This window comes from Euprymna scolopes, chromosome 2, assembly GCF_053919585.1.
Source record: "Euprymna scolopes isolate OS-2025 chromosome 2, ASM5391958v1, whole genome shotgun sequence".
NCBI lineage: Eukaryota > Metazoa > Mollusca > Cephalopoda > Sepiida > Sepiolidae > Euprymna > Euprymna scolopes.
Window position 1 is genome coordinate 192,741,987 of NC_136483.1, and position 288,358 is coordinate 193,030,344.

Consider the following 288,358-nt stretch of genomic DNA (forward strand, 5'->3'; position numbering starts at 1 on the left):
TTGCCTGATGCGCCATTATTGGGGAATGCTAACAGTGCTACCCAGGTACTTTTTGCAGGTTAAAGTGTCCCTATTTGAGGGTGCTGACTTCTCGATCCCACTTTCCAAACCTGGTGTCACAGTTCTTGGAGTGTGAAAGAACTAAATACCTCCAACTCGGCTTGGGAGCTAAGTGTCTCCCAAATTGTCAAGTCATCAAACCCATCACTGTGGGGACCAGGGGACAGCAACAGTAGTACCCAAGTAGCCCATTTCAGGGCTATTCAACAAACTAATTATGTGATACACAAACTATCAGAATATGATGCCTCTACCGTCTACTACTGCTTGCCTCCTTGGATCCCCCCTCACAGCCTGCTACTCCAATTCCAGCTCATTCCTGCAGCTTCTAGCTTAATTCTGCAACCTCCAGCGCTTCCAGCTCACTCCTGCAGTGACCCCAGCGACCTCCGGTTCACTCCAGCAGCTTCCAGCGACTCCTGCAGCTCCGGCACTTCCAGCTACCAGCTCCTGCAGCCCACTGACGACTATCTACCTGTTCAAGTGCTCACTGACGTCCAGCTACCCGTACCAGTACCCACTGACGTTCGGCTACCTGTTCCAATGCCCACTAACATCCAGCTACTTCTTCCAGTGCCCCCTGACGTATGGCTACCAGTTCCTACTTCAAGGACCCAAAAATCTCAACCTTGCAAGACTCCTGTTTTCGCTCCAGTTGATCTTGAATCCATTGTTTTATATTTTACTCTTTTCTTGCTAAAAAATAAAACACTATATCCTATCATCTTTAACCGAACATTTGTGTTTCTCATCCTTCTTTTCTATTGTCGTTATATCTTTGCCTTGTATGTACTTTATTAGTTCTATGATCGATTGACCTCTTTCATGCCTCTCACCTCTCTGCAACAGTGTCTAATGATTATGGATCAAATTTAATGCAAATCTATAATATTTGGATTTTAAAATGGCCGGCTGTGCTCATATCATGACCCCTAAACCTTTTTAAAGTACCCAAAAATAATTGAAATTTTGAGAATATTTATTAATTGATGTTTCCTAGTGATAGTTAAAATTTCATCAAAATTAGAATATCTGAATTTTCACAAAGTTCTTTGAACTCCTTTACATAAAACTAAATTAAACTAAATATAACCTACATTATCCACTTTTGTGCCATAATGATCGATTAATTAGTTTAAGTATGATTTGTGAATTTGATATTGCCTAAAAACATCTTCCTTCGGAGGAAGCCAATTCAACCACCAAGGATGATAGCTGCTGGCATGCTTGTATATATATATATATATATATATATATATATATATATATATATATATATATAAAGCTGAATGTCTGTGTGTGTGTGTGTGTGTGTGTGTGTGTGTGTGTGTGTGTGTGTGTGTCTGGTCACTAATAGGCTCCTATATGGTTGACTATTTTAAAAAACTGATTACATATAATGATAGATGTATTGAGACACAGGAATGGGTATGTTTGATCTGGCAGAATGGTGGTTCATTAAAATTGTGGGGTCTGCGTTCGCGCCTGGTCCACAAAGTATGGAAATAAAAAATTTAAAAATTTAAAAAAATCGTTTACAAGTGTTTTTGATATAGATGTACATAAGAATACTTTGATAAGCATGTTTTAACTTAAATAGGGATGGTATAATAAAATTGTGGGGTCTGCGTTCACGCCTGGCCTCCATAGAATGGAAATATGTCGCAAAGTTTAACAAGGTTTTTTAATATAGATTCACAGAATATTGTGATAAGTGTTTCAGTGTGAACAGGTATGGTATAATAAATTATGGGGTTTATCTATTTTATTTTTACTTTCATCATATTTTGCTTTGGTTTTGATACCCCCAAATTCGAAGCTATCTCTTTACAACCCTTCCTTTTCATAACCTATCATACTTTCATAAATCAGAGTCCATTGTTTTTCTGTAGGCTGTTTTTGAACCCAGTCAACGACGGGTACTTTTGCTAGTGTATATATATATATATATATATATATATATATATATATATATATATATATATATATCCTTCATTTTCTTTCCTCACTAAAACATAATATTCGTACCCAATTTTATATTAGATGCTATATTAGATATATATATACACAGTACACGCACACACACACACACACACACACATATATATATATATATATATATATATACATACATTGAACGAATTCATTGTACAGTATATATATATATATATATATATATATATATATATATACATACACACACACACACACACACACACATATATCAATCCTATCAAAAATGTTGTGAGACGACAACAACTATGGAAGGCAGTAATTACTGAGGATATAGTTAAAGATTAAGCATATCCCATCATTATTAACAACTTGATGAAGGCCAAAGGAATAGTTGGCTGAAGTGAAACAACAACAATATAGGTGAGGATAATATTCCACAAATAATTAAAAAAATATGTAAATTGCTCATCAATTCCAATAATTTATTCGCAATTAAATCAAACTTTATTTAACAGTTTTATTAAACAGAACAGGAACATAAGAACATACAACAAGGCAAGTTGGTTCGGTTGGTTCAGCAGGCATGTATTAAAGTAGAGTTAAAATATAAATATAATTGAGTTCAGGTCTTGTAAGTCATCTTTGAGGCTCGTCTACCATCCAAGCAATGATGAAAGATGAGTCATGGCTGGAACTGACTCACATTTGTGCACAAACAATGCTGAGCGGAAATTAGAAAAATATGCATATGTTAGGATTTCTATGCAAGTTTTAATATGCTTGTTGGAGCCAACTGAATCACAGCTTATTACTATGCAAAATATTGTGGATAAATACAAAAAGGAAATAGATCCCAAACATGTGTCTTCTACAAAGTAGTTCATTTTTTCCCCAACTATCCACAAACAATTAAAATGGCTGACTTGTTTATAAAGAAGCTAAAATACTTTCTAGTGGATAATTTTGCAACTAATTTCTTTTAAATAGGATTTTTAAAAAGATTTTTCTTTTCAAAAAAGTACATAAAGGGACACATTGTCCATTTTTCTAGATTTAACCCATTTTTTTTTTTTTTATTAGGCCAATGTTAATCATGTCACAAACACATTTCTTTGTGATTTGATCAATATTGGCTTTTAAAGATTATTAAATTAATTAACATGATTTTGTCTACAACTTATTAAACGCTGATCCAATGATGTTTGGGAATTTCCAGAAATGGCATAAAAAATAATTGATAGAATCTTATCATCTCAAAGTGATTTACTTCCAATTATGGTAACAGGTATCTTGAGGCTCTCTTCATTAGTTGCAGACATCATCCTCCAATAGATATTCAACATCAAAGTAAGTCGTATTTACTTTACATTGTCCAATACATTCTCTATAAATTGTTTGCCCTGGCAATTCATGTCTATTTTCATTGTGTTTAGGGTCTCCTAATGTAAATATTTTCATTTATGCCTGTGATTTTCACCCTGCTTTTATGTATTATTTTTCTCCTGTAAGTTTTTTTCTTTGACAAAACATTCTCTGTTAAAAATAAATGTATAATATCTATGTAAATCCAACCATTTCTTCATCATCCTCTTTTTCCCTTTATATTCCCACCTCATGTGTACACAGAAAAAAACACAATATATTTAATATGGTGGCACATGGATTGAAGAAGAGACTGCAATATGTGCATCACTATGTGATGTAATGAATATGAATACATCCGGATTCCTCAATACAAAGAATATGATTGGTTGGTGTAAGCCATAAATGTGGATGGAGATATCAGCCTTGGAGAGACGTTGAAAGATACACTGAAAGCCTAAAGCTTAACATATTACCAGCTACGATCATGAACAACTGTTAATTAAGGCAACTTACTAGATTGTATTTCTCAATTAAGTAGCTAAGGCCACTCAGCTACTTCAAACAAATATATCCTTTTCTGTAACATATTATTATAAAATATAAAGATAGAATATCAAATATTCTTATTCTTTAGATATATACTAGCAGGCTGTCCGGCATTGCCTGGTCATAAATATGCATAAATATTATATTTTAATTAATGCAGAACCATAGGTATTAAATGTAACATTAAATTTCTTTAAAAAAAAAAATAAAGTAAAAAAGCTTGAATAAAACAGACATGTGCATGTAAGTATCATGTTTTTTCTAAACAGTTCATTTCTTGTAAGTAAAAAAAATACTTGAGCTGAGATCAAAACCAAAACTTAAAGACAATAAGTCAAGCATGATAACCATTAGGCCAACTGGAGATAATTGTCAAAAGGCGTTTTTAAACTTTCTTATTCTTAACATAATGTGAACGATTAATGCATGCACAGTTGTGAAACAGTTAGGAAACAAATAAAACTCTGGCGGCCTCTACGTATGAATTTTTTAATTTTGACCCTTGGGAGCCTTTTTTTCCAGATGAAAATGGATTAAAAAGTTTTCCACATGTCTGAATACCCTATATACCAAATTTCAAGTCTGTAGATCAAAAATTCATTGAATATATAGGTTGAGAAGTGTTCTCACACACATACACACATTCTCACTTTTATAGATATATAAATATATATATAGATGTGTGTGTGTGTGTGTGTGTGTGTGTGTGTGTGTGTGTGTGTGTGTGTGTGTGTGTGTGTGTGTGGAGATTTAATACCGACCTACGAAGTCAAGGGTGATTTTCTGAAAGTTTGAATCTCTAGACTGCCAGTAATTATCATTTCCTACACCGAAGAGAATGTAAGTTTGAAACACATGTATTTGCAGGTTTAACTATAATTATTAATATTTATTTTTTAATATTATCACTATAAGGCCCCTTCAAGGAAAAATTAGAGCTCTCTTTAAGGAATTAAGAATAAGTGGTAAACTTTAGCACAATCCAATATTCCTATGTCAGTCGTTGAATACTCTCTGATTGTTTACTGTTTATACCTGTGGATGTGCATTTATAGGTGCTTAATTTCCCTCACTTCTCGTGTTAATTCCTGATAGTCTGGTGGTTGATATTTTTTAAAATTCAATTTTCACTCCAAACAAGGCACAGTGCAACTTTGTAGTAGGAGGCTATTATCCGGGACATAAGTTGCAGGGATATTATGAAAGGAGATGAGCAGCAATATGTCTGTTCACATTACACTTGAAATCCTGCATGTCAGTACAATTAGGAAAGCAGAATCCCGGAAGGGAGTTCCAAAGTCTAGCAGTTCTGGAGAAGAAACTATTGGAGTAGAAATAGATTAGAATACCAGACTACAAGGTCAAGTGGTACTTTGTGACTGGGTTAGAATTTCCTGACTGGAAGTAATTATCATCTCTGATACTGAAGATAACATAAATTTGAAAGATATGTGTCTGTAGGTTTAAAAATAATTAGTAATTATTGTTTTATATATATATATATATATATATATATATATATATATATGCATATATATATATATCAGTGGACTCTAGCCTATTATTGCTTGTCGTGCCGCCCCCCCCTGCTCTTTGTCAACTTTAGTTCCCAATCCGTGGTCCGTGGACCCAAATAAGTAATCATAGTTGCTATTGCGTGATTCTCCATTGCATAGCACAGATTGACTAACGTACCTTGCATGGTGTTTGTTTTTGTTTTTTTGTGAACAATCAAGATACTATATAATTTGTGGTCTTGTTGATACAGTAGATAAGATATTTTTTCCCTTTCATAAAAGGTAATATTGATGAATAAAGTTGGGTTTAAATAGCTGTGAAATGATGGATGCAGCAAGAAAAGTTACATACAGGGTTTTTATGAAAAAAAATTACAAAGTATTTACGTATCACTACGGAATTCTACGAAGGTTTATTGGATTGACGGGTTTCTTAGTATTAATATAAAATGACTTAAAACCTGTATTTTTCGTAGATTTCTATGATTCAAAATTCACGAAAAAAAAAATTCCTCAAAAAAACAAATTCACTCTTATTCAAAACCTGTTCTTTATTAATTAATGAAACAATAACTTCATCACTGATATTTATTTACAATCTGATATACACACGTGGTTATGTTTACACAGAACTATTCGTGCTACTACATATTGCAACAGTAGTAGTAATCGTTCTTCATGTGTTTATGCGTATGTATGTGTCTAGAGATCTCTCTCTCCCCCCTCTCTCTCTCGGTCCCTCATCCTCTTCCTAAAACAGACATCAGCAGGCTCGATCGTGCTAAATATTTTAGGCACTATAAGTGGGCTTCACTTTGCGGGTGATTACAGAAAAATCTGGATTTCTCTAACATTATGATTATTACGAGTAAAGGTTTGGCTTGGCACGAATTACAGACGTTCAACGTCATAGCCGCTGTTATGGAGTTTTCAATGAATCTGGCGGTGGCCGGACAAAGACAACCCGTTCAAAACAGCATCCTTGTATTATTCTCAGATATATTTATGAATTTTTTGCTACTTAGTTATCGAAACTTGAATAGATATGTAATTTAATTGAGATCAGACTAAGTATGTTTGCTTGAAATTAATGGAAGATTTTTTTAATCCATTTTGAATAACATTAACCGAATTATTGGTCGTGCCGGGCACGAGTGGCACTAGTCCCATCTCCGCCCCTGATATATATATATATGCATATATATATATATGAATATATATACATGCATATATATATGCATATATATATATATGTATATATAAATATATATATATGTGCATATATATATGCATATATACAGTGATGATCATATTTATTGGCACGGTAAAATAAAAGTTAAATTTTGTCTAATAAATTCTAAAAAAGGGATTAAATTAAAGAAAATAACAAAGTATATTATGTATTTTTAACTGGCCTTTCCGATGCAGCAATCGGATTTTAGAAAAAATAAATAACAAAGGAACAACAAACATAATTGCAAAAAACCCTTGTTCAAAATTATTGGCACGGCTTTGTTTTTCTTTTAGTATCAGTATAATATCAATCAATTTCCGGTTTACGTGCTTTCTGAACTTTTTTATAGCCATATTATGCTTGTTTAACGCTAATTCAGTGAATAATTTTTTTCAGATAATTTTTAGATAGCGATTTATTTAAACTATTATAAGTGACTAAATTATAATTTTCAATCGCCATGGTTAAAACTAAGGAACACAGCGAAGACGTCAGGAAGCTTGTTGTAGCATGCCATACCAATGGGGAGGGCTATGATAAGATTTCAAAGAAGCTAAACCTTCCCAAATCCACTGTTAGAGCCATAATAAACAAGTTCAAATCGCAAGGCCACGTTATGAGTTTAGAGGGTAGAGGGAGAAAAAGGATTCTTTCCCCAAGAGATGAACGGAAAATTGTTCGACAAGTAAAACAAAACCCAAGGATCTCTGTTGGGGAGATTGTTGATGAACAGAGCACCTCTGGAGTGAATGTATCTCGACATACAGTTGGTAGAGTTTTGAAGAGAGCTGGTTTAAAAGCATGTCGTCCGAGAAAGACTCCCTTATTGAAGCCTATGCACCTGAAAGCAAGGCTAGCCTTTGCAAAACGTCATATTGATAAAGATGTTGCATTCTGGAAACGTGTTCTATGGACTGACGAAACGAAAATAGAGTTATTTGGCCATAATAAAGTGTCTTATATTTACAGAAAATCTGGCGAAGCTTTCCTGCCTAAGAACACCATACCCACAGTGAAGCACGGTGGAGGCAGTTTGATGTTTTGGGGATCCTTTGCTGCCTCTGGACCAGGGCGACTTGTTAAGGTCACAGGTAGCATAAAAAAGGAAGATTATGTTAAAATATTGGATGAAAACCTGAAAGACTCTGCTAAAGAGCTCTCACTTGGTCGTCGTTGGTGGTTCATGCAAGATAATGACCCAAAGCATTTGGCTAAACTGACTAAGAAATGGCTTGAGGACAATCATATTAATGTTTTGGAGTGGCCATCACAAAGCCCAGACCTTAATCCAATTGAAAATTTATGGACAACATTAAAATTGAGGGTAATGCAAAGGAAGCCTAAGAATCTTATTCAATTGGAGGATTATTGTCAGGAAGAGTGGGCTAAAATTACTACTGAAGAGTGCAACAACTTGGTTGTAAACTATGAAAAGCGACTGAGGAAGGTAATCAAGGCCAAAGGCTATACAATTGATTATTAAATAAATCGTGCCAATAATTTTGAACAAGGGTTTTTTGCAATTATGTTTGTTGTTCCTTTGTTATTTATTTTTTCTAAAATCCGATTGCTGCATCGGAAAGGCCAGTTAAAAATACATAATATACTTTGTTATTTTCTTTAATTTAATCCCTTTTTTAGAATTTATTAGACAAAATTTAACTTTTATTTTACTGTGCCAATAAATATGATCATCACTGTATATGTGCATATATATATGCATATATATATGCATATATATATGCATATATATATATGCATATATACATATATACATATATATATATATATATATATATATGTACTAGCAGGGTGACCCGACATTGCCTGAGATTGGATAATGATCAACAAATGTTTCACACTCCAATGTTTTTACTGTCATCGAAATCAGTGAAATCGTCCATTTTTCAACCAAATTGATTGATTGCCTGCTCTAGTTGGGAACTCATCACGATGTACTAGGATAAAGCTCATATACCTCTTGCAGTGACTTAGTTCACAATACATTGTAGTCTACATTGCACTGTAGAAAACCTACGGTTGATTTTATCGAATTACTTTTTATATATAATAGCTTGAATTAATGTTTAAAATGCAAAAGTCAAGTATCATACTTCAATTGTGCTCTAAAGAGAAACATTCATTTCAAATGTGCCCTCAAAGAACCTACTGGAGATTTTATATGTGGAACCTTTCGGTTTGTGTGGTAATAAAATTTCTCAAATGCCCTTGTGATGTTAGGCTGTGTAAGATGTTAACTTTGGTCAAAATCGCCTGTTCCTCCTTTCATCGGATTATTTTGATTATCGATTTTCAATACTTATAAAAGACATTCCGACAAAAAACCTACCTAAGAACACTGCCAGGCACATAAAATACCTTCATGTGAGATTTCATAAAAATCAGCTCAGTCCATAAGGAATGAACTTAAAGATACACAAAGTTCCTTTTATATAATAGTTATATAATAGTATATATATATATATATATATATATATATATATATATATATATATATATATATATTAAAATCGCATACTGATACAATGTTCATTTTTCAAGCAACTTTTTTGGTAGGCCAATCTTAATCATGTCCCATAGAAATGTTCAACAACTCTTAAAGATTATTAAATCAATTAACATGATTTTGTCTAAAGCTTATCAAACACTGATCCAATGATTTTCAAGAAATTCTAGAAATGGCATCAAAATTGATAGAAATCTTATCACTTCAAAGTGAGAGAGACATCATGTAGACACTACATCCCTTTGTTTTCATTAATATATATATATATAAGCGAGATAAGACATTGATAGAATTCAGATGAACAATACTGATAGATATTACTTAAAGTAATACTTTCAAGGAGATCCTAGCCAAGGTCAATATTTAAGAATAGAGCAATATATAAATTTTGTGGTTTTAATTTTAAATTCTGAAAAAACAACATATAGATGCATATATTCGATTTAAGAATTTATTGTTTGACAAAGGAATATATAGAAGGGGTTATTTTAATTTCCTTAATCCATGGATTTTCAACAATGGCTCATATCATCAGAGGAAATGAAATGCAGTTAGCAAAATGTTCAGCTGCAAATAGACGCTATTTTGCTTTTCAGCACAAATATTGAAAATAGTTTTTTGAGTGGTTGTGGATAATTATATGGAGAAAATTATACGAAAAGAGAAATTGATACAACCTGGGTAGTCCATTATCGGAAGGAGTCCAATGTCATTCGGGGTTATAAATCCAGGTGGGCAGAAAATAGGCCCATGGGAGAAAGTGATATTCCCATATAGCGAAAGTGTACTGCTCCTTCTTGATATTTCGAAAAGTATACCGGGCAGCCTTACTCGTTGTTGCGTTGATTGTGTGTTATTTGCTGTGGTCCAAATGCTTTCTCGGTGTTGACAAAGTATATTCAAAATTGGGTGGATATATCATTCCATTGTAATTATCCCCATGAGTAATAGAATTTGAGCATTGAATTAAGTGTGCAATGGACCTCGGAATCAATAGTGTAGATATCAAAATATCAAAGATGGCAAAATAATCCTGGTGATGATATTCAGAAGAGTACGCTGGAATGGCTTGCTTGAGGTATGAGTCTATTAGAAAGATAGTTCGTTATCTTGTTTATATTGGATGAAGGAAGCTTTTTAGATGAGGGAAAGAGGAAGTGGGGTGAAGTAGAGAGAGTAAAGAGAGAGGGGTAGGGTTAAAATTGGGCGAGCATACAGGTTCTTAATGGAGTATTTTCGGTGGGGGAAGGGGTAATTGTGTTTTAGTATTCTTTAAAAGGGTTGACCTCTTGATTTTAAGTTCAAGTGGGAAATGGATATTCTTGTGATTTTCAATGTGGGGTGTGAGTGATAGGGGGTGGGGGTGCTGTTTTTGCTGTGGGGATGGGTGAGCGGATGAGGTGAAGATAGAGACACGTCATGGTGTGAAAATCTGGAATGTTTGGAGGGTTACTTAAATAAGTGAGTTTAAGGTTGGCTTATTTTAATTTTAGGTGCATATTTTAAAGGTGACTTGGTAAGTTGAGATAAGTCAGTTAAATATGTTTGTTGTCGTAGTTTGATCTAGCTTAAATGTTTGTTTAAATTTTATTTAAAATACATATATATCTGTATGGAGGCGATCTATGGATGAGTTTGTTTAGTTGTTCGTTGAGTTGGAATTGATGTTTGAGTGAGTGCTTTATATGCTGCGGTTAATTATATATTTTTTATAAAATATTTCTTATAAAGGGGAGAATTGATTTAAGTGTGGGGCTGGGTATGTGGTCGCCCATGCGTGGTTAATTTTGGCTATTTGTATATTGATTACTGGTATATCCTACCTTCAAACCTAAACATAAGTGTAAATATAAGCACATATATACCCATAGATATTCATACATATGTACATATACACATAGATATACACACATACATACAGATAGAATACACTTACGTACAAACACTGATACATACCATGCTTACACAAATACATACCTATATATATATACGCATTGCTATACTAATGTATATGTGCACTCAATTACATATATATATCATAACGCAAGCACGCATATTAGAGAAAGGAACTACTTATACAGCCGGGCGAATATGAATCCACGTGTACTCAGTGCAACAACTGCGCTCATAAGCACGGCCAAACATCGATATAATCAAGTACAAGGATGCAATTCATACTCCTAACAGCAAATATACAACTACATAAGGGTTATGTCTTGAAAGAGATAAAGGTGCGCACACTGATACATAACATACGAATAATATATGGCTAAAGTGTGTAACTCTGTTAAATATCCATGCTCACATAAACATGCGCACATACATATATATATATATATACATACACACACACACACATATATATATATGTACATACATATATATATATATGTGTGTGTACACACACACACACATAAACAATCATACGCGTATATATGCACACACACACACACACACGTGCATACATACATATATACACACTACAGCGCATAATTCTATGTATATAGATTCAACATAAAACGAACGTCTACAAGCTCACACATATATATACATACTCATATATAAGGAAATGAAGTTAATGGAGACAAGAACAAGCACATTTATATATACATACATGCACACATATACACTTATATATACATATACACACATACCCACATATATACACATATATATACAGCCAATCATATATAGACACGTACAAACATATACTTACTCAAGCATGCATATATATAAGAAACACATAGACATAGGTAAATATTAACATTGCTACAGCGCATACAACATTCACCCTCTCATGCATGCATACATATACACTCATACAAGCTTGAACCAATGCTTATACATATAGGGCAGTGTGCCAAAACTAGTTCAGGTATGGTGGCTTAAGTGGCTTTGAGCTGGCTATATTTGAATTTTTTCCTGTGTTTGCATAACGAAATAAGCTCATTTTTGGTGTTTATCGTGGCTTAGAATATGTTATTATTGCAACTGCTTCTGAAGTGCAAAGGTTGCAGAGTTTGGATTTAGGGGTGTATGAATTGGATTTTTTCAATAAATCCCATTTTAGCGAGTACGAAATATTCCTATATTGGAGGTCTTTAATCAGAGTTGTTAGGGAGGTGCCTCTATTCCTATTTGGAGTTTCGTTATTAAAGGAGCTTATATGGTTGGAAATTCTCAGTTTGATTAGATTTGCCGTTGCGCCGATATACGTGTAGGATTTTACATTAGCATTAATGGTGTTTAAGCTGTCGGAGTTTTTACTATGGGTGTGGGATGAACTTATAGAGGGGGACGGGATGATTAGGTTCGAATCGTTTTCAGGATGGGGTTCCTCAGTGACTTGGGTGTTATCATGTGTCTTATTTATGGGTTTGGCATAGTTGGAGTTAGTGGAGCTCTCTAATGCTGTTGCTTCAGTAGTTAATGTGTTTTGAGAACGATATTTTAGTGTTATATCCGTTGCACTTGTTGTTGTGGTTGGGAGTTCAGTGACTGTACATGAATAGATTACGTCCTTGTGGATGTGGTCGTTTCCTAAGAGGCAAGATTGTTTGTTTCGGCAATTACAATTTTGTGTGGGTGGAGTCTGTGGGGGATGAGCCTGAGATTTTCTTATTTTAGAGTTGTTTGATGATATTATCGTTCGTACTATGTTTGGCAGTAAGAGATTTTTATTGAATTTTTATTTAATGTAGTGCTGTATCTATGGGGTTGTTGAAAAGATTGTTCAATTATTTTTAAAAATTCCTTTGGTATATTAGTTTTTACGTTGGAGCTGTATGGCGGGTTGAACCATATGGATTTTTTTCACCTTAATTTATTGTTATTCTTTTTGTTTTGTTTGCTATTGAATTTAGTCTTAGAATTTTTGTGCTCTGGATTAGGGTTATGCTTGTTCGAGGAGTTATGGATGGGGTTATTGTTTTTCTTTTGGGTCAAGTTATGCGTAATTATTGATTTATTTTTGTTGTTTTACAATTTTTTACCTATGTATTCTATCTTATCCGTATATCCTGAATTGCGTAAGGCATTATTGTAAAAGGTTTCTGCTTGGCTAAATGTTTTCTTGTCGGCTGATAAGCTTGATATTCTTTTTGAGACGGATGGTACTATAGAGTTGATAATAGATCTGGGATGATTCGATTGTTTATGCACATAGAAAAGGTTCAAATTAGGCTTATGGTAAGGGGAGTATGTTCCCGAATTTAGATTTAAGGATATGTCCAAGAAATTAGATGTCTTCTTATTAGGATCTACTTCAATAGAAAGGCCATAGTTTCTAAAGAACTCATGTAATTTCTTTACAGTATTATTGTATTGTCTAGGCCTGTCTGTGGTGATGAAAAGGGCATCATCTCTATATAGGCCTCCCTGCAGGTTTTTGAATTCTAAGCTGAGCTCCCTTAACAGGTAGAGACCAACTAAATCAGTAACTTGTGCGGAGTCGGTCGACCCCATTAAAATGTCAAAATTAGATGGGGTATCTTTCCTGGTCCAGTGCTTTCCTTCAAATTCAATCAGAGAACGTCTAGCCAGGAGGATGTTTCCTTTCTAGATCTGTTATATTGGAATTGTTCTTAGCGAAAATCAGAGCTTTATTAAGAAGTATTGGAGATGTAGATTGGTGATAATTACATATATCGAAAGTTATAAAATTAAGTCTTTTTTTCTCTTTGAGTTGAATAAACCAATTGAGGACAGTTTGGGAGCATTGCCAGGGGGGGGGGATTTTATTTTCTCTTTTATCAGCGGTATAATTCTGTCCAAGATTTTCTTACTAACTAGTCCTAAATCAGAGCTAGAGGGGCAGATTAATCTTAACGAGGGGTTGTCCTGGAAATTTTCTTTATGGTCCTTCATTGTAAATCTTGGGGTTCCTGGGGTAACGATTTCGGTGAAGTTGTGGAGGTTCATTTGTTTGAGTATGTTCAGGGCATCTATATTTATCATGTCTAATTCATTTTTATGAATATATATATATTATTCCATCCACTTCTAACTTATAATCATACCAGCATCAGCTCCTCCCAGTGTTCCAAAAATATCACCAAAGTATAAAAGAAAAACTTCCGAACAACCTCGATAGTCTTGATATCCAAATATATTTTCTCCTTTTCTGAGTTCTCCATTATCTCCATTGTTGCACACTTCTTGTACATGATCATCATATATGGCTTAACATCTGTTTCTAGCATGTGTTAATTTTCAAACTAACCTATCTCTAGCCAAGTCTTTATTTATCCCTCTTTCTCTTAACCTCATCCTTATCATTTCCTTTCACGTTTCACCATAACCTTCCCCTGTCATCTTAACATTCATGCATCTATTATTCACAGAACTCTCATTCATTTTTTCAATCTGACAAAACTAAAGAAGTCTCCTGTTCTGAACACATCTTCCTATACCGTCTCGATTTAATCTTCCTTGGGGTCATGAAAACTAACCTCGTTTTAAGACACACATTATACATCAATCATCTCTTTTCATGCAACACATGTCCTCAACCCTCACTGATCAGATTTCACTTCCATACATCATCACATTGAGTACACATGCCTGATAAACCATTCTTTGGTCAACAATGTCAGCATATGCAATAATCAGTACAAATACAGATAGAAACGATCGAGTGTAGCCGCCATATTAATTAGGTGGTCAGTTGGTGCGTGTTTGGTTGGCCAACTCTTACAGCAGTTCCATTAATTTCAATAAGATCCCCTCCCCGTTTTTTTTTTTTTTTTTTTTTTTTTAAATCAGTTGTTGCTGTTCTTTCATTTAGGAAGTAAGGAAAGAAGCTAAGAACAATTTTGTGCTGTTTTTATTACTTCCGGGTCCTCCGTGAAAGTGAGACAACACAATATTTGACACGACTCTTATTTAAAAACTTCTCTTGATTTTGTAGAATAAGAAGACTAGATGTTTCTTTCTAACATTTAATAAACAGGTTTATTGGTTATCTTCGTTAGTAGGTTGTATAAAAAAAGGGTAAGCCGTGGAAAGTGGTCCTGTGTGGAGATGTAGATTAAAGATTAGATGTCTGTTAAAAGAGAACGACAGTTTGTGTATGTATCACATTGAAGTCCATGTGTTAAAAGTCATATTGGCTTGTTTGTATTCATGTCTTATTCGAATCCCGAACCTGAAGGCCAAGTGAGTTATGTTGACTTCTGAGAGAGAAGTTGGGGGTGGACAGGTCCATTTCATAAAGAAAAAGAGAGAGTGTGTTACCAGTTTAATTTTTTATAAACTGTGTCATGTCACGTCACTGAGAGCTGCCTTCTGATTGGACAAGCCACGAAAGAAGTGTATTCAAAATCTCCAATCATGAGAATTCCTTGCAATTTCGTTTGCTACAATTTCTTTAAATTTATATTGAAATGTATTTCTTGTTTCATTTTATTTTAAAATTGTAAAATTTCTTTTTACAATTTTCGCCTGTTCACTAAACTTACAATATCTGTATGAATCGTCAATCATTAAAAACCGACCAATAACTACACTTAGAATAACTCCTTCAAATGTAACAAATTCCTGATGCTTATCACATACATCAACAAACTGATGACTTACATTGATCCTAAGCAATTTGTAATCCTGAATGTTTTATTTCAAAATTTTATTTTGCTCAAAGCCATGTGTTTACAACAAAAACAAAGAAAAAAAACAGTAGCCTGATGCTTAACTAGGGGCAAATTATTTCTGAAAAAATTATTTTTAAATAAATGAAAGACTGAAACTAGTTATCCTCTTTCAACCTACCTGTAATTCTACTACAATTATTGAGTATCCAGTGCTTTAAAGCAGGGTTTCCCAAACTTCAAGACACCATAGAGCCCCTAAGCAGGGCAAAGGTTTTTTACAGAACACTAACAAGGTATTTCTAAAATTAATGTGAAAAACATTAATTTCAAATTTTAACTTAGATTTGTTCATTAGTTGTTCCTGTTTTTAATTTTACAATATTTTCGTGTTTACGAGCATTTGTTTTTTGATTAATAAAAAATTGTTGCATATTTTTGTGTAAGAGTATCTTGTGTAGTTTCCGACGTGTAGGAGACGGGGAGTCTCGTCGTGGGCGACGAAGCATTTCACTGAAGAACCACGGCAACACACAGCGAACCAACAAACAATGACAGCCACGGCGCGAAGGTAATTAACAAAGCTCAGCTGACTGCACGAATAGAAACGGAACCCAACGGTCACTAACGGAACCCAACGGTCACTGTACTGATCGCCACGAACGTCAGAACCCGACTGCCTCGCACCTCCAATGGACCGATTTTTATTCCTCAAGATGGCCTAGCTAATTTGCATCCCTGCGAGATCTCGCGCGATCCTGCGAGATTCCGTCTCTAATAAAAGCAGGCAGGCGCCATCTTGGAACTCTTTCTTCCGCTGCCCCGACCACAGGATCAGCCACCACCCCGCACGCCAGGCACACACGGACTCTCTTGCGCCGAGGGCTACGGTTAGTCTCACACTGCTCCCTGGTCTCCAGATCACATACTTGACACGGCGGATGTGGCCGCTTGATTCGAGCACTCCTGCGGAGGGGTATTGCCGGGATTTCCTCATCGGAGCTCTCAGAAGTGGCATCGGATGCATCAGCATCAGCATTAGAGCTCGCAGTTGAGTCATTAGGTTCGTGGGGCACAGGTTGGATCCATCGCTCATCGTCGGATGACTCGCTCCTTCCACTGCTCCCAGTTGAGTCACCAGGTTCGTGGGGCACGGGTTGGATCCATCGCTCATCGTCGGATGACTCGCTACTTCCACTGCTCGCCGATTGTCAATGTCAGCATATGCAATAATCAGTACAAATACAGATAGAAGCGATCGAGTGTAGCCGCCATATTAATTAGGTGGTCAGTTGGTGCGTGTTTGGTTGGCCAACTCTTACAGCAGTTCCATTAATTTCAATAAGATCCCCTCCCCATTTTTTTTTTTTTTTTTTTTTTTAAATCAGTTGTTGCTGTTCTTTCATTTAGGAAGTAAGGAAAGAAGCTAAGAACAATTTTGTGCTGTTTTTATTACTTCCGGGTCCTCCATGAAAGTGAGACAACACAATATTTGACACAACTCTTATTTCAAAACTTCTCTCGATTTTGTAGAATAAGAAGACTAGATGTTTTTTTCTAACATCTAATAAACAGATTTATTGGTTATCTTCGTTAGTAGGTTGTATAAAAAAAGGGTAAGCCGTGGAAAGTGGTCCTGTGTGGAGACGTAGATTAAAGATTAGATGTCTGTTAAAAGAGAACGACAGTTTGTGTATGTATCACATTGAAGTCCATGTGTTAAAAGTCATATTGGCTTGTTTGTATTCATGTCTTATTCGAATCCCGAACCTGAAGGCCAAGTGAGTTATGTTGACTTCTGAGAGAGAAGTTGGGGGTGGACAGGTCCATTTCATAAAGAAAAAGAGAGAGTGTGTTGCCAGTTTAATTTTTTATAAACTGTGTCACGTCACGTCACTGAGAGCTGCCTTCTGATTGTACAAGCCACGAAGGAAGTGTATTCAAAATCTCCAATCACGAGAGTTCCTTGCAATTTCGTTTGCTACAATTTCTTTAAATTTATATTGAAATGTATTTCTTGTTTCATTTTATTTTAAAATTGTAAAATTTCTTTTTACAATTTTCGCCTGTTCACTAAACTTACAATATCTGTATGAATCGTCAATCATTAAAAACCGACCAATAACTACACTTAGAATAACTCCTTCAAATGTAACAAATTCCTGATGCTCATCACATACATCAACAAACTGATGACTTACATTGATCCTAAGCAATTTGTAATGCTGAATGTTTTATTTCAAAATTTTATTTTGCTCAAAGCCATGTGTTTACAACAAAAACAAAGAAAAAAAAACAGTAGCCTGATGCTTAACTAGGGGCAAATTATTTCTGAAAAAATTATTTTTAAATAAATGAAAGACTGAAACTAGTTATCCTCTTTCAACCTACCTGTAATTCTACTACAATTATTGAGTATCCAGTGCTTTAAAGCAGGGTTTCCCAAACTTCAGGACACCATAGAGCCCCTAAGCAGGGCAAAGGTTTTTTACAGAACACTAACAAGGTATTTCTAAAATAAATGTGAAAAACATTAATTTCAAATTTTAACTTAAATTTGTTCATTAGTTGTTCCTGTTTTTAATGTGAAAAACATTAATTTCAAATTTTAACTTAGATTTGTTCATTAGTTGTTCCTGTTTTTAATGTGAAAAACATTAATTTCAAATTTTAACTTAGATTTGTTCATTAGTTGTTCCTGTTTTTAATGTGAAAAACATTAATTTCAAATTTTAACTTAGATTTGTTCATTAGTTGTTCCTGTTTTTAATGTGAAAAACATTAATTTCAAATTTTAACTTAGATTTGTTCATTAGTTGTTCCTGTTTTTAATGTGAAAAACATTAATTTCAAATTTTAACTTAGATTTGTTCATTAGTTGTTCCTGTTTTTAATGTGAAAAACATTAATTTCAAATTTTAACTTAGATTTGTTCATTAGTTGTTCCTGTTTTTGATTTTACAATATTTTCGTGTTTACGAGCATTTGTTTTTTGATTAATAAAAAATTGTTGCATATTTTTGTTAATTTATTTTTTCTTCACTTTTTCTTGAATCTCTTTACACCTGTAGTTATGCATCATATCTCTTTCCAGTAAAAAAGGATCAATAATTAAATGTCTGCAGCCATTTAAGTTTTCCATATAAAGCATTTAATCTTCTTTTCACTCATATTTTTCCATATAAAGCATTTAATCTTCGTTTCACTCATGGAGCACCAGTCTGAGAAACCCTGCTTTAAAGTACCATAAAAGAAAAGAGTTACTTTTAACTCCTTCTTTCCAAAGAAAATTCAACACTACAATCAATGATCACCATTTTGGTTTTGTTAACATTATTTTCCATATGATTCCTTAAGTCTGCAACATCACAAGTAAACCTTCCATTGTTTCACAGACAAATACTAAATCATCAGCAGAAAGCATCTCTTCTGGACAATCCACTCAGCATTGCTTGGGGTTCATAAAAGTAATAGGATAATGTCACATCTGATGAGTCATATATAGTAATAATAAAAGTGCTCAATATTCTAGACAGGGCAAGTTTAAAGGCCGTGTTGCACAGGAAAACAAACATCAATATGTTTTAAGGAGTTGTGTTTGAAGGCTATATCAATGCGGTTTATAGGAAACCCCATGGACAGGAGTTAGCATATAAAAGAGTAATGAAAATATTAGAAAGAATTTTCAATAATTTTCCATCTATTTACTAACATAATTTGTCGTACAAAATGGTAGGTGTTAATGTCCTAATTTTTTAAAGTGGTATCTCCGCTTCAGGGGAGAAAATAAAAGAAATGTATACAACTGTTTGGCGAGGCTTTCCTGTGTTTGTTTTATTTTTTATTTATTTCCGGTTGTATACGTTTCTTTTTACATAATATACTTGAAAATTATTGAGGATTCCTTCCAATATTGGCATTATTCTTTTATATATACTAACTAATGTCCACAGTGTACCACAAACCGCATTCAAATACAACTCCTTTTACACTACACACAATGCTTTAAGCAAACTACAACATCCTTCACATCAATATGTTTTGTTATACTATTTTATCCAAGAAAATCTATTTGGCCTTGTCTGGGATAGAAAGTAATATATAGTCATCAAAAAGTGCTCAATATCCTCAGGTGTGTTCATATGCAACTTCATTTCTTCTCTTTGTCTTATATGGCCCAAGCAACGCTGGATAGCCCTGCTTGTTATCAGCATACTGCATGTCTTCTGGACAACCCGTATGAAAATCCTTGAATAATACTTCTAAGATACAAATGAAAAGCAATAAACTCAGTGTTGTATTCTCTGATTTATCTGTTTATCGCTTTCACGTATGTATAATTATGCTTGTTGCAGTTTTATGAAGATGCATGCTACTAAATAAATACAGGGTAGAATGATAAGATTGTCGCACGAGAAAAAACATAATTTCATTTCCGTTTGATGAAAACCGATTTTTCTTTTTTTTTGTTGTTGCAGTTGTGTAGAAATCCCAAGAGTGAGAGAAACCTTCTATCATATCTGAAAGTGACACAATGTTCAACGAGTGAGATCGGAGATGCGCCATTGTACAACTCATGCTCTCTTCCGATCCAAGTTATGATGCGGAGTTTAAACATTGGTGTCTTCAAAAGAGTGCTATCAGCTATGTCAATTATTGATTAGAACGGTTGTTTTTTTTTTAATAATTGTTGAAGGAAAGGAGTTTTGTCTTAGTAGCATTAAATGTGATGACTCATCTTTGGCCTCATTCTACTACAAAGTGATTATCATTTTCTAAGTATACCTTATGACTGAACCAGAAACTGCTTCTGCGACTTTGAGATTTTCTCGGGCCACAAAAACACAGCATTCAACAATCTCATAGCATGAGGGTCATTCAAAAAATAAAGCCCTTAATTTTATTTTTAACCTCCAAAAGTTGAAGAGCTATGAAAACGGGAATGGTACTATTAAAATGAGGTGACATTTTGCAGTCGGGAATTTATTTTTCTATATAGTCACCACTATTCTCAATGCACTTTTGCCAGGAATTCAATGACACATCTCTGCTTCTGACACATGTCCATGACAGGCATTGCTTTCTTAGAGTCTCATACTGTCAATATCTGCAACAGCGAGTTGAAACTTTCAGATCATAGATGCATAAGTTCAGTATGGTTAACCTAACAATTTCTCGGGTAAAGTCAACACTCTGTTGTCAAAAGTTTCAACACCAAAGCTAGACACTCTGTCACGTTGACTTACACATGACGACGTATGTAGCACACCTTCGTCCAACCTGTCCCATTCTCTTCATGGCCATTTTTATTCACTCGTTTCATTTGCATATAAACGGCAACAGTCTCCATCGTTCATGTGACCGTCATCCATAAAACCAACTGGATGTCACCATTTTAGGCTTTCTTTCCCCTTTTTTGTTTACACGACAACACATGCTAGCCAAGTAAGTTGTGATATTCCCTAGTTCAGTCATCATAACAATGTAATTTGCAATAGTCTCTGATCCATTTGGGCATAATATAAAACTAGGAGGCATTACTTTGGGAATTTCCAAGTAGGAGGTGCCTTAAATAAGTGTCCAGACTTTTTTGTACAGGTATTTAAAAATGTTGTAGACTCTTGAAATTTCAGTATGTTATTGCTACGAGATGACTGACGAATTTTTATGATTTCAGATCCAAATGAACAGCTACAGCAGGAATTGGAATACACCCTACTAAAACCTGGCTGTCACAGTTAATGAATTTCAAAAATGCACTATAGATGTGAAGACACTTTTCAAGAATTATATGCAATAAAATTCGGTTTTAAACTTGGAAAAATGCCACAAAAACGTATGGAATACTTCAGACTGCTTTTGGACCATCGTATGAATCTAGCATCAGTTTTTGAGTGGCATAAGAGATTCAAGCCAGGGAGTTAGTGAAGGATGACGAGAAGTGTTGGAGGAGTAAAGAAGTCAACAACAAAGAAGTCCGGCGTCGCTGCAATCTCCAGGCAATTACTGACCTACTGCGGGCTCGACGCCTTCGATGGTTCGGCCATGCCTCTCGCTGTGATGCAGGGGTCTTTATCCACGAGGCTATCTCCCCACGTCCTCTACCCGGCTGGAAAAAACGTGTCAGTGGCCAGCTAAGAACGTGGTTCGGGACTATCAAAGCCGACGCTGAGCTTATTTCGGGCCCGCTCATCTATGGCCTGTCTCGTTGGAGACGTGACTGGCTATTGCTCACTCGGGATCTTGCCTCCGATCGCCGGGCTTGGGCCGCAGCAGTACGAGATGTGCATCTTCATGAAGCCGACTCAACTCCTCCAGGGTGAATGTCGTTTCAAGTACAAGCAAGTATAAGTAAAGAAGTCAGTACACCAGAGTTGATTGGCCAAATAAAGAATTTCATGGATAAGGACCATCATGTTTTTACAAAGACAATAAGTGCACAGTTTGATGTCAGTGTGAGAACTATCCAGACAATTATTTGTGAGGAATTGAAGATGTGGAAGATTTGTGAGGATGCTCAGAGAAGATCAAACAAAAAGATGTTGTTACGATAGCAGGGGGATGGTCGAGTTGATCAATTCAGATCCCACAATTCTTGATGCTCTGGTAACCTGCGATGAAAGCTGGATCTACTGCTATAACCCAGAGACCAAGAAACAGAGTTCCCAGTAAAAGCATAAAGAAGGCTAGACAGAGCAAATCCATCCAGAAACTTATGATGATCCCGTTTTTTTTTGACATCACAGGCATGATCTATATGCACTGGGTTCCCCCTAGACAAACAATCAACAAGGAATACTATGTGGCGGTTTTAAGGGAGTTCAGGAAGAGATTCTGTCAGAAGCCAGCATTCTTCAAATCAGGTAAGTGGTATTTTCACCAGGACAATGCATCAGTCAATAACTCCATCCTTGTCACAGACTAATCAAAATGGGCATCAAGACAGTTTCTCACCCTCCCTATAGTTCAGACCTTGTTCCCTGTGACTTTTGGTTATTTCATAAGCTCAAGGAACACCTTAGAGGTTGTCGTTATGAGATAATTGAGGCGATGAAAGAGGCTATGACAAGGGTCATTGACACGTTCACACAAGAGGATTTCCATGGGGCCTTCCAGAAATTGTTGGAACAGTACAAATGCATTGCAGCAGGAGGAGATTACTTTGAAGGATATTAGAGTTTCATGTGTGTACTATCAATAAAAGTTTCATGTGTGTACTATCAATAAAACTGCCCATACGAAAAAGTCTGGAAACTTATTGCAGGAACTTCGTACTTCCAGCATAACACCTTGTCTCTTGTTCAAAATTCTTTTCGTACTCCAATATGCTTAACGTGAAAAATGTCGAACATATTGTACTCTTTGTCCAGCTATGTTTAGGGTACATTTTTCCCCTGTCACTCTCAGGCCACGTGTGTAACATATCTATTTCTATCTTTCTTGGACACATTTTTCTTTCTTTATAATTTTTTTCTTTCCCTTTTCCTTGCTAAGATGTCACCTCGTACACAGCTTGGCATTTGCATGTATTGACTGTTGTACAGCTGCTGCTGCCATCCGTGCTCTGTAACACTGAGAGATTTGTTATTTTTTTTGTTTTTCAGAAGATAATTTGGGACGCAGAAATCAATGAAACTTCCAGGAATTGTACTTTTTATTAAAAAAAGTATGTCTAGACTTTTAACGATAACAAAAAAGAAAATGCAAAGGAATTGTAATTTTTATTGAACAAAACTTATATGCGTATTATTTTTGTTGGCCACATTTTTAAGCCTTTTCTTTCCTTCTTCCTCAGTGAGACGTCACCTCGCACATGGGTCAGCATTTGCATGCGTTGGTTATTGTACAGCTGCAGCTACTAAATGCACGTTCATACTCTAGAACACTGAGAAATTCATTTTTTTTTTGTTGTTGTTGTTGTTTTTTCAGAGGATAATTTGGAACGCAGAAACCAATGAAACTTCCAGGAATTGTACTTTCCATTAAAAAAAATGATGTTAAGGCTTTTAACATTAACAAAAAAGAAAATGTTACGATAGTTGCAAATAGAATTCTAATTTTTATTGAACAGAACTTTTTATTAAAAAAGATGTTCAGGTTTATTAATATTAAAAATAAAATGCAAAATTACAATTCCTCTGCAACTATCCCCACATTTTTTTTTTCTGATGTTAATGTTATGAAATCTTACATAAAAAAACCCAAAAAACATTTATTTATTTATTGCAAACTATTATCCTCATCTTTTAATTACTGCCTCCCATAGTTGTTGTTCGTCTCACCATGTGTCATGAAACAACAATTAAGATGAGGATAATAGTCAGCAATAAATAATACTCATCTCAATAAACATTCCAATTAAATAAAAAATTGTTGCAGCTTTCACTTTTTTTTTTTTTTGTTTATTAAAGTTGTATTAGTTTCGGAGTCCTAAATTATCTTCTGAAAAAAAAAAATAAATAAATAAAATAATAATGATCACTTAGTCAAATGGAGTTATCTCACTTCCATCAATGACTTCGGATGCAAAAGCACCTAATTAACTATCTAAAAACTAAACTGTTAACTTATTTTATTTAGTTTTTTCTAAGACATTTTTATTTTATTTTATACTAGCATGGGTGCCCGGGTGCTTGGAGGTGTATGTTGAGCAAAAAAAAAAAAAAAAAAAAAAAAGTGGTAGTAGGAAGGCAGGCTCAAACCTGTACCACAAAGGAGGAAAAGAACAGGAAAAAGCCCTGACATTTTTGCTGTTATGACCACTGCCAAACCAGAAGTGGCGTAGGTTTTAATTAAGGCAAGACAATTGAAAGGAGAGGATGACTTTTGAAAAATCGGCGAAAAAAGCGACCCCTACCTGTAGAAAAGTGCCCAGTTGAAGGTGAAGAAATTAATGTTTTTAGCCAATTTTTCGATATTTGTCGTCTGAAAGGTCGAACTTCAAAACGATACTGATCTTGTAAAAATCTGTCGCCTCTGTCAAAAGTTTTAGGCAGACATGCAAACATACATTTATATATTGGTAACTCAAATTTTCGACCCAAACCGATTAAAAAAGCTTGCCCTATCTCTGAATACCCTTTCTGTAAAATTACAAATGTTTAGACCAGAAATTGTCTGAGTAATTTGGTAGAGACTGAAGCGGTCAAATTTTTTAAAACTTTGATCCCTATTATGACCCCTTAACATTTGTTTTGGGCTCAAATCATGTTATTAAGTTAGATCCATGTCCAAGCAACCTATATCTAAAGTTTCAAGTGTTTAGACCTGAAATTGGCAGAGGAATTTAGCAGAGTTCTCAAAGGTCAAATCGTTGAACTTTGACTCCTTAACAGCCAAATTTCTGGTCAAAAACCGATTACAAAGATTTTCCCCAAATCTCAATACCCTGTATATCAAATTTCGAGTTTGTAGACTGAAAATTGGCAGAGTTATTGCGTAGGGAAATGTACAGACAGATAGACACACACACTTTCACAGATATACTAGCAGTTCCGCCCGGCTTTGCTCGGGCCCTATGTACTGTTCATGAGGTTATGTGCATATGTATATATTAAAAAGTGTGAATATGTAAAATAATGCCTTTCTGTATAAAAGTCTTCCTTAACTACCATAGAGAAAAGACAGACAGACATTTTCACTTTTATAGATCAATAGATAGATTGGATGCAATACATAGTAATGATTAAGAAAGTATAACTAAAAAAGACTCATGTGCCACCACCAAGAATCGAAACCAAAACGTTCAGCTTACAATTTATTTTGCCTCTGTCGTCAATGACTGGACTATGAAAACATGTTTACTGCAAGGCTAAAAATTAAAACATGAACTAATAGCTACTACGTTATGCATTCGTAATGCCGGCCTTCGACCTTCACCTGGCAAATTTCATTTTTTTTTTTTTTCTAATTTTCACACTTTTTGCACCGATTTTTCCGGGCTAAAACCTAAATATAAAGTTTTGCATGGATTCAAATACCTTATATATGAAGTTTCCTGTGTGTAGACCAAAAACTCTAGGAGTTTGGTAGGCAAAATTTGTTAAACAAAAATATATGCGTATACATAAATATATATGGAAACAATTTTGTGTTTACTATAAACTTTTTACGCAAATATTATGCAAGTATAAATCATGTAGAATATCTGCATGAATATAATTACACGTAATAGTTAACTAAAGATGATCATCCCATTAGAAAATCGAAGCAACTAATAGGGAATTAATTAAAATGAATGTTTAAAAGAATATGCAAATTAGCTAGATCTTTTGCTAGTGAATGCAATTCCACAACCCATATATAAGAAAATTGTATTTTCTTTTTCAATAAATAGAAAAGAAGGTTTTTAATATGAATATCAATACACACAAAAGAAAAACGAATTTATAGGAGTATAGAAGAAGATAAATGTGAACAAAGTATGAATAAAGTAAGTGTCACAAATTTATCTTTTAGAAATTATTTTGATTCATTCTTTGCATATGTTGTGTTAATTATTAAAAACAAGAAAAACCAGAAAATACTTTTTTTTATTGCACAGCAGGAAAGTAGACCAAAATGGTGTCTCTTCTCTTTTCTTGTAATTAGCAAAAGCAGCCAACCCAATATGTTAGGATCATTACTTAAACAAAGGGCCATAACTCGGTTCTCACTCCTTATACAGAATGATCACCCAAAAATGCCAACCATGGAATCTATCTATATATCTATAAAAGTGAAAATGTGTGTGTGTGTGTGTGTGTGTGTGTACACATTTCCCTACTAAATACCTCTGTCAATTTTCGGTTTAGAGACTCGAGATTTGACATAAGGAGTAATGAGATTTTGGAAAATCGTTTTAATCGGTTTTTGGCCAGATATTTGGCTGTGAAGAGATCAAAGTTCAACAATTTGACCTTTGAAAACTCTACCAAACTCCTCAGCCAATTTTAGGTCTAAACACTTGAAATTTTAAATGTAGGTTAGTTGGATATGGATCAAATTTTAATTTGATTTGAGTTAAAAAAAAAAAAAAAAAAATGTTAAGGAGTCAAAATTGGGGTCAAACTTTAAAAACATTTGACCTCTGCCCTCTCTACAAAATTACTCAGACAATTTCTGGTCTAAACGTTTGAAATTTTACATAAAGGGTATTCAGAGATAGGGCAAGCTTTTTAATCTGTTTGGATCTTTTAGTATATGTCTAATAAGAATGTAGATTTGGTATCTGTCTGTATAAAGCTGGAACTATACTATTACTTCTATTACTAATGGAGATTTGGTATCTGTCTGAAGCTGAAACTATAAATTTATAAATATAAATAAATCTGGCTTAATAGAGCCCTTTGTGTGGGTGTACAAGATTTGTTTCCATAATGCCAACATTTTCATGCCAACTACCTGTGTGTATGTAGGACTTTGTAGTAATTGTATAAAGATTGCAGCCATGGAAGAACACAAGAAAAACATCTTTTTAAGTATTAAAAGTAGTTTTATGCTATTGTTTTCTTTAAACACTATTAATTTATATTATTATTAAATATTAAATGAGAAAGCATTTGGAGTTTTGTTGTTAGATAAACACGACATCAAACCAAATTCGGTGGCCATTTTTTTGTTTCAGCTTTTTTAATGCAGACACTCTTCAAGCATGTTTTTCTCAATTTTAGATGCATAATATTAAATGAGATTTAATGGAAACAATTCCTCTTTTAATAATATACAGGGTGGAAATAGAAAAGTGTTGCCCTGAAGAAAACAACACTACATCTTTATTTTAAAACTATTTTTGAAAATAATCAATTGAGTTAACTTGATTATGTAGTAGACAACATCTATTCAATGTAGCCACCTTCAGCCTCAATCGCTGCCCCGATATGGGTCTAGAACTGGGAGCATGTTTTTTCCACAAATGCCAACGGGAGCTTGGTGAATACTTAGCGGATGGCAGCGATCAGGTTGGCTTTGGTGTTGTGGGAGAACATGTTGGTCATGTTCTTACTGTATGACAAAACGAAGTAGTCTAGTGGGTTCAGGTCAGGGAGGAGAAGGGCAGTGAGTCATAGTACTCCTTCTGAAGCAAAATCTGGGTCTTTTTCGACATGGAGCAGCGCTAAGTCCTGCTGCCACACCTAAGGTCTGCCAGCAGCCACCTGATTGTACCAAGGGATCACCACACTCTTCAGCACATCCATGTACACTTTGATGTTGACTTTCGAAGATGTGAGATGGCATGAGGTGACCTTCACTTGAAACCATACCAAAGACTATAAACATGACCAGAAACTTTGTTGTCATGACTCTGGACACTTCCTTGTTATTCATGGCAATCCAACGATGCATTTTGAAGGTGTTGGCAATGGTCCTGTCACCATAACTTGGATCGGTAGAGAGCATGAGTTGTACAAGGGTGTATTTTTGTTGAACATTGTGTCACTTTCAGACATGATAGGTTTCTATCGCTCTTAGGATTTGTACACAACTGGCCAACTAGTAAATGGTCTGCAACAAAAAAAGAAAACTGGTTTTCATCAAACGGAAATGGAATCAGGTTATCTTTTCTTGGGCAATAATCCACCATGTACAACGAAAATAACAAAATTATTTCTAATGTTTAAACATATTATACCTTGCATTCTTCCATGGCCACAACCTTTATAAATTATCAACTTTATTTAATAATAAAACAAAACAAAAGATAATGAAATTTTAAAACGCCTTTAAATTCATTCAATAACCAAATTCTCAGCATCATGATTTGAATAATTTCCATTTAAAAAAAATTAAGATCAGATTTTTAATTTGTGTCTAGAATTTCTCTATAGTAAAAAACAAAAAGAAAAGAAAAGAAAAATCTGTATGATGTACGTACATATATTCCTAAAATCACAAATTTGATTAAATAGTTTGTCTTTTTTTATAAAGAAAATCAGTTTTAATTAATTAATTAATGGGGATTCATAGGCATTATAACAAATCTCACAAGTTTTTAATTATTACTGAGTTATCTCCCTTTATTTTTGAGATTTTCTTTTCAAAATGATGGGTGAGACAGTCACTCCTCTAATACTTATAAAATTTGATTTTCTTATTTAAAAGTAAAACTACTAGATCAATTCATATGATTTTTAGAATATGATATTTTCAGTTCTTCCTGAGGATGTACACCATACAGATTTGTCTTTATTTTTGTTTTCTTAATATAGGAGGAATTCTGGACAACAACCTATTTTTATTTCATGTGTGAAAAAAAAAAAAAAAAAAAATTTTTTAAAAAGAAATTTTTTTTTAAAAATCAACATTTCTACAGAAAAAAAAAAAAAAAAAAAAAAAAAGGTGTTAAATTTGAAATTTTTAATTTATTGAGAAATCTGAAAAATTTGTCTTCAAATTTTTACTATTATATAAAGATGGCGGGGAAGACAATTTTTCATTGCACACATGCACGCAATCACACAGATACGTGCAATTTGCATATATATAATAAATATACCTTAAGTAAATAATACAACTAATTAGATTAACATGATTGTACCTTTTGTACATGATGAAAAAAAAAAAAGATTGCATAAGATTCAGTGATGAGATATAAATTAGTGTTCAATCAGCATAAAAGGCAGCCATAATGTCACAAATGAATTGCTTCAATTTTTCAGTTTCAGGAAAAATGCTGGTTCTTGTCCAGAATTTAACCTAATTAAAACACAAAAATGCACAAAAAAAATATTTATGATGTACATAACCATAACAGAACAAGAACGTTAGCTTCCAAAAATCAGATAAATTGATCAAATATATTTTTTAATATACATAGGAAATTATTTATGATTTTTAGCGATTAATAGTAATTCATAGGCATTACAAGACTGATTTTGATCTCTAATTTTGTTTTGATAGTTCAAATTACGTTGTCTTCCTTTATTTAGTAAATATGGCAAAGAGAAACACACCATTTTCTTAGTAAAAAAAAAAAAAAATTTACTTGATTAATTGTGATTTTTTAAATATATTTTTGTTCCGTACATATTAAATATTTTTCTGTATTTTTTTTTTTTATTATTCTGGACTAGAACCAAAATGCTTGCTTTCGACAAGACATACCCAAAGGTCAGAAGTTATATCAGACGAAATGTTGATGAGAACAGTTGTCTGAATAATCCAAATAGATCATGTTCACTGGAATTCCATTTTTCAAAAATGCTTGTCAAGTTTGTGATTAAAATCAAGAATCTTCCTTGTAAGCCATGAAATTTTTATAAGTTATCAAATTCATTTTTACAAAGTCACATAATGTTAGCATTAGAGCAACTATTGGAAAATGCAGAAAAAAGGAATTCTCTCAATATTAAAAAACAAAAATAAAAGAGAACTCTATATGATGTACATACTCATAATGTAAAGGAAATATATTCTAAAAATCACATAATTTCATCGAGGAGCTGTAGTTTTATAAATAAACAATTTTTAATTGGTTAATGAGAATCTCTAGGTATTATAACATAATAATTAATACAAGTTCGAAAGATCGTTATCTCCCTTGTTTTTTTTTTTTAAGTTTTCAAAATGGCGTTACTCTTCAGTTAGCCATGAAATTTGATTTCATTTAAAAATAAAACTGCTTAATGCATTTATGTGACTTTTTGAATACAATATTTTTCTGTTGTGAATACGTACATCATAAAGAATTTTCTTCATTTTATCTTTTAATATGGGAGGAATTTGAGATGAGAATGAAAGATTTAAATAGAAGATAAAGTCGACTTGATTTCATTCATGCGGCACCGTAAAACCTGCAAATATTACAGCGCAAGAAATATGCATGCTGCACATCGAGAATGAATAAATTCTATCACAAACAAAATAGGAAATTGACAATTCTTTCTAGGCTAAAAGAAGCTTGCTTATTAATAAAATAAAAAAATCAGTTCAGTGTTTTCTCAAAAATAGCGGTTTTTAATTAGAATTCAACCTAATTAAAAAAAAAAAGAAAAAAAAAAAAAGAAATGAATTTTTATGCTGTACGTACCTGTCAAGGAACAAAAATGTCACATTCCAAAAATTATGTAAATTGATAAAGAATTTTTTTAATAAAGAAAATCATTTTAAAAGGATTTAAAGCGATTAATGTTGAATCATTAACATTAGAAAGCTGATTTCACAAGTTAGAATTATTGTGGACTTATCTGCCACTTTTTTTTTTTTTTTTTTTTTTTAGATGGCGATGCAAGACAGTCCATTTTTTCTTGCTTATGAAATTTGATTTTTTTAGTTAAAAATAAAACTACTTGATCAATTTATGTGATTTTTGGAATATGCTATCTGGGTGCCATGATGGGTACGTATATCAAAGATTTTTCTGTATTATTTTTGTTTTTTTTATAAGGTTGAATTCTAAATAAGCACACAAACAGCCTCTTATAAGAGCATCATTAGTTTTTCAATTTAGTTTCTGTCATTTCACATCATGGATTAAAAATTCATGCCAACGCATCATTTTTTTTTGTGTGTAAATTCAAAATTTATCAAATTTAAAAAATGCGGAAATTGTGTAAAACAAAGAATGCTTTTTTAGATTTGCACTTATTTAGGAAAATAAAAATAAAAAACCTTTATGGTGTACCTACTTGTCATGGCATAAAGATGTTATATTCCAAAAAATCACATGAATTGATTAAGTAGTTGTTTTTTTATTTAAGAAAATCAAATTTTACGATTTTTAGCAATTAAAATTAAGTTTTCATTATTTTGAATACAAACAAAATCTTTGTAGTCAAATTAAATTATTGCTCTTGAATTTTGGCAAAATTTAAAACATGGCACCAAGCATTTATCCCATTCAGCTGGTCATAAAATTTCATTAAAAAAAAAAATTTTTTTAAAAAAACCTACTTGATCAAATTACGTAATTTTTGGAATATGCCATCTTTATTCTGTGAAGGATACGTACATCATAAAGCCTCTCCTGCATTTTCTTTACTTAAAATTTTCATTGTAAGTGCAAGGCTAAATAAGCGCCAAAGTTTGTAGATTTGGTTTGAATTTGGTTTGATGATGCAAATTCATTGCAGAAGATAAGCATTTGTGTTATGAGATGAGCGCGTGTCAGTAAATAAGTTGCAACACAACAAATGATTTGACTGTTTTCGTATAGAATTGCACAATTATATATTAACTATCAAACAAACAAGAGAACAGCTGATTCTTAAGTTTGAGAGAGGGGGTGGGCAATTTAAAACAAAAAATCTGAACCATGTTTAATTTGCATCAAAGAATAATTATAAAAGTAAATTCAGTTTCATTAAAAAGTTTTAAAGGGTACAAATTTAAGTAATTTCTCTGGTGCTGGTCACAAATTTTCCCTTTCTTAAAAAAAAAAAGAAAAAAAAAAAAGAAAAAGGAAAAAAAAATTTGCATCATGACAGAATGAAAATGCCATATTCCAAAAACCATGTAAATTGCTCCAGTATTTTTGTTTTAATAAAAATCATTTTTAAGCGATTAATGAGAATTCATAGGCATTATAACATAAAAATCTAATAAGTATAAATTATTGTTCACTTATATCCCTTTGTTTCTTGAATTTTTTTTTCAAAAATGGCAATGGCATAAAATTTAATTTGTCTTATTTAAAAAATAAAACTACGACCCATTTATGTGATTTTAAAATAGTCTATTTTCATTTCGTCACAGGTACATGCACCATACAGATTTTTATTTATTTTTGTTTTTTTTTAGGATAGGTGGAATTCTGGAGAAGAACCATGTTTTAAATTGCTAACTTATTCTAATATTGACAAAAAAATGTGACAGTTTTTTTTTTTCAATTCTCTTGTCAAAATAAATTTTTCCGATTCAAAATGTATACAAATTGTTTCATGTTGAATTATTTTTAGAAAATGGTACTAAAAGTTGCACACACACACACACACATCCTCCATTTTTACTTCTGCTGGTAAAAATCACAACTCATCGAAATAAGAAATTTTTTTACTGTTACAAATTCAATCTTTTGAAGAATATGATTTGGAATTCTGATTTTACATTTTTGCTAATTATCTCTATCTTTATAAACTTATGTATGTACGTACAAGATTCACTCTTAAACTAATTAACCAATCATTATGAATTTTGGAACAAAACTGCTAAGCATGAGATATTCAAGTGTGGGTTATATTCACTTTTAATGCAAGGGGGTGGGGAGGTGGGATGCAAACCCTTCCTGAAAATTTACATATTTCCAATTTTTGTGAAATTTTAACACTCTGTATTACACATAAATTAATAAATATTCCTCAAATTTCAGTTTCTTTATTGTATTTTAAATGCTTTTTTTAGCGGGGAGGGGGGGATATGGACACAAGCTCCCATTTGAAAATTTGGATCAATTAGGTTTCAAGAACGTCAGAAAAAAATCTTTCCCTTTATTAAAACTTGACATTGTGACAAAAATATTAAACAAGTTTTTATTATCTGTTTGTTTAAAGATGAAACGTGTGCATTGAAAAGTCAACCGATGCAGACTCAAAATCTTTCATTTTGCTTATTTTCTAGGGCCCTTGAAATCTCATTGATTCAAAAATTCAAATATATCAGAATTACATTTAATCCATAGTCATTACACCAATTAATCAAGATTCCCTGAATTTCAACTTCTTAAAGATCAATCCTTAAATTTTAGACAATTTCTAAAGTCAAAAACCATGTAATGGATTTTGATCAAAATTGGAACAAGAATTCTAGACATAAGGTTTAGTATCATTATTTCTTGAATTTAAATTTCTCTAAGAAGATATATGTTCAGGAAATTTATTTTACCCATCCTGGAACGAGTATTAAGTTGATCAAGGATTAGTGCATCTTCAAATGAAAGTCTACTACGAAGGAGAGAATAACAAATCATTCCTAATACGTTAATTCAGTTCTTGTCCAGAATTCCCCTACCCCCTATATTAAAAATAAATAAATAAAAAACTATGGGATGTATGTACTCATGATGAAACAAATACCACATTCCATAAATCACGGATATTGATCAAGTAGTTTGATTTTTATACATAAAATAATTTTTAAGTGATTAATGGGAATTTGTAGGCATTTCAACAAAAATCTCACAAGTTTGTAATTATTATCTCCCTTTGTTTTTGTGTTTGTTTTTTTTTGTTTTTAAAATTGCAGACAAGAGGGTTGCTCCTTAGTTAATATTGAAATTTGATTTTTTTATTTAAAAATCAAACTTGATCAATTCACGTGATTTTTGGAATATGATATTTTTGTTTTGTCATGGTTATGTACAGCATACAGATTTTTCTTCATTCTTGTTGTTTTAATAGGATAATTTGGACAAAGATCATTAATTATTTGTCATATAAACAAATTTTTTTCTAGAGGTCAGAAAAATTATGTTAAAACAAGAGTAGATGAAATCATTTGCTAAACATTAAATGAAGTTTAAAAACATGAAAATGTTAAGCAAAAAATACTTTCACGCTTTTTATATACAAGAAACAAACATTTTAGAAATGCAAAACTTTTTCTTTCAAATTTTCTTTTCAGAATTTTTAAACAGAAATCAGTGTTTTTGTAAACTGATAACATTTTAAATAGCGCATTTCAGGTAGACACATTATTACATACTCATGTGTCATGTCAAAATTAGTATAAATTAAAAAAAAAAAAATGATCCAGTAGAAAAATGATTACAACTAAAAATAAAATTTATAGAGTATTGTTATTATATATTAGAGATACAAGGGAGGTAACTGCAATTGATAAATTTGACTAAATAATTGTAAATAAATATGTACTGCCATTTTTAAACATAAAATATTGGAACTTAATTGTGGCTGATTTTTTAATTAAGATATTTCTTGCACATCATCCACTGGATCATTTTTCGTAATTTTTGGAATTTATACTAATTTCAACATAACACATAAGTACACAGTCATGTTTTCACCTGAAATGTGTTGGTTTAAAAAGATCACCAATCTATACAAGCATCAAGAAGTCAATAAGTTCCATTTGTTAAAACCCTAACATCCTCTCTTTCTCCCTCAACACAACAAAGTTCATATCACAGTTTAGTTGTGGGAGTAAAGATCATGGCAACAAGATCACAGACGACAATTTTCACAGTAAAAAGATTTCTCTTTTTTTATTATCTTTTCTTTCGATAAAATTTCATAGGAAAATGTTATTTTTTTAAAATCTCGTTAACAAAATGGCAAACGATTACTTTTGTATATTGGCATTGTTTACATCCATTGGTCGAGGCAAATGCGTGATGATATCGCTTGAACTGCTTGATTTTGTGTGACATTCTTTTTGTTGGGAAGTTTGCGATGACTGCGTTTCATCTTTACAACTGATAAGAGGAGACCGACATTTATCGCTGTTTGACATTTGTCCCAATGGCATTCTAGGTACAATAGAAAGACAATTGTTACTTTCTACACCAAAAGATGGATCACAGTTGATTAACTCCCGGACTGGGATGATAGACGATGAGGATCTGTTATAAAGTATTGGTACTGCAGAAGCCGGCAGTGATTTTCGGCAGTTTGGTGGCGTTTCCAATGTATTGCTTGTGATGGCAACATAAGAAGTAGAAGGCGGAAAATCATCATAGAGAATATCACCTTCCATTATTGCTTCTGGCACGACCTCAAGTTCCAGCTCGCTCTCAAAGTTTAGAGATGTCAAAGGAGTGAATTCACTCTCACTACCGGAGGTAACTGGCATCGACGGAGAATTAACAGCTAAATTTTCCCCTGCCAAAAAACTGTTGCATAATTTAGGTTGCTGCAAAGGTGACTCCAAACCTTTGCAAATCGCTATATCCAAAGAAAACATTGATTTATCAACTTCTGCCTCCATGCTGTCCAAATTTTTGTTCACTTTTTCTATTTGAGTCAATTCATCGGCAGTAGAAAATGGCAACGAAACATTAGAGACAGCAGGAGAAGATGTGGTGGCACTGGCGACAGCAGGGAAAGACGTCGAGACGCTGGACACAGCCGGGAAAGACGTCGAGACGCTGGACACAGCCGGGAAAGACGTCGAGACGCTGGACACAGCCGGGAAAGACGTCGAGACGCTGGACACAGCCGGGAAAGACGTCGAGACGCTGGACACAGCCGGGAAAGACGTCGAGACGCTGGACACAGCCGGGAAAGACGTCGAGACGCTGGACACAGCAGGGAAAGACGTCGAGACGCTGGACACAGCAGAGAAAGACGTCGAGACGCTGGACACAGCAGGGAAAGACGTGGGGATACTGGCAAGAGTTGGGAGTGATATGGGGACAGTTGGAAATGAGGTGATGACAGTTGGAAAAGATCTAGAGACACTGGCGATAGCAGAGAAAGGTGAGGAGACACTGGCGACAGCAGAGAACAGCGAGGAGACGCTGGTGGCAGCTGAGAACGACGAGGAGACAGCAGGGAAAGACGAGGAGACGCTGGTGACAGCAGGGAAAGACGAGGAGACGCTGGTGACAGCAGGGAAAGACGAGGAGACGCTGGTGACAGCAGGGAAAGACGAGGAGACGCTGGTGACAGCAGGGAAAGACGAGGAGACGCTGGTGACAGCAGGGAAAGACGAGGAGACGCTGGTGACAGCAGGGAAAGACGAGGAGACGCTGGTGACAGCAGGGAAAGACGAGGAGACGCTGGTGACAGCAGGGAAAGACGAGGAGACGCTGGTGACAGCAGGGAAAGACGAGGAGACGCTGGTGACAGCAGGGAAAGACGAGGAGACGCTGGTGACAGCAGGGAAAGACGAGGAGACGCTGGTGACAGCAGGGAAAGACGAGGAGACGCTGGTGACAGCAGGGAAAGATGAGGAGACGCTGGTGACAGCAGGGAAAGACGAGGAGACGCTGGTGACAGCAGGGAAAGACGAGGAGACGCTGGTGACAGCAGGGAAAGACGAGGACGTATTGGTTCCAGCAGGGAAAGACGAGGACGTATTGGTTCCAGCAGGGAAAGACGAGGACGTATTGGTTCCAGCAGGGAAAGACGAGGACGTATTGGTTCCAGCAGGGAAAGACGAGGACGTATTGGTTCCAGCAGGGAAAGACGAGGACGTATTGGTTCCAGCAGGGAAAGACGAGGACGTATTGGTTCCAGCAGGGAAAGACGAGGACGTATTGGTTCCAGCAGGGAAAGACGAGGACGTATTGGTTCCAGCAGGGAAAGACGAGGACGTATTGGTTCCAGCAGGGAAAGACGACGACGTATTGGTTCCAGCAGGGAAAGACGACGACGTACTGGTTCCAGCAGGGAAAGACGACGACGTACTGGTTCCAGCAGGGAAAGACGACGACGTACTGGTTCCAGCAGGGAAAGACGACGACGTACTGGTTCCAGCAGGGAAAGACGACGACGTACTGGTCCCAGCAGGGAAAGACGAGGACGTATTGGTTCCAGCAGGGAAAGACGAGGATATATTGGTGCCAGCAGGGAAAGACGAGGACATATTGGTGCCAGCAGGGAAAGACGAGGACATACTGGTGCGAGAGGAGAAAGACGTGGACACATTAGTGCCAGCAGGGAAAGACGAAGATATATTGTTTCCAACATGGAAAGACGAGGACATATTGGTGCCAGCAAGGAAAGATGGAGAGACACAGGTGCCAACAAGGAAAGATGAAGAGACACTGGTGCCAGTAGGAAAAGATGAGGAGACACTGGTGCTAGTAGAGGAGTAAACAGAATTTGCACAAGAGCAAACGTGATGCCGCAAATTAGCAACTTCTCCAGACTTAATCTTTGGATTCTCTATACAAGTAGTCGAAACAGCTACTCGACATTGCTTGTTTAATGTCATTAATTTTGTAGATGACTTCATGCTATTCTCTTTAGAAACCAACAAATCATGACTTTTTATTGGTTTCTTTATTCCTGTATTTGATTTGCCTTTTTCCTTTTCTGGCATTGTTAATTTTGCACTTGCCTGCGCGGCATCTACATTGGTCCCTTTTACTTCTGACATTAGAAAATCATTATTTGCTTGGCACATGCCTGCACGAGCTGAAACAAATTGCACCTGGGGTAGATTCAATCCTACTTTTTTCTGTTTGTTATCTCCTCGAAACTGACTTTTTATTTTTACATATGGTTGAGGTATTTGTTGCGTATTTGGCTGAGTCACTGGTCTGAGAGGCAAAACTTTTGTCCCTGAAGACTGTGGCTGAACCAACAACACATTTGATAGAGGCAGGTCTGGCTTTACAGGGTTTGTTTCAACTTGAGCTGCAATCTGTTCAACATTTGGTAATTTTATCTCCGTTTGTAGTATGGGCAAGCCCCTGTTTACTTGGGTCAAGAGAGAAGCATTTGTTGGCGATAACTCTGTTTGTGGACATTGATTTGACTTATTCATGTCTACTTGTGGTTGGCTTGATTTTATATTAGCTTGGCTCAACTCAGTTTGCGGCCAAATTAATTTGGTTCCAGCTTTGGTAAATTCCACACCAGATGGAATCACTTGCACTGGTCGTTGAGACATGTCTGTCGGCAGTTGTGTCAGGTGAGTGTTTGAAAGGATCACCTGGGTAGGAATCTGAGCCAGATGAGCATTCGATAAAGTCATCTGGGTTGGCAATTGGGTCAGCTGGTTATTTGACAGGGTGAGCTGAGTAGACAATTGTGGTGTTGAAAAAGCTACATGTGTAGGGAGAGTGGCTAAATGAGCACCTGCAAGGCTTATCTGAGTTGGAAGCTGAGCGAGCTGCGTATTCGATAGAGCTAACTGTACATTGGACAAACTCATTTGGGCATTCGGTAAGGCCACATGAGTAGGTAGTTGTAAAAGTTGTGCATTTGAAAGAGTCACATGGGCAGGTAGTTGAAGAAGATGGCCATGGGATAAAGCCATTTGTGTTGGCAGTTGAGGCAATGGGCTATTCGAGAATGTCACCTGTGACGGGAGCTCTTTAACTTGGCCGGTGGAAAAAAGTACTTGTGATGTTAGCGGTGCTAAATGACCAGCATTTGAAATAAATTTGGCTGCTGTCTCTTCTGCTACATGATTTACAAATTCAACTGACGACACATTTGCCTGACAGATGTCACCAGCACGAGTGAAAACCATATTTGGCTTTTCATGAAGAATTTCAAACGTTTTGCAGGAATCTTTTACAACATCATCCTCTACAACAGCACAGGTCTCGGAAACTTCTGCATCCTGTTTTGCAATATTGTTCTGCGACAGCATGGTCACCGGTTCATTTGATGCCACCATTTTTTCACAGGGTTTAATATCAACTATGGTTTCAAACGAACATGGCATGCTGATTTCTTCAGTTGCCAAGAGGCTCGACTGCTGACAATGCTCACCATAAGCATTCAACTCACATCTGTTGCTATCTAATAGACTTGAAGGAGCTAGTAGAGTAGGGGCTGTAGATGGTGGAGGAGGTAGATCAACTGGTAGTGGTGGTGGAGAAGGAGACTGAAGTTGCGGAAGGTTTTCTGATAATGAAGATGTGGAATTCTGTTCATTGTCCAAAATGGTGGAATCATTCAAAGAATGAGATGCGACTGATTCGGTTTCTGGCGTTTCTTCCATCACAGATTCGGTATTTAACGGCAATGCATTCTGATGGTTTTGAGGAAGCATTTGTTGATCAACTTGCTCAGAAATATTCTGACTTTCTTCAAAACAGACACAATGCTCTACCAAGACTGAATCATTGTTGCATTCGGAACGTTCTTTCTGACATGGTGAACCCACGGAATGCAGAATCAACGGAGAGGAAGCAGAAATTTTGGTGTCGGAATCGTTTTCAGATTCTTTGAAGTTTACAGAAATGCTAAAATCTTTTCCAAGCGATGACAAATCTGTCAGAGATTCTTCATGATAATCAGTCGTTTGATTTTCTGCTTTGTAATCCTGAATACAGCTTAATTCCGATGTAAATTTGGTAGCATTAGGAACGTTATCCAATGACCTCTTCGAAAAAGAGTCATCATCATCATCATCATCATTCTTTACATCAACAATCAAACGTTCTGTATTTTCTTTTAAATCTTCAAGGCTTGAACTTTCATTTTTGTTAACACCGGGAATTTCTTCCGTTTGACAAGAACGTGTATTCTCATTGCCTGGAGAATCTGAAACGTTTTTCGTTAGTTGCTTGTAAAGCTCAGATTCGGAAATGTTCTTCCATTGTTTTTCATTCGATGATGCGGCAGTTTTGTAAGCAAACGAAGGCTTTGATGCTTTTAATTCAGCTCCTTCGTGAATAACATCAGTAGACTGCCCCCCACAAGAAAAGGAGGTGGAGTTATTAAATTCACCAACTTTCTGATTGTTCTCTTCTCCGTTTGTATTCGAAGTCAACAATTGCTTCAAACACGCCTGACTTGTTCCATCGTCTTTTTTCACATCCGCCTCGATTTTATTTTCCATTTCGACTTTAACATCAGAATCCTCTGGCAGCGATTTAAAATCTTCGTCTTTACTTGAATACTGGGAATCCTTTAATCTTTTTCTTTTTATAGAAGTCCAGGAATAATTTTTCCGTCGGAACTTTCTCTTTAGGCCTTTTGGCCAACCACCCTTTCGGACGACATTTAAGTGTTGCTCACTATCAAGAGCTTCTTCTCCGTCAAGGTTTGCCTCATGTCTATCCTTTCCAAGCTCTCCACTTTGCAAAGCACCAGTTCGTTCCTGCTGAGCAGGTAGAGTACAAATCAAATGATGGTTGCATAAACTCTTGAAATAAGTGAACTGCTTGTTACAATAGTGACACCTATGTACCGGCCGGACTGTCCGCACAGACGGCGTACGACGAATTCCCTCCAAAACTTTCAGGTTTTGCAGCCTATCCTTTCGAACACAATTAGGTACATGCCTTTCCAACAGCGAGATTGATTCGAATTTTACATTGCAACCTCGACATTGCTGTTTCTCTACAACTTCAACACATTCTCGGCGCCTCACGTGATTTTTTGGGTCATACAGCAAATCATTAGTGCGTCGTTTGCGAGTTTTCAACAAGGTTTCATGCACGGTGACAATCTTACGGCTACGGCATCCACGGAATCTCCTCCTCTGGACTTGATTTTCCTGGAATAATGTCGGATCATATCCAGCAAAATCCTTTAGGCGGAACTTAAATGTATTCGAACCGTTCAAGACGTCACGCAGTCTTTTCTTCAAACGCTTCTTGTATTTGCGCTTGCCAATTGCATTGGTAGTTATGCCAGTCACATCGGGAGGGTTGGTGGCGCAACGAACGATGTGCGAATGCAATCGAGTGACCGATGGGAAGGAACTGCTACATTTGGAGCATTTGTACACTTTGAGATTCTTACAGACACCTAAGTCGATATTGGACCGTGTGAGAAGACCATTTCGGTCAGGAAACGGGTAGTGCAGGGCTACAATACTGTTGCCCAGTTCTACCTCCAAGAAATTACACTCTACACTTGGGTGACGGTGCTGCTGATGGCGCAAACACGAATCCAAAAAGAGGAAATGTTTGCGGCAAATGGAACACACATAATTGATTATGCCATGTCTGCCAAATGCTACTTGGCTGTAGTCCGGAGACCAATTCTCTTTCTCCCCAAAACTGAATGTTGGAACAGATTTTTTTAACTCTTTCAATTTTTCACGCGGGAGAAGTCCATTTTTGAAAAAGGTTGAAATCTTATTGAAGTCACCGTTGGTCTTGTCAATAGAGTCACCAAACTTGGAGGCTGCACTACAACTTGGGTAACAAGCAAGGCACGAATCATTATTTGCTAGATCTTTATTCTCTAATGGACTACCGTCCAGTTTAATTGTCGGATTATTTTTCCTGATGTAATCTTTATATTCTTGTACTCGCATTTTCACAATATGTTGGATAGTGAAATCTAAAAGATTTTCGTTTTTCTTGGATTTTTTTACAAGTCCATGTGATTTCAAAGAAATCGCTTTCGGGGATTCTTCGCTTTGATGTGTATTTTTCAGTTTTGCAGAGATTTCTTCATCATTACCAAATTCCAAAACCATGTGGCCTCTCTCATGGATGTGGGCGGTCATCATATGAGGCCCAGTAAAAAGGATATCTTTCTGAACACTAGGTTTCGTAGAATTGGTTGGACTGTGGACAGAAGTTAACAAACTTTTCTTCTTATCATGCGGCATATCTACGGAAGATTTTTTTACCGGCGTTGCACAAACATCGGAATTACTCATAAGTTTTTCGTCATTTACAGAGAAACAACTTTTCATGTTAGGTTCATGCAAAAGTTCTTTTTTGTCAGGTTCGGATTTCACAACAGCAGCAGAAGTGTCTGTTGCTATGGGTCCATCAGGAGAAAACTCATGCAGCAAAAAGGCACTTTGAAAGCGAACAGATTTGCTTGGTTTTGTTGATTCATAGTTAGTTGTCTCACCCAGATTTGGCAGCACAGAATCGGATTGGTCTGGATAATAGGGGAGAGAAGAATTTCCAGTCTGCGGCTCATTTTTAACAGAAGAACTAGGATCATAAATCTTAGAATCATCAACAGATGGTAAACGACACACAGGAGAATTTGTAAGATTGTCCGTAAAGGAGGAGGAGGAGGAGGAGGAGGAGGAGGAGGAAGATAAAATCAAGGCAGAGGGGGTTGGTGTTATGATTTCTGACACAACAGAGGAATGGTCAGTATTCATAACTACTGCCATGTTGTCAATCACCGAGGACTGACTAACGATGGGAATATCACAGATATTTTGGGAGTTGCTAGATACTTGGTTTGGCAAAGTTGTACCGGCCTCAATCAAAAGATTGCATTTGCTAGATGATGGTGATGATGATACTAATGATGATGATGATGATGGGGGTGATAAAAGGCCGGACTTTTCTGAAGACTTTTCTTCAGACTCAACATCCTTGCAGTTTTGTCTGCCATCAACAAAAGATGATAATGTTGAAGTATTACAATAATTGACTGAAGCAGTATCCACCGATACATTGATTGAAGACAATCTGCATACGGAGTTGTCGTCATTGTTTACATCAGAAGGCATCGACGTGGTAACAGGGGAGGGTACGTAAGTAGAAGGATTGTCACTCATACTGGTCACAACCAAACTATTGCTCTCTTCGACAGGCATCTTAAAAGACGCTGGAAAATTATACTGCGACCAGACAATGTCTGTTTCCTTTGCATAATCCAGATTATGTTCATGTACAGATGTGTACGCCTTAATCTTCACATATTTGGTAAAATCCGACAGAGAATCGATATGTCCATCGATGAAAGACGTTAGATTCAGAGAAACATTTTCAGCAACATCTTTCAATTCCAGAAATGGGGCCTCAAGGTCACCTGGAAGAAGTTCATTTTCAAAACCAGTCTTTTCTAGATCATAAAACCCGGGTTTCTTGTTGGTCGTTAACGTTTTGTTATGGGCGGCTCGTTTGTGTCTGCACAGCTGAACATATAACCGAAATTTGCGTTGGCAAATACTGCAGGCATATTTCGTTCGTTTTGTCTTCTTTGAAGTCTTCAAGTCTTTTACGATTTCCGTTGGCGGTTCAGATTTGATAGCAGAACTGGTCTCTTCAACAGGTTCCGTTTTGGTGCTTGCTGAAGAAAGAGGAACAGGAGTAGGAGTAGGAGGGGGTGATGTAGGAGGAGAAGGAGGAGGTGGCGGCGGTATCTCCTTTTGGGGGTTGGCTCTCCTATTTTGATTCGCTTTTCGCTTCATAGCACCATTGTGCATACACACAATATGCTTGTTGAGGAATGACGAACACGAGAAGACCTTGCCGCAAATCTGACATTTGAGATCTTCACTTGTGACTTCAGCAACAGGTTCTGGCTTTACAGTTGGCTTCGCAACGGGCGCAGAAGTAATTTTACTCGTAGAATTGCTACTGTTGGTGCTGCTGTTGCTCTTCTTTTTATTGTTATTGATTTTATTGTTGTTTACAGTGCTGCTGTTACTGCTGCTGTTTTTGTTGCTGTTGTTGGTATTGCTGCTGCTGCTGTTTTTGCTTACAGTCTTATTTTTGGCATTGAAAATGTGGATGCGAATATGTTGTTTGCGGCTGATTTCTGTCGGGAATGTCCGCAAACAAAACTCGCACTGGAATGGACGCTCACCTGCAAAATAACAAAATTAAAAGACATCAAAATTGAGTTTTATTTTTTTGATAGCTATGTAAAATAAATTTTTTTTAATTATCATCTAAATCATTTCAAATGACACAAGAATTTTGCAAATATTTCTTTAATATTTTACTAAATTGTTAATAAATAGTATTTATTTATGGTTGAAAATTTGGTTCTTATCCAGAAACAATAAGAAAAATGCGAATAATATACATACTTGTAATGAAATGAAAATATATTCCAAAAATCATGTAAATTGATCGAGTAGTTTTATTTTTAAATAAGAAAATCATTTTGAAGCGATTAATTGAAATTTGTATGCATTACAACATAAATCTAATAAGTATGAATTATTGTTGAGTTATCTCTCTTTGTTTCATGTGATATTTTTCAAAATGGCGGGTAAGGCAGTCATTTCTAAGATACTCATAAAATTTGATTTTTTATTTAAAAACAAAACTACTTGATCAATTTATATGGTTTTTGGATTACTATATTTTCGTTTTGTCACAGGTACATACATCATACAGGTTTTTCTTTGTGCTTTTTAATATAGGGGGGATTCTGAACAAGAACCCAATTTTTTTTTTTTTTTTTTTTAAATTGTTTTTAAAATCATTTCAAGTGACACACAAAAATAATGCAAATATTTCTCTAATATTTTACCAAATTGTTACTAAATAGTATTTATTGAAAATTTATTTTTAAAGCTTTGGGATTGATTGTTGTGTTTTTTGTTTTTGTTTTGTTTTTTTTACGGCATATCAACCCTTTTGAGGTTATTTAATGCCGAATCCAATGATTCAGAAGAAAATTTTTTTTAATAGAATATTTGTTTTTTTGTTTGAAGTCAGTTTCTATTTAACCCATAGCTGGGACTCTAACAGGTACTACCACACCAGGTCAGAGTGGACCTGGGAGCAATGGCAATTAAGGGGTGGCTCCACACTCCTCAAAGCCCACAAGCTGGGGGCCTCACCATCAGATATAGTTTAAGGTCATACCCAGGACCTTTGGGATTGAACTTTAATCCAATTCATAAAATATGAACCATTATGCCCCATAACAGAACTGTAAATCACTCCTACACTACGTACAGAACAGATATTGTAACTCAATCCTAGCCAAAATGATGTCTTTAAAAACATAACACATGAAAGTTGGAAAAAATATATGTAGTGTATTTTACACAACAAACTTTCTGGCAAATGTCTTTGATAAATCAGGTTTTCTAATTTCATTGAAAATTTATTTTTAATTTTGTTCCTCTCCGAGAGGTAGTGTATGTGCGTATATATATATATGACTAAAAGTCTATATTCCAAATTCCAAGATGCTGTTTATCTTGCATAGTGCCCTGGTTTGCCACATCCATAACAAGTTATCATACGTGGTGCGTTACAATCCTTTGCAATGTGAGGACTCTTAGAATTATAGCATTTGGCACTAAATGGTTTTCTTATTCTCTGTGTTTCATCAACCTCTCTAGATTCTAATTTTGCAACTGCTGCCACTTTTGGGGTCCGTGTGGCCGTGAGCCTCATGACTTGTTCTTATTCTGTTTCCTCAAATCCAGCTAATTCTGCCAATGTTGGTCGCACACACATCTACTGCCTTATCCGTCCACTGCATTCTCACCAGGTTTGCATAAGCGGAAAAAATTACTTCAGTGAACACAGACTTCAGCTTAACCTCTATTTTTTCTGCATCTCATTGATCATCCTCTGTTAACTGCTAAAGAGTCACCTTCCAAAAACGATATAAAGCTTGCAATGTCATGAAATTTTTGCAGCTTTGCCACCGGCTTTATTTTTGCCAACCAGGCTATTAGATTTCCTTCTCCACTGAAAGTTTTTAGCATGTCACTGCTTACTTTCAACATCTTCTCCATTACTCTAGCCCGCAAACCAGTAGCTTGTTGAAATAGATTGTAATTTAAAGCACTCAAGTGTTACTTGTCCAACTCTTGATTCTGATGTCAATAAATTCAACTCCACCACTCGTCACTCTGCTGTCAAAAATTCAATAGTAACGTTCAACACTTGCTGTCTAAATGTTCGACTTCAAAATGCGACTCACTGCTTACCAGACTTGCTTCTTCAACATCCAAAGCTAAACTGCCCAGTATCTCAAAACTCAGGCATTTTTTATTCTTAATCAGAGCATCTCATTTGCATATCACATGACAAACTCGTAGCCATATAAAGAGAACAGTGGCCATTATTTTTCTTTCTTCTCCATTCTTTCCGACTACCCCAGAACAGGTTTGTACTAATTTTTTAACATTGTGTCTTCGGTAACATTTCAGACCACATATTTCAAGACTAAATAAGATCCTCTCAGCATGGTTAACACACTTGCTCATACAATGAATGGTGCAGCTATTCTAAAGTAAATCATTTAATCACATTTATTTCTTTTAGCATGTTAAAATATCCGATTCTTGAAAGCACTTGTTTTCTAGCACAGAAACAATCATATAATTATAATGTTAATTTTTGAATATTTTCCGCTTTGACTGCACAAAAGAATAAGAACTCGTTAACTTAAAAAGAATATGGGCATGATTACATAATTTTTTTTTTTTTTTTTTTTTACATAGGCATTACCACTAATCAAGGCCAAGAGGCCACTCGAGGATAAGGGTTAAAGAATGTACAGTAGAAATTGGACAATATAGTAAGCGTTAATAATGGAAATTCGGTAAATTTGTTAACTTATGTGGAACGGTTCATCAAAAACTTGCTTACGTTAGACTTGAAGACAACAATATTATAGTCAGCTGGAAAGCAGGAAAACAAATTCAATTTGGTTTTTAGCTAGAAAAATAGCTAAGAGTTCAAAATTGAAAAATTAGAATTTGAAAGGCATAGTTTGACATTCTCTAAGAATGCGCAAATATACATTTATATGTTTAACTTCATTAATTTGTCAAGTTTTGATATGCATGCATCTTTTGCTTAGCGAATATAATATTAAATAGAGATTTGGCTCTATAATATAATAAATACAAAATCTGCATAAATGAAAATATATTTAGTGTATTTTATAAGTGGGCAATGTCCGACAGCCAGCTAGTTTATTATATAACTACCCATTGTTGCCAGTCTATAAAAAACAAAATAGAAAAGGTTAAAAGTGTTTGTAGCATCTTTATATTACAATTTCAATCTAAATCTGTTTCTTTCTCTTTCCCCTTCTTCTACATCCCTCTACCTGTAACGCTGTACACCTTTACACATGAGACCCACACATTGTATGTAGTCTATGTTGCAAAGGAAACCAAGACAAAGAATAACTTGACTCCTTTTTTTTTCTTAACAACATTTCTTTTCTCATTCTTCTGCCACGCATGTCCTCACATTATGACTGTGACATCACCCACATCTCTAACATGATCATCTTCTCTATCCTTTATATAGAATTTTTTCCCCTTAACATATATGCATATACGTGTCCATGTTCTGTTACTACGTATCCTACCCCTCCTTCATCTCAGCCCAGCCCACTGAAAATAATAAATATTGTAAGTCATTCACATCTCATTTATATAAACTGTTAACATTGGAAATGGTTGAAAAACTGACTTCCCCTGAAAAAACCTGGCCTAGTTGACCATCAAAGAATGAATTTTTATTTTTTTTAATTTTAGATATTATTCGCTCGGTGCAATGCCGATCAAAACTATATCAACTTTGTGGATTCCTGTTTTGTAGACTTTCATTTTTAGCTAGACAAACAGACAACTGCTCTTTATATAATAGAAGGAAAGTTGCTTTTTATTTTTATTTAAAAAAAAACTTTTACTTTGTCCGAGTGTGTCCAGTTAAAAATAAGGAAATACGTAAGACCATTCCACAAAGTTGATATATTCTTTTTCAAAATGGCCTCAGACTAATATGGATACATTTTTTTTAATATTCATTCTTGGGATGTTATCAGGAACAGAATTATTTGAGGGGGGATGGGGTCAATATTTAGAGCAAATTTTTAATGCAATTATGTAATAATTTGTCAACAATTTTATTTCCAATTGCTAATGAAGATAGATAGATAGATATATAGATAGAGAGAGAAAGCAAAAGCCAGGAAAGCTTTAAAAGAAAAATGTTACACAAACACAAGGAAGTGTCACTATACCTATGCATAAATAATCTCTCCCATTATGTGCGGAACAAGTACAAGAATGAAATGCACAAATATAGTATATTTATTTATTTTATTATAATATATAAAAGTTGGCACAAATTTTAGTTAATTTCTGATTTGTCTATAAAATCTCAGTCATTTTTGCTGAGTAGTTGCAATTGGTTTTGCTTGCTTCCCCCTCTTTCAATCAAAGGAAAGTGACCGCCTGGATAAATTGAGTTAAGCCCCTTTTTTCAATAATTCTGACATGAGACAAAGTATTTTCTAAAAGGAAGTAAACCAAATTATATTTTATTCTTAACATCTTGCTCTAACGAATCAGAATCAAATATTGATTTTGTAAAAATAAAGCTACAATTAAAAAACTGACTTCACTATATGCATAATAAAAGTATATATATATATAAATATATTAAATAGATGCTGAGGAAAATCCAACATAGGCAATCATAGACGGGTCTTTTTTGTTTTGGATTTGAAACTAATGGTACCAATATTTTTCTGATCTTCTATAACGCATATATATATATATATATATATATATATATATATATAAATATATATATATATTATGCTCTTACGTTAACATTTTCTTTATAATTGCGCACTTTACTGAGGTTTTTTTCCTCTACAAACCTTACACACGTACATTATAAAGAAGATGAACTTACCAGTGTGGACAGCCTGGTGTCTGATGAAATTCTGTTTATAAGTGAATTTCATATTGCATGTTGCACAAACTAGTTGAGTCTTCACGGGGACCATTGCGGCAAGAGATGGTGGAGAGGTCATGTGATGATGAGTGTGTTCCACCAGATCTTCTATGTAGTCAAACAGGTCACTACATAAGCTACAGCGATACAGTTCTGAATGACTGACACTGTTCGATACAAAATTTGGCTTGGAAGAGGCACGATTGTTGGCTTGTGAGGAACTATTTTTAGCCCTCCGCCCTGTCGGCACCGGTTGCCGTTTGGCCACCATGTCCTGCTGCACAACGTTAATCATACAGTTGGAAATGTCAGCCTCGGACAAATACTTCCAGTTGATGTGAGTTCTTAAGAAATGACGTTTCAAGCTAAATGCATAGCGGTAGACCCCTTTGCAAACATCACATTTATAGAGTTTCGTGCCTTTGGTTTCAATAACATCCACCTGGCGAGTCTCAAAGAAATAGTAAAATTCCGTCTCGGCGTTCGCATCTTTACGCTGTTTATTCGACTGCCTTGTATTCGGCAGAGATGGTTTTGGTATCTTCACAGCAGTTTCATTAGGGCCACCATCAGAGTTACTTCTCGATGTTTCTTCCGTTTCCATTGCGATGCTTTCGCTTGGGATTTCGCTAACATTTTCTTTTCTTTTCTTTAATTTCATTTCTTCTCCATCATTGTCATCATCATCATTGTTGTCGTCATCATGTGATGAGGCGCCAGTTTCATTATCTTTTTCTGAATGACTTCTTTTCTTAACAATTTTTTCACATGGATTTTCTACAAGAGAAAATATAAATTTTTTAAATATTAAATTATCAGTTTTATTGCAAAAAAATGAAGATTTCAATTTTGTGAAATAAATCAAAATTTTTAGCATACAAGGGTATCCTCCTCTCCCTCCAGCCAATAAAAAAGTGCCATCCACTCAGTCATTAATAAAATACATAACCCTTTCTGCAATTTAACAATATTTAGCAAACATTTCAGTTTATGTTTGATTTGTCTATTTAGTTGCAATTGGTTTTGTTCCTCCGCCCCTACAATCAAAGGAAAATAAACTCTGTATGGATGAACAGTGTTACCCCCAACTCCATTTTAATAATTCTGACCCGGACAAAGTATTTTCTGAAAGAAATTAAATAAATCACATTATTTGAATTCTTTGGACTACTGTTCCCATCTTCAGTGCTATTCACATGTTTTAGTCAATGTAACCTTCAGCCTTCTTCAGGTGTATCTTGTCGGACTCAGGAATCTGCATGGAATTCTAAATGGGATCCTTTATTTAATCCAGGGGGGTAGCAGGCTCTCATTATGTCAACCGATACTGGATAGAAGTCCTAAATGATTTGCAATTGTACCTTAAATCTTGCTAGCTCTGAAGATTGAACCTTCAACCTCTAGAAAAGTGTAACTTTTACAACTGAATTTTACCAAACACATTATTCACCATGCTATGGTTCCTTGCAGAATTCTGTGCAGATTTAATAGTTCAACAAGATACAACCGAAGATCAGGTTTTATCTCCAAAAACATTGTGAAAATAATGCGAGAAGAGTAGTTTGAATAATATGAATAATCAATACTCATCTCAAAAGTTCAGAAACAGAATTAAATTAAATCACATTTTATTCTTAACAATATGCTGTAATGATTCACAAAAACAATTGACGAACCTGAATCAAATATTGATTTTATATAAAGAAAGCTATCAATAAAAAAGAAACGATAAAGAGACTGATTTTACTTTATTTATCAGATGAATATACAAGATGGGATAGTATTTAGTAAAAAATTTCATTCTCATTTTTACCTTGAGTTTTGATTTGTTGGTTTTGTGGTTCAGCCTCACCCAAGCTGGTCATCAATTCTGTATTTGAACCGATATCCTTGATAGGAGAAGAAGAAACAAAGAAATCATTTCTATCACTCAAAAGAGTATTTATGCACAATTATTTACAAAAATAATGCTGCTGAATAGTTTAGAAAACTTTTTAAAAATTCATCATGAAAACATACTAAGTACATTTTTTACCAGTTGTCCATATTTATATTCTCTTTAATTCAAAACAAAATAAACTTGTATATGCTTATTTAAAAGTAAATATGTTTCAACAAAATATATAGTTAAATCAAGAAATTTTGGAAAAATGGGTCTTGGAAGCTAAGAATTAAGTTAACTGAACTTGCCAAAGTGTAATGGAACTGATAAGCAAAATGAATTGTACATTGTTAACACTTAAGCATTAGACTATATATCCATGTGAATTGTACCATGGAGATATGGCCTGCATTGATTAATAATCGGTTCTAAATGCGAGTCATCTGGAAGGGATTCATTCATTGCTTCAAGCAATATGGTTTGGAAAATGAGTACAATTTATCTCTATGGAAAAGATTCATATTAAAATTAACCTCCTTTTTTTTTTTTTAAACTTTTGTTCATCCCAAACAAACAAGTCATATTGCCACTTGAACATAAGAAGCTATTATTTGGGATCATGTCTAGAAGGACTATGTAAAAAGATAAGCAAAATGTTTGTTCACATGACATTTAAATTTCTGTATATTAGTACAGTCAGGAAAACAGGAAGCAGGGAGGGAATTCACAAGGCCTAACAGTTTGAAGGAAGAAACTATTAGAATAAAAGGCTTTCCGACATCTAACGACCTCTACAGTGAAGGGGTGGGATCTTGCTGCTAGACTGGTTTTTCGGAGAGGGGAGAGGGTACGTTGAGGATGTACAAGTGTAAGGAGTTCATCAGAGCACATTCCACTCTGTCCAGGTTCTTGATGTCAACTAAAAGGTTCCTAAATTCAATCAGATGCATCTGAAGATGGTCAGAGTTTATACAGATTAAAGCATTGTGAAATGTATAAGAAGATGAGAATAGTAGTTTAGATAATCTAAATTATCAATCCTCATCTCAAAAACTACACTTTATGCCCTACCTCAACCCTGGTAAGTTTTTCATGGTAAACACCTGACTAGCTACAACAATCAGCAATTTTTCCTTATTTTCTGTATCTGTGCCTAAATCTGAATGAAAATTCTATGATCAGAGTTTTTCCTCCTAGAGCTGCTCATCTGTGGAACAGAATATCATTGAATTGCTTCCCGGCTGACTATGACATGATCATTTTCAAGTCCAAAGTGAACGGGTTCTTGAAGAGCCGTTCTCTAATATTAATTATCAAATTTCCATTACAGTACCCATTAATACTTATCCTTGAGTGGCCTCTGGGCCTTGAGGAATGGTGACTATAAGAAGTAAAAAAAAATAAATAAATAAATAAAATAAAATAAAATAAAATTTAAAAAATTGATTAATATGAATATAAATTTTAATTACTGCTTTCTAGTTATTTTCAATTCAAGTTGAAAATTGAATACAATCAAGTTCAACATGTTAAAAATGTAACTGAACACTGAGCTATCAAAGATTGGGATTTTCAACTTCAGATAAATTGATTTAAGGTTTGGATTAAATCAAAGATGAAAATTATTTCATTAAAATGGGAAGATCAGGTTTGAAATGCAACTTTTTATTAAATATTCAGGCAGTTGCTATTTTTTTTTCTGCCAGCTTTATTTTAATTTTTTTTAGAATGCATTTGAAAAACTAAACGAACAATTTTTAAATACATCCACCATCGATAAGCAAGATTGAATCAAGTGACGTCAAAGAAAAACAATTTGAAAATCTAGGAGAAACAATAAAATAAACAAAAATTTTCTTTTAACAAATTTAACATCAGTTTCCTCCTGCACTTGTGACTCCATTACTTGATGATAGCATAGTCATCTTTGTATTAATATAACATATCTGTGTTTGATAGATTTGTTTTTCAAGTCAAGGGAAGATGCATGTTTTTCAAGTCATGGGTAGATGCATGAAATAGCGATAAAATTCAGAGTTTTTGTCTAGAATTTCTCCTATATTAAAAAACAAAGAAAAATCTGTATGATATAACAAAACGAAAATATCATATTTCAAAAATCATGTAAATTGATCAGTAGTTTTATTTTTAAATAAGAAAATCAAAATTTATGAATAACAGAAAAGCAGACGTCTTGTTTACTATTCTAAAAACAAGTACCCCAAAACAAAGAGGGAGATAACTCAATAATCCAAATGTAAGATTTCTGTTGTAATGCCTATGAATTCTCAATTATCGTTTAAAATAGATATTTCCTTTTTGTCATGGTTATGTACATCATACAGATTTTTTTTTATTTTTGTTCTTTTAATATACGGGGGATTTCTGGATAAGAACAAGAAAAAAAAAAGCAATAAGCAGTATATGAAGATAAATAGGTGAATGGAATATTGCACAAATTTTTTTATTCTGGTGGCAAATTAATAGATTCCATTTTTTTTTCTTTTAATCTTACCTTTACGGCTTTAAATACCATTTGAGTTCCAACTTGAGTGGATATCATATTCTCCTTTTGAAAGAATCTGTCATTACGAATGTAACGCATTCAACTCGCATCTGTACTATTTACAACTTGAAATAATTCAACTGTACAATCATCATACACCTGAAAAGAGAGATGATGCTTTGGTTTACAGATGAAAAATTTAACAAAGTGAGAACAACATGTACATATGATTAACATGCTCTTTGTGTTCAAGATTTAATATTTGCTAATTATGAAGTGGTTTAGAAAAGTAAAAAACTAAATTATTGCAGACACTGCCAAGGTTGCTGCAAAGAAGATGGACTCCTTCCACCATGCTAGTTGTTTGAAAAGGAAGGCTTAAAATAAAAAAAAAAGCAAAAACAAAATAATCTCTAACAGAACTTGATATTATTTTATGATAGAATTATAGTATTCAAATCAAATTTACTGGCACAAAATAACAAAGTGCAATAAGCCATGAAAAAAAGGATATTCATAAGAGATGTATATCTATATATCGTTTAAATGTTTTGTGCAAGATAACTTTAAATCTGAATAAGATAGACGTTGTCACTAACTTTGATAGACTATTCCACAAAGCAAAAAAACTGGCAAAGAATATTATCTTTTGCTGAATCTTGTAGTATCATGCTCAGTTTAGATGGAGACATGGGTCGACATTTTGGAACAGAAAACCCTGGAGGCAGCAAATTTTAAATTGATAACTATTTTCTTTAATTGCAGATTTGGCAACTATAAATTATTCAGCTTGGTTTGGCAATTCATCATGAAGAGACTGATACTTGAGCAACGTTTGCAATTTGGTAACTTGATTATGTAGTAGAACTGACATCTATTCAATGTAGCCGCCTTCAGCCTAAACTGGGGAGCATGCCTTTTCCACAAGTGCCAGCGGGAGCTCGGCGAATACTCAGCATATGGCAGCGATCAGGCTAGTTTTGGTGTTGTGGGAGATCATGTTGGTGATGTTCTCGACGTATGACGAAACAAAGTAGTTCTGCCAGTTCAGGTCAGGGGAAGGAGGGGGCAGTAAGAGAAGGGTACAAAGTCGTAGCACTCCTTCTGAAGCCAAGCTAGAGTCTCTTTGGACTTGTGGACCAGTGCCAAGTCCTGCTGCCACACTTAGGGTCTGCCAGCAGCCACCTGATTGTACCAGGTGATCACCACACTCTTCAGCACATCCAGATACACTTTGGTGTTGACTTTCAAGCCGACTTCGAAGATGCGAGATGGCATGATGTGGCCCTCACTTAAGACCATAATCGTGACCGGAAACTTTGTTTTCATCACCATGGGTATGTCCCTATTATTTGTCGCAATCCAGTGAGGCATTTTGAGGGTACTGGCAATAATCCTGTTGTCATAACTTGGATTGGTAGAGAGCATGAGTTGTACAGTGGTGTATCTCCGATCTTGCTCGTCGAACATTGTGTCACTTACAGACATGATAGAAGGCTCCTATCGCTCTTGGGATTTGTACGCAACTGATCAACTAGTAGATGATCTGCAACAAAAAAAAAAGAAAAAAAAAGAAAACCAGTTTTCATAAAAATAATGGAATAATGTAATCTTTTCTAGGGTGACAATTTTATTATTCCACTCTGTATAAAAATTATAATACGGTCACCAAATAGAGATCCAACTATTAAAGAGAAATCAATATAAATAGAACTGCTATCAAGTGTTTTCATATATTTATATCAGAAACATCACTTACAGCTTTAATTCTTATAGCAATAACTAATATCATAAAATAAAAATAAACAAATGGATATAAAAAATCGATTATGTTTCTGGATTTTTTGAGATGAAGATTAATAATTCATTTTTGGATTCTTCAGACTACTGTTCTTATTTTGAATGCCATGGCTGATGAAACAAGAGCATGCTACCCCTGTGGATTAAATAAGCAGTCCCATTTGAAATTCCATGCAAATCTCAGAGTTTAACAGAAAGATTCCATGAGTTTGGCAAGATACACCTAAAGAAGGTCGGAGGTTACATCAACCGAAATATTATGGAAAGAATACTCAAAATGAGAACAGTAGTCCAAAGAATTCAAATGTGAAAATAAAAAATCCAATACTAAAAAAAATAATTTATATGGATGTGTATATGTGTAGATTTGAACAAATATGTATATTTATGTACAGGAGTACATATGTGTTTTTGCCTTAATACATGTCTTCTACATGAGCACTCATTGATATTGAAAACAGTGTGATACTCTCTTGTACATAGGTTAATCTTAGAGTAGGTTTATTTCTAGAAAGTAGATGTTGGGTTCCTTAAAAATAAATAAATAAAACTCAATATATTTTTTAATAAACCTTTTAAGAGGAAATTATTCCTACTGGCTTGACAAATAGTTACTATTCAATTTATGATTGAAATCTGTTTATTTTGCATCTGTTTAAAAAAAATATTTGTTTTTTAATTTGATTTTTCAGACGGATCTGCCTGTAGCATTACACTTTTTAAAAGAGGAGATAATTTGCACCTGACAAGATCAAACTTTACAATCAGTAAATTTGATGATGAATCTCCCATCAATTCCGATGTTTATGAGGTCCGCCACAACAACTAAGTTCAGAAATCCACACAGATAATTTGTTTATAGTGGGGAAGGCAGAACCAACCACACCTTTTGGTACAATTGCTAATCTCAGTTGATGCAATGGCTGTCACAAAACAGAGCAGACAGTAGACCTCAGGTTTTACATCAGAGCGTTCCTTTTCCTAGATGACTGACTTAATGAAGACTGAGGGTACATCTCTCCCAGTGGATTAAGTGCACCCCCAGATACCAACCTGGAAATTTTTACATCCCGACACGGTATATATAACACCTAGCATTCCCAAATGGTCACCCATCTGGTACTGGTCAGGCTCATAGTTGCTCAACTTTGGTGATCTGGCAAGAACCAGTGTTTCAACGTGATTATGCCATAGATTAAAGGGTATTAAACAGTAAAAATTGAGGTTTTCACCACATTTCATATTTGAAAAAAAAAATTTTTATGAACAAAATACGAAAGTAAGATTCCTTTTTTCTTTGATTCTTTTGTTTATGAAACTAAAAATTTGTATGTATAATTGCCTCGATGATGAAAAGGCCATGGCTACCTCTTTATGAATCATTTGAAATCTTAATCTTCACAACTAAATTAACATTTTTAGTTTGCAGAGAATTGTCATAACACTGGAAAGTAAAGCAAGACAAGATGAAGAGAGGACGAGAAGGTCAATTTGCAGTTTATTTCGAAGTCAACCTTTAAAATAGGTTTTCGGATCTACTGAAAATTAATATCACATTTAAAGCTGATGCCAACAAATAGTTTTCCTGATATTAAGACATTGGTTTTTTCAATGTATTAATGGTTTTTATTGGTCGCTGTTTTGTTTTATTCAAGTTGAAAAAAAAAAAAAAAAAAATGCACATGTGTATAAAGTTATCTTATTGTTTGAAGTAAAAAAAAAACAAAACATGGCGACCATCAAAGATCATCATGTATTACATTGGAAAAACCAATGTCTTAATATCAGGAAAACTTTGTCAGTACCCGTTTTAAATGTGATACTCGTTTTCAGCAGATCCAAAAACCTACAAAAATCATCAATTTAAAGGTGAGTGTTCAGTTGGAAATAAATTACAAATTGACTGCCAAGAAAAAAATAGAGTAAAAAAGAACAATAAAATAGAAATATGAAGTGAGAGTAGGTATCTCACTGACGATGCAATCCTCTATCAGTATAAGAGCCAAGTAGTCCTAAAATGGAATACTGTTGCCACATCTGGGCAGGAGCTACTCGGTGTGCCCTATCTCACCTTGACAGACTTCAAAACCTAGTAGGTGATGCCCTTTTCTCTTCCCTGCAACCACTTCCCCACAGAAGAGACAATGCAAGCCTGTCTACTCTATCATTATTTTCATGGTAAGTGCTCATCTGAGCTCCAATCTATGGTCCACCCCCATTGCCAAACTTTCACAAAAACTTCAAATCCATGTAAACAAGTTCTTGTTGAGCCATCCCCTTAAATAATCCAAATTCTATCTAATCTACATGATTAACGATTACTACTAACACCTTACATTCATTAACCCTTATCCTCGAGTGGCTTTTTAACTTATGATAAGTGGAGACTCTCTTGTAAATATATATATATAAAAAGAAATAAAATGTAGCCAAATAATGACAAAAAACTAAGGTAAGTCTCTAGCAATTTGATAAAAATCAAAATGCAAATTATGATCAATAATTGAAGTGAATTTTTTAAATCCTAATAATAAGAAAAAAAGAAAAAAAATATTCTTATTCCATCAGCCATTATCAGGTAGTAGTGTTAATATATATGTGTATAGTAACATTACAAATTTAGATTAGGATTGAGACTTCCAAAATTCATACAAGAATTGTCCATATGAAACCCGTTGTGTAGTGGTTGAGAACATTGATTAATGATCAATTGTAAGTGACAGTCTTCTGGAGAAGAAATAAATCCTTATTAAATAACTAAAAATAACATGAAAATTAACACTTTTATTTGGTCATGGCTGACAGAATGAGAACAATCTACCTCTGTGGACTACATAAATGGTTCAGTTGAAATTTTCATATGGGCTCAGAATTCAAGATAAAAATTTCCAAGTTTAAAAGGATGTATTTGAAAAAAATGGTTAGAGGCTATATCAGTGCGGATGAAAAAAAAAAAAAAAAAAAAAAAAAAAAAAAAAAACAAAAAAACAATAGTAGTTTGAATAATTCAAATTATCAACTCTTATCTGAAAACTTTGGTCTAACATCTGTTTTACATGCTGCCATGTGTTGGACAATTTGTTTTATTTATTATTTAAAATGGCATTAAAAAAAGAAAAACGATTCTATTTCGGATTTCATGATTCAGTCAAACATTCAATTTTTTGGCAAAGTGAAAATGCAAAATATTCAGTTTTGATTCCTTTCCAACAAAAATATTCTTTTTTTTTTTATACTGTGACAACACAACAACCAATTTTGGTGTTTTAAAAACTTCTGTTTCTGCCACACATGTCACAATCAAACATCATATCTCCAAAACTGAGTGGTTTTAAAATAAATTCCAAATGCTATTGATGCGACATTTTGTGATTTACACAGATGGCATGTTGTTAGTCTCACTCCTTTCTTGTTTCCTTTGTTAAAGCTAATTTCATTCGTTGGTCTAGTGATCTCCATCAATTCACTATTTTGATACTTCATTGTAATAGAGCTCTATATTCCAGAAGCTTCTTTAAAACAACTGAAGGCTTGTGAAACTCTTTCTACTGACTGTTTTCCTCCTACCTACAGCTTTGTTTTTTTCAAGACTAAGATCACTAGGTATCTCTTGTCTGCAATAATCATCTTTTGTTCTTGTTAGTTCCATTGTAGTAGTAATTCTTCTAACACACCTTTAAAAGACAGGTCTGCTCTGTCTGCTGTCGATATGGGGGGGGGGGCTGAGAGAGGAAGAAGAAACAGTAGGCGTGATTGGTTTTATTGGGATAAAAGGCAAGACTAACCACAAGAATTCAAAGGGGTAAAAGACCATACTCGGACAGATAGTGGGCCATGCTTTTGCTCAAAACAGAAAATCCATGATATAAAAGAAAAGTTCCTTTCAAAAGAGAATTCTGGGGTGGGAGGCAAAAGAATCCAGTAGCTTTCATCCATATATCAAGTGGCTTCATGCCTTATCTTGAGCGATTTCCATTAAAAAAAAAATTCTAGCTACCCTCAATGACAATTTTAGATTTTATTTTATCAACAAATAAATTCAAATTGAGCCAGATTTATAAATAATAATAAATTGTAAAAATTTAACGTATTTTTATTATAATTGGTTCAGTCAATCTTTTGGTTTCTATTGTTACCTATACATGGAGGGTGTTCATTATCTATCCTTCACACATTGGTAGAACTGCAGAGTAAGAAGCATAATAAATCCGTGGAATGCGAGTTACTGGCTCAATTGCAATTGTAGTCATGAGCAACAATGATGAATGAAACACAAAAGAGGATGGGGTGGATGCTTCACCAATGGATGTTTTGAGATCGTGGAAGTAGAAGATGAGCAGATAATAGATTGAAGAGGGAAGATGAGGATGGCATCGATGCAGTCACAACAGCTGTTTTGTGGAGGAGGGGGTGCATATTTTTATTTTGGATAGAAAAAAAACAAACAATTTTAATAAACAAACTCATTCGCATAACATATTCCATTCAACAAATTCTTTAAAACATAAAATAGATTTTTTTAATAATCTGAAAAGAAAATTCTTTAAAAATAATAGATTTAGAAAAGCCTTTCAATAATTTTACTGAGCTTAAAATTATTTTTAGAAATTTGCAAAGATTTATGACAGTAAAATAAAATAAGAAAACGTCTCAAAAGTTTCAATTTTATTGTCAGTACATTTGTGAAATTTTAGTAAAAAAAAAAAAAAAAAAAAAAATTACTTAATCTCTCACTAACCCTAGGTCAGACTGGTAAGCCGTCCTCTGAAAAAAAAAAAAAAAAAAAAAAAAAGCATCACCCTAACTGCAAGTTTCAGTGACAAGCCTCTACTAACGCAAAACACACACACACACACACACACACACACACACACACACACACACACACACACACGTAAAAGCATCCTTTCTCCTACCAAAAAAAAAATGCTAGAATGACCCGGAGGTGTGTGAGTGGGGGAGAAGGTAATTTTACATTAAACTCATATGTGAAACCGGCACTCCGCCCTAAATTCTAATTGTTTTTTTTCTTTCCCAAGATTTTCAGGGTGTTTGCACATAATTGCCAAAGGAAGTGGAATCTCATTTTTGGGGAGGGAAGAGGCAGAGGAGGATTAAGGGAAGAGTGATAATTTACCAGTACGTCTTTTCTATACTGACTTAATGAGTTAACTTAATTTTTGGATTTTAAATTCTGTAAATTGCAATAAAATGTGTTTTTATCTGTAAAAAGAATGGTCAAACCTTTTTATGTGTAATAAAAGCTGAAAACAACAATGTTTAGTCCAAAAAAATAGACAGGAAAAAACATATCCATCAACAAGAGAAAACTCACAAGTGTGTGTGTAGAATTGACTCTTTAATGAAACAAAAGTCTCCTGCTTACCCCATGGCAGAGAGAGGAAGAGAAAAGGGAGCAAAAACATGTAAAGAGAAAGAAAGAGATAAATAAAATGGAGTCAAAGAAGAAATTAGACATTTCTTACTAAAAAAAAATTAAGCAAAAGCCATTTCTGAATTGCCCTAAAAAGTGAAGATCTCATATTTAACTTTGATAAATACAGTGATTAAATTATTATTAAATCAAAAACTAAAACGAAATTTTTAAAATTCTCTTAAAAAAAAAAGAAAAAAAAGAAAGAAAAAAAAGAAAAAAAAAAAAAAGAAGAATATAGCAAACATGACTACATTTTAAATTATTTTTCAGTAAACCCTCTACCCACAATATTCTCCACTTGAGCAACACCAGGTAAATAAAGGTGATTACAAATATGACGAAGAAAAAATGCTCATTCAACTTACTTTCCTTTTCTATTCTCCGCATTTCCAACAAATGGGCCAAACAGACCCTCTTCACCAATTGGAAGATTTGGAAAAGAACTCCAACCTCCTAAAGAAAAAAAAGAAAAAGTTTCAATTTTTAAAGAAACAAGAAAATTTTCTTACTCAAAATTAAAAATTATGAGCTGAGACTTTAACAACTGCTACAGTGCTACACATCTGAATTCTCAATTTTTGAAAGCGATTTGTTCAAAACGGTTACAAACCAGTAAATTAAAAATGAGATTTTAACAAAAGGTTTAAAATTCTTAAACTGCTGAATAATAATATACATACATACATACATACATATATATATATATATATATATATATATATATACATACAAAAATGTAATCATTTTTTTTAACAAATCGGAAATATATTTTTTAATCCATTACAATATTCAGTTTGATTTGATTAGATTGATTAATTTCATTTTAAGTTGTTTGTTTTTGTTTGTTTGTTTGTTTTTTTTTTCCAGGATAGGAGTAAGAAATGAAAATATTTTCAAGTTTCAGCAACAACCATAATACAAATGCTTGTTTTTGCTGTTGTTGTTTTTACAACATTTATCTTCAAATAAAAAATACAAAAGATAGAAATATAAAATGGTCAATGAGCATTAGTTGTCCAACCTCCAAAGGGTGTTTATTCCGAAAGCCGTTCTTAACATGGAGAAGTTGGAGTGTTTATAATACGCTGGGGCACGTCGTAAAAATTGACCAAAAGTTGTTTAAAAAATCGACATTGAATTAAATTTTTGTAAATATGTTACTTTTTTTAAAACATCTTAATTTACAAATGGAATATTCGTATGTGGAATGACGTTTTTTTTTTGTTTTGTTTTTTTTTTAACAACAAAAAAAACAATAAAAACGTACACTGACAAAATAATAACATTTTGCACTTAAAATTTTTCTAAAAATATTCCTACTTTTCATTTTTCTATCAAAATGAAAATATTTTTTTCAAATTTAATTTGGAAAAAATAAAAAATTTTAAAAATGAAACAAGGAAATAGATATTAAAATCTACAAGAGCTTGAAATTAAAAAAAAAATAATGATAAAATTTTAAGTTAAATAAAAAGGAAGGGGTTACCTTTGTTCGAAAAAGAAAATACATTTTTCTGTTGCCAACATCGCAAATAAATTGACGAGTTATCTGCCCTTGGCATATTTATAAACCAACATGTTTCGTTTTCTCTTCATAAATTACAACCCGTGTTCGGCTTTTCTTTAGCCTCTGTGCTATATATTAGATATTTTGGTCCTGCTTGGTGCTTAGGTCATCCCCCAAGTACCACTTTTTCCATTTGAGGGCGACGAATGGTTACCCATAACATCACAGAACTGAAGGGAGGAGGTAATGCTTGGGAGAAAGGGCGAAGATGTTACGACCTTGTTAGAAGGTGTGGGACGGTCCCCACGCTGTCAGTGTAAGTTGGGGGGGGGTAGTTTGTAATAAAAACAAACAAAGAAAAAAACATTAAAAACCATTAAAATGAAAACTCGGTACTCATTGGGCGTTGAGTTCCATGGCGACTAGTATAAAAATTTAATGGTCGCTCCCTTAGTCTCCCCCCAGTCAACGCTAACGCATGCGCACGTAACATTTTTTATTTATTTACGTTGCCGTAGTAACTAAACGATTATTTGTCACTTTTACAAACATTTATTTATTTTGAAAACGCCCAAGGAGTACCGAAAACTCGATCGGAAAAATATAGTCGCCATTTTATAAAGGAGTTGAGAAAAGGGTTAATGACACGTAACTCGGATTTATAAGGACAGGGAACAATTCTTTAAAACACTTGGTTTTGGTTACAATTTTTTTAATCAAAGAAAAATAAAATGTTTTGTTTTCGTTGTTTTTTGTACTATTTACCCTGAATAATAAAATTTAAAAAAATCAGTCCATAGTTTAATTATGAATTTGCCCAACGTTGTCAACTTAGGTGCTTCTTAATTGTAATAGAGAAATATTGAATTTTAAGAAAAACCAATGTAAAACCTACTTAATGTCATGTCGCAGTAACGAACAATACCTAAAAATTACGAAACACAATAAGGTAAAAAAAAAAAAAAAAAGTAATTATTAATGAAAACATTGTTTTGTTTTCGAAGAGATTTAGCGAAAATTGTGTTTTGGTCCAAGATTTTCAAAATTTTCAGAATCCTCCCTTATTCGAACTTTTTTTCTTCTTTTTTTTTTTTTTTTTTTTTTTAAGTAAACCTTAGTTAATTAGTTTCACTAATTATCTTCGAAAACGGTTTTCATTAATAATTAATTTTCTAGCTTATCGTTTTTCGCTATTTTTGAATATGTTCATTGTTGCGACAAGACAAGTAGATAGCATTGGTTTTACCTGAAATTCATTAATTCAATAGTTCGAATTTTGTTACATCCATATTTATATGACCTGTGTTATAATACGAAAGCGATGCAGCAATTCTAGGTGACTTTTTGGACAGGTGCTAGGTCGCAGTGTTTAAAATTCCACCATTTCCATACATGGCAATTAAAACACGTGTTTTATTTTTTGCCAAATTTATTGAATTAAAATTACGGTTACTTAAGGGTCCAGAAACAAATACACACAAGAAGTGATCATAATTAAAATAGATTTTAATTAAAAAATAAATAAATAAATAAATAATTTAAACTAAATTAAACTAATAAAGATTTATTGGAATTTAAAACTCAAAAAGTCAGAAACAAAAGTTTGATCTTTTTCTCAGAAATAATATTTCATATTTAAAAATCTAACAGTACTAGTTTAGACATTATAAAATGAAAATATTGAAAAAAAAATTATATTGTACGTACTCGTTATGGAATAAAGTTTTCATTAAAAAAAATCCACTTAATTTGATCAAGTAGTTTTTTTTTTGTTGGTTTTGTTTTTTTCCAGAGAAAAATCAAGGAGGAGGGAGCGCGAAGGGAGATAACTCGCATCATCGCTTGAAGTTTGTCAAAATTTGACGATTATTTTGAAACATGGGCAGAAAAAAATACATATTTCAGCCTTTTCACTTATTTTACAGTTTCTCTGCCCCTTTTTAATCCCTTTTTCGTTTAAAGGCCCTCCCTCCTCCTCTGCGAAATAGGCAAGATGGCCGCGACAGGACCGATCTCAATTAACATTTGATTTTCCTCTGTAAGAAAAAAAAAAAAAAAAAAAAAAAATCACTTAAATTAAGTGATTGTTTTTATATTTTATTCCATAACGAGTACGTAAAATGTTTTTTTGTTTTAATATTTTCATTTTTAAATGTCTTGATTAAACTAAACAAGTACCAATCTAAGAAATTTCTATTGTTATACACTTTATTTTTAGAATTACTGTTTCCACTTTACTTCCGGTTTGTCCTTTGTTTTTAATTGATTTTTTACGGCATATTTTGTTTATTAAATTGTTAGGTGAAAGTACAGAATAGGTAAAGGAAGTCCCTCCGAACTTCTCATGTTAAGAAGGTATTTTCTAAATAATGTTATCATTAAAAAGAAAAAACTTAACGTAGGAGAGGCATCCGGAAGTGAAGTGGAAACAGTAATCGTAAAGATATATAATCAATGTCAATAGTGTGCTGAATCTTCTTTTTAATAGGACGAATTATTTTAAGTTAGGTGTCTTAAAGAAAACGGATTATTTAACAATTCAAATTGCTGCTTAAAACGATTTTTAAAAATTTCTGATCTAATTTCGAATTGCTTTTGAAAAATAAATCAATCACATTTTTGACCGAAAACAGAAGATTCCTAAATCTATTTTTATAATAAACCATTGTGTAATGTTTTGCAAAATGTTTCGTTTATGATAATTATAAAATATTTATTGAAATTAAAAATTAAGTACTTTAAGGAACCGAACTTTTTAAAAACAATTTAAATACGAAATTAAATTCACCATAATACATTTGTGTTTGTTCGTAAAAATAGTTTGGTAAAAGAATGATTTATTTGGCGATTATTAGAAATTTCAAAAGGAATTTGGAATCTTAAATTACCGAATAGTTATTTTAATTAATCTAAAAATTCTTAGCAAATTCTCATTTGTTAAAGAATTGGATACTTATGCAGAATACGGACAGTGCTGAAATAATAATACTTTAGAAATCTATTCTTAACATAAGGTGGGAGGCTAAAAAAAACCAAAAAAACTATTCTGTACTTTCACCTTAGAATTTAACAAACAAAAGATATCGTAAAAAATTGAATTTAACTTTAAAATCCTATCTAAACAATAAAAAGTTCGTATTCTGCAAAATTACCAAGAAATGAAATATTTTGGAAGCTGGCAACCAATTTTATAAATAAGAGATTAAAACATTAACAAAATTAGTTATATTCTGATGACGAAACACTGTTGTAATTAATTCAGTTTAATTTAAAAAATTCTATTTATATATAAAAAAAATCTAAGTTATTAAAAATACCACTAACAATTTAAAAAAGTGTGGGCCATTTGAAGAGAAATTCTTTTGGAAAGATTCTTTTTTGGGTGCTAGTGCACTTATTGAATCCGCGCTATTTTTTAAATCGTATTTCCAAGTTTAATTAAAGTTTTATATGTTTGTTTTTTTTGTTGTTCAATTGTTATGTTAAAGTATAGAATAGGTACAAAACACCCTCCCTCCCCATGTTAAGAATAATAACGTTATTATTTCAGCACGGATCAATAAATGCACTAGTACCCTTTTTTTGTAATTTTAAATCGAGAATAAGCTACAAAGTTTTTGAACATTAATTAAAATAGTAATTGCCTCAATAGAAGCTGCAACTGAAACTGCTACAATGTCAATGGTAACAACGGTCTTATTATTTTACGCTATTTACTTAATAAAAAAAAATTAAATTGCATTCATTATTTCTTCAAACATTGCTTGCCATGTGCCAGCCACAAATTAGTTTTTGTTGTTTCTTTTCTTTTTTTAATTTTTGCTCACGCGACTCAAGTTAATCAGTTATTGGCAACCATTTTAAAGTGAATAATAAAAAATAAAAATAAATATCTGCTGAGGATATCTAAAAAGAAAACAAATGACCAAGTGTAATGTTTTTTTTGTTTTTTTATCAAACGACATCGTAACTTAAAAAATTCTATTCAAATAATTTAGGAAAATATAAATTAAAATAAACTCCATGGCAACGCAAAGTAGGCCGTCTAGTTGAATAAAATTCTACTCTTAAAATGGCACGAGAAGAATTTTCAATTCGATATAGTTCTTTAGTTTCAGTTGAATTTGTGTTCACCATAAGTAAAAAGTTATTTAAATTCTAAGCCAAATAAGTGAATTGAAAAAGATATTTTTAAAATATGAAAAATCATTTACCTGCATGAAATAAAAAAATATCAATTTGTTTTTTCCTTCAAGATTAATTTACAAGTGACTGACTGACTGACTACTATCTTACATTAGAACCACATAAAAGAATTCATTATCAAAAATAGCACTAACAATTTGAAAATGGCAGTAGTTTAATTGGACTGGCTGTCATTTGAAGAGAAATCTCTTAAGAAGGAATTTATTATTATTATTATTATTATTATTATCATCATCATAAATCCAGAATAATCTACAAGTTCTTTTTCTTTTTCTTTTTTTTTTAATATTAGCATCAATTAGAATGATATTGCTTCAAAAATATATTTCATGTTAAAGTGGGAATATCACAAGATGGTTTTGAACAGAGGGCAAAATCTAAAACTATATTATTGACAAATGTCAAACACATTCGGACAATTTTAATTTTTTTAGTAATGAAAAAAATATAAAACATTTTCTTAATTGCAAAATAAAAGATAAACAAATCAGTCTCAAGATTCACCTTTTCATTAAAAAAAAATATTATCAAAAAAAATTTACTTAAAACGTCATGAAATTTTCATTGTAAAGAGATTTTTCGATTCCTCGCCGTTTCAGTTGTGTAATTATCCTCTACGTACATGCAGTCATAATAATTTCCCTACCCTCAATCATGGGGTCTGCATTTGCGTTTAAAATGCATAAAAAAATGTTTTACTTTAATATTTTAATAAGATAAAAATTATAAAACTTTAAAACTAATAGAAACGCTAATATGGGGTCCTCACTGATTTCTAAGAAATGCCCGGCTACTAAAGAAATAGTTACAAAAAACAGCAATGCAGAAAGGCAATGCAGTCTCTAAATCATTCGATATTTGTTCGATATTCGTGGTATTGATTGGATCAAATACAAAATTTCGAGTGGTAGTCAATAAGAAACCCTCTCCACGGGATGCGGGCACCTGTTCATGAATTTTACTTAACTTAATTGCATTCATACTTTCGATACGGTGAGCCTACAAGAAGGCCAGGTTACCTTAAATGCTCGTTTTCCTCAATAACATATTTGTTATAGGTGAAGGTGCACAAACAAAATTTGCCCTAGCTTCTGGTTAATTGGCCTTATCGACACATCGGCTTAATTTTTTTAAGATGGAAACATTTTGAACATGGACGTATTTCCTAATAACAGGGATTTAAATGAGAAATGATGAATAAAGATGAATTTCCCAACTGGAGAGTGCGGGATGGTGGTTCTCCAATCGATTCCCCAACCTGGTAAACTATGTCCTTTCCCCACATGTAAAATTTACCCCTAGATCCAAGTGGAAAGCCACTAAATAAGTTTTTCTGAACTCTACTACAAACCCTAAGTCCGAGTGGTAAGCCTCCACCTAAAAAACTTCTTTAGCCCTATCATTAATCCTAAGTTGGAGTGACACCCCCAATTATTAAAAAAAAAAGCCTCTCCTCCCTTAAAAAAAAAAAAAATGCACGAGATCTACCTTTCATAGAAAAAAAAATAGTTAATTGCTCTAAAATGCTAGAATGGGGTTTGCAATTTTTATGTTAAATTCATCGGCGAAACTGATCCCCCCCCACCCCCACCCTTAATTCTAAAAATTGTTTTATGAGTGAAAGGAGCAGAAAGTGATTCTTTGATGAAGCAAAAGTCTTCTACCTCTCCATATCTGTATCGTTTGAAAGTATAACGTGAGAATAAGCAAAACAAATCGTCGAAACGGCAAGAGGAAGAGAAAAAATAGGAGAGAGAGAGGGGGGGGGAGAAATAAAACCAGTCAAATGGCAAAAATATAGGACGTAAAACTAATGATTTGATAAAAAAGAAAAACGATTTTTCTGAATTTAAAAAAAAAAAAAAAAAAAAAAAAAAATTGGAATCCTGCCTTTTCTGGTTTACTAAACAGCGGAGGCGTTTCCCATCCGTGTAATAATAATAATAATAATACAAACCTCTTACAATCTTTCTACTCCAATCTGTGTACACGCAGTCATTATATTTACCTTTATCCAGACTTAACTCATTTTGTAATCGTTTTTTTCCTTGTCTGGTCTTATGGACTCCTCATAACATTTTCTTTTGTCTTAATTTTTGGACTTTCACTTTAACACTTTCTCCATGAAAACAAGTAAACATTAAATAACTTTTTAATAACCTCTTTTACTTGTTGAACGAAAATGTGAAATAAACTCGATAAAATGTAGGAATGGTCTGTGTCATTACTTTTAGTCTAAACACTTTCTCTCACCCCAGACTATTCTGTATCTCTATAAATCTATCAAACCATGTACAGAGTACTGTTATCATATTGGTCCAGGCGAATCTCTGTGCAGAAACGTATGTTTAATTTTATTGGCTCCGCCTTTTCTTCTTCTCTACAACCTCTCTCATAAACGTAATGTTGCTAGTCTCAGTCTTTTCTATAAATACTATTATGGTATGTGTTCTTCAGAACTGTCTGATTTATTTCCCTGCTCCCTTTGTTTCAGCTCGTTTGACTCCTTGATCTTGTGATCGCTATCAATTCGCTGTTTTAACCTCGTTGTAATACAGCTTCCTATTCCAGTAGCTTCTTTCCAAGAACTGCAAGGTTGTGGAACTCTCTTCCTGCTCACTATTTTCCTGCTAACTACAACCTTGGTCTTTTCAAGACTAAAATCAACAGGTATCTCCTGTGTTTGCGATAATCATCTTTTGTTCTTGTTAGCTCCTTATATCAAGAGGCCTCATGCCTTGTCTCAAGCAATTTTCATTTTTAAAAAAATGTCTAAATACTTCTGTGCTATAGTTTCACTTAAGAATTTTGCTTTTATTTTGATACAATCATAACTTCAATAAGAATCTCCGTTATTTGCATGAAAATTTGAAAATATTTTCAAATTTTCACCGGTTATGGGCACTGCCTTGTGGATGCCTTGAAAAAAACAAAGTCCAAAGAAGTAAACTCTGACAAAAAAAAAAAAAAAAAAAAAAAAAAAAAAAACGGATTTGAGTCCCAATAAGCAGATGGTAAAGCACTAATACCTCTTGCATCTGCTGACTGACTGTATTGGTTTGCCTTTCCGTTGGAATTTGTCTGCAATGCCGAGAGGGGTGGACCTTGGTAACTGGATAAACCTAGATCTCCTTGTTCAGGTTGTGCAGATCTGCATCCGAAGAGGCAACTCCAGCTTCGAACTGCATAGCCACAGATGATGCTGCAGTGCACCAGACTAGATGCAGAACACATCTCATCAGACATCACATAGCCTCAAATACAAGATTATAAATTTACCAAAATTTATTTCAATTACTGTCACTTTCCTTACACCCATTCTGGCATAAAGGGTTGCTTTATAAATTTAATATCTTCTCAAGAATCAAATCCTTTTTTTCTGATATGCCTATAAAAGTAGCTGTTGATATGTAGAACATAGAATCAACATTAATATACTTTGATGATCTATGCAGGACGGAATCCATTTCATGATTAATCTTATAAATCATACTCTAAGATCATTTGTTAACATCTATCCATACAACACTACTGTCTATGGCAGCACTTCCAAGAGCATTGATGATCAAAATCTTTTTGACACTTTCTCTCTTCTGATCTGGAGCACGTGGAGCAATATAGAGAAAAGAGTGACATGTTATCTTTTAATATCTCTAAACCCAAGCATCTCTTCTTTCACCACCAATGCTCGAATCCTTGTTTTGTTACATGGCTCTTTCACTGGTTTTGATTAGCAAAAATTAGGTTAAATCCATGCACAAATTTGATCATAAAAAATTTTAAAACATATGGAGCTGATTCAATACTACGCAATCAGTAAGTGATGTTATACTTAACTCAACAAGTCGAGCATGCAGGGTCCGCCTCCAGGAGTGAAAAATTTACTTTCACCATGATTAATGTTTGTACAAAATTTTTTTAAAATCCAAAGCAAGATAATTGAAAAAAGTGTGAACAAACGAAAAGAGGAACAGGAGTGAATTACTAGGTTCAATTCCTACTTTGTCAAGACATTAAAAAACGAAAATGTGGAAAAAAGGTTATATTGTTCATATTTGTTTTGGACTGAAAATCTCAACAAAAAAAATTTCATTTAATTTGATCAAGTATTTTTTTTTTTATAGCGGAAAAACACGTTCTTATGAGAGCACGTTGAAGTCAGCCATTATGAAATTTATTGAACACGCCACAGGGAGATAACTCCATGTAAAGCGCCGATACTCCCTCCCCATCTTTATTACTAGCTTTTCTTCCTAAAAATCAAACCTTTTGCTCGGTATCATAACAAATTGTTTTTTCGCTGTAAAAAAGAAACTACTTGATGAAATTAAGTGAATTTTTTTTTTTTTTTCAGAGAACTTCGTTCCATAACGGATACACACAATATAACCTTTTTTCAATATTTTCCTTTTTTAATATCTTGATTAAACTACAAGTACCTTGTCGGGGGACCAACAAAAACTAAACAAGGAACTTTATCTATTTCATTAACTAAAAGAAAACAGTCTAAACGATCTATGTCAAGACAAATTGCTTGACCACTGAAGCTGTCTGCGAAAAGTGTGAAAAGATAGAATAACACATGTATAGGTTTGTGTATCAACAGTATTTATTGACAATGCTTATTCTCTAAACTAACTTTTTACGTTGTGTTAGTTGCTACAAAAAGGACAAACGCAAACCTTATTTAAAGATTTTACTGAACATAAAAAAAAAAGGTTTATGAAACAAGAGTAAGAGTCAGACAGCAAAGCTGTTCTTTGAAAGAATTAAAAGGTGTTGAACAAATAATTCCTAAAATTCAATAATACAATTTCATGAGATAGTCAATTCCAAAATATGGTAAATTGGTTTATTTTATCCAGGTGCGCTCTTAAGAAAATGGGAGAAAAATAAATGGAGTGTTTTTTTATATATATTCACAACACTATATATGGCATAATCACGTTTGACACACCAGTTCCCATCAAATCACTCAAGTTAAGCAATGATGAACCTGGCCAGTACCAAATGGGTGACATTTGTGATTTCCGGGTGCTGTATATGCTTTCCGCTTATCTCGGCATTGTTTCCAGTTGTCCTAGACTTCTCCTTGCTACTGGACTCAAGCAGTGCCGATTAAGGAGAGGTGTGGTTGGAGATTGCACAACCCTTATTGCACAATAACATGCGCAACTGCCTCTACAGGAAGTATCCTTTGTCTTTTGAGACTGCACAAGGCATCGAGGTTCAAGGTGTTGTGCAACATTTCAGAGGACCACTGAATAAAGAAGATTTTTTAAAAAAAAACATGGATTATTTCCCTTTATGTTGAAAATATTTTAAACTAGGTATACCTAACTGATGGTGCCTAGGAGACTTTTTATTTTAATTTTTTTCTTTGCTCATGGACTCCTCCTCCCATCTTTTCTCTTAAAATTTACGTTTTCAAAAGATAATTCGATGAAGGAATATGTTATTAAAAAGAATCTGTTGTGAAATAAAAATGAATCAGATATCTTTAAATTTCATAAATACTTTAGATTATTTTTTATTAATCATGTTTTGTAATAGAATTTTGAAAGTTAAATTTATTGCAGTATTGCTTGGTTAAATTAATAAACCATAAATGAATTGGAGAAAAGATATTTTTTTTTTGTCAAAAAAATATCAAACAAATGGAGCAAAAACAAATCAAGGAAGAAAACATTAGGTTCAAACCCAAGTTTTAATCAGTCCATCTCAACCAGAGACAATCTGGTTTAGAAATGGTAGTCGATTTTCTAATAAAAGATACTACTTACACAAACGACAGAGAAAAACTTAAGTTTGTAGATGGATTCTGAATATATATGTGATATTAATTTACATATAAGGGAAATAGCAGGTATAAGAAGTACGAATTGGAGAACACAGAGAATCTAGTGTATGGGAGCAAAGCAAACACTAGATAGAGTTGGTACAAATTACAGATTTACAATTTGGAAAAAAAAAAAAAAACAATAACCAAACTAATTCACTGACTAGGCAAAATATGCCTGCATATATATAGTCCAGAATGTCCTTGATAGGTTGACAAAACGCATCATTTGCAGAATCAGACGTGACTCACTTTGATGTCCCAGATTTGTGTTGACAACCACTTGTTTGGGATAGTCACTGTCTCATTTACATCACAGACACAGCACACAAGTTGGTGTCACTTCAATTAGAAACAAATTGTAATGATTCAGAACACGGAAGACGAATGATAGCCAGTTAATAAGGCTTTATTCATCTAGCATAACAGGTATGCATGTTGAAATAGAAGAATTAAAAATTGCTAATATTTTACACAAAGTAACAATGCTAATATATGATATTCACCCTGAGTGGAAAGAGTTCAGGGAAAGGTTATGAAATGATATACAAAGGTTCAAGTTTAAGCATCTCTGTTTCTTAGATGATAGGGATGGACATGTTGTTGTCAAAGGATGAGTTCCGATAGGTTCTTATTGAGTGTTGTATCAGCCTGTGAGGTTTCACAAGGTTCTTCAGATACATCCGATTCAAATGAAGCGTCTGGTTGTAAGGATGGAGTCTTTGGTGAGATAACAGTCATTAGTATTAGGTGCTGTGGTTTTGGGGCAAGTTAACGCAATAACACCATTTCCTCCCTTCCAATTGGAAGTCTAACATGGGCGTATTGAGGGTTGCATTCTAGCAATTCAACTTTGTTGACAAAGGGCTCATACTTAGATGACCGTATGTTACGGACCGGACCTGAATGCAAAAACCAATTGAGAAGAGCAGTACTAGATGTAGATTTCTAATTATACTGGAATATTCGCTCGTGAAGTGTAGCGTTAGTGGAAGTACACAATAACAAATGGAATGCAAGGCATTGCACAAAACTGATTCCCAATGAGAAATCAGCAGTCTTTGCGATTTCAATGCCAGCGATATCATGTTCCATAACGTGGCATTTAGTCATTCTACCTGACCATTTCCCTGCCAGTTATAGGTGGTTGTGCGGCTCGTAGCTATTCTTTTTTTATGTAAAAAATCTGTTAGTTCTGTTAAAAGGAATGATGGACCTCTTTCAGACTAAATAAAGGAAGGCATTCCAACAGCAAAAATAGTTGACAGAAACAATTTATGATTGTTTGTGAAGACATATCTTGACAAGGAAAGGCAAAGGGGAAGCGTGAATATTCATTGATAATTATTTATAGATGTTTCGACTATTAGATGGCAGGGGACCTTTAAAGTGAATACTTAAGCGTTCAAATGATTGTGTCACTTTGACAAGCTTAAAATTAGTGGGATGAAAAAATCGTGGTTTAAATTCTGCACAGATGGAACGGTTCCCAACAGTTCATCAAACATCCTCGATGGAGTAAGGGAGGTTACGCAGAAGTACAAACTGAGACATTCGTGTGATGCTTGGATGACAATAAAACGTGTAGGTTTCATAGACTGGTTGAATTAGTCGAGGAGCAAACCGCTCAAGAAAATGTGTCTGTGGCTGCATCATCTTTCCCTGGACGGTATATTACATCAAATGTAAGGGCTGATAGTTTGATTCTCCAGCTTTCTACCTCCTCATTCTTTATTTTGCTTGAGTGTTTCAAGTCATACCTCAAAGCTATGGAGCGTTGGTCTGTAATGGGTTTAATGGCAGAACTGATAAGGTATTAACGCCATTTACGCACTGCTTTGATGATGGTGTGTGCTTCTTTTTCAACCGAAGAGTAATGTTGCTCGCAGACTGAAAAAGATCCGGGAAAAGAAAGCAACTGAGTCGCTGTTCTGACTGAGAGTGGCAGCCCGGGCAACGTCTGAAGCATCGGTTTCTATTGTAAAGGATATGTTGGGATCAATTGTCATAAGTGAAGCATGTTCAAGTTCTTCTTTGAGGTTAGTGAAATCCGCTAAGCAGGATTCAGATAGAGGAAAGACTTGGTTCTGTGATAGCTGTCGAATTTTATCTGAGAAACAAAGACTCCATTGAGTATAATATGAAAACATTCTGACAACCTGCTGTTGTGATTTAGCATCTTGTGGTGGAGGTAGATATCTCAAAGCACAGAAGTGTTCAGGATCTGGTTTTACAACTCCAAATGACACTTCATACCCTAAGAGGGTGAATCTCTCAGTTCATATAATGCTTTTGTCCTAATTGAAACTTATGCCATACTTCCTGGCAATATCTAAGAAACGATTAAGGTTTTCATCATGTTCCATCATATTATGGCCACACATAGTAATGTTATCAACATACGTGAAAGTGTCAGCAAACTTCTCACACTTTATTAAATTGTCAATCGATCATTGGAAATGTTAGTTCACTTAATACCTCCCACGACGTAGGATAAACACGTGTTACTGTTGGCTGGATGCCATACTGAATATCCACTCAAGACAAGGGATATGACTAAATATATATTAAAAATGCCACCAAGTTCGAGAACTACAACTTTAACATTGTTGGTGTCTTCTGGGGTCAGGTGTAAGTCAAAGTTCCAACAAAAAGAAAAAAAACAAAAACAAGAAAACGGCTTATTTACACAAGTCTCTTAGAATTTCAGTAGAGGCTCCCATCTTTGTCAAACAATTTGCGACCTGTTCCTGTTCCTTGATCCATTCAATTTGGATTTCTTCCTTTACCAACATTTCCTTCACTCTGGCTGCATCAACTCTCAAACGTCTGTCACTTACATGATCTGATGATTTTAAGGTTTCTACCAAAGATACATTGTCTGTTTTGCAAAGTACTTCAGGCAACTTGGGTAGTTTGAAAATTTCTTGCAGCATCAATATCAATACATCTGCATCACCCCTGCACTGAGATGCAATGGCCTCTTTGTTACTCGGTCAAGTTTTTTGATGACCAGCATATAGGAGCCAGTCTATTCATCTTACCATAAACAAAAATGATAAATCCACCCTGTGAAGAACCATCCTCCAAGCTGGCATAGGTAGCATCAGAATAGCAAACCATACTCAAATCTGAAAGATTTCCCAGCTGTGGAAAGGATAGGGAACCTGTCTTTGATTTTAGCTTTAATAGTGGCTCTTTGGCTTTAAAAAGTAACTTCACTTTAGGAAATTTTCCGGTATTACTCATCCTACACACATCAAATGATACAGCAGGTCGAGTCTGGATAGATACTCACATCATTTGACCTGTTAAGTCTTTTTAAATCTGTCTTCTTTTCACTTAGCTCATCATTTTTCCTTAAGGATCTTTTATTCTTTATATCTATTGGAGAAATAGATGACACATGTCTTGGTTTATAATGATCCCACCTTCCGTTTGTCTAATGCACAATCCCAGAAATTTGAACGTTCAATTTTCATGCATTCCAACCTTGAATATTTTTCTTTAATTATTCTGAAATCACATTTTTTAAAAACTAATCCTTTTCACAAAATATAAACTCATCTATATGCATTGCCAGAATACCCATCAAGTTTTCAGATAAATCATGCCAAAGAAAAAATAGTGCATTGTCATATGCACTTACTATTCCTTTAAGTTTAGTGAATTCCTGAGTAACTCTCTTGTACCATGAACAGGGCACATCATTCAATCCTAAATACAGTAGAACCCCGGGATACAGCATAAAAAATTAGTAACGAAATACAGTACAGTATATAATACACATGTATCAAATGAAATAACATTATAAATAACACCGTAAGGCAGTGCAAATACCATAACCAGGGGCCGGAAAAACACTATTTCACATCGTAACCTGAAAAAACAAAAAAAACATATCCTAAGGTCACTGTATCCCGGGGTTCTACTGTAGATCTTTTCAGCTTCCACACGTAACTAGATATGCCTCAGATATTGGTCTGAGAAATACTTCTCTCTCTAGCACATCACCTTGCAAAAATGCTGAGGTGAAATCAAAGGTCTCCACCAGCCAAGTCTTAACAGAGGCTGTTAACATTACAAGACGCATCACTTCACAGCTGCATATGTTGAAGAGTCTGTTTTTAGGTTATGTGAATTTTCTTCATAGCCACGTGCTACAAGACGAGCCTTCATTATCTTTTTGTTATCCTTAAATTTCTGTGTTACTACCTATCTTGTTGATATGCATTTTTGACCTATGTTAGGGACACATTCATACACTTCATGAGTTTTCATGTTTTTTTATTTCTTTCTCCTTTGCATCAATCACATCTTTTGCTTGTTCTTGTTCAGTTGTAAGGAAAGCAACATGTTCCTCATGATCTTCTCTTACCTGGGGAAGTTCTCGCCACCGATCAACCTTATCCCAATTGATACACACTGGATATTCATTTTCTGCAGCTGGCTCTATATTCCGCCAACGGCCATAATTTCCAGTTAATTTTGGTTGTGTACTCATAATCTTTCTTTTTTCCACTCATTACTCCCAATAATTTTATATTCCACTATTTTCCCTTTACTCGACCTTGTAGCATTGTCTTTCAGTTCCTCCCTGTTACTTTTGGAATTTTCATCATGTTGATCTTCAATTTCCTCTTCCAAGACTTCATTCATCTCATTTAAGGGAATCGTATTTTCTTTATTCCTTGGCCTTCTAAGGTCCTTGTTTACCTTCATCAAGTGACATGGATGCATCCTGTATCCTCTTTACCCAAAACTTTATAGTTTTGTCTTCTATAGTAAACGCTGTCCTTGTCACAAATCGTTCATCCGCATAATGTCTTTTATCAAATCACAGTGCTCTCCAAATTTTTTCACTTGATTCAGCATCCATGAACCTTTTTCTCACAGAATGTAAGGGATTTAAATTTATTCTAATCATATCACTGGTTATTGAAGCGTCTAATGCAGATAATTGGTCTATCAAAACTGATGGCGTATTTATGTTGGATCCAAAAAACAAGTTCATTTGGGTCATGTTCAGAATGATTCTGAAAAGCATTTTTGGCACTAACAGCCCAAGCCAAAGCTATTTCTGGTTCACATTTCTCATCTTCCAATGTTTTTTTCCATTGCTTCAGCCAATATTAGATTATGATGTTCCAAAGTGTCATTACTGAATGGACTTTCAGCAGCTGTAGTGCAGGTTTCAATATTCAGTTTTTCATTCTTCGTTATTAAATTCTCCCCCATTATCACTCAAGAAGCGTTTTGGGACTCCAAAATAGGCAATCGAGATTAAAAATATGTTGCAAATAATTTCTTTACTCTTTATAGTTTTAATCAGCCTGGCAGCAGAGTACTTGATGCGCCAATTACGTGTAAAATCCAGCACTGGTTATGTCTTAATTCTTTTAAGTCCATACACACAGTGTCATTAAACCGGTTTCCAAGAGCCAATTCCACCACTGGACAAAGGGGGGGGGGGGTCTTCTAAGCTTTAAACAAACTGAATACGAATTACAGGCATCCTTAATAAGAACCAGAAAGTACTTATGAAGGGTCCTACTGCAAAAGCATATTTGTCAATCGAAGACTATAATGTCCAGAGTTGTCTTTCGCAATTTTATATATCTACTTTAAATCTTACAACTGTCACTTTTAAAATCTAATATCATGTCAGCAGTTTTCATTAATTTTTGACTTAGTAACAAGGGTAAATCATTTTTGACAATGTTAGCCTCTATGTATGCTCCAACACCTTTTACGCCTCCTATAGTTACCGGAAATTTAACTGCTTTAATTGTCTTTACCTCCTCTCCATCACTAAAACAAAACGTCCTGTTGAATTTAAAAGTCTTTCACTAACTGCTTACCTCGGTCATTTAATGTACCAAAAAATACATTAAACCACACTTCTCCATAAACAGTTCTAGAACAGGCAAAATCCAACACTGCCATACCGAGTGTCTCTTTTATAAGAGTGGACATTTTTATATCAGAATTATTTATCATTGTTCGAGATTCAAAATTAAATAATGAGAAGTGTACATGGTTTGAATTCACAACAGTGTTAATATTTCCAGGACTAAAACCAGTACAGTCTCTGGCAAAATCCCTAATAGAACCACATTTGAAACGACGCATTGTCCTACCTTGTTTGTCCGTTGGATTTGTTTTGCTTCCTCGATAGAATTTTTCTTCTCTTTTACTTTCGTTCCAATTGAAATTTACAGTTCCAATTTCTTCCTTGATAGTGAGAACTGCTTTGCATTCCAATGAAGAAATATTAGAAAACACTTTTAAAAAATATCCTTCATTGCTGCAGAAGTTGAACTTTTACATGTTGTCCTCACTAATTTTTGTTTTCTTCCGATACATTCGCTGCATTTAAAACAAAAAATACTTGGATTCCTTTCAGCAGAGAAATTCCATATTTACGTAATTTCTGGTACAAGAATTCATAACGCACCAAAAAGTCGTTTATGTTTATTCCAGCAGCTCTTTTGTAAGAGTAAAATTCCTTGAATGACATGTATGCTATCGCGTTTTCGTCCCTTAGGCATCACAGATTAAAATTACAGACAAGTTGGATGAGATATATTTATATCTCATCCAACTTGTCTGTAATTATTTTTAATCTGTGATGCCTAAGTGCCGCATGCATTCTAGTATGTTTTGTGGCAATGACAAAAATACTGTTGGGCCCTGTTTTTGCTTAAGTAAATTCATGAAGATAGACCATATACTTATGTCTTGTTTTCATTCGATGTACATTTCTTCACTCTGCAAAATAGGTGGTTGTTTCGTAAATGACACTATCTTTCTTTCAATTGTGTTTCAACGTATGTTGAACAGATATAATATCTGTCACACGAAAGCATACACTCTGCTACCAATGTTAGTTCACTTAGTACATCTCACGACGTAGGATTAACACGTGTTACTGTTGGGCAGATGCCATATTGAATATCCACTCGAGACAAGGGACACAACAAAATATATATAAGAAGGTTACCAAGTTCGATAACTCTCAACTTTAACAAGAAACATGATACACCATTTGTTACACCAAATGAAATACGGTAGAATTGATATAGATTTCCACAGGCTCCGAGAGCTTTGAATTCCTTCTCTTCTTGTATTGGTATATGATGACACGCATTCTGCAAGCCAGGATAGTAAAAACAGAATAGAAAATGATTTTTTGAACTAGTTCATCAATTCTTGGTAAAGGTACTTGAACCAGTTGATCGTCTGACTACAGTCAATGACATACGCTTCTTGTCGATTGTTAGTGGTTACTAAAACCTGTGTTCTTCAAGGAAAGCGAGACAATTCGATAACACCGTTTTTTAGAAGGTCATGAATTTCGAATTGTATAAACTACTGATAGATCAGTGAGTATCTTCTGAATTTTGTAGCAATAGGCTTGCAACTAGGCAATAAATGTTCAAATAGTGGTGGAGAAACAAGAAATAGTGCATACAGAGAAGGGATCTTTGTGACACCCAAAGTGTATTTGTACCTTTGAATGTAGTTTGAGAAAGTCATGGCCAAGTAAGACATCTGAGTAAAAAAGAAGAAAGGACTGAAAGTTTTAAACATGGGTAGGTAAACCTTTTATATGCGAATGTCGCATAGCAGTGACCTAATGTACTGCTTGATAAGGCTGTGGATGCAATTGATATCTTCCTACGAGAAGTGTATGTTGGGCAGTTGTACTTATGGATGATGTTTCTGAGCTACCAGTATCCACCAGAGTCTCCAAGATTATTCCATTCACTGAAAGTTTAATTATAGCTTTTGACAGAGCGCATCACGGGCGAAGCATATAATTTATGGATGTCGTCGATTACCGCAGAAAGAAACATTTTCCCCCTGCTGTAGCCGAAACATTTTCGGAGGTACGAGAAACCTCACAAGTCATTGATGGTTTAGCGGTGGTACTCCATAGTGCGAGATTGATACAAGATTCGGCTTGTTTCTGAGCTGTTTCTAGAGAATGAGTAAAGTTTGAAGCATCTTTCAAATTGAGTGTCCTTTCGAAGAGTCGTTGTTGAATTGTATGAGAGCGAATGTTTGTCATGAGGCATCATGAACTGCTTTATCACAATGTTCTTCGGCCGTTACTGCCTCAAAGTGACAATCTGCAGAAAGCGAATCTAGCTTCTGCAAAAAAATCATCAATCATTTCACCAGGCTCCTGCCTTGAGGTTGCCAAAAGATGTCTAGAATGAACAACGTTAAAGGGCTTTATGAAAAGAGACTGGAGTTTAGCGATGGACGATTCATATGAGGCACTGGATGGGAGATGTAATTGGTAAGAAAGTCTAGTTTGCTAGTTGCTGGACAGTTGATTGACCTCAGGAAGTTGTTGAATGTATACAACCAATGTATCTAATGGTCTGCAGAATCAGACGTTGAAGGATTACCATCGAAATGCTGTGGCTTCAGAAATTGATCCATTTTAGATTAGATTCTAGATGAATAACTTTTAATGATTCGGAACACGGAAGACGAATGAAAACCAGGTCATAAGACTATTTATCTAGAAGGTTTGCATGTTTCAACAGAAGAATAAAATGTAATGTTTACAGAATACAGATGGCTGAACCCTCAAGCAATTAGGTTGTTTAGTTCTCTCGCACTGCAAGAAGTTAAATACAAGAGTCAGAAAAGGAATTGAGAAGTCGACAGCCCCAAGGAGGGGCACTCTAACCTACAAAAAGTGCCTGAACAGCCCTGTCGACATTCACCAGTCAGGGCGCCTCAGGCGATTAGCAATAAATTAACCCCTTCTCAAAGAGAAGGCAAAGCCTGGATGATGGACCTCCTAGAACTGCACAGAACTCCCACCACAAAATCAACAGGGACCGAATCATTACAGGAATAGTCTAATCTGTTGATTTTGGGACCCAAGATAAAAATCCCTAGCCTCAAGCAAATGGTATATGAGGTGATATGACTTAGATTGTATATGTAGGAATATTAATGATTTTTGTTTCAGAGATCAAGACATTAAGCTATTACATTTAAACACGTTTTTCATTCATTTTTTATACAAATAAACTTTCTATTACATTTTTTGTTTGAATTGAATATTTTTTGACAAAAGTTTTTCCAACGCTAAAATAAAACATTGCCAAAAACATCCTTTTTTTTTCATCATCAAAAACTGATTTTTTCTAAATAATAAAAAATAAAAATAAAAAAATTAAAAATAATAAAAATAAATAATTTAAAAAAAAAAATGTATAACTCGTTGCTGTGAGCCACTTTGTAAACAAATGTTTTGTTATGAATTTACATGACGCATGGCACTCAAAATACAATCAAATATCAGCGCTCACTATCATTCTTATCAATGCACACGCAAAAAGTTTTTAACCAATTCTTTTCAGATTTTATAACAAAAGAAATAAATATATTAGCTATTACATACCATCTGAACAAAGTTTCTATCGCGATTTATTTTTGTACTAGAAAGCCTCAACTTTAAAGTGTACTAACTTTTGACTGGAAAGTCGCACCTATTTTGTTCAAATTTGTGGTAAAGAAAATTCTTTTTGCTTATTGTTTTAAAAATCTGAAACATTATCGACCAGTAAAACTTTCATGTTGAGTATTTATATGAACAGCCCTAAAACGCGTATGTCCGAAAAGTCATCTACCGCTTACAGACACGCCATGACATGTTTCGTTGTTAATAGACAGAATTAAATCACAATTTCTTGGAATATACAAATCACAACAAAAATATTAAAATTAAAGAAAATTTTACTTTGAATCATAAGTTTTATATTGATTGATATACGAGAAATTTACTAATTATGGATTTAAAAACTATGACTGTCAGATTATGTAGCAGAATGTGCCTTGTCTAGCACTAAACGATACGTCATTTGGTATTACTATTATAAGATTGTGCTATATGCACGGAGGCTTGCAAAGTCACGATTCATGTGAGATGTAATTTGTATAGTGGCTACACAAATTGCCATAAAAGCAGTTGTTTGTACAAAACAAACATGGTGAAAAGATCAATACCAGTAATAATGACCAAAACAAAATTTTCTACAAAGTTTGAATATGTATTTTTCACAAACTATCATATAAATTAAATAACAGATAAATTAAATTCGAAAGTAATGTAGTTTAAGGATGTGGAATCGAGTTAATCTGTTATTGCATGGATCAAAAAAGTTATGCTTGTGTGTCAGTTGTGTTTGCTAAAAAAAAAAAAAAATGATGTGTGGTCACTGTTTCAATCAAAGTCTTCAATAGCTGCACCTGCACTTCTACCAGTCAATGGGTGAAATTAAGGACAAATTCGCCCTCAGGGTATCAAAGAACGTAACTAAACTAGTTCAGTCTCCTCTTAAGAAGAATCTATGATATTGATGACGTTGCATTTTGCATAAATTGTATGGTTTGGGATTTGGTTGGCGAGACGAATGCACAGAATGCATTGAAAACAGTCCAGGTTGAAGGCTTTTAGAGCATGCAGATCTTTGCACAAGCCTAGGTCTCACCAACGTACAGCAATATTGTGTGTAACAGTGCTTGTAAAGAGATTCAATTTCGTTAAGAGATTTATCTCTTATTAAGAGCACAATCTACTTTGAAGGTGGCAGAAGCTTGCAAAAGCACAATCAACACGGATTACAATCATCCTTGCTCTGTCCAGGTGGATGTAACGGTTGAACCAAGATACTTGAACTGCTTAACTTCATCGACAATGATGCCATTGAGAATGATAGAAACTCTGATAAAAAAAGGGGGTAGATTATCATACCCACATGTTTGACAGTGATATTGACATTATTTTATGCCTGCTAGATATCAGAATGACATCAGCCCCAGCCATTATAATAGATGATTTATTCAGACCAGTGTTAATTATGGCAGGCATAGTGCATGTATGCTATAGAGAAAATTGCAATGAGTGCGAAAATGACTTGCCTCAAAAAACACACACATATGCATATCTTGTAGGGTTGAGCTGTTGAATTGAAAAAAAAAAAAAAACTATTGACGCCCAATTTATTTTGTTCTCAACGGGTGCACAAACTAATATAAATTCTAGCTGATTGCGTGCAAAGTAGACAATCTTGGGCTGAATATAAGCAAGCTGTTGGAAGAATGAGAGACTTCATTTATAGGAAAGCAAGCTGTGCACACATGATACATTGAAGCGTGAAGTATTATTTAAAGCTGAGAGAACAGAGCAAGTTAATAGATAGTGAATTATGGCATCAGTGAAAAGGAATACTGTCGATTTAATTATTTACGTACGATAAAATTAGACGTCAAACTTTAAGGCAAGATGCTTTGAATGCAATGGATTTAAGCACATGGCAGGGATTGTCTTGTTTAGTAAGATAAGAAAACACCAGACATCCCCTGCATTGCTTCCTATAAAGAGAGATGGGCCATGTTTCTCTGGACTAACTGGGGAAAAAGTCAGGGTTTACAGTTATGCACTAACTATTCCTTAGAGAAGATGTAAACTCAGCGTAAGAATGTGCGCAATTGTATTAATTGTGTGATACAATTAATGTCATCTCCTAAGTGTTAGAAACTAGGGGAGAAAGAAAAAAAAACACGAGTTAAAAAAAGAGGAAATAGGTTTATTAGTAGAACAAATGGAGAAGAAGTTGTTTACAAAGGAACACAAAAGAAAGCTAAAATGGTATTGTTAGTCAGGGTGTAGCAGTAATGCGATCAAGGGATTGATCAATATATTTTAGATTTAATTTTAGGAGTGGCAATGAGTAGATGGTTTCGTGTTTGCGATGGTTGATGGCAGTTGTGAGTTGAACAGTTGAAGGCAGGTTGTGGCTCGAATGAGATGAGGAAATGAATTGATCAAGCAATGACAAAGCCTCGACAGACTGCTACTAAAATGCGAATTTTAGCATGTAGAGGATCGATGGTGTCACACACACACACACACACACAAAGTGGAACTGATATTTGCAGAAAGTGTTGGAGTTTGTATTTTTTGTTTTATTTTTTATACTTGTGAACCCATGCACTCCCCTCCCCCTTGGCAATTGCCAATGTGAGAGATGATGACACAGCCATAAGAAAAGATGGAGGATAAAAAGACCATGAAAACAGCGTTGGGGTTGGTATTGCCAAGTGGGGTACCATATGGTGTGCACCGGCATCATCATCAGTCATAAAACATGTCGAACACAACACAAGCAAACTGTTGATGTGTTTAATGTCAGTCGTGAAACACAGAAGAATGAAATTGTCTGTTAGTCTGGGGGGGGGATTGTAATTAAGAGTCTGGTAATGATGAAGAACATTTTTGGGTTTAAGATTTTTATTTGGATAAGCTCTTGATGATCTATCTCAAAGTTAGGAGAAATTCAATTTCCAGGTTAAACAGTTCCAACTTGTATGATAATGCCAGCACTTGTTATTGAAGTGTCTAATTTTTGAGTGCGTTTAATCCCAACAAATTGAATGAGAGCAAATGATGTTGAATCTTAGATCTGCTTATCTTTAAGTGCATGTTAAAGAGGAGCTCTGGCCCTATCAAACTGTTTAACAAGGTTTGTATTTGGTCTGACCGTCGCTACTCAAATAATGAGATCTATTGTGAATATAGATTTTGCACAGGACGACCAAATCAACGTTTATGCAAATGAAGAAAAATTTTGGAGAGACCAAATAATGCGGCTGGATACTTGGGTTGGATGTTTGAAGAAACAAGTCCTACTTTGAAATCATGGTAACATGTTTCTAGACGTGTCCCAGACACTTGCCAGGAGGTAGGTGTTTTCTCTCTGCAGAAAGTGTATTGGAAATCTACTGGTGTGTAGGTGCTTGCGAGTAGCGGCAAGTGTCATCAAGCAAAGAGCAAGCACAGTGACAAGATTAAAGTCTCTTGGCTTTAACGGATTCCAGAACAAGAATTTATCTAGTCTGCTGGAATGTCCAACTAAGTGCTGTTAATTGAGATAACATTGTTAGCAGAAGGTGTACCATTCTTCGTATGAGCTAGTGTATAGCCATGTCAAGGATCTTATTTGGGTATCAAATACTATGCTAATTTGAATATTTGCTCAGTGTTTACTTGAAGGGTGAAGTATCTTGATGTTAGATTGCCCTAACAAACCCCTCGTACAGAGACCAAAGACACTCAAGGATAGTATCTAGTAGATGCAATTGTTTGCGATTGCAGTATCTTTTTAGAACTTCCTGTAATTTCACCAGTGATTAAACCAGCTATGTTGTAACTTGTTTGGTCCAAAGTACACAAACTTCAATTTACGTCCAACAAAATAGAGATAAGGACAAAGTTCTTGAATTGAAAATGAATCATAATGTCTTTTATTCGTGTAGTGTTTAGTCATTGTAGAAAGCAAGTTGGTGATATTTAGCATCAACTTTAACTAACAACTAGACAAGCTCAACAATACAAATTCAACACAATAACAAATAGGATTTTAAGCTTTGCTCCAGATTATCATTTCTGGCGATAGATTTAAAGAAAAAAAAAAAAATTTAAATTTATGTTTTTTTTTTTTTTTTTTTTTTGTTTTTTACAGTGGTACCCTCATTTTATCAATGAGGATGAGTCTCCTTGATACTTTGGTTGCTTGGAGACTTGGGTAGAAAGTATCAGTCAAGAATCCGTTCTTGACAATCAGCCCGACATGTGTGGGGCCAGAAACTGTCGGACTAAGGTACATGTGTAGGGCCAGAAACTGTCGGACTAAGGTACGCTGTCTGGAGCATCCACCCTCCCAGGCCTTGCCACCCAGCTTTCAGGTGGGGCAAGTTTATTGCTTGTTGCCTGAGGTTGCCGGGGAATGCTGATGAGGATTCATGCAATTTTTGCTTGGCCAGAATGACCCTCCTTTAGGGGTGCTGGCTGGACATCCCCACTTTACTTGATTTTAAACTGCCAGAAAAAAAAAAAAAAAAAAAATCACCTTCCACAAGTGTATTCTTATGTTTACATATATTACATAGATTAAAGTAATCAGCAAAAAATAAAAATTAAAAAATAACAACTCTATAGATAAATATTTAGCGGTTATATAAGAATCAGAATCGAGAATTTAGAACAGAATCAGTAATTTTGTTGAAATCAAGGAAAATATCAGAATTGTTTCATTACTGGAATTTAGTACAGCAAAGACCAAATTAAAACAAAGATCTTAAGTGATGTGAAATTTATATTTGGTGAAAAAATTGCAACACGAGACAAACAAGTTATTTGGTCGTTGCAAAAACAATATAGTTTTCTCACACATGCTACTTTTATATATGATTTCTGAATTAACTCATTGATATATATAGCCATGTTATACATGTTATATATCATTTTGAAGCACGTTTTTCCCCTGTATCGAATCATGTTATTCGTTACCGTTCTCAATCTCTTTATTCATTTTATTGCAGACTTATTGACAGCATGGACAAAATTCAAATCCGCACGATTTTCTTGTTCCAGTTCAAACTAGGTCGAAAATCTGCCGAGACAGCTTGTGATATCAATGATGTGTTTGGCCCAGGAACCACTAATGAATGCATGGCACAACGGTGGTTCAACAAATTTCGCAATGGTGATGAGAGCCCTGAAGATGAAGACGGTCGCGGCCGGCCGACTGCAGTTGATAACGAACATTTGAAAGCCTTAATTGAAGCCAATTCTTGCAAAACAACACAAGAAGTGGCTGGTAAACTCGTGGTTCACCATTTAAAGCAAATAGGGAAGTTAAAAAAGTTGGATAAATGGGTGCTACATAAATTGAACGATAATTAAAAAAAATTGTCTTCTACGCAACAAAAACAACCCATTCCTCAAGCGGATTGTGCGTGTGATGAGAAGTGGATCCTCTACAACATGGTTAGATGCCGGAGAAGCTCAACAACACTTCCTGAAGTCGAAATTGTACAAAAAAAGGTTATGGTGACAGTTTAGTGGTCTGCGGTCAGTCTCATCCATCACAGCGTCTTGAATCTGGGCGAAACGATTATGACGGAGAAGTACTGCCGATAAATTGACAAAATGCATAAGAAGCTCCAACATGTGTCCGAGATTGATCAATATGGAGGGACCAATTCTCTATGACAACGCTCGCTCGCATGTTGCTCAACTGATCCTGCAGATGCTGAAAGGGATGGGGTAAGAAACTGCCTCATCTGCCATATTCACCAGACCTCTTGCCCATCGATTATCACTTTTTCAAGCATCTCGACAAGTTCCTACACGAAAAATGCTTCAAAAGAAGATGATGCCGAATCAGCTTTTTAATGACTTAATCACTTCCAGAACTCTATTTCTATGCTAATGGGATAAATAAACTTGTTTCTCGTTAGCAAAAATGTGTCAATTCTAATGGTTCTTATTTTAATTAATAAAGTTTATTATGAAAGGAATTGAATGTCAAAAAACGGCATTATTTTTGCAGTAACCTAATATTTGCAATTTCATGCTGAAGAAAGCTCATTAGGTAAGGTGAGTTTATCTCAAAGAGAAAAGTGTGGAAATTGAATAAAGAACATACAAAACTTAAATTTAGAAACCAAATGATTAAGCATTTGGTTACTTGATCCGCTTCCAAAAGTAAGAAAGAACAATGGAAGTTGTTGGAAATTATAGACAAGATTTTTCAGTTGGCATAAGGGTGACATGATGATATAAGTTGAGAAGTGTATCAAAGAAAAGCAGTAATGAATGAGTGGAGAAACGGTTTAGTATTTAGTATCTGATGGCAAACAGAACAGCAAGAACAACAATGTATAAAGCCAAGAAGAAGGACGAGAAATCCAGGTTTCCACAAAGAGAAGAAGTATTCAGGATAGTTAAACAAATGGCAAAGACAAATATTGTTGGAGTGAAGTGCATTCAAAATGACAATGAAATGCTAGCAACAGATGAACAGTACAAAAGGGATGCTTGAAAATGCCACAATGAGAAATTGTTGCATATTTTCATGGAACCGTGAAAATCTTGGAAGTAGTATAAGAATGTGGAAAGAAACGATTACAGGAAGCTACGAGTAAGTTGAAAAAGAGTAGAGGATCCTCAGGCATTGTTGCAGAAATGTGGAAGGCTACAAGTGAAACAAGATGATCACAAACTTGACAAGTCAGATCATAAGAGGTTATCCCAAAAGATTGGTATCTTAGTACAATTGTGAATTGTTACAAGCATAAAAGGGGAAGACCTTAATAAGGGTAATTACAAAGATGACATTTGGTAAATTCTGTCTTGAAAGTAACTGAGAGTATAATTTAAGCAGGGATGAAATGCAGTTTGGTTTTATGAATAGGCAAAGTACAACTGATAGCATATTTATTCTGAGACAAATGCAAGACAAGTACATTGGTAAGAAGATTAACCTGTATTTTGTTTTCATGGATTTGAAGAAATCTTTTGATTGAGTGACAAGAAATGTCATCTGGCAGGCTTTATGTAAACTAGAGGAAAATAAGTAATGAGTGGCTGGTTCAAGCAATGTACAGAAATGATCAAAGTCATGCAAGAATTAACAGCAAATTTAGAGATTTAATGCTAAAATGAGAGTATCAGGAATCTATACAGAAGCTGTTGTTCTTCATTTGTGTCTTCAAACATAGTCTAGCGAGTTTCACCTGATTTGTCTGGAAAAGATGTATGCTGACGATTTTGTAATTGCTTGTGAAAGAATAGAAAGTTAAAAACTTGGAGGAATATAAAAGGTCTGTGAGCAAATGTTACAAAAACCAAAGTGATGATCACTTAAGTAAAACTTGGTAAGTTTCCAGAAAGAGAAAAGCTTCTTTGCTCAGTTTGTAAAAAACTCAAATTTTTGTGGTATTTGTAAGCTTGTAAATGTACAAAAAATGCAGCGGATTACAAGTAAGTTGAAAGATGATAATCAGTTTGTGTGCAAGAAGTGTAAGACAATAAAGATGAATGAGAACTCGGATGTGGAGAAAGTATATTTGGATGACAAAGCTATTAGTTCTTCTTTGTGATTGTAGCAAAATCCATCAGCCGATAAAATAAGCTTCCATTAAAAAACAATGATCACTACTTATTGTTTTTATCAATTTCAATAATAAACAATATTATCTACCTAACTGTCATGTCACGATTAGTTAAATATTTTTGCAATTATTATATAAAACATGTACTTTGTACAAATAGATAATTGCGTGACATCTGCCATTAATTGTAACAAGAAGGACTGAGTTACTTCCCCTGACTTGATGCTTTTTATTCATATACACACTTAAAAAATTTTTTAAAAACTATTTTCATTAATAATCAATTTTCTATCTTATCGTTTTTCGTAATTTTTGGATATTTTCATTACTGTGACATGACAATTCACTAGATACCATTGGTTTCAGTTGAAATTCAATATTTCGATTTTCAAATTTTGCTACAAAAACGAATTGAGGTTGTTTAGAAGTTTTGCTACTTTGGTGATACCACTGTGATTGTAACGAGTGGATGGAGGAATTTCAGGAAACTTTTACCATTATCTACAGCAAAACGTCACCACTGTTAATCAAGAAAAGATTCTATGCAATGTGATAATGTGATGATTGAAGACACATGTTGCATGGAGAGAAAAGATATGAGAATTATATGAGGGATGTGTAATATCAGTGTTAAAGACAAGCTTTGATCTGATAATCTCAGAGGAACATTAAATCTGGACAGTATAGGGAGATGTTTGCAGAACATAAGACGCCAATGGTATGGCCATGTTGAAAGAATGGATGAGAGTTCTTGAGTTGAGTTGAGGTAGCAATGTCAGTCCACAGAGGAACGTTGTCCAAGAAAACACGAGAGGATCAAAATGGATTTGTGAGAAAAGATAAAGAAACACCTGGTCAAAGATCGGTTATTTTGGAAATCAATTTTTAATAGTCGTCCAAAAATATATACAAGCATGTAAAACGGACATTGATAATGATGATGTCATACAACATAGTAAATTGAAAAATATTTTTAGATAGCAAGTCATTTTGTTCAGAAAAAAAAATTATACTCAAAACTGACATTTTTTGATGTGTTGTTGATGCTGATTTTCTCCAACATTAAATGTTGGGGAAAATGTGCCTTTCAATTTTATCATTCAGTTCTTAACACTGAAGCACGTTTCACTATCCACCGAATTCTACTTAAGCTTAACATCTCTTAAAAAAATGACTTTTCCTTTCTGTTCATTTATCAGCCATTTTTACACTATAAGATAAAAAAGTACCCCCGCCTCCCCTTAAATGTTCCAACAAGTATACTCTTCTTCTATAATATACTTTCATATACATCAACTAGCAGGGGGAGGGGGGTCGTAAAATACGCTTAATATGATGTTTTAATTTGTCCAGATTTCACATGTATTATTACAGAGTCGTGATTTCAAAAGTAAAAAAAAAAAAAGTATTTGGGTGCCATCAGCTGGAATCGAAACTGAAAGCAAAACTAACATTCAAAGCTGGTAAATTTACCACTGTACTAACGTGACACGCATTTGAACTGTTTAACAATTAAAAATAAACTAAGATGAATGTACAAAATGTATAATGTTTTTTTTCAATTTTGACCGATTTTTGACCCCTTCAAAACTATTTTAACCGGCTAAAAACCCATAAAAGAATTGTTCGTAAAAAATCCCATTATTTGAGGCTCCTACTGCTGCTTTGCAACTTTTAATTTTGGAGGAGATAGAGTTTGAAAATACGGAGACAGACAGACAGACATATAGCCTTTTATATATTAGATTATGCAAACAGATATATTTTTCTATTTATGTATATAACTACAGTCTTCATTTTACTTCAGTAAATTCTCAAAAGTAAAAGGGGATTCTTTCTCGGACTAACACTTGATTTCAATATAATATACATAGATATTCAAGTGTCCCATCAAGATTCTCTTCTTGCTCTCAAATGTTGAATTAGAAAACTAGTGAAGAACACTAATTTTTCTTTCCCCAATCATGTCATCATCATCATCATGACAGGCTCCTTACCCGGACCAATGTGACTCTTCCTCTCCAGAGTTTCCTGTCTTCCATCAGTTGTCTCAGATCTTCAGGTTCACAGTTGGCGTTGTGTGCTATTTGTTGGATGTATGTGGATCTAGGTCGTCCTCTGCTTGCGCGTCCGTGTCGTGGAGTCCATAGCAATACATCACTCACCAATTCATGCTTGCTCCTCAGACAATGACCGGCAAATTGTAGGCGTCTTTCTCTGATGGTATTAGATATGGCAGGTAGATTGCCATAAAGTTGCTGCTTCGTGGGATGATTTTGCCAAGATATATTTAATATTGTTCATGTCATAGTTTATCTTTATTATGGTCTTTTCTTTGTTTTGCTGGATTTCAAGGCAAGAATTCATCTAATCTGGTGGAATATCCAGTTAAGTACTGTTAATTGCTGTAACATCATTAGAAGGTCTACAATTCATCGTATGAGCCAATGTATAGCTGTGTCAAGGGATCTTATTTGAGTATCAAATACTATGCTGGTTTGAATATTTGGTTTAGTTGTAGAGTGAAATATCCTCATGCCATGTTGTTCTCTCAAACCTTTGTGAAATGAGACAGCGAAAACATTCAAGAATTGTGTCAAATAATTCAAACTATTTCTTTTTTTATTTTTTTTTTCAATTTTCTTATTAGTTTGTTCAAGTTAAGAATGTAGCATCCTGCCAGATGCCAAACATTCATCTGTTATCTCATATATTCCAACCAAGAGATCTTTTTAAGATTCTGACTGTACCTTTAAGTGCAATTGTTTGAATCTCTCTTGCACTTGGTTCACAGGGTATATTCGCTCTTCTACCTCTCCAGCATTGAATTAGTAAAGTTGTGAAAAACATTAATTTTTCTTCTTCACAATTGGTTACATAACTATGTTTCAGTTTATCTTTACTATGATCTTTTCTGAATTTTGCTGAATTCCAGCATAAAAATCCATCTGGTTTGATGGAGTAGTCATCTTAATGCTGTAACTATATGCAACATCACTTGGAGAAGATGCACCACTCCTTGAATATACTTGTGTGAGGTAGCTATATCAAGGAGATCTTATTTTTTCTGCGAATACAGTGTTATTTTTTAATATCTACTTGTAGGGGGGGGGGGTATTCTTGTGCCAGGTTATCCTGACAAAACCTCTTAGATATTCAAGGTGTCGAGTAGGTATTCAAGTTCTCTATGTCATTCATTTTTTTTTTTTTTTTTCAATTTTCTTATCATTTTATTTTAACTAGGAATGCCAGAATCTAACTGAGAAAGCTTTTAAAGATTTTAACCGTCCCTGTAAATGCACTTGCATTTGGTTCACCAGATAGTTTTTTGGGGGGTTTTTTAAATTCTTTTCCATTGGTCCGGTTGTTCCTATAATTTTGTGTCATACATAAGACCTTGGTATTTTGTTATCTTTTCCCTCTCTTGCTCTGTTTAATCCAGCATCACTACGGACATTAACTTCTAAGGTTGCTTTTTTCTCCTTCTTGTCACATCTGTTTTCTAGGTATGTAGCTGCAGGAATTGCATAGTCATAGTCGATGGTGTATGACTTATTTCCAACTGTTCTTTCTGGTAAACATGTACCAATAACTTGCTGCTACTTTCAATATTTTTACAGATGATCCAGTGGAGATATTTACACTCTCAATTGTGTCACATTGCATAGTAGCTGTCCTCCAGCAGAACCTTACAACTGGATGTCAAATGGGTCACACTACTTCTGTGTGGCAAAACCTACACTATTTTTGTTTTTTCTTATTATTTTGTTTTTGCTGGGGACAATGCCAGACAATCACCCACAATTTCAGTCACTCCAATTAAAAGATCTTTTTAAGATTCTAACCGTTCCTTTGAGTGCAATTGTTTGTATTTCTAAGGCACTTGGTTCACTGGGTATATTCAACAGGTAGTTTTGAAATTCTTTTTCATGAGTCGTGCCTATAATAACTGGAATGATGGCGATCTTAAAATTGCAGTTCTTTTCATATCATACATAAAGTCTTGGTATTTCGTTTTTTTCCTTTCAGCTCCATTAAGGCCAGCATTGTTAAGGACACTTACTTCAACTATGGTTGCTACTTTCTTACACTACACTGTCCCAGGACATGTGTGCGTCAAAATCAAAGAAATACTCGCTCATCCAGAAAGTCCTTGAATCAAATATTCATAATCGCCTTCAAAACACCCTTATCCAATTTTTCTTTTGGCCATTAGGTCGATGATAAGGCACTGTTTGCATGCCTTGATCAGAGCCGGGGAGGGGGGCAGTAAAGAGAGATAACTCAATGACACTTCCTGTTTTGGAAACTACAACTTTGACATGAACGTCATTTTTCTACAAATAAATGATTAATTAATATCTACTAATTTTAAATTACTGTTTTTAATTTATTTTGTTTGTTTTCTGCTATAACATGGTTTCAAGTAACTTGTATCAAACCTATTTCACTTTAAATAATTTACGTGACTAAAATAAAAATTTATCAAGTCTCTACCAGTACGATGTGGGTAAATACAATTCATTAATAAAGAAAACATTTTAAAAGCAGTTCCAAAAGATTGGGAAGAGGAGAACGCTTTGTTTTTTGTTTGTTTTTCTTTTTCATCAATTTAAGCATAGATGTTTTTCTTTTTCATCAATTTAAGCATAGATGATTTTATTCCTGGATTTGTTTATCTGTCCTACAAAAACAATTTTGGTTGATCCAAGACATTTAAAAATCAAGAATTATTCTTGAATTGAATTTAAAATGCATCCACTACAAATATCGTAATTGAAAATAATCAATTTCGAAAATGAATTCGATTGGAATTTTATGAAAAAATATTTTTCTCCATCAACTGATCAAAGGTTGTTTTTTAAACATAAACTTAGAAGACATATTGTTGTGCCTTTTATTTAAAAAAAAAATAAAAATATGTCGTTTGATACTAAAATCTGAATCTACTTGTTGAAAAAACCCAAAAAGCTTTGAAGTTTTAGTGTATTCACTATTCAGAGAGCTCACTTGTCTCAAAAGTATTTTGCTTACAAAATTATAAAAAATATATAATTTTAATTGTTCAAAGAAAAAAAAAATGGTTATGTTTACTTTCAATGTTTCACGTTTTCCTCAAATCGTCATTCTTATAATTCTTCCTTTTGTAGTTTTAGATTTAATATCATTTAAGAACTTCATACTTTCGCATTTTTAAATCAACTTTTAAATTTGTATCTATCGTCTTTTCCTATACCTATCACTTAATAATTGTTTTGTTTTTCTTTTCCCAATATTAAGTTGTTTTTTCGTCCTTTTCTATTAAAGTTGGTAAAAGAAAATACTAAGTTCTCTTTAAAAAGAAAACGATATCAAATTAATTCATCATGAATATTTGTTATTACATCTTAAATTGCAATGGTGATATTAAAAATATAAATCGAAATGACGTCTTTTGAAAAAAAACAAAAAACGAATTTGGGACGCTGAAAACGTAGATAAGATTATAAACAGTGCATTTTTTTTTTTATTTTTTACTTATTTTAAAGCGATTTATGTGAGAATATGTAAAACCTAATCTGGGCAAAAAGTGGAAAAAATATTTATCCTCTTTTGACAAGACTTTTGTCAAAGATAAATAAACGAGGCTTTTTTGTTCCACTAGATTTTTCCAAGATTACCTGGAATTTAAGACTTAATTTTCTACAGGCATTTATCTTCACAGTACTTGTACTAATAAAAAGAAAACGATCAGGTAAGATCTTGTGTGTTTGTGTCGGTTCATTTCTCGTCACTACGCAACTTTCATAAATACACATTGAATTATTTACTATTAATCGAATATTTATTGAAATTAAAAATAATATAAGACAAAAACTAAAACTAAATTTTAAAATCCTATTATAAAAATTACTGTATTTTTTATTTTACTAATTCTTTCGCCCGAGCAACGCCAAATAATACAGCTAGTTTATTGATAAAAAAAAAAGTCAACAAACTGGAGAAAGGTGTGTTGAAGTTATTTTCTAGTTAATTTACATGTTTAATTTCTTAATTTCCAAAATAAATATTTATTTTTAAAAACATGAATTTTTTTCCAATTAGAATTCAACTAGTTTGTACCAACACGGAGTTGTCATAGAATCTATTTACTTTCTGTTTTGTTCAGCTTTCTTTTTTCCAAATGACTTTTTTTTTTAAGATTTGGAAAATTAAATTTAATTATGATATCGTATGATCATTAAATTATTGATTCAACCGAAACTGTTATAAAACTAATTTTGTTAAATTAATATTTCGATTTGTTTTGATTTATAAAATGACAATGTAAAAAGGTTAAAACATTTTTTTTAATTTTTTAATTAAAATTATTATAACCCCCCCCCCCCCGAAATTTTCTATTCGACAGTTTAAATGCTTCCAAATTCTTTTCAAATTTCGAACAATCATGAAACAATTCATAATTTTTTCATAAAAATTGAACAAACGATTATTTGATATTTATTTACATGAACAAACGACTGATTTGTTTGCGAAGAAATTGAAATGCATTCTGATAGATTTAATTTCTAACTTTTTTTAAATGGGATTTTTCAAATTTGTTTTATTTTAGACTATTAATTTCAACTATTCAATTAATAGTAAATAGAAAAATAAATATGTAATTATCAAAGTTACATGGATACGAGAAACACATATACACGAGATGTGGTCACACAATGTTATTAATAGAAAGATATATTATTGTTGAGAATACTTAGCGTTGTTCATTATATTGCCACCTGAGAAAGAAGAAGGGGTCATTTTAAAATTTTTAAATTGAAACCCATCTAAAAATGAAAAAGTCAACAACATACGAGGTGTATTATGCGTTTACAACAAACGACGAGACCAAAAGTTGCCGTCAGAGAAAATAAGAATTACAACAACAAAATTATTGATGGTTTTTATCTTTGAACGATCCGAGTAAAAAGAAATTAAAATTAACTTAAAATGCTAAAAGAGTTGCAAAGGTTCGTTTCTCAGTTCACCAGGCGTCAGCCATGTTGTGGAAACAATGTAGCTTTAAAAGGACTTTTGTTGATTATTTAGTCAAGTAAGAATTTTTACGGGAAGGAATTAAATTAAACTGTAGTCATGACAAGAAAGTCCGATCTTCCTTGCAACGAATAAACACAACATCAGAGTAGAAAATATTAGCTGGATCGATTTAAACTTGCATTTTCCTGTACGACTCGAGGTTTGAATTTACCAAATTTCAGTGACTTGAAAGTCTCCTCCTACTGTTTGCATTTCTCCTACTCCCTTTCACTTCCTTACCCTTCTTTTTTTTTTTTTTTTTTTCTTTCATTCGAACTTTAACTTGGAATTAGGGCATTAATTTTTAGCATATTTTACAAATTCAGAAAATAGAATGGTAAAAAAGAGAATTGGTTAATTAAAAGAACTATAAACCTCCAATCCTGTTAAAAAATTATTTACTTTGTAAAAAAAAATAAAAATAAAAGGTGTAACATTATTCTCCAAGATTACAAAATAGTAACAAGTGACAAGTCAGAAAGAAAAAAAAAGAAATGTAAAAATAAAATTAATTGAAAATTTTAAACAAGTCCAATTTGCTTTAAAACATGGATCAAAAAAATTTGAGAGTTAATTTAAGTTAAACCAAATCAGTTAGTAGAAAGAGAATGGAAAAATTATTTTAGTTAAAATGAAAAAGTTTATAAAAGTGCAATTTCTTTACTTTTGCATAATTACCTGATAAAAACGAAGCTGACCAGCATTCATAAGCATCAAATTAATAAGATTATTAATAACAATAATAATAACAATAATAGAATTAGCAGAGCTAAAAAATGCCAACCTTGTTTAGAAGGCGACAGGAGTAAGATTAGATTTACTCTCTCTCACGTCAAGATGGAACCGGCTGCTCAGGAGTGGACAAACAACGCATAGATAAAATAGAAACTAAATTGCAGTAATAAGCATCCCGAAAGACATTAATTTTTCATTAAAAAATAATGATAACCATTGTTTTGTTGATATTTTTTGTATCTATTCATGTAAATAAAACAAAACTATAACTGTTAACAACCTGTCACCTCCCTGATATTTGATGGACTCGTCCATTTCAAGAAACCTTCTCTTCGAACGAGTAAACTAAATTTGCAAGTTTTTCTATAAAATGGTTTTTGAAATAAAAGGAATCTTTATAAAAACAAAACGATAAAACCATTTTAAAAACAAAAACATGAAAAAAAAATCATTACGTTTATAAAAATGCGTGCAGGTCTTTATATGTTTATAGACTTTAAATATCCATTAAAAAAAAACATTATACTTATTTTTGTAAGATTCTCCTATTTTTTTTTTAATTCTTAATAAAAATTTGGAATAGCAAAAGTTTAACGGCTTACTAAAGTATATTTTATGAACAATTTATTTTATTAATAATTCATATTAAAACAATTAAAGTAATATTCTATCAATTCAGAATTACTGTTTTTTACGATCGAATTTGAAATAATTCTGAGAAAAAAACATTTCAAAACGTTACATGTTGACGTATGAATAGTTCATATGTTTTATATAAATGATCTTAAAGCAACAAAAATATTGTTGTTTTATAAAAATGAATGCCTTGTCTCCATGTTTTAAAAATAAGAAAATCCCAATTTTGGACCGAGTGTAATGTTTTTATTCCTTAACGCCTTTCATAGGTTCACTAATAATTTTAATTAAAATGTCCAATATAACAATTTGTTATAATTATAGAACTAGCCGTTTTTAAATGTATTTCTATGCGACAGTCTAAATACTTTCAAATTCAGAAGGGTCACGAAGTAATTCTTTTATTTATTTTTTTTTTTTTTTAACTATTAACAAAAGATTAAAATGGCTGACTTGTTCATGAGGAAACCGAAATGCATTCTGGTGGATTTAATTTCGTAATCAAAGCATTTATTTAAATTGCATTTTTAAATTCATTTTTATTTTACGATATCGTACTTTATTCGATAAATACTAATAAATGAAGAAACGCGAATCAAACAGCCGCAGGAGAAATTATCTCCATAATTGTATTGATGTTAACATAAAGATGAAATATTATTAGTGCCAATTTAAAAAATCGTAACAATTGTATTGTAAATTAAAACGTCATTTCAGAATATTAATTTAATTTAAAATAGAACTGTGTTAGTCTTTTTCGAGTGACTATTTTTCTCTCTTCTTCGTTGAATTTGAATCATTTGTTTCGACATGTATTTATGAAGGGGTCTACTTTTCCAAAAACCCTATTGAATAAATAAGATTTCAATAATTTGAAACGAAACCAATGTTTTAACTGAATTTTTTTGAAAAATGATTCTCTTAAAATTTAAAGATTGTGAAGCCCCCCCCACCACAAATAAAACTTTAAATACTACCAAGACACGTTTGTTAATTTTTTACTCCACTAAAATACGAACTTTTATATTTATTGAAATAGAGATTAAAAAACAAATTTGGTCCATTTTTTCTTTCACTTTTAAAAATATGTTAAAAGGTCATAACAATTTATTTAGTCATGCAAAACATACATTACACCACAAGACATTCAAGTACATACAATGTGTGTGTGTGTGTGTGTGTGTGTGTGTGTGTGTGTGTGTGTGTAAAGTAAGCTACACATGAATGTTTGTGTTTCATCCCCATAGGAATTCGTCAGACTAAATCGGGGTGTGAAAAAAAGTTTATGTAGCTTACTTGCTATACGTATGGTTAAGTAAACACCGACGCAAAATACACACGTCATTATCTCATATATATATATATATATATATATATATATATATATATATATATATATATATAAAATGAAATCACAAAATAACTATTTTACGCACGAGTGTATGTATGTGTAAAAGAAGTTATTTTGATTTGATTTTTTTTTCATAAAAAGGACAGCTTATATAATTTCTTGCTATTTAATAGCAGCTATTAAATGTGTTTATCAAGATTAGCAATTAATAATTTGAAAATTGAAACGTCAAAATGGCATTGCACTGTAAATGCTATTGCAGTCGTTGTTAAAATAAATGCAATTCTAATGGAAGACAGGATTTGTTTTCATTGTTGCAACCTTTTTCTCCTTTCTTTTTAACGTTTTTTTTTCTTTATTAATTTTTGAAGAACAGTCTATTTGTATTTGTTTATTAAGTGATAATAAAAATAAAATGACAAAAAAATTCGTAAAATGGATTAAAACTGCAGTAAATTGTAAATTTTTTCATTTATAGCAGTTCTAAAGTTTATTAGTATTTTTATTTTATTGCTTTTATTTTTACTAGTTCTTGCAGGAGTTATTACCAATAACAAAAATGGATGCCGTTCCCTGGAACCTGAGTGACAGTGACATGTCATCATTAGTGATTGTCCACTGACAATAATCGGTAGTGCTACCTGGAGTCTGAGTGACAAGCCTTCCCAGATTTCTAGTTTATCCACCTCTTTCGACCACCATAGCAAATAGATTTGCATTATTTCAACAGCCGCTTACCATTAATTATTCGCTAGCAACAACAATTGGTCTTGAAGGTTTGAGTGGCAAAACCTCTATAGGGTCCCACCCAGTAGTCACAGTACTCTCCGTACTTTCCAATGGAGATCTAGTTGTGCCCTCTCTCCTCAGTCTTTCATCCTTGGCCCTTCATGATTATTTTATGCGATATCACCCAGGTTGATGCTAACAAAATATGTTTATTGGGGGTAGTTTGTGCGATTTTTTTGCAGTTTCAGTTTTCTCGGGTTCACGTAGTGCAGTTTCAATATTTGTATATTATTTATGTTGCAAATCTTATGTGACTTGAATGACTGATTTAGCGTTCGTAAGTACATGTTAGTTGGTTTCTGCATTCGATGATTTTCATTATTATTATTATTATTATTATTATTACATATATAACACAAAAAATGGGGAGTTCACGAAAAAATATACATAAAAAGTCTCTATATTTCAAAAGATTTATTTTCTGCTTTTATATTTTAAAAAGTGAAGACTATCTTTTTGATCGGTCTTTTCATTTTTAATCAGGTAAATAAAGCTTGATGATTCTTAAAATAAGGAAAATATGCTTTTTAGAAACTACAGAGCGTTATTTAATTTAAATGTGGCTGATACTAAATGTTATCGAAAAAAAAACATCTCAGAAATCGTAAAAGATTTATTTGTTTGATTGTGAAAGCTAAACATTTTGATTGGGAGAATGGTTTAAAGCCTTATTAGAACTTTGTATTGTAAATAATTTCAAGTTTACTCGGAATTGTGTACGATTGTGAAAAACTGTTGAATACAGCAAAGAAATTGAAGGTGAATGAAATGGATTCATTCATTAAATGTGCGCATGTGTGTAGCGTGTGCGTGTATTTATGTGTGTGCGTGTGTGTGTTTATGTGTGTGTGACTGTGTCGCTGTTATTGAATGCGTGCGTCCCCCCTCCTTTCGCGCATGTGCGCTTGTTGAATTATTTTAAAAGAATTCTGAAATAAAATAAATAAGTTTTTATTTGAGGACGAAAACTAGTTTAAATAGCTCGATCGTTGTTGTTTTTAATTTGTTTATTGTTGTATGTTGCAATAAAAAAATTTTGTAAGCGAAACAAACCCAATCTTTAAAAAATATATATCTGCAGGTCTAAATTAATCTTTTCGATACTCACGAAATGGCCGCATTTGTGGCTTCATTTTTATTTTTTTAACCTCTTGAAAAGGTTTTCTCGCAAATTGTTCAAAAAACCCCAAAAGTGATTTCTACTGCGTTGGGTCAAAACAGTTTTACTGATAGGCGACAGATTTTTGAAAAAAATAAAGTTTTCCGGAATAATCATGGGGTAAATCTTAGAAAGAGGAGGAGGGGTATTATTTTAATTTAATTTTTTATATATATTATTTAATGACTTATTTATTTTCAATAAGATTCTTACAGACAGCCATGTCCGGTCAAACTGTGAACCCTTTTTTATTTTAAAACCAAAATTGGCTTTAATTTATGGAGCTGAAAAAATTATTTTTCCGAGTAACATAAAAATTAACAACAAAAACATTTGTCATACTCAAAAAACATTTGACCATTTTTGATGCAGTTAAAATTGCGATTCGTTGAAAATAAAATTAGTGACCTTCTGGCTTGAGTGGCGATTTTATTTTAAAGAAAACGGAAGGAGAAATTAAATATATTGATGTTTGGGGAGAAATAAAAACAATAACAACTATCGTTCTTTTCGTATTTTAAGGTGTAAGAATTAATAAATAAAGCAGATGAATAATAAATCGAAAAACAATGATTGATTTGACCTTTCATTTTGTTTTCCGATTATGCAAGAATAATTGAAATTCACTGAAGTGAAAAATTATTCGTTTAAAAAAAATGGTTTAGGTCTCGAAAATATTATTTTAAAGTGTAGCTTAATATTCGTCGTTAATTATAAAAATAAAACATTTTAATTAAAGCATTTGCATAACTAATAAAATCGTTATATATATATATATATATATATATATATATATATATATATATATATATATATATATATATATATATATATATATATATATATATATATTGTAATTAGTTTTGTTTGGGAGGGTCATTTTCTTTCTTCTTTTTTGAACTAACAGCTATTTTTAAAACAAAATGTGTAAATTTAATTTTAAAATTTAAATTTTTATTATTTGGTGGAAAATCGATTTTTTTTTTAATTTTGAAAAATAATTTATAAATGAAGGTGAATAAGATAGGAATGTAGATATTAAACTGATAAGTTAGTTAACTGATTTGCTTTGCAGTTTAACTGCTTATATAAACTTCCTACAATACACGTGTCTGTTTAGCTAAACCAAATTGAAATTAGCATTAAAAAAAAATATATTAAAAAAAAAAAAAATTAATTAATTTCTTTTCATTCATAAATAATTAAAAGGCAGAAAAAAAAACACCTTTTCTTTTGCGTAACACCAATCAATTAGAAGAATGTTTTAAGATTAATAAACCTGAATAACTTTGTTAAAATTAAAATAAATAAATAACAAGCGTAATTCTATTTCCCATTTCGAGATTTATTATCGTTTTCATGATTTATAAAAGAATAAGATAATTAAAAAATATTTATTTTATTGTACTTCATAATTTTTTTACATTTCCTGATAAACCTTGAACTTGGTTCATAATTGCCAATGTCGGACTAAAACAATTATTAATTCACCCACCGAAAGACGTGAAACATTTCTACAATTATCATCACGTCCACATAATTTCGGATTAAGCATTAAATTGTAATTTTAAGATATCTACTTTTAAAAATATTATCCTTTTATTCTGTTTTCATTAAAACTCCGTTTTACGATTTAAAACATTAAAAAGAAAACATTCCCTTTTTTTGTGTGTGTGCAAATGTTTTATTGTTTTTTTTGTTTTTTTTTTTATAAAGTTATTGCAAAATTATTATTATTTAATTTAAACTTATCTTGTTTGGGGATTTTCATATTTATTTTAGTAAACTTTTTAGGCTCGTAGTGAATATTGGTCTGTGTTATCGTTTGCATATTTTTCTTTTCAACAAAAATATATACAATTTCATAAATTAAAAATTTAAAAAAGAAAAAAAACACATTTTAATCAATTATTCGCTTTGTGGTCCTAAAATTACATTTTGCAATTTAATGTCATTCATGAAGATAATTTAATATCAACTCGGTGTTTTTTTTTGTTTTTGTTTTTTTGTTTGTTTTTTTTAAGTATTATTTGGGGTAAAGTTAAAGATTAACACTCACTGTTCCCCCTCCCAAAAGTGAAATTAAATTCTTTACTTAGTGAATTCTGTATGAACAACCTGAAAAACTTGGCAGAAAAAAGAAAAAAAATTATTTTAGAATTTAGAGTTGGGGATCAGTTTAGCATATAAATTTAACGTAAAATAATACTCGTTTTACGATCCATTCTAGCGTTTTAGGACAATTAACCTAAAATAGATAAATTCTATGCGCTTCGCTTTGATGTCTACTTTTTAAAACGATTGTGTGTGGTTTTACGATCTTGCCAATCGGACTTTAGGATTAGTGGTAAAAAAAAAAATGGAGTTAACAGCTCTTAACAGTTAAAATGGCCCCGAAATGGAGGCTCATTTTACGTTAAATTTACATACGAATGTGATTGCCTGCTATAAATTCGAAAATATTTATTTAGTTAGTTTCTTTTCTTCTTGACAAGTTTTTTTTTTTTTTACATAGTGTTCACACGTAATTACCTAAAAATAGTAGAATCTCGTTCGGGAGGGTGGATAGCCGAAAGTGTTCATCTAAAAATTTACGATGATTTTTTTTTTTTTTTTCTAAGCTTAATTAGATAAAAAGAATTGAACATTTTGACCAGTAGGAAAAAAGGATTAAAGACAATGCAATTTTAAAACTTGATAAAAAAATATGTGCAAAAAAACAAAACAAAACACGTTCTCTTAAATAAATAGTTATTAATTCAAATCTTAATTAGTTCTAACATCTCAAATTGTATAATTTTTAAACTATAAATCAAGTTGTCATATTATAGAAAGAGAAAAGTCGCCGAAAACGTACAAAAACTGTAATTGAACCTCATGGGATTAAAAAAAAAAAATTTTTTTTTTAACTTTTTCTCGATTCTTTCTTTATTTTGTTTCTTTTTGCTTCCAAACCATCAAAAGAATTTAAAAACAAACAAAATAAATAATATCGTAATTTTGTTTTCTTGTACTAATTTATTTTTTATCATCTTTAAATACAAATAGATCAACAACTGAGCTCTAAAAATCTTAAAAAAAAAAAAAAAAAAATAAAATAAAGAAAAAGAACCCCTTTCTTTTTAATGGCACCACAAGACGTTTTTGTAATTATCAATCCATTATTTATTTATTTTTTCCTTAACTGACATTGATAAGAAAAGAAAAAACAGAATTCAAAATGATTTTAATTTACAAACTACTATTACAGTAGTAGACAATAAGTTATTATGTCCACTATACTGCTGTAACGTGAATGACATTTAAAAAAAAAATTATATTAAAAGACTTGATTTTAATGTGTTAAATCTCCATTGCGTTCCCAAGCGATTTATAGTGAAATAATTGGCTTTGAATTCCCCCGTCCTCAAAAAAAATACACGATTTTCTAAAAAATAAAGTTGTTTTTTAATTTTTTATTTATTTATTATTTTTTTAATGAATATACATTACACCAAATGTAACTTGTCTATTTTACCTTTAAAAATGGACACTGACATTATAGACGGTGAAAATAACAAAATTTACGACTTTTTATATCCTAAAACTATTGACGTTGCCAAGAAGTCTTTTTTATATTTTAATTTTGCTTCTCTTTCCTTTTTTTAAAACTATGCCGTTCCTATTTTTTCTTTAAATAGAATTACAAAACTTTGATTTAATTATTACGTTATTGTTGAGTGATTATTTTTAAAATCAAATTGTTATGAATCTATCATTTTATTGTGTTAAATTTAATCTTTTCTATTTAATGTATTTATTTGCTTCCCCACCAAAGCAAATTAGACACAAGGCCGTTTTTAATGTGGGGTAAAAACCAGCTCCCCTAAAAGTAGGCAAAAAGGGGGCACTCTGGTTACCAAAAATAATAATTGCCCCAGTATAGAGGGGGTCCCCTCCATTGACTGGTACAAATTATCTTAAGTGTAGTACTACACTTTGATCCAGCTTCCGAAATTTTTTAATATTTTAATTTGCTAAGAATTTTAAGGCCAGTTTAAATTATTTTCTATTCAACAGTTTAAACGCTTTCAAATTCCTTTACAATCTTGATGAGTGGCGAGGTAATTTTTTTAATTCTTAACAAAAGATTGAAATGGTTGACATTTTTGCAAATAAAATTTGTTTTAGTACATTTATTTACTGCATTCTTTATTCCAATAAATTTTCGATAGTAAATATAATAAAATATTAATTCAATTCTCCCCTCGCCAATCTTTCTCAAAAAAACACCCGACTAGCTGAAACCACCGTCAATAACTTCCCCCACTCCTTATCTGTGTCTAAATCAAAACGTAGATTCCATGAACAAAGCTTCTTTCTTAGAACTACACGCCTGTGGAACTCTGTTCCGCTTGCCTGTTTCCCTCCCGATTTCAACCTGGATGTCTTCAAGTTCAACACAAACAAATTCCTGATGAACCGCCCCCTTAAGTAATGACACTTTATCAATTCTCCAATACTATTACTACACTATCCCATTGATTACTGTACACAAAGTAACCCTTATCCCCGAGTACCCCTTGGGCCTTGATAAGTGGTGAACTCCATGTAAAAAAAAAAAAATCACATCGTCAAGCGTGAATTTTTTTTATGCTTTGTTTTTCTTTTATTTATTTATTTATTTATTTTACTCTTTTTCATCCCAAACAAATGATAGTGACACTTGGGACTATATATGATCGTATATAGCAGGGTACTATGGAGACTTGAGCAGCGAGATGTTTGTTCACATTGATTTAAACATCGGCAGGTTAGTACAGTCAGGAAAGCAGGAAACAAGGAAGGGATTCCAAAGTCTAGCAGTCCAAGGAAAGAAACTATTAGAGAAGAAAACTTTCTGAATTCTGGGGATCTCAACGATAAAGAGGTGGGATTTTGTTGCTTTTCAGGTTAATCGGAAGTATGTCCACCAAAGTGGCACAAGTGTTATGAGTTCACCAGAGCATGTTCCATTAAAATACTTGTCAAACAGGAACAGGGATGTAACATTTCAGCAAAGGAACAGAGGTTGGATCTTTGCCAATAGTGCTGAACTTACTTTTTTGGTCTCTATTTTAAAATGAAAGACTAGTATAATGCACTGGGTTTGGCAAGCCCTTGGTTGCCACTCGAATGAATGCCGGAACTGTGATCTCAAATGGACAGCGAGCCATTCAACATTACAAGTAATGCTCCAATTGAAATGAATGGCTCTTGTCTTGGGGAAGCTCCATGTCTTGACAAGCTTCTTAGACTGACCTTCACTTCTGATCATACATCAAATCTGTTGCCAAGATCGTTAGAAAAATGGTTGGAATATTCTATCACTCCAGTAGGTATCTCATTGCTGATGCAATTCTCTGTATGAAAGTCAGGTAGGTCCTAAAATGAAGTACTGTTGCCACATCTTGGCCGGAGTTGTTTGGTGCACTCTATTGTCCTGATAAAGTTCAAAACCGGTTTTAAAACCTAGTAGATGAAGCCCTTTTCTTTTCCTAGCAACCTCTTTCCTTCAGATGAGACTTTGCAAACCTGTCTCTACTTGATTCTTATTTTTATGGCAAGTGCTTGTCTGAACTCCAATTTATGATTCCCCTTGCCAAACTTTCACAAAATAGACTTACAACCACAATATATACTTTCCCGCACTCTCTAACTGTGCCTAAATTTAAACACAGATTCCATTAATAAAGCTTCTTCCCAGGCAGCATGCATACTGCAGATTTAACCGACATAAGTCCAGTTCAAACAGACAGAAGTATATAGAAGCTAAAAGTAACGTTAAGAAGGAAATAGCGACAGCTAAGAGAGAATTTACTGAAACCACTAAAAAACGCATCGAAGCACAAAAATTGGGAACCCGTGACTTCTGGAAAATCTACAACAGTATAGTAAATAATGGGCAATCAACAATTCCCCCACTAACCAACAATCACGAGGTTGTTTGCTCAGCAACCGACAAGGCTAATATGCTTGCCAGTTGGTTTGCCTCCAACTCCACACTGGACCCTTCCAACCACCCGCTGCCTGACTTTCCTTTGCGGACAGACGCCACGCTAGACGATCTAAAAATCACTCCTGCTAAGGTGCATGCTATCATAAAAACCTTGACACTTCAAAAGCATGTGGACCTGATCTCATCCCAACTGTGCTATTAAAAAAGTGCTCAGCCGAAGTAGCTCCAGTTCTCTCCAAACTCTACAACAAATGCCTTAAGGAATCATGCTTTCCGGGCTGTTGGAAAACTGCTTCTGTGGTACCAGTATTCAAGAATTCTGGCGAAAGAACTGATCCATCAAATTATCGCCCCATTAGCCTCCTCCCACTTTTCGCCAAAATATTTGAGACCATAATTAACCATGCTCTAGTCCATCACCTTACAGATTCTAAACTTCTGACTGACAAACAATATGGATTTAGACAAGCCCATTCCACCGCAGACATCCTCACTGTAATCTCTGAACATATATACCATTCACTGGACAAAGCAGGGCAGGGCAGAGCGGTAGCTCTAGATATATCTAAGGCTTTTGACAGGGTATGGCATGAGGGTCTCTTCAGGAAAATTAAATCATACGGTATCACTGGTAGAATACTTAACATAATTAAATCCTTCTTAGATAAGAGAAAAATCCAGGTTGTCCTCGACGGTCATACATCTAAACAATATGATATAAATACGGGAGTGCCTCAGGGGTCTCTCCTTGGACCTCTATTGTTCCTAATATTCATTAATGACCTCCCCGACAAAACTGCCTCTGAGATGGGTATATATGCTGATGACACCACACTCTATAACAGGCATGACAGGAAAACAAATGAATACTTAACTAAAAAATGGCAAAAACACTAGAGGATGACCTCCGATCTATAGTGGAATGGGGACAAAAATGCATGGTCACGTTCAATGCTGCCAAGACTAAACTGGTTTCCTTCAATAATTACAAGAAACCTTCTCTGCCACCAATAGCAATGGCCAATGACTCCCTATCTGAGAGTACACCTTTCAAACTGCTTGGCCTAATGTTCACAGGAAGCATGAGTTGGAATAATTACATTGAAAACATTGCCAGGGCCGCTGCAAAGAAGGTAGGCTCTCTCTACTGTGCTAGAAAACTACTGACACCTGAAAGTATCCTGTACCTCTATAAGGCCACCATTCGTCCATGTATGGAGTATTGCTGTCACATATGGGCTGGTGCATCTGCTGCTAGTCTCTCGCTCCTAGATAAGGTTCAAAAGAGAGTCGCCAATCTGACAGGCCCTGAACTGGCATCTAAGCTTCAGTCTCTGTCCCATCAATGAAACGTTGCATCCCTCTGCCTGTTCTACAAGTATTTTAATGGTGAATGCTCTAACGAACTGCAGACACTTGTGCCCCCACGACGTAAATACCCCCGACAAACCTGACAAGCAGCTAAATCCCATCCCTTCGCAGTAAAGATCCCTAGATGCAAGAGAGCCTTTTACTCCATTTAGTTTCTTCCCCAGAACCGCTAGACTCTGGAATTTCATTCCAGGTCCCTGCTTCCCCAACTGTACTGACATGCAGAAGTTCAAGTGTTACGTGAACTGACATCTTGCTGCCCAAATCTTTATATAGTGCCCCAGTAGTTGCTGCCCCTGATAGTAGCCCCCTACACCAAAGTGGCAATGTGCCTTGTTTGGGATGAAAATATAAAAAAAAAAAAATGCCTGCCTGTTGAACACTGTTCTGCTGGCCTGCTTCCCAGTTAAATACAACATGGTAGCCTTCACATCTAATGTAAACAAGTTCTTGTTGAGCCGTCCCCATAAATAATCAAATTATACCCAATTTACACCATTAACAATTACTACACTATCACCTTTATTAACTCTTATCCTCGAATGGCCTTCGGACCTGGATAAATGGTGGCTCCCAAGTTAAAAAATTTAGGAATCAGAAGGAATTAACAGCAAGAAGAGAAGAGGAAGAAAATAAAGCAACAAGAAACCCCACTCACTATCGTAACAAAGGTAAGCCATGGTTTGTATTTCAAACATTTTATTTCAAAGCAAAGTCAATAGTATCAGTATACAATTAAAACGATAAAGAAAAAATGAAAGTATAAAAACGATGGTCAACAAAAAAAACAACAACCAAAATGTGTGTACCAACGTTATCGTCAACAAATTTCAGTGATGGGTACTATTGTTTTCCTTTCTATTTTTCCCTTTCTCTAGCGTAATTTACCATTCACTTTTTTCCCTAATGTCCAGAGGGGGGGGGGATATCTTTTGTTTAAAATCAACACGCCATTCCTTCATCCTCCGGGTCTTCTTTTATTTCAAAAGATTTTACAGATCACTCTGCTAGGATTCTGACAGAAACTGCGATTTTTGAGGAATCTGGTGAAACAGCTAGCAGAGACTTATCAACTAACTCTCTCTCTCTCTCTCTCTCTCTCTCTCTCTCTATCTCTCTCTCTCTCTCTCTCTCTCTCTCTCTCTCTGTTTATTGACCCTCTCCAAACTGACTGCTGGTATTATGTTGTGAGTGTTATTTTTGAAGTACCAAATATGCGAGTATGTTACATTGTTCTTATTTAGATGACGACTTATATATTTGTTGTTGTTCATGTTGTAAGAGTCTTAGTATGTTCATGTTGTGTGATCATGTTGTGGGATGCTAGATATTATATATATTCATTGTGAGTGTTCATATTGTCTTAGGATATTCATGTTTATGGAGATAACATATTGGAGACATAAACAGGGTATATATATGAGAGAGACACAGTTCTGTATATATATATAATAGACAGTGTACATGTTACTACAAGAGCACCAAGCCTGTAATTCAACTAGAATAGATTTTTGAATATCTTGATAGATAGACCGATAGTGCATTTGACATTTACGTTGCCAGTTGTACATTTTTATAAACACAAAGTTCATATTAATACAATTTCACTTTACATTTGTTTTGGTGATGATGATTTTCACAAAGTTCTTATAATATAAATGGGCAATATCTTTTCTGTTGAATAACAACATGAAGACGCAGATACAAAACCACATGATGATACGTTTATGTCTTCTTTGACCGGTCGGACATGATTTTGTATTTCAGGGATTCAAAGTTGTTACATGGTTATCTCTAAACCCTCCCACTTCCAGAGGGAGCCTGGACTCTAATGGAGAATCGGTCTGATCTCTTCTGCTCTCTGATCTGACTGATCTGATTCCCCCTAACTAACTTTGAACTCTTTCCTATATTGAGAAATCACATGCATATCTGGTCAACGTGACCACAACTCACATGTTTCCAACATGCGCGATTTGCACGATTTTGAAACCATTTCTGATGACCAGGAAACTTCCCAGTTTCAAATTAACCTACTTGTCTAATTCTGTAACCCATATTTTTATTATGCATTCTTTCTAAAAATGTGAATAGTTTCCAGCCAAATTTGTCTTTATTAAATATTTTAACAGAATCAACAATTTACTGGACATTCCATTTCTAATGACATTCTGTGTTTATTTTAACTTATGATCGGAATTCTCAATTCCAAGTCTAGCTTTGAAAGTTCGAATCTTTGACTATCCTATTTCATATTTACATTTAACTAATTCCCTATTTTTTACTTACATGAAAAGGGAACAGCCCTTATCATGTAACACTGGAACTCACTGTGGAAAAACAGCTCTGCTCTGCTATTTATCCTGAAAATGTGGTCGGGCAGGGCACAATTTTCCTCCTCAATCATCCAATCAACACATGGCATATTGACTCATGCAGAAGTAGGTTAATCCATCCAACATGCCAGACCGACTGACATAATTCAGGTTTTCGCCAATTGCAGCATGTCTTGAGTTTTAGCCGGGATTGACGGGTTACTTCTCCAGTTTTGATGATTTCCTTTATCATCAACCGAAATGACATTTCCACTTTTGCGTGGAGACAATCATTTTAAAATAATTTTTTCAATCAGAATCTCCAACTCGACTGACCCACGACTTCCAAGTCCATATATGATCTCATTACCATGGTCAGATGCGCAACTCTCTTTCAGTTGACATTTTCTTTTTGTTCTCAAACCGACATGACATTCCTCTTTTTGTGCGGAGACAAATCTTTAATAATAATTTTAAACCAATCCTTTCATTCAAATCTCAAAGTGAATCAGCTTTTACCTTTCTGCGTGGGCATCTTTAACAGCAATTCAAAATAAATATCCAATCAAAATAACCGATTATGAAAGCCATGCTTGCCCCGTTTGTTATATAATCATTATTAGTATTATTGTTCTTATTCTTGTTGTTTAGATTCTTATTAATAGTGAGAGTCTTAGAGTCTTAGAGAGGGAGATGTTGTAAATGTTCTCTATCTATCTAAAAGCCAAGTACGTCCAAGGATGGAATACTGTTGCCATATCTGGGCAGGAGTTGCAAAAAACAGCCTATCCTGCCTTGACAGAGTACAAAATAGACTTTGTGGCTTAGTGGGGGATGCCCTTTTCTCTACCCTGCAACCTCTCTCCCACAGAAGAGACGTTGTGAGCCTATCCTTGTTTTATCATTATTTCCATGGCAGGTGCTCGTCTGAACTCCAATCTCTGGTCCCTCCTCGCCAATCTTTCACGAAAAACACCCGTCTAGCCGAATCCACTGTGAAAAATTTCCCCACTCTTTATCTGTGCCTAGATCAAAACGTGGATTCCATGAACAAAGCTTCTTTTTTAGAACTGCACGCCTGTGGAACTCTGTTCCGTCTGCCTGCTTCCCACCGGACTACAACTTGGATGTGTTCAAGTCCAATGTTAACAAATTCCTAATGAACCGCCCCCTTAAGTAAACACTTCATCAAATCTCCACACTAACGTAATGTACTTGCAATAACCCTTATCGCTGAGTGGCTTCCGGGCCTTCATAAGTGGTGATCACTGTATAAAAAAAAAAAAAAAAAGAGAGATTGTTCGTGTTATGACGCGATTCATATTTATAAAATGTTTGTACTTAGAAGTGTAAAAGCTCTTTGAGTGAGGAGATAGTCTTCAGACAGTCTTAGTGTTCATATTGTGTATGTAAGATGTGTATGTAAAGACATTTTAAACCACAAGATATACAAGACATATAATAACAATTTTCACTTTACCTTTTGGTAGAATTACAACACAAAGACGACGTTTATAAAAACACATGATGGGTTTATTTCTTCTCACGACCGGTTGTGGTTTTCTCATCAAGAATTCAAAGCTTCATTCTAAGTTTCAAAAGTGACCGTCTCGTTTCTAGATGTTCGAATGTCTATGTCTGGACTGTCGTCTGTCGTCCTCAGACTCTCTCTCTTTCTCCCCCAGTTTCTCCTCCAGTTTCTCTCAAGTTTCTAACTATATCTAGAACTTCCCATTTTCCATGACGTCATACACATGTTAAAACATGTGTCTTCTTTCACGTGTTCTGGACATGCGTGTCCAAAACTTTTTCCTTTGTTTACAAAAGGAATTTTAACCTATATTCCCAGTAACCTATTTTTCCAATATGTTAAAAACATGTTTATTAAATTATCTTGTATAGTTGCATTCCTCAATTGAATTTTTCATAACAGAATTGACAACGTACATTCTTTTCTTGAAACTATTTTATCTCTAAGCTAAACAATGGTTTGTTTTACATTCCATTTTCTAATTCTCTCTCGTAATCTATTTCTAAACCTAATTTACGAGGTTCGAATTTCGTCTATTCTATTTCATTTTCATTTTAACTAAATCTCTCTATTTTTATACTTGCATGAAAAGGGGGCAGCCCTTATCATGTAACACTGTTTAGTGCGTTCAATTCTATTACTCAGCAGTCAAATTATAAACAAACTGGCTTTTAACTTTTTGTGCAGAATTAAATCTTTAACCAAACAATTATGTATTTGCCATTTTTGCATAAATATTGCATCATTTTATTATCTAGCCAAACATATGGACATACTAGCCCTCATAATTACTAGTTGATCTATTGCTAATGTAATCAGGACCTATAGGTATTATGGCAATAGCTTGGCCTGGGGGTTGGATTTCTTGGGACTAGCCACACTGAGAGGGCACTGGGTTTTTGCCCAAGCAACAGCGTTACACTAGTGATAGATGCACCAGTCCCTATGTGATAACAATACTTCATGCATAGGTGAATAGTGGCTTTGTAAAGATGTGGGATACTCTCTAGTGTGAGTAATTGTCTAGCACAGTAAAGGGAGTCCAGTTTTTTTAACCGCAACTTGTCGAAGCAATCAGGAGCTATGTTAAAACAAAATCAGACTGTAGTGTGCAGTAAACTGTTTCAGTCGCAGAGCAAAATGTACTAAACGGATGATCTCTTCTTCACCATTTGAAATGGAAGGAAAGGAGCACTTACATTTCGATTGCAGACGATTATGCCTCATTTACTGTTGGGCACTATGGAAGAGCAATTGTGGTGTTTGATGGTTGTGAGGTTGGACCAAGTATAAAGGACTATGTGCATCAGAGACAAAGTTGAAAGTTGAATGTCACCAAGGTAAACCTTAATAAGGCAACAATATTTTCTGGGAAAAAGGATAACTTTTTGTTGAATGCAGTAAACAAGCAAGCACTGTCCAGCTAATCATAGAAACATAAGCAGAAAGGATGTGATGTTATTCAAGCAGAAAGAGATGCTGACATTGAGATTGCAAAGGCAGCTTTCAGTAGGTCTGCTTTCAGATCAACAAGCTTTAATGGGGAAGACACAAATCTTCTTGTTCTCTTGCTGTTTCATACAGGTGTTTCCAAATCTACTGCACTCTATTTCTGCTCTAACAAGGTAAATATATCTATATAATATCAAGGTTCTCAAACAAGTGTTTGGTGAAGCAGTGTGCAATGACCTATTGTTTCTGCATGCCTTTACAGGATGTGATTCGGTGTCCAGGGTGTTAAGGATTGGAAAGAAGTCGGGGTTCCAGCAAATCATCAAAAGAGAAAAAACAATGAAAGTATTCTTTTAACCAAAGCAAATGCAGGATGTTGTGGAAACCAATGGTTCTAAGGCAATGATGACACTGTTCAATGGCGATCAAAAGGATTCACTGGCGTTGCTAGATAATTAATTGTCTTTTTTTTTACATGGTAGTCACCACTTATCAAGGCCCAGAAGCCACTCGGGCATAAGGGTTATTGCGTGTACAGTAATGAATGGGATAGTATCGTAGTAATCATTAGTATTGGAGATTTTATAAAGTGTCTTACTTAAGGGGACAGTTCATCAGGAATTTGTTTATGTTGGACTTGAAGACATCCAAGTTGTAGTCAGGTGGGAAACAGGCAAATGGAAGAGAGTTCCACAGGCGTGCACTTCTAAGAAAGAAGCTTTGTTTTAGGGAATGGTCGGCCCTATGCCAGTTTTGCTTAGGAAGAATATGTCCGGTTTCGTCTCCTGTAATTGGGTTTCAACCTCTGGAAGGTTGGAACGTGGACCACTGATGTTGGAGAAGGAGACATGGTAGTAGGGGTCTACGTTGGAGGATGAGGTTCTAGGGGGGTTTTTTGGGGGGAGGGGTTCAAAGACGTCACCACTTATGAAGGCCCACTCAAAGATATGGGTTAATAAGTGTATAGTAGTCAATGGGAAAATGTCGTAGTAATCGTTAATAGTGGAAATTTGCAATGGCAAAGATGTTTGTCATGCCAGAACGACTCCCTCCAACCACCTCTGCCTGTAGATTTCATTCTATGTGGACTTACTATCAGGTTATGGAGTGGATGGGATGTAGTGATGAAATGGCACCATCTGAGTAAGAATGGGAGGTAGAAGGGGACATATTTGTTCATGTGACGACAGAAAAAAGTCCTGCTCCAGATGAACTAATAGAGATGATCCACTGCAACTGTTTGGAAGGATGCAATACCCTAAAGTGTACCTGCAAAAGTTATGGATTAGAATGTACCAGTGCATGTGGACATTGTCAAGATGGCAACTGCGACAATATGAAAAATGCTCATCAGTCATAGATGATGAGGATGAGAAGGAGGGAGTGTGAACAACTCTGAAAAAACGTTATGACTTATGTGAATCAGGGAGGAGTAGGAGTAACCATATATATGGTCGGGAATGATTCAACATCACTGGCAACTATTTCATGTGAAAGTTTGACCCTGAAAACATTGGTAAACATGCAAGATTTATTGGTTTATCATAAAAGCTGACCGAGTTAGTGTTTTAAAATCTAATGGAAAATGACTTGTAAGTCAAAAATGTTCAACTTTGAAATTTGAAACTTTCCTATATTCAAATCTTGTCCAACTTTTAGTATGATGTAGAGTAGACCTAATCTGACATAAAACCACAAAAAATGTTGAAATTTTTTTTTGTGTCTGTTGGTGTGCTGACCCGTCTATTCACTAACACTTAAAGAATAAACTATATTGCAGGAAATAATATATCTAAGTGTAGGAATAAAGATAGAAAGTGAAAAATGCAAGTAAAATATTACTGATTTACGAATGTTAAGAAGTGAATATTCGCATGAGGAAAAAATAAGATACACTAAATGTAGAAATAACACTAAAAAATGATACTAGCACTGTTTAATTCTATTCTTAAATAGAAGAAAAGCAATATTTCTAACTGGCGATGCTCAAAACATACAAATATTTAAAAAGATAGAAAACTGTAATATGAGAGTCGTTAAGAAAACACCTACAGATGTCAGGGGACAAGTAATGCAATAATCTTGTTGGTAACAAGTTTGATTGAATCCCCTAAGAAAAAAAGGTCAGACAAGGGAAATAAATGTTAGAGGATCTATTCTGCATTAAATAGAACAAATTTCATTTGAGTTCCATGTTATTGATAGGATTTTTTTGTTTTGATTTAATGTTGCCTATAGTCACATTATATGATATGGTGTGATATGCTAGTCACAGATTTACCCAGTGTATTTGTTTTTCTTCTTTATGTTTCTGAACACAATCTTTGGATTTCTGAAGGGTTGTATATATGAAAAATCCAGGCTAAAGAAACATATATATTTCTGATTGTTTATGTAAGTACAAAACGGTCTCTAAAGTTATATGAATCTTTAAAATTTAGAAAAATAAAGAAATATCTCACAAATATTTATTTAAGATACCTACACTGTTGGATGTAGGTTGCCAAAGGTTTAATCAATGAAGAAAGCAATATTAATAATGAAGATCGGTTGCCAGAAGTTTTTTCTTGGAGCAGGATATCTTCGGGTGGAGATAGCCTTGTTTGGTGTCAAGTCGATAGAGACAGAAGAATGTCTTTGTACATGGGTACCTAAAAGTTCTTTGCCTGCTCTGCAATTCTGTAAGAGTCTGAATGTAATCATTCAAAAATCTGGTCGAAATTATCGTAAGTAGAGGCCTTATACATTGTTGTATAATTGTGATGAAAACAATCAAATCTTAAATTTGTCACGCTGCTATCAAAAATTTACTACCCCAAATCTTGATGCTCTACTGTCAAAACTTAGCTCCAAATTTCAACGTTCTGCTATCAAAAACCAACTCCAAAACGCGATTCTCTGCTATCAAAATCTCAACTCCAAATTTTAGCACTTTACTGTCAAAATTCAACTCTAGAACACAACACACTGCTGACAATACTTGCTAATCCAAAATCAACTCGGTCCCTGAAAAATCAGGTGTTTTAAATCCAATCGGAAGCATCTCATTTGCATATTATGTGACAATATTACAGAGAAAAGGCGACCATTTTTTTCTTTATTCTTTTTATCTACATGGAATTCTGCAGACTGTACACAAACAGGTTTGTACTATTTTTTAAAGTGCTTAATTACAGAAGAGCAACTGTTTTTGCCTTTGGTAGCATTTTAAACCATAATGATTAAACAACATCTCGCAAGAGGAAAGAAGTATTCGTAGGTAATAATAGTTCATCATTGTTTTCGGAAGGGCATGTGATAGAGGGTTACACAATGTTGATGATAAGGCATTATCAAAAGAATGACAAAATCTATCGATACATGAATATAGAAATCATATTGGCAACTTGTTCAGACAATCAAAATTAAAAAGTAAATTGATAATGAGAGTTCAGAATGTCCAAGAATATTCTAGGTGAATTTTATGGGCTAAGCTGATATACCTCTTTTGGAATAATGGACTTATCCAGTGGTTATTTATATAGTTATATCGAACACATTATTGGATAGCAATTCATACAATTCATGTGGTGTCGGGTTGCATTTGCAGTTTGTTTATTTGTTTGTTTTGTGAGCATCGTTTATGATGATGATGATGAGTGGATTTATAAGATCAAAGAATCCAACCTTGATCGCCCTTCGGTGCCCATGGCGCAGTTGATAGAGACGTTGAATCTCTATGGTTCCAGATAGACATTGTCTGAAGATAGCGGTTTCAATCCTACCCAAAGCCGGCCAGAGGTTTACTTGGCCAAAAAAACGTGGTGAGACGACAACAACTATGGATGGCAGTGATTGCTGAGAATGCTGTTAGGTGATTCGAAGTTCCTATTCGTCGCGGTTACCACCTGACGAAGGCTAGAGGAATAGTTGGCCGAAACATTGTGAAAAACAACAACCAATAAAGATGAAAACAACAACTAATAAAGATGAGAATAATAGTCCAAAATAAAAATAAATTAATATGAATAGTCTTCTGTTTGTGATTGGTTGAAATAAACTGCTAATGGAGATTTTGTTCAATCAAAAGTCTTTACTCAAAAACATTTATAGGTTGCTGCTGCTGATCAGAAACAGCATAATCTTGAGAAACATCAATTATTTCTTTTTTCGACTTTCTTTTCTGTTTTTTTTTTCTCAGAAAATTAAAATGTGAAGGGACGGGGGTGAATGAATGACACATTCTATTTCTAAAACTATAACTTTGACATAGACCCCAGTTTTCTATAAGTCAATGCTTATTTAAACTGTCTTATAGATGTGTCAACTAATTTTTTAGTCTTATGTTGGTGCTTGTTTAGATTTACATTTAATTAAAAGAACAAAAATACAGAAAAATCTTTATGATGTACAAACTCGTCATGGAATGAAGGTGACATATTCCAAAAATTATTTAAATTGATCAAGTAGTTTTTTTTTTTTAATTAGGAAAATCAAATTTTATGAAATTTAGTGATTAATAATGATAATAAAATATCAATAAAATATTACGGTCCATAAATCTCGGTAGTTGAACTGAGTTGTCAGCCTTTGAATTTTAATACATTCTAAAAAAACATGGCATATCACGTTCCTTTCCTTGGTTTACTCATAAAATTTCATTTTCTTATTTAAAAAACACAAGCTACTTATTTATGTGATTTTTTGGAATATAGCATCTTTATTCCGCGACGAGTACATACATCATTATGGTTAAACTAACAATTTCTAGGGTAAATTCAATACACTATTGTTAAAACTTCCAACTCCAAAACTTGACACTCTTTTAAGTTGACTTGCACATGACAATGTATGTAAAACACCTTCTTCCAACTCGTCCCCCTGTTCGCTTTACGTCCATTTTTATTCACCTGTCTCATTTGCTGGGTGTCGCCATTTTAGCCTTTTCTTCTTTCATTTTTTTTTTATTGTTACCTGATCAACCCTTTGAAACATGCACACATTCTAGCCAAGTAAGTTATGATTTTCTCTACACTCCCCCCTGATCTCATGATTACAAACAGGGCAGAGGGCAGTATCAGTCTTTTTCAGGTACTTCTTTGAAGAATTGGAGGCGTCACTTCTTCATTTCCATCTTCCTCATTACTACCGTCATCACCACCAGTATGTTTCATCATCCCCTCTTCTGGTTCTGTAGTAAGTGTTTCTACGCTCATCCAAAGATGTAGTAGGGGATCAGGATCATCCTCAAATTTTATGTGATCCTCTTGATCGTCCTCAGAATTAGAAAAGCATAACAGGGACGGACATCTTTCACATGATGTGGGACACCATCAATCAACATAGTTTGAGGACTTATTATTTTATCTATTTGTCCACTGCCAAATCTTGTTGGTCTGTAAATCGCGATAGCCGATATCAGTTGTCAGCCTTTCAATTTTAATACATTCTAAAAAAAAAAAAATATTGCGTGTCACGTTCCCCTTCTTTTCTTACTCAGTAAATTTCATTTTCTTATTTAAAAAACACAAACTACTTGATCAATTTGTATGATTTTTGGAATATAACATCTTTATTCTGTGACGAGTATGTATATCATAAAGATTTATCTGTATTTTCTGTCTAATTTTTTAAGTGTAATTCTAAATAAACAACCAAATTTCTTTTTTTACTAAAACGTAATTTGGTGCTTATTCAGATTGGCACTCATAGCGATAAACAAAAATGAAGAAAAACTTTTATTGAGTATCTATTTGTCACGTAATGAAGATTGTATATTCCAAAAAAATCACAAAAATTGTTCAAGTATTTTCTTTTCTTTTTTTTTTTCGAAAAACAAATTAGCCGATTTTTTACCGATAAGTGATAGACGAGGCCATGTTTTACCGAGGAAGGGGAAATAATCAGTGATTATTTTGACAGTGTTCACGTGCATTAGTATTGTCTGCCCTTGTCCACCGATTCATTAGACACTTTTTTCATCCTCATCAAAACAGAGTAAACTTTGATTTTCTTGAATAAAGAAAAAACTACTTGATCAAATACGTGATTTTTTTTGAGTTTTTAATCTTCGTCCAGTAACTGGTACGTACAGACATTTTTGTATTTTCTTTAATTTTTAATGCCGCCATGTGCCAATCTGAACAAGCACCCATAATTTTAAATGCAACTATGAGAATGCTTGAGAATAGTGGTGCAGTAGGTGTGTCAGAAATTTCGTGAAAATAGTGAATAATTCCACCCCATCTTTCCAAGCTTATAACTCCTCGAAAAATGTAATTCCAGCCCTAATTTTTTTTCAATTAAAGGAGCAAGGATTAAAAAAAAAAAAAAAAAAACGTGATTTTTTTAAAAAAAGGTTTTAAACTTCGGACTTAACAGGTAAATTTCTAAAAAAAACAGTACTTTTTTTTTTTTTTAATTTGAATATATTATTTATTGACCTTTTCTCTTCAATTTGTGATATATAAGACTTTGGTACATAAATTGATTATTTACTTTTTAATAGACATTTCAAAATGGGAGGCGTGAATTATTCGACCCCCTGTCTTTCCAAGCTTATAACTCCTCGAAAAATGTAATTCAAGCCCTAATTTTTTTTTTTCAATTAAAGGAGCAAGGACCAAGGTTCCATTAAAAAAAAAAAGAAAAAAGAAATAACGTGGTTTAAAAAAAAGTTTTTAAACTTCAAACTTTACAGGTAAAATTCTAAAAAACACTACGTTTTTTTTTTGTTTTAAATTTGAATATATTATTTATTGACCTTTTCTCTTCAATTTGTGAGTAAATTAATTATTTACTTTTCGGTGAGTAATTTAATTATTTACTTTTTAATAGACACTTGAAAATGGGGGGGGGCGTGAATTAAAAAAATTTTTTGTCTAAAATATTATATTCGGTTTATTGGAAAGAACATAAAATTTCACATTGACACTGAAAATATCGTAAAAATAGAATCAAAATTTTGATAGATTTTTAAATTTTAAAAATTGAAAAATATTGAGTTCGGAAAATTCATTACTGTTTTTTTTTTTTTTAAATATATCTATTACTTTTAAAACAACTTTAATAGTTTATTTTGGAAGTATAATCCATAAAGAAAATAAACAACCCACTTTTAACAGAGAAATTACGAGATTTTTATATTTTATTCGCAGTTTCGTGTTAGGGGTGTCAAAAATTCCTACAAAAATTCGGATACACCTAGTGGTGCAGGTGAAACTAATTTCACTCTAAATAATTTACCTGATTTAAATAAGAATTTTAAAAATTAAGTTACTTTGTCAAAATCCTTAATTTTATTTTGATAAATTAATTATTAGTACTTTCATAAAATAAAAATAAAGTCGCTTAAAAAAATGGGTTCGTTTGAGGACCACAACAAAAATGAAAAATTGGAAATCAGTAGTCAGATATTATCTTCTGATTTAATTGTTGTTGTATTTAGCGGCCGCCGACATCATGGCAGCCGGTCCAATTGCCGAAAGGAATCAAGGTTTGTTTCCTTTATTTAACGACTATTACATTTTTAATTCTTGAAAAATAGAATTAAACTAACATGGTCTAAAATCTTTCCCATATGTACTTAATCTCAATGTGGATATTTGGTAAAAGTTAAAAATCAGTGCGTGGCGGTTTTACATATAACAACACGCACGCACGCCACAATGGACATATTTCATGTCGATTATTAATTACGAAATAAACAAATATTTATATTTTTAATGAATGTTTAGCACTTAAGATAAAACATTTTATGAACATTGTGCTTTCTTTTCATATTAAGAAATAGATTCTAAACACAGCTGATTTCACCTTTTCAGGACGTCGTAATAACTTTTTAAAGTTTTCGCATGATCATACATTTTTAATTTTTTTTATTTATTTCTCAAATTAATCTATCTTAATAATTCTAAAATTCTGTGGTCCGTTCAGGCGCCCTTGCTTGCATATATATATATATATATATATATATATATATATATATATATATATATATATCATGATAAGACGCCTGCACGATTTTACCGTAAAGAATCGTCGGATTCAGTGTCGTAACGTGTTTAAATACAGTAGTTATCTTCTAGGTAAATGTTTTGGTTTCGATTCTAGCTGATGGCACCTAAGTCATTTTGAAATTACTACTATGGATTGCATAATCAATAAAGAATTGGCTTTATAATAATAAATACGAAATCTGCATGAATTAAAATATACTTAAGGATATTTTACGACCGGGCAACGCCAAGCGGTGTGCTAGTATGCCGATTCAGAAGCATAGGCGATCCCAAGTGCGATCGTACCGGTGTTAAGTGAAAATCTAGCCTCGATGTGAAAATGTTCCTATTCGTTGTTAGCCTTTGGGACAAGATCAATGTGTAGTATCTGTTCTTCAGATGCTGCATTTCAATTTCCTGTTCTGTCAGTAGAGGAGAAATCCTTCACGACTGAGACAATTTTTATTTTTGTTCCTTTTCTCCACGTTAAAAGCTTTTTTAAAAAATATTACGTAGTTAAAAAAAAATACTGTAGCAACATTTATTAATAGAATTTCCCAGCAACCCCCCTTATTTTTTTTTATAATGGGGCAGTCCTTTTAGTTCATTTTTAGTTCTGTTCAGAAATAAATATATATTTTTATATTCAATTATACATGATAAAAACAGAAGTCATTTGGATCTTAAAATTTGAGCATGTAAAAAGAAGCCATTTTTAATTTTATTCAAATGTCAAAAAAAAAAAAAATGTGTTTAGAAAAGAGAAATAAAAGAAATGTATTTTTATTTTTACATTAAAAAGGGGTGCATATTTGAAAAAAAGGAAGCCATTTCTTAATTTTGATCATGCAGTCTTGTTCCAAAAATGCATACATATAAATAAATATACATGTAATATGTACTCGTTAAAAAAAAAACAGAATTTATCTTTTGTGTTAATTAAAACAGCAAAAAGAATAGGAAATCTTTGGTAAATTAGAAAGAAACTAATTTGCATAAAAGTAAAAGAAAGTCAATTGTAATTTATACACGCCTTAAAATAAGTATGCAAAAAGTATTTGTAAAAACAATATACCAAGAAAATGTTTTCAAAAAGTGATTTTTAAAAAAATTTATTTCAGTAAAAGTATTAGTTACGCATTAGTATGTTAAAGTGTTCATACAAACAAAATGGATGCAGTTTAACGTCTTGCCCAGGACAATTTTCAATATATATATATATATATATATATATATATATATATATATATATATATATAGACCTGTGAAAAGTTAAAGTCAAATCCCACAAAGTTTGGAGGTAAAATGCTTTAACTTTATTTTTGTTGTGGGTTTTGTGAATACATCAGCAATATTTTGTTCTGATGATATGTAATTTACAATAATGGATTCTTTTTTCACTTCATTTCTGATGAAGTGATATCTAATATCTATATTCTTAGATCTTTGGTGAATTACTGTGTTCTGTGCTAAGACTGGCTTGATTATCACAATTAATTACTATGGGGTTTTAGTTAATTCTGGTTCTGAAACAGTCTTTAGGATATTTTGGAGGTAAAGTGCTTCTTGCGCAGTATGTGTGAGCACCATAAATTCTGCCTCACACGTGGAGAGAGATACAATCTGTTGCTTTTTAGATTTCCATGAAATAATAGGCCCATTTTCTGATAGTCTGAAACAATATCCAAATATACTTTTTCGATCTTCATCGTTTCCTCAATCTGAATCTAAAAATCCTAATTTTAAAGAACTTGTTGATTTTCTAAATACTAAATTCTGTTCCTTAGTTCCTCCTGAATAACGAAGGACTTGTTTAGCTCTGTTTAAATCCTTCATTGTTGGTCTTGATAATTTTGGTGATAGTTTTGTTACTGTGTAGCATATGTTGGATCTTGTAGCAGTCATTAAATAGATAAGACTTTGTATCATTTATCATCGATTATTTCAGATTCTGTGTCTATATTTTTATTAATATCATTTTTGACTCATGTAGAGCGTTTCTTGCATTCTCCTATTCCAAATTTCAATAGGATTCTGTCAATGTACCTCGATTGACTCATTTTAATAATTACTTTTTCATTAGTAAATTCTATACTCAAAAACCATGATATTTTGCCAAGAGCAGTCATTTTGAATTTTTTTTTATTTAATCTGTTCTTAACATTGGTCAACATTATGTCACAATTTGATGCGATTAAAATGTCATTGACCTATAAAACCAAAATCTACTGATTATTGTTTGTCTTTGTTTTGGGTATACAAACAGAGGTCAGCTGGGCATTGGTTAAATTGTTGTTCAATCATATAATCATGAAATACTGTATTCCAACACTGACCGCTTTGCTTTAGACCATACAGTGATTTGTTAAGCCCCCACACGTAATTTTTATTTTTCATTATGAATCCCTTTGGAGGGGTAATATAAATTTCAGTCTATTGGGGCATTTAAATAAGCACTTTTACGCCCAGTTGATGGATGTTAAGGTTCTCGTATTGCGATGCGATTTGCAATAAAATTCTCATTGTCGTTAGGTTTGTGGTTGGTGAAAGCATAGAAAAATATTCTATACCGTAAATCTGAGAGTATCCTTTAGCAACAAATCTAGCTTTGGTATTGTTCAATGCCTGATACTTTAATCTTTTTTGTAAAGACCCATCTTGTAGAAATAACATGTTTATCCTTTGGGAGAGGTACTACTGAATAGGTATTGTTTTCTGTTAAAGTATCTATTTCGTTTTTCATTGCTATTTTCCATTGATTACAATGTTCTGAATTAATTGCTTCATTAAAGCTTTTTAGTGTATTATCCATAGAATAGCAATAGTCGCTTTGATAATCTTTCAAATTGTTGACCACAAAAATTTGGGTTGTCTTCTACTTCTTTTGGGGTAACATTCGACTTTAACATCAGCATCATCGCTGTCATCATACTCTTGTCCCCGTTAACGGGGACTTCATCGTCGTCATTTGTTTTATTAATTTGAGGAAATATTATTTCATCCTCTTCATATGATGGGTTTTTGTCTTTAAAATTAAACGTGTCTGTGAATTTTACACATCGGATTCTTTTTATTTTATTTTTCTCTGAAAAAAATATTAAATAGGCTGAGCTGTTTTTATCGTACCGCTATTGGTTTTAATATTTAATTTGCTCTTTTTATCTATAAATGTGAAGCAAGTTGAACCAAATACATGCATTCTTCTTAAATTTGGTTTTCTACCGCAGAAAGCTTCATACGGGGTTTTAGATAGTCCTTTGTTAAAGCACGGGTTGTGTATATATGCAGAGGGCATAAGTACGTACATCCAAAGGTTTTGGGAGAGTTTTGATTCAATGAGTAGATATCTTGCCATTTCAAAAAGTGTCCGCCATGATCTTTCCGCATTTCAGTTTTAGTGTGATGAATTAGGGCTGATTTTTCATGTTTGATACAATGGTTAATTAATAAAAGTTCTAAGTTTTATTAGTAAATTCTGTACCATTGTCAGAGTGAATACACTTTACTGCACTGTAGGGGCCATGTCAGCTAAATATTTTTTAGTTGCTAGCAAGGTATCAGATTTTTTCTTTAAGAAATAAACCATTATTAAACTGGAATAATCATCTACAAAATTTAATGCGTACCTGAAATTTTCTCTGCCCATCAGGACTGTTCAAGTCACAATGTACTAGTGATAGGATTTTCATGGCCTTCTTGTGGTTTTGATACTTTCTCATTTTTCCCTGTGTACAAATGTCGCAGTTTGCCAAGTTTTTTGTAAGTTTTTATTTTTATTCCGTCAACCACATTCGACAACTTTTTGATACCTGAAATATTGCAGTACCCAAGAATTTTATACCATGTCTGTAAATTATGGCAGGCAGTTTTTGATGGGACTATGCTATTTAAATAATATAGTCTTCCACTTTCTTTAATGTTGAATACAGTTCTATTCGGGTACACCAATTTTGATTTATTGGAGGTAAAGTTTATATTTGCACCTTGTTTAATGGTGGTATGTACAGAAAATATATTTTGTTTAAATTTCAGGATTAGAAGAGTGTTTTCCAGAATACAGAAACAAAGTTCACCTTTTAGCAAGATTTTAGCATTGCCTCTCTTCAAAACGATATTGTTTACTCGACTGCCATTGCAGGGAGACAAGAGCATGCAAGCAATCGATTTGATTAAAAAATGAGCGATTCACCAATTTTGGTGACAATAAAAGTATTGGAAGTGTCAAACATTTGTTGATCTTAATTCAATCCCAGGCAATGTCAGGTCTCCCTACTATTAAGATCATTCCTTAATTAATCCACTATAAAGTACATGTAACTTGATCTCTGGAAGAGGGGAGTATAACTGTTGTGTTCAGGTTGCTAGTTTAGAATAAAAGGCATGGTTGATGACCAACAAAAAATGAGTTTGCAGCCACTTTTCACGCTTGTTCAATTTCTATTTCAGAACAACACAATTTAAAAAATAATTCTATAGCAGCTTAAGAGTAATTTCCAAACACTTGAAAGAGATTGGAAAGACAAAAACTTGATAAATGGATGTCTCACGAATTGAACAGCAACCAAAAGAAATGGATGTCTCACGAATTGAACAGCAACCAAAAGAAATGCTGTTATGAAGTGTCACATTCTTTTCTCGGGTTGTGACTTGTGATGAAAAGTGGGTTCTTTACGACAACCAGTGACACTCAAGTAGATGCTGACGAAGTTCCACAACATTTCCTGAAGCCAGAGTTGCACCAAAAGAAGGTCATGCTGATTGTTTGGTGTCTGCAGCCAGTCTCATCCATTACAGTTTTTTGAATGCAGACGAAACCATTACGGCAGTGAAGTACTGTCAACAAATTGATGAAATGCATCAGAAACTTCGACAACAACACCCAGCATAAGTAATGGCCCAATTCTACTCTACAACAATGCCCGACCACACGTTGCTAAACCGACCCTGCAGAAGTTGAACAATTTGGGCTACAAAACTCTTCCTCATCTGCCATACTCTCCAAACCTCTCACCTACCAACTATTACTTTTTCTAACATCTCGACAACTTTCTGCATGAGAAATGCTTCAAAAACCTAAGTGATATCATAACTACAAGAACACAAAATTTTTGCGTTGACAAAAGTGTGTTGATTCTGATGGTGCTTATTTCAGTCAATAAATTTTTGTTTGAGCCGAGATATGTTTATCTGAATTTTAAAATTAAAAACCGGAAGAACTTTCTTATCAACCTGTAATGTGGTGTATGAATCACTTGCGTGCTAAGATCAGGTGGTCCTTGTTCATATTGAACATTAGTCTATGGAAAATTTTAGGGATTATTTAACATTATGCTCATTAACCCTTTTCTCAGGTACACTTTTCCACCATCCATTTTTGAACCTTGTGTGGTGATTCCTTTATCTTTTTGGGCTGTAAAAATGATTTTTGCTTATAATAAGACTTGTATCGGATATCTTTGTGGACAACATTTCAGATTGTTACTTCTGACACAAAGTGTTCTTTTGCAGTCTCATGGATCTTGTAAGATTACCATTAACGGTGAGCTGTACTTGACAAATAAATTCACATCTTCTAATGTTATCATGTGTTTAAAATATCTCTTACATTTTGATAATGTGATACCTTTCCATCTTAAGCTTTAACTCTTTATAAACTTTGTGAATGAAAAATCAAGCAACATGTTTGTTTCTAAATTTTTATAGTCAACCTTTATAGTCCTGATAACTGTGCGATTTCATCTGTTGTGCATCTGATGCTACCAGATCAGGCTGTCTGAAGATACCAGCTTCCTGACTTAAAATACACTAAACATTCCTATTATTATTTTTTCCTTTCCTTTTGCAAAACTCAATCATGTTCTGCAAAGCCAAAAATGACAAATTTCCTCTACAAAATAATTAAACCAAGTATGGTGAATAAATATTTGAAAATATCTGTTGTGTAATGATGAAATTGTGATTAATAATTCTGAAAATAGAAAATATATAAAGTCAAATAATGTTATAACAAAAAATATCATCTCCTAGATATCTTGTGCACACTATATATGTATTTGTGATCACTCCTCGTATCTTGAACGTGTACTCTTCATTGTCCATTCTTGTAATAGTGAATATTACTTTTTAGTCTGAATACTTTTTGATCACTTATTTTAATGAAGGATGAAACAGTTACTACACTTCAAAAAATTTATTTTGAAAAATTATACTATCCTCAAAAATAATTAGGCACAAGGCCATTCTACACTTTGATCCTAACTCAAAGATCAGGTGATATCAATAAATTTTGTTTCCATCAGAATTCTATGATATTATAATCGATTTGGGAACAATATATTTTAAAATGGGTAAGATGTTTATTTTTTTGATATTCAGTAACTTTATGTAATTATCACTTTTTTTGTATTCATTTTTTTGTGATCAGACAATTTCACTTTTTTTAAATGGGTGTGAAAAGTGCCTTCAATAAGTTTCCAGACTTTTTTGTACAGGTGTTTTAAATTGTCGTAGACTCTTGAAAATTCAGTATGTTATTGCTATAAATCTTAAATATTCTGTTTTAAACTTGGAAAAAATGCCACAGAAATGTATGGAATGTTTCAGGCTGCTTTTGAACTATCTTGCATTAATCGAGCATTAATTTTTGAGTGGCATAAGAGATTCAATAAAGACAGGGAGTCTGCAAGGGATGATAGAGGTGTGGGAGGAGTACGGAAGTCAGAAAACCAGATAAAGAATTTCATGGATAATGACCGTCATGTGTCTATAGAAACAATAAATGTACAGTTTGATGTCAGTGTGAAAACTGTACACACAATTATTCGAGAAGAACTGAAGATGCAGAAGATTTGTGCAAAGTTTGTACTAAGGGTGCTCCATTTTTGTCACAGACTATTTGACCAGGATGGGTATCAAGACAGTTTCTCACTCTCCCTATAGTCCAGACCTTACCCCCTGTGACCTTTAGTTATTCCATAAGCTCAAGGAAAACCTTACAGGGAAATAAAAGAGGCTGTGCCAAGGGTCAGAATGTGTTGGAACAGTACAACAAGTGCATTACAGCTGGAGGAGATTACTTTGAAGGGGACTAGAGTTTCATGTGTGTACTATCAATAAAAGTATGCATTTGAAAAAGTCTGGAAGCTTATTGAAGGTACCTCATACATGCAAATGAAAATTATAGATTGCATTTTTTCTCCTTGTAGATGCTACAGTCTATGTAGGTGGTTTAGATGAGAAAGTTACGGAAGCTATATTATGGGAGTTATTTCTTCAAGCAGGACCTGTTGGTATGTGTTTTTCTTCTTTTTTTTTATACTAAAAAATGTAATTTCTATAACATTTTGTTTTGTGCATATTTTTAATCAACAAAACCTATTTCATTTCCAACAGTAAAAAAATTACTTTTTTTTTTCTTGTTTGTTTGTTTGTTTGTTTGTTATACCTCTTTATGCATTTTCTCCAGTTTTAACTATCTTCTCAGTTCAACTCTTAAAAAAAAAGATGTTAGCATGAACATTTACACTAATCATTCATACATTCCGTATGCATCAGATTATTATTATTATTATTATTGGCATTGGTTTTTCCCCATATTTTTCTAGTTAGAATCCTTTCTAGAAAGATCTCGAGTACTTATGGGAGATTACCAAAGTGTTTTTGTGGGACAAACTGGATTCAAACTTGACACTCCCAAATTGTCAGTCTGTGTCATTGACCACTTAGTCACTCCACCTACCATACTATTAATACAGCATTAATATACAAATGAAATTCAGTTGAATACTTTATCTGATAGTTTTGAAAAATGCCTTTGAATTCATCCAATTCGTATTACATTGCTGTTCTTAATCTGATCTGATAACTTGTTCCACTTGTTTTGACTAGGAGCAAAGTGTAGTATCTGTTCTGATGCTGTATTTAATTTTTTTTGATCCAGGTCCGTGAAGAAAAAGTCCTTTTAGACTGAGGCAATTTTTATTTTGCTTCCAATCCAGAGTGCCTCTTTTAGGAAGCTGGATTTTCCCCACATTAAAAATTGACCTTGTGTCAAACACTGCCTTTGTGGGGAGGCATGTAAATCAGAACTCGTTTCAAAGATACTTTACTCCATTAGAAAAAAAATCAATTGGTTAATAGATGTCATTTTTTTAAATCTGCCTTGACAATAACCTTCCAGGTGAAGGAAAAATATAAAAATATAAGAAGTATGGCATAAATATAAAAATATGTTTCCTCCAGTTAAAAATGTCATAATTTTGAAAGTTTCGATTTTAAATCATTTTATTTTTCTCTTCAGCAAATTAGTTAATCCTAATTTTACAATTTTCCCCTTTTTTTACTAGTTTTGTCATTCTTCTTTATAAGTCTTTCAATCCAAGTGACTAAACACATGCCTGGTTGCAATACATTATATGAGGTTGTATTAAGCCTTTATATATCTGTAAAACAATATTTGGATTCCTGGAAATAATATTTTTAATCAACCAACCAATCATTTCATTTGCACTCAGTACAATAAACAAAATATGATCGTTAGTTTTAAATCTTACATTTCTGAATTGTTGAGATGAGGATTGGTTTATTGTTCTCATCTTGGGTGTTAATGTTTTGGTCAATGTAACCTCTGACTTTCTTCAGGTGTATCTTGTCGAACTCTGGAATTTGCTTAAAATTTTGAACGGAACTCTTTAGTTACTTCACAGGGGTAGCATGCTCTATCCAGTTATGGCTGATGGAACGAGAACATGCTACTCCTGTAAATTAAATAAATGGTTCCGTTAAAAATTCTGCGCAGATTCCCGTGTTCAAAAAGACACGCCTTAAGAAGTTTGGAGGTTACATTAACTGAATCCTTGTGAAAATAACATTCATGATGAGAACAGTAATCCAAAGAATCCGAGGTTTAAATCTGTCGGCAAAACCAATTACCAAATCGTATCAATTATTTGATTTTTTGATATTTTTGTTATATTCAATTTTTATATTTGTATTGCCTCCTATAAACTTGAAATTTATTTTATATACGGTAGCGTCCAAAACTAAGGGACAAAATTTTTAAACCTAAAATTTGTTAGAAATAACAACTGTGAAAAGCTGAAATTTTGACAACTGGTAGTCATTATCATCCATAATAACATACTAAAATTTGAATCATTTGCAAAGGATAGAAAAGAATTATAACATTTATTTATTTTCAAAATAGGAACGTCCAAAAGTAAGGGACAAAATTGAGAAAAACAATGTAAACAGCAATAAAACAATAAAAATACATGTACAATCAATATTTAGTAAATGAGCCCTTGCTCTCAATGACAGCTGCACATCTTCGACTACAAGAACGAATCAGTTCTTGACAATCCTCAATACTAATTTTAGACCATTCTTCTTGACCCACAAATCCTCCATGTTAGTGGAATTTCTTTCCATAACTTTCCCTCCTAAGGTCTTCCAAAGATTTTCTATTGAATTTAAGTCAGGACTTTGCGATGGCTAATCCATAATTTCGAAATCTTGCTCACTAAGGTAACTCATTACCACCTTTGTCTTGTGACATAGCACATTATCTTGCATAAAGGTAGCCCTATCGAAACCTGAATTCTGTATGATTGGCACAACATGATCTTGAACAATATTTTTATAGATCTGCGCATTTAAATGAGTTTGTAACCGGACATGAGCCGTTGTACCTTAGCTAGAAAACATTCCAAATACCATGACGCTTCTGCCCCCAAACTCGACAGTTTTCTTAGTACACTTTGCACTTAATCTTTCACCAATATGTCTCTTTACATTGTTTTTCCATCATTTCCAAATAAATTAAACTTGCTTTCATCACTGAAAAATACTTTTGCCCAATTTTCATGTCCAAATTACATACCCGTTTGCAAATCTAATCTCTTCTTCTTATTCTTCAAACTAACAAGTGGTTTCTTCCCTGGGGTTCGATTAAACAGCCCTATTTCTTGCAGTCATATAAAAACAGTCTGTCTTGACACATTAACACATGAAGTACTATTCATAACCCTTTTAATTTCTGTGCAAGACTTAAAATGGTCCTTTAATGACATACGCTGCATTATTCGATCTTCTCTTGCCGAAGTTTTGTGGGGTCTTCCGGTTTTAAAAGCACTAATTATTTTGCCAATATCATTGTAGGATTTAATAACCCTTCCTAAAACCCTCTTGGAACGTTTTACTTTCTCTGAAATCTCTCTAATGGTGTGCTTTTCCTTGTGTAGATTCACAATAGCTTGTCTTACAGAGTAATCAAGTTTTTGGCGTTTCGCCATGATGCCGGCTGATGCAACATTTACAAATGACTAAGTAAGACTTATTCTTTAGAGGAAATCAAAAAAATTGAATATAACATACTGTTTACATTGTTTTTCTGAATTTTGTCCCTTACTTTTGGATGCTCCTATTTTAAAAATAATTGTTATAATTCTTTTTCTATCCTTTGCAAATGATTCAAATTTTAGTATGCTATTATGGATGATAACGACTACCAATTGTCAAAATTTCAGCTTTTCACAGTTGTTATTTCTAACAAATATTAAGTTTTAAAATTTTGTCCTTTAGTTTTGGACGCTACTGTATATACATTAAACAATACTTCAAGCAAACTACATTAACCTCTTAATATTTCAGATTTATTTCAAAATAAAATTAATCCTGATATATAGTAATAGTAGTATTTATTTCCATTGAGAAAAGTAATATAATTCATTAAAGTGACAATGTGGAGAGTTAATGTTTGTCTGCCTTGTATTTTTTTTTTTTTTTAGCATAAATACTGTTTTTTTTATAAACATAATTCACGTTATCACTATGAAAATTAATATGGCACCATTGACTAGAGGTAAAATAAAAAAAATGGTTGTGTTCCTTATATTATACCAAACAATGTTAGGTGTTCCTATTTTTTTAAATAAAATGCAACTCAATTGTTATTAAAAATCAAATTCGTACATGTGAGTTTTAAAATATTTAGAACCTGAATATGAAATGCGGAAGAAATCATGTTTGTAATCACGAACCAAAATTATTTTCACTAAAACTCCATTTTTATCTAATGAACATAAATGCAAATTCTTTTTTTTTTTTTTTTCCTAGTAAATGTGCATATGCCGAAAGATCGAGTGACCCAAAGTCATCAGGGTTATGGTTTTATTGAATTTATGGGTGAGGAAGATGCTGACTATGCGATTAAGATAATGAACATGATAAAACTGTATGGGAAGCCAATACGAGTTAATAAGGTAAGTGCCAAAAAACAATCCTCCAAACTTTGATAATGCCCTAATGTGCAGTTGCAAAATGTGAACAAATAAGTCGACAAGGGGAAAGAAAGGTGGCTGATTTATAAAGGAATTGACATAATGTATTTTTGTTATTTTAATTATCTACTAGTTATTGCAAACTTATTAACCCTATCCATGACTAGAAAATGTTATCTTTTTTTTTGTCAAAAAAATGGTAAAATTTGAGTTATCTCCCTTTTACATCTGTCCTCTTTTTTTTTTTCCTGATTAACTTGTTTTTATTTCACTAAGTGATTAAACTTGCTAAAATTTACTGGTTTTATTTTTATTTTTTAAAAGTTTTTAAAGATTTTTAACTTCTGCATTTAACAAACTATTTTTCTGTGAATGTTACCTCGGCATATCAAATAGCTCCAGAATATGGTGAAACGTTCAGTCAATGAAAAATTGCTTGACCAGAAGAAATTTTCCAGGAATATTTCCTTATCGATCCCCAGCAGATCGTAGGCCCAGAACACACTCTTGAAATCAACAAAGCCCTCTTTAACAGGAGGAAACACAATGTTAGAACGTTCCTTGAACTGCTCTGAATCTTTAGAGGATAAGACTCCACCGATAAGAATGGTTTCCTGGTGACAGTACCAAACTGTAACACTGAAACCCTCCTTCCTATAATAAAGAAGTACATTCTGCCAGGGACCACGGTCATATCTAACTGTTAGAAAGCCTACAGCAAATTAGGATCAGAAGGATTCCAACACCTAATGGTGAACAACGATCTTAATTTCATAGACTCTACAACGAAGGCTACTCTTTATGAATCATGTGGAGCGAATGATAAAAAAGTATACATAAAAAAATCCTCCTAAAAGAATGCACAAAACTGCCCCCCCCATGAAAGTTTGTTGTTTTTTGACAAGGAGTTGTTAAGGCCAAAAGGTCACTCAAGGATAAAGTTTATGAATGTGTGGCAGTCAGCAGGACAACAGTATAGTAATAATGGTGGAAATTGTGTTTAAGTTGATTATTTAAAGGGATAGCTCAACAAGAACTTGTTTACATAAGACTTGAAAACAACCATATTTAGTCAGCGGAAAAAGTGAGGTTTTTTTGTAAAAGAGATTAAAGCAGAGACAGGCTTGCATCTTTTTTGTGGGGAAGAGGGTGCAAGGTAGAGAAAAGGGCATCACCTCCTAGGTTTCGAAGCTGATTTCGAACTTTGTTAAGACAGGATAGGGTGGTTCGAGCAGCTCCTGCCCAGATGTGGCTATAGTACTCCATTTTAGAATGTATCTGACTCTTATACAGTTAGAGGATTGCATCAAGAATTAGATACTTTCGGGGCTGGTAAAATGACGCAACCATTTTTCTGGTGACCTTGGCAACATATTTGATGTAAGTCTTCCATTTCAAGTCGAAAGTGAAGGTCAAATCCAGAAGCTTGTCAAAACTGGAATCTTCTTTTAGATGAGAGCCATTCATATCAATTGGCGCCAAGTAGGAATTAAAGTGTTTATGATGAAAAGGTAGAAGCTTGGTTTAGGCTGCGTTAAAATTAACCCGCCACTTTTCATCCCATTGCACCATATGGTCATGGTTGGAGGAGAGAGACTCAGAGAGATCTTAGTCGTTGTTGGCATTTGAAGTGTTTCCATAGAAAGTAGTGTCATCTTTGTATATTTCGATGAATGAGCTTAGAATGTAATTTATTTCGTAGATAAGTGAAGAGAATTTGGTTTAGGATGGATCCCTGAGGCACGGCAACATTGATACTTTAGGTTTCAAATTTTTGCCCATCGATGACTACTTTTAAAAACCTATCAGAGAAAATATTTGATGGTTAAGACATTTTCAGATATTCTTTAGCTGAAAATCTTGTGAAGTAAACCTTTATGCAAAACCCTATCAAATGCCTTTGATATGTCAAGAGCTATTGCTTTTGAAAGAAAACCTCCGTCGATAGATGTACTGATCCTATGTGAAATTACTGTCAGGACATCAGCTGTATATCTTGCAGTCCTGTTCCTATAAAAAGAAAGGTAAATGGAAAATTGAAAAAATTTTATTTTTGTTCCTCTAAAGAATAAAAAATATTTGTGACCAAAATTGTAACATTAATAATTTGTATGAAAAAAAAATTATTTTTTCCATTTATTTATTCTTATATTTTTTAGTCATAATTTTTTTTAGTCATTTATAATTTTTTTTAGTCATTTATATGCTTCTTAAAATGTTATTAAATCTTAAAAATATCTGTTGGCCATTTAAAAATTCTTTGAAAAAATGAAATAAATTTTATTTGAAACTTCAACCTGAATTCAAAACTCTGCAGACTGGAGTACAAACTGACTTTACCATGTTCAAAATGTTGATGTTTGCCATCAAGGGATTCAAGATCATGGTCAAAACTATGTTGATTAGATACCTTACACTAAAATTTTGAGAAGCCAGACTAAGCTTTTGATTGTGTATGGTGGAGGAAAAAATCTAGTGCAGATCCCAGATGCATTAGATAAACACTGAGAAAATAATGAATCGAAGATAAAATTTGTTCTAATTTTTTTATCTTATGTATTCACCTTAATTTTATTCTAAATCTGACATTTTTCTTTGGTCTAAAATCTTTTCTGCTGGTTTTTCTGTAAAGCAATAGTTACTTTGATCATTTGTTTTTGTCATGAAATTTCTAACAATTTCCTATCTCATTCATGTAATATTCTTTTAAGTTCATGAATTGTCAGTTGTTATTATAAGTGTCTTATTTGATTAAAACTTTTTAAAATTTGGTTTTGCTTGAGAAAAATACTTTCATATCGACTAGTTTTTTTATTATTATTGTTTTATACATTATTGATTGATGAGTTCACTTTAAAGTGGAATTTAAAGAAGTTAATTTCGATTGTTAAAGTGTCTTTAAAATATGAAACATTTTAACATTTTTTTCTTTTCTTTTTTTTTCACAGGCTTCAGCACATCAGAAAAATTTGGATGTTGGTGCCAACATTTTTATTGGTAATTTGGAACCAGAAGTCGATGAGAAATTACTCTATGACACATTTAGTGCCTTTGGTGTCATATTACAAACACCCAAAGTAAGTAAAGAATATTTGCTGAATAAAATTGTATTTGTTAAAAGTATTAAGTCATTTCCAAAAAAATTTTATTTTATTTTTTTGTTTTTTTAGAAGAACATTTCAATACATTTGTACTTAAATTCTAGAAATTTATATATATATAAAAGCGAAAATGTATGTATGTATGTATGTATGTATGTATGTGTGTTCGCTTTTTCTGTATGTCTACAAAAGGCTTTTTTGGCCATCATTCTCGGTTGGCTCGCTCCTTCTTAAAACTTTTTATATGCTGTCTAAATAATAATATCTACGACTAAGGAACTCGGGTCGCAGCTATCTTTAATTTACCCGACTTTTACTAGCTATTTTCGAAATATTTTTTGATCGCCGCGTAACGGGGAAAACAGAAACTAGGTCAAACATCATGCAACTTGACGTTGTCGCACCTGCTAATTTTGGTTTATAAACATCAACTTAACACACTTATCAATTCATCTGTTCCCATGGTCGAGATGGTAAAGTGGCAGGGTTTTTTTTCCATTTCCTTTCCACCTCTGCGTCAAAGGTTCGGGGTTCAAACCTACTCTCCTACTAAAACTTTTTTTTTCTTTTACACCTCCAAACACCCAGCCAACGTTTTTTTTTTTTTTTTAACAGGGTTGTTTTGATCCCCCCCCCCCACTAACACACACCTCCAAACACCCGGGCAACACCGGGTACCCCCGCTAGTATATAATAAAAGAGCTAAAATCAAAACTATTCAGTTGTGCAGTATAGCTGTCATGTTTTTATATCCTCATGGCGGGTTCACTTCATCATCAGCAGAATCAGCCGGTTGTATTGCTGAGGTGACAGTGAGATTTTTTATCTTTTCATCCCTATCGATCAGGGAAATCAACTGAGGACAGTAAAGTGAATCTTTAGTTTACTTTCAGAAGCCGTGTAACTCTCTCTCCCCTCATTTTGTCCTTTAGTCCTTATATTCCAGGTGCAATGTTTCTGTCAAAGGAAAAAATTGCTGTTTTCTTGTTCAGAATCTATTCCATCTAACACTTATCGTTAGCAAATTTTTGATCTTAAAGTAATATTTTTGTTTTTTTAGCTCCTTATATCAAGTGGCTTAATGGCTTGTCTGAAGCAATTTCCATAAAAAAAAAAAATGAATCCATACATAATTTAGATGCATCAGAAATGTTATCTGAATAAAATAGAAGAAAAACTGGTTATGTATTACTGTACACATAGATTCGAAAAAGTTGTCACAAAACAAATATATAACAAATAAATGTTATCAAAGGCAAGATAAGTTACTTTTCTACCTAACTGGATATGTTTTTAGTGCTTTTATTCAATGTAACATGTTTATTCAGCTTGAAAAACATACAGTGTTTACCAATGTATTGGAAAATTTTAAATGGTGGCCGACTCTCTTTGACACGGTAAGTTTGGGAAAAGAAGTTAAAAATAAAAAATATGCAAAATACTGTTAGAAACCCACCGAACATATGTCAGCCTATGTCACGATAACATATATTGAGCGAGTTTTTAACCGTATTTTGTCTAGTTTTTTTATTTATAACTCTTTTCCCAAACTTATCATGTCAAAGAGAGTCGGCCGCCATTTTAAATTTTCCAATACCGTATGTTTTTCGAGCTGAATAAACATTTTACATTGAATAAAAGCACTAAAAACATATCCAGTTAGGTAGAAAAGTAACTTATCTTGCCTTTGATAACATTTGTTTGTTATATATTTGTTTTTTGAATCTATGTGTACAGTAATACAAACCCGAAAAACTTAAGCCAGCGATTTGTTATTCTTCTCTCTTCTATTTTATAAACTGCCACTTCTTGTGCTTTCATTGTTCTGTTGTTAACATTAATTTCTACGTATTAGATGATTATTTTTATTTCATGAGTTTCGTAAAACTGGTTCTCCCTTATCTCACCATCATACTTTTCTTTTAACTCATGAGCTTTCTTCAGCTTTGTAGAGTTGTTAAAATCAAAGAGACAGCAAATATCTCTAAATTAAATCCTGCCATGATTCCGAAAAAAATTTTTTTACTAACCTGATTTTTCAGTTTTCCTCTGATGTTAATTTGTCAGAATTTATTATTTTTAAAAATGTATGAAAATATTTTTATCAGTAAAAGAAACCTCCAAGCCTGCTAGTATATATATAAAACTGACCTTGTGTGTGGAACTATCTCTACCAAACTACTCTACCAATTTTTGGTCTACAGACTTGAAACTTGATATATAGGGGATTTGGACCTGTCAAACAAATTTATTTGGTTTTTAGCCAGTAAAAATAACTGCTAAGGGTTGAAAATTTTTAAATCTGAACTTGGAAAGCATAAGTGTTTCTCTACACATATGCAAATATACATTTATAGGTTAAGCTACATTAATTTTTAAAGTTTTGATATTCATCTGTCCTCATGTCATATGGTAGCAAATACCACTGGAGAGCTAAATGTTTTGGTTTCGATTATAGCTGATGTCACCCAGGCTGTGTGCTAGGTAGAAGATAATAATTCTCAGACCACTTTTATACATAATTACATGTTTATTTTCTTCTCCTTTCAGATCATGCGAGATTTGGATACTGGTAATTCTAAAGGTTATGCCTTCATCAATTTTGCTAGTTTTGAGGCATCTGATGCAGCCATCGAGGCTATGAATGGACAGTATTTATGTAATCGACCAATCACTATCTCGTATGCTTTCAAGAAAGATAACAAAGGAGAAAAGCATGGTTCCGCAGCAGGTTAGTATGTTTTTTTGTTTTTATTTCCGTGTATTATGTGTATGCGTTAAATGAGGAGGAAAAATAAGACGAGACATAAAATAATTGCTGCAAAGAAATTGGGCTTCCTCACTCGCACCTGAAAGTATCCTATATTTCTGCAAAGCCACCATTCCACCTATGCATGAACTATTGTTGCCACATCTAGGCTGGAGTATCCACTACTAGTCTCTCACTCTTAGAAAGGATCCAAAAAAAAGTCTCACACCTAATAAGTCTCGTACTATCCATCCAGCTCCAACTCTTGTCCCATCACCAGATCACATCTAGGCCATTGTTGAGATTGCTTGTTTCCTGTTGATTGATTGAGGTATGTCTGGTCCTGTGCAGTTATAGAGCGTCCACCCTCCTGGATTTTGCCTCTCCTCTTTGAGAGAAGATTAGTTTATTGCTAATTGTTTTAGGTGCCCCTGTTAGGGAATGCTAATAAGACTACCCAGGTATTTTCTTTTTCATGCCAGAGTGTTTTTCATCTAGAGTGCGGGTGTTTCAAATCTCATTTTTCATTTCTTGTGTCACATCATCCTGCCATGTGAGAGAGATAAATAACTTCAGAAAAATAAAAGAAATTACACATTTCATTCTTCTGTGTAGAAAAAGCACCTGACAGGAAAATGAAATCAGTGGATATGCAAAACTAGTGTATTTACCCAACATTGCCCAAATAGAGACCTTGCTGTCTCTTGATAGATTCATTTTTATCTGAATGAGGTATGTTTCTGAGAGTCCAGCCTCTAAGCCAATACCTTCTCCTTCAGGGAATTATTGCATACTGATGCATTACTGTGTGACACGCCTGTTCTCTGTTATTTTTCATTTAATATTTAGACCAGGATAATGTTTTAAAGAGGCTAGTTTTTCCCAATTTCCGGCTTTCTTTCACATCTTGTTGCTGTGGGAAATAAGAAGCTTAAAGGTAAATTTTCATACACAGAAAAGGTTTTGTTCGTTTTCATAATTATTCCCCTTTATTTGTAAACTACTCTAAAATAGCACTTTTTTTGTTTTATATCAAAGCAGAAATGTATATAATGTAAAAAAATATAAGCAATCTGGTCTGTTTATTAAGTTCAAAATTTGCTTTCTTTTGGATGAGTTATTATTGATATTTTTAATTATTATCTATTGATAATGTGTGTGTGAGACCTTGTCTGTCTGTGTGCAGAACAGTTTCTACCAAACTACTCTGTCGATTTTTGTCTACAAGTTTGAAACTTGATATATAGAGAATTCGGACCTGAGGAACAAATTCGATTTGGTTTTTTTAGCTGGTAAAAATAGCTGCTAAGGAGTAAAATTGAAAAAAATTGGAAGTTGACTAAATGTGTATCTTTTATGCATGCAGATATATGCATTTATACTTTTAACAATGTTATTTTTTAAGTTTTTATATGAATATGGACTTAATGCAGAGGGTAACAAATAACAGTGGAGAGCTATATGTTTTGGTTTTGATTCTAGCTGATGGCACCCAAGTAAGTTTTTTTTTACTTTTGAAATCATTACTATATATAGGGTATAATATAATAATCAATAGAGAATCAGCTCTACGAAATCTGGATAAGTCAAAATATATGTAAGTGTATTTTACAATCGAGGAAAATTGGGTTGCTTGCTAGTGTAAAATGTTTTGGTGATTATGTGAAATAAACACATATTTCAACATTACTAAGAGTTTCTAGATGTATGATGCTAGTGGAAATATTGAAATTTTTTATTTTTTCGAAAAGTACACAAGAGAATTATTGTTTTTTTTGTACCAGTGATTCTTCATCTGCATTAATAAAATTATGTTACCATTTCTTGTGGGTATGTACGTTTCTGGTCTCTATGTTACTTACAATTTTACAATTTTCTTTTTATTTGCTAGTAATTAAATTTATATTGAAATCAAAAATGCAATTATGTGAAATATTGAAACAAACTTTTAAAAATCCTATTTAAAAAGTAATACAAAAATTAAATCCACCAAAATGCATTTCTGTTTCTTTGTAAGCAAGTCAGGCATTTTGATCTTTTAATATAGTAATGCCCATTGCCCATAAAACATTTAAGATGATTAAATTTTAAGGTAGTTCTACTAAAATAGTCATATTTTAATAACCAAAACACCTTAAGTCCTTAAAATGCCACCATTTTGTTCAGAAATGTATATTCTTTAACATATTTTAATAATTACTAATTTACTTGGTATATTTCAAAAGTTTTTAGGTAAATTAATGATAATGTTAATGCTAAAAAAATGGCCATTTTGCATCAGATTTTTTTGGTGTTTAAAAAAGTTGGTCTCCTTACCCCTATGAAGAATTTCATGATGAAATTTGGAAAACAATCAGAAAAAAAATATCAATCTGACTTAGTTGGGGTATAAAATAAATTTATCCATTTATTTTTTTTGTTTTGTTGTCTTTAGAATAAGACTTCAACATGATGTATATCAAACATTTGTTTCTGAATATATTTTGTACTTAAATGAACGTTTTTATTATTTTTATGTGTTAAAATGATAATTTTGTGTTGCTTTCTTCTTTAGTACCAGTTGTTTTTAATTTGCCTCGCCCCCATAATATCAAATACTTTTCAGCAGAAGAAAACGATTTGAATAGTAGTGCTAATAATTATAAGCTAGTCATTAGCAGCTGCAGTCAGCTGTTTAGTTTAAAATCAACAAGTTTTGTAATCTATGTTTACAAGTTTATTTTGAAATAAAAAAGGATTCTACTTTTTTAGGCGATGATGTGTGAATATCCTATAAAAGTTAGTACAAAAAAAAGAAAACAAAAATGACAACAAATATAATTTAGAGTGGAGGCGGATCAGTTTCGCATATAAATTTAATATATAATCATTCTCCCATTTCCCATCTATTATTGCCTTTTAGAGTAAAATTGTTTTTATATTTTTTTTACTTTGAAAAAATTATGCTACCACTAAATATAGGTCTGAGTGACAAGCCCATCTCCTCAGAGTGCCTCTCTTGAACTTGTCGTACCATTAACCTGAAATCTGAGTGACAAGCTCCTTTTACCTTACCACTAACACTAAGTTTGAATGATGCTCACTTCAAAATAAAAACTCTTCTATAACCCTACCACTAACTCTAAGGCAGACTGGCAAGCCTCCCATCATACAGTTTTAAAATCACACGTAATCATTAAATAAAAAAAAAACAGACCCTGCACCCCCTAATAAAAATGCACAGGATTTATTTCTTGTAGAAAAATAAATTCATTAACTGCCCTAAAATGCTAGAACGGTCTGGAAATGGATAATGTTACATTAAATTTATATGTGAAACTAATCCCCCACTCTAAAATGATTTTTGTTTTTTCTTTCTACCAAGTTTTCAGGATGTTTGCATGTAAATTCTCCTACTTCAAAGACCTTCTTAAAACAACTCATAATTGTCTTTAAAAAAACACAGGATTTATTTTCATAGAAAAAAAAATTGGTTAACTGCCCTAAAATGTTAGAATGACTCTAAAATCTAAAATTATTTTACATTCAATTCTTGTATTATATATTCATTTTTTCTAAGTTTTTCAGTGTGTTCATATGTAATTGCCTAAAAAATAGGGAAATCATTTTGGGGAGGTAGGTAGGGGCGATTTAGCAGAAGGTGTTAATCTTCAATAATACCAAAGAAATCTTGCAGTATATTGATTTTTAAATAGTCCTAAATTTTAGTTTTTTGTACATGCAGTACAATTCAACTTGAGTTCTCTAACTTCTTTTTTTTAATGAATACATGGAATTTTTATGACAGCATTATGTGAATTTATTGCAAATTATTTGGAAACCATTAATTTTGTGAGATTTTCAGTGTCATATTTGGATTTCTTGCACAAAAATACACTTATATGGCAAATTTCATTGTTTTATCTTGTGTTTTAACAAAGATATAGCATTGAAAAAGTAGTGTAAAAAATGTGACGAAACACATATGGTCTTAATGAAGGAAAAATATCTAAACATGCAAGGCACAAAAATAGTCATAACTTCCTTATTTTTGGTCAAATTTTTTTTAAATTTAAAAAGATTCTTTCTTAGATCATCAAATTCTTTCTATGTATGCCATTATTGAGATATTTTAAACATTTTCAGTTCTTTCATGTGTATTGCTATTTAATAGTTGAAAAAAAAAAAGAATCTTCAACTATTTCAGAATATTATGCAAATTTTGATTAACATTTATGTATAAATTCTCTTTACATCATGTATCCATTGTTTTTAATCAAATTTTATCTTTTTTTATTTTAAATTATAAAAAAACTTTGATTTCTTTTGATTTCACTGATAGAAAGCTATTTTCATAAACTGTATTTAACATGTAAAATTGTTTTTCTTTCAGAACGACTGTTGGCTGCCCAGAATCCTCTTTCCTTGACCGACAGACCACATCAGTTATTTGCTGATGCGCCACCTCCTCCTCCACAACAGCCTCCTCCTGCCCCTGTACCTCCTTCATCATTTGCACCACCTCCGCCACCTCCAGTCTCACAAGCTCCAATGATGTCTTTAGCAAATGGTCTTGCCTTAGGTAAGTCAGCTTTTCTGTTTGTTATTTTTATCAGTCTTCATTTTTCTAATGTGAGATATTATCTGTTTGATCATAAATAAGGAAATTTTAGTTTTGACCTGAATTATCTTGGATGTTCTTTAAGACGGAAACTCTGAAATTATTATTGTTCATTCTTAGGCAAAAGACATTTCATGTATGTTTTTTTTCTTTCTTAACATACTCATATTTCTCTTGTTAATAATCTTTTGGTACTTACGCCATGAATGACCTGTTTATCTATGATGTTGAGTTGGCATATTCCATCAACTTACGTAAATTTTTTGTTTTTGTAAGAAATGTTACTGTTTTAAGGATTTTAAAGAATGGTGGGGTGGGGGTGTCTTTTTTTACCCCATAACTTTAAGTCACAAATAAGTGGTTTACTATTCCATGGTCATCATTTTTTGTTTTTGTGTACAATGGCACATTGGTTCACCGAGTATGTTTGCCAGATAGATTTTGAAATTCTTTTTTGTGAGTCCAGTTGCTCCTATAATTACTGGAATGATATGCCAGTTTGTCCTTCAATGTTTGAAGTCAATTCTTTAATCTCTGTATAAACATTTCCCAAGAAACATATTTGTCAACTTTCTCTTGAGAATTTTGATTTGTTTTTCCTCCTAAAGGTCTTACCAATACACCTATGGTAACAACGTCAGCTGCACCTCCTCCCCCAGTTCCTCCACCTACATCGCTGCCTGTACCTCCTCCAGTTGGTGCCAGTATGCCTCCTCCTCCAATGCCTCCAGGCATGCCATCATTTCCTCCACCAGGTAAGGAGACAAAAACCATCCAATTTATTTTATTAGAGAAATTTATAAGTAATATTTTAACTAAACAGATTTTGCATTTTGTAAAATTTATGCTTTTAATATCAATTTTTAAAAAACTGTGTTTACTCTTAATGCATTTTAACTTTAAGTTTAAATTATTTCTTTTTTAATTTTAATTTATAAATTGTAATAGAATTTTGTCTCCATTTTTAGTTTGTAATTTTAATTTCTGATATAAATACATCTTGATAGAATACAGTGGTTAATGTCATGAATAAAATGATATTTTGTTTTTCTCTTCAGGACAACCGCCATCTTATCCTCCACCCCCGCCCATGCGGCCTCCACCACCACCATCAGATCAAGGAACTACACAGCCAGTACCACCAATGCCACCACCACCAAGAGCACCAATAGGTGGGTATTTAAACTCCCAGCATATGAGGGGGAATAGCCATGTTAAAAAGGACAAATTAGGGAGGACTGAGTCAAGTATTTGGCAGCTGAGATAACACATCGAAGTAAAGAGGTGATGTGAATTATGGCATCAGTGTAAAAGAGTTCTGTTAATGTTTATTGAGATTACAAGCTATTTTGGCAAGAAAGTAAAATTGATGCTACTAATTGGGATGCTGTTGTGTGTTCAGCAAGAGAAAAACAAGAAAAAAAATTGTCATGTTATGGAGAATTGTTAATTACAATTCAAGAGTTAGACTTTTTCCTTTTATTTTGATACTTTTGCAGTTACTGATCTGGATTTCCATGATGTTGGCTGAGGCTTGCCTAGCAGCTAACGTAAACCATCGAAATATGCAGAGCGTTGATCAAATTTATAAAGGCTAGGGAAAAAAAATAACATTTATCGGATACTAATTACATTTTTTTGTTATATATATTTTTATGTTTTATGCAAGAATAGGAAAACGTTTGAAATTTTTATGTAACATTTTATCTAAAATCGAAAATATTTATGCCTTCCATTTTTTTTTAGACTGATTAAATCTGTGTGTGATTAAAACAAAATTTTTTTTCCACAATTTCTAAAAAGTTGTTTGCTTAGATTTTCATTAATTAAGCGAGTTAGCGATTTTTCATTGACTGTTCAACTTGATCAGTGCTCAGCATATTCACACAGTTTACATCAGCTGCCGGGCGAACCTAAGTCAAATTTACAGAAATCTAGGTCAGTAGCTACAGAAGTACCTTTATTTTTATTTTTTTTTGTGTGTTCGGAAATCAACTATGAGAATTTCAAGGTTGTGTATGAAGGACCTACTGTGTCTGGCCGTGTATGAAGGTCTAGTGATGTAAGTGCCGATCTACATTGTCTGCCAAGAAGTGTTGAACTGAAGGAGTAAATTGAAAAACAATGTGATTTTTATTATTTGCATTGAACTATCTAAGACAATATTACTTTCTGAGTATTTATTAATACTTATTAATTTATCTTATTTGGGTCAGTTCTATATTTAAAATACAATGTACACTATTTTCATAGAAATGTTTATAAACTCATATTTGGTGCATGTTATTATTTTTTCTATCAAAAAACTAATTTTTTGCATTATCCAGAAAAATATGAGCTTCATCAAAGCATATTTATTGATTGAATATATTTGTATTCTGTGAAATTTCCACGGGTTCTCCTGGCTTTAAATTATTTTAGCAGTAGAAGCTTGTTAACAATGCAAATTAAAAAAAGATTTTTTCTCTAAATTTTTAAGGGAAAAGTCCCTTTAGAGATTAAGAATTCTTTCATTTCCCATAGTCTTTTTTTTACCATATGTTCCTTGTTTCAATCCGTAAATGTTTTTTTTAAAGATTTCTTTTGTTTTATAAAGCAAAACTAAAATCAAGCAAAGAATATCTTTGTAAATAATGTATTTAAAAAACAAGGTTTAAACATGAAAAGAATGATTTTTATTGGTATTTTTTAGATTTTAAATTATTAAATAACAAATTTATTTCAATATTTAAAACATTGAAATAAGTTTCAACCATTTAAATTTTTATCCAATTCCATCTGGAATCACTAGGGGTATTTATTCTATTAGGACAATAAAATAACTGAAATATATTAGAACGTAAGGAAATTCATTTTTCATAGATTTACTTAATTTCATAAAACAAAAATAAAATTAAACAAAAAAGATCTCAGTAAAGAATGTATTTTAAAAAAGGTTTAAACATTTAAATATTTTTTATTGGTATTTTTAAGATTTAAAATAATCAAAGAAAAAATACCTCCAGTTGGAGTTATGTGATCACCAAACCAACGATGTTCAACTGACAATGCGCCATTTTGTACAGAAAGTTTTTTTAACATTAATTTTTCATTCCTATTTGATTTTTATGGTTAGAGGAGGATATGGATATTTTATAAAAGATAAACAAAAGCAAAATTTGCTTCAATTCATTTTTTTTTGTTTTGTTTCTTTTTTTAAGAAAACACCAATGTGCTTAGGGTTTTTTTTTTATTACTTCATATTGCAAATGCTATTTCAAAATTTTCTTTCAAAGCAAAAATTGTAAACATTACTATATTTAAAATTATTTCTGATCAGCAATATATCTTTTCATCAGCAACGCTGGATGATTATCACTGGAAAGATATATGCAATGTAGACTACTATGTATTGTGGAGTCATGTGAAGCTTCTTCCTGGTACACTGTGGCGGGGAAGTCCCTAACTGAAGCAGCCTATCAATCGATTTGATTAAAAAAATGGGCGATTTCACAGATTTCAATGACAATAAAAAATATGGGAGGATGAAACATTTATTGATCCTCATTTAGTCCCGGACAACATCTGGTCTCCCTGCTAATAATAATAAAAAATGTAGAAAAAGCCACACAAAGACAGTTATTTCATTCCATTGTGTTTTTTTTTTTTTTTTTTTTTGTTTTTTTTTACTTTTGTTGGTTACAGATTTGTTTTTCCGAACTAATTCATCAAATTTTGATTCTTTTCTTTAAAAAAGTGAAAGAGAAAGTATTTTAATTGAATCTTTTATATTTTAACTTTTTAAAAAAAAACACAACTGTTTTCTTAATTACAGGTGCTGCACCACCTGGACCTCCTCCACCTGGAATGGCACCCCCACCAGGACCTCCACCACCTGGAATGCCACCACCACCACCACCTGGAATGAGACCTCCACCACCTCCTCCAGGTTGGAGAGGACCTGCACCACCCAGAGGACCCCCACCTTTTGGTAAGTGAAATACAATTCTACTTTTATAAGATATAATTCGATATCTTTGATTCTTTCCACAACAGTAGGCTTTTTTTTTCTTTTAATTGGTCTTCGGGTAAGGATCAAGATGTATTACCGTTTTGTCCTCAAAGAAGAAATCCTATACTGCCCTAATCCAAAGTGTCCCTTTTTGGGGAGCTGAGTTTTCTCAACATTAGAAAACAACCTTGTGTCTAATTTTGCTCTCGTGGGGAGTCAAGTAAATAGGAACATTTTTGTGTAGCAGATAAATTTAAAAAATATTTTTTGGACTTTTATTATAAATGCAATTTGTTGATGTAATCATAAAATTTTGAATTTCTTTTTTCGTCTTTCTGATTTTTTGAGATGAGGATTGATAAGTTGTACTACTGCTATCATTTTGAGTGTTATTCTTACAATGTTTTGGATGATGTATCCTCTAACCTTCTTCTTCGTGTCACCCTCTGGAATCTTTCTGTCAAACTCTGGAATCTGTGTGGAATTTCAAAAAGAACCTTTTATTTAATCCAAAGGTAGCATGCTCTTGTTCCATTGGTTACCACTGAGTAGAAGTCTTAAGTTATTTACAATGTATTCTTAGTATTGCCTGCAGTGGGGATTGAACCTTCAACCTCCAGAGGAGTGTCACAAAGAACTTAGTACTTTATAGGTTGATGGCTTAATCGTCAGTGCGAGTGATACTAAGAATAAATTGCAAATTACTTAAGATTTAATTCTCAGCTTTTGTACATCGATTCAACTTGAAGACAATCATTAATGTTTCCATCAATTTCTTGTTACAAAATATGTTTGTATAGTTGCTTAAGGAGATAATGTCTGATGTACTGCCTATGTAGGACAGAGAGAGACTGACACAAACACAGAAATGCTTGGTAATGACAAAAGTAATTATGCAAATTATTTGTTCTCGAACTGCAATTATTTTTAAGCAAGGAAAATATTAAGATTCGAGGTGTGTTAAGATTTTTTGCAAAGATAATTAAAAAGTGTATGTAGGTGATAATTTTTTTTTTTTTTTTTTTTTTTCAAAATTCTAACACGTTGACAGGTTGACATTAAAATCTATTTAGCATTATATATGAAATCTGAAGAAAAACAGTTTCTAATAAGTGAATATGCTATTATTATCAGCTTATTTCCTAGATGATGCCATATTTGATAATATATCGGCTTATTTCCAATCTGGTTGTAAGATCACATGTTACCCCACTTTATAACTCAATCTCAACACTGTTTTGTGGTCTTCTTCTCTTTCATCTTCTCTTCTAATTGTGTTGTTGTCTCTAAAACAAAACATAAAAAACATAAACTCCAACACATTCTGCAAATATCAGTTGTGCTCTGTGTGTGTGTGTGTGTGTGTGCGTGCGTGTGTGACAAAATTAAATAAATAAATAAAAGAAAATAAAAATTAAAAAAAAATAAAAAGTATATAACAAAAACTTTGAATTTTGATGTTTTCATTTTTATTGCAATGAATTTAATTTGCTAAACTGTTTTACCCATCATTTTACAGGTCGGCCCCCACCTCCCCCTCCACCTCAACAACGAGGACCTGCAGTTCCTCAGCTTCGTGGACCACCTGGACCCGGACCTGGACCTGGACCCAGAGGACCACCTCCACCACCCCGGGGTGTACGACCACCACTTGGAGGTATGCGACCACCAAATCAACGGTATTAAATCCAGAATGTCACTCCATTGCATCTCTCAGCTGACAGAAGCCATTTTGTACAGAAAATTTTTTTTTTTTTTTTTGACATTCATTCTTCATTCTTATTTCATTTTTTAAGGGGTAGAAAGAGGACATCTATGGACATTTACAAAAATTATAAAATTAAATAAAAACAATTTGCTTTTTGCTATTTTTTAGTTTTGTGTTTTTTGTTTTACAATTTTTTTTTTTAAATTTAACATTTCAGTCATATTTTTATCATGATTTATCTTTTATTTTTATAAATATCTTCTTGAAAAAATAGGACAAATTGTTTGGAAATTTCACTTAACAAATTTAAATCATCTTAAATTTAATTCAAAGGAAAAAGAGTAAATATTTGCCATGACTAAAAAAAAACTGTAAATGGATTATTGTAGTGTAGCCATGTCACGATTCTTCTTTGGATTGCAACACGTATAGTAAGATTATTTGTGGATGAGTGAAAATAATGTTGTACATAGTATTTTCCATATTGGGTTAGAGTAGTGGAAAATTCCTTTAGAGTGATAAGTTTAAAATTAGCACGACCTTGGGATATTTTGTTGGACAGGAAGTTGCTAATGACACATAGCAGATAAACTGATGAAATTTTTTTTTCTAGACCGAAAGGGTCATGGTCTGTGAAAGCTGCTTCTCTGCCTATTGAGGATGGATTAGAGATATTGCATATGTATACTTTATAACTGAAAAGAAAAAATTCCAAAAGCATTGTTACACCTCAGTGCTTTTACATTGTCATCTTTAATAACTTTTACGGTGGCAGTTATTAAAAGATTCTTATAACAAGAAACAGAGGGACATCACTATCCATTAAGAAACTAATGATTTATTTTATTTCATTTTTTTTTTTTTAACTTTATTTCAGCCAAACAAAACACATGGCTACATGTATCTACAGGGACACTCTAAGTAGGGAGTTGAGCAGCAAAACATTTATATTTCTGTATGTTAGTACAGAGAGGGAATCTCAAAGGCTAGCAGATCAGACGAAGAAACTATTAGAGTAAAAAGTTATCCAGCATCTTGAGACCTGTACAATGAAGGGATAGAATTTTGCTGCTAGACTGATTTGTCAGGAGGATGTACATCGAGGGGCACCAATAGTGCAAGGTCATTGGAGCACATTCCATTAAAATACTTGTAAAACAAACACAGGGATGCAACATTGCGGTGATGAGACAGGAGTTGGAGTTTAGTTGACAGTACAGGACCTATTACAGAGTGGAACAAAAAAATTGTCACTCTAGAAAAGACGACATGATTCCATTTCCATTTGATGAAAACCAGTTTTCTTTTTTGTTTGCTGCAGACAATCTACTAGTTGGCCAGTTGTGTACAAAAAGAGCAATAAGAGCCTTCTATCGTCTAAAAGTGACTTAATGTTAAACGAGCGAGATCAGAGATGCACCGCTGTACAACACATGCTCTCGACCAATCCAAATTATGACAATAGGACCATTGCAAGCACCTTCAAAATGCATCGCTGGATTGCCACGAATAACAGATGTGCTGAGGGTGATGAAAACAAAGTTTCCAACCACAATTATGACCTTTGGTGTGGTTTTAAGTGAAAACCACATCATGCCACTTACATCTTCAAAGTCAGTTTAAAAGTCAGCACCAAAATGTACCTGAATGTGCTGAAGAGTGTGGTGATCCCCTGGTGCAATTAAGTGGCTGCTGGCAGGCTCTGGGTATGGCAGCAGGACTCAGCGTTGGCCCACAAGTCCAAAGCGACCAAGGCTTGGCTTAAGAAAAAGTGCTCAGTTTTGTATCCTTCTCTCACTGGCTTTCTCCTCCTCTGACCTGAATCCGCTGGACTACTTCATTTGGTCTTACGTCGAGAAAATACATCAATTGCCGACATCTGCCGAGTATTCACCGAGCTCCTGCTGGCACTTGTGGAAACAGTATGCTCCCAGTTCTGGACCTGTATCAAGGCAGTGATTGAGGCTGAAGGCGGCTACATTGAATAGATGTCAGTTCTACTACATGTTATCAAAATTTATTTTTTTCAATAAAAGTTTTAAAATAAAGCTGTAGTGTTGTTTTCTTGAAGGCAACAAATTTATTGTTTCATTCTGTAGATTGGAAACTTTTTTTCTCACTCTCTGTTTTATCTAACATCACATGCGTTCCTGTCAATTCCCACAACTGAATAAAAACTCACCTCGAGTTCAGCAAGTTGACCCCTGTAACCTACATCTAAAATTTCAAGTGTTTAGAGCCAAAATTGAAGGAGGAGTTTAGTAGAGTCTGCAAAGGTCATCTCTTTCAACTTTGACCTCTTGACAGCCAAATCCTCCCCCCCCCCCAAAAAAAAACTGATTAAAAAGCTTGTTGCATGTCTGAATACCCTTTATGTAAAATTTGAAATGTTTAGACCCAAAATTAGCTGAATAGTTTTCTAGAGACCGCAAAGGTCAAATCTTTTGAACTTTGACCTCTTGGCAGCCAAATTTTTTACCAAAAACCTATTAAAAAGCTTGCCCTATGTTTTAATACACTTTCTATAAAAATTTCAAATGTTTACACAAAAAATTAGCTGAGAGGTCAAATTTTTTAAAAACTTTGACTCCAATTTTGACCTTTTAAAATTTATTCTTTTGGGCTCAAATCAAATTAATAAGTTTGATCCATATCCAAGGAACCTACATCTAAAATTTCATGTGTTTAGACCCAAGATTGACGGAGGAGTTTGGTAGAATTCTGAAAGGTCAAATCGCTGAACTTTGTTCCCTTGACAGCCAAATTTCTGACTGAAAACCAATTAAAAAGATTTTCCCAAATCTCAATACACCTTATGTCAAATCTCGAGTCTGTAGACTGAAAATTGACAGAGTAGTTTGGTAGGGAAATGCGCACACGCAGACAATTTCACTTTTATAGATATACTAGCACTTCAGCCTGGCTTTGCTCCGGCTCTGTCTACTGTTCATAACTGGCCCTACATGTGAATACACTTTATGTAAGATTTCAAATGTTTTGACCAAAAATTGTCTGAGTTATTTTTTAGAGACTGCAGAGGTAATTTTTTTTTAACTTTGACCCAATAACATTATTATGGTCTCAAATCAAAATACAAAGTTTTACCCATGTCCAAGTTACCTACATCTAAAATTTCAAGTCTTTAGACACAAAATTGGCGGAGGAATTTGGTAGAATCTGCAAAGGTCAACTCTTTCGACTTTAACTTTTTGGCAGCAAAATTTTTGCTCCAAAGCTGATTAAAATGCTTGCCGCATGTCTAAATACCCGTTATGTATAAATTTAAAATCTTTAGACCCAAAATTGGCTGAGTAGTTTGCTAGACACCACAAAGGTCAAATTTTTTGATCTTTGACATCTTGGCATCTCAAATTTTTGACCCAAACTGATTAAAAAGCTTGCCCCATCTCTGAATACCCTTTATGTAAAATTTCAAATGTTTAGACCAGAAATTGGCTGAGTAATTTACTAGAGGCCACAGAGATCAAATTTTTAAAAACTTTGACCCCAATTTTGACCCCTTAACATTTATTTTTTTGGGCTCAAATAAAATTAAAAAGTTTGATCCATGTCCAAGTAACCTACATTTAAAATTTCAAGTGTTTAGACCCAAAATTTGCAGGGGAGTTTGGTAGAGTTTTCAAAGGTCAAATCGTTGAACTTTGACCTCTTGACAGCCAAATTTCTGGACGAAAACCAATTAAAAAGATTTCCTCAAATCTCAATACTCCTTATGTCAAATCTCGAGCCCCTAGACCGAAAATTGACAGAGTTATTTGGTAGAGAAATGTATACACACACACACACAGACACATTTTCACTTTTATAGATATATAGATAAATATTTCTTTATTTTAGCTCTAAGTTTTATTTTTTCTTTTAATTTATTACTTGTTCATATCTTTATACTGACACGTAACTCTCACCCAATCTTTAACAATATTACATTAATCAGGAAGCAATCACAGCTCATTAGGTCATAATGTGATACATTGGGGCCCTACAGTAGCGAGCAAGTAGAGCTAAATATACAATTTACAAAGGTAACAATGAGGAATTTAGAAAGTACAGTTTTGCCAATGTAAATAAATACAAATTAAATATTAAGTTGATTAGAATGTTCTTGCAAAATTTAAAATTTTTATTTCAAATGATGTATTTTCAAATAAAAAAGAGGTAAGGTAGGTAAAGGCTCATTCAGTCTTGACAAACTATGGATACCCACTGTAGGGGGTGCCTGCGCGTGAAATTACAACTGCTTGAGAACTTGCTTCTGAATTAGACTTAATGTATACAATGATTTCCAACCACTTGAGAGGGATTGGAAAGACAAATGATAAATATTGATAAATTGATTGATAAATGGGTGCCTCACGAATTGAACGACAACCAAAAGAAACGTTGTTATGAAGTGTCATCTTCCCTCCTTTTACGCAACAAGAATGACCCGTTTCTCGACTGGGTTGTAATTTGTGATGCCTACCATTTTTTCAAGCATATCGACAACTTTCTGCATGAGAAATGCTTAAAAAACCTAAACAATATCAAAAATGCCTTCAGCGACTTCATCACCACCAGAATGTAAGATTTTTACGTTACTGGCATAAATAAACTTGTTTTGCTTTCGCAAAAGTGTGTTGATTCTGATGATGTTTCTTTCAATCAATAAATTTTTATTCAAGCCGAGATATGTTCATCTGAATGTAAAAATTAAAAACTGCAAGAAACTTTCTTGTCAACCTGATATTTGCAGCCAAGGGGAATGACTGAAACAATAACAATGATAAACGTGGGATGATTTATCAGCAGATTTTGACATCATAGGATCAGGTGAATGCGAAAGATTTAGAAAAATTAAGCCAGTTTTGTTCTTGGGAGCAAGGAAGCAACAGCATGTGTTAGAGATGTAGCCCACCGAGTTGCAAGACTTAACTGCTTTACCTGTAAGGAGCAAAGAGAACTTGGCATATGTTTCTGAACCACTGTGTCGAAGACTGTATCAAAGAAACACAGCAGACTCAGCATTTCTATTATTGTGTGCATGAAGAACATTCTCTTGCAAAGCAAGTCGACTGAATGGAAGGTGGCCCTAAAAGGTATGTACTTAAGGGTTGATATGCTGCTATATAATAATGATAAATGAAGGATGACTGCTCAGAGAAAAGCAGCATCTGAACTTTCTAACTCTTCATTTCTTCACCTGGACTGTTCTAACTTTCTTCAACCTAAACCATAATAATGTACATAATTGAATAAATCCTATCATCATTATAAAAAAAAAGGTTTTGTTTTTTCTTTCATGCAAGATTTTTGTTATTTACAAAATGTTAATACATAAATAAAGGACTGTTAATAAAAAGAAGCATATAAAGAAGTAAATGACGGATTCAACAACAAATACAGGGATAATATTTTATTCGTACTCTTCTACAAACTACAAGGTAAAAACAATAATGGCAGCTGCACAACTTTTGTCTGGAAGCCATTTCATTGCTGGGAAGAATCTTCAGGGCAGACCACTTACATAATAATATAGGAGTTGGTCTTAACACTCTCTATTAAGACAAGTACTTATAAATGGTGACCCCCGATGTGATATGAACATCCAACCTTAAATATCTGAGAATTGAGCAAGTTTTGTTGGATTTCATTTATAATTTTAGTATCTGATAATATTTTGTGCAGTTCTAGGTGCATTTATTTTTCACTACAAGATACCACAATTTACAGTGCAGTGTATAGATAATGTCTAAGTGACCAATATTTTTCATCTTTGCAACAATTCCCGAGTCCAGTCAAATCACAAAACATTTTTGTTCAATTCTGTGATCCATACTAAGAATTTAATAAAGAACTAGCGGGAGCTGTAAAAATTCCACAGCGAACTCATTCGTATTGATGTTGGCATTCTGTGGATATTCACATAAATGGAGACACTCTGATATTATTGTAGCTCTTTTGTTAAAACTGCAAAAGTATTTATCTAAGCTAGCAGGGATGCCCGGTGTAACCTGGTCATAAAGTATTAATTTTTGCAGATTTCTTATATATTATTATGGAGTTAATGTTCTATCGGTTTTTATATATTAGAAAGTTGCGATTTCAAAAATAAAAATATATAGCCATATGACTTGGGTGAATCAACTTCAATCGAAACTGAAATCAAAACTTATAAAGAATTCTTGATAAAATTATTTATAAAAAAATAGATCACTGGAGTGCCATCAGCTATAATCGAAACTGAAACCAAAACTTATGAAGAATTCTTGATAAAATTATTTATTACAAGAAATAGAAGTCCATAACAATTAAACGACAGTCACTCAGATGTAAGCATGACACACAAACTAAATAACGCACACACTATCCTATTAATATATATAGATTACTTAATACCCGGTCATGGCTGCTAGAATGAGAACAATCTACCTCCAATGGATTAAATAAAGGGTTCAATTCAAAATCTACCTCCAATGGATTAAATAAAGGGTTCAATTCAAAATTGAAGTATCAAGAGTTGGACAAGACACACATGAAAAAGGATTGTGATGAAAAAAATAAAATGAGACATATTACCTAGACAAATATTTATATAAAATAAATGTATATTCACAAAAGACATTTGAAGGCTAACACAATTTTGTGTGGGAACACCGTGGACACAAATGAATGAAGTAAAAAAAATAATAACAGTATAATTTTCAATTATGATATATTTATTTACCAACATAATGAATCACACAAGATGATAGGTGTTGTTAATTTCCTGAATTTTCGAGATAAATCTCTTCGTCAGGGGAGCAAAAGAAAAAGAATTGTGTACAACTATTCGGACGGGGATTTCATGTTTTGGTCAGTGACCAGAAGTCAGAACGGTATGTTAGTTATGCAGCCAGGCAGATAATATATATCTATTTAAAATACATACTGTGGCTGCTGTCAGATTTGCCTTTATATAGGATACATGGGCTTTGGTATTTTAGCCCTTTACAAATCACAATGTCAGAATATCAAAGCCTAATAGTCCCTTGCTAAATACATAAAGTCATGGTTTCCAGATTATAAATTATTCGATCAGGAGGTCTATCCTCCTTTTTAATAAATAGGATCTCCCGATCACCAAAGATGTAGTGTAAAAAAAAAATTAATAAAAAATGTAGCTTTTGTGCCGTATGTGAAATTCAAATATACCTTCTTGGTCTTCTGGCTAGGATCCATTTGTTTTTTCTTTTAATGTAATAGCATTTTCTCTCTTCAATCTTTTAAAATTCTTAACTTTCTTATGCATGCCCAGCATGCAGCATTTTTTTTTTTTTTCTTTTAATAACATAAGACAGCACCCAAGTCTCTTTTTTTTTTTTTAATATCATATTTAACCGTATTTTACAACTGAGTAATGCTGAGCGCCTACCCCCCCCCCCACTAGTAAGAAATAAAAATGAGATTTTTCATATATATCTGACTAGCATGGAGGCCCGAAGCTGCCCGGGATTGAATGATGATTAACATATATTTTACACTCCCATATTTTTATTGTCATTGAAATCTGGGAAATCACCCATTTTTCAATAAAATCTATTGATTGCTTGCTCTAATTGGGGACCCATCGCGGTGCACTGGGAGGAAGCTTCATATGCCTCCCCACAGTGACTTAGTCCACAATACATTGCAGTCTACATTGCACTGTAGAGAACCTACTGTTTATTTTATAAAATTATTTTATATATATAATGGTTTGAATTAGAGTTTAAAATGCAACAGTCAAATATTATGCTTCAACTGTGCTCTAAACAGAAACATTCATTTTGAACATACCCTTGTCATATCAAAGAACCTACTGTTGATTTTATATGCCTGGCCTTGCTGCTTGTGCGGTGATAATGGCTTAAATTTAAGTTTAAAATGAAAAAGTCAAGTATCATAGTTCAATTGTGTTTTAAATGAAAACATTTTAAATGCACTCCTGTCATATCAAAGAACCTACTGTTGATTTTATATTTTGGACTTTTCGACTTGTGTGGTAATAAAACTTTTCAAATGCACTTGTGATCTTAGGCTGTGTAAGATGTTAACTTTGATCAAAATTGCCCGTTTCTTTCTTTTATTGGATTATTACAACTATCAATACTTATTGAAGACATTCTGATAAAAACCCTATCTAAGAACACTGCCAGGCACATAAAGTACTTTTGTGTGAAATTTCATAAAAATTGGGCAAGCTATTTTTGAGTCCATAGGGAATGAACTTGCACACACACACACACATATACAAACCCTTTATATAATAGTACATTCTAGGTTGGACCAAACCCATTTTACATTTCACAACTGACTTATCTCCTCTTTTCTCCTTTTAATATAACTCTTTTAAATAAAAAATGCATGTGGTTAAACTATTAACTGCTAACTATCTGCACTTTCAACAAATAATTTTTCCGATTAAATTCAACCCACTGCTGCCAAAGCGCGCTATTCCAAAATCTGACACACTGCTGTGAAAGCTCTCTACTCCAAAAATCCAAATGGGCCCAGTCTCTGAAAAACAGGATTTTCATTAAAACCAGCAGAATTCATTTGCATATGATCAGGGAGAATTCGCGTTAGTTGGTGCGATTCTTGTGGATAAAATTAACTGGCCGTCAACATTTTGTTTTTTCTATTATTCAGTAATTGAACCCTACAAAACGTGCAGACACACGGATGTTTTTGAAGCAAGTAATTTTTGTATTCATTACAATTTTCTCTACAATGTAAAATGGGTTCAGTCCAACTTAGAATCAAAAATATTTTTAAAAATTGATTTTTAATTTTTATTAAAATTTTACTCAATAACTTTCAATAATTTTTTGTGTTGATATCTAGTTTTCTTGATATGTAAGTATATCAGATAGTTTTCCAGTTATGTCATTTTGAACAAACATATATAGAAACAAGCACCGTCTTTTCTTGTTGGCTTCTAGTCAATAGCTATCTGTTCAACATCTGTCTCTTTTCCTGCAGTACAAAACTATAAAAAGTTCTTGAGAGAATTATCATGCAGTCACCTGAGTGATCAATAGATGAATAAGCAGGCGGCTCAGTACAATAATTCTTCCCACAAAAGAAATAGATATAAAATAGTTTGTCACTGTCAAAATCTTGTTTTTCCCGGGTGTCCATATTCACAAGCCCCTCTTGACAAGGCCAAAATTAAACACAAAGTCAGTTTTTTATATAGAGCATATCCAGCTCCCCTACAAAAGGAGCACTCTAGATCGGAACAAAAATAAAAATTGTTCTAGGCGAGAACTGTCTCTCACTGCCATAAGATTAAACACAAAATCTGTTTGCAGTGATGAATCCAGCTTCTCCTCCAAAACAAGGACACTTTGGAGAGCAGCAAAGTTTTTCAAGATCGTACCCATTGGCATTCCTCAAGATGAACACTTTAGGCCACCACAATAAATCAACCCCCCCCCGTCTATCCCAAAAGATCAGGTAATGCTCAGGAGGAGGGCTTCTCTAGACTGAACAGAACATACACCAATATGGTTTGGGCCTGAAAGCTGAAGATGTTTCCAAAGAAGATTGTGATTCTTTACCTTTCTCCCTACAGAAGGCTGAATGTGCACAAGGTCAGTTCTTTAGCATGAATAATTAAGATCTCCCACGAGGGTATGGCACTCTGTAAATGTACAAAAGGATTTGGATCAGACCTGTCAGCATTCCCTGATAGAGGTGTCTTAGGAGACTAGCAATAAAGTTTATTGCCAATAAACTAATGGCCTCTTGTGGTCAAACATAACCCTATGACAATCTGATTTTAGCCTGACGATAAAAAAAGGTATTGGGTCACTGCGATACGTACGTGCTTCCCATGGAAACAAGGTTGTTTAATGTGAGAAAAACCAACTCACTCCAGAGGCTTTATTTATCTCCCTCCCACAGCAGGAAGATGTGACACAAGGGTTGGAAAGCAAGATTGAAGAGCCAGTGCCCTAGAGGAAGAGCACTCTGGTCTAAAAAATGCCTGGGCAGCCCCATCAGCATTCTCTGGTAGTGGCGCCTCAAGCGATTAGCAATAAACCCTTCTCAAAGGGCGAGAAAGCAACGGCGTTGCCTTCTCGCCCTTTGCCTGGCAACGCCTGGGAAGAGACAGGACTAAACAGCACAAGACCAACCAACGTACTGCAGTCAACAGGGAAAAGCCCATTTCAATAATGGCCTGGATTTTGTTGACTTCGGTGCCGAATGTAAACTCTAGTTGATCATCGAGCTCACTCGAGAGGCACTCTAATTGGGTACAAAAAAATTGAAGAACGAACTTGTCGACTATACCCAGTAAGGGAATCTTGCGACTTAAGCGACCGACAGTAGACTACCTCCAACGGGGGAGGAGATGGTAATGCCTAGAATGGTGTACCAAGCTGAATCATACCTCATTCCGACAAAAAAGATATGATTACCAGCGAGGCACACTAGGCAGTCCTTAAATCAACAAAATAACGACAAGATGCTAGCAGACATTTTCTTTCCTCAGAAGCTATTTATAGACCGGTAACCGGAAGTTGCTCGTTCCCAGAAATCTTTTCGCTTCTGCTCAGTGCACGCACTCATAATAATCCAACATGGCGTCTGCCTGTGTTTTGCAATGGGCACCAGATTCACTGTACAATACAGCCGTGTCGGCTACCGTGGCCAACTATAGCATGTTCCGAAAAGATATACGGAATCTTCCTGAAAGTGTACAGTTTGATATATTTTATAAGGTAAGTTGGCCACTTGATTATTTGAATACTTTCATCTCGTCGATCCTCGTTTTCGCTGGAGCAAAACAACTTCCATTGCTCATTCATTAAAGACGTGATTTTATTTTTGAACCCATGTTTTTCTTTTTTCACGATTAATTGGGTTCTTTTGCTCTTAATAGATATCTCAAATCTTTATATTTGTCCGTCGTATCTTTTAAAAAGCAAAAATTGAGCGCTGTTTGCTTGAATATTCAATTTTTAAAATGACGAATCCTTTCAAATCTACGGGAATTATTCCTCCCTCTTTTTAAGCCATTTTCAATTAAACAAGTCTCTCCCTTAAAGAAAATCTCTCCTCACTCCCTCCCCCCCACAATTTATTATTGTTCCATTCGTAATCGTATCTTCATCAGTTTTCCCAGCATCATCTGCTTGAATCTATTTTTAATGAAATCGTTTTTTTATATTTTTATAAAATGGAAATACGTGAGAATGGCGACCTAACAACTGGTCACAAAGTCGGGGCTTATTTTTGTTTTTGTTTTTTTTTTCAATTAGTTTTCATCAATTGAAACATTTAACGTTTAAATTTGATAAAATAACAACAAATTGCAATTTCCTTATTTCTTGGTTAAGAAAGCATTTTTTATGAGTTTATTTATACTTTTTATTAAATGCGGCAATGTTTTTTTTTTTTTTTTTTTTTTTTTTGTTTTTTTGTGCATTTTTCAATATAAAAATACCAGCCACAATATTATTTTGGGTTCTGTACGTTTTCAATGCCCTAAATTCTTTAAATAAAAAAATAAAATAATCATTCTAAATACGATTATTCGATTTTATAGCTTTAAAATTATGTTGCAATTTAAGAAAGTAAAAACAAATTCATAAAGGCATTATGTATAAACATATAATTCTTTTTGTTTAAGAAAACTTAGTATTCTGCTATCCTCGAGTGGTTTTCGGGCCTTCGTAAGCGATGGCTCTCTTGTAATAAATAAATAAGTTTTCTTAAAAAAAAAGAGAAAACCTTTTTAAAATTAGAATAACCGTCTTGTAAAAAGAATTTCGAACGCTGAAAACGTACGCAACCATTTTTTATTTTTGTTTACCGACACGAACGCACGCACGTACGCACGCACGTACACACACACGTACACACACACACACACACACACACACACACACACACACACACACACAAAACAAAACAAAAAAAAACTTAGTTAACATTTATCTTCATCCGTTCTTGTTTTCAAATTAAAAAAATCACAAAACTAGTTTGATATAAAAAAAAAAAGTTGGTATTTTTTTTTTTTTTCGACCTGCCCCACCAGCGCACGCAGCGTAGTATAAACACCCCCAACCACTCTCTGTTAAGGACGGCTTTCGAGTTTATCTCGAAAGCCGTTATTAACATGGGGAGGTTGAGGTGCTGGTGCTTATAATCTGGGGCACGTCGTAAAAATTTACCAAAAAGTTTGTATTTTATTTCAAAATTCTTTAGATAAGGATCGATAATTTGGATTATTCGAACTACTATTCTCATCTTGGTTGTTATATTCACGTTTCGGCCGATGTTACTCCGATCTTCATGTGCATCTGAACCCTTTATTCAAGCCACATGTTATTCAGTCATCCATGATCTGGTAGCTGTGTTAATTCATGTTATCCTTCGTTATTTATCGCTTATAGTAAGGACTGAACCATAAGCTTTTTCTATAATAATTTCCTCATGGCGTAACGCCCGGTTAAGACTTTGGTTAACAATCATTTTTTTTTTTTCTGACCTACAATGATTTGATCCCTAGCTATCGCAAACGATGGTTGCTTTATTGTTTTTATTTACCATAACCTGATCGGGGTGACGGAATCAGAATATAAGATTTGTAAATGTAACGGGCAAAGTGACTAAATCATGGTGTGAGTTTATTGCGAGAAAAAAAAATTGTGTAGGCATTTAATTTTTTAAAAAATTTGTTAAATATTATTATATGAATTTTTTCGAGTTAAAATCTAGTGAAAAATACACATTTTGTATTGAGAAATACAAACTTCAAATATGTAAACATTAGGTAAAGTTACCCAATATAGCCCAAATAGACGGCCATATTGGATAACTTTTTAATAATGTTTAGATATTTAAAATGTGTATTTCTAATAGATTTTAACTCGAAAGTATTTCTCGTAAAATAATAATTATTAAACAAACAAACAAAAATACAAATTCTAATTTCTCGCAATAAACTCGCTGCGATTTAGTGATTTTGCTGTAATTGTTACCCAAGAGACCTTTTTTGGGTGGTGAGTAGTGTCATTTTATTGAATGAAAAAACGATTGTTTAGAAAATAAATTTTTAAATAGTATTATCGTCACTCCCTTTTTTGTTTTGTGAATTTATTTTATTTTTGTTATTTAAACGGAAGTTTTTCTATTGTGGAAAAAAATTACAGTTTGGGGAGGGGGGAATGAAGAAATGCGTGCGAATCTTATAAATCCGGAATTTCATCCATTCTACTTCAAATAGTGTAAGCCATCTTAACAAAACTTATTTGCGATTTGAAACCTTACAGAAGGTTAGTACTTAGATCCGTTCTCATGGTTGGCTAGTGACCATATTCATTCTGTGAAATTTGGTAATGGTAACAGCTTAAAAAGACGACCTCACAAAATGAAATCCGGGTTCCTGAAACGAAAAGCATTAATTTACAGTGCATTTTTTTACCAATGCATTACATTGTATGTTTTCGTTTCTGTTTCTTGTTTTATAAATTGTTGAATTTCACATTTTTGAAGTAAATTGTAAAAGATAAATTGCAATCTAAATAAGTTAGTGTTTTTCTTTTTCTGTTTTTCGTTTTCTCCTTTGGACGGCCATGGGGCTTGTCTGTATAAGCACCAATAGATTTTTCCTTTTATTAAAAGAAAATGACAAAACTATAAAATGAGATACTCTTTTATCATCCCCAAAAATGTAGGTATTATTATTATTGGATATTTAAGTTAAGATTTTGGTTTTGATTTTTAGGAGTTTGAAATAATTTAGCATTCAACGCCATCGGAAATTATTTTTTTAACAATTTCAACTTCTTAGCTAACTTGTTAGAAAGACATTACAAGGTTCTACGACAGTATTGACAGATGCCTATTTGAATGAATAGTTTTGTTGGCTCTAAAAAAATTTGTGATTTTAAATCAAATTTATTAAAAAAGAAAAGTGTAACCAGTCATATAAAAAGATGTCTACATCTATATAGCCAGTATTAGACAAAATTAACTCCTTTTTACTCCTCAGTTTCTTTCAAATTTCATAGAGAATATTATAAAACTGCTGTTAAATCTACCTTTTTCAGTTGTTTTTCATCATAGAACACAGCAAAAGATATACCACAGGCATTTTCTTTATAGAAGAATGGTAACATTCTCTATTCCTGCTTGTTCCTTGAAATAGCCTTCCAGAGGAGGTAGCAATTATGCCTACCATAGGTTTAAAATCAGACAAACATTCTGATGCTATATAGATGTAGAAATCTATTTATATGACTGGTTGCATTTCTGTTTGTTTATAAATTTGATTTAAGATCACGAATTTTTCAGGAGCCAACAAAGCTATTCATCCACATAAGTATCTCAGTTGTTACTGTCCTGAACCTTGCAATGTTTCAATATTCACAACAATGAAAATCAGTGTGGAAACGTGGTATGATTGACAGCATCGATGCAGCTCAGTATATGGTGAGAAATATACTGTTGTCTGTTGGGTTTTCTTGATTTGGAAAAAGCATTCAATGGTGAAGAATCACATGAAGTCATTTATTATGACATTGCAGAAGAAATGAACTAAAAGGCCAGGTGTAATTGATTACTGGAACATCAAAGGTAATACCTATTATGATCGGTGTACGTCACAAGTCAGAACTTTTGTCATTTGTTGGCATGGAGGCAATCACCCACGATCTTCAATTGTCTGTTTCTTGGTCACTTCTGTATGTGAACAACATCATACTGGTTTCCAAGAATAAGGTCTAACTGTGAAATAGCAAGGGCAATTGAAGAATGTGTACTGTACAAAAACGAGATTGAAGATGGATGACAAAAAGGAAGGTAGTTGATTACTTTGCACTAAAAATCTTAAGACGGCCAGACTTCATTCTGATAAAGTTTTGATTGTGTAATGGTTGGAGAAATTCATGCAGATTCTGCTGCATCAAATAAATGCAAATGATTGACAATTAAAAGTATAGTTCAAATAAAAATAGTTAACTAACAAAGAAATCGAATCATTTGATATCAAACAAAACAAGATTCATTAACAAAGACAATTTGTGTGTGTGAGCAATGTTGCTTCAGAGATTTTGATTAAAAAAATTTTTTTTTTATTCAATTTTCACCCCAAACAAGGCACAGTGCCACTTTGAAGTAGGGGACTACTATTGGGGACATAAGTTACAGAGATATTATAAAGGGAGATGAGTAGCAAGATGTCTGTTCACATTACACTTGAACTTCTGCATGTCAGTACAGTTAGGAAAGCAGAATCCCAAAAGGGAATTCTAAAGTCTAGCAGTTCTGGGGAAAAAAACTATTGAAGTAGAAGGCTTTCTCACACCTATGGATCTCTACCGTGAAGGATTGGAATTTAGCTGCTTGTCAAGTTTGTCAGGAGTATTTACGTCAAGAGGGTACAAGTGCTTGTAGTTTGTCAGAGCATTCACCATTAAAGTACTTGTAGAACAGGCAGAGGGATGCAACATTTCGTCGATGGACAGAGGTTGACGCCTAGATGACAGTTCAGGACCTATCAGGTTGGCGACTCTCTTTTGAACTCTGTCCAAGAGAGAGACAAGTAGCAGATGCACCAGCCCAAATGCAACAACAGTACTCCATACATGATTGCATAAAGTTTGTATACATTGTGTGATTGCAATGAATGTTTCATTAATTCTGTATATGTGTAAGTACTTGTTTCCCATTACTGGTCATAGGGGCTGATTATTTTATTAGCTAAACTACCAAATTGTCATGAGATAAATTGGGCTGCTCGACTTTTTGATCTCTACGCATGCAATAGAAATTTAGATCAGTTATTTAATATTTGTTAGATATTTAGTATCATTGCTTTTGAATGATTCAATTTTGTGCAAATTGTCCAGTTCATCACTTCAACATGTACTTATGATGGGTGCCTTTCATTTGTGTTGATCTGTTTTTTTGTTTTGTTTTCTGAAATCTATAAAATATTCTAGAACTATGAATTTTTGTACTTTACATGCTGATTGGCCAATCTGTCAGACATGCATATTGTTATAATAGTTTTAGTTATCAAGATAACATCTCTTTTTATGGAAATATATATGCCATACCAGCATTAGCTCTCTATCATGGCATATTTTAGTGCCACTTCAGATTTAAGGTTAGTGTTCTGGATAATGAAGAGACTGTTTCCGTCATCATCTAGTAAATTTCAAAGTATGGAAAAATCATTATTGTTTCCTTTTAATTTGTATTGTAGCATTATGGTTGACCAATATTTTTGGTTCCCGTCTTGTGTTTTGTTAACACAGTATAAGTAGTTAGCTCATTGAATACTGATGTCTCTCTGGTTTTCTTCTTTCCCATTGTTTCGCCATCATTCTAGTTGTTGTGTAAAAAATATCAGCAGTTGCTCATGTCTTTGTCTTTCTGCTGGTTCTATAAAAGGGTAAAAAAAAAAACCCCACCTAAAAATAGACATGTTTACTGCAATGTGTTTTTTGATGCTTGGTTCTTTTACAGCATGCTACCATTGTCCACTCCTCAAAGTGGCGGACAAAAACAAAGCTTATCAGAACTAAGCCTGTTTTTAAGATTTATTACACATCCATCATATCATTATTATATAATTTCTCTCCATGCAACGCATATCCTCAACCCTTAATGGCCAGGTTTCATTTTCAAGCATCTTCACACTGCATACACACGTGGCTCTTTCCTTGGTTGACAGTACCACTCTGTTTGTTATAAAGGCAGAAGTTCCTTAAACTCTATTCACTCTTAACTCTTGTAATCACACCAGCACCTGCTCCAATAATATCACCTTTTCAGCGACCTCAACAGCATCGCTGTAGGTCAAGTATAACATAATAATTAACACTTCTTCTCTCACAGATTAAATAAATGGTTCAATTCGAAATTCTATTCAGGTTCTCAAATTCGATATACAGATTATTAAATTTGAAAAAATTTCTTTGAAGAATGTTGCAGGTTAGATTAGTCAAAATGTTATGAAAATAACAACCAAATGAAGATAGTAGTCTGAATAATTCAAATACTAATTCTTCCATTCAGATGTGTGGTGCTTTTTTCTCTCTCAAGCAATCAGTTTTAAACAGACATGTGAGAAAATGAAAAATGCACTGCATACCGTTTTGCAAATAGTTTTTGATAACCAATCAAATGACATTTCGATGTCTATATAAACAGGTGTATTAGTTGGTTTCCATCATGTTCATTCCCATTACAATAACTGTTGATGGTGATGTTCCTTTAAGACTTAAAACCCCTTGTTTTGTGGTTTTTTCACTGTTCCAGTTTGATCCAGTTTCATTTACTACGAAAACATTTTTTTCTTGATTTGTTACTTTCTTTTGACCTCATCAGAGAAATGAAATCTGGTATTTTTTATTAAAGTTGTAATAAAGCTGATACACAAAATAAACTGCACATGGCTGTCCTTGTCAGGAAAAGTCCCGTCTTGTCTGATGAAAGTGGGTTGGTTGCTTTCCCAAATGAGTGAGGCCAGCATGAACCCAGAAACACTTGGCTGTAAACTGGAAAGTCAACTAACCAGTGTCATCGGCGAGTCATTTCGCCAGCCAATCACTGACGGCATTATGTATGTGTGCACAATGTTTTTTCATCGGTACATTTTGTTCTGCATATCTAATGTTGATGTATTAGTGGTTCTCTCTCATGACCTTCTTTTTGTACTTCTGGTGATCCTGTTTTTATCCCTCACATCTGTTTAGAATAATGAAATTACTTAAAGTGATCAGGTGCAACTTATCAAAAATGCATGTATCGTACATAGGATGATGTAAAATTGTCAGGAGAATAAACAATGTACGAATCAGGATATGTGATGGATGCTTCCTATTTTTTTGATCCCACTCAAATGGATCAGCGGGGGATTGCAAATTGTATTATGATGACTGAAAGTTTCATCTTTATTCCAGATATTAATGGTGTTAGACTCTAAGAAAGCAATTTCTGTCATGGACATGCATCCTAAGTAGTGATGAGTCATTGAATTCCATCATGTAGAGAAAACTGAACTGATCACCATCCACATTCACTAACACTTGTTGAATTTTTACATTGCTAATGCAGTTGATATCGGCACAGTTAGAAGATGATTCGTCGATTTCGATGACAGATGTGAGTGATAAAGCATGCTCCGGACGCCTATGCACAGCCACCACCCCATTGCTGGCAAAAGTGCATTAATAATGGTGGTGACTATGTAGAAAAATCAATTCTGGAGCATAAAAGGTTGCTTGTTTCAATGGTACCACTCTTGTCTAAGTAAAAAAAAAAAAAAAAATAGGGTGCATTACTTTTGAACAACCGTCTTACATGTGTATAGAGAGATGCATTGTGTACTTTTGACGAATTTTGTATGATGATTTTAAAAGATTCAATGTTTTAGCAGTCAACAACTATTGCAGTTTGTTTTATGCTTCAGCAATTCTGAGCATTAAAAATTTTTTCCAATATAAATGGGAGCATGTTCTTTTTTTGACTATATAGGTGTGTGTGTGTGATAGACACATGAAAATCAAAAAGGTGCTCCAGGTTATTGTTGGTAAAATAAATAATTTTGTGGATATTTACTAAATTTGTTGTTTCAATGAATTAAAGCTCAGGGAAGCAAGGTGTTCAAAGTAGGGCAGATGTATATGTATCTACTTGGATGCACATCTTTGAACGATTTCCAGGTGGTCAATATTCTGAACAAGATAGCCCTTTAAGATTGATTAGGTGAATTCCCAATGTTGTCCCACCATAGCTGGTTGTAGTTCCTCTTAATTTCTGAAGATCTAAATGTCTCTTGTTCATATTGTTTTGTGTAGCCAAACCCCAGAAGTTACCTAACCAGAAAGCCCAAATTATGGGGTCCTAGGTATGACCTTGACATTCAATGGTGAGGTCTCCACTGGATGTGGGGAATGTGAAGTTCACTTTAGTTAGCATTGGTCCACTTTGGCCCAGAGTGGTGCTACAATATCAGGTTGTCTGAAGGTACTGGCTTCATGACCTAAAATAATCTCATATTGATGTTATTGTTTTTTATTTTTACTTTTTTTTTTTACCTTTCTCTTTACAAAACTCAATCATCTTTTGCTAGTTAATTTTAATGCATCCAAAACCAAACTTTTAATATATATATATATTATAAATGCTCTGATCATGACTTGGCTCCAACTGATATAAGTAGCACTTTTTTGACAAACTTCTGGGTCTGGCCTTTATTCCTGACATGAAATGGAAGACTTATATCAAGTCTGTTTCTAAGGTTGCCGGAAAAACAGTTGCATCCTTTTCCTGCTCCAGAAGGTATCTAACTCCTAATGCAATCCTCTACCTGTTTAAGAGCCAGATACTGTCACGACCCGGTTATTGGATGACCGAATTGATTGGCAGTCAAATCGAGACATAAGAATTTATTTTATATCTAACATCTCATAATTATCTTCGGTTAATCGTCAGATGTCGGATTAACCAGCGAAACCTATCAATAAGGAGAATGGAACAACAGAGCAAAAATGACAAAACGAACACTCAATAAAAGTTTGGAATTCAAGAAAGATTTTTATATACAAAGGATGAAGAAAAAGTTCCGATACAAAGAATGAGTGAGACAGACGTATTTTTTTGGGGGGGTGTTTGCCAGATGTATGCGACATGCAAAATACAGTACAATATGTATAAAAGTTTGTGGAAAGGAAAAGATATTGGCATGAGATAGGCCAAACTTATGTCTTTTCCGTTAAGGTAAACACGGATCATAAGTTCGCAAATACAATATCCAAGAAAAAGTTGAGATGGCGAAAGTCTATCTCTTCCTCGAATCTTAGTTCCAAAGAAGAATATATGAGTTCAATCGACAATACGATTGTATTTGGAATGATAATCCGCAATGTAATTAATTCAAATCTCAGCCAAATTAAATGTTGAGGTTAATCGACAATACGATTGTATTTGACTAATAATCCGCAGTTTAACTGATCCAAATCTCAATCTTCAATGAGGTCCGATTCTCGGAGCTAATGTTTGTATACCGGGCTGTCTCGCTTCTTTTCGCCAACTGTTTTTTCTTATTTTCAAATCCCTCGTGCTTCTCATTTCCCGCCACAAATGTTCACTGTCTGGTTGCCATGAAGACGTATTTCCGCTCGCTACGGCGATATTCACACCCAACCTCTGTCCCATTTCCCTCAGCCAAGTGTCTGCCACGCCACATCATTCACAGACAGAGGGGGTTATCTGTTTCATTAGATTTTTAAGAAAGAGAGAGATAGCGAGATATATATATAGAGAGTAAGTAGAGAGATTGACTGTTCGCTTTGCTCTGACGTAACAATACGTTCTAAAATGGAGTACTGTTGTTATATCTGGTTTGGAGCTGCTCGGAGCACCCTATCTTGCCTTGACAAAGTTCAAAACCGGCTTTGAAACCTAGCAGGTGATGCCTTTTTTTCTTTCCTGCAACCTCTTTCCCATAGGAGATATGTTGCGAGCCTTCTGCATGTACCTTGGTAATGCCTTCTGCCGGACACAGTGGTCCAAGCTCGGTGCCACATCACCTCCTTCTAGTGGGCTCTTCTCATGAGATGCTTTCGCTGGGTTGGTCACACCCTCCACTGTCAGCGATTAAGCAGAACAATTAAGCAAGATACCGAACCAATTCTGAGTCCAAGAATCTACTGCATTTGCCATTGGAACCGTGACTAGCTGTCGATCGTGTTGGTGTTGGCAATGAATTGCTGGGGTTGATCAGCTTTCATGCGAGATGTGGTGAATTCATTTGAAGGAGCCGGCTTAACTGATCTAGGGTGAATGCCACCTCAAGATAAGAGCTTGTCTCTGCCTTATCATTATTTTCATGGCAAGTGCTCGTCTGAGCTTCAATCTAAAGTCCTTCCTTTCCAAACTTTCACAAAAAGCACTTGTCTAGTTACAACCACTATCAATAATTTCCTCCACTTTATCAGTGCCTAAATCTAACCACAAATTTCATGAACAAAACTTTTTTAAAACTGCCTGCCTGTGGAACTCTGTTCCATTAGCCTGCTTTCCAGCTGACTACAATATGATCATCTTCAAGTGCAATGTAAATAATCTTTTGTTGATTCCCCCCCCCCCAAATAATCCTATTTCCTCCACTCACTATTAATATACCGTTGTCTCAATGACCAGTGTATACTCATTAATTCTTATCCTCAAGTGGCCTTCAGGCCTTGATAAGTGTTGACTCTCATATAAAAAAAATAGTGAAAAACCAAAACAATTTTCCTTTACAAAACAACCAAACCAAACCAAACTCCATGGATAAATATTTGAAGATATAAAGAACTTGAAGTATAAAAATTTTTTCCAAAATTATTTGATTTAGCATTAAATACCCCCCCCCTTTTTTTTTTTTTTTTAGTATACCATGGTCACTGAGATAACAGCATAGTGATCGTTAGTGATGGAAATTGGGTAGAATTTGATTGTTTCAGGAGACGGCTCAACAAGTACATTGGACTTGAAGATGACTGTAGTCAGCTGAAAGCAGGCCAGCAGAACAGTTCTGCAGGCAAGCAGTTCTAGGAAAGAACTTTTGTTCATAGAATTTGCATTTAGATTTAGGCACATATAGAGAGTGAGGGAAATTGTTTATAGTGGTTGTAACGTGTATTTTTTGTGAAAGTTTGACATGGGTTGTGAGGGGTGCATGCTGTAAAAAAAACAGCCAACTTGATTATGGGATGCCGTACAGTTCACTTGGTAACTTTTTTTTTTTTTTTTTTTTTTCAATTGACAAAATGTTTAATTCTCAAATAAAAATAAAAATTTTTTTCTTCAAACATAAATAGATGAAAACTAAATACTGCCCCCCCCCCCGGTCTAATGCTAATCTATTCTACTAAGAATATGTTTTCTTTTTTTAAGGGTTAAAATTTTCTGATTGTATAAAAAAAAATTAGCACTTTTTAATATAATTTTTTGAATTTTGTTTTTTCAGCTTTACATTAAAGGAAGTTTATGTATTCTTGGCACGGATTTGGCAGAAATTGATAATTTTTCCAGAATTTTAAAAGTTCTTGATAAAAGGTAATTTTTTTTTTTTTTTTTTGTAAGGTTTTGAATTTGTGTATTACGAAAATTGTGTGTTGTGTTTCTCATCTCTGTGAATTACACATTTTTCGTTTACTACTAATGAAGTCTTTATTGAAATCAAAAATATGATAGTGTGGAAGAAATTTAAAAAAAAAATTTAATCACAAAATAAAATCCACTGTAATGCATTTGGGTTTCTTTATAAGCTAATCGACCGTTTTAATCTTGTGCTAATAGTTAAAAAAACAAAAAAAAAACAACAAAAAAAACAAAATCATTTGTGACCCTTTTGAATTTGGAATCATTTAAGTTGTTGAATAGAAACTTGTTTAAACTAGCTTTACAATCCTTAGTAAATCTTCATATATTAAAAAATTAAAAACTTCAAAATCTATTAATCATTGTCATCATATTTGGTTTAGTATCTGCTTTACATTCAGACATCTTAAGCAGTTTTTTAAAAATTGATTCTAAACTCATCTCTTGCCAGGTTTTCATTTCACTATCAGATCCATCATCTATTATATTTTCCTTGATCATGCCTCTTCAACTGTTGTACATCTATTAACCTAAAAGCTACCATCCATTTTTTAATCCAACCAAACCAACAGTCTCCATAATGAAATAAAATTTTATTAAAAAGAAAAAACAGAAATAGAAGCAAAAGGGCTCCTAAGCAATACCAGATAAATACAGCTGGTTACGAATAAGAATTTTGAGTGTTTAAACCAGATCTTTCTGTTTGTCAATACAATTTGTCAAATTGTATATTGTTTGGAAAAAAAAAAACCTGAATATTTTGGTAGTCGATTTCTCCAATCTTTAAGTGTTATTTTTTATTTTCCTAAACATTGCCTCCACTTCATAAGAAGCAGTTTAAATATTCTTAATCTTCCCAATAATAGTAACAACGAATGATGATTGCTTTACAAGGCAGAATTGATGATAATTCACATCTCTTTACCATTGTGGTCGATATCCAATCTTAAAGACAGGTTTGCAATAAAACAAAAACTGATTAGCTTGACTCACTAATATACTCAAGTATTGAACATTTGTCATTTTAATCATTTCAAAGTCTTTCTAGAGAATAAGTATATTTTTTTATTTCCTTATATACAAAATTATTAAATGTTTATCTTTTTAAGAATTTTTTAGATAAGAATTGATAATTTGGATTATTCTCGCTATTTTCATCCTGGTTGTTCTATTAACGTTTCGACCAATGCAACCTCCTACCTTCTTCAAATGTGTCTTTTTGAACTTGGGAACTTGATTGACAAACTTATTATATTAATTATATTATTATTTATGTCAAACTCTGGAAACTGAACAGATTTTCTAACTGAATCCTTTAATTTACAGTGTTAGATTGTTCTCATTCCATTAAGTTTGTTATTCTTATCGCCTGTAGTAGGATCAGTATACCCTGTATTTAAGAATTCAGGTGATCGGTCATCTCCTTCTCAGTAAACCTATAAGTCTCCTGTACGTCATGAGTAAGTTAGTTGAATCTGTGTTAAATAGAGAAGTAGTCAACCACCTCAGCAAAAATAACCTTTTAGTGACATGTAATATATGGTTTCCGTTCTGCTAGATCTACAGCACATGTGCTTACGATTATTTCTCATAGGATTAGTGAAAGTCTCAACAAAGGCTTCTTTTCTAGGGCAATTGCTCTTGACATATCAAAGGCCTTTGATAGGGTATGGCATAAAAGTCTACTTCACAAGATCTCCAGCTGGAAATGCCTTTTCAATTATTAAATTATTTCTCTATGAAAGGTTCATAAAAATAGTTGTTGATGGGCAGAAATCAGAAGCTCATAGTATTAATGCTGGAGTCCCTCAAGGGTCCATCCTGGGTCCAACTCTCTTCCTGGTCTATATTAATGATCTTCCAAATCACATCCTTAGGTCATTTGTAGACATTTTTGCTGACGACACTACCATCTATGGCAGCACATCAAAGGCCATAAACGACCAAGTTCTCTCTGATTCTCTCTTCTCTGATCTTGAGCATGTGGTACAATGGGGAAAGAAATGGCTGGTTACTTTTAATGCATCTAAAACCAAGCTTCTATCTTTACGTCATCAACGTTCTGATCCCCATCTGGCATCAATTGAAATAAATGGGTCTCGTCTTGGGGAGGCTCCATGTTTTGACAAGCTTCTGGGCTTGACCTTTACTCCTGATCAAAAATGGAATACATACATCAAATCAGTTGCCAAGGTCGCTGGAAAAATGATGGGCTCCTTCTATCAATCCAGTAGATATTTCACTGCTGATGCAATTCTCTCCTTATATAAGAGCCAGGTACATCCAAGGATGGAGTATTGCTGTCACATCTGGGCAGGAACTGCTAGGAAGACCTTATCCTGCCTTCATAAAGTTCAGAATAGACTTTGTAGCCTAGTAGGGGATGCCCTTTTCTCTTCCTTGCAACCTCTTTCTCACAGAAGAGACATTGCGAGCCTGCCTCTATTTTATCGTTATTTTCATGGCAGGTGCTCGTCTGAGCTCCAATCTATGGTCCCCCACTAGCAAAACATTCATGAGAAACACTCGTTTGGCTGTAAAACACTATCAATAATTTCCCTCTTTATCTGTGCCTAAACCTAAACATAGATTCCATGAACAAAGCTTCTTTCTAAGAACTGCACACCTGTGGCACACTACCATTTACCTGCTTTCCAGTTGACTACAATATGACCATCTTCAAGTCCAGTGTAAACAAGTTCTTGATGAGCCGTTCCCCTTAAGTAATCCAATTTACCAAATTTACACTTCTAACGATTACTATGATATTGTCCTTTTGACCAATGTACACTCTTTAACCCTTATCCTCGAGTGGCCCCTGGGCCTTGATAAGTCATTATTCCTTTGTAAAAATAAACAAAAAAAACTGAAAACTTTTACTTAGAACTGATTGTAATCTGTTATAGCATTGGTTCAAGTAGGTTTTGTTTCCCATGATATATGTTGTTAAACTTAGTCCCCTTTTGTACAAAGAATTATATTCTTAAAAACTGTTGCAATCTTTTCAGTAAACGTTGAGTTTTTAATAAATAGTTTGGATGGAATTCACAGGACTTAGGGTGTGATAAGGTCATAAGATATAACCTGGGATCACTTATTGTATTTTTCTAGAAAAGGTTTAATATCATCCATCACAAGTATACCATAAGTTCATCTTGGGTAGACAGATCTTGAACCTTATTTGAGTGGTTTCAGCAATGACAACAAGTGCAGGTTCTGTCATATAGAACTGGAGAGTGTGATCCACTTGACATTCAGCTGTAAAGTTGTGTTGGGGGGGGGGGCAGCTACTATACAATGCAACAGAATGGAGTGTGTAAATATCTCCACTGGACGATCTGTAAAAAGTTGAATATTGAAAGCAGCAATAAGTTCTGGAAACATGTTTACCAGACAGAACAGTTGGAAATAAGTCATACACCATCCAACATGACTATGCAATTCCTACAGCTACATACCTAGAAAACAGAGCTATAAAATCTGACCTAGTGATATGGGACAAGATGGAGAAAGAAGCAACCTTAGAAGTTAGTATCCTCAATGATGCTGGATTAAACAGAGCTGGAAGGAAAAGGATAACAAAATAGCAAGCTTTCATGTATAGGATGAGAAGAACTCTATCATTCCAGTAATTATAGGAGCAACTGGACTCCTGAAAAAGAATTTCAAAAAACTACCCAGTGAACCAAGTGCAGGAGCGATTCAAACAATTGCACTTAAAGGGATGGTTAGAATCTTAAAAAGGTCTCTCTGTTGGAATATATGAGTAGGGCGAGAACAACAGCATATTCTTCTCATTGTTTTGACTCTCGAGTGTGTATCATTGATATCTTATATGCTTTTATATAGAGTGATGTGGTTCTCGGTTGATTGACTGTGTTGGATATATACTCGAGAGTCAAAACAATGAAAAGAATATGCTGTTGTCACAGCCCCTATATATAAGATAGCAGATGAATGTTTAGCATCTAGTAGGATGCCCCATCCCCAGCTTCAACAAACTCATAAGAAAATTTAAAAAAAAGAAAGGAAAGTACCTTTTTTTTATTTATTTTTTTTTATTTAAACCCTCTACAAATTATTGGATGTAACATTCTCTATTAAATTGCCTCATAAGATTTTATTTTGTGCAATATCACTTGGTTACTTGTAGTTTTTTGTTGATAAGCCAGGATTGTGGATTCAGTTATCAATGGAAAGTTCAATTGGTATACGATCCACAAGAGCAGCAGTATAGAATGCAGCAAAAACGGTTGTTGTCGAAGACTTCAAGCCTGTGCAGATCAACTGCTCTTATTAACCACATTTTGCGACCATAAAAAGATCATCTGCATCAAAGCCTAGTCTTTCAAATTCTTTTTACAAGTCCATATCTTTTCTTTATTTTTTTTGATGGGAGATAACATGAAATAACATTTTAATAAAAATAGAAAACGCTTCATGATCTTTAAAGTTTTAGTTGTCTAACAAAAAAAATAGAATAAATGTGTATATATATATATATATATATATATATATATATATATATATATATAAATGGATTTGAATAGTTAAAACATTAACACCATTATCATCTGACTTTTTACAATTTATGACTAACAATTAATTTTTATCCAAAATTTGGATGAAAGCAAAACTAAGATATTTCGTTTTATTAAAAAATAGATGACACAAGACGTGTGATTTAACATTATGTCTCAACGGCAACTGTCTTGTTTTCGTAAATTTAGGTTTCTAAGAACTTACAACTGGTTAATGGATCTAATTACAATTTTAGTTATAAATAATTTAGAAATATTCCCTGGCATTTTGCTTGATAATTTTATTTACTTTATAATGTTTTTGTAAATTTATTTTCAACTAAAACCAAAATATGAAACTTCAAAGTGTAGAGCTAACCCCTTTTTCTCCTTTGCCAAACATAGTGACTTTTACACCTGAAGGTTAAATGGACCAAACCGTTGTGCAAATAACTCAAGATGAGAACAATTATCCAATTAATTTAAATGATGCAAACAATCCTACCTCCTCTCAAAAATTCAGAACTGTAGATAAAATTTTATTCAAATATTTTGGAAACACTGAAAAGTGTCAAATTAACCCTTCAATGGTTCTCCTCAATTAGTGTTAAGAGTTTGAGGATTGGGATTCAAATCATTTTAATGTTATCCCCCCCCTCCCCTCTCTGCTCCATTGAAGATTACTTGAGTGCAAGACGATTTTACAGTTTTTATATTTATCTGCCAAGAAATTGAACAACATAACCATAACGAAGATTATACTTAAATCTTTGTCGGATTTGTATAAATTGGATATATAATTATCACAATATAAAATGTTTTAAAATTGTATTAATATTATACAAAGAGTATTTTTCAAGGAGTTGGCACACAATGTCTCTTGATGAATAATGCGATGGATTTTGTGAGTTTAGGAGTAATTCCAAGGCTTTTCACGTGTTCCTGTAGTAGTGTAACAAAGCTCTTTTTCCCTGCAGGAGCACCATCAGTTGTGATTCCAGTAAGCTTTGAGAAATCAAATTTAATTTCTGTCATGATTTTTAACAAACCTTCAAAAAATATCTGCTTTGGTCATGGTTCCCTTCATGGGAATTCGCTGAATAAACTCTTCAAAAACATGACAATTAGAAGTCACTCCTCGCACAAAGACTGCAAGTTGTGTACTTGAGTCTGTTCTCTTCATCAACTACAATGGAAAAATATTGCAATTCATGCAGGTGTACATTATTGGATTTTACTGCTGACATTTTTTCAATGCACAGTATGTACGTCCTCGGGGAAATGGCTGATAGTTTCAATCATCTTCATAGTTGTTGTTTCACCACGTTTCAGCCAACTCATCCTCTGGTCTTCTTCAGATGATTAACCGCAACGGGATAGAAATGCAACAATCGGCAGCTCTAGTAACTCTCGCTTCTCCTTTTTTGTCCTTCAGTCCTCATTTCTGATGAGTTATTTTTCTGACAAAGGGTAAAGAAAAAGCTGCTTTCCAGGTCGGTAGTACTTCGTGAACAGTAGCCTGAGAAGTCGGAAAATTTCTGTTTCTATGTCTATCCTTGTGGTCATGTCACTAGTAAGGGTGCTGGAGGTAAACGTTTCATCTGGGCTGACGTTATTCGCCTGATAGTCAGGGACCCGAACCTTGGATTAATCACTGTCCTATCAGCAGGTGCAAAATACCGGGGCTGCTGTATTACCATTTGGTGAATGGATTCTGGACCATACAGTAGTTTCTGGTAGGGCCTCTCGATGCCATACTAATGGGTTACGGCTTTACCTTATGTGCTACAAAAAAAAAATTTCTTTTCTTTTTCTCTCTTACTTTCCCTCTCTGTCCTGCTCCAACCAAGTCTATCGACCTGTTCCACAAATCTCAAAAACAAAAACATGAATAAACCTAGAACCCCATCCTCCAACGTAAACCCTTACTACCAGGTCTCCTTCTCCAACATCAGGGATCTACGTTCCAACCTTCCAGAGGTTGAAACACTGGACATATTCTTTCTAAGTGAAACTGGCTTAGGGCCAACCACTTCCCTAGATGAATTCATAATTAAAGGATACTCTAACTTAACATCTAAATCTGACCCCGAAGATCGCCATGGGCATGGAATATGTACTTACATTAAAGATGGCTTTCCATGTGGTAGGGATATCTCCAGAGAAGACCCTAATTTACCTTATATGTGCTTCCGGGTTACACTAGCTTACACCACTGCATTTATATTTGCCCTCTATCGCCCCCCCCCCCACAACAGTGGGGTTACTATCTTTAAGAGCATATCTGAGAAAATAGACCACATCCTGTCTGCTCATCCTTCGGCTAACATTCACATATGCAGTGACTTCAATGTCCATAATGTGGAATGGCTGACCCACTCAAATAAGACCGATGACGAGGGGATGTTCTGTCATAATTTTGCCACTGTCTATGACCTCACTCAGATTGTTCATGAACCCACCCGTGTGCCCGATACTACCGGTCAGTATGCGAGCCTTATAGACCTTTTCCTCACAACTTCCCCTCTGTTCATGTTCCGTTCTATCTCCTCTGGGATCCTCTGACCACTCTGTTGTAGCAGTTTAGATAAAAATGAAATGTAATAAGTCTTCAGACGTACCTCTCCACCGTACTGTATATCGACACTCTATGGCTGACTGGGATAGCTTCCATACATTCATATCTGATCTACCTCTGCATTCCATGTTCAAAAAGGATGTGTCCTCTATAGTATCAGACCTGACCAAATGGTTAATTGTAGGCATAGACCAATTCATACCATCCAAAAAGTTCCAACAAAAACCCAACAGCCGACCATGGTTCTCCCCAGAATGTGCTGCTGCCATCGCGCACAGAAATCACTTTTTCCATAACTACCAATGTAATAGATGTACTGAGACTAAAGCAGCTTTCAGGATTGCCAGCAACCACTGTAAGAGAGTAATAAAAAATGCAAGAGAGCTATATGCTTAGCCCGTAAAATCCAAAGTAGCTGAGCAGTGGCTTGGTTCCCACCAGTTTTGGCAAATAGCGAACAGGATCCTGAACAGAAGTATGCATTCTATCCCAACCATCATCAATGGACCTGAGGTCATCTCGTCAGCATCAGACAAGGCCAAACTATTTGCCAAGAACTTTGCAGCTAATTCTACACTATGTGACGAAGTCCATCAACTCTCCGTATTTTCTCCTATAACAGACAATACGCTATGCAACATACAAATATATGTGCGTGAGGTCGCCAAGCTAATCAAGAACCTTGATTCCAGTAAAGCAACTGGCCCTGATGGCATTCCAGTTACAGTGCTGAAAAAGCACCAACCAGAACTTGCCCCCATACTTACAAAACTGTTTAAGCGTTGCCTTAAGGAGAAGTGCTTTCCAACACCCTGGAAAACCTCATCAGTATGCCCTGTATTTAAGAATTCAGGTGAAAAGTTATCGTCTCAGTACAGACCAATAAGTTTTCTGTGTGTCATGACTAAGTTGTTGGAATCTATATTAAATAAAGAAGTAGTCAACCACCTCAGCAGAAACAACCTCTTAGTGACATGCAATATGGTTTCCGCTTCGCAAGATCTACAGCAGATGTGCTAACGGTTATATTTCATAGGATTAGTGAATCTCTTGACAAAGGCTTCCTTTCCAGGGCAATTGCTCTTGACATATCTAAGGCCTTCGATAAGGTATGGCATAAGAGCCTACTTCACAAGATTTCCAGCTACAGTATCACTGGTAATGTTTTCTCAATCATTAAATCATTTTTCTCTGATAGGTTCATAAGAGTAGTGGTTGATGAGCAGAAATCAGAGGCTCACAGTATTAATGCTGGAGTCCCTCAGGGGTCCATCCTGGGCCCAACTCTCTTCCTGATCTACATCAATGAACTCCCAAAACACATACTTAAATCATTCGTTGACCGTTATGCTGATGACATAACCATCTATGACAGCACATCAAAGGCTGTAAATGACAAGGTTCTCTCTAATTCTCTCTCTTCTGATCTTGAGCACGTGGTACAGTGGGGGAAGAGGTGGTTTGTTACTTTTAATGCATCCAAAACCAAGCCTCTATCTTTACATCATCAACGCTCTGATCCCCATCTGGCATCAATTGAAATAAATGGCTCTCATTTTGAGGAGGCTCCATGTTTCGACAAGCTTTTGGGTTTGACCTTTACTCCTGATCTGAAATGGAACACATACATCAGGTCTGTTGCCAAGTACGCTGGGAAAATAGTGGGATCCTTCTACCGCTCCAGAAGATATCTCACTGCTGATGCAATTCTCTATCTGTATAAAAGCCAAATACGTCCATGGATGGAGTACTGCTGCCACATCTGGGCAGAAGCTGCTAAAAACAGCCTATCCTTCCTTGACAGAGTACAAAATAGACTTCGTAGCTTAGTGGGAGATGCCCTTTTCTCTTCCCTGCAGCCTCTCTCCCACAGAAGAGATTTTGCGAGCCTGTCTTTTTTATCGTTATTTCCATGGCAAGTGCTCGTCTGAGCTCCAATTTCTCGTCCCCCCCTCGCCGATCTTTCACGAGAAACACCCATCTGGCTGAAACTACTGTCAATAATTTTCCCCACTCTTTATCTGTACCTAAATCCAAATGTAGATTCCATGAGCAGAGCTTCTTTCTCAGAACTTTCTTCCGTTTGCCTGTTTCCCATCTGACTACAACTTCAAGTCCAACATAAACAAATTCCTGACAAACCGCCCTCTTAAGTAAGACACTCTATCAAAGCTCCAATACTAATGATTACTACAATACTATCTCATTGATTACTGTACATGCAATAACCGTTATCCTTGAGTAGTCTCCGGGCCTTGATAAGTGGTGACCTCCATGTAAAAAAAAAAAAAAAAGAGGATAACAGTCCGCAAAAAGAATGAATGCACAAATTATGAAGCCTCATCTCAAAGGATTAAAAAAAAAAAAAAAATAATTATGTATATTGTTGTGAAAACTGATTCTATCTTGTGGATTACATCATCAACAATTCAAACAATTTTTCTTTGGTATTCAAGCAGAATATTATGATCTTGCGTATTTCTGTGATGTACACTGGTTTAACCTAAGATTGATGTTAAAACTAGTACTTGCCTTACATAAAGAGATGATATTTCCCAGAAGTAAACATGAATAGTTCAGATTTTCGAGATCTTGATTGGCTTGCAAGTTTATTATTCATTGTGGATACAGTGATTCACTTGAATCATTTAAAATTTATTACTTCAAGATAAAACTCAGGTTATAAATAAGATATATAATCATTTTGTTGCCTTTGAAAAATAACTTAGAAATAAAAAAATTGTTCATTTCCCATCATTCCATGCAAAGAAACCACAGAATTCAGAGCTATTTGTGAATAGAATCCAGGATTTGCAAAATGAATTCGTATTACGTTTTGCTGACTTTTGTCTGCTTAAAAATGATTTCAAATTATTTACCACACCATTTGATGTAGAGGTGGAGACAATATCAGAATGTTTTCAAATGGAATTGATAGGAATGCAGTGTGACAGTCTATTTAGATCAAAATTTAATTTCAAAGATATTTCATTAATTGATTTTTACGCAAAATATATTTTTCCAAGTGGAAAGTATTTCAAATTAGTGACACACGCAAAACAGATGGTATCTTTGTCTAGAAGTACCTGTCAATGTAAACAACTGTTTGCAAAATTGAAGCAAACTAAAAATATGAAAACAAGATTGACTGATAACCATCTTGATGATATGACTAGCATCAACCAGTTTGAAACCAAATATTGATACTCTCAATAAAAATCACCAAATCACCCATTCTTTTGTTGTTAGTGATAGTTTAATGCCACTGTTATACATTTATAAACAACAATGTTCCAACAATGTTTTCAATTGATTAAACAATATTTTTTACTATAATATTCATCTGTTAATATAAATTATTTTTTTTTATGTATATTCAACACTTGTGATTGAATGTGAATATGCAGATCTGTCAACACTTCTCAATTTAACTATATCGTCGACCTTTAAATAAAATTTATTTTCAATAGAAATGGCTTCACATCTGCACCAGAAATATTAGACTATCTGCCAATTATCTTTCATAAGACTTAATTTACAGAGTTGCATTGCCTATGTTTAATGTCAAATAATGGAATCATATTTGTTCATGACGCTTGTCTACATTAAAAGATAACAAGGATAAGGAAAGATAAAGCAAAAATGGCCTGAGATGGACTGACACGCAAGGTAGCAAAAATCTAAAGACAGTTGAACATTCACGCATTATACATACCTACCCCATGAATGTGGATGATATTGCATATGTACATATGTAATTGTATAGGTGTGCAGTTAGTGTACCCATATGTATGGGTATGTGCATTTCGTTTTTGTTTGGTTCATTTGTTGTACAATTTTCAGTAACAGTTTCAAATGTGTGCATCATATTGCATCCATTTCACTTCAATTGATTTTTTCACTTTGAAGTGTTTTGACGTTCCTTGAGGTAAGCTAATTTTGCTAGGTGGTATTTAATTTTAGATTTTTTGTTTTTTTGATTTCTCTATATTAATTTTTATTATGGTTTGAAATATTTAGGTTGATTGGAGTCTATGTATGTAATTCTCCTTAATGTTAAATGAATGGGCTTCGTCTGGCTCATGACCTGTCATTATAACACGATCAGGCTGACAGGATTGAATAAGTTGCTGACCCCTGTTATAAATTATTGAATTTACATAGGGATGAATGGAAACGGTACTAACCCTATTCAGGTTTAATCACCTTTCTCTGAAGTATGAAATTCACAAGTGGCCTCAGTCGCATGTATATCCCCGTTGGGAGAGATAACGGCATTAGGTTTTGCAACTCTTGCAGGAAGGTGTCGACATCCTCCTACATACAGTGCTGAAATTCCCAAATTGGTCGCCTATCTGGTACTGACTAGGCTCAACGTTGCTTAACTTCGGTAATCTAATGAGAACCGGTGTGTCAACATGATTATGCCGTATGCGTTACTATTATGTAGTAAATATTAACATGAAAACTCGGATGTGAGGTAAGTATATTTGAATGACTATACATATGTAAGGTTGTTCAGAAGTGTTATTTTGTTGATACCTCTGTAGTATAGAGGAGAGCAGGTGCTAGTGTGATTGTAAGAATTAGAAGTGAATGGAATAAGTTCTGGGAACTTTTTCCATTATCGATATTGAGGAGCTACAAAGGCAAGAATGGTACCATTGGAACGAGCGACTTTTTGTGCTCCAGAATTTATTTTTATACATAGTCACTACCATTTCGATACACTTTTGCCAGCAATAAACAAGAGCCTTGATGCCTCGGTCATAAAAGGTAACGCCTACTGAGACAGTCCTTTTTTTTTTAACAGTGTTGTTGTCAGAAGTGCTGCCCAGGTAATGTGTCCTTCTGAGGTCCGTACATATCGGGTGGGTGAGACAGTATCATCCGACTGAACTTTGTTACACATTCTGTGGTCTTCAAACTTGTGCGGCCTGGCATTATCGTGTTGCAAACGGAATGTTTCCCTTTTCTCTGGCCTTACTCTGGCAATCAGAGCCTTCAGCTTTGTCAACGTTTCAATGTAACGGTCAGAGTAGATGGTCAACCCTGGTTCCAAGAAATCCATGAGGATAAGGCCTTCCTATCCCAGAAGACAGTGCATATCACTTTGTCTGCAGATGTTTGCATTTTGAACTTTTTTGCTGAAGAGCAGGAGTGATGCCATTTTATCATTCTTTGGACTCCGGCTTGTAGTTGCGACACCACATCTCGTCCCCAGTGATGATGTGTTCCACGAATCTGTCACTTTTGACTTCACACTGGTTCAACAAGTTCTGACCAATGTCTTGTCGGTGGTCCTTTTGGTCTTGCGTGAGTATTGGTGGAACTCACCTATCACACACATTGCTGTATCCTAGGAATGACAACATTGTTTCCAGTGCAGACATTCACTTCTACACACATTTCATTCACTTTGAACATTATCTGCCAATCAGTGCAAATGAGTTGGCTGCAGCACAGCATTTTCTGTGCTGATGTCTGTGCATAGGAATTTGAAGTACACTTTGCACTCCCATCTCTGCCACCACTTTGAAATTGACAAAACCATCTCCTAACTGTACTGATATCAACTTTATAAATGTTCAACAAGCGCCAGTGAATGCTGATTGATTCAATTTTTTCCGCGTGGAAAAATTCAATGATGCATCTCTGCTTCTGACGCACATCCATGACAGGAATTGCTTTCTTAGTCTCACACTATCAACATCTACAACAGAGATGAAACTTTCAGGTCATGAATGCATAAGTTCAGTCATCATAACAATGTAGTTTGCAAATTCTCTCTTGTCCATTTGGGCAGAATACAAAAAAATAGGAGGCGCTATTTTTTAAATGACTTGTAAAATCACGTAGAATGCTTAATTTCTGAGCAAATGTGATGCCATTTTTGGATTATCTGAGTCAAAAAACTTACCTGAGTGAATTTTCAGGGTTACATCATGTTCCAAGCTGAAAATATTCCAGAAAATACAATTATTCAAATGTAGCCGAGGTGATATCTCACCTAATTTACGCAAAAACAGAAAATGCTCTAAATGGGAAACTGCTTGGAGTTAGATGCTCAGATTTTCAGGATTTCTTTGTTTTTATGATGTCCATCTGTAATAGAAGTTGCAACAAAATCTGTGGACATGTGTGTCAAACCCTGGATGACATGAAATTATTCTAAATCTTCTCATAATATTCGTTGTCATTCAGCTGATATCTCGTTAACCCTTATCTTCAAGTGACTTTTAGCCTTAATAAATGATGAATCATAAGTTTAAAAAAAGTACTAATTGCATCATCTGCAGTTGTATATATACAAGAATAAAAAAGCATTGGAAATGCAAAAGGATATAGGGATGGTATGCCAAAAAGTATACAAACAAGATAGCTATGAATGGCTAGGCACATGGAAATAGAATTGCATCCAAAGTATAGCCCTATAGCTTTTCTCCAATCTTCATTCCGTGCCATCATTACGGTTGTAAAAAGCTATAGGGCTATACTTTGGATGCAATTCTATTTCCATGTGCCTAGCCAGCCATTCATAGCTATCTTGTTTGTATACTTTTTGGCATACCATCCCTATATCATTTTGCATTTCCAATGCTTTTTTATTCTTGTTAATTAGTATTTTTACTTACATACAGTCTTATTTTTAAACTTACATTCATGATAGTATTGTCTTTTTTAGGAGGCGGCTCATTGCCGCCTCCATTAGTAGCAGGTCGCTTCCTGCTGGGTTTTAGGTCTTTGGGTTTTGGGCCTTAGGAGTTGCCTCTTGGTCCTCCATCGGTTCTATATTACATAGTGCTACAGCCTCTCTGATAAAACAGTTAGAGTATTATAAAGTTCTAAAATGTTCATACCTTCACTATTAAATTTTTCTTGGTTCATTCTTTGGCGTTTTGGCAAAGATTTGGCAGTTTTTGATATTTATATGTTTGTGCATGAGGCAGCTTTTTTCCCCTCAGGATCCCTTTTATACCGTGCTTTTGAGTCAGCACGTGAGACAGCCTTCTTTGCCTCAGGATTTGCATGATACTTAATTTTTATTATTTCAGCATTTTTCTGATAGTATTCTTTTTGCTCAGATAATACCTTGACTTTGTTTTTTTCATAGTCTATATTTCTCTGAGCTTTTTTACTACGTGCTGACTTTGGCATTTTTTATTAAATGTAAACATATAACACTTATGTGTATCTTACTATAATATCACATCTTATAGCAAGACCACTCTCGTAGAATTGAGATACTGCCCCGTCACCAATAGTTAAAGTGTGGAACGGTATATACACCAATAGTGTAGTTGTTATCTTTATATGAAGTCCTAATCAGTGACAGTGTGAGGTTACTTGGTTAATTTATTGTAGTTTATTTTAGAAAACTTACTTGTTTTTATTAGTAGATTGTGTATAGTAGCCACAATATCTAGTTATTTTTGTGGCTAGGGCTTGGATTTTGATTCTTTTTGGTCAGCTTCCAGTGAGTTCTTAGAAGATGACTTTCTTGCAGTTTCTTTTGCGGTTAATTTAACTTATTTCCTTTGGCGTTTGGTGAGTTCTTAGAAGAACTGGTCTGATCTACTTTTCTTAGCGAGCGAAGAGATTCAGCTGCATTTAACAATGGCTGCTATAGTGTATTTTTACGCATGCGTGAGAATTTCAAGTTTCCTCCTTATTTTTCAATAGTTTGACAGTAGTCATGTGTCTTTCTGCCAAGAGCGACAGACGTCAGTGTTAGCCGTGATCGTCTAGAGGTTAGGACCCCACGTTGTGGCCATGCTAACTTAGGTTCGAATCCTGGTCACAGCATTGACATTTTGTACATATTTTACAGTCCAAAATCTGAAGAATTATTTGTTTTTATAACATTGGTTTTGACGTCGTACTTGCTGATAGGTTACTCTTATAACAATTTTGATCAACTGAGATAAAGATTTCGTGGTTTTATTAACGCTGGTGGGTTACTGTTTAAAGAAAAAACCTTAACGTTCACCTCAAATATTCAGCGTCCAAGAAATATAGACCACTGGCAAACTGGAACGTCTGTGAGCATCCGGTGTATTATTTGGAGCTGTCCCTTTTGAGAGAAGTTCCGTGTTCGAAGTGGTCTGTCTACATTGGGTATATAGTGTTTAAAACTTGTTATTACACGTAATCTTATTTAATTATGGAGTTAGCTAAAAAGCGATGGGTCACTGCACTTCTCCGTGTAAAGAGCAGTTGATTGATGCTTGAACTGTTGTCAGAGACCGTTCGTACACCGAGATACATCGTCTCAGAAGAAAGAAGAACAATTGGCCATTTTTGTACCCTTTTTTTTTTTTGCTCTCTTTTGACATTTTAACCGACTTCTGACACTTGCTGGATTTGTAAGACGCTTCTCTGTAAGAATATGTGCTTTTTGAAACTTATAAGTTGATTTTAGTTGAGATTTGGATAGTTTTGTTTTATAGGCGTATATAGGCGTGTACGGGCCATCCCTATATAGAGAGTGCTACCGCCTCTCTGATACATATGTAAGGTTTTAACTTAAGTATTACCTAAAAAGCACAGGAACAAGTTTATCTGAACCAGGTGGTCACATGTTTGCCTAAAAACTATGGTCATGGTAGTAAATGTGTTTGGGAGAATATGTTTATGCATGAAGCATGACCAGGTTATCAAAAAAATGTTGGTGCCTCTTTTAGTATGTATCCCACCAGCGTTAGCTAATCAACACCTCGCAACATCAACTTTAGTGTGGATTCTGATTGGTGAGAAACCATGTTTCTACTATTCATGCTATCTGAGATTGTAAACCTTGCATCCTTCTGATGATTTTCTCTCACTTGTTGTTTAGCCTCGCAGTGAATGAGAGAAAAAAATACATGAAATATCAACCACTGTCTGGTTGGCACTAGCAGTCATGGTTTAGCTCTTCAGCCAGGTAGCCATTATAGTAGAAATCAAAGTGCTGACTTACTAACAAAAAGAAGTAATTAAAACAATAATAACTCTTATACTCCAAAACTAAGATCATGCAATACCTGGAAAGAAAATGGCAAATAATACAGAATATGTTCTCAAACATCAAATATGAACACTAGCAAGACCTGTTAATCGGCATTGCCCGCTGGACGCCCCCCACCCCCACCCCGTTTGAATCTGAAAAAAGCAAATAAGGGAACGCATAAATCGGTATGCAATAATAAAATTAGGAAAAATGGTCCATTAGAATAAGAATAGAAGGTATAAACAGATTTTTTTTAGGATTTAGGGATTCTCACTGTATATGAACTGGTTAGATAATAGAAACTCCCCATGTTAAGAATGGCTCTCGAAATAGACACCACCAACCTCCCCTTGGAATAGACACTCCCAACATCCCCATATAAAGAACATACATCAGAGAAGAGCACACCGTTTTTAATTGGGGATGATAGATAAATAAATACCCCAAATTTAACCGTGAAAATTGTAGGCTACATACCCACCTGCAATTGATATGGTTGATGACAATGTCAATAGGAGAGAAGTTGATTTTTGTATTGCACACGAGTACAAATCTGGCAGGCATTGAATTACAGTGCAAAATACGCATGTTTATATCTCTAGATGCACTTGTCTGCATAAAATTTGATGATTTTCATATTCAGGATAAAAGTGGTCATTGTAACAAAAAATTACCCCCTCCCTCCCAAATGTTAACGTGTGCACGTGTAAAAGAAATCTTGTAATTGTAACGAAAAATGTGGAGGTAGACAAAATGTTTTAATTATCCCCCCCCCCAAAAAAAAATGTTAGCATGCGCGCGTGTAAAGAAATGTAACCGTCAACATTACTAGTAAATGGCAAAAGCAAAAAAACAAAATAAGCAAAGATGAACTTGTTTTGGTTGATTGTACACCTTTGCGACCTCACTATTTTTAAGTAGTTTAATCAGGTTAAATTCAAGTCTCACGATGATCTCTTCTTTTTTTTGTTATTAAATTGTTAGGTGAAAGCACAGAATAGTTGGCACCTCGCTAGTTTTAAATATTTATCCAGGTTGAATTCAAGCTTCATGATATCATTTTTTGTTATGAAATTGTTAGCTGAAAGCACAGAATAATTACCAAAGACTGTCCTCTCCTCGTGTTAAGAATGTCTTTTAAAATAATAGCATTATCATTTCAGCACCGTGACAAAAGAACAGAAGTACTCATGTTTTTTTCTTTATGGCAGGTTTTCATTTGAGGGGGTGCGGGTGATACTGGTAAATGTCGATATTAAAATACCCTGGCCAAAATTACGGCTAAAAAAATTGTCCGCAACCATACAAATTTAAACATAGAATTGGAAACTCGAAAACAAAATGAAATGTACTTTATTTTTATTACCAGAAAAGATGTATTTCCCCTGTTATCATTTTAGTAAGAATAAATTAGTAATTCGTTATCTTTCTTACAAAAATGAAATAAAATTAGTAATTCTTTTATTTTTTTCATGCGTACTTGAATAAAATTCACTGAAAATGTAAAAAATAAATAACATGGCACTATTGGTTAAATGACACGACAAATAAACAAGAATTATGTGAGCTTAGCCCAAAGGCCAAAGAATGAAAAGCTTCCAAAACTTTCAATCTTTTAATTCAATGAGAATTTGCTAAGAATTTTAAAGCTGTGAATTACCTATTTTGTTTATTTTTTGTAAACAAAGCAATTTTAATTGTTTGTTAATGGTTATTTCATGACTCCTCCAAAGCCTTTAAACTGTCGAATAAAAAGTCATGGCTTTAAAATTTTTAGCAAATTGTCATAATAAAAATAAACTCCGTTTCATTTTATTTTCGAGTTTCTGATTCGATGTTTAAGTTTTATTTTATTTTTAGTGTTGATTTGGCCAGGGTATTCTTATAATGAGATTTTGCTAAGAATTTTAAAGCCGCAAATTTTTATTTGACAGTTTAAAGGATTTACCTATTTCGTTTAATTTGGTGTAAACAAAGCAATTTTAATTGTTTCTTCATAGTTACTTTGTGACTGCTCAAAAGCCTTTAAATTGTTGAATAAAAAGTCATGGTGTTAAAATTCTTAGCAAATTGTCAAAATAAAAATAAAATTTGTTTTATTATGTATTCGAGTTTCTGATTGGATATGTAAGTATGATGAATGGGGACGATTATTTTTAACGGTGATTTGGCCAGGGTATTCCGATATAGGCATTTAACCAAACCTGTTTACATTTGTAAACCATGCATGTGTTTGAATTTGTTTGGAGATTTCCTTACATGCAAGCATTGACGGAGAAGACTGTGTGTATATGAATCATTTTACTTTTTTTTTTTTACATAGGAGTCACCACTTATCAAGGCCCAAAGGCCACTCAAGGATAAGGGTTATTGTGTGTACAGTAATCAATGGGATAATATCGTAGTAATCGTTATTAATGGAAATTTGGTAGATTGGATTACTTGATGGGAACAATTCATCAAGAATTTGTTTATGTTGGACTTGAAGACAACCAAGTTGTAGTCAGCTGGGAAGCATTTGACTTTTTTCGTATGGGCACTTTCATTGATAGTACACACATGAAACTCTAATCCTCTTTGAAGTAATCTCCTCCGGCTGCAATACACTTGTTGTACCATTCCAACAACTTCTGGAAGTCTTCTTGTGTGAGCATGTCGATGACCCTCATCACACTCTCTTTCATCTCCTTAATCGTCTCACAAAGACAGCCTCTAAGGTTTTCCTTGAGCTTACGGAATAACTAAAAGCCACAGGGGGCAAGGCCTGGACTATAGGGAGGATGAGGAGCTGTCTTGACCAAAGAAATCTGGGTTCTTATTCAGAACTAGACTTTAAAAACAAACATATAGATCTCGAGCACTATAAAAGCAGTGGCCAAATGTTTATTTAAAATGGACATTTGTTGAGGTTATATATGAGCACCGCTCCCATGGGCCAATGGGTAGAACTACCAACTATCAACGTGATGGTTATAGGTTCAATCCTTGGCTAGGGAAAGGTGCTAGTCTAGCCACACTGATGATGAAACAGTACTGTATATGGATAACATACATACAGAAAAAAAAACTTTATGATGTACATACCCATCATGGAACAAAGATATCACGTTCCAAAAATCACAAAAATTGATTTCTTTTGTTTCTTTTAACTAAAAAAAATCAAATTTTCTGACAAAGACAAAGGATTTTAGCCGACTATGTTGAATAATTAAGAGGGAGATAACTCAATTCAAACTATCAAGATAAAAATCAGCCTTATAATGGATACATTTAGTATTTAAAATTACTGAAAATCGTCAATTTTCTTAGTGAAAAATAATCTATTTAATCAAGTTATGTGAAACTAATACTATTTGGTACTAGCTGTCCCGATATGGCACTGCTCAGGATCCATCACATTTAAATTTGTTTTATGGAGTATATTTTTACTTGCTTGGGTGCCTGGCGTTGAGAAAACAAAAAAAGTTGTAGTAGGCAGGCAGGCAGGCTCGAACACATGGCGCGAAGGCGGAAAAGAAAGTGGAGGTGTGTGCAAGAGAGTTTTTTTTTTTTTTTTTTTTTTTTTACATAGGCGTCACCACTTATCAAGGCCGATAGGCCACTCAAGGATAAGGGTTAAAGAGTGTAGAGTAGTTAAAAGGACAATATAGTAATCAATAGTAATGGAAGTTCGGTAAATTTATTAACTTAAGTGGAACATCAGAAACTTGTTCCCGTTGGACTTGAAGACAACCATATTATAGACAGCTGGAAAGCAGGAAAACTGAAGACAATTCCACAGGCGTACAGTTCTAAGAAAGAAGCTTTGATCATGGAATCTATGTTTAGGTTTAGGCACAGATAAAGAGTGTGGAAAATTATTGATAATGTTTTCAGCTAGTCTAGTGTTTCTTGTGAAAGTTTGGCGAGGGGAGACCATAGATTGAAGCTCAGTCGAACACTTTCCATGAAAATAACTACAAGTGGTAGTAGGTAGGCAGGCTTGAACCCGTACTGTGAAGGAGGAAAAGAATGTGAAAGAAATAGTGACACGTGACACGTTAGCTGTCGTGCCCATCGCCAAACTGGAAGTGACGTACATATAAATTAAGGCTAGACAATAAAAAAAAAAAGGCGATGACATTCGAAAATATTGGAAAAAAAAACAAAAAAACCCCGACTCCTCCCTGTAGAAAAGTGCCCAGTTGATGGTGAAGGAATTAATGTTTTTAGACAATTTTTCGATATTTGTCGTCTGAAGGGTCAGACTCCAAAACGATACCCATCTCGTGAAAATCCGTCGCCTCTGTTGAAACTTTTTGCAAAACATACATGCGTACATTTAAACAAACAGGTGAGATTTATATTATAGATCAGTGTAGGGTTCAATCTCCCCCCAAAAGATATATTTTTCATACAATACTCAATGGGCCGTGAGTGGGTCGCACACAAAGAAAAATTTATATTTTTTCTAATATTATGAGATATGATTGCTCCAGCAAAAGCGTCATTACAAAATCAAAAAATCAGTTTAGCTGGAATGAGGCATGTTGGATGAAGGGGTGGGGGGAGCGATATAGTATATAAATTACTTAGCTGGTTTACACAAGTGAAAATATAATAAAACTAGCGTGGGGGGAAGGGAGGCATAACATACACTTGAATATACTTTTATATATTGGGAGTAGGGGGAAACAGCTCCACTTGTCGAAATTGAATAGCAATTGTCTTCTGATATAAGGAAATAATATTTTTTAATTTATCCAGATTTCGTATATATTATTATCGAGTCGTGATTTCAAAAGTAAAAATAAAAAGTATTTGGGTGCCATCAGCTAGAATCGAAATCGAAAGCAAAACTGTAGAATTCAATCCCATCTCGTATTAAATTCTATACTAAGTCTACTTAGTGATTGGTTATTCCCCAGCATATGTGCTGCTTCTTTCAGTCGTCTTACTCTCCACTGTTCTTTTATCTATAATTTTTACTTTGTCCGATAATGGTAGATGGTTTCCCTTTTCTTTCCAAATATGGTCAGCTATACCCGATTTTTCAGCCTCTCCACGTACTACAGCTTTTCGATGTTCTTCTAACCGTACTTTCAACAGACGACATGTTTCATCTTTGTATAATTTTCCACATTTACATGGGATTTCATATACACAGTTCTTAGTCATGATTTTTTCTGTAGATGACTCGACTCTCACAAGCTGTTTTCGGAGAGTCCAATCACTCCTGAACACTGTCCTGTTCTTTGAAGTTTTTCAGACAAGCCCTTCATATATGATAAACTGTGGTGAGTTTCTAAGTGGTGTCCTTTTGTGTTTGGTCCAGATTTCTTGGAGCTGATGTCATGCTCTCTGGATAGTTGTTTCGGTGGAGGTTTTCTCTTAAGCTGTCCATCTCATCTTGATATGCACTGCTGTTACTACATATTGCTTTTGCTCGATGTTGTAGGCAACGGACGATTCCTTTCTTTACAAATTTATTTATTTTCTTTTTTACTTGTGCACATTAGTTCCATCAGTAGTTAATAGTGTGTCTATGAGAGGTTAGTTTTTTTTTTTTTTTAGCACTCGCTAGTGTGTCCTGTGGGTAGCGACAGGAGTGTAGGCAATTGATGTAGGAAAATCCGACCTTATTTATGCAAGTTTTTATATGTGAATGTCTGTGGCATTATATGTGGTTAGCAATGTGTAAATGTCTGTTTCTGAGTGATTAATAATCAGTTAATGTTGTTTGTTTTAACATTAGTGTTTGTCAACTTTCAGAAGTGTTGATTAATGTAGGAATTCGTTTCATTCTGGAATATGAAAATGTCCAGTTTCAGCCAATCGTAAATGCCAGAACATTGTCAGGGAGAAGATATTAATTTTGATGTGGAAATCGGAAGGAATATGTTATGTCTATGTATATAATCTTGCAATTATGGAGGGGGTAATCTCATTGTAGTAGAAAAAAACAGAATGGTACCCAGTGGCAACTGGTAGCAGTGGAAGGACTAAATATATATAGAGAAAAGTAGGGACTCTTTCCTCTTATAATGTTGCGATTGTGATGATTGTTCTCCATGGACGGAATGTAGCATTTTAATATCACAACTGAATGTGTATGTAACAGCATGCAAAAATTATAAAAGATGGTGGATAATAGTTTAGACATAATAAATTTGTATGTGGCATCTGTTATGGCAAACCTATGGTAATTTGGTCCAGAGGAGAATTTCTCTAATCAGAATAAAATATATAAGATTAAGCAACAGTTGGAAAAAAACATGAAACTCCTATTCAACTGAAGACTAGACATAATATTAAACAGTCAGAATCAAACCTACATATCTAACACATATACTTTTTTAAAGTGGGGGATGTGATCAGATATTCACAGTCAAACATATTCTAATCAACTGTAAAAATTATAGGAATATCACAAGAAATGCTATCACATTCAGGCCTCATATTGTTTAAAAATTTGTTTATTTATTAAATAATAGATGATTTGAAAAAAAAATCACTTCCAGAACTTATAAGATGGTTATTCTGTCAATCCATTGTATGGCAACAATAACCCCAAAAAATATCATAAAAAACAACAATGACCCCCAAAAAATACAATAAAAAAAAATCTTAATTCTTCTAATATTCTCTTGTTTGAATATAAATTCAGTCATGGTTGTATAGTTGGTTCTGTATTAAGATACAAAAAAGCCTCAAAATTTTTACATGATAAAATATAAGAAATTTCATGGCTACAAAATCAAAGCATTAAAAAAAAAAAGAAAAAAAAGTGTATTTCTTTCTATGAAAGTTTCACTCTTTCTACCCATCCTCAATCATTACGTTTTGAATACAACCCCTTCTTCCAAATATCCCCACCTCTCTTTCTTTTTCTAGCTGATTTAATATGATACAAAGAGAAAAAAGAAGTTAATTGCTGACTAATTAACTTTGACCTAATTAGTGTTGATTTTTAAAAGAAATACCAGTAAGAATGAAAAACAGTAAAAAAAATATTTTATGACCTTGTGGCATTTATGTGATCCATGTTGACTCCAAGCATTGAATATTACAGTATTTCTTTATCATAACTAGCTATAATGAGTTATATGAAATCTGATATTCGTTGGGTAGCTTCCAAGTTTTAGTCGAAAACACACACACACACACACACACACACACACACACAGTTGAGATAAATTCAAATTCTGGCTGAGTTCATTTTTCACTGGCTTTTAAGAAAGCCATGAATTCACCAGCTACATAACCGGTTATAGCTTGATACTTACTTGTACATATACTTGTAGCAGCTCTCGTCCTTGTTGGATTGAGCCAACTTACCCTGAGCATAAATTGCATCTTGAACCATTGCAGGGATAATTAAGGGTTAATAGAGCAAAGTAGAATAGACTGTAGAGTAGCAGTCTTGGAAAAAGACAACTTAGATTTTCAACAATTAGTCAAATTAAGTATTTCGATTTTAATTAAAAACATCTTTCTCTATATTATAATATATTAACGTTTCAGTTTTCATTATGACAAGAGTTGGAGAAAATGATATTGTTTGTTTAAAGAAGACATTTGTATTTCTTAAGTTGAGAAAAATATTTTTTTAGTTTAACTTTTCTCATAGGGTAATCTTGCTAGTAAACTTTTTTTTTTTTTTTCATTATTTTCACTTTGATCCTCAAAATTGTCAGTCATTGTACAAATCCATGAAATTTCATGTTTTTTGCCTTATTTTCAACAGAAATCTTCTGAAAATGAAATTGAATTAAAATTTATACCACAAACGATTAGCAACAATCCAAATAAGCACAATAGTTACCCTTGAAAAACAAAATCCAAAGAATTACTAAATGTTTCATGTTTATGGATTTCAACACTCAACCATCCTCCATGCATTCTAAATTAAAGTATACTCTCTGGCTTTGGTTTTCATTTTGAATATAATGTTTGGATTCTTTTTCCATTTTTATAATATTGTCTAAAAAATTCTTATATGTATAAACATTGAGAAAGGCTCAAACATTATTTCGAATATTAAATTTTAAAATAAGATTGAGGAGGGTATAATAATATTTAACAAATACAAATGCCAACCCACATTTCACAAATAATTTAATAAACATGCAAACATGCTGTGCCTGCTTCCAGTATAAACACATCTCTGAGTGATTGCACATATATTTATTTTTCTTTGTCTTTAAGATGAAATATACCTAAAAAATTTAACTTAACACCAACATACTATCCTTGTTTGACACATTATGTTGGTAAATATTTTATAATTGAAAATTATTGAAACTTTTCACTATTATCATTATGCTGTTTATCTCTCTCGTACCCAGTGTTTTTTTTTGTTTTTTTATGACTACATTGCCATAATCTTCAAGTACAACTCCTTTAAAAAAGGGGTACTTGTACAGTTTAATGAAGACATTAAAAAATGAAAATTATTGAAAAAAAGAAAAAAGTTTAATTGTACGTATATATTATGAAATCAAGTTCTCCGAAAAAAAATAATTTTCACTTAATTTCATCAAGTAGTTTTTTTTTTTTTTTTTTTAATTTATGATACCGAGCAAAAGGTTTGATTTTTAGGAAGAAAAGCTAGTATTAAAGATGGGGAGGGAGTGTCGGCGCTTTAATTGGAGTTATCTCCCCCGTGGTATTTAAAAAAATTCAAAGATGTCTATCTTCAACGTGCTGTCATAAAAACGTGTTTTTCCGCTGTAAAAAAAACTTGATCAAATTAAGTGAAATTTTTTTTTTTCGGGGATCTTCAGTTCAAAATGGATATGTACAATATAACCTTTTTTTTTTTCCTCGATATTTTCATTTTTTAATGTCTTGATTAAACTGTACAAGTACCAAAAAAAAGTTATTTTATATTCTATGCAAATAAAATTTCTCTTGACTCTTAAAAACTATTTTTTATTTTTTCAAATTTTAATGTTGATCTCCTTTCCAGATGTCTACTACATATTTGTTTCCAAGCTCTTATTGACCATGGCACAAGAGTGAATGAGATACTTGCTGATGAATTCTGTCATCGCAACCATCCCTCAGCTCATGTGAGTGAAAGTGACAGGAACAAAGCCATTCAACTCGGAACTTCTCTTGGTAAGCAATTACTTCCCTCACCATTCCATCATATGATACCATTCTACATGTATGTTGATTAATGTTTGTTTTCTCTTATCTCCATATTTTATTGTTTTTTTGCTGTAACATTTTCCAGTGTGTGTCTATGTACTGGTACCTGATACAGCATTTATACTGATTGGGAGAAATCAGCTTTTTCCAAAGGAAGAAGTTTCTAGGGAATATTAAATTCACAATTGGTCCTCAGTTGTATCTATATCCCAGTCATGGGAAATGACAACACTGTTTTTATTTTGTAACATTTTTTAAAGAATGGGTTTCTTTTTGTTGTTCCACATACAGCACCTGGTATTCAACCACATGGTTACTGACTGGGCTCTATAGGAACCAGCAGATTTTGCTGTATGTCTGTACTAAGGAAAAGTGTTCCATAGCCCATCATTGTTGTGGCTGATCAATTGTTTAGTAGGTGTGGAAGTTGAAAATTCTTAAAGTTAAACTAAAAAAATGATGAAGGTTTCTTTTTTTTTTTTTTTTTAAACTCGAATTAATAAAATAGATGATTTTTACAGTGACAAACAATTTTATTTTCGATGTCACGAGTCATAATTTAACAGAAAGAAAGATAACTCCAGTTTTAAATACTGTTTTAAAATCATACTTATATATCCACTTTGATTCGCTTTCTAGTTGGATTCTCTTAGAAAATCTTTTCTAACTTTTTCAATGATGTTACTTGTTATATGATTCAGTTTTCTCACTTTCTATTTTCCATTCACTCATATTAGTTTCAATCTGCAATCCTGTGTCTCTGGCTTTCCTTGATTGTTTCTGTGATACTATCGCCCCATCCCTCCTCCACAAAGTGTTAGGAAAGGGGAGAGAAAATATAACAAAAGAAGTAGGAATTAGGGTGAAAAGACAGTAAATAGGAAGCTGTTCATCGGGGTAGGCAAAAGATTGGCATAGGATTGTTACTGATGGTAATGAAATGACAGAACAATAGATGTAGGTATATTTAGAGTTGGTTTGTGGGCACTTTGGGGAGTGGCTATGAGTTTATGACAGTAGAAACGATTTATGGGGGTGCCAATTAATCAGAGATGACAGTTGGAGTTTGGATACTGGAAGGTAGATCATGGCTCAGAGGAAATGGAGAAATGAATTGATCTACCGACTGACAGACAGCTTCGGTTGTAGATGTGGCCGTTAGCATTTAGAGGGTAGTTTTCCCGCAATTGTGTTATAGACACATACCCAGTATGCAACTAATATGTACAGAAGGCATTGGAGCCTGGTTTTTCCTTTGGAGTCGTGTTTTGTATTTTTGCCTGTAAACCCGTACACACTCTGCTGACAGCCGTTGGTGTGTAAAAGCAGATGACATGGCCAGAGCCAGAATGAGATGAAGGAAGAAATCCACAGCACACAATGTTGAGTTGTCGAGCAGATAACACATGGTCTCACACTTCTAAGAATATCCAAACAGAAAATAATTATCTTACACTAGCAGAAATGCTCAACTTTGAATAGACAATAAAATAGCTGCTCTGCATAATTGGACATCTATCCCATAAAAAATTAACTGTCACGTCAACTTTCTGTTAGCATCATTGAAAGAAGATATAGCTTCATAAGGAAATCATTTTAATTTCTTTTTTTCAACATTTTTCCAATCAGATGACATCTTTTTTTCTTTGATTGATCAAGTTTTAGTCATTTTTAAAAATTTTCCACAAATAACAAATACAATTAAAATCAGTTCTTTTAGTAAATATGCAAAGCTTATCTAATTAAACAAAATTAAAGGGATTGTCCGTTTAGAACAGCAACCCCTCTCTATGAATAATGAAAAAATGAATAAATACAAAAGTTTTTCCATCTGTCCTAGCTAAATTAACATCATAACGGATTGTACTTATTTAATTATGAAACATTACATTTTGAAATATCGTATATATTTATAGTAAACGACAAATATCTACAAATACCTTTAGGTCTAAATTTGTGTATTTATTTCATAAATTCTTTCTGATGAATTATTCTGTAATATGCAGTTGTAATTTTGCATTGTTATATTTCTAATGTAATATTTTTGTTGATCATATAATGTCTGATTCAGCTAAGATGTTGCAAACTTTACTAAGTAAATCTGAACGCCATGAATTTGAATAATTTAAAATATTTTGTTAATTTATTTTCTTAAAGTGGTAAGTGACTGTAAATTTTTCAAAATCGATAACTGAAAATTATTTGCATTATACAAACTCACATCACAGTTTTTTTATGCACAATGTTTCAGATCTATCTTTTCGATTTTATGAATATTTATGTCAAACTCTGGAACTTCTAGTGAATTTCAAATGAAAGTCTTTGTTTAATCCATGTAAGGTAGATTATTCTCATTCTGTCAGCTATGACTTGGTAGAAGTGTTAATTTACATTATTTTTAGTTATTGTCGTTCGTAACAAGAATAAAAAATCAACAATTCCACTGATTAACAGAATGAGAACAATCAATGAGAAAAATCAAGACTTCTACTGTTCATGGTTAACAGAATGAGAACAATCTACCTCTGTTAATTAAAGGGTTTAGTTTGAAATTTCATAAAGATGCCCAAGTTTAGTAAGATGCACTTGAAGGTTGGTGATTACATTGACTGAAATCTTTGGAAATAACCAAGAAAAGAAAAATTGTCTGAATAATCCAAATAATACGCATTATCAAACTTCATATTAAAAATTCCAAAGTTTTCTGGTCACATTAAAATTTGTTGAATCTTTAGTATTTTAGGTTAAAAAAAAAGGAACTACAAGTGTAACAAACAATAAAAAAGGAGATTTTCGATTCAATGTCTATTCAACAGTTTTAGATTTTTTAGTAATGAAAAATTCTGACTACTTGCGTGGCATGTATGTCTATAATAATAGCAAGCCTTTCAAATGCCTCATCAATTTTTATTCCAACAGTTTCTTATGAACATAAAAAGTACAGGCCTTAAAATATATGAGTTGTAATGAAAATAATAAAATGATAAACTTCAAAGCTATTTCTTTTCATTTTCTTTTTTCACTTTATTTTCAGCGGGTTTTTTTAATGAGGCTGGTTGGTTCTTCAGCAGCGAGAAAGTTTATCACACGTGTCGCTTGTTATGTGAAGAAGACAAAAGTTACAGTGGTTTGTGTAAATTATTAGAATGCAATGTAAGGTGAGTTTGGCTTTTGTTCATATTTCAATGAAAAAAATCTTTTCGTTTAATCAAGAGTTTCTCTTTGGCTTTTTATATTATTGTTAATGTTTTTTTTCTATTTTCAGATTACTTCATGTACAGAATTCCAGTTGTAAATATAAAGAAGCGAACCAAACATACAAAGAAGCCTTTAGGATATTAGCCTTACTTGAAGAAGCTCAAGTTGCTGTCAATAAAGCCATGTTGTATGGCGAATGTTGCGGCCTCTTATTTGCTGAAAGCCAATACGAACAAGTAAATTTCTATTTTATCTGCCTATCTTTCAATTATCGAATCATCTAATGAAACTGCTTGCATTTCTCTGGTGATTATCAAATAAAATTATTTGTATTTTCTTCAGAGTGGGAAAACCTTTCGAATTTCCCTTTTTAATGCATTAGTGGAAACAAAAACAAATTCATAAAATTTTATCAAACATCGAAAATAATTTTCCAAATAAAACATTTTATTTCATAAAAATTGTTAATTTTATTTTGGTTTTGTTTAAAAATGTTTTTAAAAAGATCTTTTGCTGTAAATAATATTTGTATTTGAAATTTGATATTTTTACTTTTTTCTTTACTAAAAAAAATCTGACTTTTAATTACAGGCTTATGACTATTGTAATTTAGCAGTTGAACAATTAACACCAAATTTACCTCCAAGAGTAAGTACTTCATTTTTTTTTTTCTTTTTCTTTTTCTTTGACCTTTTTTAGTTTCAAACTTGTTGATGTTCTTTTTCTTTGTGCATCAAAGTTTCACATGGAAAAATTGAATAATAGAAAATGGTGGCTTTAATGTGCCGCCACATGCTCCTTTACTTGACAACACATGACAACTCCAATGCTGTGTTTTTGTGGTCATCTTCCCTTTCATCTTTTCCAGTTCTGGCTATGTCATCGTCTCACATTTGTGGCTACCAAGGGGGTGAACACTGGTTCACAAGTATAAAAAAGCAACAAACTCAAGAAACAGAAAAACTGCAACATCTTCTTTATATATTGGTTAGGCTCTGGTTGTGTGTGTGACAACATTGCAGGGAAACAATCCTCTAAGCGCTAAGATTCACATCTATGTCTTTTCTTGAGGTCGTGTTCGTCAGTTGATGTCAGTTCATTTTGATCTGCTCTAAGCCACTATGAGTTCAACTGTTCCAAACTTTCAACTGTCGCAAACTCAAGACTGTCCGTAAATTGTTGCAAAACTCATTATCATTCTTAAAACTGTAAGCTAGTACTAAATATATTGACTTCTATTGTCCGTTTTTTTTTGTTTTTTTTTTTGTTCCCATTATTGCCACACCTTGATTAACAATATTATTTAAGTTGCTTTTGTGTTCCTTATTGAAATACTTCCTCTCCATTGTCTTTCCACCAACTCCACTTCCTATATCTTTGTTCTGCTGATAAACTTGTTTTCTCTTATTTGTTTTTAATTTCTAACACTTTTTTTCAAGGGAGGGAAACCCTGATAGTATCATATTAAAACATTTTATGTGTTCTTTAAAAAATAAAAGCTTTTAATTTATAAAATAGTTTTAGCTTCCTCTCAATCTTATAACTATTCCTGAATGTGGTGTTATTTTCTTTTTCAGACAATTGTTGATGTCCTTCGACAATGTTCAAAGGTGAGCAAACTTGAAGATTTATTTTAAAAAGTAAACACTAAAAGAAAAAGAAATCTGATAAAATTTTAAAATCTCTAATCTAAAACGAGTGTGCAATGACAACTTTAAATAGCAAGGAACGGGTGTGCAAGCAGAACTTTAAATAGCAAGGAACTTTATTCATGACAGAAGAAATATCATGTCTGAGATGTTTAGCTGAAACAAAAAGGCATCCTCTAGCAGGACAATGAACAAGTATTTGTATGAATCCAACAATCTGTTTGTGTATCTGTTTCAGTTTTGTGATGCGCGTGTGTGCAATTGCCTGTCTTGGTAAAATAGTGGTGATTGTTGAGTGTGTTTATGATGTACAAACATGTGTGAATCTAATCATGCTAGTGAATTGAGTGAGATTTTATGACCGATCATCTCGAAATTTGCTTTATTCAATGTTCCATAGTTTTTTAGTCGAGAATCAATAATTTGGTTTTCCATTAATCAAACTTCTATTCTCATCTTGGTTGTTATTTTCACAAGGTTTCAGCCATATTTTTTTTTAGGTCCATCTGTTCAAACTTTGGAGTTTTTCTTGAACTCAGGAACTGTGGCATAATGGTTAAAGATGTTGATTTACAATCGGTTCTAATTGACGGTTTTCTGGATGTCAGTGGTTCAATCCTGACTACAGGTGATAATAATTAAAAATAAAATAAATATTTTCATCCAGTCATGAGTGATAGAACAAGAATAATAGTTTACCCTCAGGAATGAAATCAAGGTTTGTGTTTTAAATTACGTATGGTGCAGTGGTTAAAGATGTTGATTCATCAGTGATAGTCTTCTGAAGATTTGTTAGGATGGCAATTTTATAGATTCTGATGATGGACTATTCATGTCATTTCTGATAAGTAGGTTCTGCTTTCCAGTGAGTTTGAACCCAAGACTCAGAGGGATAGTCGTAACATTACTTGTCGATGCGGGAAATGTCGAATAATTAACGTTTGAAAGTCAATAAAATTAAATAGACAGGCGAGCTCCGTGGATAACTCTGAGATATTACAATTTATAGATGATATAAAAAGTTTTAAGAAGTTGTGAACCGAGCGAGCGCTTCTCTGAAAGAAGCCTTTTGTGGATATCAAGGAAAAGCATACATACATACATACATACATTTTCGCTTTAATATATATAGAAGGATTTAATTATGTTAAGTATTCGTCCAGTAATACCATAGAATCTGATTTTCATGAGAAGACCATCGTGCCATACTCTGTCAAAAGCCTTAGATGTATTTAGAGCTACTGTGCCCCCCCCCCACCGTGTTATTCAGTACATGGTATATATGTTCAGAGATTACAGTTAGGATATCTGCAGTAGAACGGGTTTGCCTATGGATTTAAGCAAACCCGTTCTACTGCAGATATTGATGGTGAAACAGAAGTTTAGCAATTGTAAGGTGGTGGATTACAGCTTGATTAATTATGGACTCAAATATTTTGGCAAAAAAAAGGGAGGAGGCTAATGGAATGATAATTTAATGGGTCAGTTCTTTCGCCAGAATTCTTGTAAACTAGTACCACAGAAGCATTTCTCCAACAGTCAGGGAAGCAAGATTCATTAAGGCATTTGTTGAAAAGTTTGGAGAGAACTGGAGCAACCTCAACAAAGCATTTTTTAATGGTACAGCCAGAATGAGATCAGGTCCACAGGTTTTTTAGGTGTCTAGGTTTTTTGATATGTACTTAAGAAGGGGTGATTTTCAGATCCTCTAGTGTGGTTTCTGTCCGCAAAGGAAAATTGGGGAGGGAGTTGTTTGCTGGGTCTATATAGAGTTTGAGGCAAACTGACAGGCTAGGATGTTAGCTTTCTCAGTTGCCATGCAAACAACCTCATGATTGTTGGATAGTGGGGGAATTGTTGATTGCCCATTATTTACTACACTGTTATAGATTTTCCAGAAATCACGAGTTTCTAATTTCTACACTTCAATGCGTTTTCTGGTGGTTTTGGTATATTCTCTCTTAGCTATTGCTACTTCTTTCTTATAATTATTTCTAGATTCTGTAAACTTTTGTCTGTTTGTACTGGAAGTATGCCGGATAAATCTGCGGGATGCATGTTGCCTTTGAGTAATGGCAGCTGTGCAAGTAGAAGCAAAACATTTGGAAGAGTGGGGTTTGCTATAGAACTTCCATGTGGGAACATGTGCTTCAATTGCCGCTTTGAACCATACAGTGGTCTCATTTGCGCACTGTTCCGCAGGAAGAGAAAAGATATTTCTCCATGTGGCATCTCTGATGACATTCCAGTCAGCCTTATTGTACCTATTTACAATGCCTCTCCACGGGACAGTTAGACACTAGGGTCGTTTTTTAACATGGAGAAAAGGTACAAAAATAAAAAATTGTCTCAGTCGTGAAGGACTGCTCCTCCACCGAAAGAGAACAAGAAATGGAAGTGCAGTTGTAGTACCTTGTCGTTTTGAGCAATGGCTCTTTAACTTGGGTTTGAGAGTTTAGAATGATGTCTATCATTCTAACAGCATGATCAGCATTCCTAAGTGGGCAATGGGCATTTGTTACACAATCTTCAGAAGTTGTTGTCAGAAATAGATCCAGAATTATAGTTTCCTGGTCCTAACAATCTGAAAATTGTTGAGAACATCATGATCTGTGTCAAGGAATGGGATATAGAAAAGTTATGGATGATGCTACCAGCTTTGTCTGTGTAGTTAGAGAATCCAAGCTAATTACTGTGATGGACATTAAAGTCTCCAAATCCATGTATTTGGGTGCTACATCTATGCTGTCAGAGACATGGTTGATTAGAGTACGGTCCTAGGTTGAGGGAGAGTGATAAAGAAAATATAAGTACTTAACGCTATGTTGTAACAGTAGTCAAAAGCACATGACGGCCTGGTCATCTGATTCATGTTTAGATTCTCTAGTCATGGGGGAAGGTGTTACGAATATAGACTCCAAGTCCGTGCATGTGTCTGTCAGATAATCAGACATGTTTTTTTTCCTTACAAAGGAGTCACCACTTATCAAAGCCCTGAAGCCACTCAAGGATAAGAGTTAATGAATGTACAGTAGTCAAGGAATATGTCGTAGTCATCGTTAGTAGTGGAAATTTCGTAAATTGGATTACTTAAGAGGATGGTTCATCAAGAACTTGTTCATTTTGGACTTAAAGACAACTATATTATAGTCAGTTGGAAAGCAGGAAAATGGAACAGAGTTCCACAGGCGTGCAGTTCTAAGAATGAAGCTTTGTTCATGGAATCTATGTTTAGGTTTTTGCCACAGATAAAGAGTGGGGGGGGGAATTATTGATAGTAGTTTCAGATAAACGAGTCAGGCCAGGAGGGACCATAGATTGGAGCTCAGACAAGCGTTTGTCATGAAAATAACGATAAAGCAGAGACAGGTTCGAAGCGCTAAGATATCTGGGGAGTTTGCTAGAAATGATTCTACATCATCTAAGTTAGTTCTGAGTTCATGGATATTTATAAATGCGAGCCTCAAGGGAGGGGTGAATAGGTGTTATTTCGTAGTTTCAGTTTAGGGTGAGAGATGCTAGACAAAGCAGATGAGCATAACTACCATCAGCCGATTCATCATCCACAGGAATGTGGCCTCAGAAATGCCCAACAGAGATGAGTGCAGGGTCCCTATCCATGCATGGCACTACAAACATCCCGATATTATACAACTGATGATAGAGTAGGTGCTCTAAGTGCTACCAAAGAGTTAGGGCTTCTGTACTGTCAGTCAGAATACAGCAGCCAGATAAACTGTCAAACTAGTACCCTCAAACCTGTCAGACAAAAGTGGTCTAGTCCAATCATGTTAGCATACATGGTAAACAAGCACCCGCAAAATGTCCAGGTTTAAGGGAAGGGAATGAGGCGGATGTTGCCCTAGTCAGGAAACGAGGCTAGTCACTGGGCATCTCTAATGAGTACCTGTGATCACACTTCTGCTCCTGGCAAAGGAGGAGTATAGAAGCCGGGTGATAGGCAAAGCCTATCTATTCCTTAAGTAGTTGAGGTTTGCAAACCAATGATTTGCTCAAGGGAGGTTGTCGACCTGAACTGAGGAGGCCTCCCTCACCCGTTTAGTGTCAAGACGAAAAACTAAGTTTAGCATTCCATGTTAATCATGGGTGGTACTGGTGCAATGAACAAAAACAAAAGCAACCAACATGTTTATTTACTAAAAAGTTCTCCAAGAAAGTGATAATAGCAAAAGGATAGTTACATCAGACATAATCCAAATCTTACAAACTGAGCAGCAAAAAAGGTTAGTGAAATTTGTGAATCTTTTTTAGTAGCCATAATGAAGGGTGAAGAAAACTGAAATGAAAAAGACATTGAATTAGAAATGTAATCAAAATCCTGTTAAAACACAAGAAAAGCAAAGGCTTTATAGGTCACTGGTGAAGCTACAGCTCACCAAAGGTAGGGGAGAGCTGGGAAAAATGAAATGCTTAATTTCAAGAATAAAACAATCAGGAGGTCTCCACAAGCATGAAAATCTCGTAGTATTCTAAACATAATATTGAAATTTTATCAAAGTTTTGTGTTCCATATGTTTTATCAAGCAAATTTAAGTACTGTTGGCTAGCTGAATGAACTGATGTTGTGGACCGGATTTGGCTCGCAGGCCATAGTTTCGTGACCCCTGCTTCTAGATGATGATAACTAAGAATGGCAAGCAAATTAACACTTTTACCCGGTCACAGCTGACAGAATGCAAATAATTACACCAGTAGATTAAATAAAGGGTTCAGTTTGAAATATGGTATAGGTTCCTAAGTTTGAAAAGATGCACCTGAAAAAACTTGAATTGGCTGAAACGTGAAAATCCAAATCAAAATGAAATAATGCATATTGCTTTTAAAAATAACCATTGAGAAAAAGGTGGGTTTTACTTGTGGAAAAAAAATCCCAGCTCCGTTTGGTTAAGAAATATTTGAATAAAATATTTAAATTTTCAACAAATCTTTGTAGGAAAAACTTTCACTGAATTGAATGTTAAATAAAAAGACGTTTTTTTTTTTTTTTTTTTTTTTTTTTAAGAATTCAAAATTCATAATTCTTCCTAATTTTGAATGATGAATTTGAAAAGATGTTTCCTTAAAATATTTTTTATTTAATGATTTGTTGTCGTTCAACTTTTTCAGGCCTGCGTGGTGAAAAGGGAATTTAAAAAAGCTGATCAATTGATAAAAAGTGCTGTCCACTATGCACGGTAAATCATACCCATTACCAATTTTTTTTTCTTTAATTTCTTCAAAATTTGTATCTTGTGTCACATTAACCTTTCCTATAAATACTAAAATAAAAAAATATATATACCTAATATATCATTTTATAAGTATACTAGCAGTAAGATTGGATGTTGCTCAGGATTGAGAATCACTATTATAATTTTTTTCCCTATGCCCATAACACCAAATTACTTTCTTTGATTTTTACCTCCCCCTTCCTCCCATTTCACCCTCAGTAAAAAAAAACTAAGAATTGATGTCTTATACATTTGGTTTGAATTTCATTAAAATCAAATATATGTATTTGAAGTTTTAAAACTGTTCAGTCCCCATGGGTCATTGGGAGGGGGGTGCACGTAGAAAATAACAAAGATTCAAGACCACTTCCATTGTCTTCCAGAAATTTTTACACATATGCTATATAATTCATAATAGAATATATTTGAAGTTTTAAGGAGGTTATGATTTCATAAGCCACTTACAGGTGCACTTAGAGATTTGTGAACATGTTCATTGTCTGCCCCAGTAAATTTTATATTAGAATACGCCTTTTAGATTTTTTGTAGATTCTCTAATCTAATCTTTCTGTGTGGAAACAGATGCATACACACATAAATATTGTTATATATAAAGATTATAATGATATTATTAACTATTGCATGTATATAAAAAAAAAATAAAAAAATTAGAAATGTATATTACAGAATATTAATGAGACACTCTTTAATAATAAATATGCAAATAAGGAATATCTCTAGTGGTTTGTGAGCATTTGAAGATTACTATACATCCAGTATTTAAAAACATTTTGTTGTATCATAGAAGTATTAATCATCTGTTTTGATGTTAATATACTTAGGAAAGATGGAAAAAGCTTTTTACATTTATTTATATATTACATACAGATTAACATGATAATTTGCGTTTAAGGGAGGTGAAGGCAAAAAATATTTTCTTGAATTTTATAATTCATTCTAATGCTGTCATCAGCTATCTTTTGGCTGAACTTCTTTCACACGCACACGCACACACACACAAGACAAAAGATGGAAAAGAACAAACAACATAAAAGACAAAATCACATCCAAAACTATTGATAAACTGATAATAATCTAATAAAGGTTAAGTTAATTGAATTTAAAGAAAAAAGTAACTGGTTTTATCTTTCAGTTTTTATTTTTGTTCTTTTGATAGAAATATTATGTTACTTAGTTGAAAGTTCAGTTTTTTCCTGCTTCAATAACATTATATAACGTCTAAAAATCAAGGTTAATGATATATGCTTGGATTTCCTAAGCATGTGGACAAAAGTGCACCGTTTTGCTTTTGTTGCATACATTGCTCTTCGGAGCAAAGTATGCAACAAAAATTTACAGAAACAGTTGGTAAAAATAATTAACAGATTTTTCATAGAATTTTAAAAAACCTTAGGACCAACAAAACTGCTAAAATGTCTGTAACACAACGCCAATCTGTTAGGAGGTCATGTGATCTTCAAGTAACATAAATCATTAGTATCAACAGAAAAAAAACGATGCTTTCAAACACTATTTTTATTTTATCTTTTCAGAGAAAATTTTGGGAAACGTCACCCAAAATATGCAGATACGTTACAGGATTATGGTTTTTATTTGTTAAACGTTGATTCAGTTGCAGCATCCGTAAAGGTCTATCAGGTAAATGTTCGTTCTATCACTATTTGTCTATAGCCTATTTCTTTCTCTCTCTCTCTCTCTCTCTCTCTATATATATATATATATATATATATACATACAGGGTGACCCCCCCCCCCCCAAATAAAACTGGCCCCAACTCTAATTAGGCCCCGTTTCTGGAATGAAACTTTGGTCATAACTAGTTTATTATATTCAAAACATCACATCAAAATACTAGGGTCTTTGGCCTTTTTTTTCTCCGTTGACTGTAAAATGATCAGAAAAACAATTGAATGTCCTGTTTTTTTTGGGTTTTTTTTGTCACCCTGTGTGTGTATATGTATATATATATATATATATATATATATATATATATATATATAACCACTTTCAATCTCTGGTGCTACCAGATCAGGCTGCCCTGAGACGAAATGCACCTACATTGACGTTTTTTTTGTTTTCTGATCTTTTTTTGTAAAACTTAATTATGTTCTGCAAAACCAAAAACAAAAACAACAGCCTATCTCCCTCCCCTTTTTATTTTATTTTAGAATGGCGGTCGGAGAGGCCCGATCCGCCAGTCACGCCAAGCCCCACCATATATTGCCCATTCCAAAAACTCACTACTAACACAACACATTTTTTTTTTTTTTTTTTTTTTTTTTTTTTTTTTTTTTTTTTTTTTTTTTTTTTTTATTACATTTTCACCCCAAACAAGGCACATTGCCACTTTGGTGTAGGGGACTACTATCAGGGGAAACATCTACTGGGGTACTATGTAGGGATTAGGGCAGCGAGATGTTGGTTCACGTTGCACTTGAACTTATGCATGTCAGTACAGTTGGGGAAGCAGTGACCCAGAATGGAATTCCAAAGTCTAGCAGTTCTGGGGAAGAAACTACTGGAGTAGAAGGATCTTTTACATCTAGGGATCTCTACAGTGTGGGGGTGGGATTTTGCAGCTTGTCGGGTCTGTCAAGGGTGTTCACGTCGTGGGGGCACAAGTGCTTGCAGTTCTTCAGAGCATTCACCATTATAATACTTGTAGAACAGGCAGAGGGATGCAAAGTTTCGATGATGGGACAGAGGCTGAAGTTTTGATGCCAGTTTAGGGCCTATCAGATTTGCGACTCTCTTTTGAACCCTGTCAAGGAGCGAGAGACTAGTAGCCGATGCACTGGCCCAAATATGACAGCAATACTCCATACATGGGCGAATAGTGGCCTTATAGAGGTACAGGATACTTTCGGGTGTTAAAAGTTTTCTAGTACGGTAGAGAGAGCCCACCTTCCTTGCAGCGGCCCTGGCAATGCCCTCGATGTAACTGTTCCAACTCATGTTTCCAGTGAACGTTAGGCCAAGGAGCTTGAGAGACGTACTCTCAGATAAAGAGTCGTTGGCCATTGCTATAGGTGGTAGAGAAGGTTTCTTGTAATTATTGAATGAAACCAGTTTTGTCTTGGTGGCATTGAACGTTACCATCCATTTTTGTCCCCATTCCACTACTGATTGGAGGTCATCCTCTAGTGTTTCTGCCATTACTTTAGATATATGTTCGTTTGTTTTCCTGTCGTGCCTGCTATAGAGTGTGGTGTCATCAGCATATATCCCCATCTCAGAGGCAATCTTGTCGGGGGAGGTCATTTATGAATATCAGGAACAGCAGAGGTCCCAGGATAGATCCTTGGGGCACTCCCGCATTTATATCATATTGTTTAGATGTACGACCGTCGAGGACAACCTGGATTTTTCTCTTTTCTAAGAAGGATTTAATTACATTAAGTATTCTACCAGTGATACCGTAAGATCTAATCTTCCTGAGGAGACCCTCATGCCATACCCTGTCAAAAGCCTTAGATATATCTAGAGCTACCGCTCTTCCCTCTCCCGCTTTGTCCAGTGAATGGTATATGCGTTCAGAGATTACAGTGAGGATGTCTGCCGTGGAACGGGCTTGTCTAAATCCATATTGACGGTCGGTCAGAAGTTTAGCATCTGTAAGGTGCTGGACTAGAGCATGGTTAATTAAGGTCTCAAATATTTTGGCAAAAAGTGGGAGGAGGCTAATAGGGCGATAATTTAATGGGTCAGTTCTTTCGCCAGAATTCTTGAATACTGGTACTACAGAAGCAGTTTTCCAACAGCTCGGAAAGCAAGATTCATTAAGGCATTTGTTGTAGAGTTTGGAGAGAACTGGAGCTACTTCGGCTGAGCACTTTTTTAATAGCACAGCTGGGATGAGGTCGGGTCCACATGCTTTGGAAGTGTCAAGGTTTTTTATGATAGCATGCACCTGAGCAGGGGTGATTTTCAGGTCGTCTAGCGTGGCGTCTGTCCGCATAGGAAATTGAGGTAGGGGGTGGTTTAGAGGGTCCAGTGTGGAGTTTTAGGCAAACCGACTGGCAAGCATATTAGCCTTGTCGGTTGCTGAGCAAAGAACCTCGTGATTGTTGGTTAGTGGGGGAATTGTTGATTGCCCATTATTTACTACACTGTTGTAGATTTTCCAGAAGTCACGAGTTCCTAGTTTTTGTGCTTCGATGCGTTTTTTCGTGGTTTCCGTAAATTCCCTCTTAGCTGTCGCTATTTCTTTCTTAACGTTACTTCTAGCTTCTATGTACTTCTGTCTGTTTGAACTGGACTTATGTCGATTAAACCTGCGGAATGCATGCTGCCTTTGAGCAATGGCAGTTGCGCAAGTCGAAGTAAACCATTGGGGAGAGTGGGGCTTGCTATAAAATTTCCGCATGGGAACATGCGCTTCTCCCACAAATAATAACCCTACTCCCTAATATATGATGGAAAACGGTGGCTGAGGGTCAATCAATTAGGTGTGAATATCGATGACGAGGCTGTAAACCCCTCAGGATTGCTACAGATCCCATAGCAATATCAAGAGAGAACAGATAATCATTATGATACCACCAAAGTCGGTTATATCATCATTGTATCCCTGTGGAGGCTGGGCGAATGGGTTTCCCTTCAGGCTCTTCCCAAGTAGGACTCCGAGGTGGGTGGGGAACAAAGATGACGAAAAAAGAAAACAAAATATATGGCTTATTCCTCCCGAAAACCACCCAACCACCCAAAGAGAACCCACTCTGATGTCTCTGACATCAGTAGCTCTGAGGAAGAGACGATAAAATCAAGGAAGTCAAGTTGAACGTTTTCACAGAACGATCCATGATGTATTAGCTAAGAAAATGGGGAACAATAAACAGTCGTGGGACATATATATGAATCAGATGCTAGCGGCTGTTAGGTTCCATGTGAGCGAAACGACAAAATTCTCACCATATTACTTGCTCTATAATAGAGATGTGATTCTGCCTTTAGACAATATATTGAGAGAGAGAGTCTTAGAAGGAGTCTTATTACAGTGAGGGATGTTGAAAGACTCAGAGAGAGAGATTTTTGTTGTAAGAGACTTAGAGAGATTGTTCCTGTTATGAGAGGTTCTTATATATGAAAATGTTCATTCCTTGTTGTGTAGAATGGAAGAGAAGGAGAAAAAGCTCTTTGAGTGAAGGGATAGTGTTCAGACAGTTCGGACATGATGATGTTGAGACGTGTATGTAAAGACATATAACACAAATATATAATACAATTCCACTTTACCTTTCTGTAAGAATCATAAGACACAAGACGAGCTTTACAAAAAACACTTGATGGTTTATTTCGTCACACGGCCGTGATTCCATCATCAAGAATTCAAAGTTTCACATTTTTTTCTTGAAGTGACGTCTCGCTCCTAGACGACTGAATCTCTCTGAGTTTTCTCACTGACTGTTTTCTCTAAAGTTTTTCTCTATTCCTAGAACTTTCTATTTTCCGTGACGTCATACACGTTAAAACATGTGCCTTCTTTCACGTGTCCTAGACATACGTGTCCAAAACTTTTCCTATTTCTCAGTAACCTATTTATCCAATATGTTAAAAACATTATCTTATAAGCTGCATTCTTTCAATTTAAAATTTCATAACAAACTTGATAGTTAACATTCTTTCCTTGAAATATTTATCTATATTCTAAATAAATGTTTGTTTTACATTTTTAAATTCTCACACGTAATCTATTTCTAAACCCAGATTACGAGGTTCGAATTTCGCCTATGCTATTTCATTTTCATTTTAAACTAAATTCTCCATTTTTATACTTACATGAAAAGGGGACAGCCCTTATCATGTAACAGTAATAGAATCAATGGAGGAAACTCGTTTGAGCAAACTATCACCTTTTAAAATTGAAAAAACTCTTAAAACTCTAAAACCAAAGTCTATTAAAAAACAATTTAACGGCAGCCTGCTAATAGAAACCCATAACGAAGAACAAACTAAAGAAATATTGAAACTAAAATTATTTGAAAACATCAAAGTCAAATGCTACAGACATCCAACCCTAAATACCTGCAAAGGAGTAGTGAAAAGCCACGAACTTGCACTTCGTCCCTTGGAGGAAATCAAGACAAACTTGCAGAAACAGAATGTGTTAGATGTTCGTAGAGTTCAAATAAAAAAAAACAGTGAGAAAATCGATACCAATACATATATTCTAACTTTTGATTCCCTCACCATACCCAAAGAAGTGAAAGTTGGATATATGAAAATAAATGTAGAAATTTATATTTCAAACCCCTCCAATGCTTCAAGTGCCAGAAGTTTGGACACCATCAAGATCAGTGCACACGATTACCAGTGTGTGGAAGATGTGGAGAAAGCGGCCCACACATTGACTGCAGAAAAGATTTCAAGTGTGCCAACTGCGTTGGAAACCATGGCGCTGGCTCTAGATATTGTGAAATATGGAAAAGAGAAAAAGTAGTGACCAAACTAAAACATATAAAGAATATATCCTACCCAGAGGCCAGGAAAATCATTGAAACTAAAACATATGCAGATGCAACTAAAAAAACTACTCCAATCAACAATCAAAATGGTCATATACATGTAACCGATACAACTGACAAGAAAATTGATGTCCTAAGCAAACTAATAAAGGAAATGAAAGAACTATTAGAAGAAATGAGGAAAATGAATAGTGTAATGTCTGCAACCAATCCAAGGATAATATTAAGTAAAGACACTACTGAACCATAAAAAGAAACAAAACCACAAACCATTTCTACAAAAACAACCGAACAACCATCAAACACATCACAAGCCAGAAAAGAATGAAAAATCCCCCCAGACAAAAAAACAAAAAACAAACAAAAACAGGAAAAGAAAGATCCCGATCTATATCTCAAACAGGGACTCCAACAGAAAATAGATTTGAGGGATTGGAGACGATGGAAGTTGAACACAATTCCAAATGATGAACAAAATATTACAATGGAATATCAGAGGGATAAAAGCAAACCAAAATGAACTCACATTATTAATAACAAATATGAGCCCAGCACTTGTCTGTCTACAGGAGACCTTTCTGAAAGAAAATACCATCAACATAAAACACTACACATCTTACAACTACATAAAGATACGGACAGAGCTTCTGGAGGCACATCAATACTCGTGAAGAATGAAGTCCCTCAAAGACAAATAAATATAAACACAACCTTGCAAGCAATTGCAGTTTCAGTGACTCTACATAGAACTATAACACTTTGCTCAATCTACATCCCTCCAAAAGATACAATCAACGAAACTGAGATAACTCAGTTAATAAAACAACTCCCTAAACCCTTTTTTCTACTAGGAGATCTCAACAGTCACAATGTAATATGGGGAAGTAAAGAAACAAATAAAAAAGGAAAAGAAATAGAAAACATAATAAATAAAAATAATCTATGCCTCCTTAATAATCAAAACTACACCTATATGTACCCAGCAACAGGTACTTTCACCGCCATTGACCTTACCTTATGTGATCCTTCCATATATATGGACTATGATTGGAAAGTACACAATGACACCTGTGGGAGTGATCATTTCCCAATCATCCTGGAAAGTCTAAGTACTAGTACTGAACAAAAAACACCCAAATGGAACCTACATAAAGCGGATTGGGAAGACTTCCAGGAACAGTGCAAAAACCAATTAATTATCGAAAAGAAAGATGAAAATGACCATTTGAACTACTTCATTAAAACACTCACAAACATAGCAAATAATACCATACCGAAAACAACCAAAACCAACAATCACAACAAACCTTGGTTCGCAAAAGAATGCAGAAAAGCCATCAGAGCTCGACGAGCTGCCTTGAGAAAATTCAAAAAGTACCCAACAAGCGAAAATCTGGATTTCTTAAAAAACAACAGAGCAAAAGCCAGACAAATCATAAAGGAATCCAAAAGAACAACTTGGAGAAATTATATATCCAAAATTAATGTGAATACCAAGGCGAAAACAGTTTGGAACATGATGAGGAAAATAGAAGGAAAGTGTAGTAGTACGCCAATATCCCACATCTCTAAAGGCAACAAAATATACACCGATCAAAAAGACATTTCCAATAACCTGGCAGATAATTTATCAAAAATTTCATCATGTGACAGACAAACAGAGAAATTCAAAAAGATAGAGAAAAGGAAGAGAAGAAGAAAATTCTATTTAAATCACAAAATACTGAAAAATACAACCAACCTCTTACCTTGCCTGAATTAAAAGAATCGCTAACCAAATCCCATGACACAGCTACAAGGCCCGATGAAATTCCATATGAAATCCTCAAAAAACTTCCAGAAACCTCAATGAAATACCTACTTGAAATTTTCAATATTATATGGTCCAGTGGAAACGTACCTGAGACCTGGAAAGAGGCCATAATAATACCAATCTCCAAATCTGAAAACTCAAATATCCAATCCCAATCAAGTAACATCTCAGATCCATTGAATTTCAGAACAATAGCTCTAACAAGCTGCATTTGTAAGACCATGGAAAGGATTATAAACAAAAGACTAATCTGGTTCCTGGAAACAGAGAATCTTATTACAGAATTTCAAACAGGATTCAGGAAAAACCGAAGTTCAATAGACCACATAGTCAGACTTGAAACCTTCATCAGAGAAGCCTTTGTAAGGAAGGAACATTTAACAGCAGTGTTTTTTGACATGGAAAAAGCCTACGATACTGTGTGGAAGTACGGTGTTACAAGGGATCTGAAGGCGCTTGGACTAAAAGGCAGAATGCCAATTTTTATTGAAAAATTTTAAAAAAATAGACGGTTCAGAATAAAGGTTGGCACAGCTCTCTCGGACTTGAAGGAACAAGAGAATGGAGTACCTCAAGGGAGTATACTGTCAGTGACCCTGTTCAGTATCCGAATTAACAATATTGTAAAAACCTTAACGCTGGGGTAGATTGCTCCCTATATGTGGATGACTTCCTAATATGCTGTAGATCTAGATATATATCTATAATAGAAAGGAAGCTTCAATTGTGCTTAAACAAAGTAATGAGATGGACGGAAGAGAATGGATTTAGATTCTCCAAAAGAAAAACGAAATGCATGCATTTCTACAAACTAAAAAACATGCATAATGATCCTGTCCTAACCATGGAAGGAACGCCCATACCCGTTACTGACCAGTACAAATTCTTAGGGATTTTATTTGACAAAAAGTTAACATTCATCCCACACATAAACTATCTGAAAAAAAAAAATGTAACAAAGCTGTAAATCTTTTGAGAGTGGTAGCACATACCGATTGGGGTGCAGACAGAGAAACACACCTTAAACTTTACAGAGCACTAGTCCGCTCAAAGCTAGACTACGGTTGTTTCATATATGGATCAACCCGAACATCATATATAAAAAGCCTAGACCCTATTCACCATACTGGCCTAAGATTGGCCCTAGGAGCATACAGAACCTCCCCCGTGAACAGTCTATACACGGAAGCACATGAACCCCCACTAGATCTAAGGCGAGAAAAGTTAGCCCTTCAATATTTATTCAAACTGAAGTCTTGCCCAAACAACCCTGCATACCAATATACCTTCTATCCTAAATATGAAGAACTCTTCAACATGAGAAGAAAAACTATCAAAACGTTCGGGCTCCGAATGAAGGAAAGCATTGAAGAATCGAAAATTCCAATCTCCAGCATTTACAACTTCATACTGCCTAAAACACCCCCATGGACCATGAAACAAGTAGAAATAAAACTGAACCTAAACAAAAAGTCCAAATCTACCACAAACCCTATTGAATACCACGAAGAACTTCAACATTTAAAATTACGATATTCAGACTACACCTTTATCTACACAGATGGGTCTAAAAGCAACAATCACACTGGATGTGCAGCAACGTACCATAAAACCACAATGAAGAGAAATCTTCAAAATGAAGCATCTATATTCACTGCAGAGACTATAGCTATCGATCTAGCACTCAACATAATTTCAGAGGAAACCACCAAAAACTTCATCATTCTCACAGATTCTCTATCAGTCCTATTATCTATACAAAATCAAAAACAAGAAAATCCACTAACAATAAAATCAATAGAAAAAATCAATATCCTTTCAACTACTAAAAACATTATTTTTGTCTGGATCCCCAGCCATGTGGGGATCAAAGGCAATGACAGGGCAGATACAGCTGCAAAAAGATCTTCTCACCTTCCAACTGACAATTTTAAGATTCCACATACTGATCTTAGACCCCAGATAAAAGCATACATACAGGAAAAATGGCAACTGCGGTGGAGTCAGCAAGAGGGCAGCAAATTATACTCAATCAAACCTGAACTTAAGGAACGATGTCCGGACATCAAGAGATCACGCCGAGAAGATGTGCGACTGACTCGGCTGCGCATAGGACACACCAACTTTACTCATTCTTATATAAAATGGAGAATCGGCGCCAGAGTGCATCCCATGCCAGGAGACACTCACAGTAAAACATATCCTAGTTGGGTGTGATGACCTCGCCCCAACTAGAAAATTATATTATACAGAAAGCAATATGGAGGACCTTTTTGAAAAGGTCAACTCAACAAATATTCTAGCATACCTAAGGAAAGTAAATTTATATAAGAAAATTTAAGGAAATTTAAAGGCACCCACATCCATGTATAAATACAACATTTAATTTCTTAGTTCAATTTTATAAAAAAAGGAAGGAAAGGCTGAAAAAGCCCCCCCCCCCCAATAAAAAAATAGTTTTAAAAAAAAAAAGGACTTCGGCATTAAATGACCACATAGGTTGATATGCCGTAAAACCAATCAATCAATCAAACGCTTTCAATCTCTTTCTCTTTTATGTATGTTGCTATCTATCCTGATCTAAGCAGCAGCCAGTACAAATATAAATGCTTAACATTACAATAGGTATAGCCAACTACGGTGAATAAATTAATTTTTAAAAATAAATCAAAAACAATTTTTTTCATAATATGAACCAATGTTACACAAAAAGAAACTGGTGAATCAAACATTGTGAACAATACATTGATTTTGTAAGAAGAAATTTTATTAACTCTAAAGATTTAACAAACTTTACTTTATATATTAGATAAATAACTTCCTCTTCCTTCAATTTATTTTGCTACTCTTTTTCCTTATCCAGATGGCATTGGATATTCGTCAAGCTGTGTTTGGAGGGAACAATTTCCATGTGGCGATTGCTAATGAAGATCTTGCTTACGCATCGTATGTGCATGAATACAGCTCTGGAAATTTTAGAAATGCACAGTAAGAATTTCAAACCATTTTTTTTTTTTTTTAACTCTATTTCATTTCATCATTTTTATTTAAAATATATTTCTGATACTTTTCGATTGATTGAAAATATGAAGTAAAAACACAATTTCTTTCATTTCTTCTATTTGTAGGCATCATGCTGAAAAAGCCATCGAAATTTTATCTCGGATTTTGCCGAATGATCACTTACTTTTGTCTTCATCAAAACGAGTCAAAGGTAAATATATATATATTTTTTTTTTTATTTCTTTTTTTCTTTCTTGTTTTCAAAAAACTTAAATGCTAACATTTTTTTTATTTATAATCAGCTAATGTATATTTCCTAACTTCTGGCGTGGCTTCTACCAGAAATGGTGACAAGGCAAATCTGTTCCTTCACTTTTATTGTTATATTTCTATGGTGAAGCAATTTATTGAAATAAAATATAAAAAAAATGACATTATTGAAAAATATATCATAAAAATAACCCAGCTAGTTTCTATTTGCACTTCTAATAAAATTTTAAAAATAGAAGTTTTTATTGGTCCCCCGACAAAGGAGGATGGACCTGTAAATTCACCCTTGTCCGTTCACACTTTTCTCAGTAACTATGCTTTGGAATTTTAAAGAATTTTGCACAAAAATTAAACATGATATGAGTAAAAAAAAAGTGACAGGACGGATTTTCCAGGAAACCTCCAGTTGCCCCCCTAGAGATGCCTTTTGGGTTAAAATGGTTAAAATTGACACTTTTGTGCTTATTTAAAAAAAGTGATGCCTTGGATTTTTATAAAACTTTCTGAAAAGTTGTAACTAATTCATTTCTATATAATTGTTTGTTTATACTTCGTGATAACTCTTGGGTGTGCCCCAGGGGCTTTTTTAGAGCTAATAAAAACACTCCATTTTTGGGCCTTTTTTTTTTTTTTTTTTTTTTTTTTTTTCTTTAACTATATTTGTCCAAAATTTTCTGTTTCTGTCTATTTAGCAGTTTTACATGGTGCTGAACTCAATTTAAATATGTTAAGGCCTTGGGGACTTTTGGAGCTAAATGGTGGGGGTGGACAATTTTTTTTTTTTTTTTTTTTTTTTTTTTGCATGGTGCAGAATTCAAATTTATATATGTTAATGCCTAAAACTGCACCATTTGTTCATTTTACCAGGATTTTTACTTTTGGGGCTAAATGTGGGGAGTGGGGGCAAAATACTCAACTTAATTTTTTTTATGCCTGATTCACTGTGCACTCACAGGGGACCATGCATGCTTCACTTGTTTTATTTTAAATTTTATAAAACATGTTTATGAAATTATGAAAATGCATTTTTTTTTTTATAATTTAACAAATTTGAATTTTAATTTATATAATATATATTTATGAAAGTATAAAAAATAAAATTTGAATAAAAATAAAATTTCAAACATAAAAAAAAATGTATTCAATACATAATATCCCCAAAATAGTTTCAACGCCATCGGTAGGACATTAGAATACACAGACTGCCCCCCACCCCTTAACCAGAGGGTAAAAGTCCCTCAATGGGGCCACCTGTTTGCCGTGGGTGGCGACCTGTGATATCTTGGAACGGAATCCTAGTGGTTGAGGGTTGTAGAGAATAGAAATGAGTTAGTTCTCCTTCCCAACACATCACTTGGGTCCTTATGTTGGCTAGACGGGCGGTCGGAGAGGCACGCTCCAAGTAATCGGCTGGTCACGTCCAGCTCTAAATCTGGCAAACATAACAAGAAAATAGACTCACGCTCCCCACATTATACAATACAGATTTAGTAAGCAATGGCTCATGCGTCAATCAACTTGCTGAACAAATGGATCTAACACGACTAAGAAACTGATATTGGTACCCCAATTTATCGGAGAGGGACCTATGTTTTCAGTAGCATCTGTCTGTGTGTTCGTTATTCCAGACAATTTCCAGATAACCGTCCATTAGTCTTTCCTGAAATTTTGCCACAAATTGTATTTCATTAAATAGTTGTGCACGGTAAGAAAAAAATTTTAACGAAAATTCCCGTTGCGTCCTCAGGGGCTCAAAAGAAGTTAAAAATGCCCCAAAATGGGCAAAAATGACACATTTTGCCCCATAACTTTTGATCCATCCATTAGATTTTTCTGAAACTTGGCTCAAATGTGGAGCCCATTGTTCTTAATATAAATCCAGTATGGGTGACCCTGTCAAAATTCTGGTTCACGTCCCCAGGGACTTTTAGTACTAAAAAACGCCCTTTTTTGTAGCTCTTTTCATATTTCTCAATAAAAACTTGATATATGTGACTATGTAGTGATTTTTCACGGTGGTCATACATGTGTTAAGGCCTGAAACTGCACTATTATCCATTTACACTCGGATTCGGCATCTCCAGGGGATCAAAAAAGATAAAAAATAACACTTTCTTCCCCATAGTGTTTGATCCATCCATTAGATTTTCCTGAAACTTGGCCAAAATGTGGAAGCCATTGTTCTTAATATACATTCAGTATGGGTAACCCTGGCAAAATTCTGGTTCGCATCCCTATGGGACTTTTAGGGCTAAAAAAAACATGCCTTTTTGGAGCTCTTTTTTCATATTACTCAAAACTTGATATGTATGTCTATATAGTGGTTTTCCATGGTGCTGAATTCAAATATACATGTGTTAAGGCCTGAAACTGCACCGTTTGTCCATTTTCACTGGGATTCACAAATGCCCCAAAATTGCAAAAAATGACACTTTTTGCCCCATAACTTTTGCCTCATCCATTAGATTTTTCTGAAACTTGGCGAAAATGTAAAAGCAACTTTGGCCCTTCACACTTCTCACATTCATCATTTTTTCACTATTTTTTGTGGCACTATCCCACATGCAGTACCAGAGTGGGATCACGCACGCGCGGCTTGTCCTTACTAAAAAGAGGCTCTAAAACTTTTAATGAAAATGGACGAAATACAGGTGCACCAGTGAGAAGAGTATACTCTTCCTGTATCCCTGTTGTTGGGACAAATGGGTTTTCTCCCCCACACCTTCTATATAGGGCTCCAAGGTGGGTGGGGAGCACGAGAGATGAAAAATCAATAGACTTCCAATATGGCCTACAACAAGCCTTAAAAAAAAAAAAGAAACCTTATGAAATCGCTGACCTCACAAACTTAGACGCCGAAAACAAGAACAAAACTTTCCCTACATACATTGTTATCGAAGCAATTGAAGGAGAGCCAATTACTAAAATGTCTCCATTCAAAATAGAAAGAATCCTATCAGACATAAAACATTGAATACTAGCAAAGCCATGATCAGGAGTCCTGAACTATTATTGTGCCCCTTAGAAGAATTCAAAAACAATCTAAAAAACAAAAACGTCATTAACGTAAAAATAATTTTTTAAAAACAGTGAAACCATCAGCACAAATGCATACATCCTAACATTTGACACTCACCAAATCCCTAACAATGTAAAAATAGGATATGAAAAATAAATACTGAAGTTTACATCTCAAATCCACTCAGTGTCATAATTGCCAATGCTATGGACACCATAGAGACCCCCAATCTGCATGAGATGTGGAGATAATGAGATATACAATGTCAAAAAGAACCAAAATGCATTAACTGTCATCAAAACCATAATGTAAATTCAACGGAACACCAAAAATGGAAAAAATAAAAAAATTTCTTAAAATAAAATACACAAAGAATATAACTTTTCAAGAAGCCCATAATCCTTGCAGAAAACACAAAATATGTTGATATAACAAAAATAAACATACAGTCTACCTCTGAACTAAATAATGATACAACAAAAACAAATTCTTCCAACATCAAAATCGAAGTCTTCACAAAAGTGATCAATGAAATGAAAGAACTAGTGGAAGATTTAAAAAAAAAACTATGAAACAAATCATCACAGAAAGCAAAGACTATAAAACAAAGATTATAATCAAAACAGAACAAAGCTCCCAAACTAAAACCCAACCCCAAAAAACTCTTAAAATTTCAAGAAACGACACCACCTATAGAAACAACCCCAAAAGAACCCCACAAAACCTCGCCCAATAAGGAAATAAAAAGCAAAATAAACAGATCACGCTCAACCTCCAGATCAAGAGTCACAACACAAAACAAATTTGAGAGAATGGATATGGAGGAACAAAGATCAGACACGCACGACTAAAAAACAACAACAAAGTATGTCATTTAAGCATACATATCTCTCTCTCTCTCTCTCTCTCTCTCTATATATATATATATATATATATATATATATATATATATATAAAATGAACTTATTTTTTCCCCTCTGATTTTGACCTTAATAGGATTATTTCATGCAAATGTAATATGCACAAACTGCAGCACAATATCTTAGGTGTGTTATAGGCATATTCCCTCTCCACTTCCTCGATAATCGTACATTCCTTTATTTTTTCTGCTGAGAGTTCCCTGCCAAAATCGGTTAAAATCACTGGAAGTAGTAAAATATTTTCTCTCTAATAAATTCCTCCTTCCCCCGCCACCCATTTACACCATTGCGTGATCGTTCACAAGGGACAGTTACAAACGAATGCCGGTTTCGGTTTTCTGTACTTTGTAGTTGCTTAAAAAACTGGAATAGAATTTCACTGTGCCTTTCCATTCGATGCTTCCTATTGAGTGACATGCACCACAGAATTAACCAATAGCGACATTCCCACAAACATTAATTCTTATTCCACACTTATTTTTACGTTGCTAAATTACCATTTTTTTCCCCCCAACATTTATACACTAAAAAAAAAAAAGAAGGGATTCTTTCCTTTTTTTTTTTTTTTTTTTTTTTACATATAATACATTATTTGTTTTCTTTCGTTTTGTACTTCGCTTTTCACTGTTTCTTTGTTTTTGTTTTTCCGACCACGTTCATCATTTTTTCCCTTATTTTTGCTTTTTGTTTTTCCGATTTCTTTTTTAAAGAAGTTTAACTTTGTTCGATGTTTTTTTTTTTTTTTTTTTTTTTTTCCCGATTTTTTTGGGAAGTTTAACGTCGTTTTATTTTTATTATTGCAACAGGGTTATTAATTTGCTTATTCTTTACTTTACTCCCCCCCTCCCTTACACACACACCTACAAACACTTGGCAAATGCCGGGTACTCCCGCTAGTATATATATATATATATATATATATCTCAACAAACCAAACCATCTCTCACTCTTCTAGAATCTTTATTCTTACTAGAGAAACAAACAAAAACTACCATAGGACAAATCTTAAAACCAAACTGCCAATCATGGGTAAAAAAATAATCCAATGGAACTGCCGTAGTTTGAAAACAAATATGAATGGACTACAATTATTAATAACACAAAAACAACCTACAATAATCTGCCTACAAGAAACCTTTCTGAAACATGACTGCATTAATATCAAGAACTTCCAAACATTCAATTACACCCATAATTCCGGAGGCAGAGCCTCAGAGGGAGTATCGATTCTGATCTGAAACAGACCCCACAGTAAAGTAAATATCACCACAAATATCCAAGCAATTGTCATCAAGATCACACTGCACAAGACAATAACAGTATGTTCTATATATATATCCAACCAAATGACAATATAGACAAAGGCAAATTAAAAAAACTGATCGACCAACTGCCCAAACCCTTCATCCTGTTAGGTGACTTCAATAGTCACAATATACTATGGAGGTGTAAAAACACCAATAAAAAAGGTAGAACACTAGAAGAGATCATCAACATGCCTGCTTAACAATATAGTTCACCTACATACGTCAATCCATCTAATGGAAATCACTCCGCCATTGACATAAGCATGTGTGATCCCACAATATATCTGGACTTCGTTTGGAATGTACATGACAATACCTGTGGCAGTGATCACTTTCCAATTCTAATTGAAGCCCTGAACCTGATAGCCAAAAACAACCACAATTGAACCTAAACAAGGCCAACTGTCAAATCTTCAAGAAAAAATGCAAATCTAAGTTGAACCACACCGAAACTATTCATGACACAATAGAATCTTTTACCGAAGCACTAATAGAAATAGCAAATGAGTGCATCCCAAAAACCTCAACAACCAATAAACACAACAGACCCTGGTTCGACACTAAATGCCAAAAAGCTATCAAACTACAGAAATCTGCCCTAAAAAAAAATTCCAGAAGCAACCTACTACTCCAAATCTTATAGAATACAAGCAAAACAGAGCTAAAGCCTGTAAGAGTTATAAAGAACAGCAAAAAAAGAATGTTAGCAAAATTATGTCAGCAAACTGAATTCCTCCACTGGACCAAGAGTAATATGGGAGATGATCCAAAAAATTGCAAGTAAACAACAAATCACACTAATTAAACACCTCGTCAAAAATAACTCGAGCACAACTGATAAAAAGAATATAGCAGGCTTACTAGCTGAAACTTTTCCCAAAACTCATCTAATCAAAACTACAGTACAAAATTTACAACAATTAATCAAAATGCAGAGAAATATAAACTCAACTTCAAATCAAAAATCTTGAAAACACTAACTGAACTAAAAGATTCCATCCAAAGATCCCATAACACCGTTGTAGGACCAGATAAAATTCACTACAAATTCCTGAAACAACTTACCTACCGAAACACTAAAACTTCTATTAAAAATCTTTAATAAAATGTGGATAGAAGGCAAATTCCCAGATATATGGAGATTAACCACAATAATAGCAATCCCCAAACCAGGAAAAGAAAACTTAAACCCGCAAAACTATAGACTAATTTCACTAACCAGTTGCTTGTGTAAAATAATGGAGAGAATAGTTAATGACAGACTAGTTTGGTATTTAGAATCCAACATTATATCTAACCTACAATGTGGTTTCCGTAATAAAAGAAGCACAATCGATCACTTGATTCGCCTAGAAACAGCTGTAAGAGAAGCATTTATAAGGAAAGAACACCTCTCAGCAATCTTCTTTGACTTGGAGAAAGCATACGACTCTACCTGGAAATTTGGAGTAATGAGAGATCTGAACGACCTCAATCTAAGAGGCAGACTACCACAATTCATAAAGGGCTTCTTATCAGATCGCAAATTTAAAGTTTGCATTAGGTCAACCTACTTAGACACCATCATTCAAGAAGAGTGAGTTCCCCAAGGGAGTATACTATCTGTAACCTTGTTTAGCATTAAAATAAACAACATAACAAAATGCCTAACTCCCAGTGTTGACAGATCTCTATATGTGGATGACCTAATATATTGCAGGTCAAAATATATACATATAGAGCGTCAACCCCAACAATGCCTAAATAAATTGAACAAGTTGACAATAGAAAATGGATATAAATTCTCTGAAACAAAAACCAAATGTGTACACTTCTGCCAAATGAGGAAACTATATAACGACCCTTGTTTGAAACTTGAAAATACAGAAATTCCCATTGTAAATGAATATAAATTCCTAGGTTTGACATTAGATAAAAAAAACTGACATTCATCCCCTCCTGAAGGACCTGAAAACAAACTGCAATAAAAGGCTGCAGCTGCTGCGTGTTATAGCCCACACAGAATGGGGTGCAGATCAAAAAACTCTTCTGAAATTATACAGGTCTTTGATCAGATCAAAACTTGACTATGGATGTTTCATTTATCGGTCGGCTAGAAGAACTTACTTAAAGACACTAGACCCGATTTGCTATGGAAGGCTAAGACTAGCACTCGGAGCTTACAGGACATCCCCAGGATGTCTACACGTAGAGGCCAATGAGATACCAGCAGATATAAGGAGCCACAAATTAGCTGCCCAATACTACACTAAACTAAGATCATATCCAAACAATCCTGCATACAATCTCACATTCCATCCAAAATACAGTGAAAGAAAAAGCTATAAAACCTTTCAACCTATGAATGAAAACAATTCTACAAGAATCAGAAATAATAACCAAAAATATCCACAAACATACCATGTCTGAAATACTTGGATACTCAAAAAACCAAAAGTGATCCTCAAACTAAGTAAACTCCCTAAACATCTAACACCCTAACACGTACCAAGAAAAATTCCACGACATACTTCTAGACTACCCCGATCATCTGCACATCTACAGAGATGGCTCTAAGGACCACAACAGGACAGTATCTGCAGCTGTTCTGAACGGAACAATCCACCAGAAGGCACTACCAACTGAAAGCTCCATTTTCACCGCAGAAGTCTGTGCTATCGACCTTGCTCTCAACATCCTAACAAAAAACAAACACAAGAAATGTATAATTTTTTCAGATTCGTTCTCTGTTATATCATTGACTAATATAAAGCTCGAGAACCCACTACACCAAACTATTGAACAGATTAAACTCAATGATTACCCACAAAGAGGTAATTACATGCTGGATTCCAAGCCACCTCGGAGTGAAAAGAAATGAAAGAGCAGACTTAGCAGCCAAATCAGCTTTAAACCTAAACCTTGAACTCATCAATATTCTTTACACAGACTTAAAATACAAAACCAATAAACTGTTTTATGCAAATTGGCAACAGCGCTGGAATAGTAACAAATAATAAGCTTTCCCAGATTAAACCAACTTTGGGAGAATGGGGACCATCCCCACAAAAATCAAGAAAAGAACAAGTTGTTATATCCAGAACACACATTGGCCACACAAACCTTACTCACTCCTACATGATCAGAGCAGCCACTACAATGCCTAACATGTCAGAAGACCTACGCAATAAAACATATCTTTGTGGAATGTGGAGCCTATGCTACCACGAGAAAATGCCACCTGAAATCCAACAATATGAAAGACATATTTAAAAACACCTGCACAGACAACATTCTCTCATTTCTGAGATCAAACTATACTTAAAATCATAACATCAAGCCCTTCCAAAAAAACTTTCAATGAAAATAGATAACCTTGCCCTCCCCCCAAAAAAACTAAAACAAACGCACTGAAACAAATAAATAAAACAAATGAAAACAATCTTCAGCATTAAATGACCCAACGAATGCTGGTTAAATAAACCAACAAACCTAAATAGTTTAAAAGATTTTAAAGTGTTTTCAATAATTCCTAAAAAAAACTAATTTCAATAATTCTTAATTAAAGTAAGACTGAAAAAACTTTTCAATAATTATTAAATAAAAAAAAGTACAAACAGAAAAATGTAATAACAAAAACGTATATGCTCAGGGGAGATATAGGCATGAGAGAAAAAAGCAAAAGTGATTTACCTGGTCAATGCTTCTCGTAGCAGCCACACCGGAATTTAGAAAGTACGTTAGCTGACTGACCCATTTTTTTTAATATGGCCAAGAGAATTTAGAAGGAATTTGGCTGAAATTTACTGAATAAATTTTTACAGCCTTGGAACAAAAAATGAATGTAAATTTGGAACTCTACTTTTAAAAATTTAATCTTTTCAATTTTGGTTTAAAATCGGTTTTCATATTTGATTTTGAATATTTTTCTCTTTACAGCTTTGATTCTTGAAGAAATTGCTATTGACAATGATGACAAGAGTGTGCGTGAACCATTGTTGCGTGAAGCTCGAGAACTGCATGTTCAGTCGTTAACGCTTGCAATTAATGCATTCGGAGAGAGTAATGTGCAGACGGCAAAACATTATGGGAATTTGGGTCGTCTGTACCAGTCAATGCACGAGTTTCAGGTAAGAAAGTTACAAATTGTTTCTTTCTACAATGGAGGTGGAAGCTGTATTCTGACCATTTCACCCATAGCTTTCAATCCTCCCACGTCTCATAATCTCCCTCATCACTCAATCCCGACACAAAAAAAAACTACAAAAACTACAAAATAGAAAAATGTTTTTTTGTTTATCAAAAATAAAAATATGATTTCCTTTTGAGGTTTAAGATCTGTTCTGTAGAAGGGACTTGATTCTTGTGTGGAATTCCCCCTATATTAAAAAAAAAAAAAAAAAAAAAAAAAAATCTTTATGATGTACGTACCCATAATGAACAAAAATATCATATTCCAAAAATTACGTAAATTGATCAACTAGTTTTAATTTTATAAAGAAAATCATTTTCAAGCAATTACGAGAATTGGTAGGCATTACAATATAAATCTCGCAAGTTTGAATTATTATTGAGTTATTTTTTTTCTCCTTTATTAAATTGTTTTCAAAATGGTGGACAAGTTAGCTGCTCTTTGTTTACTCATAAATTTGATTTTTTCATTTAAAAATAGAACTACTTGATCAATTTGTGATTTTTGGAATATCGAAGGATATTTTCGTTTCATCATGGGTATGTACATCACACAGATTTTTTTTTCTTCGGTTTTTGTTCTTTTAATATATGGGGAATTCTGGACAAGAACGAGGATTTCTCTTCTGATTGCGACAATTTAAATTTTTCTTTCAAATCCAGATTGCACCGGTTGGGGATCTGGATTCTTCACGTTTAAAACTGACCATGTGCCTGACAGTAAACAAGATTCCCCAATTTTTGTTCAGCTTACGAAGAAAAAAAAAAAAAATGAATTCTTAATTGCAACGAAAATTCCATGTTTCAGAAACATTTTGACTTTTTCATGATTCCATTTTGACTTTTTTTGTTTGATTGCAGCAAGCTGAAGCTCATCATTTAAAGGCCATCGAAATTAAGGAACGATTATTAGGACCTGAAGATTACGAAGTGGCGTTGTCAGTAGGCCACCTTGCATCATTGTATAACTACGATATGGAATATCATACGGAGGCTGAGAGTTTATATAAAAGATCCATTGAAATTGGTGAGTTTTTTGTTTGAAGTGAATTTTGATAATGCGCTCATTGTACAGCTTTATTTAATAAACTAGGAAGAAGATCCTGTGTTGCTCAGGATTGAATGAAAAATCATTTCTGTTTTTGTGTCCAACCCATAAAACAATATATCCCTTATTCTTTACATTTCATATTGTATTTTCTGCGTGAGGTCAAATGATATCCTTAACATTGAGAGGGGGAGGAGTGTAAGTAAAGTAAAGGTTAATTGAATATTTGGTAAATCCATAACTTTTACCTCTTAACTTTTTTTTTGGATCAACTAGGTTTCAAGAACCCCCACAAAATAAGCAAAACAAAGGGGACAAAATAGATTTTGCACAGTTTTGTATGTCCGGCAAGGGCTTGGGTGGGGGGCTACTATTTCTTAGAACTGTTTATATTCCGTCTAGATCGTAATATGTAGGATTTGTGAACATGCGTTACGTCTAGATTTATTTTGATCAACTTTTATAAAATTCATGCAATTTCGCTGTGTCGCATGTTTGGCTTTTTAGTATAAAAGTGAAACTAACTGAAACGAATTCAGTTCCTCGGCTTTCGCTCCGGGGGACGTCCAGAAAGCAAATCAGCTTTGATCAATGCGGTGAAAACCGTCATATCAGACAATTGATTTTCAATTGGACACTTGGAGCTTTATTATATGTTTATAAACGGTGCGTATGTAGAAAGTCAGCAGGTGTTAATCAGAAGGCGTTCCTTTTGTTTTGATTATTTTGTGGGGTCTTTGAAACCTAATTGATCCAACTGTTCTTTGAATTGAAAGCATTTTTTAACGTGTTCATTTTCGACGCTTGTCAAAATGTTTACTTATTTTCAATTTAATTTCAAGTACCTTCTATTTCAAATGTATTTTTTAAAAAATATTTCTCATCCACACAAAAAAAATAGTTTTCAAATTTTTTATATTTTTCATTTTACAGGCAAAAAACTGTTTGGTGCCGGTTACAGTGGACTTGAATACGATTATCGAGGATTGTTACATTTGTATCACAGTCGGCGAGACATGGAGAATATGATGGAGTACAGTCACATTTTGCAGGACTGGAATCGTATTCGCGACCGGACAAATGCAGTAGAAGTGAAACCTTTAGACTTTTCTCTGGATTTCTCAATCCAAGATCTTCACAAAAATCTCTTTAATTCAGATGCGAACGTTAATCGGTGAGAAAGAGCAAAAACAAAAGACAGAACAGAAACAATAACGTTTGTGTGTGTGTGTGTGTTTATTAAGCAGTCTTCCTTTATTTTTTTTTATTTTTACTGCAGTCAAATTTTTCTGTCATATTCTCTTCTCGCTTACTACCCCCCCCCCTCTTCACTACACACACGCACACATGGTTGAACATTTAAAAAAAAAACAACTTTTGTTCAACTATTTGCTGCTAGGATAAATAAATCCTACTGTGCTGTAAAAAAAAAAAAATTTTAAAAATGCACAACTTTACTGGGTCTGAGTAAACCCCACCCCCACCCCCACTCCTCCCATCTTGTTGAGTGGAAGTCGAGGATTTTTTTTTTTTTTTTTTTTTTTTTTCACTTTCTTCTCGAGCGGAATAATGGTTGGTCGCATAAAAATGTTGCACTACCTTTTTAGCATTGCGTGGATTATAAACTCACCAAGTAAAAAAAAAAAAAAAAAAGAAAAAGAAATACTCCTTGGCATCTGTTCCTTCACACTTCTAATTGTTTTTCATTTCTAATAGGTTTATTATGTCCCCTCATCCTAAACCATAATTCAAACTGCTTTCTTGATTTATTTCCGAAAGATTTATCTGGAAGAAATTTTTATATCTAGATTTAAATGATCACAACTTTTAGGCCATGCGAAAGAAAGGAAGAGAATTCTTCCCCTTCCTCCCTTTTTTTCCCCCTCTCTTTTTGTAAGTCTTTTCTTTGCCCCCAATCATTTGAATATGGAGGACCATTCTCATTATTCCACCAACCCCGATAAAGGCGACAGTTGCAAAATGATGACGACAGCCTTTTTACTTGATTTTCTAAACATCTGATTTTTAATTATTTATTTATATTTTTTTTTTTTTCAAAAAAAAGTTTTTACTTATTAAAATTTAAATTATATTTTTCCTCTGCTGGCAAATCACTAAAAAAAAAAAAAAAACAAAAAAAAAATTGTCACTTTTTTTCTTATCGAAATTTTTTACATGCCTTTTACTGCTGTTGGAATAACTTAGAACTCTTTCTGTTCTTTTCATTTTTTTTCTTCCACTCCTTTCCTTTTTTCCTCTCTCTATCTCGCCTTTTTTCCTTCATTTTCTTTCTTTCCAAAAAAGAAGAAACCTGGTAATCAACAGTTTTCTAAACAAACATTGTAAGCAGCCATGTTTGCAACAACTTGAAGATGCCAGTACGCTTTCAATTCTCAGTTTTGCTTGATAATGATCCACAGAATTTCTTTACAGGTTAGCCCCACCTCCCTCGTTGTGTCATTCATAATGCTGTTTGTCACAGTTGTCATCTTTTGCAGATGCCCCTCTCACCTCCTTACACACAGGAAAGACAACATTGCAAGATGTCTCTCTTCTCTTGCAAAACGATTGTGATTTTCACTTGAATAAAAGAAAACCTTGCAGATTTAAATTCGGACATATCTCATTATGTAATGGCCATTACTTCTAAAATCTGCCAAACTGTTATGCAACTCTTTTTAAGGACCAGAAAAATCTCATTTATTATTTTAGTACAACATTTCTGTAGCAAAAGGACACTTAAGACATTTATGCATCTAACATTCGGGGAGAGAGAAAGGGGGTAAATGTCTTTAGGAAATTAAATTTACTTTTTATTATTTTAAAAATGATTCTTTGGTTAAAAAGTCTTTTTTATGCTAATCATTTTTAATTTTGGTATACAGGCTTGAAAGATACTCAAAGCAAAAACAAAATTTTGATCATGGGGAAATTTCTGATCAATCTTTTTACTTCAAATTTATAAATTTTGAATTTATATATAATTTTTATTAGACACTGCAGAAATCTTGACTCTGAAATTTTCTCTATTTGCTAAAAAAAGTATTTTCTCATTTTCAAAAATGATTTGTATCTTAAGATAATTTTTTTTTTTTATTGTTCTGAAATGTACTTCTCTATTTTCATTTTGAATATGAAAAAATACATTTTATTCCGTCTAAAAATTACTACATAAAATTAAACATTTTGTAAATATTGTAATACTGTTTTATTTTGAAATATCTATAACATTTCGTACATACTTTAGAAATTTCGGAAATTTTTCTTTCGTCTTTAAAATGAATGATTTCTTTCCAAATAATCTTATTGCTAAGGACAAGATAAATTATCCCAACGGCCTTTAAGATAAAAATTGTGGTGTAGGAATGAATCGGTTCGTAAAAATTTTTTTAAAGAACGTGATTTCACTTACGTTAACTTTGTCAATTGCTGGGGGGGGGGGGGAATTTCAAAATTAGTCCAATTTTTGCGACGTTTTTTTTCACTTGTGTTTACTTCAATGTTACCAACAAAAAATGGTAGAAAATAATTTTTAGAAAAAAAACATTTCTAAGCATTCTTTCACTCTTGACGACTGCTTCTTCAGATTAAAAATCCGTGAATGCAAAAAGTTTTGACAATTTTTGCATGTGACAATTCTGATTTCCCAACGAATCTTTCGTAAGTAACGATGAAAAAAAATTGTTATAAAAAAAGTTAAAATGATGTAAATCTTTTATTTTTTTAAAAGTATATTTGATCTCAATGGACCATCTGTAGAGAAAGGGGATGGGAGACAAAAACAAAAATCTTTGTGTCGAATTTGAATGTGATATAACCCTCCCCCCTCCCCCAATTTAAAAAAAAAAAAAAAAAAAAAGCAAAGCTATCATCCTTGGTTGGATTTCCTGCTTAAAAAGAACCATCTATATCAATAAAAAAAAATGTTAATGAAAATCTTTTCCTGAATGCTCCCCACTTCTTCCAATAGATATTTTAGTAAAAAAAAAAAAAGTCCATATTTATTAGAAATGCTTGTTTAAATAAAATGTTTTAGTCTCTTTCTTGTTAGCCATAGAAAAATAGATATCTGAAGAATACAGAATGTTTGCCAAAATCATTTGCCCATTTCATCTCCAAAGTCTAAAAGATCAAGATTTTTTTTAACGCATCCTATTCCATGAATTAAGGGGAAGAATTAGATTGTTACATTAGACATTTTCATGCTGTTGAAGGCAAATTGAAGAATTTCATATTGGATTCATTTAACCCAGATAATTCTTTTGCTGACAGAAGAAACTCATTTTCATTTCTCTGGCCATTTCTAAAAAAAATAAAATAAAAAATAAAAAAAAAATTTTTTTTCATAGCAAAACTGGAAACATTTTTCTTGCATTTCTTACTTTCATGTTGAACATTTAAGACAACTTAAAAAATTTTTTAATCTGGTTTTACCATGAATCGATCTCGTGTAAATATTTTTTCATAAATAGAAAATATATCAACAATGACAAAAGCAATTTTCCATGAAATCAGTTTTTTTTTTTTTTTTTTAATTTCCTTTCCTCTCCACCCATTTCTTTCCATAATTTAACTGGTATTATTGATATTTTTAATTTTAATATGGGGAGGAGCAGATTAGCTGTGATAATTTGGAATTAAGATAAAATAAACCATTGTTTTCATGTTATTGGTGAAAGGACTCTACCTAACCTAAGAAATATTTTTTTGTTTTACTGACCATAAAAGTTTGAATCTCATTTTATAGATTCCCAATAAAATTAATGTAAAATTTTCTTCTGAAAAAATAAAAACTGGAATTTTTTTATTTTTTCTTAAATTCTGCAATATTTCAATTTTTTTCAAACTGTTTAATTCTTGTCAAATCACTGCAGTTAAGAAATATTGAGCTGAATTAATAGTTAGATGGGAATTCTAATTGTTGTCAGTAGGGCTAGGGCAACAGCATATTCTTTTCAATGTTTTGACTCTCGAGTGTGTATCTGTTAATATCTTATACGCTTTTATATAGAGTGATGTGGTTCTCAGTTGATTAACTGTATTGGATGTATACTCGAGAGTCAAAACGATGAAAAGAATATTCTCTTGTCATAGCCCTAGTTATCAGCAAAACCCTTCACTGAAATATATAAACCTTTCCATAAATAAAACTGGAGATAGACTAGCATCCTGTCATGGTGATTGTTCAGCTCATCTGAATCGCTTATCATTATCAAATCAGATAGAAAGCCTAACTCTAAAAGGCTTAGAGGACCCCCTCCCCCAGCCGTTTTGTCCATTTGATGGCAATATTAGATTTGTAAGCAGAATTAAGCAAAATTTCCTTCAAAATTAGTGACGATTTGAAAGGATTTTGTTGTTGAAAGATTATGATTAACTGTGTCGAGTGCGTGTGTGTATATATATGTATGCAGACACACATTGTGTCATAAGCATATGCTTGTTACCATTGAATTTGTTTATGAAACCCTTGTACATACTTTTTAACTCTCATATTTAATGTGACTAATTTCTTTATTACACAAATAAAAATATGATCATCAGTTATGCCCAAATGTTTTCCACTCGTTTTGTTTTACTATAAATTATCACAAAACAAAAAAAAAATCTATTTTGGAATGATGTGGTGTGCACATGTGCAATCACAAATCTTTGCAAATATACAGTGCCGGCAAAAAGAAAGTCTGCACTTGTAATTTTTTCAAAAACTGAAAATTCAAGCTAAATTTAATGTAACTGTTTAAATGAACTATACCTCATTTGATTGGCCTTTTATTCTTCTATAATTTTACCTGTTCATATTTGACTTTTAATTGAAATATTTTAGTGTTTACATCAATTTAAAAAAAATAACTTCAAATTGAGGAGGAAAAAAGAAAGTCACACAGTGGAAAATTGTTATTTAAATGCAACTTTAGGACATAAATGCAACACAAATACAATAGGAACACAATGAACTAGTTAATATTTAGTAGCATAGTCCTTCTGCAATTTGATAGCCTACAATCTTTTGGAAATTCCTTGAATTAGACTGCAGCAATACTCTGGGGAAAGGGCATCCCACTTCTTCCAAATTTGAAATTTTATCACTGCGTAGCTGTTGTTTGATGTAATACCATACGTTTTCGATAGGATTGAGGTTTGGAGATGGTGCAGGCCAACCCAAACACGGAATATCATGCTTTCCAGGAACCTCTTGACATTGCGTGAATGGGAGCATTATCCCGCATGAAGATGGGATTATCATCCAAATTCCGACCAAAGTAGAGTAGAAAATGCTCAGTCAACATATTAACGTACTTGGTTGAATTAATTCGACCATGCAAGCAAACTATAGGCTCTAGATCATTGGTACCAATAATGCTCAGGTACATGCTATTATAAAAAACCTAGACACCTCAAAAGTGTGTGGACCAGATCTCATCCCGGCTGTGCTATTAAAAAAATGCTCTGCCGAGGTTGCTCCAGTTCTGTCCAAACTTTACAATAAATGCCTTAACGAATCTTGTTTTCCCGACTGCTGGAAAACCGCCTCTGTGGTACCAGTTTTCAAGAACTCTGGTGAAAGAACTGACCCACTAAATTATCGCCCCATTAGCCTCCTCCCGCTTTTCGCCAAAATATTTGAGTCCTTAGTTAATCAAGCCCTAGTCCAGCACCTAACAGCTGCTAAACTCCTGACTGACAAACAATATGGATTCAGGCAAGCCCGTTCAACAGCAGATATCTTAACTGTAGTTTCTGAACGTATATACCGTTCATTGGATAAAACAGGGGAGGGTAGAGCGGTGGCCCTCGATATATCTAAGGCTTTTGACAGGGTATGGCACGATGGTCTTCTAAGGAAAATTAGATCATATGGAATCACTGGAAGAATTCATAATGTAATTAAATCCTTCTTAAGTAATAGAAAAATCAAAGTTGTCCTCGACGGTCGTACATCCAAACAATACGACATAAATGCGGGAGTACCTCAGGGGTCTATCCTTGGACCTCTATTATTCCTGATATTCATAAACGACCTCCCTGATAAAATTGTTTCGGAGATGGGTATATTTGCCGATGACACCACTCTCTATAACAGATATGAGGGGAAAACAAATGAACACATATCCAAGGAAATGGCAGAAACACTAGAGGATGACCTCCAATCCGTAGTGGAATGGGGACAAAAATGGTTGGTCACATTCAATGCTGCTAAGACTAAGCTTGTTTCCTTCAATAACTACAAGAAACCTTCTCTACCACCAATAGCAATGGCCAAGAACACATTACCTGAAAGTACTTCTTTTAAACTCCTCTGCCTAACATTTACAGGGAATATGAACTGGAATAGATACATTGAGAGCATTGCCAAGGCTGCTGCAAGGAAGGTTGGCTCCCTCTACCATGCTAGAAAACTACTTACGCCTGACAGTATCCTATACCTCTATAAGGCAACCATTCGCCCATGTATGGAGTACTGTTGTCACATCTGGGCTGGTGCATCTGCTTCTTGTCTCTCGCTCCTGGACAGGGTTCAAAAGAGAGTCGCCAACCTGATAGGTCCTGAACTGTCATCTAGGCTTCAGCCTCTGTCCCATCGACGAGATGTTGCATCCCTCTGCCTGTTCTACAAATACTTCAATGGTGAATGCTCTGACGAACTGCAAACACTTGTACCTCCCCGACGTAACTACCCCCGACAAACCCGACAAGCTACTAAGTCTCATCCCTTTACAGTAGAGATCCCTAGGTGCAAGAAAGCCTTTTACTCCAATAGTTTCTTTCCCAGAACTGCGGGTCTTTGGAACTCCCTTCCAGGATTCTGCTTTCCCAACTGCAACGATATGCAGAAGTTCAAGTGTAATGTCAACAAACATCTTTCTACTCTACTCCCTTCATAATGACCCCACTAATTAAGTCCCTGATAGTAGCCCCCTGCTTCAAAGTGGCACTGTGCCTTGTTTGGGGTGAAAATTGAATAAAAAAAAAAAAAAAAAAATGCCCCACCAAAACTGAACCTCCACCACCTTGCAGTGCTTAAACTGAGCACCTAGGATTAAATTCGTCTTTCCTCCGACAGATGTACTGCTTACCATCACTGCCTAGCCTATTGAACTTGCTTTCATTGCTAAAACGCAATTTTGTCCAATATGAAGAGTCATGATCTTCATTGTATCTGAAATTTAGACAGCGTTTTCTGTTCTTTACAGAAATCATTGCCTTGCATCTTGCAACATATCTTCGCAAATTAAATTCCTTTAATCTGTTCTTGACAGTAGAAAGAGAGCATGTTTTAACAAAATTGCACTGTTGTTCGATTTGGAACTGTTTCAAATCTATTTCTTAGGCTGCTGATCTTGATAGCATTGTCTTCCCTGTTAGAAGTAACTCTAGTATGACCAGATTTAGGGGCATCACAAACACTGCCGGTGATTTGGTGCTTTTGCAGTCTTTCGTACCGATTTTTCGATTGGATAAACTGACGATCACTAAGAGAAAGTTGTGGCATGCGGACTAAATGTTATGTTGTATAACCTGGAACAACAACAATTACAATTAGAGACGCTTTGTTGCCTGTTGGTAGATATTTTAAACTGATTTATGGGCGATAATTTAAACTGGTTTTAAACGAATTTGTTGCTGTGGACTTTCTTTTTGCCTCCTCAATTTGAAGTTATTTTTTAAATTGATGTGAACACTAGAATATTTACAGGGTTATTCAAAAATATAAATACTTTATTCAAAAATATAAAGACTTTATTCAAAAATATAAAGACTTTTTCAGATATAAAAAAAAATTATTTTTAAATTTTACCCTTAATGGTAGAATCAAATCAAGGTATGGAGAACAATATGAACTCGGATGGTTCTGCTAACAAGAAACCCAGAGTAATGATGAATGAATCTCTTTTTGAGTTAATAAAAAGGCTTGTTGGGCAAAATGTACCTGCAACGGAAATTATGCAGATGACAGGAAAGAGCAAGTCTACTGTGTATAAAGCAGTTTCAAAGATAAGAGAAAATCCAGATTCCTCTTATTCTGAGAATTATGGAAAATCAGGGCGACCTACAACACAGCATCCTGACTTGGTAAACAAGGTTAAAAATATTATTAATGAAGACCAGTCGTTAACTCAAAAAGGGATTCAAACAAAGTTTGAAGAAAAATTTGGATTTACCCTGAATCAAACCTCCGTTTGCAGACTTTTGAAGGAAGCGGGGCTAACAAGAAAAAGGCTGAAGAGGAAGGCAGCTGTCGTTAACAAGAATAATCACCATGACAAAAATGAGAGAATACGCCAGGGCTTTTGTGGGATATCGAAACCGCGAAGTTTTGTTTCTGGATGAAACAGGCTTTAATTTGCACACATCCAAAAATTATGCATATTCGCAAATTGGTGTAAGCCCAGTTACTTATGTGCCCCCTTCTAAAGGACAAAACCTATCAGCCTGCTGTATTATTTCAGTTCAGCTTATCCTATTAAAAACTGATTGATGGATCGTTTAATGCGGAGAGGTTTCTTGAGTTTCTCATCGGGGCTGTTAATGAGGGTGTTTTAAGGAGAAATGTAGTCTTAGTAATGGATAACGCCCCAATCCACAAGACAATTTTTGTTAAAGAGTTTTTAGAATCTCATCAGATTGAAGTTGTATATCTTCCCCCCCTACAGCCCCGACCTTAACCCTATAGAAAATTTTTTTAGTATGGTTAAGTCTAGATACTCGGCCATAAGACCTTGTGCTGTTACTAGGGAAGAATTAAAAATTAATGTTGGTAATGTTTTGGAAAACTTAAATGGGGAGGATGTGCAAATTTTTGAAAATCTCATAAGAAAAATGTGCGACCTAATCTACCAAGTAATAACAGGTGTTGAATAAATGAAATTATAAAGTCTCTTGGTTTTTGAATAAAGTCTTTATATTTTTGAATAAAGTCTCTTGATTTTTGAATAACCCTGTAAATTAAAAGTCAAATATGAACAGGTAAAATTATGGAAGAATAAAAGGCCGATCAAATGAGGTATAGGTTGTTTAAATAGTTACATTAAATTTAGCTTAAATTTTCAGTTTTTGAAAAAATTACAAGTGCGGACTTTCTTTTTGCCGGCACTATATATTATATCCCCCCACACCTTGTTTTTGAACATAAAAAAGAAACTTTTTTTTTCTGTTCTAAGTTTCCAAACGATTACTCAGAAGGTTGAGTAAACTTCCAAGTCATCATTCTTCAAAAAAAAAAAAAAAAAAAAAAAAAAATCAAGCTTAGTATGGTAGTTGAACCAACTAATATTTTTGGTCACTCCCCATTCATTTTCTCTGATTTTCTCCTTGGAATTGTCTCTAAAGTTTGCAAATCTCATTTATGTCAGTCTGTCTCCATTTTTTTTAAACTATCTTTTCCAAGACGGAAGGTTGCGTTGCAAAGCTGCATGAGGTGGGTCCAATAATTGAAATTTTTTTTTTCTTTTTTTTTTTTTATCTTTACAAATACTTGCTAAGGAGTAATAATTGAAAGACATGATAACTTTGTAAACATAAGTCGACTTAAACTGCTCTTCTGTGCATGCACAAATATATATATATATATATATAAGTAGTTAATAAAACATGTTAAAAACATTTAATTTTAAAAAGGAAGCACAAAATAAGTGGATAGTCCTTAATCTGCAGAATTTTGAAGAAATACTTTCCTTCTCATCAGAGGGTAGGATTTAGCAAAATGCGGGATCGGATTTTGCTTGCAAAAGTATTTGATGAAACTACAAGCAAGTCATAGATCTCACTTGGTAACAAATAGTGAAGCAGAGGGAATAGGGTGAAGAAAAAGGGGATTTCACTTTGTTTTTTTTTCATTTTTCTTTAAATTTTTCTTCTAGGGGATGGGACATCCAACCAGATGTCTGACATTTACCCCTATTTTAGTGAGTCCAACCAAGAGATCTTTTCAGGATTCTAGCCGTCCCTTTCAGTGCAATCGTTTGTATTTCACTTGCACTTGGTTCACCGGGTATGCTTGCTATGTACTTTTTAAAGTTCTTTTTCATAAGCCCAGTTGTTCCTATGATGACTGGTATAATTGAAACGTCTTTTAATTTCCAATTTCGTTTCATATCATACATAAGTCCTTGATACTTTATCTTTTCCCTCTCAACTCTGTTAAGCCCTGTATCATTGGGTACACTGACCTCTATTACGGTCGCTTTTTTGTTTGCTCTGTCGCAAATCACTATATCTGGTTTAACAGCTGCGTTTTCAAGATATGTAGCAGTAGGGATTATGTAGTCATAGTGAATAGTGTAGTTGTCATTCCCAACTGTTCGTTCGGGTATATGTTCCCAGGAGTTTTTACTACACTGAATGTTGAGTTTCTTACATATCTTCCAGTGAAGGTATTTGCAAACTCCATTATGGCGATCTGTATAATAACCGTCTTCAAGTAGGACTTTGCAACCAGAAATCAGGTGGCCCACACTCTCAACCTCAGTGCTACAGAACCTGCATTTATTATTGTTGCTTAGACCACACATCTTTTTGAAGGCGTTTGTCATGAGGCCCTGGTCTTGTGCAGCCAATATCAACCTCTCTTGGTCGTAATGGAGGGATCCTCTTTTGAGCCAGTCCAGGGAACCATCCCTATCAATATATTCTTGGGATAGTTCAGTCGGTAGGTATTTTGCCCGTTTATGGTTGGTCCATTCTTCTGTTTTAACACTATGGAACTGGCTAGTGTATTTTTTCCGACTTTTCTGGGCTATGTCAGTGGCAGGCTTGTTTGGGTTCTCAGTATCATTTGTAAGGCAATCTTTTCCAAAATGAGTGGCAAGTTGTGTTATAGATGTTGTACTACTTGCTCGATTCTGATAATGGTCTTTAATTTTCATAAGCTTGGGGTTACAGGAACTTATAATGTACTGACCTATGCTGACGATTGTGGCTCTGTGTTGATGATTGACTTCCGAGAGTCCCATACCTCCTCGCCTGGGTAGGTACAAACGAGGCATGCACTGATTTCAATAAATAACTCGGTACAAGGTTAACATTTTCCTTGTCTTTGTGTCAAGCCAATTTATGTCTTTCTGAGGCCAGTCAATAATGCCAAAACTATACGTTAGTACTGGCATGGCAAGTTGGTTAATTGCCGTAACTTTGTTCTTGTTTGTGATTTCAGTTTTGCAGATTTTTCTTACTCGGCGTAAATATTCTTGGCTTAGTTTCTCTCTCGTCTTGGAATGCTGGATGGACTCATTTTCATCAATGCCGAGGTATTTGTATGTTTCCTGTTCATCCAGTTCTCTGATTACACTATTTTCATCATGCTGTATATTTTCAGTAGATATCTTCTTGCCAGCTTTCAGAGTACACATAGCACACTTATCCAGTCCGAGCTTCATTTTGATGTCATTAGAAAAAGTGTGGACAATTTTCAGTAGATTATCTAAATCCTTATCCGAGCTAGCATAAAGCTTAAGATCATCCATGAAAAATAAATGGTTTATTAACTTGGAGGATTCTCTTTGGCGGCTGTAGCTTAGATTATAAGCACCTTGGTAGTTCTTTAGAAGCTTACTTAGAGGATCAATTGCCAGGTAAAATAGTAGAGGAGATAAACTGTCTCCTTGGAAGATTCCTTTTTTTATTCTTATATTTGGGATGGATATCCTTCCCCCGTTATGGTTTAAGGTAATGGATGTTTGCCACTCCTTCATTTGGGCAGCTAAAATTTCTCGTATGGTCGGGTGGATTTTATATAATTCAAGGCATTTTAGTATCCACGAATGGGGTACACTATCAAATGCTTTCTGATAATCTATCCATGCCATATTTAGATTTCTTTTTCTTTTCCTGCAATCTTCCAAAATGGTCTTATTAATGAGCAATTGATCTTTGGTGCCCAGGCAGTTTTTCCTACATCCTGTTTGTTCCTCCTCAAGATAATCACCGGATGAAAGATGGTCATATATGCTGTCAGCTATTAATCCAGTGAACAGCTTGTAAGTCGTGGTTAGGCAGCATATTGGGCGATATTTGCTAGGGTTTTTGGTTTCTGTGCTTTTAACTATTAAGCTTGTATCGCCTTTTGATAGCTATGATGGTGTCGCTTCATAAGCTTTCAACATTCTGGTGAAACATCTGCTATAATGATCATGAATGGATAGTCTGGTGAAGGGTAAAATACAGTATAACTCCTATAATTTGAACATCCGCTTCGTTCAAATTAGAGGATACTGTTCAAGTTTCGTGATTAAAAAATGTGCTGCAGTTAACTTTAATTTTCTAGAGAATTAAGAAATAGTAAATGAAATTCATTTCTACATGATACTTCAAGTAAGTTGAGTTTACGGTATATTGCAAGTAAGAATGGATAAATATTATTACCAGGAACAAAAACATTGAAAATAAATGAATTTACTTGTTAGGTATTTATTTAAGTTAACATCTACAGAAATCATACATTTATGAAAAATAGTTTTTTTTATTTATTCATTGAATGAGGCTCATTTCAGTTTCTATTTTCATCGATTGAGTTCTCGGGCGCTGCCATTGTATTCCGTAAGCGATCACGAAAATCTACAATTTCTTGGTTCTGTAGCTTCTTTATGATTATATCTCTTCAGAGTGATATTGCTTGCAAAACATAGTTGTCACTAAAGTAAGGACTTTTTTCTAGAAATTTTATAACCGTTTCCATAGACTTTTCTGCATCATCCCATGATATTGCTTCATCAGAGTGTTCTTGGTTATTAACATGAGGGTCAAGAGAATGGGAGTTGTCACTATTTTCATCACCATTACTGCCTTCAGGGTATTTATCAGTAGTTTCCTCATCTTGTTGCACCCACATTTCAACATCATTTGCATCAAGTGATTTAAGAACAGCGTAGTTGGTCAGTAACCGTTTGGTTTCAAGAATTTTTTCTAGATCAGATGTATTCTCCGATTCTTTCAGTTCAGAAGCCTTTGGCGCTGGGCATAATGTACCCCATGCTTTTGTTAATGTGCTTGCTCGAACTTGATTCCATGCACTTGCGAGAGAAAATATGGCATCTTTGATAGTAAAATGGTGCTGAAAATCAGTTATACTCACAGTACTATTTATCATATTCATCATGAAATCATTTCTGTAGAAACATTTTAAGTTCCAAATAATCCCTTGATTCCTAGGTTGGATGAGAGAAGTCACATTAGGTGGTAAGTAGCACACAAAAATATTCCCGCAAGATGACACTAGTTCTGACTCGGAGGATGTGCTCTACAATTGTCCAACAGAAGCAAGCACTTTGAATCAGGTTTACCTAATTCAAGAAAACGCCTCTGGACCACTGGTACAAATTCTTGCAAAAAACATTTTTTAAACAACTGTTTATTCATCCATCCATTTCGTGAAGAATAATAGGATACTGGCAAAGGCAAAACTCCTTTCAATGCTCGGGGACACTTTAATTTGTCGATACCATCACTATTAGTCTTTCTTTATTTAATTTCAATCCTTTTATTTTCTGCTCCTCGGATCCAGCTAATGTTTTTGTAGGTAAGCACTTCCAATTTACGCCACTTTCATCAGCGTTGTAAACATCCTCTGGTGTTAAACCATAATCGGCAATTATCGTCTTGAATTTGTCACAATAATTTGATGCTGCATGTGTATCAGCAGACCGTTGTTCGCCTGACATTGTTAACTGTCTTATACCATGTCTACTCTTAAAGCTCTTAAGCCAGCCTTCACTGAATTGCATATCTTCTGCGATATTCAACTCTTCCTTAAGAGATTTTGCTTTAGCAATGAAGATGAACCCAGATATTGCTACACCTTCATTCCATTTTGCTACAAACCACTCATGCAATATTCAATCGAATTCAACTTGCTTTGGTCTGAGAAGAGTCCGTCTTTTGACATGTCTTTTATTTGGAGAGAAAGGAGCAGCCTTCAATATTTCCTCCTTTTTCTTTTTGATGTGAAACCGTGTACTTCTTCCAATCTTATAATCTCTCAATATAACGCTATTTTCAACTCCAGCATCTAATTTTTCTATATTTGACATTTTTCGAGTAAAGTTGGTGTCACTTGTTTTCTCTTAGAGTTGCAAGCCATTGTGATGGGTTGTTTTACACTATTTTAAATATAGCAATCTGAAAAAAAAAATTTAGTGTAAATTAATTATCAATAGCTAATCTACATTAATTACATAGTACCAATATTAATGTTTCTGCGCAATATCTGACTAAACCATGTAAACACTTTTACTGCAACTCCACATCAAATATGCTAATACAATTTCAATGACGAGACAGTTCAAGTTTAGAGAAAATCCAGGTTTAGAAGAAGTCCAACTTTAGAGGAAGTGAAAATTAAAGGACTGTGTGTGTGTGTGTGTATATATTTATATATATTTATCTCAGTTTATTTTTAGCTATTTCTTATTCAACTGACAATGGCTGATTCAGTAACATCTCAAGCTAGATTGCTATAAATGTTGGTTTTTGTTCTAGTTGATGGTACCCAAGATCATATTCTTTTCTTTTTTTTTTTTAATTTACTTTTGAAATCACGATTATATATTGGGTACAATATAACTTGAAATTGTAACAAGATCTGTAGACCTGGGACAATGTCAGGTTGCCTTACTTGTGACACTTTAAGAAAAACAAATGCAGAAAAAAAATAGCATCTGGTTTATTGAGAGAATGACAGGAATAATATTATCCCTGAGAATTAAATTTTCATAATTGAGGAAAACACAAAAAATGTTCTTTTTCAAGATATAGAAACGATATTAGTGGTTGTGGATGGGGTCTTCTTGGAGTAAGGAAACCAGAGATAAAGAATTTTATTGTTTGGATGACCATTTTTTTGTGACCATTTTCTAGCTGACCTGATTATTTGGATAAACAAAAAGGGAGAGAGAGATAGACAAAGAAAAAAAGACACAATCTCAAATAGAGAGAGAGCATACAGAGAGATAATAAAAAAAAAGTGTATTTTTTGCCAGCAAAACAGACAGTTGAGTCCAGTTCGTTGGAGAATTATAGAAGTGGAGATTCGTGTTACCAGCAGCTTGGTGAAATAGATTGGAAAAGTTAATTCCGCCTTAATTATTAATTATAACTGTACACTCAGAATTCCATCTGATTTGCCAAATTTGGATGTTCCTACATGAGATATACCTGTAACAGCTTTAATTATTCAAAAGTTATTCAATGTTACTAAAAAGCCTTTGTGATCTTTTTTTGTTGTTTTCCTGTGGTTGTGAAATGAATTCTTCCCCAGATCGATGTTTCAAGATGCAGCTGAAGAGAGCGATGCACCTGCCTGTGAAAGTGGTCCTCATCCCCAACGTCTGACAGCAGGCGGCCAGCTGAAGGACCCTTGTAGTAGGGTTACCGACCAACCATCATGAGAGCAGAACAATAAAAATATAAATATATGGACTTGGGTTATGTATGAGTTATGTGTTCAAGTAGAAAAACAAGGAGTTCCAGCAACCAGCGAGCGTCTGGCATAGATATTAGGGTCTTAACCATTAGATGAAGAAAAGATAAAGACAAAGATAAAAACTAGACGATCAAATCACGAGACAAGAGTTATAAAGAAGTATTCACCAGTTTAAAGACTTAATTCATAAGAAGTTTGACAGTTTAAAGGCTCTCAGCTTTTGGAAAAGTTTTGAAGAAGATTAAAGGCTGAAGGGTCCAGAGGCAAAGTTATTGAATTTATTTGAAAAGTGTTTTTTTATTTATTTTTTAACATAGGCCTGAGTCGTCGGGGGTGGGATTACCTTTAAGGTGCGGCTCAACTCTACTCCTGGCGACGGGCAATGCAGCTCATAGGGTTATAAAATAATCAGTATACGAAGGGTGTGCAATAAGTAATGCCCCTGACCCACTTCCAGTTGTCTGATATAGCTGAAATTTTGCATGTGCAATGATTTATATCTCTACGGGTTATGTGGCAAATTACAGCTCTGAACTAATTGTGGTTTCTGTTTTACAGGTGTTTGAACTGAGTCAGGTGTGAAATGGAGCCTGTTTTTGTATTTGAAAGGACGCACACCACAGGAGACTTTTGATGAAATGAAAGAAACTTATGGTGATAATGCCCCATCATATGACCTTGTAAAACGCTGGCATCGTGAATTCAAACATGGCCAGAAGTCTGTGGAAACAGCTCCCAGATCTGGTCGCCCCCTTATGCTATTGATGAGGTATCTGTCTGTCAAGTTGAGGCTGCCATTTTGGAAGATTGGCACATTACTATTTGCCTAATAGCCCAAGATGTCAAGATTAGTACAGAGTCTGTGGAAACTATTATTCATGACCATTTGCATATGCATAAGGTGTCTGCCAAATGGATTCCCAGGTTGCTCACACCATTTCAGAAACGAGAACGCGTTGAGTGCTCGAGGATGAATTTGGAGATGTGCCAAGAAGATGAGTCAAAGTTTTTCAAAAGACTGATTACACAGGATGAAACCTGGGTCAATCACTATGATCCAGAAACCAAAGCCCAGTCAATGCAGTGGAAGCACTTGGACTCACCACCTCCAAAGAAAGCAAGGGTACAGCCCTTCGCTGGCAAGGTCATGCTCACAGTCTTCTGGGACCAGGACGGAGTAGTGATGACAGATTTCCTGGCAAAGGGTACCACAATTACAGGAGCCTATTATGCTTCACTTTTGAGGAAATTAAGGGAAGCTATCAAAATCAAGAGGTGGGGCAAGATCAGCAAAGGTACCCTCCTCCTGTAGGACAACACTCCGGTCCACAACTCTCATGTCGCCAGATCAGAAGCACGGGCGTGTGGTTATGAAATCCTCTCCCATCCTCCCTACTCTCCTGACCTTGCACCCTCTGACTTTCACCTCTTCCCAGCCATGAAGTTGTTTTTGAAAGGAAAGCGTTTCCCAGATGATGCAGCCTTGATTTCTGAAGTCACGTCGTGGTTGGAGGACCAACCTGAGGTGTTCTACAAAAACGGTCTCCAGAGCTGCATCAAACGATGGGAGAAATGCATCAAAGTTATAGAAAAAATCAATTCCGTTTCTTTAACAAATTAGCACTTTTAATATTTTGTTAATATATTTTTGTAATTACTTGATGACCTTTTGGAATTTGGAAGCATTTAAACTTTCAAATAAATTATTTTTAATGTTAAAATCCTCATTAAGTTTCTAAACATCGGTTTCTATACACAACTTTAGCTTTTTGTCGCACTTATATTGATATTAAAAGCCTACTTTTCCTATTTAAAAATTATTAAAACAAATTTCTTAGTATACTAAGTCATGAATCTACGAGCAACTTTATGAAGGTTAACTAATTTGCATATTCTTTGAAAAAGTTATTCATTTTTCTTATGTTCTATTGAATGATTAGTTTCATTTTATGCACAGTTCTATTTGTGCATAATTACATGGCATTTAAAATAATAAAAAAATAGCAAATATCAGGTTGACAAGAAAGTTTCTAACTTTTAAATTCAGATGAACATATCTCGGCTTAATAAAAATTTATTGACTGAAATAAGCACCATTAGAATCGGCACACTTTTACCAAATGCAAAACAAGTGTTTTTATGCCAGTAACATAAAAATCTTGCGTTCTGGTTGCGATTAAATCGCTGAAGGCATTTTTGGTATCATTTAGGTTTTTGAAGCATTTATCACGCAGAAAGGTGAAATGCTTGAAAAAGTGGTAGTCGGTAGGTGAGAGGTCTGGAGAGTATGGCAGATGAGGCAGTTTCGTAGCCCAATTCGTTCAACTTCTGCAGAGTTGGTTTGGCAACATGCAGTCAGGCGTTGTCGTGGAGGAGAATTGGGCCTTTTCTGTTGATTAATGCTGGGTGTTAAAATTTTTGCCGTAATGATTGCATTAAAAAAAACTCTAAAGGATGACGGCCTGGGTGAAAAGAATTTAAACCATTATAATCCTGCACCCAGAAGTCAGTGTGATTTACCAAGCTTATGAAGGCTCCTAGCTTATGTCCTTACTGAGACTATACCTGCAACAATATTAAATAATTAATGTTACTAAAAAGACTGCCTTTGTGATTTCTTTTGTTGTTTGCCTGTAGTTGTGACATGAATTCTTCCCGAGACTGATGTTTCAAGATGCAGCAGAGAAGAACGATGCACCTGCCTGTGAAAGAGGACCTCCTCCTCAACGTCCAACATCCGACAACCAGCCGAAGTACCCTTGTGGTAGTGTTACCGACCAGTCACCCTGAGAGCAGAACTGCCACATGAACTGAGGGTTATGCACGAATTGCATGTTCAAGTAGAAAATCAATGAGTTCCAGCAACCAGTGAGTGTCTGGCATAGATATTAAGGTCCTAATCACTAGACGAAGAAAAGATGAAGACAAAGATAAAAGCTAGATAATGAAACCACGACAAGGAGTTATGAATAAGTCTTTGCCAGTTTAAAGACTTTTAATTCGCAAGGAGTTGGAGAGTTAAATGCTTTCAAAAGCTTTTGAAAAGTTTTGAAGATTAAAAGTTGTTGGAAACTTGGAGGGTCCAGACGTAAAGTTATTGAATTTTATTTTATGTTATTTTTTTAAAAATGTAACCTCGAGCCGTTGGGAGTGGGGTTACTTACCTTTAAGGTGCGGCCCAACTCTGCTCCCGGCGATGCAGCTCATAGGGTTATACTTTTATCATGTGAATTTGAGGAAGCTTAAACCTATTTTTGCTTTCTAGATGAACAAGCTTATTAATTATCAACTAGCAGGAAATTCTACATTCATATGTAATATATAGGGCTAGGACAACAGCATATTCTTCTCATTGTTTTGACTCAAGTGTGTATCCGTTGATATCTTTACGCTTTTATATAGAGTGATGTGGTTCTCTGTTGTCTAACTGTGTCAGCTTTGGGTAGGATTGAAACCGCTATCTTCAAACAATTCTCACCTGGAACCGTAGAGATTCAACTTCTCTATCCACTGCGCCACGGGCTCCAAAGGCGATCAAGGTTGGATTGTTTGGTCTTATAAATTCATGTTTATTTTTTATCTGATCTTTGCAGTGGATAGAGACATTGAATCTCTACGATCTCATTGGCTGCAAACAATCTATTTATCACTTCCAGAATGTCAATCTTCATTTAAAAAAGAATGCTCCAGCGATTAAAAAAAACAAAAAAACATGGCTTCCCTCTCCATGGGGGGGGGGGCTATCATTATAAATAAAATACTCCCATTACAAATGCATGAACACATCGATTACTATTCATCACTACTAGCTACGTAAACCTTCCTTTATTTTTTTATATAATACTTGACTAACATTCTTTCTTTTATATGCGTATTTTGATCTAATTCAAAAACAACTGATTACACTATTATTGCATTCAAGACCCGGCTATCATGTGATCTGAAAGCCTTCAAATTGTCTCAAACATTTAATTTCTTAGTCCTTTACAAACAGCTATATAAACCTTTCTTTATTTTGTTAAACTACAACTGACTAAAATTATTTCTTTCTACACTAAATAAAAAATAATTCCGTATACATGATTAATGGAATCGAGAACAAATTTTTGTGTTCTTCTGCAGTCTATACAGTGTCTATGTGTTTTTTTTTTATAACTTTAGTATTCTTCAAAAGATGTAATGCAGTATGAAGCTATACAATAATTACATGTGTTTTGTTGTATAGTTTAATTTTAAAAACATTTAACATTTACAATGAACTGTTGGTTTAGCTTTTAAGTAGATACACTTGGGTTTACATTAAGCAATTTATTAGTGTCGACGAAACAAGACACTTTAAGTGAACACGTATTTTGAGAATATTTGCACATCTAATCTAAACACCTCATCTTTAAAAGCCGTTATTTCAAGAGTGCTAACGTCGTCAGTTTGTAGTAGACCACTCGACTAAAGTACTTCTGTCGTTTTTTGGCATAATCCTTTTCTTCAAAGTGTCACACGTTCGATCCTGCATATTGCCGCTACTAATTTTTTTTTTTTTTTTTAGCCTATTGCGTGGGTACTTTCTGTTATTTACATTTTTCTTACCGGGGGTTGCTTTTTTTTAAAACCTTTTCTTAGGGATTGCACAGGTATTAACTATTATTACACGTTTTGTAATATTTTTGAATGCAAATAGGTCACAATCCAAACTACATTGTTTTTGTCTATTTCATGATAATTTAATTTTCTTTTGGGTATATATATTGATAAATGTTTCTGCATACTTTAAACGTTTATAACTAATAGTAACTGTTTTGTTTTTATCTTTACATGTCACTAAACATAAATTGTTTGGGCCTAAATTCCACCAATTTATTTTCCTTGTAGGTATATCTGCAAACAATATTTCTATTGTTTCAATCTGTAAGATGTTTTATTTAGATTGTTTATAATAGAAACAATATTCTGTATATATTGTCTAAAATTAATAAGAATTATTTAAAGAATCCGTTCTGTTTATACTGTTCCTTTTTTCATGCTTAAAACTGTCATTTTCTAAACGTACATGCGACTACAGGAATTTAGTTCCTTTTATGTGATAGAGGTTTCAAGAGTATTTTGCCACATTAACCTCAAGTCTTGTCAACAAAAATACCATATCCTGAACCATAACCTGCCCGCCAGATTAGTACGCACAAGTCAAACAACAATGCAATACATTTCAGGAAAATTTTGTTACTACATCACCTCCATTCACAAAATAGGGTGTCTATTCCGAAAGCTGTTCTTAACATGAGGAGTCTGGGGGTTGGGCAACAACAACAACACCACCACCTGCTTTATATTGTTTTTTGTGCAGGAGAGAGAGCATGCTACCATCTGGCAATACTGGTTAATTAGTATTATAATATTTTTTGCATATTCTTATAGCAAATCATCCTAAAGTTGCTATTGAAGAGTCTCATCCATGCAAGGAAAGTATTTTATTTACTCCTTCCCCTTGTGCCCCTCCCTCCCGTTAAATTATAAATGAGAACAAAAATGGACAGAAATTTCAATCTTTATTATGAAACTACTCGAAGTAGTTTTGTGATAAAGGAACATAACTCTTGTATCCACAATAATACTATGCAATTTCAGAGCAATGTATTTCGATTTTATTTTTAAAATAAAAATATTTTAATGGTATTTTTATCAATACTTAAAAAATAATTTAATAGTATTTATTTTGATTTTATTTTTAACATTTTGACAAAAATTTTTACTGGACATAAAAATTTTTTAAAGACATTTTCCACACTTTCACGGATTTTTCATTTCGATACAAATAAGGCCTTTTCAGGGTAAAAGTCAAAATTCAAGGATTTTTCAAGTCTGTACAAACCCTTTACTAGTTAGTAACAATTTTAATATCCATAATTTCTTTCTTTGAGTATGAATAGAGATTTGGAATGGATGTAAGTGTGCACATTTGTGCAACCACAAATTTTTAAATTTTATTTAAGCACCTCACCCCTTTTTATGAGAGAAAAAAAAAAAAGAAATTTTTTATTTTAAAAAAAAAAGTTCATTTCCAAAAAAAAAAAATTTTGTTTTTGTGTCCTAGGTTTCCAAACCATTACTCAGAAGGTTGAGTAGTAAACTTCCCAAATCTTCATCCTGGAAAAAAAAAAAAATAGCAATCAAGCTGAGTTTGTTAGTTGAACCATCGAATAGTTTTGTTCACTCCCCATTAGTCTTTTATGAAGCTGAAACTATACTATGACTACCTTTTAATGCTCCTTTCAAGATAGGGGAGGAATAATGTAATATCTGTTTTATCAAGTGTTGACAGATTAAAAGGGTTAATATGACATGGGGAAAAATGGAAAGAAAAAAAAAAAGAAAATGCAGAAAAAGATTAAACTGTGTTAAATACTTGTAGGGGGTCAAAATGAAAAGAGATTGATAAAGAAATATTTAATTTCTTCTGAAGAAAAACCTTGGAGCTATTTTGAGCAATTGCAAGAAATATTCATTTGATAATGAAGAGAGAGCCTTGTAAAATTTCTTTTCCTGAGGAAATAAAATTGGCTGACGTTTTTGATAAAAAAGTAACAGCATTTATCCGGGAGCATTAAACATTTTTCACTCAGGGTGATCTTATCAGCTGATTTCAGAAGATTTGGTTATGTTTTTTTTTTTTCTTTTTACATAGGCATCACCACTTATTAAGGCCGATAGGCCACTCAAGGATAAAGGTTAAAGAGTGTAGAGTAGTCAAACGGACAATATAGTAATCGATAGTAATGGAAGTTCGGTAAATTTGTTAACTTAAGTGGAATGGCTCATCAGAAACTTGTTCACGTTGGACTTGGAGGCAACCATATTATAGACAGCTGGAAAGCAGGAAAACGGAAGACAATTCCACAGGCGTGCAGTTCTAAGAAAGAAGTTTTGATCATGGAATCTATGTTTAGGTTTAGGCACAGATAAAGAGTGGGGAAAATTATTGATAATGTTTTCAGCTAGTCTAGTGTTTCTTGTGAAAGTTTGGCGAGGGGGGACCATAGATTGAAGCTCAGTCGAGCACTTTCCATGAAAATAACGATAAAGCAGAGACAAACTCGCAACATCTCTTCTGTGAGATAGAGGTTGCAGTGAAGAGAAAAGGACATCTCCCACCAGGCCACGAAGTCTATTTTGAACCCTATCAAGGCATGACAAGTCTTTTCTAGCAGCTCCTGCCCATATGTGGCAACAGTATTCCATCCTTGGACGTATCTGGCTCTTATATAGATAGAGAATTGCATCAGCAGTGAGATATCTACTGGATCGATAGAAGGATCCAACCATTTTTCCAGCGGCCTTGGCAACAGATTTGATGTACGTATTCCATTTAAGATCAGGAGTAAAGGTCAAGCCCAGATGTCTGTCAAAACTTGAGGCCTCCCCAAGACGAGAGCCATTCATTTTAATTGATGCCAGATGGGGATCAGAACGTTGATGATGTAAAGATATGATGATGTTTGATTTTTTTATTATTATCATAACTAGAACATAAGGATCTTGACTGATATCTGAAATAAGATGCCACTGACAGTTTTCTGAAATACATCAAGTGATAAGAATTGCTCGTCAAAAAGAGTTGATGATTAAATTACCTGCCAATAAATCGTTCTCTGTGGTTACAATTATGAAAACCCACTCCAAGGGCAGAGAACTCCCCCCCCCCCCACTGTCAGAGTAACAGTGATAGATCGAGTTCTATGAAGGAGAAAAGAGTGATTTTAGACCTGTTGTTCACTCACGATTTTGCAAAATCAAAATTTGTGATTTTTACTGCTAACTTAAGACAACAGTGCGTTGTTGAGAATTATGGATGGAGTTCTATTTGGAGAAGACAGAGTTATGCCCCTCTGGTACTCAATTTAATGGTATAGGTGAGCTTTGGTGACTCTGCTTGGTTCGTCCACTGACTCCATGCCATTAAGAGACTGACTCTTAGACTTAGGGTTAAAATCCTCCAAACTTTACCAAAGAGTGTCATCCAGACACAAATATTAAAGCCAACGATAAGTTGTATAATCTTTCAACAAGTAATTATTGCTACTTTATCCAAAAAGACTAATTGTTGAAGTGTTATTCTTCCTTCTTTTGGCTTAAAATGACCTTTGCTCCCCAGTGATACAGACTTTGGTGACCAGTGCTGAACAATTTGCCTTCTTGATCTTTTCATAACATAGAAGTGGTGATTCATAGGACAGGACCTTTTAACACTCATGGACTTCACCAGAATAAATGCTGGATACCAAGTGACCAACTGGGATCCAGAACAGCCATATTTGATGTCGTTACTCACTGGATATTTGGTAGGGAGTAAGGGGCACATTTTCTAAGGTATTGACTCCTCCTCTTGGGATGGCAGTGTAGCTATTGTCATATATGTTAGTTGGTATAATGGCTATTAATATTTGGAGAGAATTCCTTGTAAGTTTTGAATCTTAAAAAACTCCTATTTTATGGTAGAAAGATTTGATTCAACAAACCTGATGCAACCAGGAAACTGCAATGTCTTTTGTTTCTTCATCACCAGAGACACGCACAAGAACAGAATCCGAAATCGTAATGGAACCATCGGAAGAATAATGGATTGGATAGTTCTGAATTTTACTGAAAAAAAAAAATAAAAGAGAAATTCCCATCAATTTCAAATCAATAAAAATTTGATGTTTCCTCATTTTTCAGTCAATTTACTTTTCAATCTACTATATATTTTCCTAGAAAAACAATATTTGATTCTGGTACGTCAGTTTTTCTTGTCAATCATCGTATAACATTAAAAACAATAAAATGTAATTCAATTAAATTAATTCCTTCTAGAAAAATACTTTGACCAGCATGGAATTATTTTAAAATGGCGGTCATTTTAAAAAAAGTGACTTACCTCTATTCATTTGTACAAAGTGAGTTGTGTTTGATGGAAACAAAAATAATATAGTGGGGAAGAGGGGGAGTATAATTAAAAAAAGAAATACATAATAAATGTACTACCAGGCAATGCTGGTTAGGTACAGCTGTAGATATTATCACATTTGATTTAATATCTGTTTTACATGCTGGCATGTGTTGGATGGCTTTTTGAAATTGATTTTCAAACTAACCTATCTCTGAACAGCTCATTATCGCTTTCTCTCATGTTTTCCATAGATAATTAAGGATACAGGAAGCTAGAAAAGAAAAGGGAAATGTTCAGTCTGTTAAGTGAAAATTAATTTTGATGCTTATAGCAGTCAATGATAACTGGCTCCTGACTCACCCAATTAACAGCAGAATCCCACCCCTTCGTTGTAAACGCCCTTAGATGCTGGAAGATTTTCTACACTGATAGCTTCTTTCTTCAGATTGCCTGCCTTTGTAAATCCCTTCTTTATCCGTTTCATGAACAGTACCAACACACGGAAATTTAAATGTAATATAAATAAGCATCTGGCTGTCCAATATCCCCCCACCTTCTTCCGACACATAATCTAGATATGATTACAGTATAGTCGACCTTATGTTTCAGTACTATCATGTGTTGTTAGAGATGAATAAATGTAAAAAAAAAAAAATGTATTTTTCATTGAAATAAACCTTTTAATTTTCTGATAAAGTCTTTCTGCTGTGTCAGTTACGGAACCTTCGTCATCCAATGAGATTGTTGATGTAAAACGCAGCTGGTGTTGCCGTAGATCCAAATCACTCATCGCTTCGACTGGATCGACAAGTCGTGTTTTCTATCAAAAAAAATAAACAAAAAAACATTGAATTTAAGATACTTTGTGTGACAATAGTTATGGAAACAAATGTTCAAGGGTGGCGTGTGTGTATTGTAAAAAGTTACTGACACTCGAAACCCGAGCAATAGGAAACAAAATGGTGACATATGCAAATTAAAATGCAATCGAATTTGAGCATAGAAAAAGTTGGAATTTCTTTCATTGGCAAGAACATTTTATTTTTTTGACTCTGAGTTGTTTGAACATACGGTTAATTCGCATGTCAGTGAGGAAAAAGAAATATGGATTTTCTACAAATGTCAAAACAGGAAAAGAAAACAGTTTGTCGTTTTTGCGCTGAAATATCGTAAGCTGCAGAAAAACCTTTTTCTTTTTGTACAAACATTTAACAGTATTCGGCAGTTCAAAGGCAAACTTTAATTTCAACACTTCAATTTGATTGATCCTTTGGTACTTGTATAGTTTAATCAAGACATTAAAAAATGAAAATATCGAAAAAAGGTTATATTGTACGTATCCGTTTTGTACTGAAGACCTTAAAAAAATATTTCATTTAATTTGATCGAGTGTTTTTTTTTTTTACAGCAGAAAAACATGTTCATATGAGAGCGCATTGAAGTCAGCCATTATGGAATTTGTTAAACACGCTACGGGGAGATAACTCCAGTTAAAGCGCCGATACTCCCTCCCCAGCTTTTCTTAAAAAAAATCGAACCTTTTGCTCGGTATCATAAATTGTTTTTTTTGCTGTAAAAAAAAAAAAAAACTACTTGATGTAATTAAGTGAAATTTTTTTTCGGAGAACTTCGTTCTATAACGGATACGTACAATATAACATTTTTTGATATTTTCACTTTTTAATGTCTTGATTAAACTGTACAAGTACCGATCCTTTAATTTTGTGGTAAACAGAAATTTACCTAAAGACTTTCAACCACTTACCGACTTTGTCATCGGCTTAAATAAAAATTATTTTTCGTTTATATTAAATATTTTTTGTGCGTTTTGAACAGTTATTGAAATTTGTGTGACATTTTTTCTTTTGAAGAAAACAAACTTTTTCTTATTTGAATCTATTGTTTCTTTTACTTGTTGTGTAATACATTTCCTATGTGCAGATACATAATTTGGAGGAAGATAAGTTTTGAGACTCTAAAACATCAATAGTTAAAAAAAAGAAAAAAAAAAAAGATATTGTGCATATTCAATGCATTCATATTCATTTTCAGGGAAATTTTTGGAAGAAGTTTATGGTATTTTTTATTTGTCTTCCCCTGTTTTGAAAGGAGTTCTTCAAAACTGAAAATGTCCATAACAACATTAATGCACAAGTGCCTAATCTTTGAATTTGGATTAAAATCCAATTTCACATTCCAATTGACTTCAACTCTTCATCACTTTTACACTCCTTTCAACAATGCCATCTTTATTTTCTCTCCCTCCAACCAACTTCAACTTTCCTTCATACTACTCTTTTTTTCATCCACACCCTTCCTTTACATCTCCCACCAATTATTTTTAAACATGCCATGCATATTAACAATCTACATTCCATTCATACAAACATTTTCAACTTTTGTATGTTTAATCTGACTCTGTTCAGTAAATGCTATTCTTGATAAAGTTTTATGATTGAAATCAAATATTGAAACAAAAGAAGCATGATTTCATGTTAATTTTTCATGTTCTATTCTGTTTGTTCTTTGTTTAATATCTGATTCTTATGTATCCCGACATATAATAATATTGACAAAAGTGTTCTTTTACTTTTAGAAAATGTTGCTAGAGTTTGTTTGTCCTATTAATATCTACATGGCTCATCATCGTTGATTCTCAAAACAAAGTTAACTTCTTGATATGACGTTTAACTTCACTTATCCTGATTAAAATAATAAAAAAAATCGACTTACATTTGATTTTATAACAAGGGCTCCATTCAAAATGCGGGGACGTTTTGGATCAGGAATCAATGAACCTGAGAAAGAAAAACATATTCATTTGAATAAAATTATTTTTTTTCTTTTTCAAAAATTAAAAAAAAAAAAAAAATGGAAACTGAAAATTAAGTGAAAACTAAATTTGAACATTTGAAAACAATTTAAGTTTTCATTTATTTCTCTTTCTATAAAATTAAAGTTATATGTTTTTATGTATTAAATTCTAAACTAATTAACTGGTCATTATGAATTTCAGAACACACATGCTAGGTGTAAGGGGTTGTATTGTGGGTTATATTTAGCTTTTTTTAGAAGAATATAAACTTGAGGTGGAAGTTCTGATTTTCGTGAAATTTTAACAAAATTGTTATTTAAACATCAGTTAATAAATATTCCCCAAATTTCAGTTTATTTTAAATATTTAAAAATGATTTGGGGATGTGGGGATGACATAATAAAAATACAGATTTGCATTGAATTTTATCCATAAGCAATTAAGCAAGATTTTCCGATTTTACATTTCTTCATTGTAACTCTCACATTTTAGACATTTTCTGAAATCAAAATCATGTAATGAATTTTGGGTACTTGTGCAATTTAATCAAGACATTAAAAAATGAAAATATTTAAAAAAAGTTATATTGTACGTACCGGTTATGGAATTAAGTTCTCTGAAAAAATTTTTTTCGCTTAATTTGATCAAGTAGTTTTTTTTTTTTTACAATGGATAAACAATTTTTTATGACACTGAGGTAGCCATGTTTTGATTTTTAGACCACAAGGAAGGAAGAAAAGCTATTATCTAACATGGAGAGTAAAAAAAAAACAAAAAAAAACAAAAAACCTACTTGATCAAATTAAGTGAATTTTTTTTTCAGAGAACTTCATTCTATAATGGGTACATAAAATATAACTTTTTCATATTTTCATTTTTTTAATGTCTTGATTAAACTGTACAAGTCTGGAATTTTGATCAAAATTGGAATAAGAATTCTAGACATAAGATTTACTAGCATTATATTTTGATTTTAATTTTTTGTATGGTGACATAAAAGTAGCACAAACTTTTTTCTTCAAGGAATTTATTTTACCCGTACAAGTATTACAAGTATTCTCCTAGTTGATTCCTAAAATAGATATTTTGATTCTTGAAATTTTTTTTAAAAATCTACATATTCATTAAATACTAATCTGTATATCTCCTTATATATAAACGGCACTTTGTCTCAGTGTGTTAGTTCATTTCCTATGGATTCTGAAACTGCCAGGCCGATTTTTAAAAAATTTCATGCAGATGTACTTTATGTGTCTGGGAGTGTTCATAGATAGGTTTTCTATCAGAATGCCTCCAATAAGTATTGAAAATCGATAACTGAAAAAAAATCCGATTAAAGAAGGAACAGTCTAATTTTGATCAAAGGTAACACTCTTATACAGCCAAACATTACAAGTGCACTTGAAAAGGGTTATCACCACATAAGCAAAAGGGACCAGTATATAAAATCAACAGTAGGTTCTTTGATAAGACAAGGGTGCGTTTGAAATGAATGTTTCTGTTTGGAGCACAAATGAACCATGATACTTGACTTTTGCATTTTAAATTTCAAACTATTATATAAAAATAATTTTATATAATCAACAGTAAGTTATCCACAGTGTAATGTAGACTACAATGTATTGTGGACTAAGTCACTGTGGGGAGGCATGTGAGGCTTCCTCCTTATGCACCGTGATGAGTGTTTGACTAGAGCAAGCACTAAATCGATTTGATTAAAAACGAGAGATTTTGCGGATTTCAATGCCAATAAAAATATTGAAAATGTGGAACATTTGTTGAACCTCATTTAATCCTGGGTAACGTTAGGTCTCCCTGCTAGTATAGTAATATTTCTATAAAATCAATTTCAAGGATATTGATCAAAAGATGGATTCTAGATTGTTAATAAAAAAATTGATTGTTAATGATCACACAGTTTTGACTACTCTCTTTCCGTGGAACCATGCATAATGAGAAAAACAAGAAAATGTTACTATTTTTTTTTTTTTACCTGAGAGAGATGCTTCCCTTTTCAGAAGGCTAACAGAAATATCCAGTGGAACATTGTGAATGGTACGTATGACGGATGTTTCACCATTAGCTGGTTTGAAACAATCAATACCTAAAAACACACAAAATTTTTTTTTTTAAACATGATTTAGAGAGAAAATAAAATGAAAAATAATGAAAATAAATCCTACAAAATTTTCTCTAAAATGTTTTTTCTTTAGCAATAATCAAATTATGTGAATTCTGTTGACTGATACTGGGTGTTGTTGTCAAAGTTTCTGATGCATTTCATCCATTTGTTGACAGTACTTTTCCACCGTAATGGTTTTGCCTGCATTCAAAAAACTGTAATAGATGAGACCAGTCACAGACCACCAAACAGTCAGCATGACATTCTTTTGGTGCAACTGATTTCAGGAAGTATTGTGGAGCTTCGTCAGCATCTAACCACTGAGCTGTGACGTCATTTGTCGTAAAGAACCCACTTTTCATCGCAAGTCACAATCTGGTCGAGAAACGGGTCATTCTTGTTGTGTAAAAGAAGGCAAGATGACACTTCATAATGGCACTTCTTTGGTTGTTGATCAATTCGTAAGGCACCCTTTTATCAAGTCTTTTGTTTTTTCAATCTCTCTCAAGTGGTTGAAAATCATCATATATGCTATGTCTAATTCAGAAGCAAGTCCTTGAACAAGATGTGCATGAACTGGCTTCGACTAAGGCTCTTAATTGATCGTTGTTAACATCTGATGGCCTACCCACTACACTCATCATCTTCAAGCCTCTCGCTGCTGCCAGGAAATCATGAGCTGTTTCAACAGCATTTTGGTCTAGTTCGAATTGAATTAAGAAAATTGTGCGAATTTGCTTTTTTCCATATTGTATTCAACATTCTAAAAAGAAGACATAATTGCTTTAAAAAAACTGTAATTTAAACAATTAAATACAGCAAAAAACGCTCTGTAAAAAGATATATAAACTAAAGGTATTGCAACAAAAACTTATTTGAAAATCCATCATTTGAAATCAAAATTAAAAATTCCACAAGAACTTTCTTCTTAACCTTACGTATCAGACAAAAATAAGTATACTTACCACTAATTAAGGAAAATTATCAAATATAATTTTAATTAAAAGTAAAAATCAGTTTTATCACATTAAGTAATTTTGAAGAGTTATCTGAAAAGAGGGGAGATAATTCAGTCTATCATTTCAGCAAATGTTAATATTTCTCTTAAAAATGGACAACTCACGCAAATTACGATAAAATTGATTTTTACTTTTAATAAAATTTCAACTTAATAATTTTTCCCCCCATTGTAACTCAATATAAGCAGGTGAATTAAATGAATCGGTTTTCAAAAATATGAGCCGCTCTCATGTGACCGTCACAGGAAACAATAAAAATCATCATAGTCTGAGAGAACTTGGTCTTCATGATGCATGAGACTTTATGCAAATTGTAGCTAACCACCTGTTTTCAAATTGTGCAACTGCACCTGAGAAGAACCAGAGAATCCCTGACTGGATTGGATGTTTGAACTTGTTCAGGAGTTTCTTAGCTTTCTTGAATCTTATTGGTGAGTTGTTGGCGTTTGTGAAATTTGTATGAGGCAACACAAAGAAGTAAGCAGTAGGAGGCTAAACGCAGGGGACATAACTCCGAAACAAATATTTTCGATTACTTGTGGCATGGCTGCAATATTTGTTGTTTATAGCCATAGATTTTTTTTTCCTATAAACACAATGGTAATTATTCTACTTGATAAATTTTCATAATTTTTGGATATATTACTATTTTCGACATGACAATTAAGTACATCATATTGTTTTTGCTTAAAACGATATATTTAAAAAATTGATTTGTTGACAATAGCTTTACAAGCACCAAATATTACTTCAAATAATAAAATGATTTCCAACGAAAATCAGTTGCAGATGGGTTACTTTGTAATTTAATTTTTAAAATTTGTCAAATGCATGCTAACATGTAAAACAAATATTAAATCAAATATGATTCCTCCTGCTAGTCAGTCAAATTATTTAAGGAACTGCAGCTAAAGTTTCCAAATGTTTTAATATGGTTTAATTTATCATGATGCATTCGTTTCTAAGTTGCCCATTGAATTAAAGAACTGCTGCTACACAGGCAGCAACACAGTTTCCACTGCAGACAAACATGTGATTGTCATTATAACAAGATTATAATCAATTTTCAGACAAATTCTCTTCAAAAGTTTATTGAAATGATTTCTTGCTTTTAAAAAATTAAAACCAAAAATTCATACCAAATTCTTGCTGAATTTTCTGCTTAAGAAAATCCATTTTGGCCGCTTCTCCGTGCACCAACATCACATTACGGGGTTCACACTGTGACACCAACTGCATAATCCCCTTTGCATCTGCGTGCGCACTGAATGACATGTATCGCACCTGCAACTTTACCTCCAGCTGAAATGAAATAAAAATGAAAAGTAATTTCTGTTGTCATTTTTTTTTTTCTTGGATTAAATGAGTTTAAGGCATCCTAGGATGAGCAAAAACCAAAAGAACACATTCTGCCTTAAGACCACCATTTTTTATAAAAAAAAACTTCCGACTGAATTATGAACACCATAATGCATGTTTTGATTTACCATCTCAGTTTTTTTGTGTTTTTTTTTTTAAGGGTTTTATTTACAAACATGTTTTGTTATTTGCACATTTTCAAAGAACAAATTATTTGCAAAACGTTTTTTTGTAAACATTGAAGATTTATAAAAAATTGCAAAATAGTTTTATTCACAAAATTATTATTTAAAGTATCAGATTGTATTAAAAATTTTTTTTTAAATATTTAATTTTTTCTCTATAAAAATGCTAGAGTGATAAAATCATAAGTAAAAAGTAAGAAAATCAGTGTTAAGAAAATATATGTCCTTTTGGTTGTGTTCATTCTGGGTGCTTCAAATCTATTTGATTCATTTTCTTTAAACACAATTTATTAGATTAATATCTTGATTGTTATATTTACAAAGTTTTAACCAAAGAACTGATTGAGTCAGGATGCCTTTTTAAAGTCTATGGCTCTAAATGGGAAGCTAAGATAATATATAATTTTATAGTGACAAAAAAATAAAAGATCAAAGAACAAGATAGGATTGAGTGAGTGCTGTCATTTTATTTTATTTACAGAACCAAGGAAAAGAGTGAGAAAGTTGTACTGCTATATTTTAAGGCAAGTGGAGAGTTGTTTGGTTTTGGTAAAAAAAATCATCTAGAGGGAGGGGGATAGTCTCAATAAAAACACTGGTGTTCATCATCTTGTTATGTTAACGTTAGGAAGGAAATCCGGCCTATAAAAATATCATCTAAAATAATAAAATAAGTTTTTTGACAGAAATCAGTTCAGACAAGGCACAAAACCATTTGATGTAAGGAGCTAAAAAATGCAACTTCAAGATTAAAAACTTGCCAACAATAAATGTTAGATAGATAAATTCCAACCTAGAAAACAGCAAGTCTTCTCCCTTTATCAAAAAAATCATTCATGAAATGTGAGGACTAAAGGACAAAATAAGGGAAGCAAGAGTTACAAGGCTGTCGAAAGTATCTAGCTTTAAAAAAATTGAATTGCAAACAGGTTATTTTGGAATTCTATTTCAATGCAAGCCAGCATGTAAAATAGATATTAAACTAAATATGATGATGATGAGTAACAACAATGGAAGAGAAAAGAAAAGAGAGAGACATCACTATTGATTGAGTCAACTACTTACAATGTGTCAATGAGATAAACTGTTCTTTGATAACAAAAGGAAAACAGGTTATCTGGTGCAGGTCGAAAAGATTTCATCATGTAGCATTACAAACGACTTCTTTAGGTTCATCTTCTCCAAATTAGGAAATATCACCTGATGGTAAAACTTCTTCTATGGATTCAACCTTAACTACAGGCCATAATAACTAAGAATAAAATATAAACTTTCAAAATTTTTGAGATGAAGATTTATAATTTGTATTATTTAGATTATTCGGACTACTGTTCTCATCTTGAGCGTCATTCACACAACGTTTCAGCCAATGTAACATCCGACTTTCTTTCGGCATATCTTATCAAACTCTGGAATCTTTCTGTCGAACTTGGAAACCTGCATGGAATAGGTTTAAGATTCTCAAAATCCAAAATTGTCCGCAAGAAACCATGATGTAACAGATGAAGTACTAGATAAATTCAGTTACGTAACACTCTATGGAAAATTAAAGTTTTTTTTTTTTGTTTTTTTACACAATGGTCACCACTTAGCAAGGCCCGGAGGCCACTCAGGGATAAGGGTTATTTCAAGTACAGTACGTTAGTGTGGAGATTTAATGAAGTGTTTACTTAAGAGGGCGGTTAATGTTGGACTTGAACACATCCAAGTTGTAGTCCGGTGGGAAGCAGGCAGACGGAACAGAGTTCCACAGGCATGCAGTTCTAAGAAAGAAGCTTTGTTCATGGAATCTACGTTTTGATTTAGGCACAGATAAAGAGTGGGGGAAATTTTTCACAGTGGATTCGGCTAGATGGGTGTTTTTCGTGAAAGATTGGCGAGGGAGGACCAGAGATTGGAGTTCAGACGGGCACCTGCCATGGAAATAACGATAAAACAAGGATAGGCTCGCAACGTCTCTTCTGTGGGAGAGAGGTTGCAGGGTAGAGAAAAATGCATCCCCACTAAGCCATGAAGTCTATTTTGTACTCTGTCAAGGCAAGATAAGCTGTTTTTTGCAGCTCCTGCCCAGATATGGCAGCAGTATTCCATCCTTGGACGTACTTGGCTTTTATATAGATAGAGAATTGCATCAGTAGTGAGATATCTTCTGGAGCGGTAGAAGGATCCCACCATCTTTCCAGCGACTTTGGCAACAGACTTGATGTACGTGTTCCATTTCAGATCAGGAGTAAAGGACAAACCCAGAAGCTTGTCAAAACATGGGGTTTCTCCTAGACAAGAGCCATCCATTTCAATTGATGCCAGATGGAAATCAGAGCGTTGATGATGTAAAGATAGGAATTTGGTTTTAGATGCATTAAAGGTAACCAGCCACGTCTTCCCCCACTGAACCACGCGCTCGAGATCAGAGGAGAGAGAATCAGAGAGAACTTTGTCATTTACAGCCTTTGATGTGTTGCCGTAGATGGTCGTGTCATCAGTATAGATGTTAACGAATGATTTAAGTATGTGTTTAAGGAGATCATTGATGTAGATCAGGAAGAGAGTTGGCCCAGGATTGACCCTTGAGGAACTCCAGCATTAATACTGCAGGCCTTTGATTTTTGTCCATCGACCACTACTCTTATAAGCCTATCGGAGAGAAATGATTTAATGATTGAGAAAACATTTCCAGTTATACAGTAGCTGGAAATCTTGTGAAGTAGGCTCTTATGCCATACCTTGTCGAAGGCCTTTGACATGTCAAGAGCAATTGCCCTAGAAAGGAAGCCTTTGTCAAGAGATTCACTAATCCTGTGAGATATAACCGTTAACACATCTGCGGTAGATCTTGCAGAACGGAAACCATATTGCATGTCGCTAAGAAGGTTATTTCTGCTGAGGTGGTTGACTACTTCTCTATTTATTGTGGATTCTAGCAACTTACTCATGACACACGGAAGACTTATTGGTTTGTACTGAGAGGGAGATAACTTATCACCTGAATTCTTAAATACAGGGCATACTGATGAGGTTTTCCAGGGTGTTGGGAAGCACTTCTCCTTAAGGCAACGCTTAAACAGTTTGGTAAGTATGGGGGCAAGTTCTGGTTGTAATTTTTTTAACACTATAATTGGAATACCGTCAGGAACAGTTGCTTTACTGGAGTCAAGGTTCTTGATTAGCTTGGCGACCTCACGCACAGATATTTTTATGTTGCAGAGCGTGTTGTCTGTTATAGGAGGGAATACGGGGAGTTGATGGCCTTCGTCGCACAGGGTAGAATTTGCCGCAAAGTTCTTGGCAAATAGTTTGGCCTTGTCTGATGCTGACGAGATGACCTCTGGTCCATTGATAATGGTTGGGATAGAACGCACACTTCTGTTCAGGATCCTATTTGTTATTTGCCAAAACTGGTGGGAACCAAGCCGCTGATCAGCTACTTTGGATTTAACAGACTGGGCATATAGCTCTCTTGCATTTTTTATTACTCTTTTACAGTGGTTGCTGGCAGTCCTGAAAGCAGATTTAGTCTCAGTGCATCTATTACGTTGGTAGCTATGGAAAAAGTGATTTCTGTACGCGATAGCAGCAGCACATTCTGGGGAGAACCATGGCTGGCTGTAAGGTTTTTGTTAGAATTTTTTAGATGGTATGAATCGGTCTATGCCTACAATTAACCATTCGGTCAGATCTGATACTATAGAGGACACATCCTTTTTAAACATGGAATGCAGAGGTAAATCAGATATGAATGTACGGAAGCTATCCCAGTCAGCCATGGAGTATCGGTATACAGTACGGTGGAGGGGTACGTCTGGGGACTTATTACATTTCATTTTTATCTTAACTGATACGACGGAGTGGTCGGAGGATCCTAGAGGAGAATGAACGGAACATGAACATAGCTCAGGGGAAGTTGAGAGAAAAAGGTCAAGAAGGCTTGCATATTAACCAGTAGTATCGAGCACACAGGTGGGTTCGCGAACAATTTGAGTGAGGTCATAAGCAATGGCAAAATCATGACAAAAGCTCCCCTCATCGTCTGTCTTATTTGAATGGATCAGCCATTCCACGTTATGGACGTTGAAGTCACCACAGATGTAGATGTTAGCCAAGGAATGTGCAGACAGGATCTGGTCTATTTTCTCAGATATACTCTTAAAGAAAGTAACTCCGTTGTTTTGGGGCCGATAGAGGGCAAATATAAATGCAGTGGTGTAAGCAAGTGCAACCCGGAAGCACATATAGAGTAAATTAGGATCTTCTCTAGAGATATCCCTGCCACACAGGAAGCCATCTTTAATGTAGGCACATATTCCATGCCCATGGCGATCTTGGGGGCCAGCCCTATTCCAGTTTCGCTTAGAAAGAATATGTCCGGTTTTGTCTCCTGTAATTGGGTTTCAACCTCTGGAAGGTTGGAACGTAGACCCCTGATGTTGCAGAAGGAGACCTGGTAGTAGGGGTCTACATTGGAAGATGGGGTTCTGCAGGACAATTGTGAATTATTTAAAACTACTACCCACTCATAGCTGATGGAACAAGAGCATGCTACCCTCATGGATTAAATAAAGGGTTCCATTCAAAATTCCATGTAGATTTCTAAGTTCGACAAAAAATTCACAAGTTCAACAGAAAAATTCCAGAGATCAATAAAATACACCTGAAGAAAGTCAGAGGTTACATCAACCGATATGTTGTGCAAATAACACTCAAGATAAGACCAGTAGTCCAAATCATTCAAGTGAAAGCTTTAATGTTAAAGTAGTTCATCATCTGTACCGAGTCTGTTGCTTTTCATTTGTGTCTTAAAAGCATTGTCCAGGCAGTTTGCTGTATGGTGATGATTGAAATAAAGGAAGGTTTACGTGTTATGTTCAAAACTTGGAGGAGTACTATGCAAAGAAAAGGCCTGAAATTAAATGTCACCAACACAAAAGTGTTAATTTGTGGTTGTAATGTTGGAAATTCCCTGGAAAGAGGAAACTTCTCATACTTAATTTGTGAAAAAGTTGCAAGTCAATTTTCTGTGGTATACATAAACATTAGATACTCAAGAAATGCAACAGAATTACTGGTAGGCTGAGAGATGATAACCAGTTTGTGTGTAAGAAGTGTAAGACAATGGAGATGGATGAGAAGTCAGATGTGGAGAAAATATATGTGAAATGTGAAGAGCAAAGTTATTAAGATTGTTTCGAAAGTTTGTTACCTTGATGACATGATTGGAACATAGAATGGGACAGGTGCTAGCGTGATTGCAAAAATTATGAGTGCATAGAGTGAGTCCAGGGAAATTCTGCCATTACTAACCAGCAGAGCATTACCACTGTTGACTAAAGGAAAGGTCTATCAGGCGTGTGTACATAGTGCAATGATGTATGAAAGTGAGAGTTGAAGACATGCGTTGCATGGAAAGAAATGATACAATGGATATGTAACAGAGGTCTTAAAGAGAGGATTAAAATTGATGATCTCATAAGATGATTAAATCTGGGAAATATAGGGATGTGCATGCAGAACTGGAGGCTTTGATTGTATGACCACATTGAAAAAATGAATGAGAGTTCTTGGGTTAGTAGATGTAGAAGAGTTGAGGTAGCAAGGTCAGCCAACAAAGAAAAGCCATAGAAAAAAATGAGAGGAATTAATAAAGATGTACTCGAGAGAAAGAAGGATAAATTTCTCCTAACAAATACCCCGGATATCTTAGCACTAAGCGAGACTAACCTACACTCCTCCATCCCCTCTAACTACTTTAACATGCCTGGCTATCTCCCACTCTGCCGTAAGGACTCTGACAGACATATACACGAACTTGGAGTCTATATTCGTAACACCCTCCCCTTGACTAGAGAAACAAACCTAGAAATGGACGATCAAGCCTTTATGTGCTTTAGACTAAACATACAACATAACATTAGCTACTTTTATTTCCTCTACCGCTCTCCCTCGACTCATGACTGCATCATAATAAACAAAGTCTCTGACAGCATAGACACAGCACTCTCCCTCGACACTAGCGCACAAGTACTTGTATTTGGTGACTTTAATGTTCACCACAAAAACTGGCTTGGATTCTCTACTCACACAGATGCAGCGGGCAGCACAACACATAGCTTTGCTATATCTCACTCCCTATCACAGATGGTTACGTTTCCAACCCATTTCCCTGACCAGGAAGAACAACACGCATCACTTCTAGATCTGTTTCTGACATCAGTTCCCGAGGATTGTATAACAAATGCTGACAGCCCACTCGGGAACGCTGATCATGCAGTGATAATGGTCGAAATTGCCCTAAACTCTAGACCCAAAACTGAAGAGCCAATGCTCAAAACAATGAGATATTATAAAAAGGCTGACTGGGAAACCATCAGAGATCTTATCAGAGATGCCCCATGGCGAAATATTTTTTCTCTTCCTGCTGAACAGTGCGCAAATGAGACCATTGAATGGTTCAAAACAGCAACTGAAGCACATGTTCCCATGCGGAAATTTTATAGCAAGCCCCACTCTCCCCAATGGTTTACTTCTACTTGTGCAACTGCCATTGCTCAAAGGCAGCATGCATACCGCAGATTTAACCAACATAAGTCCAGTTCAAACAGACATAAGTACATAGAAGCTAGAAGTAACATTAAGAAAGAAATAGCGACAGCTAAGAGAGAATTTACTGAAACCACTAAAAAACGCATCGAAGCACAAAAATTAGAAACTCGTGACTTCTGGAAAATCTACAACAGTGTAGTAAATAATGGGCAATCAACAATTCCCCCACTAACCAACAATCACGAGGTTGTTTGTTCAGTAACCGATAAGGCTAATATGCTTGCCAGCCGGTTTGCCTCAAACTCCACACTGGACCCTTCCAACCACCCCTGCCTGACTTTCCTTTGCGGACAGATGCCACGCTAGACAATCTAAAAATCACTCTTGCTCAGGTGCATTCTATCATAAAAAACCTTGACACTTCATAAGCATGTGGACCTGATCTCATCCCAGCTGTGCTATTAAAAAGTGCTCAGCCGATGTAGCTCCAGTTCTCTCCAAACTCTACAACAAATGCCTTAATGAATCATGCTTTCCGGGTTGTTGGAAAACTGCTTCTGTGGTACCAGTATTTAAGAATTCTGGCGAAAGAACTGACCCATTAAATTATCGCCCCATTAGCCTCGTCCCACTTTTCGCCAAAATATTTGAGACCATAATTAACCATGCTCTAGTCCGTCACCTTACAGATGCTAAACTTCTGACTGACAAACAATATGGATTTAGACAAGCCCGTTTCACAGCAGACATCCTCACTGTAATCTCTGAACGTATATACCATTCACTGGACAAAGCGGGGGAGGGAAGAGCGGTAGCTCTAGATATATCTAAGGCTTTTGACAGGGTATGGCATGAGGGTCTCCTCAGGAAAATTAGATTATACAGTATCACTGGTAGAATACTTAACATAATTAAATCCTTCTTAGATAAGAGAAAAATCCAGGTTGTCCTCGACGGTCGTACATCTAAACCATATGATATAAATGCGGGAGTGCCTCAGGGGTCTATCCTTGGACCTCTATTGTTCCTAATATTTATTAATGACCTCCCCGACAAAACTGCCTCTGAAATGGGTATATATGCTACACTCTATAACAGGCACGACAGGAAAACAAATGAACACATAACTAAAGAAATGGCAAAAACACTAGAGGATGACCTCCAATCTGTAGTAGAATGGGGACAAAAATGGATGGTCACATTCAATGCTGCCAAGACTAATAATGGTTTCCTTCAATAATAACAAGAAACCTTCTCTGCCACCAATAGCAATGGCCAGTGACTCTTTATCTGAGAGTACATCTTTCAAACTGCTTGGCCTAACGTTCACAGGAAACATGAGTTGGAACAATTACATTGAAAACATTGCCAGGGCCGCTGCGAAGAAGGTAGGCTATCTCTACCATGCTAGAAAACTACTGACACCTGAAAGTATCCTGTACCTCTATAAGGTCACCATTCGCTCATATATGGAGTATTGCTGTCACATTTGGGCTGGTGCATCTGCTGCTAGTCTCTCTCTCCTAGACAAGGTTCAAAAGAGAGTCACCAATCTGATAGGCCCTGAACTGGCATCTAAGCTTCAGCCTCTGTCCCATCGACAAAACGTTGCATCCCTCTGCCTGTTCTACAAGTATTTTAATGGTGAATGCTCTGACGAACTGCAGTCACTTGTGCCCCCACGACATAGACACCCTGAATAAATCTGACAGGCAGCTAAATCCCACCCCCACGCAGTAGAGATCCATAGATGTAAAAGCTCTTTCTACTCCAGTAGTTTCTTCCCCAAAACCGCTAGACTCTGGAATTCCATTCCAGGTCCCTGCTTCCCCAACTGTACTGACGTGCAGAAGTTCAAGTGTAATGTGAACCAACATAGTGCCCCAGTAGTTGCTGCCCCTGATAGTAGCCCCCTACACCAAAGTGGCAATGTGCCTTGTTTAGGGTGAAAATGCAATAAAAAAAAAAAAAATAAAAACAATAAAGACCTGGCTAGGTTGGATTAAAAATCAATTTCTAAAAACCGTGCAACACATTCCAACATGTAAAATGGACATTAAACTGATGATGATAATGATTTAGTCATGGCTGACAGAATGAGAACAATCTACTCCTATGGATTAAATAAAGGGTTCAATTTGAAATTCTATTCATATCAGACTAGTAGTATCCAAAGTTCAAAAAGATATATCTAAAGAAAGTTGAAAGTTCAATTGGTTGAAACATCATTAATTTATCACAAGATAAGTATAGTACGTATTATTTGGATCTTTTGACGATTGTTTTCATCGTGAATGTTATTCGCACAACGTTTCTGTCAATGTAACCTCTAACCTTCTTCAGGTGTATCTTGTCGAACTCAGAAATCTTTTTACCGAACTTGCGAATCTGCATGAACTTTGAACGAAACCCTTTATTTTAATCCATGGGGGTAAAACCTCCAGAAATATCATTTATAACCGAAGGTTAATTTTTCAGTGTGGCCGATACAAAGAATACAATTGTGAATTACTTAAGATTTCTACCTGATCATGACTAATAGAATGAGAGCATGCTACCCCCTCCTTTGGATTAAATAAAGGGTTGCGTTCGAAATCTTGTGCAGATTCTGGTGTTTGACAAGATACACCTGAAGGAGATCAGAGGTTATATCGACCAGTCTGTAATTATCTAAATTATAAATCCTCATCAAAAAAATTCTGAAACACAATTTATTGATATTTTAATGGCGTGACTTGCGTTTTAGTCTCACAAAAGTGTGTATGTATGTGTGTGTGAAGTATGAAGTGTGTGTGTGTGAAGTATGGAGTGTGTGTGTGTGTGTGTGAAGTATGGAGTGTGTGGGGCTTTGTAGAAAGACAAAAGTTGTCTGAAATTTAATTGAAATATTTTTGTGTAGTGGTTTTCCAGTTAAGAACTGTCACTGTATCAGTGATGGTGATGTAAATGGCTTGATAAGAAAAGCTTGTGATTTTTTTCTTTTTTTTTACACAGGAATCACCATTTATCAAGGCCCGAAGGCCACTCGAGGATATGCATTAGTCAATGTGATTATAGCGTAGTAAACATAAGTAGTGGAAATTTTGTAAATTGGACTACTTAGAGGGGTGGTTCATCAAGAACTTGTTTACGTTGCACTTGAAGGCAATCAGATTGTAGTCAGCTGGAAAGCAGGAAAACGGAAGAAAGTTCCACAGGCGTGCAATTCTAAGAAGCAAGCTTTGTTCATGGAATCTACATTTAGGTTTGGGTACAGATAAAGAGTATGGGAAATTATTGATAGTGTTTTTAGCTAGACAAGTGTTTTTCATGAAAGTTTGGCGAGGGAGGAGGACCATAGATTGAAGCTCAGACAAGCAGTTGCCATGAAAATAACGATAAAGCAGAGACAGGCTCGCAACATCTCTTGATGTTGACCGATAACCTACACACAATCAAAACAGCAACCAACTTACCACTTGTTTGTCAAATTCAAGTCTTTTGATGCCTCCTAAGACTTTGTGACCAATTGTACCCGCCACGCAATAACCGGGCATGATCAACTGTAAAGATAAGAGATAGAAATAATTGAGCAGCAAGAAAAAATGGAGACTGTCATTCTTTCAGAATCTTTTTTTTTTAAATCACGTTCACTTCAAACAAGGCACATCGATACTTGGATATAAGGGGCTACTATTTGAGATGTATAGGGGAGATGAGCAAGATGCTAGTTTACGTTACATTTAAACTTCTGCATTAGCTGCCTAAGGGAAGAAACTTAGAGTAAGAGGTTTTCTGGCATTTAGAAATCTCTACAGTGAAGGGGTGCGATTTTGTTGCAAAGCATATTTGTCAGGGGTATGTATGCTGAGAGGGAACCAGTGCATTGAGTTCATCAAAGCACATCCCATTAAAATACTTGTAAAACATGTACAAGGATGCAACATTGTGGCTATGGGACAGAGGTTGAAGCTTAGTTGACAGTGTGGAACCTATGAGATTGGAGACTCTTCTTTGAACCCTTTCTAAGAGGGGGAGACTAGTGGTACATGCACCAATCCAGATGTGGCAACAATACTCCTTGCGTGAGTGAATGGTGGCGTGAGTAATCTCCTAACATGATAGAGGGAACCCACCTTCTTTGCAATAGCCTTTGCAAGCTCATTAGTATTAAAAGAAACTAGCAGGGTTTTGAAGGTTGTTCAAGCAACGTGAAAAAATTAGGTATTTGTTAAAGAAGGAGTACATCAGGGATCTCAAGTCCATATTCTTCTGAGATCCAAAACACAACTGGCTCCAAAAGATGGTCGATCTTCATAGGGACACATTCATAGGGCTTCATTAAAGAGTTTTATAAAAATTACATTACATAAAATTTTTTTAAAAATTTACTTTTAGAAATGCAAAACAAAAAAGACAAATTTACCATGTTGTTTTCATTTGGTGCCCATTTTCGGAAAATTTGTAACGAAAGTCCAGCGTGCAGCATTCCAGGTGTCGCAAACACAACCATTGGACCTGGATTATCAATAAACGAACGATCAAATGGCTAAAAAAAAAAAAAAAAAAAAAAAAAAAAAAAAAGATTTAAAAAATTATTCGTTACATTTATCAAATTATTTGAAAACTTCATATTTCTGTATAATTTCTTTGGAGAGAATTTGAGAAAAATTCAGTTTTGCAAAGAACCATCTATAAAGGGAAAAAATAGGCTGGTTACTTTTACTGCATCTAAAACCAAGCTTCTATCTTTACATCATCAACGTTCTGATCCCCATCTGGCATCAATTTAAATGAATGGCTCTTGTCTTGGGGAGGTTCCATGTTTTGACAAGTTTCGGGACTTGACCTTTACTCCTGATCTGAAATGGAACATGTACATCAAATCCATTGCCAAGCTCGCTGGAAAAATGGTGGGATCCTGTTATTGATCCAGTAGATATCTCATTGCTGATGCAATTCTCTACCTATATAAGAGCCAGGTATGTCAAAATATGGAGTATTGTTACCACATCTAGGCAGAAGCTGCTAGAAAGACCTTATCTTGCCTTGAAAGAGTTCAAAATAGATTTCATAGCCTAGTGGGGGATGTCCTTTTCTCTTCCCTGCAATCTCTTTCTCACAGAAGAGACGTTGCGAGCCTGTCTCTTCTTTATCATTATTTTCATGGCAAGTGCTCATCTGAGCATCTATGGCTCCTCCCCCTTGCCAAACATCCACGAGAAACACTTGTCTAGCTGTGCCTAGACCTAAATGTGAATTCCATGAACAGAGCTTCTTTCTTAGAACTGCACACCTGTGGAACTCTTTTCCATTTGCCTGCTTTCCAGCTGACTACAATATGGTTGCCTTCAAGTCCAATGTAAACAAGTTCTTGATGAACCATTCTTCTTAAGTAATCCAATTTACCAAATTTACTTCTAACGATTACTATGATATTGTCCCTTTGACTACTGCACACTCTTTAACCCTTATCCTCGACTGGCCTCTGGGCCTTGATAAGTGGCGATTCCTTTGAAAAAAAAAAAATATATTACTAAAGTTTAGGTTATGTTCGTCCTTGTCACACCAAGGGAAGAGATTATGACATTCCAAACATCTCATTTTAAATAAAGTTGGAAATATTTTTTGCCATTATTCTGTAATTTTTGTTATTCTGACTTGGAATTGTCCCTTTTGAAAGTGAACTAAAAAAAATTTTTTTACAAGGGAATCACCAATTATCAAGTCCCAAACGCCACTTGAGGATAAGAGTTCATGAATGTACAATGGTCACTGGGACAACAGCCTAGTTAGTGGTGAAAATTAGGTAGAATTTGATTATTTAAGGGGGTGACTCAGCAAGAAATTATTTACATTGGACTTAAAGACAACAATATTGTATTCAGCTAGAATGCAATCCAGCAGAACAGAGTTCCACAGGCAAGCAGTTCTAGGAAAAAAACTTTGTTCATGGAATTTGTATTTTGATTTAGGCACATATACAGAGTGGGAGAAATTGTTGATAGTAGTTGTAGAAAGAAGAGTGCTTTTTGTGAAGGTTTGGCAAGATGGGACCATAGTTTCAAGCTCTGATAAGCAACATGAAAATAATGATAGAGCAAAGAGAGGCTCGCAATGTCTCTTCTGTGGGAAAGAGGTTGGAGGAAAGGGAAAAGGGCATTTCCTACTAGGTTTTGAAACCGATTTTGAACTCCGTCAAAGCAAGGTAGGGTACTCCGATCAGCTCCTGCCCAGATGTGGCAACAATTCTTGATTTTAGGATGTCTGGCTCTTATACAGGTAGAGGATTGCATCAGCAATCTTCTGAAGTGGTAGAATAGCAGAACTAGTTTTCAGCCGATTTTGGCAACAGATTTGATATAGGTCTTTTATTTCAGATCAGGTGAATGTAACAGACAACTTCAATGTAACATGAAGCTATTTATATTTCGTTTCTCTTTCTCTCTCTCTCTCTCTATATATATACATAAAAATTCAAAATGGCGTGTAGAATTTTTTCCTCATGTGTATTTGTCTTGTTGGATTATCTTTCTTAACTAGAGAGAAACGTCTTGAATCAAATGACTTTTATGTGCTTTTGATTAGCCTTTCATCACTGTGTTAGTTACTTATATTTTCTCTACTGTTCTCCCTCTAGTCAGGATTGTATCCTAATCGATCATGTCTGATAGTATAAATGCAGCACTTTCCTTAGATAGTAACGCCCAAATAAATGTGTTTGGTGATTTTAATGTCCACCATAAAAATTGGCTTGGTTTCTCAGGTTACACAGATGCAGCTGGATGCTTTACTTATAGCTTCTCTATAGCCCATTCCCTCATACAGACAGTAATATTCCCAACCCGCCTACCAGATCGTGAACCCCAGCAGACTTCACTTCTAGACCTATTCCTCACCACAGTACCCAAGGATTGTGTGACTAATGCTCACAGTCTACTTGGAAATGCAGACCATCTAGTGGTATCAGTTGACATCATACTTAAATCCCAACCCCAAAGTGAGGAGCCATTGCTCAAAACAACAAAGTACTACAAAAGGGCTGAATGAGAATCCATTAGAGAATACATCAGAGATGCCCATGGACCAATATCTTCTCTCTTCCTGCTGAACAATGTGCCGATGAGACAACTGAATTGTGCAAAGCAAGCATTGAAGCACATGTTCCCACATGGAAATATTGTAGCAAGCCCCATTCACCCCCAGGGTTCACTACAGTTTGTGTAGCTGCTATTGCACAAAGACAGTATGCATTCTGTCGGTTTGTATGTCATAAGTCAAATACAAATAGGCAAAAATTCGAAGATGCTAGAAATTATTATAAGAGATAAATAGCAACAGCCAAAAGAAAGCAGGCTGAAATAATCAAGGAATGCATAGAATCGCAAAAGATAGGAACTCGTGTTTTCTGGAAAATCTATAATAGTGTAGCGAATAAAGGGCAATCAGTAATTCTTCCACTATCCAACAACCATAAGGTCGCATGCACGGCAACTGAGAAGGCAAAACTGCCTGCCAGCAATTCGCCTCCAACTCCACCTTAGAACCAATAAACAACTCCCTTCTAAATTTCCCTATGCGGACTGAAGCCACACTAGATGATGTAAAAATCACCCCTTCTCATGTCCGCGATATCATAAAAAACTTAGACACCTCCAAGGCATGTAGACCAGATCTCATCCCTGCTATACTAATTAAGAAATGCTCAGCTGAGCTAGCCCCTTACTTTCTAAACTCTACAATAAATGCTTTGCTGAATCTTGCTTTCCTAATAGCTGGAAGATGGCCTCTGTAGTACCAGTGTACATGAATTCTGGTGAAAGGACTAACCCTCTCAATTATCGCCCAATTAGTCTCTTTCCCCTCTTTGCTAAAGTCTTTAAGACTTTAATCAATCAAACACTAATCCATCACCTTGCAAAAGCTAATCTTCTTTCTGATAAACAGTATGGATTTAGGCAATGTTGTTCTACTGCAGATATTTTAACAGTCATCTCTGAACATGTACTGAATAAGGCGGGCGAAACTAGGCCTTGGAAATATCCAAGGCCTTTGACAAAATTTGGCATTAAGAGCTGATAATGAAAATTAAATTGTATGGTATAACTGGATGTATACTAAATATAATTAGATCTTTTGTTAGACAATACGACCATCCAGGTTGTCATTGATGGACGTACATCCAAGCAGCATAAGATTAATGTAGGAGAGCCTCAGGGGTCAATCCTTGGACAACTATTATTCCTGATATTCATAAACGACCTCCTTGATAATATTGTGTCCGAGATGGGTATATTTGCTGATGATACAATACTCTATAACATGCATGAGGGAAGAACAAATGTACATAAATCTAAGACAATGGCAGAATCATTAGAAAATGACCTCCAAACCGTAGTGGAATGTGACCGCAAATGGATGGTAACATTTAATGCTAGTATGACTCTCCTTTAACAATTACAAGACGCCTCTCCAACTGCCTATATCCGAGACAAATAACACCCTATCCGAGAATTCTTCCTTCAAACTCCTCAGCTTAACATTTGCAAGCAATATGAACTGGAACAAATACATTGAGGACATTGTGAAAGCTACTGCAAAGAAGGTGGGTTCCCTCTATCGAGCTAGAAGACGACTCACACTTAAGAGTATCCTGTACCCCTATAAGGCCACCATTTGCTCATGCAAGGAGTATTGTTGCCACATATGGGATGGGTTGTTGTATCTACCACTAGTCTCTCCCTCTTGGATAGAGTCCAAAAAAGAGTTTTCAATCTAATATATCCCACTTTGTCAACTAAGCTCCTATCCCTGCCCCATCACTGCAATGTTGCATCTCTGTGCCTATTTTACAAATATTTTAATGGAATGTGCTCTGATGAACTCATTGCACTTGTGCCCCCTCGGCGTATATATCCCCAACAAACCCGCTTAGCAATAAAATCTCACCCCTTCGCTGTTGAGGTTCCTAAATGCCAGAAAGCTTTCCATTCTAATAATTTCTTCCCTTGAACAGCTAGACTTTGGAATTACCTTCCTACTACCTGCTTCTCTAACTGTATTGATATTCAGAAGTTTAAATGTAACATAAACTAACATCTTGTTAATCTTTCCTAGCATGGTTCCTAATAGTAGCCTTTTGTGTCCAAGTGGTGATATGCCTCGAGTAAAAAAAGTAGCCTTTTGTGTCCAAGTGGTAATATGCAGTGAGTAAAAAAAAAAAATATTTCTTAGCAAGTGTCATCAAATTTCTGAAATTCACATTTTTCCTTCCTTGAAGCGACCTTTTTCATTTTTTATTCCATCCCTTTTTGTGTTGAGTCTTTCCTCTAATCAATGTTGTGTTCAGAGTGTTGCAAATTATTATTAGTGTGTGTAGGTAAAAGAAGATGTCTGTTTATGAGATAAATGTCTGGTGTATATGATTTTCCAGGATAAACAAACAAAAACATATACATCAGACTTTTCTCTCATAAACTGACATCTTTTACCTACACACACTAATAATATAATAATTTACAACACACTATACAAAATAGAAATTCCAATCATACAAACCACATCACAAACTATAAACCAAACATTGAAAACAATAAAACCTCTCCGAAACAAACCAATTTCCAATGCGGGCATATACACAGTTCCTTGCCAAAATTGCCATCATATATATGTTGGTGAAACCCAACATAGATTAGAGAAAAGGCTCAATAAACATAAAAGATATAAGAAATAGCAATTCTCTGAATGCATCATTCTCTCATTCTCAATTTTTTTCATGGAGTTATTTCTCTCATGTCAACTCATTTCTTGAGGGATCTATATAAGTGTGTCTGTGTGTGCATGTGCAGAGAGAGAGAGAGATAAACTGGGTAAAGAAGAAATAGGGGCTGGTGAGAGGGGGAGGGAAAAAGAGAGAGAGATAGTAGTTAGGGGAGGGAAAAAAGAGAGAGATAGTAGTTGGGGCATATTTTAAAGCGTTTATTAAGTTTGAAACACAAGTAGTGCCAAGTATTCAGAACAAGAAAAAATGGCCAACATGAGACGGTTATCTGGGGAGTTTCGATAATCATTCTAAAATCAAAAATAAAACAAACTATTGACACAAATCTATTCAATAAATGTCACTACAACATTAACTGAGTGAATTTCTATATGCATTTTGTTTTATTTTTGATTTTTGAGCAATTATCTTGACTCCCCAGATGATAAATTTATCCAGTAAATGTTATGGTAATATTTATTGGATAAATTTTTATAAGTATTTTGTTTTATTTTTGAGCAATTATTGAGACTCGTCAGATAACCGTTTGAAGTCAGCCATTTGATTTTGATATTTTAACTTCTACAGCAATCCCAGAACCAAGCAATCAAGTAATGACTATCATCAAGAACAGAATATGCATGTATAATGTCTTTAATGATTATCAAAAAACATGCCTAGTATATAACACTTACCTCCACTCCTACCCCCCCCCCCAAAAAAAAAACAATTAAAATAAACCTAACACCAAAAAAAAAAAAAGGGACGAGGGTTAGGTCAAAAGTTGTCACACCTACCTTTATATGCTTAAATTCAAACATATTTCTTTGAACAAAAGTTTTCTTGATTTTTTCACTCGTCCATGTGATAAACAATTTGTAATAATGATTCGCCTGCAACAGAAAAAATCAATCTTTCAGATCTAAGAACCAATACTTGTGCCGATCTGGGATTTTTATAAACAAATTAAAAGATAAAAAATAAAATGGTTCCAGAATTCCCTCTATATTAAATAAAGAAAAATAAAGAAAAATCTGTATGATGTATGTACCTTATGAAAACATCATATTCTAAAAATCACATCAATTGATCAAGTAGTTTGATCTTTAAATAAGAAAATCAAATTTTTAGATTATTGGAGAAGTGACTGCCTTGTTTACAATTTTGAAAAAAAATCTCAAAACACAAGAGAGATAATGCAAAAAAATTTTGTGGAAAATTGTGAAAACCAAGAAGAGGGCTTACTGTTAAAGCAGCTGCGCATGTGTACATTACGTGGAATCAAGCTGCCAGAGGTAGGGAAGAATCAAGAGGGCGGCGCCCACAACTTTTATGACTAGTGATCTTGCAAAGTGATGCAAAATTTCACTGGTCGTGGTCAGATTATGTGGGCCTTAACTACATAAAAGTAAGCCGCATGGAGAATACAGATAGACTGCTGTAGGAGAATCCTTGGAGACTTTTGTCGCATGTTACTGATTCACTTTGCTTTTTGCTTTCTTGCATTTTTTCTTCCTTTTATGAGTATCCGAGAAGTGACTCTTTCTCAGCATTTTTAAAAAAATACTTAAAAAAACAAAGGGAAAATAACCCAACAGTAATTTATACTTACGAGATTTATATTGTAACTTGCCTGGGTGCCCGGCGTTGCCCGGGTGTTTGGAGGTCCGTGTTAAGCAAAAAAAAAAAAAAGTGGTAATAGGCAGGCTTGAACTGGTATGAGGGGTGTGCAATAAGTAATGCCCCTGACCCACTTCCCATAGCAGTAGAGCAACAAAACTTGGCACAGTTATTAGTCTTTCTCTACATAGGAACCACCCAGAGTTATGCATCTCTCCCATCGTTTGATGCAGCTCTGGAGACCGTTTTTGTAGAACACCCCAGGTTGGTCCTCCAACCATGACGTGACTTCAGAAATCAAGGCTGCATCATCTGGGAAATGCTTTCCTTTCAAAAACAACTTCATGGCTGGGAAGAGGTGAAAGTCAGAGGGTGCAAGGTCAGGAGAGTAGGGAGGATGGGAGAGGATTTCATAACCACACGCCCATGCTTCTGATCTGGCAACATGCGAGTTGTGGACTGGAGCGTTGTCCTGCAGGAGGAGGGTACCTTTGCTGATCTTGCCCCACCTCTTGATTTTGATAGCTTCCCTTAATTTCCTCAAAAGTGAAGCATAATAGGCTCCTGTAATTGTGGTACCCTTTGCCAGGAAATCTGTCATCACTACTCCGTCCTGGTCCCAGAAGACTGTGAGCAAGACCTTGCCAGCGGAGGGCTGCACCCTTGCCTTCTTTGGAGGTGGTGAGTCCAAGTGCTTCCACTGCACTGACTGGGCTTTGGTCTTTGGATCATAGTGATTGACCCAGGTTTCATCCTGTGTAATCAGTCTTTTGATAAACTTTGACTCATCTTCTTGGCACATCTCCAAATTCATCCTCGAGCACTCAACGCGTTCTCGCTTCTGGAATGGTTTGAGCAACCTGGGAATCCATCTGGCAGACACCTTATGCATATGCAAATGGTCATGAATGATAGTTTCCACAGACCCTGTACTAATCTTGACATCTTGGGCTATTTGGCGAATAGTAATGTGCCGATCTTCCAGAATGGCAGCCTCAACTTGATGGACAGATGCCTCATCAATGGCAGAAGAGGGGGCGACCAGGTCTAGGAGCTGTTTCCACAGACTTCCGGCCATATTTGAATTCACGATGCCAGCGTTTTACAAGGTCATATGATGGGGCATTATCACCATAAGTTTCTTTCATTTCATCAAAAGTCTCCTGTGGTGTGCGTCCTTTCAAATACAAAAACCGGATCACTGCTCGACATTCAACAGACTCCATTTCACACCTGACTCAGTTCAAATACCTGTAAAACAGAAACCATAATTAGTTCAGAGCTGTAATCTGCCACATAACCCGTAGAGATATAAATCATTGCAAAATTTCAGCTAGATCAGACAATTGGAAGCATTACTTATTGCACGCCCCTTGTACAATGAAGGAAGAAAAGAATGTAAAAAAAAAAAAAAACAGTGACGTCTTTGCGATTGTATCCATCGCCAAACCGGAAGTGGCGAAGGTTTAAATTAAGGCTAGTAAATCGAAAAGACAGGATAACTTTTGAAAATATCGGTGAAAAAAGCGACCTCTCGCTGTAGAAAAGTGCCCAGTTGAGGGTGAAGAAATTAATGTTTTTAGCCAATTTTTCAATATTTGTCATTCAAAGGGTCGAGCTTCAAAATGATACCGATCTCATGAAAATTTGTCGCCTCTGTCGAAAGTTTTAGGCAGACATGCATACATTTAAACAGAAAGGTGAGATTTATATTATAGATGCTTACAAATGTCTATTAATCACTTAAAAATGATTTTCTTTATAAAAATAAAACTATTTGATTAATTTACGTACATTTTTGGAATATGATATTTTCATTTTTTTCACAGGTACATACATCATACAGATTTTTCTTTATTTCGTTTGTTATTATTGAAGGAATTCTGGATAAGAACCAATAAAAACATTTGCAATGATTTTTGTTGATTATTTCACAACCAAAAATTCTAAAAATCAAAATTTTAAAACAATTTTCAGATTAAAATCTACAACAGACCAAATTGAAAAATTGTATGCTTTTTTACCTTTTCTGTAAGCCCGAGTGAAAAATAAATGGGAGCTTTCAAATTCATACGTTCCCAATATGTTTCCAATAAAATGCATAATTCCTGCGCTCGGCCGAGTGCAAATACGGGTATCAAAACCTTAAAAAAAAAACGAGACGATTAGAAATCTATTTACAAAAACAAATTCCCAAGATTATAAACCTAAACCCTAACAAGCAACTAAAACCATTTGGACTCAAACAAATCTAAAAAGTTTACAACATTGTAGTTTTAAATTAATGAAAAGGAAAACAAAAAAAATTTACAAAATCTATTTTATCACTTTAAAAGAAAAATATGTAATTATTCTGGCCTTTTAAAAAACTAAACTTTTTATCTCGTTAAAAACAGGCAAAAGTTAAGTGCTTTATGCCAAATTGATTGCTGAATATGGTTAAATTTATGCATTAAACACAAATCTCTAATAATCGCTAATGTTGCATCAAACATATACCATAATAATTAGTTTACTGGACCTTATTATAACAAAGATTCATACAAAATTTCGTCCAGATTCGCACAGTAATTTTCAGGAAAAAGTGGAATGGAAAGACAGATATACTAAGAAATATATATATATATATATATATATATATATATATATATATATATATATATATATATATATACATACATATATTATCGAACAATCAATGGTATGGAAACCTGTGATTATAAGTTTTACAAAATATTATTGGCGGTAATTTTTCATATCAGTTCAGTTTCTCTTAATTTGCATAGCCTGTTTACTGAAAGTGGTTTTATTTTATTTTATTAACAATTTGAGGTTATTTTGGAGTGGAATTTGAAGCTCATGTTCTATAATTATAGAAATATTACATATATTAAATTATATGTTTATTAATAAACAGATCCACCGGACCTATACAAAAAATTTTTTTACCGGACTCATTATATAAACAACGAAAATTTCTCCAGGAAAATGCCTACTTCAGACTATTACCTTGTGATGTGGATTACTCAAAATACAGATTGGATCACTTTACCACATTGCTATCAAAGACATTCACTTCGGAGTTTACCATGCAATTGTGATATGAATTTTTATATCCTTTTCATTAACTTCCCTTACTCTATGATATTTAAATACTTAAAAAAACTTGATTGTGATTTTCCATGTCTCACTGACTTTAGCAAATAAGGTGTAAACCATTATATAATTATTTGCTAATATTTTCTCGTCTGAAGAGATGGTAGACATCGAAATCCTATAGGATAAGGAGTTATAATATTTCAAATGTATTCTTTGTCTTACATAGAATAAAAATCTTTTGATTTGAAATTCAACCATTTCATGTCATAAATTTTTAAATTTATTGAATGACTAAAATTTGACATATATATATATATATATGTATAGCTTTACGAGCATTTCTCTGAGTTGATTATTTTTAGCATATAATCTTCATTTACTGTATAATCTTTTGATATCTCCACTTAGGTGTTTAGGCGTTACTCATGTATTTAAACAGTGTTTGTAATTGTTTGATATAGTCCTTATAAGCCTTTCTCTTAATAGATTATATTTGCCTCATTTGTAGTTGATTTGCTGTATAATCTTATGATGTCCTCACTTTAGTGTTGATCATATATATTTCAAATTTCTATTTGATGTCTAATCCCGGTACTCGTAATGAGACTTTATTCAAATGAAAAATGTTTTTGTATCATCTCAGAAACGATTGTATGCATATTGGTTGTTAATGTTGAATCCTTGAAGCTTAAGTAAATGATTTTTCCATTAATCATTATAACCTTTTGTTTAAAACGAGTGCTTTATGCCAAATTAATAGTTTAGTACGATAAAATTTGTACTCATTTTTGTATTAAATACAAATCTTTATTAATCCCTAATGTTGCATCAAATTGATACCATAATACTTGGTTCACTGCACCTTATCATAACAAAGGTTCATATAAAATTCCGATTGGCCCAGTAAATTCTGAGAAAAAGTGAAGCAGACAGACTAAGAGAAACATATTTTAGAATACGAGTCTTTTTAAACAGAAAATGACAGCTGTAAAAATGTTCACACAAAACATTTCAAACTATCGACAAATAAAGCATTTTTGATGTTATAATCCTTTTCAAAAACATTTATGGACGACAAAAATCCAACAAGATTTTCTCAAAAAAAAAAAAAAAAAACCTCCAAAAACTTACTTTTCCTCCTTTTTCAATACAACTGTGAACTTTTTTAAGAAAATCTCTTTCACGGCAACGTTTCGAGTCTCGAATTGTCGTTGCATATGTTGATTCTGTGATCAGCAGGTCAGGACGACATTTGTCAATCCAGGCAGCGCCTAAATGTCGATCAGGGGTCATGTTATAATCACCCTAAAAAAAAAGTGTGAAGTTAGGGTTTAAAGCTATATAAAAATATTTCTTTTATGTTTGTTAAGAAAACAAAACAAAAAGTTCACTGAAAAAAAAAAAAATGCAAACTGACCGTATAGACAACAGATTGTTGACCAACTTTGATGTGAAACATGGCTGCTCCCAATACATGTCCAGCATAGTAGGCCTTTATCTCTAAATCAGCATCAACCTAAAATTGAAGAGGATGACAGAATGAAAATAAACAGAAATTGGAAAACAACAAATAGAACTGAAGATTTATTTTTAAAGGGATCCCATTAAAAAGGAAGATTTGGAATAAAAAAAATTGAATCGAATGACAAAAATAATACAATGGAACAAGAAATACATGCTTCTAAATTTTTGAGATGAGGATTAGATAATTTGGATTATTTGGATCACTATTTTCATTTTTTTATTTTTTTACTAAGGAGTCACCACTTATCAAGGCCCGGAAGCCACTCGAAGATAAGGGTTAATGAACGTAAACCGATAGCGTAGTAATCGTTAATGGTTGTTAAATTTATAACATTTTTGCCAATGCAATCTCCGATTTATTTTAGGTGCATACTTTTTATCTTGGAAATTTTCTACTTGAACTTGGGAATCTGCACGTCAAACTTAAGAGCCAATACAAAATTTCATACTGAACTCTTCATTTAATCCATAGGGGGTAGATTGTTTTGGGTGCTTGTTAAGATAGAGTTGACAGATCGATTTTTTAAAATATGCTGTTTTAAGCAAAAACAACAGTACTTACTTGTCATGTCGAAAATAGCAATATATTTAAAAATTATAAAAATTCATTGAGTAGAAAATTATTTATAATTAAAAGCAAATTTTACGGAAAAGATGGGGGAAATGGCCTTTTACCTAGATGTGCACACCTTGAAGATTGCAAACACAAGGGACACACTTATCACCCTTTTCAACATTTCAATAACTGATATTTTGTTTTAGCCAGTAGTGATACTTTATTTTTAGTAAAAACACAATAGCAGTTGTTCTACTCCATTAATTTTCATAATTTTCGGATATATTACTATTTTCGACATGACAAGTAAGTAAGTACTGTTGTTTTAGCTTAAAACCACATATTTAAAAAATCGATGTGTTGACTATCTTAAGAAGCACCATTGTTTTTTCCCATCATCCATGATTGGATAGAAGTTTCAATTTTATGTTATTCTTACTTATTATCACCTGCAGTAAAGATTATAAGTAGTTCAAAAATCCATGCAGGTACCAGAGTTTGACAAACATTTACAAGTTCAAAAAGTGCTTCTGACGAGTGTCAAAAATTACATTGATTGAAACGTTGCGAATATAAGAGTCAAGATGAGAATATTATGGATCAAATAATACAAAGTTTTGCTTTATGGCATATCAGGATGACAAGAAAGTCCTTTCAGTTTTTAACTTTTAAATTCACATAAACATATCTCGGCTCAAACAAATATTTAATGATCGAAATAAGCATCATTAGAATCAACACACTTTTGCCAATGCAAAACAAGTGTATTTATGCTAGTAACGTAAAAATCTTGCATTCTGGTAGCGATGAAGTTGCTGAAAGCGTTTTTGATATTGCTTAGGTTTTTTAAGCATTTCTCACACAAAGTTATCGAGATGCTTGAAAAAGCAGTAGTCGCTAGGTGAGGGGTCTGGAGAATATGGCAGATGAAGTAGATTTTCATAGCCCACATCCATTCAACTTCTGCAGGATCAGTTTAGCAACATGCAGTTGGGCATTGTTATGGAGGAGAATTGGGGCTTTTCTATTGATTAATGCTGGGTGTTGTTACTGAAGTTTCTGATGTATTCCATACATTTATTGACAGTACTTCGCCGCCTTAATGGTTTCGCCTGCATTCAAAAATCTATAATGGATGAGACCAGTCAGAGACCACCAAACAGTCAGCATGAGCTTCTTTTGGTGCAACTCTGGCTTCAGGAAGTGTTGTGGGTTGTGACTTGCGATGAAAAGTGGGTTCTTTACGACAACCAGCGATGCTCAGTGGTTAGATGTCAACAACATCTAACCACTGAGCATCACTGGTTGTCGTAAAGAACCCACTTTTCATCGCAAGTCACAACCCGGTCGAGAAATAGGTCATTCTTGTTGCGTAAAAGAAGAGAAAATGATGCTTCATCACAACATTTCTTTTGGTTGTCATTCAATTTGTGAGGCATCCATTTATCAAGTTTTTTGTCTTTTCAATCTCTCTCAAGTGGTCGGAAATCGTCAGATACGTTATGTCTAATTCAGAAGCAAGTTCTCGATCAGTTGTGCATGGATCAACTTCGACTAAGGCTCTTAATTGATCGTTGTCAACATTTGATGACCAACCACTATGCTCATCATTTTCAAGACTCTCATCGCTGCCACAAAAGTTCTTAAATCATCATTGGGCTGTGCATTCAGTCGTGGTTCCTGGACCAAACACTTTATTGATATCGCAAGTTGTTTCAGCAGCTTTTCGGTCTAGCTTGAATTGAAATAAGGAAACTGTGCGAATTTGCTTTTTTTTCCATCTTGTATTAAATGTTCTGAAAAGAAGACATGATTGTTTTAAAACAAGTGTAATCTAAATGATTAGATAAATGCTCTTTAAAATGATATATAAAGTAAAGATATTATAACGAAAACTTATTTGAAAATACATTATTTGAAATCAAAATTAAAAATTCCCCAAGAACTTTCTTATCAACCTAATATCAACCCTTTTCAGATTATTTAATGCAGAATCCAGTAATTTTGGAAAAAGATGTTATGCTTCAAATTCTTAATATTGTAAAATATTTATTCATAATGTTTGTTTTGTTTTATGGCATATCAACCCTTTTCAGGTTTTTTTAATGCTGAATGCAATAATTCTGTGAAAAAATTTATGCTTTTTATGTCTTCAAATATTTATTCAAGTTGTTTAATTTTGTATTTTTGTAGAGGAAAATTGTTTCGTTTTTGATTTTGCAGAATAAGATTGAGTTTATTAATTCATTTATTTGTTGCAGACTATTATCCTCATCTTTAAGTTGTTGTTTCACAGCGTTTCAGCCAACTATTCCTCTGGCCTTCATCAGATGGTTAACCGTGACGGGATAGGCGCAGTGGCGCAGTGGATAGAGATGTTGAATCTCTACGGTTCCAGGTGAGCATTGTCTGAAGATAGCGGTTTCAATCCTACCCAAAGCCGGCCAGAGGCTTAGCTGGGTAAAACGTGGTGAGCTGACAACAACTATGGAAGGCAGTAATCGCAGAGGATGCAGTTAGGAGATAGAGCGTTCCTATACCGTTGCGGTTAACCACCTGACGAAAGCCAGAGGAATAGTTGGGCCAAACGTGAAACAACAACAATGAAGATGAAGTTGGTTAGTTGTTTTTGTTTTATGGCATATCAACCCTTTTCAGGTTATTTAATGCCGAATCCGGTTCTTTTGAAGAAAATTTTTTAATAGAATATATTGTTTTTTTTTTTCAAATCAATTTCTATTTAACCCATAGTTGGGATCCTAGCAGGTACTACCACTCTGGGTCAGAGTGGACCTGGGGAACAATGGCAATTAAAGGGTGGCTCCACACTCCCCAAAGCCCGCAATCTGGGGCCTCACTATTGGATATAGTTTAAGGTCATGTCCAGGACCAGAAGATGAGGATAATAGTCCGCAATAAATAAATTGATAAATAATACAAATTACTCATCTCCAAAAGAATTCCGATTAATTAAATAACAAAATTGAGTTTTGCAAAACAAAAAAAAAATAAATAATAACATCAATGTTTGGCGCATTTTAGGTCAAGAAGCCAGTATCTTCAGACAGCCTGATCTGGAAGTGCTAGGCCAAACAATACAAGAAAGGCATATATGATGCATGATACACTGGAATAAAAAATTATAAAGATTATTAACGAAGAAATTTGTGGACACAAGTAGGGAAAAAGCCTTGTCATTATTTATCTTTATAAATTCAATTTAAGAGATGATAAAATTTAACAGCATATTTTTTTTTTTTTTTTACATGGAGATCACCACTTATCAAGGCCCAATGGCCACTCGGGGATAAGGGTTATTGTGTGTACAGTAATCAATGGGATAGTGTAGCAATAGTATTGCAGAATTGATAAGGTGTCATTACTTAGGGGGGGGGGGCGGTTCATCAGGAATTTGTTTGTGTTGGACTTGAAGACATCCAGGTTGAAGTTGGGAGGGAAACAGGCAAGCGGAACAGAGTTCCACAGGCGTGCAGATCTAAGAAAGAAGCTTTGTTCATGGAATCTACGTTTTGATTTAGGCACAGATAAGGAGTGGGGAAAATTATTGATGGTGGTTTCAGCTAGTCGGGTGTTTTTTGAAAAAGATTGGCGAGGGGGGACCAGAGAATGGAGCTCAGACGAGCACTTGCCATGGAAATAACGATAGAACAAAGACAGGCTCGCTACGTCTCTTCTGTGGGAAAGAGGTTGCAGGGTAGAGAAAAGGGCATGTTATCAATGCAACAAAAGGCTTGCAGCAGTTTTAAGTTAACAAAATGGCAACAGAAAGAACATAAAAAGCGAAAAATATGAGCGTTCTCATAAATCCATAGAAAAATGATAACATAGTAAAATTATAAAGAAATTCTTGAGTTGGAAGCCACATTTAGTTTCAGAACAGTTTCCGATGGTTAGTTGTTCTATACAAGAACTGGAGGTGACTGGTTCTCAGTAGACAGTTCTTTTGTTCAGGTTCCTAACTTCATAATTTTTGTAACCACAGAGCAAAAAATTCTTCCTGTGTTGACACGAAGAAAACATATACAAGGTTGCTAAAGAAAAAGGTTTAATTTTTATGGAACAATTCTGGTTTCTGATTGGTTGGTAGAAGAATATGAATTGATTTGATTCGTTAGTTCCTAGCAACATCGTTTATAAATAGAATCTTCCAACTGTGAGGGATCATACCCCCATTAGTAGTCAAAAATATTACAACTTCAAAATGTGTCGCATAGCTAATATTTATGGTGATTTTTGTACTAAAATGAAAAATCTTGTGAAATGTCTTTTCAGTGC

General features: G+C 34.1%; 4 protein-coding genes across 6 annotated transcripts in view; 2 read left to right on the plus strand and 2 right to left on the minus strand.

Annotated features, from left to right (window-relative positions):
* Positions 1 to 33,885: 33,885 nt before the first annotated feature.
* LOC145300456 (uncharacterized) lies at positions 33,886 to 96,774 on the minus strand. Its single transcript, XM_080144484.1, has 6 exons — positions 96,640 to 96,774; positions 60,727 to 60,814; positions 53,134 to 53,283; positions 50,550 to 50,625; positions 48,695 to 49,513; positions 33,886 to 43,865 (listed from the first exon to the last, which is right to left on the minus strand). Exons 3-6 carry the CDS (start codon positions 53,221 to 53,223, stop codon positions 35,002 to 35,004), a joined length of 9,849 nt encoding a protein of 3,282 aa, XP_080000610.1. The 5' UTR covers positions 53,224 to 53,283; positions 60,727 to 60,814; positions 96,640 to 96,774; the 3' UTR covers positions 33,886 to 35,001.
* Positions 96,775 to 99,702: 2,928 nt separating this feature from the next.
* On the plus strand, positions 99,703 to 148,841 carry LOC145300472 (uncharacterized). 2 transcript variants are annotated; one of them, XM_080144488.1, is made up of 10 exons: positions 99,703 to 99,749; positions 128,459 to 128,542; positions 132,369 to 132,514; positions 135,481 to 135,609; positions 138,184 to 138,364; positions 142,755 to 142,943; positions 143,591 to 143,737; positions 144,041 to 144,154; positions 146,797 to 146,952; positions 148,493 to 148,841. In XM_080144488.1, exons 3-10 carry the CDS (start codon positions 132,380 to 132,382, stop codon positions 148,657 to 148,659), a joined length of 1,218 nt encoding a protein of 405 aa, XP_080000614.1. In that variant the 5' UTR covers positions 99,703 to 99,749; positions 128,459 to 128,542; positions 132,369 to 132,379; the 3' UTR covers positions 148,660 to 148,841. The 2 variants fall into 2 exon arrangements, with proteins under 2 accessions (XP_080000614.1, XP_080000613.1); XM_080144487.1 differs by lacking the exon at positions 99,703 to 99,749 and adding an exon at positions 120,638 to 120,751.
* Positions 148,842 to 159,257: 10,416 nt separating this feature from the next.
* LOC145300498 (amyloid protein-binding protein 2-like) lies at positions 159,258 to 229,586 on the plus strand. The gene is made up of 14 exons (XM_080144489.1): positions 159,258 to 159,429; positions 170,682 to 170,770; positions 195,853 to 196,004; positions 199,072 to 199,195; positions 199,303 to 199,471; positions 199,827 to 199,883; positions 200,813 to 200,845; positions 206,012 to 206,079; positions 207,669 to 207,774; positions 217,277 to 217,401; positions 217,542 to 217,627; positions 226,851 to 227,041; positions 227,964 to 228,129; positions 229,084 to 229,586. Exons 1-14 carry the CDS (start codon positions 159,289 to 159,291, stop codon positions 229,326 to 229,328), a joined length of 1,752 nt encoding a protein of 583 aa, XP_080000615.1. The 5' UTR covers positions 159,258 to 159,288; the 3' UTR covers positions 229,329 to 229,586.
* Positions 229,587 to 250,541: 20,955 nt separating this feature from the next.
* LOC145300514 (integrator complex subunit 11-like) overlaps positions 250,542 to 288,358 on the minus strand; it is a 65,771-nt gene continuing 27,954 nt past the window's right edge. For both annotated transcript variants that reach the window (XM_080144491.1, XM_080144490.1), the window contains 12 exons: positions 283,400 to 283,498; positions 283,114 to 283,287; positions 280,908 to 281,027; positions 278,061 to 278,156; positions 271,930 to 272,052; positions 270,980 to 271,066; positions 260,583 to 260,745; positions 258,296 to 258,406; positions 256,221 to 256,285; positions 254,165 to 254,307; positions 253,078 to 253,201; positions 250,542 to 250,708 (listed from right to left, as the gene is read on the minus strand). In XM_080144491.1, coding sequence (XP_080000617.1) covers positions 250,652 to 250,708; positions 253,078 to 253,201; positions 254,165 to 254,307; positions 256,221 to 256,285; positions 258,296 to 258,406; positions 260,583 to 260,745; positions 270,980 to 271,066; positions 271,930 to 272,052; positions 278,061 to 278,156; positions 280,908 to 281,027; positions 283,114 to 283,287; positions 283,400 to 283,498 — 1,362 coding nt within the window. In that variant the 3' untranslated portion in view covers positions 250,542 to 250,651. The remainder of the gene's footprint in view (positions 250,709 to 253,077; positions 253,202 to 254,164; positions 254,308 to 256,220; positions 256,286 to 258,295; positions 258,407 to 260,582; positions 260,746 to 270,979; positions 271,067 to 271,929; positions 272,053 to 278,060; positions 278,157 to 280,907; positions 281,028 to 283,113; positions 283,288 to 283,399; positions 283,499 to 288,358) is intronic.

Coding starts and splice junctions, on each gene's coding strand:
- LOC145300498 (XM_080144489.1), top strand. CDS start 159,289: ATGGCGTCTGCCTGTGTTTTGCAATGGGCACCAGATTCACTGTACAAT. Junction 196,005..199,071: donor TCAACTCGGAACTTCTCTTG/GTAAGCAATTAC, acceptor CTTTATTTTCAG/CGGGTTTTTTTAATGAGGCT. Junction 200,846..206,011: donor TCCTTCGACAATGTTCAAAG/GTGAGCAAACTT, acceptor CAACTTTTTCAG/GCCTGCGTGGTGAAAAGGGA.
- LOC145300456 (XM_080144484.1), bottom strand. CDS start 53,223: ATGCGTTACATTCGTAATGACAGATTCTTTCAAAAGGAGAATATGATA. Junction 50,626..53,133: donor TGGTATTTAAAGCCGTAAAG/GTAAGATTAAAA, acceptor TCTCCTATCAAG/GATATCGGTTCAAATACAGA. Junction 43,866..48,694: donor ACACCAGGCTGTCCACACTG/GTAAGTTCATCT, acceptor GTTATTTTGCAG/GTGAGCGTCCATTCCAGTGC.
- LOC145300472 (XM_080144487.1), top strand. CDS start 120,718: ATGGCAGCCGGTCCAATTGCCGAAAGGAATCAAG. Junction 120,752..128,458: donor AATTGCCGAAAGGAATCAAG/GTTTGTTTCCTT, acceptor TTCTCCTTGTAG/ATGCTACAGTCTATGTAGGT. Junction 142,944..143,590: donor AGCAAATGGTCTTGCCTTAG/GTAAGTCAGCTT, acceptor TTCCTCCTAAAG/GTCTTACCAATACACCTATG.